General features: G+C 38.3%; 1 protein-coding gene across 3 annotated transcripts; it reads left to right on the top strand.

Annotated features, from left to right (window-relative positions):
• The first annotated feature begins 3,642 nt into the window (after positions 1-3,642).
• Positions 3,643-222,653, top strand: Rngtt (RNA guanylyltransferase and 5'-phosphatase). 3 transcript variants are annotated; one of them, XM_048353850.1, is made up of 16 exons: positions 3,643-3,894; positions 9,850-9,959; positions 12,746-12,849; positions 12,939-13,027; positions 15,769-15,844; positions 17,953-18,193; positions 25,280-25,389; positions 27,224-27,325; positions 46,717-46,852; positions 57,977-58,048; positions 67,579-67,743; positions 91,461-91,529; positions 107,889-107,989; positions 168,888-168,954; positions 217,190-217,313; positions 219,027-222,653. In XM_048353850.1, the coding sequence occupies exons 1-16, from the start codon at positions 3,831-3,833 to the stop codon at positions 219,197-219,199; spliced, it is 1,803 nt and encodes a 600-aa protein (XP_048209807.1). In that variant the 5' UTR covers positions 3,643-3,830; the 3' UTR covers positions 219,200-222,653. The 3 variants fall into 3 exon arrangements, with proteins under 3 accessions (XP_048209807.1, XP_048209809.1, XP_048209808.1); XM_048353851.1 differs by having other exon boundaries at positions 3,863-3,974; XM_048353852.1 differs by lacking the exons at positions 168,888-168,954; positions 217,190-217,313; positions 219,027-222,653 and adding an exon at positions 117,315-119,070.
• The last annotated feature ends 65,705 nt before the right edge of the window (positions 222,654-288,358 follow it).

Genomic DNA, 288,358 nt, shown 5'->3' on the forward strand with positions numbered 1-288,358 from the left:
GAAACAAGAGTGTCTTTTTTTTTTGTCTGCACTGGGGCTTGAATTCAGGCTCTGGGCACTGTCCCTGAGCTTCTTTTGCTCAAGGCTAGCACTCTACCACTTGCCACATAGCCACTTCTAACCTTTTCGGAGTAGTTTATTGGAGATAAGAGTCTCAGACTTTCCTGCCCTGGCTGGCTTTGAACCATGATCCTCAGATCTCAGCCTCCTGAGTAGCTAGGATCATAGGCTTGAGCCATCAGTGCTCGGCAAGAGGTTTTTTCTTTGTTGCTGTTAGAGCTTAATTCTTGAATAAACATTAAGTCAGACTGTGGTGTGCCTCACAAGTAATCTGCTAATGAGGCTACAGAGATTGCAAAAAGCTTATTCTTCTTTAGCTAAGCACATACCATCCATTATGTATATGTTCTCGAGATAAACAAAACTTGTTGCCTTGGCAGTAAGTTAACACTGCTTAGCTTGCTAATTAACATTTTGGTTCTTGGCAAATGGAATAGCCACTTGGATGACTTAATTGCCATCATCTGAAGGAAAACAAAATTTTCCTATCTTAAGAAGTTATGGTCTGAAGCAAAGCCTCTGTGGGTTTTCTCAAGGACAAACAAGTGATGAGGGCACTATCTTCCTTGCTTACATTTCAGAAGATGGTTTTGTAAACTGGTGAGAGGCTCACTTGCTTTGTGTGTGCACGCGTGTGTGCCCATGCTGGTATTGGGGCTTGAACTCAGGGCCTGTGTGCAACCCTTAGCTTTTTCACTCAGGCTGGCTCTTTACTACTATATATCCACTTATGGCTTTGGGGGAGTTAATTGGAGAGAAGGATCTCCTGGACTTTCCTGCCTAGGCCTCAGATATCAGCCTCCTGATTAGCTAGCATTACAGGTGTGAGCCACCAGCCCTGTGTCGCTTGGCTTTTAAACAATTTATCTGCTTTTCAAAGTTAGGAGAAAGAATTTAAATGTTTAAGTTTTCTCAAATAAAATGCTCTAAGGAAAGGAAGGGGGTGAGGAAGTTTTCCTTTTTGTCAACAGGGAGAGTTTAGTCTTTTGTGCCATCCATTTCTCTTGTTAAGACATATGTTAGATGGAAGAATTTAACAATGAAGAGAATAAATTGTCAATAAAGAGGAGACGGTATCATATTTGGGACAGTGAGTTGGGAGTTTCAAAAGCCAGAGAGGAGGGAGCTATGTTGGTAGTTACTTAAAAAAATTAATTTTTTAACCAGATAGCAAAAACCTGGGACCAAGAGCCATGCAGGCAGAAATACTCGCTAGGCAAGGGATTCCTGGAAGGGAGAGAGAAACCTCCCACTCATTTGGATGACATTCTCCTATTTTATCTTCTACTGTGGGAAAATGGGAGCCATGTGTCCTCTCTGTGTGTAGCTCTCAGGATGGATAGGATGCGACCTGGTAGTAGAATGAAATAAAATAACATAACCCCCCTCCCCAGCCTTCAAGTCAACAGCAGCTGCTTACTAGTGGCATGAAGCTCTCCTTGTGCTAGGGCTAAGATTCTTAAGTCATGTCAATTTTAACCAGGACAGTTTCTGAGGGTTTTTGTAGAAGTGGAGGGTGAGTTAGACCAGGCTCATCTTTTCCATTCTTAGATGAAGAATGGGGGTGAAACACTTGATCACTTTGGGCATGGAACACAATGCCCCCTGCCAGAGGGAAGGGAACAAATTAGGCTTCATTTGGGTATATTGGTAGTGTGTAAGGAGACTGGGTCTTGTGCTGTCAGGGGAAGAATGACAATTTCACTAAAAGACAGGAACAGGTCTAACTGCAGGGCAGCTAAGACCTAAACTCAGGCTTCCTCCAAGAAATAGCAATGAGCTTTCTCTATTTTATTAGTGATTTAAAATTTTTGTTGTACTGATGTTTGAGCTACATCCAGAAACTCTCTTTTGCTACAGTTATTTTTCTTGTAGAATCTCATGATTTTGCCTAAGGCTGGCTTCAGACAGTGGTCCTTCTGTTGGTGTTACTATAGGTATGAGCCACCATGTCAGCTTGTTCTGAGATAAGGTCTCAACTTAATGAAAAAAAAAATCGACTTTGTTATTATAGAGGTGATGTATAGAGGGGTTACATTTACATGAGTCAGGTAATAAGTACATTTCCTTTCCTACAGTGTCATCTGTTCCCTCAATCTCTCTCATTCCCTTCCTCCCTCCCTTCCATCTCCATCCTTGAGATGTATAGTTAGTTCACTTTCATCAAGGTCCACCGTGTTCTACTGCTGCACCTTTTACCCTTTTTCCTCCCGATCTGTCCCTCTGGCTCCACTCTCCTGCAGATATACACATGTGAACTCACTTTTAGTATAAAGGAGTAAAATTACCTTGGCTGGCCTCAAACCTCCACCTGCCTCTCTTTTGCTTTCCAAGTACCTGGAATTGCTGGGATTACAGATGAGCCACAACCTTATTTTCTTGGAGTATTCTGACCTTTACCAAGAGGGTTTAGTTATTTAATGAGAACTGAGTTCGCCTAGCAAGGTCCATACTGACCTTAAAAATAGGTTCCCAGAGCAGGGGCTCTGGCTCACACCTGTAATTTTACTCGGGAGACTGAGATTTGAGGACCATGGTTCAAAGCCAGCTTGGCAGAAAAGTCCCCGCTGAGACTCTTATCTCCAATCAAGCACCAGAAAACCAGAGGCAGAGCTGTGGCTAAAAGTGGTAGAGCACTAGCCTTGAACAAAAGACAGTGCCCAGGCCCTGAGTTCAAGCCCCACAATCAAAAAACAAGTTCCCTGTAACCTTGTATTCTTGCAGTTCAAAAACAGCACTGATGTTGAAAGTCAAACTGTATAATATAATATAGTATAATTTGCCATCTGGCTTTATATTTAATACTTTAGTAATTTAGGCTGATAACTAGTCTCGTTATAGGATGGCATTTATAAAATGCTTCCAAACACCTCTGCTTAACTGGCTGGGAAAAACGACCATTTATTTGGTAGGCAAAGAACATGGCTCGCAATTTTCCATTGGACAAATCCACCTCCATAATTCACCCATACAGATAATCCTTGGGACACAGACCTTTGAAGACTTCAAACTATGCTTTGAAACTTTGCTCCAGAAATGACAGACAAAACTCCGGGGCTGTTTCAGATGCTCCATGGATTCTCTCCCTTATTTTCCCACTCAGTCAACCAACCTCTCATCCTTAGAATTTCTCGGTAACTTGTCTCTCGGATCCACCTTAGGGAGAATTTTCTCAAATATTAGTCAAAGCCAGATAAACCCAGGATACCAGATTTGAGTTATGATTAGCTATGATTTTGATCCGTAAAATTACGCCTTTATGAAAGCGGCAGGCTAGTAACGCGGTAGAGAACTCTAGGCTTCCTTATATTTTTGGAGGGTTCTCTCCATGCTTGGGAGGCATAAACAACGCTCCCCAGCGGTAGCGGAGCAATTGCGCACGCGCAAAGGCAAACTAGGAGCGCTCTTCTTAAGTTTTTGCTCCAGTCCGGCGGGAGGAACTGGGCGGGGCACGGCAAAGCGTGATGGGGCGCGGCTAGAGAAGACCTGCTCCGCCCACTTGCCGAGGCTCCTTTTCTTCCCCTCTGACCTCGGAAATAAGGGGGCGGAACGGCAGGGGCGGAAGTCGCGGTGCATTGTGGGCTCGCCGGGAGCCTTAGAGTTGATCCTGAATGAAAGTGGCGCGGCGTCCCTGACGTTAACCCGGATAGGAGCCCGAGGCGTCCGGTCCCGGCTGGGGTGCGCGGGCTTCGGTCTTTCGTGGCCGGCGGGCAGAGGCCACGAGTTGGGGGCAGCCTAGGGAGGAGGGCGGCTCTGCGCGGCGCGGAGACATGGCTCACAACAAGATACCGCCGCGGTGGCTGAACTGTCCGCGGCGCGGGCAGCCGGTGGCAGGTAACCGGAGGGGTCCCGACTGCGCCCCGCCGGCCAGCTCGCTGCTCTGGTCCGTCCGCGGCGCGGGCAGCCGGTGGCAGGTAACCGGGGAGGAGTTGTGACCGCCCCGCCGGCCGGCTCGTTGCTGCGGGCGGCTGTCGGGCCCGCTAGTGGCGTTTCGGGACCGCGGTGCGCTCGGCCGGAGGGGGTCGGGACGGGGTTGGAACCGCGGCGGGAACCGCAGCGGGTCAGCCGCTGGTCGTCACTACCCGGGCAAGGCTGCGGGTTGAGGATGCCTAGGTAAACGGGGTTATGTGGCTGGAACCGAGTCCCCAGGAACACCATGTCGAGCACTTGAAAGCCTAGAAGCTTGTGAACCTGTCAGGGTTCTACCTTCTCCTGAGAAGGAGAGGAGATGGGTGTGGGTCTGCAGATGGAGGTGGGAGGAGAGGGGCTGTTCCTAGTAGCTAAGTGGGTCGACACTGAGCCAGGGAATAGGGAGGATTTTTGTTTTTTAGATGACTTTTGCGGACTTGACACGTTTTCTTTTTAAACATACAATAAACTTTTATTAAAGTGTACATTTTGATGATTTTTGACTACATAGACATCTTGGGAAACATTAATGAAACCATCGTTCTTGTTAAACCAAAACTCTATAGGGTTATTTGAAATAAAAGTGTTTTTTTTTTTGTTTTGATTTTTTTCTCCTAAAGACAGGATCTCACAATATAACATGGTTGCCCTCAACCTGTGTAGCTTATAGGTTGGCCTGCAATTCAGGATCGTTCTGTCTCAGCCTCCCGAGTAGTGGGATCACAGGCATGTCCACCATGCTTAAAGTTATTGAGATCTTACAGATGCTACCCTCAAAAGAACAAAGCTTCACAACTACCAGCAGCAAGGCTAGAAAGCAAGGTGGAACTATTTGGGCTGGACTTAGGAATCCCAGAGCATTATTCCCCTTGTAGAGGAATACATGAGTTGTTCATTTTGGCCATAGGTAAGCAACGTTGTATAGTACAAAGAAGGGTTGGGAGGACAGTACATAGAAGTATTGGTTGTTTCTGGATTGGTTAAAGTTAACCTGGAAAGTTATTTTTTAAACCAACAATTTAGGATGCAGGAAGATTTCAACATACACTTGGAAACTTAGAATAGTTTTTGTTGTAATGACTGAATTGGTTAACTAACTTCCTCTAACTCTTTCTTTTTTTTTTTGGCCAGTCCTGGGGCTTGGACTCTGGGCCTGAGCACTGTCCCTGGCTTCTTTTTGCTCAAGGCTAGCACTCTGCCACTTGAGCTACAGCACCACTTCTGGCCATTTTCTGTATATGTGGTGCTGGGGAATCGAACCCAGGGCCTCATGTATATGAGGCAGGCACTCTTGCCACTAGGCCATATCCCCAGCCCCCTCTAATTCTTTCTACATCTTGTCCTTTGAATTAAATTTGGGACATCTCAGAATTTTTCTCTTTATCATCCTTTAAAGTTTTCTTTTGTCCTTTGGTAATCGTTTTCTAAGGCAGCCATTGATCTGCTTTCTGTCACTATAGATCATTTTCATTTCCTAGAATTTTTCTAATAAAGGTAACATGCATTCATTTTGGTTTGGCTTTGCTTTGTGTTATTCTTCTTGAGACTCAGACTTTTGAATGTATTAGTAATTCATTCCTTTTTTATTGCTGAGTAGTATTCTCACTGTTTTGAACACTCTACAATCTGTTTATTCATCTGTTGACAGTTATTTGGGTTATTTCCAGTTTTTAATTATTGCAAGGCTTGGTATGAATATTCATGTACAGTTGTGTATATTTACTTTTGCTTTCATTTATCTTTCATAAGTCTCTAAGAGAGAAATGGCTATATTAGGAAGTAGGTATGTATTTCTTTAACCTTTTTAAGAAACTGCCAACCACTTGTCCAATGTAGCTTCATTTTATATTCCCCACACAGTGTATGAGAGTTCCATTTGCTTCGGATCTTTCCCCGAACTTGATATACTCAGTCTTTTTAATTTCAGCAATTGTAATAGGGGTGTAGTGCTAATCTTCCTGTGGTTTAATTTTGAATATCTTTTCATTTACTTACTGGCGGTTTGTATATCTTCTTTACTGAAATATCTGAATTTTTTTTTTTTTTTTTTGTCTTGGGGCTTAAACTTGGCTTGGGCACTTTCTCTAAGCTTCTTTTGCTCAAGGCCAGAGCTCTACCATTTGAGCCATAGCTCCACTCCTGGTTTTTTGAGTAGTTTATTGGAGCTGACTTTCCTGCCCAGGCTGGTTTTGAACCATGATCCTCAGATCTCAGCATCCTTAGTAGCTAAGATTACAGGCTTGAGCCATCAGTGCCTGGCTTGATTTTTTTTTTAAATTAGTATTGGGATATTTGAGACCCTAGAATCTAGCCTCTAAATTATTGTGATTGAGTCACTAAAGTTTTTTTTTTTTTTTTTTTTAAATGGTACTGAGGCTTGAGTTTTGCCTGGAACTGCTAGGCAGAGCTGCTTGACATTCTACTGCTTGAACTATGCCTTCAGCCTATCACTAAACTTATGGGTGTGATTAGTTGTAGAATCTCAAGCTTCCTGACAACCAACTGGATCTCTACTAGTAATCAATAATGCTTTGGCTTGTGATGCTTATTGGAGGTGAAGTTAAATATAATTGAATTCAGTTTTGCTTGTTTAAAGATAGGGTCTTGCTCTATAGACCAGTCTGGCCTTGAAACTCAAGATCTTCCTGCCTGCCCCAGCATCCCAGGTTCAGGGATTACAGGCATTTATTTCAGCACCCAGCTCTTTACTAATACAAGTTCTGATAAGTTTTGTGAATATAATGGTCTGTTTGTCTCAGTCATAGAAGTATTCATACCACATTGCATTTCTTTTTTTTTACAGTTCTGGGACTTGAACTCAGGGCCTGGTCACTGTCACTGAGCTTCTTTTGCTCAAGGCTAGCACTCTGTCATTTGAGCCACAGTGCCACTTCTGGCCTTTTCTGTTTTATGTGATACTGGGGAATAGAACCCAGGGCTTTGGGCATGCTAGGCAAGCACTCGCCACTAAGCTACGCTCCCAGCACTCATGAGTTGTTTAGTATATTGGTGATAGTGTAAGTAGTGTGGGAATTGAGAGTTGACCATTAGATTTAATAATATGGAGGTTATTGGTAATTTTGAATAGTTATATAGAAAACAAAGATCATTTAATGAAATTTAGATTAATGACTGGATAAATGTTCAGACTTAGATATATGTGTGTGTGTGTATATATATATATATATATATATACATATATATATATTTTTTTTGGCCAGTTCTGGGGCTTAAACCCAGGGCCTGAGCACTGTCCCTGGCTTCCTTTTGCTCAAGGCTAACACTCTCTCACTTGAGCCACGGCTCCATGCCCAGCTTTTTCTGTTTATGTGGTACTGAGGAATCGAACCCAGGGTTTCATGCATGCTAGGCACTGAGCCACATTCCTGGCCCCAGATTTAGATATTCCTTTAGGTAGCATTCCATTGCTTTTATTGTTTTTGTAAACATCATTTAGTTTAAGTAGTGTGTTAGTTTTCCATTGTTGTGATAATCAGCTTAAAAGGAGAAAAGATTTTTTTCTTTTTTCCCTGTTGAAGAGGTTTCAGTCTGTAGTTTTGCCCCATTGCTTTGTGCCTGTGATGTGTCAGAAACCTGGCAGGGAGCACATGGGGGAGCAAAGTTGCTGCCTTCATGGTGGCCAGGGACGAGAGACAGAAAAAGGAGTTGGGGACAGAAGATACATACCTCTAGTGACAAGGCATGTAGAGTTTCTGTTACCTCCCAATAGCCTATTAAGTTCTGAATCCATTAGTGTATTAATCCATTCACAAGGTGAGAGCCCTCATGATCCATGCCCCTTCTAAAGGATCCTCTTTGCATCAGTGCTATGTAGTACAGTAAACCTTCAACACATTACCTCATGGGGGAAGGGAGCTAATATCCAAACCATAACAAATAGGTATCTTAAAAAATTGACTGCTTGGTGATGTCATCTATGCTTGTTCTGTGATTCAGAAAAAAAGGAAAAAAAGCCAATACTTCTTGCAGAAATAAACACTGGGAATATACTCTGATAGTTTTTCAGAGAATACTTTTAGTTTACATCCTATCAATTTTATAGAATATCCTAGCATGAGTTTATCCTGATATATATAATTCGGTCCATTAGATGGAAAAAATTCTAGCTTCATATTAAAAAAAAATCATGTAATCAGGAATTTTAAATAATTAAGCTGGGCCTGGTAGTGTACTTTTGTAACCCCAGCACTTGGAAGACAGTCTAGAGGACCTGAGTTCCAAGCAAGCCTTGGCTATATTTCAAGACGCTGTTTATTTCTTTATTTAATTATTTTTTAGTTTTACCTTATTCATTGTGGTAACTAGAGTCTGAACATATTAAACATAGGTAATTGTGTGGGACAAGGACTCTGAAATCACTTTGCTTTATACTAAGAAATTTGTTTATTCATTCATTTACTCTCTTTCTATTTTTTGGCCAGTCTTGGGCTTGGACTCCGGCCCCTTAGACTCTGGCCGGAGCACTGTCCCTGGCTTCTTTTTGCTCAAGGCTAGCACTCTACCACTTGAGCCACAGCACCACTTCTGGCTTTTTCTATGTATGTGGTGCTGAGGAATTGAACCCAGGGCTTCATGTATGCAAGGCAAGCACTCTACCACTGGGCCATATTCCCAGCACATTTACTTACTTTTGGAGACTGAATCTTACAGTAATCTGAGATGATCTTAATCTCCTGATCTTCCTTTCTCAGCCTTGAATGTAGAGAATGTGGAAATGAATTTAATTCATGTCACCCATTTTTCCTTTTCTTTTTCTGAAGAGTACTGGAATTTGAACTCAGGGTTGCTTACTTGCTAGGCAGGGACTCTTGCTTGAGCTATGATTCCAGCCAATTTTTGCTCTGGTAATACTTCAGAAAGGGTCTTTTTTCCCAACCTGGCCTAGACTTTAATCCTCATATTTATGCTGCCTATTGTAGCTGGGATGACAGGTATGTACCACCACACCCAGGTTTTTCTGTTGAGATGAAGGCTGATCTGGAGCCATCAGCCTTGTATTCTGGCCTCCCATGAAGCTGAGATAAACAGCCACTGCACCCACCTATTGGACCCACCTATTGGTTGAAAAGTGTGTGTGTGTGTGTGTGTGTGTGTGTGTGTGTGTTCCCTTAAACATTTTGCCCATGCTGGCCTTAAACCTTAATCTTCCTGATTTCTGTCTCTTGTGAAACAGAGATAGGATTATAGGTATGAGCCATCAGCAATGAAAAGCCAGTATCCTTCTAAAGCAAGGGTTTATAATTTAGATTATTTAAAGAAGTTCTGGGAAAGAAAAAATGAGGGTGTAACAGATAAGACAAGAAATGTACTCACTACCTTATTATGTAACAGCCTCTTTGCACATCACCTTGCCAATAAAATTTAATTAAAAAAATAAAAGTTCTGTTCACTGGCAATTTTCTTTGCTGTTATAGTGCCAGTTTCTACAATTTATTTTGTTTCTAAAAGTTTTAAGGAAGTATATTTTAAAGAATTGTTTAGATGGGGCTGGAGATATGGCCTAGTGGCAAGAGTGCCTGCCTCATATACATGAGGCCCTGGGTTCGATTCCCCAGCACCACATATACAGAAAATGGCCAGAAATGGCGCTGTGGCTCAAGTGGCAGAGTGCTAGCCTTGAGCAAAAAGAAGCCAGGGACAGTGCTCAGGCCCTGAGTCCAAGCCCCAGGACTGGCCAAAAAAAAAAAAAAAAAAAAAAGAATTGTTTAGATGGAGAGTACTTTATGAATAGTTGCTTTTATAGAATGTTTTCACCTTTAAGATGTTTTCAGAGGGTAGTTTTTGACATAGCTATAGGATTTTAACCTGAAACCACTTATTTACATAGTGAAAATTGTTACTCATCTCAATTTTGTTTAGGAAGATTCTTGCCTCTGAAGACAATGCTGGGACCAAGATATGATAGTCAGGTAGCTGAGGAAAATCGCTTCCATCCCAGTATGCTCTCAAACTATCTGAAGAGTCTAAAGGTAAGAAGTAAAACTTGGCTACTAATTTGTGCTCTACCATTTGAGACTACTCCCCACTCCCTTGACAGGACTGGGGTTTGAACCCAGGAACTTATATATGCCAAGTAAGTGTTCTACCATTGAGCTAAAACCCTAGTTCTTGCTTTTTTGGTTGGTCATGATGCTTGAATTCAGGCCCTGGGTGCTGTTCCCAAGCTTTTTCCACTCAAGGCTAATACTCTACCATTTTAAGCCACAACTTCATTTTGGCTTTCCTCAGATCTCAGCTTCCTGAGTAGCCAGGATTACAGGCATGAACCACCAGTGCCAAACCAAACACATCTTTTTACAGAACATAGTTATTAATCTACAACACCAATCTTTATTTTTTTTTTATTTTATGTAGTTGGTAGTCTTACAGGTGTATATTAGTGTATTCAGTGAAATTTTGTGTTTGTTTATTTATTTTTTGCCAGTCCTGGGGCTTGAACTCAGGGCCTGAGCATTGTCCTTGGCTGCTTTTTGTTCAAGGCTAGCACTTTACCACTTGAGCCACAGGGCCCCTTCTGGCCTTTTCTATATACGTGGTGCTGAGGAATCGAACCCAGGGCTTCATGTATAAGAGGCAAGCACTCTACCACTAGGCCATATTCCCAGCCCAGTTTTTTTTTTAATTAAAAATTTTTTTTTACATTCAGTGAATTTTAGAGTTTACAATGTGCAACATCGTATGGGTAGGCAAAGAGCCACTTAGTTTTTTTTTTTTTTTTTTTTGTTGGTTCTGGGGCTTGAACTCTGGGCCTAGGCACTGCTCATGAGCTCCTTAGTTCAAGGCTAGTGCTCTACCACTTGAGACACATCACCACTTCTGGGTTTCTGGTGGTTAATTAGAGATAAGCGTTTCACAACTTTCCTGCCTGGGGTGGTTTTGAACCATGATCCTCAGATTTCAGCCTCCTGAGTATCTAGGACTATAGGTGTGAGCCACTGGCACCTGGCCACTTAGATTTTTGAAAACTAGTTATTCATCACTTTTACTTAGGTAGCTTTCCCATATTTGTTTATATTTTTTAATTGTAGCTAATTTATGAACTATCCATAAGCACATTGAAAATCACAATTAAAAGTTTGTTTGGATTTACAAGCTAGGAACTTGGGCTTCAATCCCAGTTTGCAGGATTAATGATGCTACATGTAAAGTATATAGAACAGTTACTGTTACAGAGTAAGGACTGTAACAAGTTGTAGTTCTTACTTTGTGCAGAAGATAGTTATTTTCTTTATGCAGCATGAGTTGGGATTATCTATTATGAAAAATACTTATATGTAACGTGTGGGTGCATTTGTGTGTACAGGTTCATATTCACATGAATATGTTGTCTACACAAACCACATGCACATTTATACATGCAGATATGTGGGGCATGTGGAAACTAAGTTACACTATATATTTTCAGATTCCTTGCCAAAAATATTCCTTTGTTAACTAGAAACCCACATTTTCCTGTTTATCACCACTTTTTATTTGCTTCTTGTTTTGAGCCTAGAAGCCCAAACTTGAAGTTTAGTACTAGCCTATTGTATTAGTTTCTTTTTTAATGAGTTTTTCTTCTTTATTTATTTATTTATTTTTGGTATCAGTTTAATCTAGATCCTTGTGTTTAGCAAAATAAAGTCATCAAAAGTGAGTTGAGCAAATGCTAGCTGTTGTGATTAAGTCTGTAAGGAGATTCACAAATATGGCTATATACACTGTTCTGTGTTAGTTGGTTCAGGGATTGTGAAGGAATTTTGACTATACTTTTTCTAGGTCTACCACTTTAGGATAATTTTTTTTTTTTGCTTGTCCTGGCCTTGAACTCAGGGTCTGGGGTCTGTCTCTGAGCCTCTCTGTGCTCGAGGCTAAAGCTCTACCACTTGAGCCACAGCAGTACTTCCAGCTTTTTCTGCTTATTTGGTGCTGAGGAATCGAACCCGGGGTTCATGCATGCTGAGCAAGCACTCTACCCCTAAGCTACATTCCTAGCCCTAGGATGAATTCATATATATATATATATATTTTTTTTTTCCTTTTGGGGGGAATATTTTCTGTAATCTGCCAACTATGGTTCTCTCTGTCTTTTTCTTTCCCATGTGTTTTCTTTCAGTTCCTTTTGGCAGAATTTAGACATTTTTAAAATAACTATAGATTTTGTGTGCTTCACATTTTCATTGAGAATGACTTGTTTAAAATTTTTTTCAAACCATTAATTTGTTTTATATATCCAGGAAGGGAAGAGAAAAATTGCCCAAGAATCATTTTTAACCTTGGTTCAGTCTACTTTCAGAAAGGATTGCACACATGTATTCATGGCCTAAATGGCTTGTGTCATGTTTTAAAGGTGTGCTACAGTGTGGGGTAGTCAGTAGCTATGATCAAGTGATGGAGGTGGCTGTGTAGAATGCTGTGTAGAATGTGTGACTAAAGCTACGGAGGTGTGTTGCACATGGATGCTGCCCTTGGGGCATCGTGGCTACCGAGACGGATGTGCACAAAACAATGCCATTGTTTTCTTTTTTGAGTTGACTTTTGTGCTCTTGAGAGTGAAGTCTGTTTTGCTCACGTTTCTGTTTCTTCATTACCGTAGGTGTTATTTTATTGAGTGTCTTAAGTAAAACTTGGGGGAGTAGAATTTCACTGAAATTGGTTGGTGGCAGGGTAAACCTAAAATCTCCTTTAGTGTAGATGGGGGAATTTGGTATTGCCATTTAGTCAGCTTGTTTTGGAACGAATTCAGTCACTAGTAAATCTGCCCTTTTTTTTTAAGGTTAAAATGAGCTTGTTGGTGGATCTGACAAATACTTCAAGGTTCTATGACCGAAATGACATAGAAAAAGAAGGTATCAAATATATCAAACTTCAGTGTAAAGGGTAAGTTATGGATTAAGACTTCTTAAGTGAAAACCATTCACTGAAATTTATATTCTCTTCTTTAAAATTCTGTTTTTATATGTTATTAGACATGGAGAATGCCCTACAACTGAGAATACTGACACATTCATTCGTCTGTGTGAACGGTTTAATGACAGAAACCCACCTGAACTTATTGGTATGTTTGGCTTTACTATTGTTGTTTAACATTTGGGCTTCTGTTCTCCTTTTGCAAGTGAGTTGATAGGGAAATTTTATTTTTATTTTTGTCTCACTGAGTTGCCTGCATTGGCCTCACACTCATGGTCCTCTTGCCTCATCTTCTTAAGTACTGGGATTATAGACATGTACCATTATGCATGGTATTTTTTTCCTCTTTGAAAGTCACCAAATAGTATTTATTAGAGGAAGAGACTAACTTGTGTGTAGCTTGTTAAGTCCTTATTGCTTCTCTCTACATATGCTATTTAGGAAAATTCTTAAACACTATTTTTTTTTTTTTTTTTTTTTGGGTCATGGTGCTTGAATTCTGGGCCTGGGTGCTGTCCCTGAGCTCTTCAGCTCAATGCTAATACTCTACCACTTTGAGCCACAGCACCACTTCCAGTTTTCTGATGGTTTGTTGGAGATAAGAGTCATAAGGACTTTCTTGCCCGGCTAGTTTGAACCATGATCCTCAGATCCCACCGGCTGGGCAACACTACATTTTAAAGTAATAACTTTACATGTTTTTCTTTGTGCAGTTGTATTCTTTGGAGAGCTGAGAGAGAAAAACTTCTAATCGGTTGTTTTATATGTTACTAAGTTATGGAACCTACTACAATGTAAATCGAAGTGGAAACATTTTCTCTGACCTGCCAAGTTTTGTATCACAAGGTGTTGGCAATTATATATTGTATTATTAATCTGAAGCTTGTAACAGCAGTTGGCTTTAGAACCTATTGGTGAAAATATCCCTTCCCCCCTTTTTGGCAGTCGTGGGGCTTGAACTCAGTGCCTGGTCCCTGTCCCTAAGCGTTTTTGCTCAAGAATATCCTCTACTACTTTGAGCTACAGCACCACTTCCAGTTTTCTGGTGGTTAATTGGAGATAAGTGTCTCATGGACTTTCCTGCCTTGGTTAGCATTGAAGTATGACTCTCAGACCTCAGCTTCCTGAGTGTTAAGAATTACAAGCATGAGCCACCCTGTTTTAAGCAAAAGGCACTGGAGAATCATGTTTAAGGACTTTAAGGTTTTAGAAATATTGGTTAGCTTTTATATTTTCTTTTTTTAGTTTCAGAAAAGAATTTTCATCAGCTTTGCATACCTTCCTGTAGAAGCATTCTTGTTGACCAATAACAGACATTTCTGATTTATTTTCAAAGATGACCTAGGTTTAAAAAAAAATCATTGAAGGGCTGGGAATATGGCCTAGTGGCAAGAGTGCTTGACTCGTATACATGAAGCCCTGAGTTCGATTCCCCAGCACCACATATATAGAAAATGGCCAGAAGTGGCGCTGTGGCTCAAGTGGCAGAGTGCTAGCCTTGAGCCAAAAGAAGCTAGGGACAGTGCTCAGGCCCTGAGTCCAAGGCCCAGGACTGGCAAAAAAAAAAAAAAAAAAAAATCATTGAAAAATAGCTGATCTAATTGCTAATTCATAAATACCAGTTGACTGTTCAATTATCAGTTGATAATGGATGGTTGGTATGAGTGTGGGCTAAATCTGTAGACTTAGTGGGAATTTAAAGTTCTTGAAGCACAGATACTTGAAATCTTCTGTAAGGAAGAAAGAACTTTAAGTTTCCCTTTACTGAACCCTTGGTGCCAGATGTTTGTAATTATTATCATATGTTAGCTGCTCTAGGGAAGTATATTCTCAGTTGGTTTCTATAGACTTGAAAAAAATTTAATGTTTTTTTACTATGTAATTATTGCCTCTAGCCACTTACCTTTGCTACTTACCTTCAACTTCAACTAGCAGTCAATCCCTAGATGAGTTTGTATTTGCTCTAGTTTCTCAATTTTTGACTTTTACATATATTCTATTGACCTTTTATCTGATACGTCACTGAATAAATTGGAAAATTCAGTTTGTGGGTTAGAGATATATATGTGTTATGTCCTTTGCAGACCCCGTCCCCCCCCCGCCCCCCGCCCCCTGCATTCTGTTGAAAGGCTTGAACTCTGGGCCTGGGCGTTGTCCCTGAGCTCTTCAGCTCAAGGCTAGTGCTCTACCGCTTTGAGCCACATCAACACTTCTGGTTTTCTGGTGGTTAATTGGAGATAAGAGTCTCAGGGACTTTCCTGCCCAGGCTGGTGTTGAACTGCAATTCTCAGATCTCAGCCTCTTGAGTAGTTAGGATTATGGATGCCCAGCTCCTCTGCAGTGTTTGATGAAAATACCTCCATATTAAAAATTTTTGGAGTTCTTTAATGAGAAATGTAACACAGAGTTTTAAATCAATAAATGAATATAGTATATTTGAGCTTTTTCTAATGCTCTAAAACATATTCTATATAATGTGAATAGACAAATTAATAAGTTACAAGCTTTTAAATTGTACACACATAGAATGTAATTAAAAGCTGAAACGTTTTAGGGGCTGGGAATATGGCCTAGTGGTAAAGTGCTCGTCTCGTATACGTGAAGCCCTGGGTTCGATTCCTCAGCACCATGTATATAGAAAAAGCCGGAAGTGGTGCTGTGGCTCAAGTGGCAGAGTGCTAGCCTTGAGCAAAAAACAAACAAACAAAAGAAGCCAGGGACAGTGCTCAGGCCTTGAGTTCAAGCCCAAGGATTGGCAAAAACAAAAACAAAAAACAAACAAAAAACCAAACAAAAAACTGGAACCTTTTTATGATAAGTTGGAACTTTAAGACAAAATATTGCCTTTGAACTGCTGTATTAAATTTAATCAAATGTTTTATTTTCTAGGTGTTCATTGTACCCATGGTTTCAATCGCACTGGTTTCCTCATATGTGCCTTTTTGGTGGAGAAAATGGATTGGAGGTACTTATATTTTATGTTGGAAGAAAATGTATTTAATAATTTATAAAATATTGTATTGATGTTTTATTTATAGTATTTTATGTTGTCATGTGTTTTCAATTTATGATTAGGATAATTTGAGATGACTTTCATTTTGCCCTATAGTTGAAGGCTTATGATTTTTTTTTTTATTTTTGCCAGTCCTGGGCCTTGAACTCAGGGCCTGAGCACTGTCCCTGGCTTCTTTTTGCTCAAGGCTAGCACTCTACCACTTGAGCCACAGCGCCACACAAGCACTCTACCACTAGACCATATTCCCAGCCCTGGCTTATGAATTTTTTTGAAAATTATTTAAAAAAATAAAATTTTATTGTTATTACATGTTGTACATGTTTCATAAGTCAGGTAAATGAAATCATGAATGTTTTTGTTTGTTTGTTTTGGTCGGTTGTTGAGCTTGAACTCAGGGCCTAGGTGCTGTCCCTAAGCCTCTTTGTGCTCAAGTCTAGTGCTCTACCAATTAAGCTACAGCTCTACTTCCAGATTTTTTTTTTTTTTTTTTTTTTGGCCAGTCCTGGGGCTTGGACTCAGGGCCTGAGCACTGTCCCTGGCTTCTTTTTGCTCAAGGCTAGCACTCTGCCACTTAAGTCACAGCACCACTTCTGGCCATTTTCTATATATTTGGTTCTGGGGAATTGAACCCAGGGCCTCATGTATATAGGGGCAAGCACTTTTGCCACTAGGCCATATCCCCAGCCCCTACTTCCAGTTTTTGAGTGGTTAAGAGTGGTTAAGAATTAAGAGTCTCATGGGGACTTTTCTTCCCAGGCTGGCTTCGAACTGTGATCCTCACATCTCACCCTCCTGAGTAGCTAGGATCACAGGTATGAGCCACCAGTGCCTAGCATGAGTTCAATTCTTTTTGGAGAATGTGACCCCTTCCTTTATTTTTTTCCCAGTTTTCCCCTCCCGTCCCTGGAGTACTAATGATTTATTTTCCTATTTTCTTCTCATTTTATAGGATTATCAGAGGCAGATTCTTTTGATATTTTATTTGCTATTCTACTTTGGAAATCACTGCTCTTTTCCTTTATATAGTGTTTTCTGTAGCTGTTAAGTACTAGGAAAAGTTTACAATGTTATATGAAGAAAATATGTTTGGGACAGGGTATTTAATCAACATATCTTTATGGACATAATGTTATTTGTGAAGTAAAATTTTAGATTTTTGAGAGAATAGAATCTTACATGAAATTCCCTTAAGAGAATGGGATATTACTAATAGAATTTTTTCATTCACTGATCAAAGGTCATTTATGTTTATGAAGCTTCTTACACTATCCGTCTTTTTCTGAATATAACCTGTCAGAAGTACATATCAGATTGTACATTTTCCTTTTTACTCATCCCCAGTAGTTCTCTATTTCATGGACTTCCCATCTCTGGCTATTCAGATGCTCTACATAGTAAGTAACCTTAGAGTCTTGTGCTACCCTCAGCAATGCTTACCTGTCTCTTGTGACTTGTACTCTTAGGGCCTGGATTCTTTGGAAGTTTCTGAAGAACCAGGATGCCTTTATCTTATATTTACATTTAGTAGTCACATTTTGTTCATTGCTGTTTTTTTTTTGCCAGTCCTGGGGCTTGGACTCAGGGCCTGAGCACTGTCCCTGGCTTCGTTTCACTCAAGGCTAGCACTTTACCACTTGAGCCACAGCACCACTTCCGGCTTTTTCTGTATGTGGTGCTGAGGAATTGAACCCAGGGCTTCATGCATACAAGGCAAGCATTCTACCACTAAGCCACATTCCCAGCCCTCATTGCTGTTTTAAAGACTCAGCTTGTAACCTTAGAGGTTTTATTTAAATTCTTCTTCAGGAGCCCTACCCACAACTCTTAAGATAAACTTGTAAAAATGTAGTTTTAGAGTTGAGGAGTTATCAGTATTCCTCATATTGAAACTGTCTCAAATTCAGGTTGTCTAACTTAATTGGATGCCTTGACATTGAAAACTATGGTTTGTCTGTTTTATGTACCTGTTTTATTTTATATGGTGCCCTGAATATTAATTTGATAAGTTTGCATAAATAGAGAATAGTGAGAATTTGCATGGTGTTTATTTTTTATAGTATTGAAGCAGCAGTTGCTACTTTTGCCCAAGCTAGACCGCCAGGGATCTATAAGGGTGATTATTTAAAGGAACTTTTTCGTCGCTATGGTGATATAGAGGAAGCACCACCACCACCTCTGTTGCCAGATTGGTGTTTTGAAGATGAAGAAGAAGAAGATGAGGATGAAGATGGGAAAAAAGAATCAGAACCTGGGTCAAGTGCTTCTTTTGGCAAAAGGAGAAAAGAAAGGTTAAAACTGGTAATGTTAAAAAAATAACATAATATTCCTGATCTTCTATAAACTTACTGGGATTTGGGAGAGTGGGATGGGATGTTGACCATGTTTCTTTAGCTAGGTTTATAAAGCTGTTTCATTTTAGCTATTTCTTTTCCTCTTACTCCTCAGTCCCCCAGACAATTTTTTTTTTTTGGGCTCAGACTGATCTAGAACTTGAAATTCTTCTGCCTCAGCCTCTTAAGTGCTGTGATTACAAGTATGTACCACCTACCTGCTCATTGTGGCTGTTTTAAAGGGTCTTCTACCCATAGCCTCCCCCTCTCCCCAAGATAAGGTTTTGCTATGTAGTGTATGTTGATCTGGAATGCTTCAATCTCCTGAGTGCTGGGACTATACCACTATGTCTAGCTATTTCTAAAGATTCTTGATAGCCAAGAAACTGTCTTTTTTTTTCCTTGTCAGTTGTGGGGCTTGAGCTTGGGACCTGGGCACTGTCCCTGAGCTCTTGTGGTCAAGGCTAGTGCTCTACCACTTTGAGCCAACTGGAAGTGCCACTTCCAGTTTTCTGGTGGTTAATTGGAGATAAGAGTCTCAACAGACTTTTCTGCCGAGTCTGGCTTTGAACTGTGATCTTCCTTAGTAACTAGGATTATAGGCATGAGTCACTTTCACCCAGCAGAAGCTGTCTTTTTTAAGAGAAAAATTCATCCTGTCTTATTTCTTAGGTAAGCTAAAGAACTCTTAGATTGAGAGTACTTCTTTATAAAGAATACTGCTTTGTAAAGTGTTGGTCTCTCTCAACTTCCCCTCTGCTTGGGGTGGGGGAAGGGGCTTGTCCACCCCTTCCTGGGTGGTCCTTTATCGCTCTCACGTGGGAGCAATGGCCACATATAGCCCTTGGTAGTGTGTGGTCACAGGGTGCCCCAAACCCGCCAAGGAAGACACAGATGCGTGGGCCCCTGGAGAAAACCTCTAGGGCTTCTGTCTATTCAAATGAGGAGCCCCCCAGATATACCCCCGAGGGCAGGCACAAGAGAGGGATTGCAGATTGGTCACAGAGGGATGTCCATCAAGTTATGTCAGGGGACCTCCCTCGGGGGCAGAGGCCCAGCCCCCCAAGGATGGGTTTCTGGGGTGTCCTCCATTACATACATGCTGCCCCAGGAGCAGAGCCTTCTCTTCCTGCCAAGGGCAGGAAGGGAGGGGCAGGAAGGGGAGGGGCAGGCCAAGGTCAGCTGTGGCCCCATAAAGGCACAGCTGACCCCAACATCTGCTACTCTTTTTTTTCTAAATTAGCAGGGGATGTTGTAACATGGCATATGTGTAGGTATAAGGCAAATGCTGACATAAGACATATATATATATAAATATATAAGGGGTAGGTGAAGTGGCCATCCGTCTGGCTTTGTCCAGGGAAGCTGGAATCCTCAGCTGGTTTCTGCCAAGTGCAGGAAGGTGCAGACATCAGCCTTCTTTTGGTGGAGGTAGAAGTAGGCTGGAGCTCTGGCATCCCTGGTGGTTCACAGTAACTGATAACTTAAACATAAGTGATTAGTAAAACATTCTTTTTATATATAAACATTGAAACAAAGGTGTTAAACCTTTGCGCTTACTTTTTGATAACATTAAGGTTGGGTGTCAAACCCTCAGCTCCTATTTCTCTGTAACGGTACTCTCCTAAACCAAACAGTAGGAGGAGAGGAGTGGAAGAAACATGGTGCAAAATTTCTTTAGTTTTTTGTACAAAACTGATCCTTACTAATCATGGGGTCTACTCTCCTCTCTCTACCTCTCTCTTTTTTTTTTCAATTTTTATTTATTATTATTATAATTTTTTTTTCTTATGACATGGCAGGGCACCAGGCTGGGTCCAGGGAAGAAACAGGGCTGACACTGGGTCCATCGCTGGTACAGGCAGGCTTTCCCGTTTCTTCATGGAAAAATCCACCACGGTCTTTGTTTTCCTGAAGAGAAAACAAAGAGAGACATTTCTCCAGAGCAAGTGCTCTAGGCTTAATTTTCCAATCTGTAAAGGCATTTAGAAGGCTCTGGGGATTTAGTTCAGTGGAAGATCACCTGCCCGGCGAGCGCAAGGCCCGGAGTTCGGTCCTTGGTTCTTGGGGTGGGGGAAAACCAACAACTATAGGTCAGAAAAAAACCAAGGCAGTTTGGGAACAGACTGTAGAGGCAGCTTCCTGTAGCCACAGACTGCCACAGTCCATGCAGCTAGCACACGTTGACCCGCATCCTATAAAGCAAAGTATTAATCCTGGGTCAGGAGAATCGAGTTTTGCGCAGTTGTTCCAAAAATGACTCTGGTCCCTTGATCTTAAAAGAGTTTATGAGAGCACAGGAGAGAAAGAATAATTTTTTTTTTTTTCTTTTGGCTTGGAGTCTGGTGCTGTTCACTGTGACTCCACCCACAGGCTGCAAAGAACAGTTTAACATAAGAATTAAAGTAAGTTAAGATAGTAGTCAAAAAGCAAGTAATTTTGAAACCATGATGCCAGATTTTACATGTTGTACCAACACAGACAGACAGACAGACACTTGTGCACAAGCTTTGAGGCATACTTAGAATTTTTTTTTTATTGTGAGATCCTGAAACTAAATATCTAGGAAGAAGATGTACCGATGCTTTACAAAATTAGCAAACAGTTAAAATGATATTTTGCATATAAATTCTTTTTTAGGTGGTGTTTTCATACTTGGCATATTATTCAACTGAGAAGACTCATTTTTCTGTTAGACAACCTTTATTATCTTCTAGAATTAAAAGATCTACCAAAAATATTGGGAGTTATCTCCTTGGGGATCGGAGAACTTTTGAGAGAAATAGTATTGGCTGTGCTTGTATACACACCTGTTTGGTGTAAATCAAAGGAGAAAGTTGGGAAGTGTAGAGCAAATTAGTTATTAATGAAGTTAGTAATAAGATGTTTGGCATACTATGATTAAACAGTACAACTCACTAGTAATCAGTGGTTTATAGGAAAATGCCTTGTTTAATGTGGATCATGTAGAAGTTATTTTGAGTTCAAAAGTTTCTTGTTTGTAAAACAATGTTTTAATTATATTTATATATTTCAAGCTTCAAGACTAAGGTCACTGAAAAAATATAAATTACTTTGGATCATAAAAATGATTTCTAAAAGAACTTAATCCTTTTGAAAATAATGTACATTGATTAAAGTAATACTTTTCATTAGCATATCCAGATGAAGTTATTGAAGGGACTCAGTATAATGGTTATACTTGCAGCTTGGATATGTAACAGCAATATATTGAAGATCATGAGGGTAAGGATCAGTGGAGAGTGGAGAAGTAGGCTTGCTTCCCTTCCCTTCACTCTCCTCCCCAGAAAATATGCACTCAGTGTTCAGGTATGATCAGGAAGAATCCTTTTTTTGGTCTGTTGTGGGGCTCCAACTTCAGGGTTGGACACTGTTCCTGAACTTTTTACTCAAGGCTAGCACTCTATCACTTTGAGCCACAACTCCACTTCTGGTTTTCTGGTGGTTAATTGGAGATAAGAGTCTCTTGGACTTTTCTCCCTAGGCTGGTTTTGAAAGGATCCTCAGTTCTCAGCCTCTTGAGTAGCTAGGATTATAGGTGTGAACCACTAGTGCCTGGCAGAAAGAATCTTGTTGAAAGAAAGAAGGGGGTATTGGAGAGTGGAATAGGGAAAGCAAAAACTCTTCCGCAGATAGTCTTGTTAGAAGTCTTATGGCGAAGGGACAATGCAGAGAGAAAATGAGACTTACAACACTGGATCAAATACTAAGCAATGCTTTTTCTGTATAGACTTCTTAAATATTTCTGTGGTAATATTGAGAAAGCATTTGGCTTAGTGTTGATCATATTGCCTACACATGATATCTATCTACATATTAACTACACTGAAGAGATCATGTTAACATTTTTAGATTTGCTAATTTTGCCTTTGCTTTTTCTTGCCCATTTTAGAAATCAACATTTATTTCTTAAATTTCCTTAGCAAATGTCCTTTTAAAAATGAAACTGGATGTCTTCATGTAAAATTAAAAAGAAAACTGCTTCAGAATAACTGAATACTGAACTTGCTGAATGTTCTCTGTAATTAGAGTATACATGTTAATTTTATGAGGATATTGAAGTCATCTGAGTATTCTTAGTAACTAAAGATGTTACAAATTTCATCTACTCAGTTGAGCTTTATTTTCATACAACCCTACTTTTTCTTCCATTAGTTATTATATTTAATGGTAGAAATGGTTTTATTTCATTTTTAGTTGTTTTGTTCTGTGTACCCAGATTAGTCTATCACTGTGTGGGTCAGGCTGTCCTTGAACTTGAACTTAGCATCCAGAGTGCTGGCATCAGAAATTTCATTGACTGGCCAACAGAGATAATGGCATAATATGTACTATTGATCCTTTGGCTCGTAAAACATTGTAATCATGGTTATTTAAGGCATGCAAAGTACAATAGAGGTTCTGTAACAGTACAAATTGATTAAGAGAGGCAGAAGCTAGAGTTACAGTTTCCAGGAAAGAATTAGGACTCTTCTATACTTGGGGATATATGTGTGCTGAATATTAAATGCTTTTTCCCATCTACTCTTGAGTGGCTTGAGTTGCCACGTCTTAGCCTGCAGGTTGATCGTCCAGCTTATAGACTTTATCTTTTATTCCATAATATTAGCAGATAGAATTGTTTTAGTATTGATGTCACCATTCTAATGGGTCAGAAAGTAATTTTGCATAAATCTAGATTAGTTTTTTAATCTTTAAAATGTTCAGTAGTGCTTTTATTATTATTAATGTATTTTAAGTAGTTGTACAAAAAAGTTTCAAACCCACAGGTCAGATTATGAGTATAATTTATCTTGGTCAGTATTACCCTCTCCATCATTTCCTTAGCTCTTCTACAATCTCAAATTACACAGTTCAGATTTTACACATTGTTTACTGTATTTGCATACTCTTCCTCCCTTCATTCATGTTCCTTGTCTTGCCTTGTCTCCTTGCCCCCCTGATTAAACATGTTTCATTTTGATGGTATTCATTTTGTTAAGCAGTTCATTAGTTGTTCAGATTGAGTTGCATTATTGGACTCCACCTTGAGTCCTTTAGTCTGTGTGTGTGTGTGTGTGTGTGTGTGTGTGTGTGTGTGTGTGTAACCCAGTACACGCTTTCATGTATGTTTGTATTTTAGATTTAACTTTCACATATGAGAGAAAAGATGTGCCATTTGTCTATCTGAGCCTGACTTGATTGACTTAGTGCAATTTTTTTCTATGTCCATTCAGTTCCCTGCAAATGATATTTGTAGTGCAGCAATGAACATTATGTATAGTACAGTAGTGAACATGGATGTACAAGTGACTTTACCATATCCTGGTTTACAGTGTTCTGGGTAGATGCCCAAGAGTGGTATCCATGGATCTTAGGGTAGTTCTATGTTCATTGTTTTGAGAAATCTCCAAACTACCTTCCAAAGTGGTTATACTAGTTTACATTCCTACCAACAGTATAATATGGTTCCTTTTTCCCACACATCCCTGCCAGCATTAATTATTGTTTATATTCTTGATGAAGGCTAATCTTTTTGTTTGTTTTTTTGTTTTTGTTGGTCATGGGCTTGAACTCAGGGTCTGGGCACTGTCCTTGAGCTCAAGGCTAGTTTTGCACCTCTTTGAGTCACAGCTCTACTTCTGGTCCCACAGGAATTTTTCTGCTCAGGCTGGTTTTGAACTGTGATCCTTAGATGCCAGCCTCCTGAGTAGCTAGGATTACAAATATGAGCCACCAGCACCCAGCTAGAGGCCAATCTTACTGTAGTGAGATGGAATCTTAGTATTGTTTTGATTTTGTTTTGATTTCCTTTGTGACCAGATTTTCCTCATGTGTTTATTGGACATTCTTGCTGCTGCTTCTGAGAAGTCTGTATTTAGCTCCTTTGCCCATTTATTATCTGGGCTATTGATTTTTTGGGGGATAAGTTTCTTGAGTTCCTTATATTTTTTGGATGTTAGCCCTTGTTGGATGTATAGCTGGTAAAGGTCTCCTATTCTGTAGGCTGTCTTTTTAGCTTAACAACTATGTCCTTTGTTATGCAGAAACATTTTAGTTTGAATAATCCTGTTTGTCTATTCTTTCTAGTTTACTGAGCTCTTGGAAATCAGAAAGGTCCTGCCTATGTCAGTGCTCTTTGTTTGATACAGAAATACTATTTATGCTTCATTTCTGTAAATATTTCAAAAATAGGGTTACTATGAAATAAGATACCTCATGTAATTCTGAACAAAACATTTTAGATTTAAGAGTTATTGAAAGTAATGCTTAAATTCGTGTTCTTATATCCAGTGATATACCTTACATACTTTTTCTATTGTTAGGCTCTCATTGTAGTTTAAAAAGGTACAGATATTGGGTGCTTATCCTTTTAAAATCCATATCTCACTAATGACACTCCATTCTCCACCAAAGGAGGCCTGGGTTCAAATTTTGTCTTTTATCCCTTGCCTTACTTATCTGTGAAGTAAATAAAACACAGTATACTTTACATTGTTGTTGCAGGGATTAGAGAAAATATAAAATGCCAGATACTATGGTAGGCTCAGTGACAGTAGGTAAGTTACTGTTACACTTACTGAGAATTGCTTTGATAACATTATGGAAACAAAATTACTATGCTCACTGAAAAATCATATTCTGATTATGGAAAACTAGTGTACAAGTCCAGGCTAGTTTATAAAGCCTTTTTGGAGTATTTCCACTCTCCCCTTTCTTCTGTCTCCTCCACCTCTGTCTCGCTGTTTCTTTTCCCTCTTCTCTCTCCCTCCCCTCCCCCTTTGCTTTCCCATTTCCGCTTTTACTCCCTCTCTTTCCCTCTTTTCCTTTTCTCTTTCCATCCCCTTTCCTCACTTTAAATAGACAGGAAAGCCTTACATTCTCCGTCCTCTCCTTCGGCCTTCTGAGTGTTGGGATACAGCTGTGTGCCACCATGTCTGTGGAGGAAACCATTTCTGTTGTTCTGACTTGCTCAGATTTGTAAAAATAAATGATTTTTTTCTTTGTAAATTAATTGGCCCTTATTAAAATATTTTCTCTTTTTATTTTAAAGGGTGCTATTTTCTTGGAAGGTATAACTGTTAAAGGTGTAACTCAAGTAACCACTCAACCTAAGTTAGGAGAGGTACAGCAGAAGTGTCATCAATTCTGCAGCTGGGAAGGGTAAGAAATATATGTTTTAGGGTTTAAATAAAACTCTGCTACACTTAAATTAATGTTGACATTGACATACCTTCTTTGTATTTAAAATTGGTGTAAACATACCAATTTTACAGTGCTTAAAAATGTTACATGCTTTCAAAGGTAATCAGCGTAATAACCAGATTATTCATATATCTTCCTAAAGCAGTAATAGAAAATTACTTTAAAAAAGCTTTATTGGATAGATGATAAGCAGGGATGTAATGGTCACATAAGTAAGGTAGTGAGTTTTTTTTTTTTTAAACACAATTACCCCATCCCTCATTTTCTTCTGCTTACCCCCTCTCTGTTCCCTTCCCCCAAGTTGTAAGGTTCATATCCAGCATAGAGTCAAGTGAGTATCAATGTTGCATTGGTTCATCCTTTGTCCTGCTGTTTCTGTGATTCCTTTTCCCTTCCTCAGATTGAATCTTATATACAAGAGACAAGGTACAGAAAACTAAGAGAAAGGAAAAGAAAAAAACAACAAACTACATACAGGACATAATAAGAACCTCTTGAATCCATAACTTGGAGTTCATGTTGATACACTTCATTATATATGGTCCTGTGTACTTAGCAATTAATTGGGTTATTGAGATGCTCTGTTAAGAGTATCTAGTTCTTACAAATGAGGGAAACCATGTAACCTGCTTTTCTTTGTAACCATATGATATTTGTTTCATATCTTTGAGTATATTGTTGCCAATTAATGTTTCAGTTGGTCTAAATAATTATTTAGGGAGAAGATGTACAACTTGAATGTGCCTCATGTGTCTATAATCAGAAGCATGGGAAACACAACTTTGAATATGTTCTGCTCCCTAGCATGCTTGGAAATATTTAACCAGACAATTCATTGGAGAGAGTTAAGGAGAGTCATAGTACTCTCTGTTACTTTTTATTCTTGGGCTATAGCAGAAAATTGTAATGTAACTTGAACGTGAGAAATAAAATCATTATTTGGTAAAAGTTCCTAATGCAAATTCCTAATATAGAAAACTTTTATTATTGGTATGTATCTGATAAGTGAACTAGAAAAAATTTTAACTAAAAGATGAAAATAATGAAGAAATAATATTGGCCTTAATGTTGTGTGAAACCTTTGCCAGTATACCATAAAATATTGCCCTACATTTTTCTTTTTTTATACTTCTGGGCATTTTTTTTTGGGGGGGGGGCGGGGAGGCAGTCCTTTGCCTTGAACTTAGGGCCTGGGTTCTGTCCTTGAGCCTTTCTCTGCTTAAGGCTAGTGCTCTACCACTTGAGCCATAGAGCATCACTTCTGGCTTTTTCTGTTTATGTGGTACTGAGGAATTGAACCTAGGGCTCCATGTATGTTAGGCAAGCACTTTATCACTAAGTTACATTCCCAGTCCCATTTCTGGGCGTTTTTGGAGCAGAATTTTATCAACTCTGTGGAGTTACGTTGCATTGGTAGTGTTATGATAGAAAAATGAGGTCAAAATTGTATAGTGTATTTAAGTCAAAATTTAAACTTTTTCCTATAGTAATTCACTTGTAAAATATACCTGCCACATACTGTTAGATCATGCATACTAATAGAATTAGTTCAGTAATTTAATATAGCCATGGTAATTTATAACCATGTAAACTTGGATTCTAAAATGTTAAGACAATGATAATCTTTCATTAGCATTCTTTTTTTTTTTGGCGACAGCTAATAGTATTCTAGTTGCAATAAATCTCATGATAGGCAGAACATGTGATAATTCTGAGCTTCATTTGAGATTGGTTTAATACATGTATTACTTTTTGTGGGATTCTAGCTGTAACAGTAGTATTATGTCTTAAGGTCTGGATTCCCTGGAGCGCAGCCTGTTTCCATGGACAAGCAAAATATTAAACTTTTAGAGCAGAAGCCCTATAAAGTGAGCTGGAAAGCAGATGGTACTCGGTAAGTTAAATTTATAAAATAATTATACAGATAATTCTAATGCTTGAAGAACATTGCTTTGTTGTTAGTGAAAGTTTATTCTTGGGAGTGTGAATTTCTGACATGAAGAGTAAGATAAATGTGTTTGAAAAAATTATATAGCTTTTGAGAGTCTGGGACAAGAGGGCGGATTAGAACTATATGCCATTTTCACTCTGTGGATGGAAAGAATCCAGTTTCACAAAGACCAAGTTCAGAGGTGAGAAGGAGTGGTAGAAAATAGAAAGTACAAAGGAAGTGGCAGGGAGGCAGAAAATTATAGAAAAGCAACTTTAAGAGAATAAAAGTGGCAAAGAGTTTGGAGCTGGTTCCTGGCACTCTCTGCTGTGAGTGAGTAAGCCCTGTATCCTAGAGAAATACAGGGAGCACCCATCTTGAGAAATTTCCCTGTGAATCTTGGGACGAGAAGCAATCATAGCTGATTAATAAGCAAACATTCTCAGTAAAGTCTTTGCACACCAAAGTCAGCAGCACATTAAAAAGAACATTTATCATGATCGAGTTGCTTTAATCCCAGACATGCAAGGATGGTTCAGCATACATATTATCAATAGATGCAATACATCACGTAAACAAGACCAAGAGCAAAAAATCACGCAATTATCTGTTGAAGCAGAGAAAGCATCCTTTTACGATAAAAGTCCTAAAGAAACAATGAATAGAAGTACCTGAACTTAAAGCCAGTATTTAACAAACCTATAGCCAATATCATGTTACGTAGGGTAAAGCTGAAATCATTTTCCCAAAGTCAAGAACAAGACATGAATGGCTATTCTCTCTATTCTTCTGTAATATAACTTGATAGTTCATAGCCAGAGTTCAAAGTAACACTTGAACCTTTAAATCTACTACAGGTAAATAAAGTCCTGAAAGTTATAGGCACAAGTAAATATTTTCTGAATATGACCCCAGATGCCTAGAGGATAGGAACAAGAATTGACGAATGGTATTACATTAAATCGAAGAGTTTCTGCATAGCAAACAAAACAATTATCAGAGCCAAGAGACAAACCATGGAACGGGAGAAAATCTTCTCTCATTCAATAGATGAAGAATTAGTATGGAGAATATACAAAGAGCTAAAAACATTAAACAATATGAGAGTAAGTAGTCTAGTTAACAAATGTGCAAGCAAGCAGAATAGACAGCCTTCAAAATAAGAAATACAAATGGCCAATAGAATGAAGAAATGTTCATCCTTAAAGGGATTGCAAATCAAAACTACATTAGGATTTTATCTCACCCTCGTCAGAGTGACATCCATTAAACAAGTGCTTGTGAGGAGGGAAAAGAAACCATATAAGTTGTTGGTGAGATTGTAAACTAGTGTAGTCATAGTGGAAATCAGTATGGAGATTCCTCAAAAATGTAAAAATAGACTTTTGCTATTATTCTGTCATACCAGTATTGGGCATATATCCAAAAGATAGTAAAAATCAATATACAAGCAAGATACCTGAATAGCTGTTTACTGCAGCACTACTTACAATAGCCAAATGATACAATCAGCAAAGGTGCCCAATAACAGACAGATGCATTAGGATATATGGTGTATATATATGCATGTATTTACATATGTATACTTATATATCATTATGCACATATATTTTTATGCATACACACTATAGAATAACATATAGCTATAAAGAAAAATGAAATCAGGCAAATGGATAGAATTGAAGAACATCTTGAGAGTGAGATAAGCCAAACTCAGAATGTGAAATATCTTATATTTTGTGCAAACACCTGGAATACATACATTGTCATAGATGTGCGCATGCATATATATGCCTATATGCAAAGAAATACAGGGAGAGGGAAGGAGAGGAAAGGGAAGAAGAGAGGAAAAGAAAAAAGGGTTGAAGAGAGAAAAGAGATATAGTAGGGACATGCTTCTTCCTGGGAGATTGTTTAGAGGCTAAGGAAAGGGGAAAGGAGAAAAGGGAAAGAAAGGATGGAAGATGAATAATTTTGTAACACATTGCAACCATGCTTGAATGTAGCTTAAAGGTTCTCAGGGAGAGTTGTTGATCAATAGTGAGGTAGAGGTTTGGGGGCTCTGTTAGGGGGGCAGGCACCAGTGGTTATATTTGAACTAATTGGGAGAGTGAATTGGGAGGATGAATAAACTATTTCAACCGAAATAGCTTTCTTGCATCTGTAAAAATAAAACAATGTGTCTGCTTGAGATTGTGTTGGGAAGAAAAAGGTAAGGGAGAAAGGTGGAGGGGGCCAAATTAATTGAGAGTGTATCTGCCTAAATGTGTGCAAATGTCACAGTGAAATCTCCATCATCATGTACAAATAATATATCTAAAAAAATTTTTTTAACTGTTATGTCTGCCTGGGCTAGCTGAACTGTGCTCCTCAGTATACCAGCCTCCTGAGTAACTAGAATACACATGTAAATTACTGGTGCTTGACTTCAGCAAACTATTTTGAGGGGTCTGATAGTAAATATTTTAGGCTTTGTAGGTCATATGGTACTTAATTCTGTCATTATAAGCACAAAATGGCCATCTCCTACTGCATTTACACAAACAAATGTGTTCCAGTAAAACTTTATTTTACAAAGCAGAAGGCTGCATTTGGCCTTTAGGCCATAGTTTACCAACCCATAATTGAATACATTCTCCTTAAAAGATGATCCTTAGGTCTTAAATATTCTTTATAAGATAGTATGAAAAATGCACTTAAGACAAAAGAATATAAATTTAATATAGTTTTTTTTTTTTTGGAGAATATGCCTCAGTACATTATAAGCGTTGAAATAAGTTTTTCTTTCTGTTACTTGGGTTTTATTTTTAAGTTCATTAACTTAGAAAAAAGTTTCTTTTGGGTGCCAATGTGGTGCGCTACCATTTGAGCCTTGCCTACCAGATCCAACTTTTTGTTAGTTATTTGGAGTTAAGTCTCATTGATTTATCTGATAGTTCTGGCTTCAAACTGAGATACTCAGATCTCAGCCTCTTGAGTAGCTAGAATTATAGGTGTGAGCAATTGGTTTCTTTTTGACAAGATTTTTTTTGACGTAACTGATTTATTAAATGTGTACATTTGAGAGACAAATAGCCTTTTTCTCAAGAATTTAATTTTTGATGTTTTGGTTAAAACAGTACTCAATGTATGATTCGTCCTATATATGCTGACATAAGTACTTAGTAGCCTATGAGTAGCATGTTGTAGAAATAGCTGTTAATTGAATAGAATGATTATAATATCTTCAGGCAGCTTCTGTTTTTGCTGTTGCTATAGTTTTGTACATAGTAGTGCAATTACCCCAGTTCCTTAATAGCTTGCTTAGATCCTTTGATATTTTTGCAGCTGATGTTTGTTTTAGTAACTAAAGCTTAATATTCAGATAGGAGTAGAGTAGATAAGGTAATAAGATGCTAGATTAGGGAGAATATTAAAGAGTCTGAGTTGATTTCCAGTGAACTTCAAACTAATGGATATTTGGGAACAAAATGAGTATATTAAATTATGAGCAAGCAGGTGTTGGTGTTGTATATAGTACTTTTATTTAGGTTTGCTCACTTAATTTTTTTTCATTTCACTCAAACCAAAGATAAATTTCTACTTAGTTTTATTTTTCTTTTGGCAGTAAAAGCAAAAATTCCTTACCATATGTAAAAACTTAAGTAAATCTTGATTTTAAATAAGAACCCACCTACTCTTATTTACTAACAAACATTATAGCCCTAACATTCTCCATCATATTATTTTTTTTTTTTGGCCAGTCCTGGGCCTTGGACTCAGGGCCTGAGCACTGTCCCTGGCTTCTTCCCGCTCAAGGCTAGCACTCTGCCACTTGAGCCACAGCGCCGCTTCTGGCCGTTTTCTGTATATGTGGTGCTGGGGAACCGAACCTAGGGCCTCGTGTATCCGAGGCAGGCACTCTTGCCACTAGGCTATATCCCCAGCCCTCTCCATCATATTTAGTAGCTCATTAGCAAGTGTTATTTACAAAGTTTGTTTTTCAAATTTATTTTTGTAGTTTTTATTTGTATCTAGGGTCTCATGCATGCTAGGCAAGCACTCTAACCCACTAAGCTGTATCGCTAGCTTTTGGAAGGACTTCTTTTGTGTGCCAGTAATGGCACTTAAATTCAGGGCCCAGCTGCTTCCCCCTGACCCATTCCCCTTTTTTGGTGTTGTTCCTGACATTTGAACTCAGGGCTTTGTTGCTGTCCCTGACCTTTTTTTTTTTTTTTTTTGCTTAAGGCTAGAGTACTCTACAACTTTGAGCTACAGCTCCACTCTGGCTTTTTTAGTAGTTAATTGGTGATGCGTCTCACAGATTTTTCTGCCTGGTCTGGCTTTGAACTGCTATCCTCAGATCTGAGCCTCCAGAGTAGCTAGGATTACAGACATGAGCCACCAGTACCTGGCTCTTCCATGTATGTGTGTGTGTGTATATGTATGTATGTATGTATGTATGTATGTATGTATGTATATATGATAGTTTGTTTCATAAATACTACTCAGGCATTCAGGCCAATTTTCTTAGAACTGGGAAGGACATGAAAAAGTTATGGTCTTTGTGTATTTCTTCTTTTTATTTTTATCATGGGAAGAGGCTAATTCAGAGATTCAGATTTACTAGGCATGGTTGGCTCTGAGAATACAGGTTATTCTGATTTTCAGCCACATTTGGAGGCTGCTATTTTTAATGCTTTGTGTAATAATATAGTTTAAAACAGTAATCTATTGTGACATCAAGCCATTCAGTTAAGGATATACCTGAGAATTTATGTACTAAATAACTAAAGCAGGTCCACACAAAATGCTGGTGCTTAGTAAGTATTGCTTATTGTTACAGCTGACAATGCCTCATTTTCCCAGAGTCCATTTTCAATTTGGGTGGTGTTTTAGTTATTGCACAAGGGAAAGTAGTAGGTAAAAGCAAAACAATCCAGAATTTTATTTTTTTGTTTATTTTTGATCACTGATTTTTATTTCTTCATTATATATTACTTACACATTGTGACATTACCACCCATGATATACAATGTATTTGTCAGTCACCTCTGCCATTCCTAGAACAATTTCAACAGGTTTCATTCTACTTTCATATATACCAGTACTCTTTCAGTTATATACATCCTATTTCATTTCATTAGTTCAACCCTCTCTCACTTGTATTCCCTCCCCTTCCAGTCACTGTTTCTCCCCCACCCCGGTTTCTGTCAGTACTAGGGATTGCACTCAAGGCCTTGAGCTTTTCTGTCACATCTGGCACTCAACTATTTGGAACCACCCCCTCATATTCAGTATTTGCTGGTAAATTGGAAATAAGAGTCTTTTCAGATTTTTCTGCCCAGGCCAACTTCAAATTCAAACTGAGATTCTCTAGGTCCCAGCTTTTTTTCCCTGTCACTTTTAGTTTGGTTTTGGTATTTTATTCTTCACTAGATGGCAGCAGAGGATCAGCTTTAATTCCAGCTGCCTTACTAACAGGGCAGGATTCTAATGATATTCAATGCATTATATATCTAGTACATCTCAAAATATTAGTTTGGGATTATTAACAATTTAGTAGGGATTAGTGGGATCATGTGTAAAACATTACTGGAAGCATAACCCATTTGACAATGTTGGCATGTTCATTTGTGCATTGCATTTCAATTATGTTTGTAGATGATTATATAAAAGTTATTTTGGAATTATTTTTGTAAAGTAATAATTTAGCCATATTGAAGTCCTTGAAGTGTTTTTCCTACTTCAGGAAACTGAGATGATCTCATGTGGACATCTCAGAGGGAAAAGAATAATGTGAAGATTATTTATTTTATGTTCTTTCCTCCCTCTTTTTTGGAGGAGTGGGGGTGTGGGGCTTGAACTCTGGGCCTAGGTGTGTTCCTGAGCTCTTCAGCTCAAGGCTAGTGCTCTACCACTTGAGCTACAGTGCCATTTCCAGTTTTCTGGTGGTTAATTGGAGGTAAGAGTCTCATGGACTTTCCTGTTTGGTTTGGCTTTGAACTGCAGTCCTCACATCTCAGTCTCCTGAGAGTAGCGAGGATTATAAGCGTGAGCCACCAGCGCCCATCTCTTTCCTCCCTCTCAGTTGTGTTGGAAGTGAAGGAGTTTAATAGGAAACCTTGATATTGGAATGTAGTAGCTTTTTTAGATAATAGTATTTATGTTTATAAGATAGAAAAGTTATTTTACTTGCAGGTGGCATGCGCAGAGCGGTAATTCTGAGAATGTACTATAAATACTTATTTTGAGAAAGTTCAATAACCATATGTAAAATAATTGTACATAGTTTTTTTTTTGCATAACATATATGTGTAACATATAGTTGTGTGTGTGTGTATGTGTGTGTGTGTGTGTGTGTGTGTCTGTGTGTGTGTGTCCTAGGGCTTGAACTGAGGGCCTGGGCACTGTCCCTGTGCTTTTTCGCTCATAGTGTTCTTTCTATCACTTGAGCCACAACTCCACATCTGGCTTTTTTGGTGCTTAATTGGAGTTAAGAATCTCATGGACTTTCCTGCTTGGGCTGGCTTCCAACTGTGATCCTCAGATATTAGCCTCTAGGCTAATAGGATTAGAGGCATGAATCACTGCAGCCTAGCAATTTTTGCATATTTGATGGTGATTTCTTTCTCAAAAGTGTGAGCGAAGTGAAGAAATTAGGAAACAACAATTCTGATAGGTCTTTTAAAATAGTAAAATCTGACCTGAAGATTTTATGAGCAGCTCCAGGTATCTCTGCCTCTCAGTCCAACTTTGGTATTACTGTTGTTGATATTTTTGTTGGCAGGTGATTTTTCTTGGACTGGTTTTATTTTTAGTAATGTTTTAGAATTTGGGATCTTAATTTTTAAAATTCTTCCATGTGGACAGAAAACTAATTTTTGTCTCCATGAGTTGTTTAGAATACTGTTTAAGCCTTTATGTATTATCTTATCCTGATAAAATATGAAGTACTGGCTACAGTTACAGATCACAGTGTGTCACTAGAACAAAACAAATTGCTGTTTATAAACTTAAATCAACTGTACATTGGGACGACTTTGTGAACTGCTGTTAGCAATTGTCTTATGAGTCTATATTTATCTTTATAGTCTCAGTATTTAGCCACTTGTCTTTAGCATGAAGCATTTCTCCTATACTTTCCTGTGAACATGAACAAAGACGAGTGGCAACCAGTTAGTTTCCAATAGTGTGACTCATTCAGCATTATTAAACCCTGTTTAAAAAAATGGAAGTCACAGCCTAAGGGCAATTGCTCATAACCTTGTAACCCTAATGAAGTCATTGTGATGTTTCCAACAATGCTGTCTCTACAATCTTTTACTGCCTCTTTTAGGCAGAAAACAAGCTGTAGTCTTCGTCAGCTGTTAAACCAATCAGCATCAACAGTTATATTAGCTTTGAAAAATAATGTTTATGTCTAACAGCCTGTCACAAAAAGATGTCAAAGTATTGACTTCTTTGCCCTTTATAAAATTCTATAACTGTTGTAAGTTTTTTTTTTTTTTTTAGATAAGGTTTCAAAACAGGTCAGGCTAGCCTTGAACTCTCCCCCTGTCTCAGGCTTGTTTTGTGCTAGGATCATAGGTATGTGCTACTATACCTAGCTCATTCATTCATTAATTTATTTATAGTCAGGGTCTAGCAGTGTGTCTTTGAACTAATGTTCTTCCTGTCTCAGCATCCTGAGTGCCGGCTTTTACAAATGTGTAGCACCATGCCTAGGCATACAAAATTCCCTTTGATATGAATTGCTCCAAATTTCCACATGTAATTTTTGTATTACAATAAACTTTTAAACTTCTCCTTGATATGATTTAATTTTTGGTACTAGTAAATGGGAAATGGACTTATTTAAAACATTTTTGAGGAATGTAGATGTAATTTTTTTTTTTTTTTTTTGGCCAGTCCTGGGCCTTGGACTCAGGGCCTGAGCACTGTCCCTGGCTTCCTTTTTGCTCAAGGCTAGCACTCTGCCACTTGAGCCACAGCGCCACTTCTGGCCGTTTTCTGTATATGTGGTGCTGGGGAATCGAACCCAGGGCCTCATGTATACGAGGCAGGCACTCTTGCCACTAGGCCATATCCCTGTAATTTTACAGGGCCAGCCCTGTAATTTTATTTACTTAACATTTTCCCTATGTGCCTGAAATAAAACCAAGTATCATTAATACATTTTCACATGTATTTTTTGTTCCTCTTAAAAATGCACTGAAGGGCTGGGAATGTGGCTTAGTGGTAGAGTGCTTGCCTTGCATGCATGAAGCCCTGAGTTTAGTACCTCAATACTACATATCCAGAAAAAGCTGGAAGTGGCTCTGTGGTTCAAGTGGTAGAGCGCTAGCCTTGAACAAAAGAAGCTCAAGGACAATGCCCAGGCCTTGAGCTCAAGCCCAGGACTGGCGCCAAAAAAAAAGAAAAATAAATAAAAGCACTTGAAAATACTGACTTCTGTGACCTTATATACTTAGGAGGATGACACCCTAGAGGGTTGTTGTTTGAAGCCAGTTGGGACAGAATAGTCCATGATACTCCACTTCCAATTAATCTGGAAAAAGGGCTTAGAAGCATGTTCATGTTCAAGTGTTAGATTGCCAGCCATGAACAAGCATGCTGAATTGAGCAAAAGACTCCCAAGTTCAATCCATGGTACCAAAACCAAAAACACCTTAGTTGTGCTATTAGTTCATTTCTAAATTTAAAATATATAATGGAGGATCTTTTGGTGCAATGTTTCTGGTAAAGCATATCTATGTTAAAAGTAGCATGTCCAGTGATTAGAGACTTAGAGATTACATTTTTTTCAATAAAATAAATTTTGAAAATAGGCATTGTTTGAGTGGATATTACATAAGAATACAAAAAGTTGTTGCTTGTTTTTAAGAATTTCCTAATTTATGTTAAATTTTAGATGGGTACTAGCTTACTGACTACTTAGAGCCACTGGATAAAATATTTTTATGTGTGCATTTATTTTGATTTGCAGAAATAACATTTGGGAAGAAAAATGAGTTTGTGCATATTTAAATGAAAATGAAAACGTAAGAAATAGTTCGTGTCCTTAAATGGGTCAAAATGTAATGCAATTTTTAAATGAGAAGACATGAGGTAACAGAATAATTGCATATAAACCACATGACATGTACTCCAAGAATGTGGGAGGTTTTAGAGGAGAATGATTAGTGAAGAATAAGTAATGGAAAGAAGAACAACATGGAGAAGAAAGTCTTGAGGTACAAACAGCTTAAGAGGGACTGATGGATAATCAGTGTAAATCTAGAATCTCTTAGTTCTTTGGGCCTTTAGATGCTTAGGGTAAAGGAAGAAAATAGTTACAATAGTAGCTGCTTAAACTCTTCATTAATATTTTGAAGCCTGTCAGTATTAGCAATTGCTGAGACATGAATCTTTCAGTTAAGTTTTGATTGCCATATCAATTCCCACTTCTTGAGTTGTTTTCAGAAAGTTGTGAGAGGTCCTTTATCTAAATCTCCTTGAAGATTGGACCCTACGCCAGGGATGTTTGAGATCTTAGAAGTCTTTTAGAAACAGTATTGAGTATAGCTACAGCATTTTTTTGGTGGAAATACAGAAGGCCGGACATGTACATTGAGGCATTGTCATTGTGGCAGTAGAAGGGAAAGTGCCTTACCTACTTTTCTGATTGAGGAAATTAAAAAAAAGTTGGTGATTCCAGAAAGCTAAGCTATCTCAGGGGGCTCAACTAGCTGGAGGCATAAAGTCTCCCATTATACCAGCAGCACTTTATTTCCCATTTTCAAGGACTATTAGGTGGACTTTTATTGGGACATAGAGCTTTGACTGAAAGTAGAATCATTAGCATTCATTCAATTAGCTTACCCAATTGTGAATTTCAAAAGTTGTGTAAGATGTGAAAATTAGAAAACTGACTGGAATTAATTTGTGATCATACTTAGATGTTTTCTTTTTTTTTTCTTTTTTACTTCTCTGTTCTTTTTGTTTTGTTTTAGGATAAAAACTAAATTTCTGTAGCTAAGAGAGGAAAAATCCATTGAATGTAACTTTTGGACAGATATTTGAGTGAAAACACTTTTTCATGTTTTAAGAAGTTTCAATTTCTTTTGCTTATTTTTACATCTGCTCTCTGTCTTTCCTGTTTTCCTTTGCAATTTGAACGTTAAGGGTGATTAGAGGTTGTTTAATCCAGCTGGGTTTCCTGTTTAAATGCAAATTCTCTTTCAGTAGATCTGGGCTGGTGCCCAGGATTTTTTTTTTTTTTTTTAAACAAGTTTCCAGGTGATGCTAATAGTGCTGCTGATCCTGGGGCCTAAGAAGGTCCTTAGTTTTCTCAGGTTATAAATGATGATACCAAAGCTGGGGAGAAACAGTGGTTTGTTCAGATCCTATACCAAATCAGTAATGGCAGACTTTTAATTCTTAATGTAATGAAAGTCGTATTTCTCAGCATTAAAAATAAAACAGGAAAAAATCCTCTTATGGTTAAATCATGATTCCTATGTTAGGCCAACTTTAATCAGATTGAAGCATTAAAATGTATCTTGTCTTAAGGGCTGGCAATATGGCTTAGTGGTAGAGTGCTTACCTAGCATATATGAAGCCCTGGGTTTTGAGTCCTTGCTACCACATGAACAGAAAAGGCCAGAAGTGGTGCTGTGGCTCAAGTAGTAGAGTGCTAGCATTGAGCAAAAGAAGATCAGGGACAGTGCTCAGGCCCTGAATATAAGCCCTAGGACTGGGAAAAAAAAGGGAAAAGAAAAAGAAAAAGAAAGAGGAGATGTGTCTTAAAATTATTCTTCTCTGTTACTGCTTTGAGGAGTTGAGAAAAACAAATATATACACTGGTTTATTTGAGTATAGCTATATCCAGGACTTGCAGTGGTTTTAGGTCATTACATTTTGTGAACTCAGTAGATAGAATTTAGTATTCTCTCTCTCTGAGACAGTGTTTCACTTTGTAGCCAACGCTGGCCTCAAACCTGATGATCATTCTGCCTTCAGCCTTTCAAGTGTGAGAGTATAGGTAGATATGGGCTGCTACACTGGCTTAAAAATCTGGTTCTCTTTTACCTTTCCCTCCCCTTCTGCTATTCTGGGGTTTGAATTTGGAGTCTTACACTTGCCAGACAGGTGCTCTACCACTTGAGAGACATGACTCCAGCCCCTAAAATGTAGTTTATGATGTAGACTTTTTTTTCGACAGTTCCTTGCCTGTTAGCCCAGACTGGTTTTGAGCTTGTTATGTAGACCAAGTTGGCTTCAAACCCATGATCCTTTTCCCTCTTGTCTCCCAAGTGCAGATTGAAAGCACTTATCCCAGAAGACTATACCAACACAGTCTTGTTTAATGAAAGGGGTTTATTGTCAGTAGGGGCAGACAGGCTAGCTCTCTCTCGGGATAGAGACTAGCAGCCTGTCCTTGAGAAGGAGGTTTAATTATATAGTGCCAGGGAATCTGAAGGCAGGATAGGGAGGCTGAGGGCAGGAATTTTCGCTGAGTGGTAAGTACTCCACAGCTGGACAGACCTGGGTAGACAGCATTTCACTGATGCAGCTGAAGGCTGTAGTTTCAGGACTGGGGTGGGGCCAACAATTGTGGCTAGTCCTAGCCTGGACATCTGATTTTGGGGAAAGGGTTGGAAACCTAAGATAGAGGCAATCAAACCAAAATAAGGGAGGACACGCTAAAACTGAGATTATAGATGTGGACCACCATGCGTATTTTTCTCTGTGTGCAAAGTGACTGAGGAATGTTTTATTCATTTTTGGGGATTTACACACTGAAGGAGGTAATAGAACTAGAGGGTTTTTGTATTTTTATTAGTGTCTGTGAATACCCTTTGCTTTTACTTGCTTTGAATCTGCCTTTTGCATCTGTCCATGTGTGTATATGTGTGTGGTGTACTTTTAGTGCTATTATTGTTGCAAGGTTGGAGATGCTTTGTGTATATGTGTGTGGGTGCGTTCTACTTGGGTGAAGTGGGATGGGCTGCATGTGAACCTTTCCAGCCTGTGAAGATTGCATAATTCTCTAATTCTTTGTAGATTGGTGGAAAGGAGGGAGCATAGCTGTAGCCCACAGAAGTGGCAGTTAGCAAGATGCATGTTGCTGGTAGCAAATAAATTCAGCCCTGATCTGACAGTTCTTTTCACTAACCTAAAGGTATGCTTCGAAATTCTACTTATACTTCTCCAGACTCTGTAGTTAATTTTATGAACTTAAAAGATAGGAGGGAGTTTTTTGTTATGGCAATTATGTATTTAGGAGACTGTACAAGGGAAATATGAATACATGGAGAATTATTATACCATTGCTAATTTTTATTTTAATGAGAGATTGTGGTATGAGAACATGGTAATTTTCCATTGTATAATAGCTTTTGGGTTTACGGTGTGCATATACTATTATTCTTAAGAAAGGTTAAGCTTTTGTAGGTTCTGGGTGTGTTTTTATCATTCCAGTGTTTAGAAATCAGATTCTTGGATCCAGAGATCCTTGTGATTAAAGTTATTTGAGTTTTCTGTTTTGAACTGTACTGTTGTATTGTTGTTCAACTAGGTAATGCAGTTTCTTATTTTATGAAATTTATTTTGGTTATACTTACTCATAGAAAAGTAAGTTAAGCCAGTAGTGGCGCTGTGGCTCAAGTGGTAGAGTGCTAGCCTTGAGCAGAAAGAAGCCAGGACAGTGCCTAGGCCTTGAGTCCAAGCCCCAGGACTGGCAGAAAAAAACCAAAACAAGAACAAAAACAAAAAAACATAGATATCTTTAGGGTTTTAAGGTATACTTGTAGATCAGTTAACTAAAATTGAACTAGAAGTTATGTTTTGTATGATGACTTTTCTATGGACAGAACCAAATACTACTTATTAAGTTCTTGATGAACAGAGCACAGTAGCAGGTTTGTAGTACAAACAATATATGAAATAAAGATGGCACATATATGTAGTCCTAGCTTTTTGAGCCTACAGCAGGGGAATAATGAGTTCAAGGCCAGCTGGGTTACATGTTGAGGTCCTAACTCAAAAACCAAAATATCCAAAACCAACCAAAGGAAAGATGACCGTGTTTACTAAGAAGATACTTAAATTAGTTAAATTGTGTAAATCTTCATTATATATAGTTAACTTTTTAAGGCAAAATAAAGATTGGTTAGACAGATATGACAAATTGTTAGGGAAGTGAATAGCTTTGCAATTTAAAATTAAATAATACATATTATCTGTGCAATTGCTGTGTGCATTTAAGTGATTATATAATGGAATGAAATGATTGCTTGAAGTAAATTTAAGACCATAGAGCCTCATCACATCTGTTTCATGACTTTAAATTAATGTGATATGAGGATGAAAGAAGAATTAATCCTTTTGAAGAGCTTGTTGTGCTTATCTAATCAATAATCAAAATGCTGGTAGGATTGGGATCTTATAATACCAAGTAATATTTTGTTTTTTTTTGACAAATAGAGTATGTTAGAAATATGTCTTCATCATGTATATGTCAGTTCCTTATAATTTGCTAATGTGGAAATAAAGGCCTTAATATAATTTTGCTGTGGAATCTCTAGAAGTTTAAAATAAGCTGTATTCCAGATATTTCTTTCTTTGTGTTTTTTTTTTTTTTTTTTTGGTTGGTCATAGGGCTTGCACTCTGGGCCTGGGCACTGTCCCTGAGCTCTTCAGCTCAAGGCTACCACTCTACTACTTGAGCCACAATGCCACTTCCCGTTTTCTGGTGTTAATTGGAGATAAGAGTCTCACAGATTTTTCTCCCTGGACTTTCCTACCCTGGCTGGCTTAGAACTGTGATTCTCAGATCTCAGCCTCCTGAGTAGCTAGACAGGCGCCCTGTCTATTTATTTCTTTTTGAGAGTTGAAATGTTATATGTTATATGAGCAGATAGTAGCTGTTAGTTTGAAATTAAAGCTCACATGTAGGATTACATTGTTTTATGATCAAATCTTGTTCCTTTTTTAGAAATGTGCAAATTATGTTGTAATTTACTAGACATCTTTCTGAAATTTCTTTAAGCTATATCCTATGGAATTACAGTCTAAATGGTGGTTATTATCATTTTTGTATGTAAGTCTTATTTAATTCCTGGCATAGCAAAATTACTGTGTATATGTTTGTCAAAGTGTACTATTTTGAGATGGGTATACAAATGGCATAGTTGTGATGTAAGAAATTTATGAGAATTCGCTTGAATACTTTGAAATATTTGATAAGAATTAATTTTTTGTTTTGTTTTGTTTTTTGCCAGATTTGGGGCTTGAACTCAGGGCCTGAGCACTGTCCCTGGCTTCTTTTTGCTCAAGGCTGGCACTCTACCACTTGAGCCACAATGCCACTTCCGGCTTTTTCTAAATATGTGGTGCTGAGGAATTGAACCCATGGCTTCATGTATATGAGGCGAGCACTTTACCACTGTTATTCCCAGCCCCAGATAAGAATTAATTTTTAAAGGCAACTTCTTGTAGAGATTGATTATTATACTTATTTTTCCATCTGTAGGAGTTAAACATTACTTTTAATGTTTTAGATATGTTGCTAGCTTTGAGTCTCATATGGATAGGACTAAGTAAGAGAGATGAGAAAGAAGAAAATGTTTTTCTTTTTAAAATTTGTAGTAAGAGCTGAGAGCCAGTGGCTTCTGCCTGTTATTCCAGCTACCTAGGCTGAAATCTGAGGATTGTGGTTCAATTCCAGTTGGGGCAGAAAAGCCCTTGAAATTGTTCTCTCCAATTAAATACCTAGTGGAGCTTGGCTTAAGTGGTAGAGCACTAACTTTGATAAAAAAAAAAGCTCATAGGCAGTGCCCAGGCCCTGAATCGGCAACACACACACACACACACACACACACACACACACACACACACACACACACTTAAAATTTCTTTTAAGAGTTGAAAATGACAGGAAGAAAATGGGTTAAAGTGGATATTTGTATACATTGCAAAAGTAGTAGAATTTACTGAGCAGTGAGCTAGTGAGAGAGATGCACCCACCAGTTGTGCATAAGTCCCATGAGAAAGTAAGTATAAGAAAGCTGGAGTTTGGCAAGTTATCTCTTCTTGTATTGTCTTTAGAATAAGGTATGACAGGTGTTGTTGAGTAGGGAGCAGGACCTGACCATCTGCTCTTAGGACAGGAAGGTTTAAAAATGATGTTTTGGAAATTGACATTTTTCACAAAAAGTCTTTTAATTGTTCAAAAATAGCATGGAAATTGACTTTGAACTGAATTTTCTTTATGAGAGATTGTATCATACCGGATTTGAGTTCTATATTACTCTGCAACCTGAGAATTAGGTTTTATGGTCTGTGTCAGGTGTATGTTCCCCCCCCTCCCTGTCCTGGGGCTTGAACTCTGTCCCTGATCCTCTCTGTGCTTAAGGCTAACACTATACCACTTGAGCCACAGGTGCCACTTCCAGCCTTCTCTGTTTATGTTTAGGAATTGAATCCAGGGCTTTCATGCATGCTAGGCAAGCACTCTGCCACTAAGCCACATTCCTAGCCCCGTGTGCCAGTTTTATTGGGAGCAGAAATGAGAGAAAATGTAGCAGAGGTATGGTAGTTGATTCTTGTGGGAAAAATATGCACAAGGAAAGTTAACTTTGGCCTTCTCATCGTACACTTTTCTCTGTTGAAGGATGAAAAGTAGATGTCATGCTGCTGGCATGAAGTTATTGTAGTCAGTGTTATGTAACCCTTGGTATTGAGGATATGTTGGGGATTATGTCATAGGTACATTTAACTTATTTGTACTCAGCTGTGTAGAGTGGGGGAACGTAGCATAATTGTTCGCATTTTTGACTGTAAGCAGTAGAAATCAAGTTTGGCTAATTGATGCAGAAGAATGTCTTGGGAAAGTCTCTAGAGACTTGCTTAGGAATCAAGGGTAACCAGCAGCAAGGACCAGAGCCAAGGTGAGGGCATAGGAACACTTGAGTGGGAAGCCATCAGTGGTACTTGCTGACAATGTCTCAGTTGTTACTATGAATAATTTTTCAACTATTCTTGTTCCTGTCACTCACTCAAGTTAAAAGCCTCAGTTAAATAGGCTCCGATCTAGAGCCTCTTTCCAACCTGTGAGGGGACCAGGAGTAGAGAAAATCTGGTCTTTGGTTTCTGTTGTGAAAACAAAATTATCCATTTCCAAAATTCAACTTATAGTGTTTGTGATTTCTCCTAAGGAAAACAGGACCTTCTTCCTTAATGCTTCGTAGCTCAGTAAATAAATGTACCCAGAAGTTAAAAATCACCTTTGACTTTCCCCATTTTCTCAGCGCCACATCTAGCAAATAGCATATGGTCCTGCCAGCCTATTCCTGAAATACCTTGAATTATCCGCTTAACTGTAAGTTATCATTATCATGTTAGTCCCAGTTCTTTGATTTTTTTTTACTCCATCTGTCACAGACTTCATGATTTCTCTTGTTCATACATTGGCTCCTGTTCTGCTGGGATGTACATTATGTGGTAGTCAGTTTGTTTAAAACCATTCAGTGAGTTGCAGTTACTTTTCTACTATTTTTCAGTTCTAGTCCACTCTTTGTGCTGTGATGGAGCTACATTTTCTTGCTTTCTTGCGATTCCTCTTCCAGTGGGATTTGTCATGTGAGAGCACTGGCAGACGTTTGGAAGTGGGGAGTGGTGACTTCCTATTTCCAGTTTGTGTAAAGAAATCCCCAGTAGCATAGGAGAGCTATCATTCCATTTTCAACTTTTGGCAACTTCACCAACAGCCTTGTCTCTCCCTCTCAGTGTCTGGGTAGAATCTTAGGTAGAAGGAGTGCCACTGCATCATTACCCCTACTCACTGGTCTGAGTTTTCCTCATGGTTTGAACATCATCCATAAAGTGCCTCTTTCATAAAGATTGGAAGTTGAGCTACAGGCTCCTCTCAGTCAATACCAGTCATATGGTGCTCCTGCCTTAGAGGTTTGAGTATCTAACAGAAATGGACTTCTTCCCCTTTCCAGGCATACCTTTTCAGTACCCTTTCATGCAAGTCCCTAGCTTCTTATAATACATCTCTTGCATATTAGTCCCTTTACCCTGTAGGCGGTACTGCTTTCTATACTGATCAGTCTGTAGTTTACTTCAGCCTTCTAATTTTACCATTTCCTGTTAATCCAACCATTTCACAGTTACCATTATGTCTTCTCTTTGGCTCATTTCTACTTCCTTCCTTTTTTTTTTTTTCCTGTTTTCTAGGATAAAATAAAAAGAAAATCTGTAATTATTTTGTCTTTACTTCTCTGATCCCAAACCATGGCATTTTCCTGCTTTCTCTATGCTTCAGTATTCTGAAAATTTAATTGCTCCTACTAGTGTGGTGTGCAGTGGCTTTCTATGTATGACCTCATCTGTGGTGCAGATCAGAGATAGTATACCATTGAAGATGTAGAGAGAAATGATTTACCTAGGTTTTGATATCGGATTTGTGATTTTCCTAGCTTTATGACCTTGAATAAGTTATTTAATCGAATCTCAATTTTCTCATCTGGAAATAGGGATAGTAATTGTACCTCCCTGGTAGTGAGGGTTGTAAGGGTTAGAGTCAGATGTGGTGACGCGATACCTATAATACCAGCACTTTGGAGGCAGAAGTAAGGGGGATCAACACATACAAAGGTTGTTCTAAGAATAAATGAATGATAAAATATGAAGTGCCTCGAACACTGCTTAGCACACAGTAATCGTTCCGTAACTTTCATCTGTTGTTACTGTAGCTACACATGAGTTCCTCTGATGCCTACCCTGATCTCTTCATTCTGACATAGCATGCTAACTTTGTGTATACGTGTTAGCACTTTATACTTGACCTTTGCTTACTATTCTTGAGATTCTTTTTACTTAATGGTATGAATTATATGAAGTTGCAAAAAGGGTCTGTGTGCTCATTTATATCCCTGGTGTAACAGTTGGCCTGGCTCCTGGTTGGTCCTTATTACCTTAAGAGGAAAAGTATAAAATGTTCGATAGGGATTGGCAAAACGTATAGCGATGGTACTAGAATTAATTAGTTTCAATGTCTGCTAAGATGCTCTGTGTGGGGCTCTCTGACAGGGGTGGAAAACTTGAGTTTTAAAGGTGCTGTGGTATGAAGAATATGGTTTTAGCATTGTGTCTTACTGTTGTTTTTTTCCAAAGAGAATACATTTCTCAAGGTCTAATTTGTTATATGTTTGTTGTTGTTGTTAGCTTTAACCTCTTCTCCCCCATTTTACAAAAACTTCTTTCTTTTTTTAAATTTAAACTTAAATTTTATTGTAAAGGTGATGTACAGAGGGGCTAAAAAGCATATTTCTTACTTTCCAGAAGTACAGAGATGTGAAACAAAAAATAGAAATAACCGATGATACGTAGAAATGATAACATTTTGAGATAGTCCTGTGTATCTGATATATACATCTATATGTATATATATACAGTTTTGTCCTCCCCTTTTCCTATAGTTATATTACAGATTTGAATTTTTAATGTGCTTTTTCCCACTTAATATGTTTTGACTCTCTTTCAGCATTAGTGAATATTTTGCCATTCTTTTAGAAATGTTTGAATAGTATGCTTTCACATTGCTATGCACATGGCTATGCAGTATTTATTTAACCTATCTGCTCAGTGATGGAATTTTAGTTTTCACTGTTATACAATACTAGTGTGAACCTCCTAGCTTAACAAGTATTGATTGAGTGCTTTTGTATGTTTAAATAGACCATGAAACTCACTTAATTTTTGGGAAAGAACAAAATAGATATGATAATTTAAGTTGTAAGATGTTCAGGAACACTTTCTTTTTTTTTTTGGTGGGTCCTGGGGCTTGACTTCAGCACCTGGTTGCTGTCCCTGAGCCTCTTTATGCTCAAGGCTAGCACTCTACCACTTGAGTCACAGCACCACGTCTGGCCTTTTCTGAGTAGTTTATTGAAGGTAAGAGTCTCATGAACTTTTCTGCCTGGGTTGCCTTCAAACCATGGCCCTCAGATCCCCGCCTTCTGAGTAGCTAGGATTACAGGAGTGATAATTGCCTCTTTAAAAAAAAATCTTAGGGAATGTGGCATAATGGTAGAGTGCTTGCATAGCATGCGTGAAGCCCTGGATCCAGTTCCTCAGTAATATAAACAGAAAAAGCTTGAAGTGGTGCTATGGCTCAAGTAGTAGAGTGCTTCTATCAGACTATTTTGTGTTTCCTATGGCAATGAAAAATGTCCAGACTTCATTTGTGGTGGTTTAGTTTGCATGATATAGTGACTAGTGAATATTACTCCATAAAGATGTTGTAAATCTAAGGGAAGCCTTATTTCTTGTGACCCTATTCTTGATATGCTAATAATATTATCCTTTTTACATTCCATTTACAGTTACATGATGTTGATTGATGGCACAAATGAAGTTTTTATGATTGATAGAGACAATTCTGTGTTTCATGTTTCAAATCTGGAATTTCCATTTCGTAAAGATCTCCGCATGCATTTGTCAAATACTCTTTTGGATGGGGTAAGTGATTTATTTTGTATGAGTGCATTTAAAAGTCAAACATTGCTATTTTTTCTTTAACTATGTGAAGAAATTAGAATTGAGTAAAGTTTTTATTGAGTTGTTAAAGTTCATAAGCATTTTTATTGAATTAGAGCCTTTTTTTTTTTTTTTTTTTGTGGGTTGGTCAAGGGCCTTGAACTTAGGGACTGGGTACTGTCCCTGAATATTTTTGCTCAAGGCTAGCACTCCACCATTTTGAGCCATAGTTCCATTTTCAGTTTGGGGTGGTTAATTGGAGATAGAGTCTCATGGATTTTCCTGCCTGGGCTGGCTTTGAACAGCGATCCTCAAATTTCTGCCTCCTGAATAGCTAGGATTACAGATGTGAGCCACTAGCATCTTGTGTTTATTTTTTAAAAATTGCTTTGTAAAGATGATGTACAGAAGAATTAGATCCTTTTAAAGAAGGATCTCTAAACTTAATATTTGAGACTAAATAGAATTTTGAGATGTTTTCTTTACTAGAGAAAATTGTTAAGGAGAGTGAGTTAAAATAGTAATTGTTAATTCTCATTCTTTATCAGCGTAAGTGAAATTGTATCATAATTTTTTTGTTACTGAAAATATTCTTATTGAAAAAGACAGTTTGTATTACATTATTTACTTGCCAGTTGACTTTTAGTTATGTAATATTCCGTAAACACATTTTTCCCATAGCCCTTTAGTTACAAGGAACTCACAGTTTATGCCGATTCCTTATCTATAGTGAGGTGAGGTTAATAACTATTCCGTGTGTTTTTGTGAGGATTGAATTGGAAAGTTTATAAAGTGGTGATCATATTGTCTGGCTGATAGCAAAGTAAATATTTTCCTCTTATATGCACTTATGTGAATTATTAATGAGGCTTAACTTTTTTTAAACAACTCTTTTTGGAGTTACTGTATTTCATTTGTGAGTTCCCTCACTTTTCAGATCTTTCCTACAATTTTCTGTTGGGTGTTCATCTTTTTACTATTTTTATGAAATCCTTTTGTCTTATTGGGGTACTGTTATGTATTTCCTTTTCTGGCATTTTTTCTAATACACAGAAATTTAAGTACATCTAGGTTAAATTATTAAGCTCAATTTTTGTGACATGTTAAAGATGATGTATGTGTACCTGATATGCATATTTCCTTTCAGTAGTTTACAGTTTTATTTACATGTTTAAATATCTGCCCTGTCTGAAATATCTTTTGATAATGGGAATATTCCACTTGTCTAAACTGTTGTCTCAGCAATGTTTAGCTAATCTGTTTGTCCTTTTTAATGGAAAACATTATTTTTATGGTGTAATAAAGTCTTGCTACTTACCCCTGACTACTCTTTTAAAAGAAAAATTCATTTCTTTATTGTCAAAGTGATATACAGAGGGGTTACAGTTTCATATGTAAGTGAGTACATTTCTTATCCAACTTGTTACCTCCTCCCTCATTTTTCCCCTGCCTCCCCCTCCCAGTTTCCCTCTCCCCCCCGCCCCCCGTGACTTGTACAGTTGGTTTACAGCATATAGTTTTGTAAGTATTGCATTGTGTTTTTTTTTAATCTTTTGTCTCGATTTTGATATTCCTTTTCCCTTCCCTAGTTCCAATGCACGTATATAAAATATCCAGGGTACCAAAATCAGTTACAGTGACAACCCCTGACTACTCTTAATTTATAGTCCTTTCTCTGACTTCCCACTGCTAGGATTATAGGTGTGCCATCAACATGCTGGGCTGTCATTCTTTTTATGTTTCTTTTCCTTTCTCTTTCCCTTCTTGTTCCCTCTCCTCCCCTTCCTTCCACTTCCCCATGTTAGGAAAGCATTCTACCATAGATATACCCCCAGTCCTACTACTTTCTTGATTCATTGCATTGATGTTTTGGTTTTCCAATAGTAGTTTGAGATAGCTTTAAAGACTGTGGGTTTAGCATACATCTTAATGTATGCCTAACCAAATGTACACCTTCTTGGTTGTTCTGAGGTTTGCTACTGAGATTTTCCTGGCTCTTTTATTTACTTATTTTTGTTTGGTCAGTTGTGGGGCTTGAACTCAGGTCCTGGACATGGTTCATGAGCTTTTTTGCACAAGGCTAGCATTCTGCCACTTTGAGCCCAGCACCACTTATGGTATTTTGATGGTTAATTGGAGATAAGAGTCTCATGGATGCTAGATTTTATTGAATGCTTTTTCCGCATCCAGTGATATAACCATGTGGTTCTTTACCTTGCTCCTGTTGATGTGGTGGATTACATTAATTGACTTGTGTATATTGAACCAACTTTGCATCCCTGGGATGAATCCAGTGTGATCGTGGTGTATGATTTTTTTTTTCAAATTTTTATTATCAAATTGATGTACAGAGAGGTTACAGTTTCATACATTAGGCATTGGATACATTTATTTTACTGTTTGTTACCTCATCCCTCGTACCACCTCACCCTCCTCCCCCTTTCCTTTTCTCCCCCCATGAGGTGTTCAGTTCACGTACACCAAACAGTTTTGCAAATCTTGCTTTTGTAGTTGTTTGTCTTTTTTTACCCTGTGTCTCTCAATTTTGGTATTCCCTTTCAATTTCCTAGTTCTAATACAAGTATACATGGTTTCCAATATACTCAGATAAGATTACAGAGATAGTGTAGGTACAAGCACGGGAAGGTGATACAAGAATATCATCAATAATAGTAGCTACAGATAAACATGGGACGTTGAAAGTAGTTACAACTGTGATATAACATTCGTTTCAATAACATGGAGTTCATTTCACTTAGCATCATCTTATGTGATCATAAGGGTATAGCTATTGGGCTCTTGTGATCCTCTGCTGTGACTTGCCTATACCTATACTAATTATACCCAATAAGGGAGACCACAGAGTCCATGTTTCCTTGGGTCTGGCTCACTTCACTTAGTATAATTTTTTCCAACTCCTTCCATTTCCTTACAAATGGAACAATGTCATTCTTTCTGATAGAGGCATAAAATTCCATTGTGTATATGTATCACATTTTCCTGATCCATTTGTCTATTGAGGGGCATCTGGGTTGGTTCCAGATTCTAGATATGACAAATTGCTCTGCGATGAACATTGTTGTGCTGGTGGATTTAGTGTGATTTTGTTTGTGTTCTTTTGGATAGATACCCAAAAGTGGGGTTGCTGGGTCATAGGGGAGTTCTACATTTAGCCTTCTGAGGAATCTCCATACTGCTTGCCAGAGTGGCTGAACCAGTTTACATTCCCACCAACAATGAAGTAGGGTTCCCTTTTGGCCACATCCCCTCCAACAATTGTTATTGTTGGTTTTCTTGATATATGACATTCTTACTGGGGTGAGATGGAATCTCAATGTTGTTTTGATTTGCATTTCTTTTTTGGCCAGTGATATAGAGCACTGTTTCATATGTCTCTTGGCCATTCTCATTTTCTCATCAGAGAAGTCTCTTTGTAAGTCTTTAGCCCACTTGATGAGGGGGCTATTGGTTCTTTGCGGTTTTGTTTTGGAGGAAGGTAATTTTTTTAGTTCTGCATATATTTTAGATATGAGGCCTTTGTTCATTGAATGGCCAGTAAAGATCTTCTCCCAGTCTGTGGGCTTTCTGTTTATCTTGTGAGCTATGTCCTTTGCTGTGCAGAAGCTCTGCAGTTTGATGCAGTCCCATTTGTCCAACCTTTCTTTGATTTGTAGCCTTTCTGGATCTTTGTTAAGGAAGTTCTGTCCTGCGCCAAGGAGCCCAAGTGTTTCTCCTACTCCTTCCTTTAGTGTTTTCAGGGTGTCTGTTTTGATTTCGAGGTCTTTAATCCATTTGGAATTGATTTTGGTGCAGGGTGATATATAAGGATCTAGTTTTAGTTTGTTGCATGTGTTGAGCCAGTTTTGCCAGCACCATTTGTTAAAGAGGCGATCTTTCTTCCAAACTATTGTTTTAGCTCCTTTATCAAGGATTAAGTAGGCATAGTTCTGTGGGTTAATTTCTGGGTCTTCAATTCTGTTCCATTGATCTTCAGGTCTGTTCTGGTGCCAATACCAAGTTGTTTTTATTACTATAGCTTTATAATACAGCTTGAAGTTGGGTATTGTGATTCCTCCAGCACTGTTCTTTCTGCTTAGGATTGTTTTTGCTATTTGGGGTCTTTTATTGTTCCATATGAATTTCTGGATTGCTTCCTCTATTTCCTTAAAAAATGGTGTTGGGATATTAATGGGTATTGCATTGAATTTGTAGATAGCCTTGGCAATATTGCCATTTTGTTTATATTAATCCTCCCAATCCAGGAGCATGGGAGGTTTTTCCATTTCCTTAGTTCTGACTTAATTTTGTTTTTGGGGTTCAAGCTTTTAAAGTTCTCATCAAAGAGGTCTTTCACTTCTTTGGTTAAGGTTTTTCCTAGGTATTTTATGTTTTTGGGGGCTATTGCAAAAGGAGTTGCTTTCCTGATTTCAGCCTCGGTCTTTGGGTCGTTAGCATAGAGAAAGGCTGTTGATTTTTGAGGGTTTATTTTATATCCTGCAACTTTGCCAAAGTTTTGGATCAGCTCTAGTAGCTTGGGGGTAGAGTCTATGGGATTCTTTAGGTATAGGATCATGTCATCTGCGAAGAGAGAAAGTTTAACTTCATCTTTTCCTATTTGGATCCCCTTTATATTTTCTTCTTGCCTAATTGCTCTGGCTAGGAGTTCTAGTACTATGTTGAAGAGCAGGGGAGAGAGTGGACATCCCTGCCTTGTTCCTGATTTTAAAGGGAATGGCTTTAGTTTTTCACCATTTAGAGTTATGCTTGCTGTTGGTTTGTCATAAACTGCCTTGATTATATTCAGGAATGTTCCCTGGAATCCCAGTTTTTCCAGGACTTTTAGCATAAATGGGTGCTGGATTTTGTCAAACGCCTTTTTCGCATCCAGAGATAAAACCATGTGGTTCTTTACCTTGCTCCGGTTGATGTGGTGGATTACATTAATTGACTTGCGTATATTAAACCAACTTTGCATCCCTGGGATGAATCCAGTTTGATTGTGGTGTATGATTTTTTTTTTTGATGACCTGTTGAAGTCGATTGGCCAGAATTTTGTTGAGAATTTTTGCACCTATGTTCATCAGGGAAATCGGTCTAATAGTCCTCTTTCCGTGATGAGTACCTGCCTGGTTTTGGGATGAGGGTTATACTGGCTTCATAGAATATGTCTGGTAGTGAACATTCTCTTTCACTTTCATTGAAGAGTTTGAGAAATATTGGTGTGAGTTCTGTTTTGAAGGCCTTGTAGAATTCTGCAGTGAATCCGTCTGGACCTGGGCTTTTCTTGGATGGGAGATCACTTATTGCCATTTCTATTTCAATACTGGATATGGGTCTGTTTAGAAGGTTTAAATCTTCATGGTTGAGTTTGGGGTTATGATTTTTTTCTAGGAAATCATCCATTTCTTCCAAGTTCTCGAATTTGTTGGCATAAAGGTTTACAAAATAGTCCCTTTTTGTGGTCTGAATTTTGGTTGTTTCTGTGGTGATGTTGCCTGTTTCATCTCTGATCTTGTTTGAGTGTGCTGCCTTCATTTTTTGGTCAGAATTGCTAGCGGTCTATCTTGTTGATTTTTTTCAAAGAACCAACCCTTTGTTTTGTTGATTCTTTTGATGGTTTTTTTTTTTGTCTCTAATTGATTTAATTCTGATTTGATTTTAATTACTTGCTTTCGTCCATTGACTTGGGGTTTGGCTTGTTGTTCTCTTTCAAGGAAATTTAGGTGCTTCCTTAAATTACTGAGTTGCTGTTTCTCCAGTTTGTTGGTGTATGCACTCAGAGATATCAATTTTAGAAAGAATGACATTGCCCCATTTGCAAGGAAATGGAAGGACTTGGAAAAAATTATACTAAGTGAAGTGAGCCAGACACAAAGAAACATGGCTCTCCCTTATAGGGAATAATTAGCACAGGTTTATGCAAGTCACAGCAGAGGATCACAAGAGCTCAATAGCTATACCCTTATGAACACATAAGATGATGCTAAGTGAAATGAACTTCATGTTATGGAAACGATTGTTATATCACTGTTGTAACTACTTTCAACGTGCTATGTGTAACTGTAGATTCTATTATTGATGATGTTCGTGTATCACCTTCCTGTGGTTGTACCTACACTATCTCTGTATCTTATCTGAGTATATTGGAAACCGTGTATACTGGTATTAGAACTAGAAAATTGAAAGGGAATACCAAAATCGAGAGACACAGGGTAAAAAAAGACAACTACAAAAGCAATACTTGCAAAACTGTTTGGTGTAAATGAACTGAACAATTCATGGGGGGGAAAGGGAAAGGGGAGGGGGGAGGGGGCAATGAGGGACGAGGTAACAAACAGTAAAAGCAATGTTTCCAATGCCTAACGTATGAAACTGTAACCTCTCTGTACATCAGTTTGATAATAAAATTTTTTTTTAAAAAGAGTCTCATGGACTTTGTTGTTCAGGCTGGTTTCAAATGGTGATCCTCAGATCTCAGCCTCCTGAGTAAGTAGGTGCTGGGCTTACTCTGGCTCTTGAATGATCAATTACATGATGAGTAAGTTAGTCAGGATAGTATGTTACATATTCTGTGCTGATCTAGACAATAGGAAGCTTATATTCTTTCTTCAGAGAAATTCTGATAGATGTGTGTCCAGATCCTTCACTTTCTTGGTTTTTGTGCTTAGCCATATGGATTATCTTCATTTCACTTGGTCACTGCCAATTGTATAGAAGTACCTCTTGATAGTTGGTTCATGGGTACAGAAAGTATATTTTACTTTTTAGAACCTCGTGTTTTTCATTATAGGTTTTTTCTTTTTTTGGTCATGAGACTTGACTTTAGGGCCTGGGTCCAGCTCTTTTGCTCAGGGCTAGTGCTCTGTCACTTCAAGCCACAGTGTCATTTTCTGTTTTCTGGTGGTTAATTGGAAATATGAGTCTCACAGATTTTCTTCTGGGGCTGCCTTTGAACTACAATTGTCAGATCTGAGCCTCCTGAGTAGCTAGGATTACAGGCATGTGTCACCAGTGCATTATAAATAATAACATAAAAGGAGGAAAAGGCTCTTAAGAACATTTTCAGATGTTTACTGTAGTTTATGACTGAACTAATGTTTGTTGAGTGCTTGTCAGCTTCTAGAGGATGTGTTTAGAGTGCCAGCATTGCTTAGAGGGAGGAGAAAATTCTACCTCCTGGAATGGTGGAGAATGATTGGTAATAATGTAAGAGATCTTTAAGTAAAACAACTCCAAAAGAGAGACATTTAAGTAAGACAAGTTCTATGGCTCTAAAAGAGAACTAAGTTGCTGCTAACTAAAGAAGTGAGCTAGAGATGTTTTGTGTAGGAGTTTCCATTTGAAATGGAAAGATTGCTGTAGAAAAATATTTTTGATGGACATGGTCTGAGGGTATTCCAGGTAGGAAATATTGATAAAATTAAATATGTAACTGTAGGTTTAACTTGGTCACAGTATTTTCAACCCAGACTTGGATAGTTGAGAGCATCATTATACATTCTTGTGAGGTTTTAAAATAGCAATATGATTCATGATGTCAATTTACTTTGGGCCAGAATTATAGTTGCCATATCTGTTTTTCCAGTTAGTTAATTAAAATAGTCCTCTGGCTGTAGTTTCCTGTTTTTTTCCTACACTTTCATTTGCAAATTGTTTTTTGTGAAATTCCAAATCCAAGAATAACTCAAATCACTTAATTGTCTGGCTGTTGCATATGAGCACTGAGGTTTTGTTTGCCTTGCTAAATTATGTTCCTTGACCCACAAAATATGGAAAATAGGAGTGTAGCAAGATGACAATAATTTACCTGAAACAAATCAGTAAAATTTAATTAATTGTACTGTTGAGGCTGAGGGAAGGACATGTCAATTAAATCATTAAAATTACTAGAAAGAATCTTATGAAAGTGTATGTCTTTTTCAACTATTAACTTTTTTATTCTGAAAAAAATTTTTTTTCAAATTTTTATTATCAAACTGATGTACAGAGAGGTTACAGTTTCATACGTTAGGCATTGGAAACATTTCTTTTACTGTTTGTTACCTCGTTCCTCATACCCTCTTCCTCTTCCTCCTTTCCCTTTCCCCCATGAGGTTTTCAGTTCACTTACACCAAACAGTTTTGCAAGTCTTGCTTTTGTAGTTGTTCGTCTTTTTTTACCCTTTGTCTCTCGATTTTGGTATTCCCTTTCAATTTCCTAGTTCTAATACCAGTATACACAGCTTCCAATATACTCAGATAAGATTACAGAGATAGTGTAGGTACAACCACAGGAAGGTGATACACGAACATCATCAATAATAGAAGCTACAGATAAACATGGGACGTTGAAAGTAGTACAACTGTGATATAACAATCGTTTCCATAACATGGAGTTCATTTCACTTAGCATCATCTTATGTGTTCATAAGGGTATAGCTATTGGGCTCTTGTAATCCTCTGCTGTGACTTGCCTAAACCTGTACTAATTATTCCCAATAAGGGAGAGCATAGAGTCCATGTTTCTTTGTGTCTGGCTCACTTCACTTAGTATAATTTTTTCCAAGTCCTTCCATTTCCTTACAAATGGGGCAATGTCATTCTTTCTGATTATTCTGAAAAATTTTCAGGCACTTGTCATTTTACAAGTAGGTCCTCTTGAGGATTAGTGGTTTTATGGTTAAATCAACCCTCTTTTGTTTTTTTTTCCCAGAATCTTGGTAGTTTCCTGGTTATTGGTTTTAAATGAAAAAATTATTGCAAATAATCTATTCGGACCTAAGGTTATTTATTTATTTATTTATTTACTTACTTATTATCAGTCATGGGGCTTGAACTTGGCCTAGCCACTGCCTCTGAGCTTTTTTGCTCAAGGCTGTGTGCTGTCACAACCACAGCACCATTTCGGATTTATTTTGGGGTGGTTAGTTGGAGATGAGATTCTCATAGATTTTCCTGCCTGGGCTGGCTTTAAACTGAGATCCTCAAATTTCAGCCTCCTGAGTGGCTAGGATTACAGGCATGAACCACTGGTACCTGGCTTGGTTATTTGTTTTTAAAGCTTACTCATTTGGTTATTCTTTTTCACATTTTGTTATCTGATAATATATTTCTTTTTGGCATTTAAAAGCAATTTATAAAGGAAAACATTGTTGCTCTTTTATCAGATAATTTAAGAAATTCTGTAATGTTTGCTATTTAAAATTTAAAAGTTTCCTTACTGAAGAGAACAATTAATTGGAATCTGTTATTGCTAGCATTTTTTTTTGCCTGTCCTAGGGCTTGAGGGTTGTCCCTGAGCTCCTTCTGCTGAAGGCTAGTGCTCTCTCTTGTGTGTGTGTGTGTGTGTGTGTGTGTGTGTGTGTGTGTGTGTGTGTGTGTGTGTTTAATTGGAGATAAGATTCTCACAGATTTTTCTCCTTGGTCTGTTTTTGAACTGTGATCTTCAGAGCTCAGCCTCCTGGCTGAGTAGCTAGGATTCCAGGCATTCACCACTGACACCTGGCTTCATTTTTGAGTTTTCTAAGTACCTGTTGGCATTTCTAGGCTACTGGCTTTCCAGTACATGGGTCTGAGAGATATGAGATAGAAAGGAAGCCCAGGGAATTTAGCACTGTATAATTTGCTGTATCCTAGAGTCTCTTGCTAGTCTACCTTCCTTCCACTAGCCAACTGTTTTGCTGGCACTTTCTTATTATGTAAAATGCTTAGACATGAATATGTAAGTGAAAGTATTTCAGTAAAAAGTTTGAATTAGCAAATGTGATTTAATTTATCTCAAGTGTTAGGTAGAAGTAAAATGTAGCTTGACAAACATTCAGGAAAAGAATCAATAAATGCTTCTTAAAATAACAAAAATATTTTTCTCTTAGTGTGTTAAAAAATAATTTTAGGGCTGGGAATATGGCCTAGTGGCAAGAGTGCTTGCCTTGTATACATGAAGCCCTAGGTTTGATTCCTCAGCACCAGAAAAGGCCAGAAAAGGCCAGAAGTGGTGCTGTGGCTCAAGTTGGCAGAGTGCTAACCTTGAGCAAAAGGAATCCAGGGACAGTGCTCAGGCTCTGATCTGAGTTCAAGCCCCAGGACTGGCAAAAAGAAAAACAAAAAAAAAATAATTTTAGATGGCTCTGTATGGATTTTCTCTCCTGAAGTTACAGAGGAAACCTGCCTACTTTTCTCAGGAAGGATATAAGGAAAAACAGTTTTAGTGCAAAAACCTATTAAGACTTAAATTTTTTACAAAATCCTGCATTTTATACCTTTAATTATCCTTTAGGGTTTTCTTTCTTTCTTTCATTTTTCTTTTTTTTTTTTGCCAGTCCTGGGTCTTGGACTCAGGGCCTGAGCACTGTCCCTGGCTTCTTTTTGCTCAAGGCTAGCACTCTGCCACTTGAGCCACAGCGCCGCTTCTGGCCGTTTTCTGTATATGTGGTGCTGGGGAATTGAACCCAGGGCCTTATGTATAGGAGGCAAGCACTCTTGCCACTAGGCCATATCCCCAGCCCCTAGGCTTTTATTTCTAACAGTGCAGAATTTCCTTGGATTTTTGATGGCTTGGGTGATTGTATGAAGCCATAAATCACTACCTGGGAACTAAAATTAAAATATGATTGTCATTTGTAGTTGTATGATTAATGTAGGCATAGAACTAAATTTAAAGTAGTAATGATTGAACAACTACCTATTTTTTTTTTAACGATCTTGAATTTCAGAGTTTAAGTTTGTTTTCTTTGGCCTTAAATGTTGTCTTAAAAATCAAACATAAAATGAGAGAGGAAGTAACAAGTTGGATAAGAAATGTCCTCACTGTCTTACGTATGAAACTGTAACACTCTGTACTTCACTTTGACAATAAAGAAATGAAAAAAAATACCATAAAATAGAATTTAGTTATTTCAAATAAAAAACAATGAGGAGCCCTTATCTTAGACTTTATCTTTATATACTAAATATATAATGAGTATTTTCAAAGTGTTGATAAGCGACTTGATCTGGATACAAGTATTTTTTTTGAAAGATCATTAAGTTGTGTATTTGTGATTTATGGGTTTCTATATATATTATGCTGTAAACAAATTGAAGAAGTTGCTATTTATTAATGTTTAAAAACTTTTTTTTTCTTTCAAGGAAATGATAATTGACAAAGTAAATGGACAGACTGTTCCTAGATATTTGATATATGACATAATTAAATTCAATGTAAGTACTTTTTGTAATTTATAAAATGTATATTTTATAAAAGTTGTCATTGAAATAATAGTTTTTTGTTTTTCTTTTTAAATGGTGCTGAGGGCTTTGTAATGAGCTAATAAGCCAGCACTTTATGGCTTAGCTACACTATAGCTGGAAAGTATCAGGTGTTTTCTTTGTTTTGTGTTTGTGCTGATACTGAGGCTTTAAGCTCACTTGGCTTTTTCATTTGTGACTGTCACTCTACCACTTAAGTGCTCCCTTTAGTTCTGGCTTTTTGCTGGTTATTTGGAGAGAAGAGTTTCACAGACTTTGCTGCCTGGGCTAGCTTTGAACTACAGCCCTCAGATCCCAGTCTCCTCAGTAACTAGGATTATAGATATGAGGCACTGAAGCCTGGCAATATTAGACATTTAAAAAGTATCTTTATTATTTTTGAGTAGTTATACAAAGGAGTGTGGAAGGTGTTTGAAAAATGTAGAAAAGATGACAGATCAAGATGTATTTTACAAATATCAGACATTGTTAGCAAATAAAAAGTGTTAGGAGGTCAAGTACAGTGACATACACCTGTAATCCCATCTCTTGAGAAGCAGGAATTTGAGGCCAGCAGGGCTACATAGCCATGACCCAGCCATAAAAATCCAAAACCAAAGAACAGAAAGACCAAGAAAAAAAAAGGGAAGAAGGTATTTTTCGTACCTTGGGTATAGTGGGAACTAAAGATTGTGATTCAGATACTCACTGGCATATTTTTGTTAATAATTTAATATTGTCCTTGTGTTCTCTGTTATATTTCATATATCTTCATTTAATGTGTAACTTAACTGAGTGAAGAAAAACAGATTAACTTTGATGAAATAAGATAATTTTTTTTTTTTTTTTGACAGTCCTGGGCCTTGGACTCAGGGCCTGAGCACTGTCCCTGGCTTCTTTTTGTTCAAGGCTAGCACTCTGTCACTTGAGCCACAGCACCACTTCTGGCCATTTTCTGTATATGTGGTGCTGGGGAATTGAACCCAGGGCTTCATGTATATGAGGCAAGCACTCTTGCCAGTAGGCCATATTCCCAGCCCCGATAGAGCCTTTTTTTTTTTTTTTTTTTGCCAGTCCTTGGTCTTGGACTCAGGGCCTGAGCACTGTCCCTGGCTTCTTCCCGCTCAAGGCTAGCAGCTACTCTGCCACCTGAGCCACAGCGCCCCTTCTGGCTGTTTTCCATATATGTGGTGCTGGCGAATCGAACCGAGAGCTTCATGTGTAAGAGGCAAGCGCTCTTGCCGCTAGGCCATATTCCCAGCCCGATAAATTTTATAAAGTGGATTTTTTTTTTTGTTTTTAGTTGGGTTGTACTTGATTAAAGAAATAAAATGCCCACAAATTTTCTTCTGTCCCTGAAGAAAAAGATAAACAACAAAAGTGAAACTGATTCTAGGGTTTTGTTTGTTTTGATGGTACTATAATTTTAACTCCAGAGTCTTGCACTTCTGCTTGGTAGGCTGTCTACTGCCTGAGCCAAGCCACAGCCCGATAATGAAATATTGAATGTGCAACATGGAGATAACTTAGTGTCACATAAATGCAAACAAGAAACCTCAGGAAAACAAAATACCTGGCAATAAATGTAAACTTGATAGAAAAAAAATAGAAATTATGTTTTCTATCATTCCCCACAGTTTTAGACTAGCCTAAAATCTGTTGTCTTGTTCATCTTTAATTATAATATGAATGTCTAAATTATGTGGGTAGTACAAGATAACTCCTGTAAATTTAAGAAACTCAGTGCACATCTGTGAAAAGGTGTTCTTCTAGATGTATAGTATTCAAATTACATAAGCATTAAACCAGACTGGAAATGTTGAGAGATTTTGGAGTTAAATATTATTTCAAGATTGATAAGAATAGTTCTTTTTCTCCCTCCTCCCTTGCCTCCTTTCCTTCCTACCTTTTAAAATATATTCTAAGGTCTCATAAACTGAAACTTGTGATCTTTTTGCCTCAGCCTCCCAAAATGTCTGGCTTATAACAACATTTAAAGCTCTTTTTCAAAAAATGTATATATATTTTATAACTGTACTGATAAAATTCAGGATTACGTTTATCCCAGTTACATACAGGCATTCTTTCAGGGCTTCTGCTTGCTAAGCAGGTGCTCCTACTGAGGCACGCCTTCGGCTAAAAGCATTTTTTTCCTGTAAGTCTTCAATGTACACATTTCATGTTTTTTTGGTTGAACTTCTATATTTCAAGTACAGTTTCACATTTAAGAACCTAAGTTAAGACACATCATTATCTTCTAGTTTTACTATATATTGCAAAATTCTTTTCAGAACTGGTTAATCTTTATCACAGGTTTTGGAATAGATTTCATTGAACTGTAACTAAGCACCTAGTACAGTGGCTTTTGTTTCTTTCTTGAATGAGGGGGTGCTGTCTTTCTGGGCCTCTTGATATTGAAGTCTACCTTTAAAATGTACCCATTGTGAACTCTTCTTGCCTGAGAAGTATAATGTATAATAGTCTTCTAGTATTTAAAACATATGTACCAAGAATACAGAGAGTGAAATAAAGAATACCCACATAGTGACCACCTAGATGTGTTGAGCCTAATGCTTTAGCTATGCTTTGTCTTGAATAAGCAATAAGTTTAATTTCAAATCCAAGAGAACTTTCTTGTGCATGTTCTTTTCATGTTTTCTGTTCTCATGCCCAGAAGCCACCTCTGTCTTGAGGTAATGATTATTATGGATGTTTTAAACACTTTTACCACCTGTGTTAGTATCTATAAGATATATATGTTATTCTTTGGTTATTCTAAGTTTCTGGAGCTATTTAGATATCATTGTACTGTGTGTGTTAAGATAGCCAACATTCATTTTACATTATCTTCTTGATTTACTGGTTAATATGTACAGATTTAGTTTATTAAATTACCGTTGAGCACTACATTATATATATATACAGAATTATACTTTTTTTTCCCTTGTAATACTGAGGTCTGAACTAAGGATCTTGCTAGACAAGGTGCCATGCTGAGCCATGTCCTAGACATTTTTGCTTTGTTTTTCTAATAGCATCTTGCATGTTTTACCTGGGCTAGCCTTGCACCATGATCCTCCTACCTGTACCTACTCCATAGCTGGGATTGCATATATGCCTGTGATATCATTTGGCACATGACAGGACAAACACATATGCTGCTGCTGCTTCTTCTTCTTCTTCTTCTTCTTCTTCTTCTTCTTCTTCTTCTTCTTCTTCTTCTTCTTCTTCTCTCTCTCTCTCTCTCTCTCTCACACACACATACACACACACACAACAAAACAAAACACATATTTGTTGGCTGTCACTACTGGTAATTTTCTATGGTCCTAGAATGATGTCATTGTGTCCAAATGATCCCACTCCTACATAACATGGAGATTATGATTCAATATACAGTATAAACTTTCGTTAGCTACACTGCAAAATTTCTCTTGGTACTATTTGTACCAGTTTGCTTCAGTTGGTTTTTTTTTTTTTTTGGCCAGTCCTGGGCCTTGGACTCAGGGCCTGAACACTGTCCCTGGCTTCTTCCCGCTCAAGGCTAGCACTCCGCCACCCGAGCCACAGCGCCGCTTCTGGCCGTTTTTCTGTATATGTGGTGCTGGGGAATCGAACCCAGGGCCTCGTGTATCCGAGGCAGGCACTCTTGCCACTAGGCCATATCCCCAGCCCTACTTCAGTTGGTTTTATCCTAGTTAAAATTTACCAATTCACTATGTGTAAAAATTATTACCTCATCCTATTTCAGTTTGTTTTTCCATGATTACTAATGAGATTGACTGTAGTGCCTATGTGTATTTACTTATGTGATTTTATGGAAAACTTGCATAATCTGACTTTTGTATTTGGTTGTTTTTTTATTTCCCCCTAATGTTTATTTGTTTATAGCTTTTTTTTTTTTTTTTTTTTTTTGCCAGTCCTGGGGCTTGGACTCAAGGCCTGAGCATTGTCCCTGTCTTTTTACTCTGCCACTTGAGCCACAGCACCACTTCTGGCCTTTTCTATAGACATGTGGTGCTTAGGAATCGAACCTAGGGCTTCATGTATACGAGGCAAGCACTCTTGCCACTAAGCCGTATTCCCATCCGTGTTTATAATTTTATTTTGTGATTTAACTGCAAATTTGTAAATCTCTTACTTTTACTTTATTGTTTGGGCTTGATTCCTTTTTTGGTCTTTTGTGTGTGTGTGTGTGTGTGTGTGTGTGTGTGTGTGTGTGTGTGTGTGCCAGTGCTAGGACCTGAACACTGTCCCTGGCTTCCTTTTGCTCAAGGCTAGCACCCTATCACTTGAACCACAGTGCTATTTCCAGCTTTTTCTGTTTATGTGGTGCTGAGGAATGGAACCGAGGGCTTCATGCATACCAGGCAGGACTCTACCATTTAGTCACATTCCCAGCCCCCTGACACATTTTTGCCCAAGGTTAGCACTCTACCAACTTTATCCCCAGCTCTACTTCTCTGGCTTTTTGGTAGTTAGTTGGAGAGGAGAACGCCACAGACTTTCCTGCCCATTCTGGCTTTGAACCACTATTCTCAGATCTCAGCCTCCTTAGTATCTAGGATTACAGGTGTGAGCCAATTGTGCTTGGCCCTTTTTATTTTTATATGTGGCCCAAATCAATGTGTATTGATACATAGACGTAGTTACTCTTCATGAAGTCACCTGATTGTATTAAAATTGTATTTCTTGTGTTTTATATAAGAAATTCAACCATAATTTGTTTAAAAAATAAGTTACATTTCTATTCTTAGGTTTGTAATTACGCTTTCAGTGAGTTTTTTGTGTGCCTGTAACATACTTCATAATTTAAAGTCTAATATTAGGATGCATTTATAATTGAAAGCATTATATATGTAACTACTTAACTTATGAAGCCTTTTATTAGTTTACTTGTTTAATTTGTGTTGTCCTAACAAAATACCTGAGGCCAGGTAATTTATAAGGTAAGAAGCTTTGTTTGACTCAATTTTATGGTTAGAGGGATGAAATCATAGTTAATATCATGTTTGTTTCTTAGCTTATTATTTTGTTCAGAAAGAATCACATTGATCTTCTATATATGTCACATACTATGGGTATTTGATACACATAGATGAATAAGATTAATTTGTTGCTTTTGGAGAATTCACGTTAGTGCACTGGCCTCCAAACAAGGCCATTTTTATAAAAGTTCTTTGGGATTTGGAAAGAACATAAGTGTGTTTATTTTTAGTATTTTCCATTTTGTCTATTTTAAAACACATATTGTTTAATAGGTATATTTGTTAGGCTATACATTTAGATTGGTTAAAATATCAATACATTTGCAGAATGCTCATGGATGAAATACAAAGGTAAAAATAGTTATGATATGATTGTAAGCATAATAATAAAGTTATATAAGAGACATGGAAATATTTTTCCCTACCCTGGGTGTAGTTGAGTTATTGAGGTATGGAATTGCATCAGAGAAAGTAACACAAACTATTGAGGATCTTCCAATAGTCTTAGAAGTCAAGAGCATTAGATTAAAAAATTCTTTAAAAATATTGTTATTATAAAGGTGATGTATAGAGGGGTTACAGTTACATAAATTAGATAAAGATTACATTTCTTTTTGGACAAAGTCACCCCTTCCCTTGATCTTTCCAAGTTTTCCCTTCCCATCCCCACCTACAGGTTATATATAGTTCATTTTCAACTTTAGTGTATAGGGAGGTGCATTTATTCCCTCCCTTTCTGTGTTCCCTCTTTAAATTAGATAGTTTTGTTTGCATATTTGATATATAGTGAGGTATAGTACATAGGAGGAAATGGCAATAAATTGATAAGTAGGGGACCAGATTGAACAAAACATTTTAAGTTGGCTGTTGTCTCCTCCTTGTGGCCAGTTATCAAACTCAGGACCTTGCATATACTGTGTACGCAGTCTACCACTGAGATACATTTCCAGCCCTTTTACTTACTTTTTAATGTAATAGGATGCTATTTAAGGATTTTGGCTATGGTGATAATATAGTCATGTTTTTATTGTGTGGAGAATTCCAGTGACTACGTTTTTTTCTGTGTATATGAGCTTTCTCCACTGGAGCTTGAACACCACAGGGCCTAGTGTTATTGCATGGTTCTTTTACTCATAGTTGGCATTCTACCTCTTGAGCCGTGCCTCCAGTTCTGACATTTTGCTGGTTAATAGAAGTTGAAGTCTTGCTGACTTCTCTGTTTTGAGTCTCAGTCTGCCAGGTCTCAACTTTTTGTGTAGCTAGGCTTCCAGGCACTAGCTAGAGTGCTTGACATTATTTTTGTTTTATTGAGACTGGTTCTTACCATATATCCCAGGCTAGCCTCAAACTCCTGACTAATGGGGTTACATTACATGCTGGGGTTACATATGTGTGACATGGTCCCCAACTTTTAGTGTTCTATGTATTTATCAGGGCTTAAAATTTGAGCCTCTCAATCTCAAATTTTTTTTGCTCACTGCTGGTGCTTTGTCATTTGAGCCATGCTTCCAGTTTGACATTTTTGCTAGTTAATTGAAAATAGGGACTTATAAACTTTACTGCCTAGGTTGGCTTTCCGCTTCAGTCCCCAGATCTCAGCCTTCTGAGTAGCTAGAATTACCTGTGTGAGCTACCAGTGCCTGGCTGCTGATAGTATTTTGAAGTGAAGGAAAACTGAAAACAAGTAGCCTAATTAATCAGTAGTGATTATTTCCTATGATATGTTCTCAGTGATTCATCATCTACCTATTTATGCTTCCTTTATAGGCATTCTGGATGTGAATGTGAACTTGCTTTTAATTTGTTCTTGTTTTTGTGAATTGATACATTTAAAGTAGAAAGTATGTAAGAGGGAATTTAGGCTACTTAGAAATCTTTTTTTTTTTACTTACAAATCTTTTTAGCATCTTTTTTTTTTCATCATTACAAACACATTTGTTGTTTTAACTATAATATGATGTGAGGGGGTTTTATTCTAGTCTTGTCTATTTGGATCCCAAGGCTTCCTGTACTTGAATGAGCATATCTTTCTCCAAGATTTGGGAAGTCTTCTGCTATTATTTTTTCAATGTTTCCTTGAGCTTCTATACCTTTTGCCTATGTTTTGTAGGTTTTGGTTTCTTATGGAGTCCCAGAGTTCTTTATTCCCAAAATACTTCATTCTTTTTGTTTTCATCCAGCTTTTAAAATTACATTTGTCTCATCTTCAAGCTGTGACATCCTGTCTTTTATTTAATCCAGTCTATTGGAGATGCTCTCAACTGATTTTATTTTGTCGTTGTAGAACTTTTCATTTCTAGAATTTCAATTTATTTTTTCAGAATTCATGTATCTTTTGAATTCCCTTTTCATTTCTTCCATTGCCTTCCTTGTATTTCATTTAGCTGTTTATCTGTGTCCATATTGATTCTTTTTTTTGTGTTACCTTTGAATTTACACTTTTATTTGTATTTTCTTTGAATTAATATAGCTATATTCTCTTGGATTTCATCATGGTGTTTATACATATCTTCTTTCATTTCATCAACATACTTTGAGCTCAGTATTTGAGCTTTTACTTCACTATTATTTATATCCTTTGTTGTATGATTGTTGACCTTTTCAGGTTTCATGTTGCCTGTTTTTTTTAATGTTTCTTCTTTCTGTTAGTATTTCTAAAGTAGTACTTCGTTGGATATTTTGATCCTCTACTACTGCTGAACTAGCTAGTCTTTCATTGGTGCCATCTCTTGGTTTACTACCTTGCCTGCCTTTGCCTTGTGCTTGAAGCTTTGTTTGTGGTTCATTCAGACATAGGTGCATGTTCTATTTTCTACAGTGTGCTCTCTTCTGACTTTGTCTTGGTGAAAACCAAAAACGGTTTGTTTCTTTCACTTTAATTTTCTTGGTATCTGAATACCTGGAATAGATCTAATAATTATGGATCATTTTTAAGATTTTTCATTCTTGATGATGATGTAGAAAAGATCATAGAAAAGATCATACATGAGCTGTGTGTGTGTGTGTGTGTGTGTGTGTGTGTGTGTGTGTGTTTCCCTAGCATTTCCTCAATAAATACCATTTGTAGACAGCTGTATCCCTTTTACTAAAGACAGAATGTCAGGCATCTCTGAAGCAATTCCTCTAACATTTGGCTGAATAAATCTTGCTTTGAATTACTATAAATTGGCAAGTAGAAAAATAAAGAACAGATGAGGGACATATATAGAAAAGTAATTGTCAAGTAAAGTGTAGATGTTACTGGGGTGATGCTTTCTAGAGTAATATCAACCATAATATGCCTTATAGCTATGGAGACTTATATGTACATATGTATCTATATGTATGTATGTGTGTGTATATATATACGTATATATACATATATACGTATATATATACACACACATATATACATGAAATCTCATATGGATAGGGCAAAGCCCTTACCTTCAACTCATGTCAAAATGTACATACAGTTTTTATGTTATGGTTCAGGCTACTTAATGCTTTAGTAATACTAAAGGAAATACTAAAGGAAAAGCTTATTGTGAAGAAGATAAGAAAATACTACCTTTTTTTTTTTTTTTGGTCAGTCATGGGGCTTGAACTCAGGGCCTGGGCACTGTCCCTGAGCTCTTTTGGTCAACTCTATCACTTTGAGCCACAGCTCCACTTCTGGTTTTCTGGAGATTAATTGGAGATAAGAGTCTTACAGGTTTTGCTGCCTGGGTTGGCTTTGATCCCTGAGCCTCAGATCTTAGCCTCTGAAATAGCTAGGATTACAGGCATGAGTGACCAGAGCCCAGAAAAAAACTCCTATCCTTTTTTTTTTTTTTTTTTTTTTTTTTGCTGGTTCTGGAGCCTGAACTCAGAGCATAGGCGCTGTCTCTAAGCTTCTTTTGCTCAAAGCTAGTGCTCTACCACTTGAGCCACATTACCACTTCTGGCTTTTTCTCAGATATTTTTGGAGATAAGAGTTTCACAGACTTTCCTGCCTGGACTGGCTTTGACAGTGATTCTCACATTTTATCCTCCTGAGTAGATAGGATTACAGATGTAAGCCACCAGTGCCTGGCTAAAATACGATCTTTTAATAACGAATTTTGAATGTACTACATAAACTTTTTCTATATTAGGTGTATATGTGCTGGCTTTAAGCATTTGTTCCTACTTAGCTGAATTTTAGTTTTTATACAGTTACTGCTTTATATGTCTTAAAACTACCATTATATATACATATACATACATACATGGTATATACATACCTATATCTGTAATGCTTTAACTCAGATTTGTCTTTTCATCAACTTAGTGTAGATTCATAGTGGTGTCTTATACTGTTATAAGCAGTTATAATTTTAAAATAGCTCTAATTATTAGGGGTTGTACTTGACAATTCCAGGCATTATAACTACTATATTCAGTGTGGATTCAGGGATTATATAGACTACTATATTCAGTATGGCAGCCATTATAATTTGTGCTGACAAAATACTTGTTTGTGTTGAAATCTTTAAAATTGTCTCTTTAATTCAGGCCCAGCCAGTTGGAGATTGTGATTTTAATATTCGCCTACAGTGTATAGAACGAGAAATTATAAATCCAAGGCATGAAAAAATGAAGACTGGGCTCATCGATAAAACACAGGAACCATTTAGTGTGAGAAATAAGCCATTTTTTGACATCTGTACTTCAAGAAAGGTAACATTTAATTTTTGTTTTCTACTTCATGTATCATAACTCAGTTTGTTAGAAGAATATGAATGGGGGCTGGGAATGTGGCTTAGCGATAGAGTGCTTGCCTAGCATGAATGAAGCCCTGGGTTCAATTCCTCAGCACCACATAAACAGAAAAAGCTGTAAGTAGTGCTGTGACTCAAGATGTTGGGATCTGAACGATCCCTTTCTCCCCGATCTCCCGGGGAGAATGGCTGAACCCCAAAATCTATGAAAGAGCACTTGGCCTTGCCTTCCGCCGGCAGAAGGCCAAAGGCGTACTCTCATGGACTTGTGCTAAGTTGAGGAAAGGTTGCTGAAGCCTCCCCTCCCCCCAGTCCCCTCACATGTTACCAGGAGCGGGGGCGGAAAAGAAGGCATCAGGGACACGCTGCTATGGTGGGATGCGTCTCAAAAACTTTAATAGGGATAGGCACTTATATAGAGGTAATGGTGGGAAAGAAAGGGGGCTGGCCAAAGGGCCAGTCATAGGCTAAGGACCATGTCTATCAAGTGATATCATGAAACTTCCTTTGTGGGCGGGACAACCCCATTATGGTGGCACGCACGTGTTTGCCTCCCAGGGAGGCTTTCTTTTCCGGTTGAGGCCAGAAAGTGGGAGGGACTTCCTCCCACACTACCCCAGAGCTGGGGGGGAAGGGCAGCGTCTTGGGAGCTCTGTGCCCTTCCCCCTTTAAGGCCGAAACTGAATCCCCAACATCTCCCCCCTTTTGTTTTTTCAATGAGCAGGGGATGCTGTAAACACATGGCATGTGTGGGCATAGGGTAAATGCTGACATAAGATCTGTGGGGCCCCTTCCACACAACTGGGGTGAGGGGTAGGTAAGGGTCCATCCGTCTGGCTATGTCCAGAAGTCGGAATCCTCAAGTGCAGGAAGGTGCAGACATCAGCCCTCTTTTGGTGGTGAGGTAGAAGCTGAAACTCTGGCATTCCTGGCAGTTCACAGTAGCTGATAACTCAAACATAAGTGATTAGTGAAACATTCTTTTATATAAACATTGAAGCCAAGGTGCTAAACCTTTGCGTTTACTTTTTTTTTTTTTTTTTTTTTTTTTTGGCCAGTCCTGGGCCTTGGACTCAGGGCCTGAGCACTGTCCCTGGCTTCTTCCCGCTCAAGGCTAGCACTCCGCCACTTGAGCCACAGCGCCGCTTCTGGCCGTTTTCTGTATATGTGGTGCTGGGGAATCGAACCTAGGGCCTCGTGTATCCGAGGCAGGCACTCTTGCCACTAGGCTATATCCCCAGCCCTGCGTTTACTTTTTAAAAATATTTTTATCTTAAAACATTGGGATTGAGTGTCAGTACCCTCAGTTCCTATTTTCTTTCCAACGGGACTCCCCAAGTCTAGCAGCAGGGGGAGATGAAAGTGAGAAGCATGGTGCAAAATTCCTTTAGTTTCTTTGTGTGACACTGTAGGCAGTATTGCCACGGCAAAACATTGAGCCATGAGACGCTCAAGAAAGAATCTAGAAAGCAAACAAAGAAAGGAAGCTTGGTTGCCTCCTACCATACGTATGCAGTCCTACTTTCCATATTTCCATGGAAGAGCAGAAGTCTAACATGGTCCTCCTTTTCCTGGAGAGAACAAGAAAACATTTCTCCAGATTGGAGTTTGGGGAGAAAGGGATCGTTCAGATCCCGACACAAGAGATAGAGAACTAGTCTTGAGCAAAAAGCTAGGGACAGTGCTCAATCAATGAGTCCTAAGCCCCAGGTCTGTCAAAAAAAAAGGGGGGGAGGGAGGGAAAGAAGAATATGAATGGCATTTGGCTCCTCACTTATCTTGACTGTATCGTAAATGATTGGAATTGGATGTAGCACTATTTTTTACCAACCATGTATGATTCCTAGTCTTGTCCTCTTTAGTAACATTTTTAGTGTGGACATGTAAACTAGATTGGTTCTTTTTTTCATATTGGTTTTGATTCATAGTCATTGGTTTATAGTTTTTTTTTTTAAGAAGACAATAGAAAGAATAAATACATTCACAGTGAAATGGTTTTGTAGACCTATTTCTACTTTTTCCTGAAAGCAAACAGTGTTTACTTTATATTCTTAAAAGAAATATTTCTGATATACATTGGTGTATATGCACAGTAAAGGTTTCTTTCTTTTTGGCTGGTCCTGGGGCTTGGACTCTGGACCTCGATGCTATCCATGAATTTCTTTTGCTCAAGGTGAGTGCTCTACCACTTTGAGCCACAACATTACTTCTGACTTTTTCTGAGTAGTTCCTTGGAGATAGGAGTCTCTGCCTGGGCTGGCTTTGAACCACAATCCTCAGATCTCAGCCTCCTGCGTAGCTAGGATTACAGGCATGGGTTACTAGCGCCCACAAAGATTTTCTTAATTTTGTTGATTAAGTACTCTTAAATGAATCATACCAAGTATTCTAGGATTGATTTTTTTTTCACATAAAAATAAGCCTTGGAGATATTTCCATGTGCAGTTAGAGATTTGCCACATTATTTTTTAATGGTTGAATGATGTTGACGGTAAAGATGTACCATATATTATCACTGCTGGGATTTTGGGTTGCTCCTAGCATTAGTTATTACTGATCCTCTTCCAGGGAGTATCTTTGCTTATATGGTGGGTATTTCTTTGTGGTAAGTTAAAAGTTTCGATGTAAGGACTTTCGGATAGTTTTAGTAACAACTGCCAAATTACCTTCCACATTAAGCCCTTCCATCTCCAGTGGACAAGGGAGTTTCGTTCCTCAGACCATACTCTGCTCTCCTTTTCTTTTTGGCCCGTGCAGATAAAATAGGGTATCCTGCTGTGGGGATGAGCAAGCTTCTAAAACAGTGACTGTGATTTTTTTTTCCTCTTTCTTTCTGCTTCTTACTGGCTTTGAAAGATCTTTTCCAAGGCACTTGAAACTTTTCCTGACAAAGTTTATTCATCTATAGTTTGGAGTTATAAATCTAGGCTTATGCTGTGAACTTAATGTAATACTGCATCCAATCAAGAGGCTGAGATCTTGAAGGTAGTGGTTTGAAGCCAGCCTAGGCAGAGAAGTCTGAGACTCCATTTCAAATTAACTCTCTGAGAAGCTGGACTGGAAGTTAAGTATGGCTCCAGTGGTAGAGCACTAGCTGAGTAAACTACCCAAGCAAGGTTGAAGCCCTGAGTTCAAGTGCCAGTATCACCTATAAAAAAAGAAGCATCTAGACACACCTAAATAAATAAATAGAGCATCAAGCAAACAAGACCATAATAATATTAGGAAATAAATTAAACAAGCATTTTGGAGATGAAGGGGTTTCTAAGCAAGACAGAAAACTCAGAACAGAGAGAAAATATATTTCCAAATTTGGCAATATAAATATTGAATTTTTATTGTGGAAAATACTACATAAAAAGTAATTATATAGCAAGAGATAAAAAATTACAAACCCATAAAATAACAATAATTAGCACTTACTAGATAGATGCAGGTCTAGGTAACCACTTTGTGATTTTACTGGTGATTGTATTCTGGACATTTTATAGAAGTGATTGACCTTTTTGATGAAACCATCCTTGTGCTTTCAAGTACAAGTTACAACATGCTATCCATGTTATGGTTTGTATCAATATTTCCTTATGGCTGAATAATACTTCATTAGATAATTCTACAACACTTTGTTTTCCCATTTGCTTGATGGAAGTTTGAGTTGTCTCCATTCTCCAGTGATTATGGATAATGCTTTTATAAACATTTGTGTTCAAATTACTGTGTGAACATCTGTGCAACTTTTCTTTTTTGAAATGATTTAATTATATTTATATTATATAATGGATATGTTGACAGTGCTGTCACTGTCTACAGTTTCTGGTAAGAGTGTGTGGGTGCATGTGTTTAGCATTGTTTTCAAAAGTATTTGTAATATATTTCTGTTATGGCTCATTTTTTACCTGTATTTTTATGTATCTTTAAATGTATTTCTTTAGATATTATCTGTTAAACCCCTAAGAATATCAGTAGCACATTTATCTGTTTCATTTGCACTTTGCTGCTACTAGTTTTTAATGAATAATACTACTTTTCTAGTGTTAGCTAAGGCTTATATACTCTAATAACTCATTGTTAGCATTATATTATAAACTTGGAGTCCTGAATGTCTTTTTTCAATTTTTAGTTACACTAGTTTCTTATTCTTTGGTTAGATATTTATCTTGTTTTTTCATTCTAAGCTTCATATTTTAGTTTATATATAATCTTTTAATGCTTTGTAAGGGGCATTTTTTTTTCTCATAGTTTCCCTCATTCCCTCCTAGGCTAATGTTTCTTAATGATTTTCTCAAGAGCACTTGTTGATAACATTGTTGGCTAATGACCTGCCTATTTGAAGGTGTTGTTAGCTATATTTTTGAAAGGTCATTTGGATGGGTTTTAAATTATTGTTTCACACTTAACCTATAAGCATTCGTAAACTCTTTTTTAGCATTTAGTGATGCTCTGAAACAAAATTCCAGTAAAAACTTTGTTTCCCCGCCCCCTCATTTTAGTTAGCAGCCCTCCTTTTGCCTCTTTGCTCAGAAGTTTATTCATCATTTTTAGAGTTCAGCAAAATATCACTGTCTTGGGATTGACTGTCTCAGATCAGTTTTTTCTACCACTTTCATTTCTTGAGTATTTTCTTCTTTTGTCAGTACTGAGGCATGAACTCAGTTTTCACAGAAAGTTTGCTAGTAAGGCCACCTATTGCTTGAGCAACATGTTCAGCCTTAGAGTTTTCTTTTAAAATAATGGTGATATTATATTGCTTGGTTACCATCTTTAGACATTCTATTTATATGTTGTCTTCCATCTTAAGCAGTGGTTCTCAAACCTTAGAGCAATTGAGGCTTTCTGACCCTGTCAGGTTTTGGTGGATCAGGTGCTAGTGTATGGGTCCTATTTTATGAAGCAGTGCTCTAAATTTAATATTGGTTTTTCTACCTCTGTGAAACTCTTTCATAGTTAAATTTCATTTTGCAAGTCCTGTTTTTTTATTGTTTATAAATGTATTTCTTGCTTGTGAAACTTATTTTAGCTTATACTGTCTAGGGATCATTGGGTTTGTTGACTCAATTCAATAAAGAATGGAAGGAAGGGACATAAGAAAATAGGGTAAGAAGTTGAATGCTTTATTACAGGAGCAAAACTAGCTGACAGAGAAAGTAACAGACTCCTCTGAAGAATTTTACCAGAGAGAGTTATGAGGCAGGAAGAATGGAAGTAGTAGAGGCAAAGTTTATTTCAAAGTAAGAGGAAAACTGAGGAAAAGCCTCCTAGCTACTGACACTTTGGCATAAACCTCCAACGTGGACTCCCAATTGAGAGGGTCGCCTTACAACCTTTGAGGTCCTACCCACCTGTTTCACAGACAAGGAGGAAGAGGTGGAGGAGGCTACAGGTTTTTTGAGGTTAAGAGAGTGAGATGGCAGGGCCCAGAGATTAGTATCTCCAGTGTAGGCTCATGGAGTCCCTTTCTTATAGTTCTTTTGGCAAGTCTCTGCTGTTCTGGCATCTGTCTGAGTCATGTGTTCTTCATCCCAAAGAGAGGGGATGGGTGCAACCTGTTCTCTGCATAGGTCTGCTCAAGATCTTTGCTTTCTTGGAGCCAGTTAACCCGATTTTTTCCTGGGGTGGGTGATTGGTTGTAATAGGCCCTACCAGGTAGTCTCTGCCTTTCCAGGATCTTTTGGAAGAGGAGATGCAGGTTCTGCTTTCTCCAGGTTTTCCAGAAGAGGATTATCACATCCACTGGGCTGCTGTCTCTTCCTACCTATCTACACATTAATTCTAAATCTCCTTCACTTATGCTTTCATTTCTGTGAATATGATTTTTTTCTCTTGGACTTTACCCATTATTTTGTTTCCCTACTTTTTATCTTATTAAGTCATATTTCTTCTTGAACCTTTCCATTTCTGCTTTGTTGTTCTTTAAAGCAGAGTTTTATTACTTTTTTTAAAAAAAAGGTCATGATAAAATATTTGATAATTTTCTATGGCAATATTTTCTGCATTGTCTGTTAGTATTGTACTTTCTTCCTTTTCATTTGATAGATGAAATGTAATTTTTTTTGGTAGTGATGCTATGCCAATTCCCATAATGATACACATCTTAAATAAATTATATTTTCCAGGATTAGTTACTTGAAGAAGGTTCCTATGGGAAGTTTGAGGAGTTACGAAGTGATATTTTAGATCATACCAACCTAATGCTTCACTTTTTATCACGTCAGACTTGTTCCTGGTGGGGCTTTTCTGTGTGGTATTTAAGCAGAATGATAAATTGGTTGCTCTAGCATCAACCAGAGAGCTGGAGTACTTTTGGCCCTCAATTTTTTCACTTGGGTATTTGCACTATTCCAGGCATTGATGTGTGTGTGTGTGTGTGTGTATGTGTGTGTGTGTGTGTGTGTACATGTGTGCATGCGCGTGTGCATGCTCCAGTTCTGGGGCTTGAACTCAGGGCCTAGGCACTGTCCCTGAACTTTTTTTGCTCAAGTGTAGTGCTCTACCACTGAGCCACAGCTCAGCTTTTTGGAAGTGCTTTGGAAATAAGAGTCTCACATACTTTTCTTCCCTGGGTTGGCTTTGAACTGAGATTCTAAGATCTCAGTCTGCATTTTAGATAAGATTATAGGTGTGAGCCACCGAGCTCAGCTGGAAAGTTGTTTTTTGCACCTAAAAAACAGTTTACTTTTAGATTGTGTGTGTGTGTGTGTGTATTGCACATATATGTTACTCTAGAGGTAAAGTATAGAGGGATTACAGTTACATAAGCCAGGTAGTGAGTACATTTCTTTTTGAACAGGTAATCAGTACAGTCCTTCTTCATTTTCTTCTAGTTTTTTCTCTCCGGACCCTTTTCCCCCCATGCTGTATAGTTCATTTCCAGTGTAATATGTAGTGAATATCACTGCTGAATTAGTTTACCCTTTGTCCAACAATTTTTTGTGCTTCCTGAACTTCCCCATCACAAATTAGATAAACATATACAAGGCAAAGGGCACAGAAATAAAAAAACAGCTGAAGTTTTGGTAATGTATTATCTTTGTGTCCCAGCTTGAGGCTTAAAATATTAATCCAGTGTTTCATAGGCTTTCTGTAGATGTTTTGGAAAACTTGTAGCAGTGTTACTTTAAACTGGAAAGTTTTGTTATTACTTCCTTAGCCTAAGAAGTTAGTTCTTACCTTTATTATAACTTCCCTATTTCTTATTTTCATGTAATTGTAGTTATCTACGTAAGCAGATGGAAAGACTACTCCAAAATGGTACTAGCTTGTGCAGCAGTAACATTGTCTTGCTTCATTGCTTTTTTTTTTGCCCGTTCTGGGGCTTGAACTCTGGGCCTAGGAGCTGTCTACAAGCCTCTTTGTGCTCAAGGCTAGAGAACACTTGAGCCATGGTGCCACTTCCAGCTTTTTCTGAGTAGTTTGTTGGAGATAAGAGATTCATGGACTTTTCTCTCCGGCCTGGCACTGAATTGGAATCCTCAGATCTCACTCTTCAGTATGACTTAGACCATTTCACATTTGTAAAATGATAGTTTTGGAAATGATGGTTTCTTAATATCCTTTTGTCAGTTCTCCTGGCAAAGAATCAATTATGTATAGTTAAGATCTATTCAAATAATTTTGAAGAAATCAAACTTTTAGTGATTTTAAGAAGTTTTTATTGAAAAAGAAGCTTCTGCTACCTGTCCCCATCTCATAAGCTCAGATAAAAAATAAGTTCAAATAAAAATTAAAAGAAACATTGAATACTATCTTTTGCAAGCTCCTACCAGGGAGCCTTTTAATGTTTTCCTTTTGTCTACTTAGAAAAAACATCTGTGGAAAGTATTTTTATAATACTTTGTTTATGCTGTCTATAAAGTACAATGCTCACTCTGTCCAGTGATAGATAGTATAGTAAATGTTAAGATCTTCTTTCTAATGACTACTGAGTGAATTAAAGATTTTTTTTTGCTGCATTTAGATGCCCAAGGGCATGTACACATCAAACTTAAAAAGAATTTTATGTGTTTATTGCATACTTTCTTGGGTAGGAAATTTGAATTTTATGCGTACTTATGTATTTCATCTGACCCTCAAGTTTTTCTGGAAGTATTTCTGTGGTTTAAATTTGTTTTTAATTTGTCATATTGAAAGGTCTTAAGGGTTTAAGACTAATAGCTCATAAAGAAAGGTGTATCTATAGACCCGTTATTAATTTTTTTTGGTTATTTTAAAGGTGATGTACAGAGGGGTTAGAGTACATTTCTTTTTGGACAGTGTCACATTTCCCTCACTCTCTCCCAGTTTTTTTCCCTCCCACTCCCACCCACAAGTTGTATAGTTCATATCAAACATTGTGTTGAGTACACTATGATTGTGTACTTTGTCCTTCCATTTCTGTGTCTCCCCTTACACTCCTGAAGACAGATAAATGAACAAACAGAGCAAAAAAAAAAAAAAAAAAAAACAAAAAAGAAAAAAAACTCACCTCATTTCCATTTCTTGGAATTCATTTTAAATTATTTTGTATGATCAGATGCACATAGGCATTGTAGACTTGTTATTTTATATACAATTTTCTTTGACATTTCTCCCCAGAGCTTGGGGCTTTAAAAAGAAAGAGAACCTTTGAGAGTTTATTTACACCTGGGGATGAAGAGAACACAGAATTGTTGCTTAAGTATGAAGTTACATTGTTTATACATGGAGGTTTTTAAATGATTAGCCTTAAGTTTTTTTTTTTTTTTGGCCAGTCCTGGGCCTTGGACTCAGGGCCTGAGCACTGTCCCTGGCTTCTTCCCGCTCAAGGCTAGCACTCTGCCACTTGAGCCACAGCGCCGCTTCTGGCCGTTTTCTGTATATGTGGTGCTGGGGAATCGAACCTAGGGCCTCGTGTATCCCAGGCAGGCACTCTTGCCACTAGGCTATATCCCCAGCCCCTAGCCTTAAGTTTTTTAAATTTACTTTTGTTGTCAAGGTGATGTACAGAGGGGTTACCGTTACACACATGAAGTAGTGAGTCAGACTTCTTACTCTGTCCCTCAGTTTTCTCCCCCCGAGTTGTACAGTTAATTTCCAACATAATGCCTTGGAGCATCGCTGTTGCATTGGTTCCCCCTTTATCCTTTGTCTCACCATTATGATGTTCCCCTTGCCTAACCCAATTCTGATAAACAATACTCAGTAGTGGCTAACCTATAGGATAGAGAAATGAAAAAAAAAAAAGAAATAATTTCACACAGTACATTAAAAAGAACTACAATGAAAAACTTGTTTCCATTGTTTAAACGTAGAGGTTTTTAAATGCTTAGGCTTAATTTTTAAAAATCAATTATAGATGTAGTGGTCAGATTTATTTATTTATTTATTCTCAAAGTGATGTATGGAGGAGTTACAGTTTCATATGTAAGGCAGTGAGTACATTTCTTATCCAATTTGTTACCTCCTCCCTCATTTTTCTTCTCTCTTCCCGCAGATTTTTATCATTTAAAAGCAGGTGCCAGAAAATGTAGGAGCACTATGAATTTCATATTTGTATTCAGTTTTATATTATTGAATCTATTAATATTTTAATCATTTATTGAATTTGGTCTCATTCATTTACCATTTCCCAGGAGAATTTAAGAAAAGTCATAGTCATGCATAATAAAGAGAATTCTTAATTGCTTTGGTGTGGCAAGTCTAAAGATTTATTGTTCCAGCAAACTTCTTTTGGGGTAGTAAATCTTGTTTATTGAAATATGAAGGAATCATTGTCTTATGCCAAATATTTTTTAAACATTTCTATGGAAGATTTACAGTCATACTGGGAGAAAATTCTATGTTTGCTAAATAAAGAAATTTGCAATTTCACAGTATAAAAATAGCTTTTCTAAAATAACATTCAGGAGACACTAGTTAGATTCAAAAACAAAAAATGATTACTGGCTTCAAAATGATTTAAGAGAGGGTTACATTGTTTTAATAATCTGATCAGCTAATTATTCTAGTAACTGGTTATGAATTTTTCAAAAGTTAATAAAAGGTGTAGAATAATTTGCTATATGACTATATTTAGTTCAACTGGACAGTGTGAAGTGTATTTAGTATTAATTTATAAGTCATTAAGATTTTAGAATTAGGGCTGGGGATATAGCCTAGTGGCAAGAGTGCCTGCCTCGGATACATGAGGCCCTAGGTTCGATTCCCCAGCACCACATATACAGAAAACGGCCAGAAGCGGCGCTGTGGCTCAAGTGGCAGAGTGCTAGCCTTGAGCGGGAAGAAGCCAGGGACAGTGCTCAGGCCCTGAGTCCAAGGCCCAGGACTGGCCAAAAAAAAAAAAAAAGATTTTAGAATTAAAAAAATACTGTGGTGAAATAATAACTCTGCCCTCTCAGAGGCATAAAAAAGTAACCACCTTGATTTTTGTTGATACCACCGAGTACTTAGTTTTAACATATGAGTTTAAAAGTAATTATTGTAGTGTATTTTAATCTTTTATTAACCTTAATATTGTCCAAAGAGCCAGGTATTTACTAACTTCAGACTTTCTTAAAACCAGCAGCATATATTGATTGCTTCTCAACGGAATAGATGATGTATAAATGAGTATGAATTTTGATATATAGCTGATAAAAATGTAAAGTTTTGGATGTGGGTGAGAAAAATGAAGGACATATGTTTTTTTAGTTATGAGTTATTTGTTGTTTTGTGATGTGTAGTTGTTTTATACATCAAGTAGACCAATCTTATCAAAATAAATATAGAAAGCTTGAGTGTTAGTTAACAGCTTGGAAGGTGGATAGAAGATGTATTGAGGTTGGAGGATGGCCCTAGGGAAAATAATCTAACAGACAAACAACTGAAGTAGAAAGATGCTTGGGGGTATGGCTCAAGTTCAGTTATCTAGTATTATCCCCTCTCTCAAAAAGAAAAATTGTGTTATCAATGAAAAATTATGATAAAATGTTATAACATAGTTTTCATTTGTGACTTCATGCAGTTTTATTTCAAATACATTATAGGATATTTAGCCATGGAGCATTTAGTTGATGCTGATAACTTCACAAGGGTACATGTGTGAAGCCATGAAGAACTTTGTGGAATCAGGATTCACCCTACCTCTGATACATAGCATAGTCCTATTGTATAATTAATTTGGATTAGTTTTGTATTTATACTTGACCATTCTTTAAGAAGTCACTTCAGGGAAACTCCTATAAAGCTTAAGCTTTTGAAGACATGAGAATAAATTGTAACTAATAGACTTCGTTCTAGTTTAGAGTGGTTCTGCAACTTTGGTACTGAAGTTCAAGGTTCTTGAGAATCCCATTGTTTATGTAGAACCAAGCTTCTCTACCTTGATTTACTAAATAAGATTAATCACTAGATCACACTACTGTATAAGAGAGACTTCTGCCAGTTAAACTATGATAATATCATTGGTTGTTTTCAGAGATATGAAAGTGTGGGCTGTGAAATAAGAAAGGCAGAAACCATATTTTCTCTGTGTCAGTTTATATAATTGGTCCAAACAATCCAAAGTCAGATAGACCAAGACCCATTTTGTGTGATTGGCCATTGAGTCATCAGTCTTGACTTAGTTGCTTATGTGTATTAGGTGCAGGAAGATAGAAGAAAAATTTTAAAAAGTTTGTATGAACACATGGCATATGACAACTGTAAGTTGTCATGAATAGAGGCAAGGTTAATTTGCTGGTTAATTTTTTAATTATTTTTCTGCTCTTTTGTGTCCAACTTAAGAGACCTTTGCTTGCCTACCTCAAGTCACAAGTATATTCTCCTGTTTTCTTCTGAGAGCCTTGTGGGTTGGCTTTTGTGTTTGGGTATAGTAAATTAAGGTATGGATATAGTGAAGGGTTAGTATTGAGGTTCATTTTCATCTGCTGTGTAGGTCATTAGATATTTTTCTTTCCCCTCTGAATTGCTTTAACAACTTTATCAGGTGTTGAATTGCAGTATTATAAATGTTGTAGGTTAAGCATGTTATCTTACCCATTTCCATACTTCGTTATATAGAGGCCTTTTTTGATGAAATAGATAATGTGATTTTCTTTCTGCGTTTCTAGAGCCTCAAACTGTTGGATTGATAATGGGAGAGTGGTTTTCCATTCATTGGAGGTCTCCTTTTGTATTTCTTAAGTAAAATGAATTGACTAATTTTTTCTATGAATGGATATAGTTTATTTACAGTGTAGTGAGCTATTCAACTTACAGGAATGAATTGTTTATTTTGGGTCAAGGTTTCAGAGGTTTTAGTTCATTATGGCAGGGATGGTGTGCCAGTATGGACTCTTATCTCCAGTCAACCACCAAAGGCCTGGAAATGGACCTGTGGCTCAAATAGGAGAGCACCAGACTTTAGTGAGTGAGCTAAGGGACAGCACCCAGGACCTGAGTGAGGCTAGGGAGGCTAGAGAGGAGGAATAAAGGAAAGGGGGAAGGAAGGAAAGGACTATGATAGGGAGCTCTACATTTTTTCCATTTTCTTTCTTTCTTTCTTTCTTTTTTTGGTATCTGGGCAACCAGCCTATGGATGTTCTATCCATATATAGAATGAGTCTTTCCCCCTTAATCTTGTCTAGAAACAGTCTAAAGGCATACCAAAGGTATGTTTTACTGATCCTTCATGCACTTCTCAATTCAGTCAAGTTGATAATCAAGATTAATCATCACACTCATTTCTCTTCCCATTTTTCATGCCCATAGAATTCCTAGACTTAGCTTAGGGACTATGAGTGCATATATATGTTCACATACACTGTGTATGTATGTGAAGTCCCTATGAAAAGAGAGTGTGTGTATTGTGTGTGCATGTGTGTATGCATATGTCCATGTATGTGTGCCAGTACTGATGCTTGAACTCAGGTCCTGGGTGCTGTCCCTTAGGTCTTTCACTAAAGGCTGGTGCTCTCCTATTTGAGCCACAGGTCTATTTCCAGGCCTTTGGTGGTTGACTAGAGATAAGAGTCTTAGAACCTTCCTTACCTGGGCTGGTTTCAAGCCACTGTCCTCATAGCTTAGCCTCCTGTGTAGAAGCCAGGATTACAGGCATGAGCTAGCAGTTCTGGCAGAATGAGGCCTTTCTAGGAGAAAAATGTACATACAGATCAATGAAAGAGAACTAAGAATTTTCAGTTGTACACAGAAAAGTCTGATTATAGTACAATTAATGAAAACAGATATTCTTTAAAAGTTTTTGTATACAATATTAGTGTGCCAGATAGTTTGCTTCATTCAAATGTTGTTAAATACTTTGAATACAGGACACAAAAGAATTATCCTTTTCATGATGTAATTTAGGCTGCATTCTTGATAGAAATCTTAGGTCTTGTTTTTAGCTATTTCTGTCCTAGCTTAAAACTGATACAAAGAATAAGGAAATGTTACTTGCTTTTTATATTTTGGGAACTGAAGTTTTTTTTTTTTTTTTGGGCCAGTCCTGGGCCTTGGACTCAGGGCCTGAGCACTGTCCCTGGCTTCTTCCCGCTCAAGGCTAGCACTCTGCCACTTTGAGCCACAGCGCCGCTTCTGGCCATTTTCTGTATATGTGGTGCTGGGGAATCGAACCTAGGGCCTCATGTATCCGAGGCAGGCACTCTTGCCACTAGGCCATATCCCCAGCCCCGGAACTGAAGTTTTAAAGCCTCACTTTTATTTTCCTAGTACTTTATCAGGTTACCGAACATGTTTAGAGCTAAATGCCATTTGGTATCCCAGTGTGGGCAGTCCTCATCAGGAGATATTCAATGCCTGTTAAAACTAAGATAAAGGTCTCAACTGTGGTGGCTAAGTAGGTCACTTTATTCATTAACTTAGAGGGCAACTGTGCTATCATTCTGCAATTTGCCACTTCCTGAATTCCTCTTGGCAATAATGTCCCACAAGGGACATCATAAGCTTTCCTACGGTTGGGAAGACAACCTAAATTTTATTGGGAAATGTTGGGCTAAATGTCAGACATCTGCCTTAAGTTTGGGGGTACACAGGGCTACCTTAGCCTTGATGGCTACAAACTGTGGAGCCCTTATTGACTGTTCTCTGGTTTAAGATTTCACTTGAATGATTCACAGAACTTGAGAAGCATCACACTTAGGATTGTGTGGTTCATTAAATAAGGATGCAAATTAAAACCAGTCAAGTGACACATGGCATAAAATTTGAGAGTCCCAGTGCAAAGCTCCTTACTGCCTTTCTTCTGTGGGGTCATTACCAGTGCTACCTGTTCTAGTCTATGGTGAATATCAGTACTCAAGTGTGACAGTAAAGAGGACTGTCAGCCACAGATATTCACCCCGGCTTCTGTGTCCATAGTTTGTATGGGTGTTTCACCATAGTGCTTCTGTGTTTCAGTTTGAGGTTTTAGAAGATTAGACCAATACATTTTTAGTGTCAACTCCCCTGTCAATCTGACCTGTTATGGCTTGTCTAAAACCTTTTCATCTGTACCTTTTTTTGTTTCTCTTGTATTCCCTTCCTGTGGTTGTACCTCCGCTATCACTGTATCTCATCTGAGTACCCTGGATACTGTATATACTTGTATTAGAACTAGGGAAGGGAAAGGGAATATCAAAATCAAGAGACAAAGAATAAAAAGACAAATGACTCTGAAAGCAATACTTACAAAACCATTTGGTGTAAACCAACTGAACAACTCATCAAGGGGAGAGGAATAGGGAGAGGGGAGAGGTGGGGGAGAATGAGGGAGGAGGTAACAAGTTGAACAGAAATGTACTCACTGCCTTACATATAAAACTGTAACCCCTCTGTACTTCACTTTGAGAATAAAAGAAAAAAATAAATATTTTGCCACCCTGAAAAAAATTATGTAAAAAAATCTTTTCATAATTCGTGTTGGTAGACTTTCCAGACCCACCAGGCAAACAAAGATACTCCTGTCAGGCAGGTCATTCTAGGGCTATTTCTCAGTATTTGAGAGCAAAAGCCAGGCAATACACATCTGTTTAAACATAGAATGAATGCATTTTGCTTATTTGTTTTGTTTGTTTATATTTGGAGACTGCTTCTGGCTATATATCCTAAGTTGGCCTCAAACTCTCAATTTCTTGCTTCAGACTCCTCAGTTTGGGATTATAGGTGCCCACTACCATGTGTTTGGATGAATTCTTTTTTTTTTTTTTTGGCCAGTCCTGGGGCTTGAATTCAGGGCCTGAGCACTGTCTCTGGCTTCTTTCTTCTGAAGGCTAGCACTCTACAACATGAGCCACAGTGCCACTTCTGGCTTTTTCTATAGTGGTGCTGACACATTGAACCCAGGGCTTCATGTATATGAGGCAAGCACTTTACCACTAGGCCATATTCCCAGCCCCTGGATGAAGTTTTGAGTAATTTATTTTATCTTCAAACTTTTTTCTCCCTGGTGACATTCAGATTACTTAGTTTTATAGTTTGGTTCTATTTTTACTACTTGTACATACATGGGTAAATATCCATTGTATCTTTCTGTTTATTTTAAAAGAGCTTAATATTCTTCCTAACAAGTAGGTAATGCTTTCTACTCTCAAAACAAATATTTTCTTATGTTTCTTACAAACTGCAATCTGGATACAGATTGTAGATGAACAAAGGCTTACTGGTATTAAAATATGTGAGTGTTTTGGAGAGCGAAGTGTTTTATTGTGTTTAGATTAGAAATGCATTCAGGAGAGGTTCTTCAGAAGAAAGGAAAAAGAACTATGTAAAAGTAACATTCAAAGAGTTTTAGAAATAACAAATTGTTCTAGGAATTCTGTTCTGGAATCAGAAAGTACAGAAAGGTTTTTAGCAAATAGAGTAATTTAGCAGCAAAGAGACCAGTTAGAACATTGCTGTTGCCCCATTGGAGATCAAATCATAAGATAATGAAAGTAATAAGAGATGGCTTGTGAGAAAAAGTTGTTAATTTTGAGGGAAGGTATTAGCTTTTTCAAAATATCAGCCTTTTAATTCTGTACTAAGTAGAATCAGTACTTTTTAAATGTCTATTCTACTTTTTTATGTTTTAATTCTGTACAACTTAAATGTCTATCTTTTTATGTTTTCATATATATAATGGATACTGAATATTGGATGTATATAAGATATGATCCTTGACCTCATAAAGGGTACAGGTCAATTCTATAACCTGAAAGATAGGAAGATCCTATGATAGAGTGACATACAGGCTACTATGGTAGTGCTTCAAAGGAGCATTTAACCTAGACTAGGAACTTTCTGGGGGAAGCAATACTCTAACTTAGAATATCAGTTAAGAATATGGATTCTGGATGATGTAGAATGAATTTGGGTTCTCAGTTCTTTTCTGACCATGGACAAGTTCCTAATTTTATCTTTTAAGATGAGGTGATAGTAGTTGCACTTCATGTGATTATTATGAGGCTGCAATGATTAATATATGTAAAGTGCTTAGAATAGTATCATAGATAGATATTTTTTGGTGTCAGTCTGGGGGCTTGAACTCAGGGCCTGGGCACTGTCCTTGAGCTTTTTGTTTAAGGCTGTACCACAGCTCCACTTGGTTAATTAGAGATAAAGGTCTCAGGGATTTTCCTGCCCAGGCTGGCAATCCTTAGATCTCAGCCTCTTGAGTTGCTAGTGTTTACAGGCATGAGCCACGGATGCCCAGCCCTTACATAGTTTTATATTTGTTACTTTTTTTCTCTGATTCTGTTTATCATTAAAAAATGTACATAATTCTTATTCAACAAACATATGAATAAATCTAAAATGAAGAGTTAAAAATGTAATTGATTTTCTATTCCCTTAGAAGTCTTTAAACAACTATATTAAAAGCACTTATTGTAAAATGACTACATTGTATGTATTGAGGTCCTTTTTAGTTGGGAGTCATAAATTGTGAGTACCAAAAGTTTTAAGTTTATGTAGTGCTTAAAAAATACTGAATCTGGAAGTGGAGCTGTGGCTGAAAGTGGTAGAGAGCTAGCCTTGAGCAAAAGAGCTCAGAGACAGAACCTAGGCCCTGAGTTCAAGCCCTGCAACCAAAAAAATCAAAACAAACAAAAAATGCTGAATTTGACTGCATGGAGAGGAGGACTTCCTCCTCTCCATGAGGGTGTCCTCCTCTCTAGTTGATGATAGGTTTCACTCGTTCCTGTTATTTAGTTTAAAGTTTGTAGTCTGACACCTGTAGGCATCTGATTTCATATAAGGCCCTCCCATTAATTCTTCCAGGATAGAAGACCGACTTACCTCTTTAGTCTCAATTGCTTAGTAGAATGGTTGGTACTTGTTGACACCAAATGAATGTTTGTTAAATGAGTAAATGATGTCTAAATTTTGAAATTCAAAAGAAAAATAGGAAAACTTGACAAAAAGAACTTCAGTTCTTGCCTAGATTGGAATTATGAGAGAAATTTTGTTAAAAGACGAACAGTGACAATAAGTTGTATTTCTTAGAGAATTTTTTGGAAAGTTTTTTTTCAGATGGGGTTCATTAGACATATTATATCTATTTTTAATTACACAAATTCAGGTTAATGAAAGAACCAATGATACTATTGGGAAATCTGTATATTTTGCTTAGCTGTCTTTAATGACATAGTTGTTTAGGCATCATTGGTAAGTAGTAGTAAACAAATCATTCTTTTATGCAGAATTAATACTATTGGTTTTGTGTTGAGCAAGCAATATGAATGATACAGAATAATTACTAATTAGAAATGTTTAGCAGATAGAGGAATTGATTAATCTCAACTTGAATTGGTTATATTTTGGGAATGGAAAACATAAGATTAAGTACCTAGGTGAGTTCAGATTTCCATTTCTTTTTGATTGGTTAAGCAAAAACTTGGCTTTTAGGGAAACAATGAGAGTACATAAAAGAAGTCAACACAGCTGGGAATGTGGTTTAGGGGTAGACTGCTTGCCTAGCATGCATGAAACCTTGAGTTCGATTCCTCAGAACCACATAAACAGAAAAAGCCATGCTGTGGTGCTGTGGCTCAAGAGGTAGAGTGCTAGCCTTGAGCAAAAACAAGCCAAGGACAGTGCTCAGGCCCTGAGTCTAAGCCCCAGGACTGGCCAAAAAAAAAAAAAAAAAAAAAAAAAAAGTTCAACAGGTGTAATTACTATGTTGACTTTTCTCAGGCAGTCATTTGGGACTATGTAAGCTATTTGCTCAGAATATATATGTATATATATATATTAATAAAACTCAAACTGAAAGGTGGAGGCAATTTATTCCTTGTTTAAATATCTTCTTGGTATATATTTGTGTATTATAATGAATTGATAATTTATTTTAAATAATTACCAAAGTGTTTCTCATTCAATGTTGTCTTAAGCTATTGTTCTTTTTTTATTATTTCTGAGAGACTTTGTTTTTAACTTTACAGTCTATTTTGTTTCTCATGTTTCTAATTGCAAGCCCTTCTGCATTGTTTTTATGTCTATACATTTACAGTGATTTGGCTTCCAGTTTATGACTTGGAGACATATGAAGTATCAATTCAGATTTAATCATCTAGTATAACCTTGATCAATTTCTCTGTGGTTCATGAACAATTGCTTGCCTCTGTAGGATGTTTCAGATGGTATACACATGTTATGGTTGTGTTTCTAACTAAACAAATTTAAGTTCTGTAGCAGCTTAGGAAACAGTACTGTGCTTTATTAAAAACCTAGTCTTTTGCCTTTCATTAAATTATCTTCTAACTTTATTTAGAGGGAAAGTAATCATAAATTATAATCCTGAAAGGGAATATGCCCCAGCTTCGGATAGTTCACCATATAAGTCTTCTCCAGGGTTTTGCAATTAAATATTTTATTTAAATTAAGATTCTTTTGTTAGAAGTGTTTTAAAAACATCTGAGGCAATGTAAGTAGAACAGTGCTTTGAAGAAAGATTGATGGGGGAGATGACTAATTACATGATTGTATTTAAATATTTGTACTGTCAAATTGAAATTAAGATATTTTTGAGGCGTAGTGGTCTAGACTTACATTATCATCCCCATTATCCTTTATGTGGTTTCTGATACTGGCAAGTAATCAGGAAATACCTATAAGATTACTTCATGGAATCTTGCAGTTATTGAGCTGTTGATCATCTAGTTAATTATCTAAGAAAAGCTTAGTTTAATACTTAGCAGACTAGGTTAACAGTATAACTCAAAAGTAAGTTTTACTTCAAATATAGAAAAAGAGAAAAAGACAGTGTAAGGTCCACCCCTGGGAGGGTTCCATGCAGATGCCCCCCAACCCCCACCTGTTTAAATCTGTGCTCAGTACCTGAGTTACCTAGGTAACTGGCTTACCTGCAGGTAGTTGGTTACCTCCTCCTTCCAAGGTCAGATTCAATCCAATCCATATCTCTCACCTTTTCCTATATCATCCGGCTCAACACAGTTCCCACGTTCATTCCTTTTCTCTCTTATTCTCTTTTGCTCTTTTCTCTTTTTCCCTTCTTCCTTCCCCTCTGCCTCCTTATGCATCCATCTTGTGTGGGCTGGCAGTTTTCTTTCCCCTGAACCATGTGGTGGGTGTCCTTTCTGGCGAAACTTAACATCTGGTGCCATGACTCAGGAGGGGATAGAGTCGGGAGTTGCTGGATCCCTCCTTCCTCTTCTCTTTTGAGGGTTAATCTGCCTCCTTGACCACCCCTCCTTGGACCAGACTGCCAAAAAACCAAAGGAAACTCACCTTGGATTTCTCGCCTTTACCATTGCTGGCTATGTATATCTACCACATCATCTCCTCTCTACATCTGGTGAGTGACTCCTGTCTACAGGTCCTCTGACCATGCCAGAGGCACCTCTTATGCCTTTTTGGCCAGTTTGTTCTCATTTCAGGGATGCCTGAATTGAGAATTTGACTCTATGTCCTTGCAGACCCCCTGTCTATGTCCTTGTGGACTCCTCTATGTATTCACCAAACTACTCCATAAAGTCAGAAAGCCTCATAGGCAAGAAAATCAGTCTCAATGGCTTAACCTTTTGGCTAGTTCCCTGGAACGTGTGATGCAGGCTGGGGTCCAGTGATCCCCTCTAGATTCCCTCACAAAGGCTAGCCATTCTGTGTTTGATCTACTCCACAAGACAAAGGGAAAAATGGGCAGTTTTAGAGAAATAACTCTGACAAGTATTTGTGACCAATTCCTAACAAGTTACAGCCCCTGCCTCTTCCAGGCTTCATTCAAGGACTGGCCTCTACCACCAAGGGATAGCTGCTGCTTGCTTTCTCCTGGAGGAGTCACATCTCTGCCTTTTACCCCTCATGTCGATGCCACTAGCCGGCAGCAAGTAGCCAGAGAGAGTCCCTACCCTTCTTCATAATTATTAAAAGGCTGGAGTGTAAGGTCCACCCCTGGGAGGGCTCCACGCAGATGCCCCCCACTTGTTTAAGCCACCTAGGTGGCTGACACACCTGGAGGCAGTTACCTCCTCCTTCTCTGAGGTCAGATCCAATCCACCTGGCCATACCTCCCACCTTTTCCTGTATAACCTGTCTCAACACAGTCCCTGCTCTCTTTCCTTTTCTCTCTTACTCTGTCTTGCTCTTTTCTCTTTTTCCCTTCTTCCTTCTCCTCTGTCTCCCCACGCCTCCATCTTGTGTGGGCTAGCAGTTTGCTTCCCCCAATAAACTTCTTCCTGCTTGAACCATGTGGTAGGTTTCCTTTCTGGCCAACCTTATAGACAGATTAGGTGAAACATACAAGACATTTTATTTTAGAATATATTATTAGAGTCAATACCAAAGTAAGTTTTAAATTATGCTCGATATTGAAATTACTAAGTGAAAACTGACCAAAAAAGCTATCCTAGTTTTAAGGGCATTAATTCTTTTGCCTTCCAAGTATGCCTCTTTTATGAAGGCTGCATGATTTGAACTCTTCTCTCAAAGACTGTCCATCATTCTTGCTAAATACACCTTCCTTGTTTGACCTATTTATTACCTCATCCTCTCCATTTCTTTGGGATTTTCATATTGGTGACCTTTGATTTAATCAAAGATTGATTTCTTTTTGGAAACTTTATTCCTACCTTGGAATTTAAAAACAGAAACACTGCTTTATGACTACAACTTGCATTTTGAAAACTGGTGGAACTTGTCATTGACAAATTACAACAACCACTGTCTGTGCTTTCCTCAGTGAGGACTGGGTCACTCTCAGGGAGAAAGTTCATCTTTGGCAAATATATAGTTCATCCCAAATGACTATTATGCTATAGATCTTTGGCACCTGTAGGTATATGGTTCCAATGAGACCGCCATTGTGGAAAAAATGAATGCTTTAGTGCATAGAGTTCAGTACCTTACTGCAAATACTTGACTCATTTTTTTTCCATGCCACTGAGTTTCTGCTAAAAATGTGCTGCCTTTTAACAAATTTAAAAAATTCACTTTATCACTTAAAGTAACTTTAATACGTGATCACTTTATCCCACTAATTTTTACCTTGCCTTTTGGGCAGCACTTGCTTTTAGGAAGATATTTTCACAAAATTAAGAGCAGGGAAACACTAAGTAGATCACACACTTTAAATACAACTGATGATAATGCAGGCCTGACTGAGAGCTTCTCTGTGTCATCTGAGCTTTGTAATTATACAGTAACTAATGTTTGCTTATTTCATTCAGTCAAAACAGCTTATAATAAATCCATGTGTAACAAACCTGTAAATAAGGTGGGCTGACTAAATCTGAAGTTTAAAAATTCATTAGAATTCTTTTTTGTTCCCTTGGTGGTACTGGAATTTGAACTTAGGTCCTCAGGCATGACAGTCAAGTCTTCCGCTGGTTGAGCCACCTCACCTTTAGTATTAGAAATTCTTTTAACTTTTTAAGGGATATTATTACAGTATTTTATTTTTTGTATCATAACTCAGCATAGTTTGTGCTATAAGTTTAGCAAGTTGTTTTTTTTAAACAGGTGAATGTCAAGATTGTGTGTTTTACTCTTGATTGAACCTTTATTGTACTTTTTTTTTTTTTTTGGCCAGTTCTGGTTAGGTTTAAACTCAAGAGCCTGGGCCCTGTCCCTGAGCTTCTTTTCCTCAATGCTAGCACTCTCCCACTTGAGCCACAGTGCCACTTCTGGCCTTTTCTGTTTATGTTGTACTGAGGAATCGAACCCAGGGCTTCATGCATGCTAGGCAAGCACTCTACCACTAAGCCTCATTCCTAGCCCCATCATTACTTTTTGATATGTGGAAACCCAGGCCAGTCTGTGTCACCGCATCCATTTTTCTTTAACTTTTCAGTATGAGCCTGAATTCAGAATTTTTCTACAGTATAAATGTATCACATATATAAATTAATATTTTAGTTTAACATTGTTTTTCGTATTATCAAAGAATATGAGTGGACTTGTGACACTGATTCTTGGAGTTTTTCTTTTTTTCCTTTTTGCTTATAAAAAAAATCAGTGCTTTTAATCTATACTGAGTTTTACTCTCAAGTAGCCAGATTCTTTAAGCCTGTAAATGAATTGCAGACAAAAGTATGAATTTTTGAAGTATTTTGAAATTTCTGGCTGTTTGATTACGTCCTATATGGCTCTGAGAACCCCAGCTTGGCCATCTCCCTATCTTCTTAACTGCAGCAATAAAAGGAAAGGAGAGAACATCAAGAACATTTTAACTTATGTGTGCATGTGTGTATGCGAGTGTGTATCTCAAAGTTTTACCACTTTATCTTTTTTCTATTTTTGACTGTCTTGGAATTTGAAACTCAGGGCCTTATACTTGGTAGGCAAGCCCTCTGCCACTTGAGCCATGTTTCCAGTCCCATTTTACCTGTGTTGAAGTTTGCAGCCCAGAGGCATGAAATATATTTATATTGTTATACAGCTGTCCATCCATCTCCAGAAAATTTCCTGCTTTTGTTACTGAAGATTGTTAAATACTAACCTCATCTCTCTACTTCCCTATTTTCTGGCAGTCACTGGTTTAAAGTCATAGCAGTTTAAAGGAAATGTGGGTTTTCAAACTGCCCTCTCATCCTTCTCCTCTTTGGAAAAATATAAAAACAAAAAAGAAAGACAAAAAATTACCAGAAGGTTATGAAAACATAATGTGTTTTGGGCTATAATCCCCATATTTAAGCTCAACTGTGGTTATAAAGTCTTGTCCCCAAGCATGTTTCTTTGCTCTCTCCTTTTTGTGTGTGTCTTCTTATTTTTTTATTCCAGTTATTGCTATTTAGAATATCTACTTTTGTTTATTTTTGCTCTTCTTTTCTTGTGTTCAGGCCTGGCAATGTATTTAAAAATTGTGCTTTCAGTAATTTATCTTTTGGATTGTCATATAATATTTTTACATATTTATGAAGCATAGTGTGACCTTCTGATTCATGTGTGTATCAGACAGTGTTCAGCTGATGGTACTAGTTATCTACCACTTTAAACTTGTATTGTTTCTTTATGGTGAATATATTAAAAACCTACTTAATATAACTGTCTAATGCATTATGGCTAATTATTTCCACCTTTTTATCCATTATTTCAGTTATGGTGAGGACTACTCAGAATAGTTCTTCTACCTTATAATGGCAATATTCATGGAATATATTTTAAAATATTTCAGTATATTATCTCTGGTCTACCTCTTCCCTGCTTTTTCCCATATATGCATCTTTAGTTCTTACAGTTTATGTATTAAAAGTATTTGAAGCTTTTCAAGTAACTTAAACAAGTTTTAAGTGATCATTGTATTTCTAAAGAACACATGTATTTGTTTTATAGCTACTGGAAGGAAATTTTGCCAAAGAAGTCAGTCATGAAATGGATGGACTTATTTTTCAGCCTACTGGAGTAAGTTCATTTATCCTTGGAGTGCGTGCGTGTGTGTGTGTGTGTGTGTGTGTGTGTGTGTGTGTGTATACATGCATGCAAACATGTGCTCATGCTTGTATCTGTTTGTACAGTGTACATATATTTAGAAAGTACCTTTTCCTTAGACTCATTTACTGCTGTGCCATTCCTTTCCCTTAAAATGATTTAGTTTTGGAAGATTTCATTTATAGCTAAATATATAATACTAAACATTTGTCTTATTTTTCCTTAATGAAAGAAATAGGCATTGTTTAGTATCACTTTTAAAGGAATTCAGTTTTTAAAATGATTAATTTTGTTATAATACTTGCAAAGTTAGTGTCACTTTATATTTACTAGAAACCTGTCAGTAACATTAAAGGGATTACTTCCTTTTGTTGGTTATTATACCTTTAAGTATTAGCATCTCTAAAACTTCATTTTGCTGTAGGGTAGGTAAAATTCAAGGAGTTGCCAACTACTTGAAAAGAAAAATTTTCTACCTACCTATTTTTTAAAAAAATTTTTGGTACTGGGGTTTAAACCCAGGGCCTCATGTTTGCTCTATTTGCTCCGTTTGTACTCTGCCATTTGAGACACACTTCCCACCCTGCTTTTTTTTTTTTTTTTTTTGCCAGTCGTGGGCCTTGGACTCAGGGCCTGAGCACTGTCCCTGGCTTCTTCCTGCTCAAGGCTAGCACTCTGCCACTTGAGCCACAGCGCCGCTTCTGGCCGTTTTCTGTATATGTGGTGCTGGGGAATCGAACCTAGGGCCTCGTGTATCCGAGGCAGGCACTCTTGCCGCTAGGCTATATCCCCAGCCCTCCACCCTGCTTTTTTGCTGATTACTTTGGAGATGTAGTCTAGTGGACTTAACTGCTCGGGTGGCTTTGCATTAAGATTCTCCAGATCTGAGTACCTAGGGTATAGGCATGAGCCATGCATCCATCAGAATTAAAAAACATTCTGTCTTGAATTTCTGAGATGCCCTGAAGATCTTTCATCAACTTAATGGTCATCATATATTTGAGGTAAGTTAGTATTTTGCTGTGTAGGCCTGAAAATTCTCTGTTCTCGAAACTGGTTTACATAGGTGTTTTTTTTTTTTTTTTTTTTTTTTTTTATCCTGGGGCTTGAACTCAGGGCCTGAGTACTGTTCTTGGCTTCTTTTTGCTCAAGGCTAGCATTCTACCTCTTGAGCCACTTCTGGCTTTTCTGTTCCTCTCCTAAGAGTATCTTCCTTTGGTCTCATTGTTTGTGAATGCCTAGAAACCTGCATAATTTATTATGTCCTGGTATATTTTAGATCTAGCTTCTGCATATGAGAGAAAACATGTACCATTTGTCACTCTGAGCTTGACTTACCTTACTTGACATGATTTGTTTTAGGTCCATCCATTTCCCTGCAGATGAAATAGTATTATTCTTTCTAATGGCTGTGTAAAATTTCACTGTGTATTGTTAACACATGTTTTGGATCCACTCATATATTGTAGGGCATCTGGGCTGTTTCCACAACTTGGCTATTGTGAATAATGAAGCAGTGAACATGGGTGTGTGACTGTCTTTACAGTATTTGGCTTGTGATTTTCAGGGTAGATGCCTAGGAGTAGTATGCCTGGGTTGTGGGAAGATATCTGAGTAACCTCCAGACGGCTTTCCAGAGTGATTGTACTAGTTTACATTCCTACCAACAGTGCAGTAGGATTCCTTTTCCCCCACATCCTCACCAGCACTTGTTTGAATTCACAGGGTTGGCCAATCTAACTGGGATGAGATAGAATCTCAGAGTTGTTTTGATTTGCATTTCCTTTGTGGCCAGGGATGGTGAACATTTCCTCACATGTTTCCTTGTCATTATTATCTCTTCTTCTGAAAAGTCTTTCCTCCCTTGCCCATTTAGTGATTGGTTTACTAACTTCTTGAGCTCCTGGTATATTTTGGATATTAAGCCTTGTCTTATGTATGACTGGTAAAGATTTTTTCCCAGTCTGTTGTCTATCTTTCTAGTTTAGTAACTACATCCTTTACTGTGTAGAAACTTTTTAGTTTGATGTAATTTTCCAAGTCTCACCCCTGGGACTCTATTCAAAAATTTTCTGCCTGTGCCTATGAGTTCTAGTGTTTCTCCTACTCCTTCCTGTAACAATTTCAAAGTTCTTTGGTCTACTTTGAGTTGACTGTTGAGGTGACAAATAAATGCTTTCTGTATATAGATGTCCAGTTTTCCCAACACCAGTTATTGAAGAGGCTATCTTTTTTCCCTCTGTATATCTTTGCCTTCCTTATCAAATATCAGATAACTGATAACTGTAAGCAGATGGTTTTATTTCTGGGTCTTCTAGTCTGTTCCATTAATTTTTGGGTCTATTTTTGTGCCAAAACCGAGCTGTTTTTGTTATAGGTCTAGAAGAGTTTGAGGCTTAGTATCATTAGCCTTATTTTATTTTATTTTATTTTATTTTGCCTAGAATTGCTTTGGCTACTCTAGGTCTTTTGTTGTTCCATTTGAATTTTTTGATTCCTTTCTCTAGTTGGTAGAAAACTTCATTGGCATTTTCATGAGGATTGCATTATATTTGCAGATTATTTTTGGCAGTATAGCCATTTACAATATTAATTCTACCTATCCATGCATATGGAAGGTCTTTCCATTTCCTGATGTCATTTTTTATTTCTTCAGTTTTTTATAGTTTTTACTATAAAAGTCTTTTACTTCTTGGGTTAGGTTTATTCTGGATTTAGCCATTTGTATTTCTTCCTGTGAGAACTGTCGGTTAGATTCTCTTTCCCATTTATTGATAGGGTTACTTGTTCTTTTGTCCAGTTTTTTTTTGAGTTGTCTATATGTTCAGGATATCTGTTGAATAGCTAGTGAAATCATCTCCCATTCTCTGGGGTTTCCCTAGATTTTGATTGCTTCTTGTGCTATGCACGCTCTTTAATTTGATATAGTCTAATTTGTCAATTCTTTAGGGCATCTGGAATCCTACTTTAGGAAAACTTTGCCTGTACCTACCTTTTCCATAGGCAATAGAGCTTAAAATACTTTTAGTACTCTTGCTTCTGAAATGATATAATTCTTCTGCTAAAGAGTGCAGAGTTTAAGACATTTGCTAATAATTCTGGAATGTTACGATTTTTCTTTATAGCTTAAAAATACAAAATAAAGATGTTCTTACCTAATTCTCTGAGATTGAAATAATTGTACTTATACATTGTCATCAAGTTCCTTTTCTTTACTGGGTAAAGTGGCCCTTTTTTATTGCTGTTACATATTCAAAGAAAAAGAAACTTAAACATTTATTTTCAGCTGTTCTAAGTCTTCAGTATAAGTAGGCAAGAAGAGACTTGATTACAGACAGGTGTAGCTTCCAGTGTGGTGAGGGTAGATATGATTTTTAGATGGTCCAGGGACAAGGAATTAAATGCAATTGCCTTTTATGATGAGCAACTTAGTTTTCATATAATCTTTCATAATTGAAATTATATCTAAGCCTGTTAATCTTTCTCTTCGGCCAGTGAATGTGCATCTATTTTAAGACTTCAAAGTAGGAGCATATTTACTATAGTTAGTTTAATTTCTATCATATGTACTTTCAGGGCTACGTATTATTTAGGGCAGTAATTTTGTTTATGGTATAAGTGGTGTATGCCATTTAGTTTAAGCTTTCTATTTAATTCTTTTTATAAATTTAGATGAATCAGTAAGTCAATAATAATATTGATGGCATATGAAATGGCAGAAATTTTGAGAAGGATAGATGAGAAATTAAACTTTAGAAAATACTATGATAATCGTTATGATATTAGTTTCTTATGGCTACTTTAACACATTTCCATAAACTTGATGGTTTAAAATAACATGCACTTATTCTCTTATAGCTCTAGATGTCAGAAGTCTAGTTGGGTTCACTACATTTATATTTCCGTACTGGCAGGGCCATGCTCTTTCTGAAGACTTGTTGGGAAAATGTATTTCCTTATCTTTTCCATACTGTAGAATTGCATTCTTTGCATTTTTTTTTTTTTTTTGGTTTCTGTGACATCTTGCTTCAGTGGTCACAGCATCATCTTCTGTGTCAAATCCTCTTTTATGGATTTTTTTTTTTTTTTTCCCCAGAGCTGAGGACCGAACTTGGGGCCTTGCACTTGCTAAGCAGGCGCTCTTCTGCTGAGCTAAATCCCCAGCCCCTCAAATCCTCTTTTATATCTCTCACATAAAGACACCTTTTTTTTTTTTTTTTGCCAGTCTTGGGCCTTGGACTTAGGGCCTGAGCACTGTCCCTGGCTTCTTTTTGCTTAAGGCTAGCACTCTGCCACTTGAGCCGCAGCGCCACTTCTGGCCATTTTCTGTATATGTGGTGCTGGGGAATCGAACCGAGGGCTTCATGTATACGAGGCAAGCGCTCTTGCCACTAGGCCATATCCCCAGCCCCATAAAGGCACTTTTGATTGAAGTTAGGACTCACCTGAATAATCCAGACCAGTTTCCTCTTTTCTTTTTTTTTTTTTTTTTTGGCCAGTCCTGGGCCTTGGACTCAGGGCCTGAGCACTGTCCCTGGCTTCTTCCCGCTCAAGGCTAGCACTCCGCCACTTGAGCCACAGCGCCGCTTCTGGCCGTTTTCTGTATATGTGGTGCTGGGGAATTGAACCTAGGGCCTCGTGTATCCGAGGCAGGCACTCTTGCCACTAGGCTATATCCCCAGCCCTCCTCTTTTCTTAATTTAATCATATCTGCAAAATTTCTGTTGTCATATAAAATAACATTCACAGAATCTTGAACATCTTTATGGACCAATTTTCAGCTTACCACAGCTATTGTAGCTTAATGTTATGAACTAATCTCTGTTGAACCTAATATAGTGTAATTTCTGAATCTGTCTTTGTAAAATTTGTAAATTTTAAAGTTCTTTTTTGGGCTTTGTCTTAAAAGCAAGTTTCAAACAAAAAATGTAGGATCCTCGATCAGATTAAGAACCTTTAAGATAAAATTTACCAACATTTATACATTTTTCTTCTGGGAAACTATTAAGTCTTTTAGATAAAGTCAGCTAAAAGATACACTGTTAGGACAAAATAATATGTATGTGGAGGCATTCTTTTAAAAATGTTAAAATATTGATAACTTTTAAAAAAATTTATTAATTAAAAAATTTTTGACAACGTGTTGTGCAAAAGGGGTACAGTTACATAATAGGGCAGTGTGTACATTTCTTGTGATATCTTACACCCTGTTTTTCTTTCCCTTCCCTAGATCAGGTAGACATACATACAATACACAGTGTACCAAAAACATATACTATAGCCACGTGGCCTACGCCAAAGGAAATTCACCTAGGACTTTAAATGTAATGTCAACAATAGAGTTTGCTTATCCTGGTCTTATATGAACATACATACATAGCTTTTGAGCTGTTGTGATCCACTGAGAGGTCTATTTTTGACCTTTATATGTTGAGTAGTTGTTTGGTTTTTTTTTGGGGGGGGGGGTTCGGGAGGTCTGCAGCTTAAGATTGTAACTCAAGATTGCAGCCACATTTATTCTTTTTTTTTAAATTAATTGAACATAATTTTTTTTTTACAAGGTGTTGTGCAAAGAGGGTGCAGTTTACATAGTAGGGCAGTGTGTACATTTCTTGTGATATCTTACGACCTGTTTTTCTATCCCTTGTCTAGGTCAGGTAGACATATATGCAATATACAATGTATCAAGAACATATACAGTATTCACAGACTTGGTCTCTACTGTCTCTCCGTCTCCCTTTGTTAACAGTCATATATCAGGGAGATCATGCCCCTTTGTTTTCTGTGTTCTAGGCTTGTCTCACTCAACATTATTTGTTCAAATTCTGACCATTTCCCTGCGAATAACAATATTTCACCATTCCTAATCGCTATGTAGTATTCCATTGTGTATAAGTACCATATTTTTTGGATCCATTCGTCTGTGGAGGGGCATCTGGGTTGTTTCCATATTTTGGCTATTGTGAATTGTGCCGTGATAAACATGGAAGTACAAATGTCTTTTTGATATCTTGGGTTTTGCTGTTTAGGATAGATGCCTAGGAGTAGTTGTTTGGTTTTAGTTACATAATGTAGGGTCGCTGACCCAAACCTGTGGGAAATACTATTTGACAACAAGTTTTTGGTTTTGCAGACCTAGTCTCTACTCTCTCCCCATTCCCCCTTAACAGTCATATATAAAATATTGATAACTTTTAATCTTTATTTTTAAATTGAGGGGTTCAACAAATTCTGCAGTTTTTCCTCTGTAATGGTTCTCTATGTCTAGAGGCCAATCCTCCAGTCTCTTACTATTGCATTTGCCGAGCTATCAGTCAAGATGGTTTCAGTAGTCCCTAAACATTATAAGATGATTCTGCTTTTGTACATTAATTACAATGAGTTGAGTCATATTAAAAATAGGAAGGTACTAGTATTGCTAAAAAGAAGAAAATGTTTTGAATCATGATGAATTGTTGAAGATGGTGTTAAAGATGATACATTAAAGGGATAATTCTCTTAAGGTCAAATCTCCCCCAAAGTAAACTTAGAAGAAGTATGCTTAACTTTTGGTTAAATATTGTATTTCAAGAAACATATCCATGTACCAGAATGGCACATACTTTACTTATTTTTAGGAGAAAAAGGAAAAACAAAACTAACCAATGTTGTTTTTCTTAAATCTTTGTTGTTCTTTATTATTATTATTAATTATTTTTTCTTAAAGATTCAAAAAATTTACTGTAAAGGTGATATACAGAGGGTTTACAGTTACACAAGTCAGGTAATGAGTACATTTCCTTTTGAACAGTGTCACTCCCTCTCTCATTCTCTCTCAGTTTTTCCCCTCTTGACTTCTCTCTGTCCAGGGTGTAAAGTTCATTTCCAACATAAAGAGTCTAGTGATTATCACTGCTGAATTGGTTTACCCTCTGTCCCACTGTTTCTGTGTTTCCCCTTCCCTTCTCCAAGTCAGACAAACATATACAAGATAAAGAGTACAGAAATAAAAAACTGGGACAGAAAGGAATAAACCAAAGAAAAAAGGAAAGGGGGAAAAAAAAAAGAACTGCAAACAGTACAATAAAAAATCCTCTTGATGGGCTGGAAAGGTGGCTTAGTGGTAGAGTGCTTGCCTAGCATGCATGAGGCCCTGGGTTCGATTTCTCAGTAGCACATACACAGAAAAAGCTAGAAGGCGTTGTGGCTCAAGTGGGAAAGTGTTAGCAAAAAAACTCACGGACAGTGCCCAGGCCCTGAGTTCAAACCCCAGGACTGGCAAAAAACAAAACAAACAAACAAAACCCCTCTTGCTTCCATTTCTTGGAGTTCATTTCCATAAGCATCATTTTATATCCAGTCAGTAGTTTTAGCAAGAAAATAAAGTGTAGTATACTAGTATCTAATTTGGATGAAAACCCTAGGTTAGTCAAAGTAGATTAAGTTTTATTTGCAGAAGTTATATGGAAAATCAGAGCTGAAAAAGGTACCTCCAGGAGTATAGTAAGGTAGGCTTATTCTAGCATTAATTTCACAAGGTTTTGACTGAACGTGATCAAACGTAGTTTTCAGAAGAAACTAAAAAAAAAAATTCTTACATGTGCATTACACTCTTTTTTTTTTTTTTGTTCAGTCCTGGGCCTTGGACTCAGGGCCTGAGCACTGTCCCTGGCTTCTTTTTGCTCAAGACTAGCACTCTGCCACTTGAGCCACAGTGCCACTTCTGGCCATTTTCTATATAATATGTTTGGGAATCGAACCCAGGGCTTCATGTATAGGAGTCAAGCACTCTTGCCACTAGGCCATATTCCCAGCCACACGTGCATTACAAAGCTCAGTTGATTCAGATAAGCTCAGTTTAAAATATTGTGTCATTTGCTGACTGTTTTCTTGTCCTTAATTTTGTGAAAATATGCTTCTTCCCAAAGCAAATGATGCTCCAAAAGTTACAGCAATCCTCCAAGACCAAAAAGGACCATAATGTATTTAATGAAGTAAAAATTTTAAATTGTTGAGTGGTGGCATTCTAGTGGATGTTGGATGAAATTATGGTAAAAATAAATCAAGTACCCACAGTATTTGTGATAAAGAGCATAAAGTAAATTCTTAGTTTTGGAGGATAGTATTAATGTGTTGAACTGTAACTTTATGACAGTGATATAGCCTGTTCCATGTGATTTCAAGTTATGAGTTGCTCAGGTCTATTGTAGATAGCTTTGAAAGCACATATGTATTTCAGGCATAGAAGAGGTCAGTGCCTTGTTCCTGGATCCATGTCTTGGTTCATAGAGTGTCATCTTTGACAGGATACCACTTAGGAAAGGGATGGAGGAGCTCTCATGAATCCTTTTATTAAGCCCTTAGTATCTAAATGAGAGCTCTATTCTTACCCAATTGCCCCAGAGGCCATGTCTTACCATCATTTTGAGGTTAGGATTTTACTATATGAATTTCATGGGAACATAGACATTTAATCTATAGCATAATGCTACATAATTTGAAATGTTAGCTTTAATTGAAAAAAAACACTGAGATTTTTTTCTTTGTATTTTCTTCAGTATATTTTCTTTGCATTTAATTTCAATATAAACTTTTATTCTTTCTAAGGATTAAAGTTCATGCCTTCATCATTCAAAGCAGTTTCATTTAAATTTTCTATTTCATTAACAGTTTGTATTACAAACCAAGTAGGTTTTTATTAGATTTCTTTTTTTATAGTTGTCAGTTCTATAATTTTATTATTTTGAATTGCTAATTTTTTGTAGTTGATTACCTAACAGTGACTAATTTAAAATTACAGTTTGATATTTTGATGTACTGTAGGTAGTGGATTTTTCATTCATAGCTATTAGATTATTGAATTTAACTTATAAAATTGGTAACATTAATAAGGGGATTTAATGGATTTAATGTAGTATATTTGACTTATGATAAATGAACTTTAGTTTTAACCTTTTAAAGCTCATCTTTGATTTTGCTTTTTCATCTGCAGACAGCGTTTCTAGAGAAGATTTTTTTTATACTATTAATAATCATTTTGAAATAAAAAGAATTGTATATGCTAAGTTGTATAATTCGTTAAGGTTATAAATCTTACAAATATTTTTGTTTTGCTTTTAGGACAATGACAATATTTTATCTACAATGTCTGTTGTGCTTAATAAAATATTTACTTATGTACTCTCAGGCAAAAGTGATATATATATATATATATATTTTTTTTTTTTGCCAGTCCGGGCCTGGCTTCTTTTTGTTCAAGGCTAGCACTCTGCCACTTGAGCCACAGTGCCACTTCTGGCCATTTTCTATATATGTGGTACTGAGGAATTGAACCTAGGGCTTCATGTATACGAGACAAGCACTCTTGCCGCTAGGCCATATTCCCAGTCCCCCCCCCCCCCCCTTTTTTTTAAATGTTTATATCACTGCCTTGATTATCTTTAAGGTAGGATAGCTTGACTTTTTTTGTCTTTGGCCTTAGTTGGCATATAAATTTATAGTCAGTTTTTGGTTTAATAAAGTGTTCTTGTAAAATATTAATGTTTTATTAAATCTTTACTGCTGCCAGGTATAATGACTGATATGGATAGATTATAAAATGAAAATTGGAATTAGTCTAATGCCCTTTCTTGAAGTACACATGAATTAGAGTGCTTTTTCTCTGTAGCAGGAATGGTGTTACCATGGTGAGAGCTTCTGTTTCCATGACATTTGCTTGCATATTTTGATAGGTCTTCAGTTGAAGGAAGGCTTTGTTTCCTGCCAAACTGGAAAAAGTGTCATTCTACCTTTTCCATTTTTTTGAAATTAAAAAATACAGTCAATTCCAAGGAATTGATAATAATGAAGTGCCAAGAAAGAAAATGAACCTTGTATATATAATTTTTTTCTTGTTCAAATTTTAAAGCATAGCAAAATATTATTAGACTGCTTTGTGTAAGGAACAAAAAAGAAACATCATTATCTAAATTTCTTTTTAAAATTTTATTTCTGTATTTTCTTATCATCTTTAAGTAGTTGTTTGAAGGATTTCATCATGATAGTTTATGAGTACAGTGCATCTTGATCCATGTACTCTTTTATCATTCTTATCTCCCAAATACATGATTTTCCCTTGAATTTTTTTGACAGAACAAACAGTTGTAGATCAATCTGTAATCAGTCATAGCAGGCTATAGATACAATAATGTTACTGCATAAGTAAAAACAATAGTTAATGGTGACATTAATGGTAGAGAAAGGCTAAATAAATGTTAGTAAAGACTTCATGAGAATGTAAGGAACCAGTTAACTACTTGAGGGTAAAAACAGAGTACACAGTTTTCAGTATAAATGATGAATTAGTGATAGTTCTTTTTATATAGGTAGCATGTATATCAAGGCCTGGGTGCTGTCTTTGAGCGTTTTTGCTCAGGGCTGATGCTCTATCACTTGAGCCAAGTCTACTTCTGGCTTTTTAGTGGTTAATTGAAGAGTCTCACATACTTTTCTGCCAGGGTTGGCTTTGAATTCAGCCTCCTGAGTAGCTAGTATTATAGGCGTGAGCCACTAGAGATAGTTACATCTAATGCTGGAACAATAATGGTAGATTAAAAAAAAATTGTGTTTTACAATGGCACCTTTTTAGTTTTAGCTTTTCAGTAGAAGATATATTCAGATGGTTCAGAAGCTTCATGTATCAAGAATATGTAGCCATCTCTGTTAATTTTTTCCCTCCCTGTTAATTTTTTAATATAACTAAACATTTAAAAAATATTCTTTCATTGTTATTATTAAGGTGTTATATAAGGCATAAGTCAGGTAAGTCAGGTAATGAGCACATTTCTCATTTGGACAATGTTACCCCTTCCTTTGATTTCTCAGACTTCCTTCTTATTTTTTTTTCACAATTTCCTTATGCAGATTCTAAGATGTTAAAACATTCTTATTCCCGCTACACTTTTTAAGAAAGTAGCATACTAAGTTGCACTTTGCAAAATTTGTCTAGATATATGTGTGTGTGTGTGTGTGTGTGTGTGTGTGTATAAGTATGAATGTGCATGGGTTTGACCTCAGGACCTTGCACTTAATAAATAGGCTCTCTTTTATCACTTGAGCCATTTGCTTCAGCTCTTTTAAGTATACTTCTTAATGTTTGTTAATACTCTGATTTTAGCATCTTAGGGCCTACTAGAATTGTGGAAAAAAGAGAGTTTATTATTGAAACTTCCTGTGCCTTGTGCTTATAATTGTAAATTTTAGAAGGAAATATTTAAAAAGATTTAAATATATATATATATATATATATATTTTTTTTTTGCCAGTCATGGGCCTTGGACTCAGGGCCTGAGCACTGTCCCTGGCTTCTTTTTGCTCAAGGCTAGCACTCTGCCACTTGAGCCACAGCGCCACTTCTGGCCATTTTCTCTATATGTGGTGCTGGAGCATTGAACCCAGGGCTTCATGTATTCGAGGCAAGCACTCTTGCCACTAGGCCATATTCCCAGCTCTAATTAATTTTTAAATAAAGATTTGTACTTTAATAAAAAATTTAGTACATGGTTAAAACGCTCTTAACTCTTCAAAAATTTTATTATCTTTAAGTAGTTCTGCAAAGGTGCCATATACCAACGCAGTTTATGAACACAGTGCCTCTTGTTGTTGTTGTTGTTTTTTGTTTGTTGGCCGTGTAGCTTGAACTCAGGGCCTGAGTGCTGTCCCTGAGCTCTTTTGTTCCAAACTATTGCTCTACTACTTTGAGCCACAACATCACTTACAGGTTTTCTTGTGATTAATTGGAGATAAGAGTCTCATGGACTTTCCTGCCCCGGCTTGCTTTGAACCATGATCCTCAGATCTCAGCCTCTTAAGTAGCTAGGATTATAGAGGTGAGCCACTGGTGCCCAGTGACATAAAGCATCTTTTAAAAAATGAATAATCATTTATTTATTGTCAAGGTGATGTACAGAGGGGTTACAGTTTCATATGTAAGGCAGTGGGTGCATTTCTTGTTCAACTTGTTACCTCCTCCCACATTACCCCCCCCCCCCCATGAGTTATTCAGTTGGTTTATATCAAATGGTTTTGTAAGTTTTGCTTTTGGAGTCATTTGTCTTTTTATCCTTTGTCTCTTGATTTTTATATTCCCTTTCCCTTCCCTAGTTCTAATACCAGTATATACAGTATCCAGGGTACTCAGATGAGATACAGTGATAGCAGGGGCACAACCACAGGAAGGGGATACAAGAGGAACAATGAAGCTACAGTTTCACATGGCATGTCGAATAATTACAACAGTGATATAGCACTAATTTCCATAACATGGAGTCCATTTCACTTTGCATCATCTTATGTATTCATAAGGGCGTAGCTATTGGGCTATTGTGATCTTCTGCTCTGACTAGCCTAAACATGTACTAATTATTCCCTATGAAGGAAACCATACAGTCCATGTTTCTTTGGGTCTGGCTCACTTCACTTAGTATAATTTTTTCCAAATCCTTCCATTTCCTTATGAATGGGGCAGTGCCATTCTGACATAAAGCATCTTGATCATTGTCACCCCTGCAACGTTCTCACCCTGCTTATTGTATGCGTAATTACAGAAGTTGCTCCTGCCTCAAACAGTTTTCATCGTTACTTATCCTTTTAATGTCACATTAGGTGTGTTTTTGTGTAAAGTCTAGTCTGATAGGCCAGTGTGACTCCTGTGCTCTTACTCCAAAGCATTTACAAATGTATTGATTTTTAGTTGTATTAAAATTTCTAGTTCCCTTGCTAGACTGTAAGTATCATGAAGGCACATATTGTGTCTGTCTCGTTTACAGTGATATTTTTAGTGTTTGTAAAAGTAGATTCTCAGGCTGGGGGCATGTGGCTCAACTGATGAAGCACTTGTCTGACATGTACACCATCTGGGGTTCCATCCCCAGTATTGCCAAAAAGAAAAAGGGTTGGGGTGAATGTTCAGTACTGTATTTGACTTCTGTGCATTCTGAATGTCTTCATTCCAGGTATCTGAAATGCTTACTTTATGTCTTAGTGTATGTGTAATTCTTTCTTAAATTTTATTTCTTCTAGGAACTTTCAATGATCTTTCTGATCACATTATATTTGTATCCATGCTGAGCTTTATATGTTATTAAATTCTTTACAATTTTTATAACTGTGTATATGTCTATAAGCTTCTGCCTAGCCCTTTCCTTTCTTAAAGCTGAAATATATGATATAATATGTAATACATAAATATGTAATATGCTTATATTATACCTTTATCATTCATCTACTGAAAGATATTTAAGTTTTTTGTGTATATTATATTAATGTTATATTAACAAGAGAATGAAGATATCTCTTAGTTGATCCTGTTTTCCAAACCTTTGGATATATTCACAAGTGAAATTACTGGGTCATATATGGTGGTTTTATGTTTGTCTTTTTTTTTTTCTGGGAATTTCAAAGCTATTTTCTATAGTGGTTGCATCAGTTTACATCCTATAGTTTCCTTTTCCTCCATGGTCTCAAGAATTTTTGTTATCTCTTGTCTTTTTGGTAATTAATACTCATCCTAAAAGATATGCAGTGAACTTCCAGTAAGGTTTTGATTTGCAGTACCCTGTTGACTAGAGAAGCGGAGTGCCTTTTCAAATGTCTCTGGGCTGTCTCATAATATTTTTCTTCTGATAAGGATGTGTTTAGATCCTTTGCCCATATTTGAGTCATTATTTATACTTTCATTATTAAGTTATATAGCTTACTTATATATTAACCCTTTATGGGTATACAATTTGCAAATATTTCCTCAATTATAGGTGTATAAGAACAAGTAATAGATGTGTGAAGAACATGTCTTTATTAAACAATGGACTGGGGTGGTCACTGGTGGCTCACACCTGTAGTCCTACTAGTTGGGAGACCCAGAATGTCAAGTTTGAGGCCAGCTTGGGCAGAAAAAATTCTTGAGACCCCTTAACAAAGAGTTGGACATGATAGCATGTGTCTGTTATCCTAGCCACTAGGATCCTAACGTAAGTAGGAATGAGTCCCTGTCTAAAAAATAATCAGCAAAATCAGTAGTGAGAGTGCATAGTTAGTGAGGTTAAGGCCTTGAGTTTAAGCCCCAGAACTGCCAAGAAAAAAAGCTGAGGAAGATGAGTAATGCCTGTAAGTTCAGCCTTTTGGGAGCTGGACATAGGAAGATTGCACTTTCAGGCCAGCATTGGTAACGATGGGAAAGAAAAAGCTGGGACGTGGTAGTGGAGCTGTAAGGAAGGTGTAGTGTAGGTAAGGAAGATTGAGGTCTGAGAAAGTCCTAGGCAAAAAGTATAAAAACTTATCTGAAAAAAGAAAAATGCTAAGAGTGTGGTATAAATGGTAGAGTATTTGTCTTGCAAGCTCAGGGCCCTGAATTTAAAAAAAAAATAGGAAGAACAAAAAGATTCCATTATTTTACTTCTTCTAGTAGGATTACCATCTAGAACTTCTTTGGTTTCCTGGAAACGAAATACCAGAATGAAGAGTTTTAAAAATGCTATTAAAATGAGGATATGCCCTCATATTAAAATGGGAATATGCCCTAGTGGTAGATTGCTTGCCTTGCATACATGAAGCACTGGGTTTGATTCCTCAGCACCACATATATAGAAAAAGCCAGAAGTGGCGCTGTGGCTCAAGTGGTAGAGTGCTAGCCTTAAGCAAAAAGAAGCCAAGGATAGTGCTTAGGCCCGGTGTTCAAGCCCCAGGACTTCCCCTCCCCCCAAAAAAAGAGGATAGGGATCATACCATAAATATATGAAGAGTGTACTATGTGTCAGTTTTTAGTGTAGGGTTTGGAATATAACTAACTGCTCATTTCACCGTGTGAAAATGATACCGTACAGCTGCAAGGTATTTTGAATATCTCTGGTCTGGATATCCTGTTTGACACATACAAAATGTTATTACTGTAATTTTACAAATGATAAAGCCCCACATTGAACTTGTTTGACATTAAGTTGGTAGAGGAAAAAGACTGAAAATGTCACCTTTGCTGTTCCTACCCCTAGCTTCATTTACACCAGGATTTCTCAACCCTTGCACAATTGACCCTCTCCTTCCCGTTTCCCTCCCCTTCCTCTCATTTTTCTGACTCTCCCCATCCCTCCCTTCCTTTTTCCTCTCCTCCTCCTCCATCCCTCCCTGTCTCACTATGTAGACCAGCGGCTAAATGGGAACTTGTTACATAGCCTGGCTGACCTTGAACTCAAGATCTTCCTGCTTCATTCCCCAAAGTGCTTAAGTGCAAGGATTACAAGCATGTGCTACTACTGTGTCTGGCTCAAAGTTGATATTTTGAACTTTTCTTTCTTTCTTTACTTTTTTTTTTTTTTTCTTTTAAAGTTGCGGCCCACTGTCCTGTGTGTTTTAGTATATTTAGTAGCATTCTTGACCTCTATCCACTAGATGGCAGTAGCATGCCCTTCCCTTTCTCAGTGGTGTACAAAACATCTCCAGCCATTGCCAAATATCTTGTAGGGCAAAAATCACTGGTAGTTGAGAACCGTTGCTTTACTCAAGAATATATCACACCTTAAGTTAGTTTTCTGCCTACTTTAGTTTTAGAGACTTCTCTTACCATATGGCCATTCTCTAGAAGCCAAGTCCTGTGATTTAGTAAATACTTTGCTGACATAATACTTTATTGCTGATATTTATATTGATTTCATTATTCCTTTAATAAAAATAATGCTTCTGTTATCTTGTTTATAGTTCGACAAGATTATTTCAAATCATAAAACCTTATTTTTAAAAGGTTTAAATCTCTATTATGTAATGTGTCTGGCCATATTATTTTGGAGATCATGAAAAATGATTTAGTTACTTCTTTTATTTTTGGAGGGGTACTCAACATGAAAATGAGTAAAAGAATGGACGAATACTGATTTTTGTCTGTAAGTGTGAAAATCCTCTGGCAGAGATTGTAAATGGGTGGAGTTGGGAATGCTCAAAGTTTTTATAATTATACGGTCTCACTCTTAATATTCCAGCTTGTACTTCCCATGGACACTCTTTGCTTATTCTTTTTGACTCCTCAGTACCATAGTTGCCTTTTTACAAAACGGTCTGGGATATTCATATTAAATATACTTTGTTAGGAGAGTGATTAAAATTTCTATCAAATTCTTTTTGTTACTGGATTGCCAACTGGAAAATTTGCACATTCAGTATTACAAACAAGTCTGTGTCTTTGACAGGGAAAGGCGTATCATTTGTTGGAAGATAACAAAATTATTTTTGGAAATGGAGTAAATTTTATTTATTAATGAGTAATATGTTTAATAATTTAGTTTTCAATCTTGAGATGATTTCTAATTATTATCTTTCAACCTACTTTAGAAATATAAACCTGGTCGATGTGATGACATTTTGAAATGGAAGCCCCCCAGTCTCAATTCTGTGGATTTTCGCCTGAAGATAACAAGAATGGGAGGAGAAGGGTAAGTGCTTGTGGCTTTTTTTGCTTAAGGCTAGTGCTCTACCATTTTTGCCACACAACTTCATTTTTAAAGTAGTAGAGGCTGAGGAATTAATTTGGATGGAGCCATTGTTTTAGTTTTGCATTTTTTTTTTTTTTTAGTACCAGTATTGGAGCTGGAACTCAGGGCCTCAAGCTCTTGCTTAGTTTTGTTTTGTTTTCTCAGAGCTGATCACTGAACTCAGGACCTTGTACTTGACAGGCAAGTCTTCTCCCACTGAGCCAAATCTCCAACCCTTTGCTAAATGTTTTTGCTTAAGGCTAGCACTCTACCACTTGAGCCATGACTCCACTTACAGTTTTTCTGATATTTGGAGATAGGAGTCTTGTGGTTGTGTCTGCCTCAGCTGGCTTCAGATCTCACCCTCCCAAATAGTTAGGATTATAATACTGAGCCACTGGCACCCAGCTTATTAGTTTTGCCTTTTATAGGTCATAGATCTTAGAATTACTTAAAAGCCACATGAGAACTGGTGATGTGGCTTAAGTAGTACAGCACCTGCCTAGCAAATATGAGGACTTGAGTTCAAATATCAGTTCCATAAAAGTACCTCATAGAATATGCCATATTAAAAATTAAAGTTGCTCATAGTAATTAAATATGCAACATGTAATTCAATGCTTTTATTCTTAGTACATTTTAAAATATATTTTCCTTTATATATCTTACAAAAATATTTTTATTGTAGTATATTTTGGAACACATGAAGTTTAAGATGAGTTCTAGATAGGCATATGTAATTTATATCAATATAAGTAAATGGTTTATTTAACATGGATGTTACCATTCAAAATTGTAATATGTAATAATGAGATGTCATATGGTAACTTATATTAAAATGTTACTCCATTAGTTACTACATTTATTCATATGAAGAGCTTTCAAATAAGAAATTAGACAACAAACTTCATAGAAATTCTGTATTTTGGGAGAGCATTGTTACAAATATGTCTGTAATTGTTTGAAAAAAAGAGTAGCCATGAATCATAACAAGCACAGTATGACTAAGCCTGATGGCACTATTGTAATCTTAGCACTCAGGAAACCTGTTACAAGACTTTTTCAAAAAAGGAAAAAAAAACCCAACCCAAAACAAAACAGTGGTATGTACTAATGTAGTGGTACTAAGATTCTAAGATTCCCCCAAAAAGCTAATTTTTTCTCTTGGTTTTTCTTCTGTGAAGGTTAAAGTATCTGTAGTGGTTTGTTGTTGTTTTTATAAAGCTTCATTTTCTAGGGAAGGCTTTGAATTTCAGCAGTTACAGTAATGTGGTAGTAGTTTCTGGTATTTATTCTAACTTAGTACAAATAGAAAAATCTATGTTGAATATCCTATTGATGGCAATGAAAATCTCAACTTCTCTCCTTTTCCTCTTTACCTAGCAAGAGCAAGGCCACCTTGCTCTTGCTAGGCAGGTGCTCTATTACCTAAGACACGCCTCTACCCCTCTTTTCACTCTTCATTATTCTTTTGGAAAATGTAAGATATATTAACATTAGTTTATCATGGCCTAAACTAACTTGTATGTTTTTGCAATTTACAGTGTTTAATTTTATTAGATATACAAATATGGATTTTTACCTGGGAGCTACTTATGGTTTAGAAATATTGTGGCTTTATATTAAGTAATCTGCAACCAGTTATTATCAAAAGCTAGAATAACAAAGGTTAGTACAGACTTGTACTCTGGAAATTGTAAATTCTTGTATACAGTAAGTGACTTAGAGCAAGTGGTTTAAACTTACTTATGCACAGTAGGTAAGAGAACAGATCCTTGAGCTGGTTTTCTTGAGTTGAAATCTGCTCACTAACTGGCCTTGAGCATATTAATTTTTATCTATTTCTCAGGTTCTTCATCAATAAAATAGAAATTGGCCTTTTAAGACTTTTATGAGGATTAAATATATAAAATATTTAGAACAGAACTTAGTACTATAGTAAGCATTTAGAGATTTACTATTATTTTTGTTGTTCTAATAGATTTAAAAGTTCATACTCCCTTTTAACGTACATATCTTTGACTTATTTGCATAATCTCACAAGTTGTTAAAAGAGACTAGTTTCTGAAGAAAAGATTTAAAAGACACCAATAAATGGTAATGAGATAATGTGAACTGGAAATTCTCAGATATTAACGGTGATATTGTAAATTGGTGCGGTCACTTTGCCAAGCAGGTAGTTTCTCAGAATGTTCTATTTTACGAAATAATCCATCACTAGCCAAGGGAATTAAAAACCTTTGTCCACATAGAAATTTGTATATGAAACTTTTAGCAACATTATTCATAATAGTCAAGAGATGTAAACAACTCATATACCTGCCATTGACAAATGAATTTACATACAAACAAAGAAAATAGCTCTCCTATCCTACAAACTAGTGCAGTAGTTCCTCTTAAGCAAAGGGGCTCTGAAATGCACTGCCTGGGCTTCAGTTTCAGTTATACCACTCTTAAGTCTCTTTGTTTTTGTAACTGGAATTTGGATGATGGCCTATCACTTGGAAAAATTAATCAAATTACACATTTAACATTTGTGCTGCTGCATGTCATAGTAAAATACTAACAATCATATATAATATATAATACTATATGTAATGTAACATAATATGATATAGTCTAATCTTATATATATAGCATATAAGATCATATGTGATAAATATTTAAAAGATCACTGTGGATGAAATGAGGGCAGAGAGTAAAAAGGCCATATTATGGTCATAGAATATATTGTTGATCATGCCAGGGGAACTGTCTTCTGATAGCACTTCAAATTAGTTTAGATACAAAAGTGTTTGCCAACTTGTATTTGTATATAAGATTTTAGAAGCTGTATTGCTTTGCTTCATTAAAGATAGCAAGCACATCTGGAATAGCAGCTGCAATTGGTATAACAACCTGATTAAATTTATGATAATTCATAATCATTCTAAAGTCTTTGGTGGTGGTACTAATCTCTGCACTTCCCTAGGGGATATGTTATTGCTATTGGTTTGTTCTTCTGACAGGAAGGGCAAGTTGTGGGGGCTTTCATTTGGTCTTCCCTAGAATAATGACTCTTACTCTATGTGTTAGAGAGCCACTGTGGAAATTCTTGCAGTTGTCAAGTATTTCTTTCCAATTGTGTGTCCATTATCTGGAAAATAACCACAGGTTGTATTTGTACATGTGTCAGCCCACTTAGGCTTATTTATAATTTTATGAATTTATTTTCAACTAATAGAAGAAAACAAATTATATCCATTCATGTAGTATATCTTGTGGTGTCTTAATACATGTGTACATTGCACAGTGTATAAATTAGAGCAAACATGTATCTCCTTAGGCATCACTTTTTATTTATTTATTTCTTATTTATTGTCAAAGTGATGTACAGAGAGGTTACAGTTTCATATGTTAGGCATTGGATACATTTCTTGTACTATTTGTTACCTCCTCCCTCATTCCCCCCTCTCCCTTCCCTCTTTTACTCCCTCCCCCCCCCCCCCCCCATGAATTGTTCAGTTGGATTACACCAAACAGTTTTGCAGGTATTGCTTTTGTGGTCATTTGTCTTTTTATCCTGTGTCTCTCGATTTTGGTATTCCCTTTCATTTTCCTAGTTTTAATATCAGTATATACAGTTTCCAATGTACTCAGATAAGATACAGTGATAGTGCAGGTATAACCACAGGAAGGGGATACAAGACGATCATCAACAATAGAAGCTATGGTTTCACATGGCATGTTGAAAGTAATTACAACAGTGAAATAACAGTTGTTTCCATAACCTGGAGTTCATTTCACTTATCATCGTATGTGTTCATAAGGGCATAGCTATTGGGCTCTTGTGATCCTCTGCTGTGACTAGCCTAAACCTGTGTTAATCATTCCCTATGAGGGAGACCATAGAGTCCATGTTTCTTTGGGTCTGGCTCACTTCACTTAGTATAATTTTTTCCACATCCTTCCATTTCCTTATAAATGGGGCAATGTCACTCTTTCTGATAGAGGTATAAAATTCTATTGTGTATATATACCACATTTTCTTGATCCATTCATCTACTGACGGGCATCTGGGTTGGTTCTATATTTTAGCTATGACAAATTGTGCTGTGATGCACATTGTTGTGCTGGTGGCTTTGGTGTGTTCTTGTTTGTGGTCTTTTGGGTAAAATTAGAGCAAACATGTATCTCCTTAGGCATCACTTTTTTAGCCCAGAACCTAGTAAATGCTACCAGTTTTATAAAACATAGTTGGAAGATTTCCAGCAAGGTCAGAACATTTTTTTTTTCTGTACAAGGCCAGACAGTAAACATTTAGGATTTGTGCCTGTGAGTCTCTGTTTCAACTGTTTTGCCATTGTGTAGTAAACTGAGCATTGATAGTAGGCATATGTATATAGCTCCATTACAAAGAAATTTATTTAAAAAAATTCGAGGCCAATATGTCTTGAGAACTATGTTTTGCCTACTGCGCTTTACAGAATATACTTGTGACAGTGTCAGGTTCCTTTTTGTCAAGAGGGATCTGGGCTCATATTTGGTACTCTCTCACACTTGAACCATACCTCATTCCTGACTTTTTGCTAGTTAATAGGAGATGGAGTCTCATGGATTTTTGTGCTGGACCTGGCTTTGAATCTTGCAGATCTCAGCCTCTTCGTAACTAGGATTACAACTTTACAGTTTTGATTATATTTTGTTTCTAGTATGGCCTAGGAGAAGAAAGGAAGAGCTGCAGCTGACCTCTCTTCAATTCCTCTGAATGGCTGCCTTTTTTCTTTCTTTCTTTTTTCTTTTTTCTTTTTTTTTTTTTTTTTGGTAGGTTTTAGTTACTCCTGTAATGTTTCATCCCCCTGCTTCCTACAGAAAATATTTTTTCAGGCCACCATCTATCATATCACCAATCAAAGTGCCACCATGATAGTAAATACTGGTTTAGTCAGGACTAGGTATAAGCTACTAGTTCTAAGAGAAAAAAAAATTTAGGAGAAGTAAGATAGTATCTTTTTTTTTTTTTTTTTTTTTTTTAAATATCCTTCAGTGCTGGTCATGAAACCCAGAGCATATGCTGGACAAGAATTCTTCACTACTGAGCTATGATCCCCAGCCCACCATGGGTTTAAAATACCTTTCTGTAGACAGCTTATTATTTACCAGGAGCAAAGTAATGACTGTACAATTGAGAATTGAACCAATTCCCTTCTAGGCATAAGTTAATATTAGCAGAGAATAAAGTGGACACCATGTGTTTAAGTTAACTAGTATTTTGACTGTGGACATGAAGTGTGAATCAAAAACAAATTTCATAAGTAGAATAGTTTGTTTTTTAAGAAAATAGATTATTCCAATATGTTAAAAACAAAACACAAAAAGTATGTACATAGTATAGTGCATAAAATTTTATTAGGTCAAATATAAATTTCAACAAAAGTATATTATCTCCAACGAGTAGAGTTATCTCAGGGAGTCTTGCCTCCTCCCATGTTTCTTTGAGATCCCCTTCATTATTGAGCATTTGTTTGTTCTTTATTTCTTCCTGCCAACCAAGCACTGACTTGGTGAAAATTTTCTAAAATGAGTGTTTCTGGGAGTAAGGGGAAATACTGAGGTTTCAACCCAAGGCCTTGTGCTTGTGAGCCACTCTCCTATCCTTTTTTTTGCTGTGTTTGTGTGTGTGTGTGTGTGTGTGTGTGTGTGTGTGTGTGTATGTGCGCACGCACTGTTTTGGTACTGGTATTGGGATTCAGGTACTTAATCCTTTCACTCAGCTCTTTTTCACTTATGGCTGTTGCTCTACTATTTCAGCTTCACTTCCTCCTCTGATGTTTTCCTAGTTAATTTCTAGATAAGAGTTTCAAGGATTTGTCTGCTCAGGTTGGCTTTGAACCACCATCTTTAGATGTCAGCCTCCTAAGTAGAGAAGTATAGCCATGTGAGCTCTTAGTGCTCAACTTTGCACTGTTTACTTTTTTTTAAATTAAATTTTATTGACAAGGTGATGTACAGAGGGGGTACAGTTACATAATAAGGTAGTGAGTACATTTCTTGTCCTATTTGTTATACCCTCTCTTATTTTTCTTTCCCTTCCCTAGTTCAGGTAAGCATACATACAATATGCACTATTAATTACTTTTAAGATAGGGTGTCACTTTCTTCCTAGGAACATACCTGGACTTCAAGCCTCCTATATTTTTTTTCCGCTGGTGTGACAGTCATGGGTGCGCCACTGTGGCCCAGATTCTTCCACGAAATGGAATCTAGTGGACTTTTCTGAATAGGCTGGACTGAAGCCATGATCTTCAGGATGTCAGTTTCCCAAATCACTGGGATTACAGCAGTGAGCCATCAGCATCTATCTTTAATTGAATTTCTTATTCACAAATTATCACAGTAGTGTTGTAAAATTGATTTTAGTAATTTTTTTAATCCAAAAGGCTTTAATTATAATGAAACAATTCACAAACACTTTCCCCAAACATTAATCCCTTGAGGTCTTTTTGTTTTTCTTTTCATTATGAAGAGGGAACATCTGACCTTTTAAAGGGATATAATACAGAGAAAAAGTATCAAGTGAGTAAGAATAATTTATGATAACTGAATGTAAACAAAGGGGGGGAAGTATTTGAAATCCTTTTTGATGAATAGTTTTAAAATCAATCATAGTTCTCGTGCATGACAGTCCGGAACCTAAAAAAGAAAGAAAATATTTGTATGATAGATAGAAATAACTTAAGATTCTTAGTTAAACTAACATGTAAAGACAGAAGTAAAAGTTGTTTTTTGGAGCATACAAATTCCAAAAGAAGTTTAGGATGAACTTATAAAAAGTGTAGCTTAATGATTGGCCTACCACATTCTAAATATTGTGTAAATACTATGGCATAACCTGGAACTATATACTTTCATGTTTTCAAGTAGAAACATTTTTGTTACCATTTGTGACATATTTCTACTTTTACAGAATTTTAGTTAGAAACTTATCAAATTTCTTTTTAAAAATTATCCTGTGTTTTAAATTATGTGTTAACTTTTCTAGATGTACTTTGCACATACCAGTAGCAGTGAAATATTTTTACTATTTTGCATTTCTCACATGCAATATTTTCTCTACATTTATTAAATTTGTTAATTTTTCAGTGTATTACTATATTCTCTTTACCAGTTTCACTACCATGCAGGAGACTTTTGTTGTTGTTGAGATTGGGTCTGGCTATTCAGCATAAGTTGACCTTAAAACCATAATCCTTCTGCTTTAGCCTCCTGGGTGCTGGCATTATAGGTTTGTACCACCACACTCAGCTATTGGAGATGTTTGAAGCCTTATACTATAAGCAGTTTATGTTTACATAGTTAATGAGTTAATGTTGGCCCTCTAGGGTTTAAGTATATTGTTGTTGGTTGACTGTTGATTTGTCTTCAGTTTAAATGTATCATTAGACATTTTGAAGAAAGAAGCTTTCAATTGTGATTTAATTTATATCAAAGTACAATCATTTTAATATAATGGGTAATAAAAGGTTATATTGCAACATTGTTCACTAATGTGTACTTTTGTCAAGGTCCTAAAAGTAAATTTGAAATGTTAATTTTATTATTTCTGTTTATTTTTTATAAGAAACATATTCTTAAAACATTACATGAGGGCTGGGGATATAGCCTAGTGGCAAGAGTGCCTGCCTCGGATACACGAGGCCCTAGGTTCGATTCCCCAGCACCACATATACAGAAAACGGCCAGAAGCGGCGCTGTGGCTCAAGTGGCAGAGTGCTAACCTTGAGCGGGAAGAAGCCAGGGACAGTGCTCGGGCCCTGAGTCCAAGGCCCAGGACTGGCCAAAAAAAAAAAAAAACATTACATGAAAGCCCCTTTTTTGGTTTTAGAATCTTGATATTATTTTTAGGATCATCAGAAATCCTTAGATTATCCTTGAAGAGTGGAGAATTCTAAAAATATATTGCTCTTCCTAATTTTATATTGTATGCTTTTCAAAAGGGAGTTTTCTGTAGTACTGTATTAGTTTAATAAAGAAATAATAATTTATATAATTAAAATTATCTTTTAAGCAGTCAATTCAACTAGTCAGTTTATGAATACAACATCTTGATCAGTGTCACCCCTTCCATAATTTTCTCCTTCCCATCTATCTTAGCTCTCTCTTAAGTTACCTGGTTCTGCTTTCATGTGTATCCATTGAGTATTATTACTATCTTTGCCTACCATTCTTGTTTCTATGCATCTATCCCCTAAACTCATCTCCCTCTAACAAAACATATTTCAGCTTCCTCATGATTATTTTGTTAAACTACAAGTTATTCAGAGACCATTAGAATCCTCTCTTCTGTATACTATACTTCAGCCAATTTGCATATATGTATGTGACCTTGTATTTAGTTTCTTATGTTATACATGCTTTCTCTCATATGTGAGTTAGATGTAATCACAAACATATATAGAAATGATTGAAAGATTTTTCTAAGCTTAGTAAAATGAAGACAGTGATGTTGTAGGCCAATGTCTTAATTTTTACAGTGAGCAGTTTTTTTAGTTTGCAATATTAGATTTATCCTAAAGTATTTATGAAGTTACCATATCCATTGTTGAACACCCCAAGTTCAAATTCTTGTTATATTTTAATGATCATAGGAGGAAACGTTAGGGCTTTTTAGCCACTATGAATTGCTCAACTAAAATCAGTTATGAATAAATAGCTCTATTAAAGTAATTAGTAATAGAATTATATTCCTTTAATTTTTACAGTCTGTTTTGAATCAAGTCATTTAATTTGGTATGAAGAATTATGATGAGAGAGTGTTTAATACCTTCTATCATAGGACAGTCTCAAAATATAAATATGGTAATTTATTGTAAAAGAAGAAAGCTAAGATACATCATTGTTAATGCAAGCCTTTTATGTCTGGGAAATGGAACTCATATTAAGCTTTGAATCTCAAGGGAGAATACATGGGGGAGGGTATAAAAGAAACTACCTTAGCAAACTAGGCCTTCTGGTCCTGAATAAAAGGATAACAAGAGCCACTATAATTCAAGATTTCTGAAGACCTACCTATAGTAGTTGAGCTAAGAGTGTTTAGTATCTTAATTTGGTTATATTGGCATCTGTATTTATGACCTTTTTTTTAAAGTAAGTATGTAATCATATGAGTAATGCATTTCATTATATAATAGCAGTTTGGGTTTGGTTTTTAAATTCCTATTTACTTATCTAATATAAACACTACAGATTTTTATAAATACTACAGTTGCATTGCTATTAAATCATGGCCTTGTATTCTTTTAATTAGAAATCTTTGTCAAATGGAGGATTTCTATTTATAGCAAAATGATGCTTTATGAATCATGTCGAAAAACAGAAGCCACTGCAGGTTTCAGAAATGTGTTTTTAGCCGTCAAAGGACGTCTACACTAGGAAGCTTTTAAAAAGTACATTTTATTTTTCTTTAATTTTTTGAAAATTGACAGTCTGATTATATGCAAGTTCACCCATTGTGTTAGGACAATGTCTATTGACCACTATGCATATATATGAGTTCCTCAGATATCATCAAATTTATCTCTTTTTACTAGTGTCTTTGTTTTTATAAGTTGAGCTGGAACATATATTATTTAGATTTAAAAGCTGCATGGGCATTTCAGATTGGCTTCATTGGAGGAGGTATAGACCATAGTGTATGGTCTCAAGAGAGTTTAGAATAAATTAACTGTAAATTACATGAATTCATTACTAAGGAACAAAGACCCTTTCATCTTTTTCAGAATCTTAATTTATGAATAAGAAAAAATTCACTATCCCTGCCTTTCATTTACTTTCAAACTTTCAGTGTAAATAGCAGTGCTAGTTATAACTGATTTATGACTATTCAGTAAGCATTTATGAAAAAACATTTATGTGCAAACTTGTTAGGTGCTAGGAATAAAAAGATGGATAAGCCTCATCCTAATGGCCAGACAAAGACAATAGATTCAAATAACTATCAGGGTAAAAAATGCTGTATTGCTACTGTGGCTAAAAGTACTGCAGTAGCCCAGACAATTCTCTATCTTATTAAGTATAAAAATAAAATATGAGAGACATTTACAAAGATGATTCAGTTGACCAAAGCCTTATAAGTGATAGGAATGATATTCAAAACAGGAAACATAGTCTAAAAGAAGACTTGAAACTATTCAATGTTGATTGAATGACGAGAGTTTATGGAAGTTGAGACTTGAATTAAGCACATCAGGATTTAGATGGGGACAGATTGAGAAAGTCAGAGTGAAAGTTTAAAATTTGCTTTGAAGAGTCAATGGCTTTTAGACTGAGTAGCATACAGAGTGGCTATTTCAGATTAGAATGGGATACAATAGGATAAGTAAAGGAGATGAGAAAGGTAGCCAGTCAGATACATGGGGAAGAGTATGACAGATAGAAGAAAGACAGCAACAGATGCTATAATCAGCATGGGAGCAAGTGTAGCAAGAGATGACTAAGTCGAAGAGGGAGAGAGAACTAGAAGAGACGACATTATTTACATTATAATTATTCTAAGGACTTCACTTTATTCTGAGGTAAGTAGGAGGCATTGTAGAGTTTGAAGATTAGAACTGATAAGATTTAACTTGTTTTATGATAATCCCTCTGACTGCTGTGATGAGAATGGGCAGGGAAAAGGTCAGGGAAATCAAAGTTTCTTACACGAAGCCAGGCAAAAGCTCTTAAGACTATGTTGATAACATTGATGATGGCTAGAAAGGGTTAGATTCTGGATATATTTTGAAGAAATAGTGTGATAATTTTCTTTGCTATGTCAGTTTAGTTAAAATTGAGGTGTATTGAGAAACTTATACTTTAAAAACTCTGATATTGGCAGATTAGTAGGCACTAATGTCTTTCTTATTAGCATGTCATAACATTTTACTAGACTTTACTAATGGACGAAATGTACTTATTTTAAATGAATTATACTTACCTGTCACTTTAGGTGTCAATTAACCAGACTATCAATATACATTTTCTTTGGTATGTGGCCATTGACTATTTCTACTGTTCTTTATGCATTGATCTCTCTCTCTCTCTCTCTCTCTCTCTCTCTCTCACACACACACACACACACACACACACACACAGAGCGCTTACTAATGTTGATGCATTTAATAATGAATTGCTTAGTTGCCAAGTTAGTAATGTAGTGTTTTGAACCTAGCACTAGAAATTATGCTTGTTTACTGGATGTGTCATCGCTGTCTTCACCTTGACAAGGTTAAATCCAAAATGTCATGGAGACCAGTTCTTTTTACTGAGCTACTGACTGAAAAGTTATGGAGTGATTCCCCCCCCCCCCCCAACCAGGAGTTTCTTTCCCTCTGTAATCGTTCAACTCTCACCTCTCTTTTCCTTTTCTATGCCTTTCCACCTCTTAAAAATATAGGTTGGTAGAAAAATTCAGGCTTTTAAAATCTGATGCTGGCCTGTGGCGAGTTACTGTGAAAAACTGAGATTGTTTAACCTTTCCTGTTTGATCTAAAGAATAGTGTTCTTGTTTAAGAAAGGAAAAATGGAAATAAGATGAATTCAAACGAACTCAGTTAAACTGTCTTATTTTCATTCTTTGTGAAGTGCCACAGTTTAAGATAGTTTTCTTTCTATATTGAATGCATTTTGTGAACTGTATTTCTCTTGTGTTCAGTGTGTGCACATCTCTTTTAATGAAGTGGTCTCATAATATCTGTTGGCTATAGTAAAAACCAGATGATGTTTTTGTGTCACTTTTTGACATTTCCATCACATACATTAATACTAAAAGTATAAATTTACTATTCATTTTCCTAAAATAAGGAATAATTTTATGACATGTATGTTTTATATTAAGAATTTTTATGTAATAATCAGACTTTTCTCTATTTCTTTTATGTGTATGCATTTTGCTTCTTGTTTTGTCAGGAGTGTGTGTTTAATTCACATGCTTAAGTTTTTAGAGTAGTTTTGATTTATAGAATACTTGAATGCATAGTAGAGCGCCCCCCCCAACATCTCCTCTGCTCTCCCAGTTTTCTCTATGTATATAACATTATGTTCATTTGATACACTTGTTATAATTACTGAACCAGAATTGTCATGTTACTATTAACTAAAGTTGATAGTTTATTCATATTTCATTAGCAATGGCCTTTTTCCATTCAAGGATCCCATCTAGATACAACATTACATTTAGTTGTCCTATCTTTACAGAGTCCTCTGGGTTTTGAAATGATCTCATGATTTCAGTGTCTTCAATGATATTGATAGCTTTGAGGAAGACTGCGCAGATATGTTATGGGGTGTTCCCTTTTAGAACCTATCTGGGGTCTTTCCCATGAGGTGACTGGAGTTAACAAAGATAAAATGGTTAAGTGCTATTTTTTAAAAATCACATATCAGAAGTGTTTACAGAGTTCCAGTTACCTAGGAAGCTTAAGATCGGAAGATTGCAGCTTGAAGTCAGAGTGGACACACGAGTTTGAGACTCTTATTTCCAAATTAAAAGAAGCCAGAACTGAAGGTATAGCTCAAGTGCTAGGATGTCGCCTATGAGTAGAAATGCCAAGTAAGAGCATAAATCTGAGTTGAAGTGTGCTTATACGTGTGCACATGCAAACACACATGAAGTTTACATACTGTCAGCCTGACATTTCCATGAAGTCTGCACCACAAATTCAACCAAGCAGATTGAAAGTAGTTGATAAAATACTTTCATTTGTACAAAATATGTGTAGCTTTTTCCCCTCTGTGTCCTTAAACAATATACTTATTATATAGTTTATATTATATTAAGTATTGCTAGTAATTTGTAGATGATTTATGTTATTTGTAAATGATATATAGTGCACAGGTGGATATATATAGGTCATATGTGAATATTCTGCCCTTTTATAAAATTTGAGAATCTAGGGTGTCCTGGAACTATTCCTGAAGGATACTGAGATATGAACATATTATTTGTCTGATTTGTTATTTATAATATATTTTATTAGCATATGTTGATTGTACAAAATGCAAAGCTTTATGATTGTTAACACTGTCCTTTGACACCTGGCTAGAATAGTACTTCAGAGGTTTCTCTATTATAAAGATTTCCTTTTCTTCTTCCTCTCCACACCACTTTTTGTAAGGAAGCCACTGAAGAAATTACTCTTAGTCTTTCAGTGTGGTATATAATTTTTATACATCATTGGATTTAGTATTATTTTGTGAGGATTTTGCATTTGTGTTTGCCTTAATATGCTTGAGGATCATAACAAAATAACTATAGACTGAGTTGTTCAAACAGTACAAATTTATTTTTACATAGTTCTGTTGATTGGAGTTCAGTATCAGGATGCTAGTAGTGTTGATTTGGTGAAAATTCTCTTCTGTAGTTGCCTCAAGCTGCCTTGTACCAAATCCTCACATGCTCTTTGCTTGGTTTGTAGTAATGTCCTTCCCTAGTAGTTGAACAAGGGCAAGAGAGGGCTCTCTCTAGTCTCTCTTCTGTAGGGATGCTAATCCTCAATGATCATGGTCTCACTCTGATGATATCATTTAACCATAATTACTTCCCAAAGGGTCTAACTTCTGTATTTGCAAGCTAGGGATTGAGGCTTCGATATATGAATGGAGGTGGGATAGGAGAGGACTTAAACATTTTATGTATAACATTTTCTTCCTACCTCTCCTAAATTGATGTCTTTCTCTGCTGCAAAAGAGGATTTCATCTCCAGTGCCCTCTTAGTCTTACCATTAATCTAAAGTCTAAATCTCATTTCAGTTAGATACGAATAAGACTCATGATTTATATTTCATTTTTAGACAAATATTTCTGTATCTGGTAATTGGTAAAACCAGGCAGCGTATGTGTTTCCAAACATAGTTAAGAAACAGTCACAGACTAGACATTCTCATTCCTAAAGGCAGAAATCAGAAGGAAGAAAGAGGGATGAATCCCTACCAAGTCTAATACCTAATAAGACAATCTCCATTACACCAAAATTTTGAGACTAATGTTGTCCAGTCTGTGCTCTGCCTTCTACATTAGTTGGCTCTGCCTTCTGGACTAGGGTGGGGACAGTATGTCCAAAAAAACCTCCCTGGTGGATCTTTTTGGTATCACTTTTACTTTTCTTTGATGAAAGCACATATTCACAGCCTGCTAGATTTTTGATCCTGTTTTGTAGAATCCATGAGGTCCAACAAACACTCTTATCTTTTTAACTGTCTCCATTCTGTCAGTTCAAACTAGCAGTTTATCTGTTCAATGTAAATCTATAACCTCTTCATCTTTGTGCCTAGTGAGCATTTGGTTAGCTTAATTGCTTCCCAGGGTCCGTCAGTATCTTGCAATTGACAGGATTTCATCCTTTTTAATGGCTCAGTCATCATTCATTATATATAGTAAATTTTTTTCTTCATTCATCATTTGATTCACACTTAGATTGTTTCCATTTCTTAACTATTATTTCTGGTGTTGCAATGAATATAGAGTGCAGATTACTGTTCAACATACTGATTTCACTTCTTTTTAAAAATATATACTCAGTAGTAAGATTGCAAGGTATAGAGGAGTTCTAGTTTTATGTTTTTGAGACTTTTTTTTTGAGACATTGTGATATTGTAGTTTATATTCCTACCAACAGAATGCAAGAGTTCCCTTTTCTCTACATCCTAAAATAGTATTTTCTTTATTTATAGATGACATAATTATGTGTAGAAAAACTTTTTTACTGTATATGAAGAGAATAAATTTAAAAATCATTTAAAAAGATATTTAGTGAATAGCTGTAAAGAATTTTGGAAGAAGTCCGGTTTCCTTCCTCTGAGAAGGATCTCCAATAAATCTAATGAATAATAGAAGAAGAATGAAATTTAACAGAGTGAGAGGTAATGAATTTGTTTCTAGATAAGTTTGTTATATATCATTAAAATTGCCCACCAAGGAGCTGGGAATGTAGCTTAGTGATGGAATGCTTGCCTAGCATGCATGAAGCCCTGGGTTCGATTCCTCAGTACCACATAAACAGAAAACGCTATAAGTGGCACTGTGTGGCTTAAGTGGTAAAACAGCCTTGAGCACAGAGAGTCTAAGGGACAGTGCTTGAGTTCTGAGTTCAAGCCCTAGGAGAGGCAAAAAAAAAAAAATGCACCAAGTGTGGAAACATAGTAATTTGGAATTTAGAAAGAAGTTTGCATCAAAGACAGAGATTTAGAAGTGATTAAAAAAGCAACAACCCACCCAAGGAAATTAAATTAACCTGGGATAAATGTATAATGTTAGATACATTTGTAGATAAGACTCTAGAGAACACTTGTATTAAAGAGAAATCAGGAGAAGAAGAAAGAGGAGCTGATATTCTTCACTTAATTAGATTCACTTTTTTTGTTGGTTTGTTTGTAGTACTGGAGGTTCAAACCCAGAGCGTCACACATATTAGTCAAGCAGGCTACCTACCATTGAGCTACATCTAGCCTTTTAGTTTAAAAAATAAGAACAATTAATATGTTTGTTAATCACTAAATACTTGTTGAATTGAGTAAAAAGTGGTGCATATTTCTTTAGGAAAGCTGTTTTTATTTCTTAGATAACAGACAAAGAAAAGAGATGAATAAAACTACTTCCTGTAGCATTTCCAACAAATTACTTTTCAAATACATCTGTGCCTATACTTTTTTTTTTTTCAACTATTGGGGGGCTTGAACTCAGGGTCTAGGTGCTGTTCCTGAGCCTCTTTGTGCTCAAGGCTGGCCCTCTATTGAGCCATGGCGCATTTATGGCTTTTTTGAGTAGTCATTTGGAGCCAAGAGTCTCATGGGCACTTTTCTGCCCAGGCTGGCTTTGAACCATGATCCTCAGACCTCAGCCTCGAGTAGCTAGGATTATAGGCATGAGCCACTGGCACCTGGCTATCCATGTCTATACTTTTGTAAATATAAACCATAATTTAAGAGAAATATGAAAATGTTGTTTTGAACAATAACTCTTTAGTATTATTTCTGTTGTTAATGAGAAAATTACATAAAATTCACTTTAGACATTATTTATCTTTTGATTGTTTTCTTTGTACCTTAGATGAAATGAGCCTCATTTTTTATTACAAAAACACAGATGATTGTGGAGGTAATGAGCCAATCATGTAATTCCATTCTAGGATATATATAAAAGTTTTATATATAAAATATATAAAAGTTGTAATGAAATGGAGTTTGTCTGAGAGATAGTCAGGTGGGTCAGGGAGACTTTCAGTAAAAGCTATTCCAATATTTAGTTTAGATTTTAAATATAATTAAAATTTTAGTTTGAAAGTAGAGTTTCATTTATATTATTATGTTTTCACCATCTGTTTCATAGAATTTTACTCAGTGGTCAATTAATTTAATTATGTGCTCAGAAGATAGGATAGTTATTTCCACCTTAAAGATGAGAAAATTGAGAAAAGTTGTTTAATTTATGACTAGTTCAAAATTATTTAGTGAGTTGAGAGTAGAACTGGTACAAGAGAACAAGCTTTAAAAAAAAAACACACCACTATCCTGTGTGTAGTTCAACAGACCATGACAGTAACCAAATTAAATTTGTGTATATTTCATAATGAGAGCAAGGCGGAAAAAGATTATCCATTTAGAACCAAGTTTTAGACATGGTTTGTAAATATCTAATTTTTCACTCTGATGCATCAAAAATGTTTCCTCATTATGTATCTCTACTTTCATAGACAGCATAATAAAAAGCTTGTAAGATAAGACAATAATTTCAAAAGTTATGTGCCCTTAATAAGAAATACAACATTTACTTCAAAATAAACTACATATTATTACAATTTAAAGAGGAGAATTTGCATATGCTTGTCATTAAAATACTTTATACATGTGCAATATAAGGCTTAATGCAATTTTTCATAGGCTCACATATAATTGTTGTTAATGAATGCTATTGTGTACATTCACTTGGCTTTTGAAGTTAGCTTATTTACTTTTATTTCCTATATTCTTAGGTTGAACATTCATGTAAATAAATATAGTATTAGTTTGGTCATTTGCAATAAAAATGCCAAATTGGATGACTTTAACAACAGAAACATATTTCTTTTGGTTCTGTAGCATGAGAAGTTCAAAATTTGAATGCCAACATTATTCATTTCTGGTGAGGCCCTCATCCTGATTTGCAGATGGCTGCCCTCATTGCATTCTCTCATGGAAAAGAGAAAAGCAACCAAGATCTCTGTCTCATCTCTAATGGCATTAATAACTAGTAACACCCATAACTTAAAAGATACGCATTCTTTTCAGAGCAGTTCCTCATAATGTATTAGGATTCCCTTCTTCTTCCTTCCCTTCCCCTCCCATCCTTTCTGTCCCTCCCTCCTCTTTCACCCTCAGCTTGGAAAATTTTTATCACTGGAATTTAAGGGCCTGAATTCTAGATTTAGCTTTTATTTTGCTAAATGTATTGATCATGGAACATATTTGCAATATTATATATGAGAATCAGAACCCCAGTGCAGCAGGTTAACTTTGTGGCAATTTTGTCCCTTTCTCTTTACTTTCCTTTTTCTTAGACAAGCTCTTGCTATGTTGCTAGAACTCCTAGGCTGAAACAGGATTCCTTTCTTAGCCTTCTGATAGCTGGGGCTATACATGTTTTCTTTTAGTCTGTTGCTCAAGTGTTTCTTTTTGTATTCCATTGTTGAAATTGTACTTGATATCAGGTAAATGGATATATACTGCTTTCTCATTTAATGATTTTGTTTTTATATTATTTTCTTTAAAATGACCCTGTTTGAGGTGGTAGTAAACAAACTTAAATTAAACCTCATTGTCCTACTTGACTAAGGTTAAGAAAGCTTACAATGAAACTAAATTATTATAAATGTTAGCTTCTAATTCCAAGTTAATTTCTAATGTTTTTGAAGCCTCACAGTTTTTTGTTAATTAGCATTCCTTGCAATATAGCCTTGAGTTATAGTTGTTTACTTGAGCTCTCAACTTGCCTATTGTCAAGTATATGTTTTGAGTTAAATTCAGTTCCTGAACAAAAGATTAACATATGGTTACTTTCTGATACTTTGTTATTTAGTAGTAATAATGTTTGTTTCTGTTTTAAGTTTCCTGTCATAGGATCCCAAATTACATATTCACTTTTGATTTTATTATCTTCTCATACTATACTTCATCAGGTTACATTATATTTACCTACATGATAATATGTAATAATATATATAAAAGACTGTAATTATAACAATTATATATTGATACATAAATATATTTGTAATGTTTGTGTGGTGCACGCACACACACACACACAGTATTGAAGATTCAATTCAAGAGAGTAGATTACACTTATTTGTAAGTATAAATTCAAGTCTAATAGATGTCAGATATCCAGCCTAACTATAATAGATTTAGGAATAGCTAAATGTACCTACCATATAATAGGTTTAGAAAATGGATATGGATAAGTGAATGAATAATTAATTAATGGGTAATAAAGAAACTAATAAATGATGCTTGCTACCTGTCCATTTCATATTTTATACATTTAGGTACTTGTTGATGTGGTTGTTACATCAAATTATTTGTGATTGTTAAAAATTCTTAATTTGAGCTCCTTAATATTAAAGAATAAGCTAATATGAACATACTCTGAAAACTGTTCAGTTAATTAAGATATACTAACTTAATAGTTATTCAAAGTAAGTTGATTGGTTTGGGACCATTAAGCAGAATTGCTTAGAAATTTTACAGAGATGAAATGAGATACAGGATATATAAAGTTAGTCTAAAGTTTAAATTGCTGTACAAAGATTAGTCCCTTCCTTCATTAAGCAAACTTTTATTAATGTGAAACCAGTATACAATATGTCATACAATATTACTGGACTGTGACTTTTCTGAAAACTTGAAATGTGTGTTTGAGTGTATGGACTTGATTGTATCAATAATCAAGATTGCAACTAAGCTCTATAAGCATATTTAGCTCTTAATGATGGTGTAGTTAGCTATTCCTAAGTAAATTACAAATAAGTAAATATAAATTTAGTGTATTTTTTTCCAGTGTGAGGGATTGAGCTCAGTGCTTTGAGCAAGCACTCTGAGCAATACTCCCAGCCACTAAGTGTATGATTTTGATAGATGATGACTAGAAGCAAGTTGTAAATGTCAGTGCTATAATTAAAAAGTGAACTTTAGGAGGAAATGTTAGTAGCTGGGATTTATTTGTAAAAAAGTAGTTAAAGTCTGGACATTGAACGATTAATTTTGACTCACCAATTATTTAAGAACAGGACTAGATTTTTGTTTATGTAATCTTATGTGTTTATGTAATGATTAAGGAAAGTGAAATGATTTGTTTATAGTTGGAAAGGTTGGAAATATTGGAAAAGAGTCCTTGTTCTATACAAGAAAACATTTACATACATTAATAATTTCAAACCTTTTCATTCTTTTCTAAGCTTTATTTTTTAAATTACATTTTGATTATCTGTAAGTAGTAGTACAAAAGGGTTACCCTTTTAATTTTAAACTAAAGTCTATTTACTAAGAATAATATAACCTTAAAACTACAATGAGCCAAGCCTAATTGCTCACAGTTTTAGTCCCAGCCCTTGGGAGGCTTGAGGCAGAAGGATCTGAATGAACTTCAAGACCATCCTGGGCTATGTAGTGAATTAGAAGCCAGCCTAAATGGTCAGACTTTGGATTTTTTTTTTTTTTTTTGGTGGGGGTGTTGGGGAACAGGATGGTGTCAGTACTGTGCTCTCATTTGGCTTGCTTGTTCACAGCTGATGCTCCACTTGAGCTATACATCTAGTCTAGCATTTTGCTTGCTATTTTGAGATTTGTGTTTTATGGACTTTATGCCTGGGCTGGCTTCAAATCATGATCCTCTGATTTCATTCTCTTGACTGGCTCAGATTATAGGTGTGAGCTATATAGGCTTATGGCTGTTTTGGAAGTTACAATGTTGTATAGACAGATCGAGTAGAAGTTTCTTTTATATAGACTTTGTAGAAAAAATTGCCTAACAATTTGGTAATTGTAAGTACATTGCAGAAAGCATGTTTAGCATTACTGAGAGAAAAACAAGAACTTTTAAAGAATTACTAAGCAATTTAATTTTAATTGCATATAAACAATATGCTATTTTCAGTTTGTAGCATAATTTATATTTTACATGTGTTCATTTACAACACTAGGAGACTGAATGAAAGAAATGGTGGAGAAATAGCCAATTGTTTTAAAAGTAAGCTAAACTAAGTGAGTGTGTAAATCATATATAGTTTTAAAATTTAGACTATGCAATGGCAAGATTGCCTGTTTTATTTAAATCAAATAAAGATGAGAGTAGAATAGATTCTTCTACAAAGGATAGCACATTGCTAGGCTCAGGGTGATTGCTTGGGGGGGGCTATTATGTGCATCTTCTAACTTTGTTCTGTCTACACATAGGTTGTGTCTTCAATGCTGAGAGGCTCACTCTTGCTTGATAGTCAGTTTTTCTTTGGGACAGGAAATACATCAGCAGTTCCTGGCTTTAATGGTACTACATATTCCATTTTGAGATGCAATAGAATTTCTTTTTTCTTAGGGTTCTTTGTGAGAAATTATGTTTAGTTCATATCCCTGAATGAACAAATTGTTTCTTACTATATAATTGTAGTATGTATATATGTGTGGTAGCCTTCAGTGTGGTACCTTCCAGTCATATGAATATTGAACCCTTGAAACATGATTCATAGGAAATAAGATGTGATGTATTTGCATGATACACACCAGGTTTTATAGACTTGATTAAAAATGAACCAAAAATATGATATCTTTGATATTCACTGCCTTGTTGCAGTGATATTTTATAATATTTGGCCTAATTATTGAAGTTAATTTTATTTTTTTATTGTTTTTAATGTGCTACTAGAAAAATTTAAATTATATATATGTATATGTGGCTTACATCTATAAGCAACATTACTGGGCAACACTGATTTATATGGCCTGTAAATTATATATGAAGTAAATAACCACAGTTTAACATATTCTATGAGCAGTTCAGGTGTTGTCCCTGTTTTGACCTCATATGACCTTTTAATTTCCTTCCTATTCAGTTTTAGTGTACTTTGAAAGATGGTCCAGTGTATCCAGACATAGGACATTATTCACTTGCTTAATTCCTATAATATTTTATGATCAATATTTATAAATTAAAATTTCATCTTCCTTTCTCTAGAAGTCACAGACATTGGCAACTCACTCATTAAATGAACATGGATTGTTGGGGATTCATCTTGGCCTTAAGGGGGGAAGGGCGATGAGAGTGCTCCCGAGACACCGCCCTTCCCCCAGCCCTGGGGCAGTGTGGAAGTGAACCACACCTATCTCCTTCTGGGTCCGGAACCAGAAGGGATAGCTTTGAGACCATCCCCCACCTTGCGCCAGTGAGCACATGTGCTCCCTTTTCGCAGGCTTTGCCCAGAGGGCGGTACTATGGGAAGTGACGTTAGCCCATGAGGGAGGTCCTTGGGAGCTGCTCTTGGATGGACAAGCTCGCCAGCCTATCGCCAGCTCATGCTCAATCCTCGTCATCACTACTATATTACTGTGAGCCCCTCCCGATTAAACCGGATTGCTCTCCAAAGCGTCTCCGAGATCCGTCTGCGCCTGGCTTCCTTGGTGGGTAAGGAGGGAGGAAAAGGGGATCTCGTTTGGCGGTGTGCACTTTAGGCTTGCCCGTGTCCCTTTGCTCCACCTTGGCTGCCCGTGGGTCGGGTGCCCAGGGGAGAGGGTGAAAAGGGGAGCACTGATAAGGGAATAAGCTTAGCATCCCCGCACCAGGGCATGTGAATCTAGCCCGGCAATGGATGGTTTAATTCTATGTTTCAAAGAAATGATCTCTGTAGTGGAACCACCTTTCAGATCCCTCTTTTCTCAGAAGACTTAGTACTTGCTTAATTATATTACTGCCAAAGTCCGAAAGTTTTAGCCTAGAATCAAACTTCATCTCTTTTCCTGGAAAATATATGCAACAGCAGGAAAAAGAAAGCCAGTTTCTTTCTTTTCTTTTTTTTTTTCTCAAACTGATGTACAGAGAGGTTACAGTTTCATGTGTTAGGCATTGGATACATTTCTTTTACTGTTTGTTACCTCCTCCCTCATTTCCCCCTCCTCCCTCCCCCTTTCCCTTCCCCCCCCCCAAGAGTTGTTCAGTTCATTTACACCAAACAGTTTTGCAAGTATTGCTTTTGTAGTCATTTGTCTTTTTTACCCTGTGTCTCTCTATTTTAGTATTTCCTTTCAGTTTTCCTACTTCTAATACCAGTGTACACCGTTTCCAATGTACTCAGATAAGATACAGAGATAGTGCAGGTACAGCCACAGGAAGGGGATACAAGAAGATCATTAATAATAGAAGTTACGGTTACACATAACACGTTAAAAGTAGATACAACAGTGATATAACAATTGTTTCCATTCCTCCAAAACAAAACTGCAAAGAACCAATAGCCCCCTCAACAAATGGGCTAAAGACTTAAAAAGAGACTTCTCTGATGAGGAAATGAGAATGGCCAAGATATATGAAAAAGTGCTCTACATCACTGGCCATAAAAGAAATGCAAATCAAAACAACATTGAGATTCCATCTCACCCCAGTAAGAATGTCCTATATCAAGAAAACTAACAATAACAAATGTTGGAGGGGATGTGGCCAAAAGGGAACCCCTACTTCATTGTTGGTGGGAATGTAAACTGGTTCAGCCACTCTGGAAAGTGGTATGGAGATTCCTCAGAAGGCTGAACATAGAGCTCCCCTATGACCCAGCAACCCCACTTTTGGGCATCTACCCAAAAGACCACAAACAAGAACACACTAAAGACCACAGCACAACAATGTTCATTGCAGCACAATTTGTCATAGCTCGAATATGGATCCAACCCAGATGCCCATCAGTAGATGAACAGATCAGGAAAATGTGGTACATATACACAATGGAATTTTATGCCTCTATCAGAAAGAATGACATTGGCCCATTTGTAAGGAAATGGAAGGACTTGGAAAAAAATTATACTAAGTGAAGTGAGCCAGACCCAAAGAATCATGGAATCTATGGTCTCCCTCATAGGGAATAATTAGCACAGGTTTAGGCTAGTCACAGCAGAGGATCACAAGAGCCTAATAGCTATACCCTTATGAACATATAAGATGATGCTAAGAAAGCCAGTTTCTTAAACCTCATTTTAGAAATAGAAAATTCTTTAGATTTGCAAGTGTTACCATAGGTGACTGAGGTCCTGCCCCACAGCACTGAGTATCAGGTTGCTGCCTAGGAGAAGGAGAGGCCAAAGTGATGACACATTTAAGAAAATACCAGTAGTAAGCCATCATCCCTAAAGACCAGAAGCTGAAGTTAGAGCAACAATAATTAAAACTGAAATTGGACATTAGGCAATAGTTTTTAGGGCAGGGAAGGAGGCGAGATGAAAGGTGTAGAAACATAACTAGAGGGGAAAGATCCTAGTGTGTAAGTAAAAATACATTTTCTAAAGCTTAGAGGTCACCTTTAGGAAGCAGGCTGTGTTACCCTTTGGATAATGGCAAGTGAGGTAACTAAGCAACTAGGGAGTGTTAAGCTGGCTGCTGCAGAAGCCATTCTGGTCTCCCAGCCACTCCTCCCCTCCCCCCCCCCACACACACACAATGAATTTGAGAGAGATAGTTTATGACTGGGATAGGAGAGCCCTTGGATTACATAATCTGGAGATTACATCTGTTTCTCCTTCTCCAGGCTCTTCCCTCCCTGGAACCTCCAACCTGTTCCAGGAAAACCTAATCTGCTTAAACTGTAGGTTCCTTCTGGAGTGTATTTATATGGTGTCGACTCAAATACATATGATTAAAACCCTAAGAAAGAAGAAACTATATTGTATTTGAAGATGGAACATGTTGTATCATTTATATGGCATCAACTCAAATATATGATTAAAACAGAAGGGACAAAGCTCTGGGTTTGATCTCCAGCACCACAAAACAAAGCAACACCATGAGAACAGCAAACAGAGTCCTGTGGTATAGCTTTTGCTCCTGAGTACATTAGCCCTCCTTTGTGCTTATTACCTTGAATTATGGATCTCAACTTTCTGATGTCTTTTATAAAGCAGAACATTCTGACCAGTGGAATCTATTGTACTAGTGAAAAAAACATGGCACCTGTATTCTTGAAGCCCCTTTTGTGATTTGGGAGATGGCGTGAATACTTTAGATAAGAGCATTTATCATGATTGGAAAATGACTAGCATCAAAGTCTTGGGCGGGGGCTGGGGGGTGCTATGTCTTAGAAATTTACCTAATTTGTAACACCATGTTTTCAGAGAATTCTAAATATTTTCCGGGAGCCAGTTTTTATCTATTTCTTTGCCTGAGATTAAAAAAAAATAGACTTTTGCTGTGCTTTTGAGTCAAGGATCACATTATCATTTTAATCCTTTGATTTATGGATTATTTTATTATTATTATTTATGGATTATTTTAATCCTGTGATTTATGGATTATCTCTTTTTTGAAGAACAGCCTTTTCTTTTATTGATTGTAATTGTATCAGTGATATCAAGCATTAAGTAAGAAAGATGTTTGATATTGTCTGCCTGGTCTGGAATATCTGTGACAAGATTGTTTGGAAAGACCTGTCCCCTAGTTCCATATACATAGTTATGTACCTTAGGAGTTAAGAACCCACTAATGATTTTGTTCTCATCCTGGCATCATTTTAAGACTTGAGCATCATTGATTTGGACAGATATATTTTTTAAAATTGACCATGAAGTTTTATTTTTATGAAATAGTTGCTAAAGAGCTAATCCCATAGTCTCCCCCCCCCCCCCTTTTTTTTTTTTTTTGTTGAGTTGGTCATGGTGCTTGAATTCAGGGCCTGGGCACTGTCCTTGAGCTCTTTTGTTCAAGGTTAGAGCTCAACTCCTTTCAGCCACAGCTCCACTTCTGGTTTTTGAGTGGTTACTTGGAGATAAGAGTATCTCCGGCACTTTTCTGCCTGGTCTGGCTTCAAACTGCAAGCCTCACATGTCAGCCTCCTGAGCAGTTAGGATTATAGAAGTGAGCCACCAGTGCCTGGCCAATAGTCCTATTTTTAAAATGTCGTAAGTGGTAATTTTGGATGGCAAGAGCTTTGTCTCTTGGATCCCACAGTTCACAACTGCAGGATAACAAACTTTCATAAGGAAAAGTTTTATTTAAGTCCATGAAATTCCAGGAAATCAACTGTCTTTCTCAGCTCTCTGTTACCTTCACCATTCTTAAAACAGTCATTGTGAAACAGCTGATGGGAAGAGAACCTGGATTTGTTCAGGGACAATAATCTATCTATCTATCTATCTATCTATCTATCTATCTATCTATCTATCTATCTATCTATCTATCTGTCAGAGTGAAGTACAGAGGGGTTACAGTTTCCTCTGTAATACAGTGAGTACATTTCTTATCCAACTTCTTACCTCCTCCCTCATTTTTCCCCTGCCATCCCCCTCCCCAATTCCCTCTCTCCCCATAAGGTTTTGTAAGTATTGCTGTTGCATTGGAATTAAAATCAGTTACAGTGCTATCAGGGGTCACTATGTAGCCCATACTGGCTACAAATTGTATCTCCTACCTCACAAGTACTCTACAAGTGACTCCCCAACTTCAGAGCTCGTCCCAACTTCAGAGCTTGTTCAGTGGCATTCTGTGGTTATTACTTGAATTAGAGAAACTTACTGTGATCTGTAATTATTTTCTGTATAATGTATCTTTTGATAAGAGGAAATGTTTCATTATAGACTTTATACAAGATTAGCTTAAGTATATTTTTAGAGGGATCAGAGACAAAGAAAGTAAATTTGGAGTCCTGTTTGTTCATAAATATATAATATAAAAGCCATATTTAATTTATTATATTAATTTTTATATATTAGAAGTGATACTATACAGTAATATAGTAAGGGCACCTATAAGGGCTATGTTCTGGGCTGGGGATATGGCCTAGTGGCAAGAGTGCCTGCCTCATATACATGAGGCCCTGGGTTCGATTCCCCAGCACCACATATACAGAAAATGGCCAGAAGTGGCGCTGTGGCTCAAGTGGCAGAGTGCTGCCTTGAGCAAAAAAGAAGCCAGGGACAGTGCTCAGGCCCTGAGTCCAAGCCCCAGGACTGGCAAAAAAAAAAAAGAAAAAAAAGAAAGAAAGGGCTATGTTCTGAGGACACCTCTCCCAGTAGATGCCTAAAATCTCAGATATTACTAAACCCTTTATGTGCTATATTTTATCCTTTGCATATGTACTTATGAAAGCTAAATTAGAAATGAAGTACGTTTACAATAGTAGCCAATACACCTGCAATCCTAGCTACTCAAGAGGCTGAGATTCGAGGATCGTGGTTCAGAGCCAGTCTGGGCGGGAAAGTCTGTAAGACTCTTACCTCCAATTATCTGCCAGAAAACCCCAAGTGGCTCTGTGGCCCAAAGTGGTAGAGTGCTAGCCTTGAGCACAAGAGCTCAGGGACAGTATCCAGTCCCTGAGTTCAAGCTCCACAACTCTCTAACACTCTCTCTCTCTCTCTCTCTCTCTCTCTCTCTCTCTCTCTCTCTCTAACACACACACACGTAACCAATTTTAATATGGTCTGCCTCAAAACTGTCTTACTTCTTCTTTCAGTGCTATAAGATGATATGCTGCCTACATAATGAGATGTGAGGAGAAAGATGTAGAATTGTGACTTAGTGTTAGGTTAACATAGAGGTATTATAGAGATTACTTACACTCCCCCTAAATAATACCTACTATAACTGTCCATCTGGTAACAGATGATTACTAATTTAACAAGTGGATGGGGTGTGTAGTGTGGACACACTGGACCATATCAGGCAGGACTGCATGGCTTGTTGCAGAATGTGATCACACTGTTCTTTTTTTTTTTTTTTTTTTGGCCAGTCCTGGGGCTTGGACTCAGGGCCTGAGCACTGTCCCTGGCTTCTTTTTGCTCAAGGCTAGCACTCTGCCACTTGAGCCACAGCGCCACTTCTGGCCATTTTCTGTATATGTGGTGATGGGGAATTGAACCCAGGGCCTCATGTATATGAGGCAGGCACTCTTGCCACTAGGCCATATCCCCAGCCCGATCACACTGTTCTTAACAGCTTGCAAATTGTTTATTTCTGGGCCCTTTGAATAAATATTTTTATTCTACAACTAATTGTGGGTAACTGAAATTGCAAAAAGTTTAAACTGTGGATATGGACAACTGAATAGTACACATTTATTTATAATATGTTGGAACCATGCATCATCTTCTCCTATAAGCTAAAAGACTTGACCTTTTATATCATCCCAGTTGGAATAAGGGACTAATTCTCTCCCCCCTCTTTTCTCTCCCTCTCCCTTCTCTCTCCTCTTTCCCTTTTCTCCTCTGGTTCTAGAAATTGAACCCAGGGTCTTGTGCCTGCTAAGCACATGCCTGTGAATTTAACAGGGAAATGGAGAGGAACGGTTAGTATTTTAAAATAATCTACCATCGTTTCCTTCTGTAATAATGACTAATGAATCCATATGTAGTAGAAGAGGCAGTGAAGGCAAAGAAGATTTTAAAGTTGCTGTTTTTGCTTGCTTACCTGCTTACCTAAAGTTCTTTAAAAAGTAATGAGAACTTTTGTGTTTTTGGAGTCAAGGAATTAGCAGATTACATCTCTGCTTAGCCAGTTAATTGACGTCTAATGTTGTCCCTATTAATTTCTCCCTCCTTGCCCTTACTCCATACTAGTCTCATCCCAATAACTAGTATCAGATTTCTGAAACAGTTACATATCAACATATTTTTAAGTATTTAACTGCTTGAAATTGATAGGAGGCTCTGAGCTTGTGAGTTCTATAACAGGACAAATACAATAGTTTACTCAATGTACATATGTGCTAAAAGATGTGGGAAATGTAAAATGAGTGCAACAAGGGAACTAATAGGATGGGGGAGAGTGATGTAAGGTGTGACTGATGAAGGAGCACTGGACATTCACATGGACACATTAAATTGTAACCCATGTACAACCTTTTTAAATTAAAAAAAAACTTAAATTTTTTTAAAAAGCCAACAATGTCTTTTGATAGAAAAATTAAGCAGTGATACAAACTTATTCTAAAACTTATTCTAAAATATTCTTGAAGACAGAGCTATAGTTCCTCAAACAAACACTTGAGAAATATAATGCCTTTCATTTTTAAAAGTGAGTGAATATGAAGCAAATGTAGATTAGTTTGACATAAAATATTCTGGGACACAAAACTCAAGCTGGAAGCTACAATTCTGGTATGATCTAAATAGGCTAAGAACATTGAATATTCTTGTGCCCTGTTTCATTTATTATTCGTCCCCTCTTCCTACTTCTACTTACCTCTTTACAATCTTATTTCAGCTTCCTGTTAATTGTTCAAAAGGTCTCCATGGAATTTCACTTCTATATATACCAAGCAGTCATGGATCATGCCATGTGTTAAGCTCTTTCCTAGAAATCTGAAATTATAAAATATTTTGGCGCTTGATAAGAGATGCTTAAAATATGAAAACTTTCATCAGTGTTTCCAGCATCGAGTCATTAGTGTCTCTAAAGAAATGCATGCCAACCTTTACTAATTAGAAGTCTTTAGTAGCTAGAAGACTAGTATACCATGTGATTTGAATGAGTCCATAATTGAAGTTGCCAGTTTGTCTGAATTTCTTATAGATTAACTTCTTCAAATTTGCTATCTCCTTAAGAGCAGAAGTGACCAATATGAATAGGATCATCTTTATATCTCTGTTACCTGATTGAGTGTGACATACACTTATAAATAAGTTACTTATTGATATATTTTACTTAATAAATGATTGATTAACAGATAATTAAATTTCCATGAGAAAATTTCCAAAGAGAGAAGATGGAGAGCCAAGATAAATAGGAGATTGGCCTAATTTTTCTTTGTTCTCTGCTTTTGCTTATTTTCCTTTTAAGAAGCTGAGTGTGTTCAGAGACCCTCTCAAGACATTGCATAGAGCTTTGCAAGACGCAAAGTAATTTTCACTCAGTTGTTCATGTTCTGGGGGACTAATTATACTTAACCAAACTTTTTAATTATTAAAACAGTATCTGTACAGCATAGAAGTTAAGAACAAAAAAAAAAAAAACCAGAGGAAGGGAAGTTTGATTTTCAGTTCTGCTTCTTACTTACTGTGTGCCCTAAAGCAATCTGGTCATTTCTATTAGCTTCCATATCAATTAAATGTGGATAATCATGGGTACCTAACTCATAGGGCCCCTTGACAAGATTAAACGATCATTCTAAATTCCTAACACTAAAGGAGGACTCAGATTAATAGCAGAAAGAAGATCATTGTATATATACCGAAGTCTAGCAGAAAGAAAGCCTTGAACATTGTAATTGTTAGTAAAGAGCTATAATTTTTACTATAGTTGCTTTTGTAATTGTTTGTACTAATTTGTAGCAACAATACCTTTATTAATACACTACAAATGTGCATATGAAGTTTATGTATATGTAAATATTCATATATAGTAGATATTTAGGCCTCCTATTTACAGTGTCCCATTTCTTATCTAACTGCTCAAGAAACATAATTAGTCACCAGAAGGTTTCTTTGTGAATATGTGATTAATAAAAGAGATGATCCCAAAGGATATTTATGCAAGCTATAGTAGAGCTTGGAAAATTAGGCTTTCTACATTAGTATATACTTATCTAGCCTTCAGATTACTCATTTTTGCTAATTACATCAGTAAGTCTCTCTTTTCCCCTCTGGTCATCTGCCTCTCTTCTCCCTCTTTCATATATATAGATATATCTCTGCCATATGAACTTTGACAGATTACAATTTTAAACTCTCATCATTAAACTCCATCATAATTTCTTAAAAAGCAATTAATTTTTCTTTTTAAAATATTTGAAGAACATACTTGTATCTTTTACTGTATTCAACTAATTTAAGCATCAACTAAATGTATTGTTTCATTTGATTCTCAAAATATCTTAAAAGGTAAGCCATATCAGTTTGTCCCATAAAATACTTAGGCAACAGGAATTAAATGAGTTGTCTGAAGTACAGTATGGAGTAAACTGTCCCTATTCAAAGCATAGCCTGAACACAAAGAGCCTAGAACTTCCATTTATGATTCATATCATCTGTTTCACAGTGAAATTTAGTTGACTGAACACCACAACGACTTTTCTTGACTTTGTAACCCTCCTTATTAGCTGAGATAATAGAAGAAACTAAGAGATTAAGCATCACCCCTATTTCAAAGACAGTGTTGAAGCCAAGAAGGTATCCAGTAATTGGAGGACAGCTTCAGCCACGAGGAAACAGGAAAGAAAACTAAGAATGTGTGTGTAGATATAACATATTCTAGTTGACAGTTTGATAGGTATGTCGCTCAAGGCTAGATTTTCTCTAAAGGAAAATGAAAGTGTTGGAGGGTTGTGGATGTGTGAGGAGAGAAAGATATCCACTGAAGGAGAATTGGAGAAAGAAGGTCTGAAATAGTCTCTGTGGTAAGCTATATGCCCAGTCAAGAAGAGAAAAATCTAAGTTATTGGTAGAATGATGCTTTAAGAATATGGGTGTTTTTTTTGGTCTTGGTGCTAAAATGCAAATACCATGAAATTTACCATGTCAATCATTTTTAAGTATACAGTGCCAGTAAGCACTCACACAACTATCTCTGTGATCAATTCCCAGAACTTCAAGATTCTCAAATGGAAGCTTTGTGCCCATTAAACAGTGATTCCCAATTTCTCAACTTTGCCCCTGACAGTTACTGCTCTGCTTTCTGTTTTTATATTCTATATAACTCATAAGAAATCCATACTTTGTGCCTGACTTATTTCATTTAGCATGTTTTAATTACAACTCTATACTGAAAGCCTAGTTAATTTGTCTGCAGAAAAGGTAACCTCTTCATATTTTTGCTGAACACATTCCAAGGTTGTGATGATGATGACTTTCCAAATTCACATCCACACATAGGGAGAGAAAGAGAGAGAGAGACAGAGAGAGAGACAGAGATACAGAGATAGAAAATTCATGTCACATCAGTCATTTAAAAGATTGGAAAAATACTGTGGTTTTTAGATAACTTGCATTTTAGTTTTTTTGAATAACCAAATTAGTTTTGTAATGAGGACAAGAGGGGCTACAAGTAATTTATAAAATATGTTCCTAGACCGTTGGGTAACATTTATAATTTTAAGGCATTTACAAATTATACACATGTTACAGCTTTTCCAGCACTGTCCAATAAGTAAGTTTTTTTAATGATGTTTTATGCTTCCCTTATAGCAGTCCAGCATATGAATTTTTGGAACTTGGCCTTTAATGTTTAAAATAGATTACAATTAGGGGTGTATATAATTTTAGTGCTATGATAAAATTCAACAGCCTAAAATCTTTTATACTTTTTTAGTGTACTTTCTGATGGACTCTTCTTATGTCCAACATGAATAAAAACAAACTCATTATTTTACTTTGTTCTGGAAAAAAAGTGAAAAAGAATAGATTATGGTTGCAGTGTTACCATGACTGAAATGCCTCATGCTTTGTTAACTTTTTTTAGTTTACTAAGGAATATATCAAGGATAAATACAATAATTTTCAAACAAAATACTTAAAACAAGCAGTTCTACTCAACCTCTTTTAAATATGCACTGGTTAAAATAGTTCTGTTATAGTAACATTATTAGTTGTAAATATGTTTGGGGCTGATACCAAAAAGCAGAAATGAATTATCAGCTGAAATTTTTTCACCTGAGCATTTCAGCTAAGTTAAAAGTTCCTTTAAGGCCTTCATAAACGTCAGTATTTTATTTAAACAGAAGAATGTGCTGGTTCAATTAAGACAGGAGCTAAGTCAAAATGAACACATTCATATTTATAGTGCATGAAAATGATAAAGAATCAATTAACTTTAGAAATGATAGATGCCTTATAGTGAAAAAAACCCCATGTTTTAAGGAATGGAATGAATTTTACAGTTTTTATAAAAGAGAAGTATTTAAGCTAAAAGTGATAAGAGTAAGCACCAATTGAATATATATTCTCTTGATGAGGTAGGTAGATCTCTGAATTGGGTTATAGCTCATGTGGCAGTCACCATTTTGTGGAGACTTGTATGAAGCTGGAATTCTTCTCAAAATCCCAAATTGCAGTAATTCTTTGTAAATATGGAATGGAATGTACTTAATCATTCTGGAAATTTAAATTTTTTCTCTTTGATTGATCATAGCTATTATCAAAACAGCTAGTAAAGTGAGATAGTACTATAATTTAGACTAAAAAATTGGTTTGTAAATTATATCTACTCAGCTTAAATTTCTGTGTTTTAGCCTCTAGAGCATCATTTTTACTTCTTTTCTTCGGCAGAGACAGCTTCTTAACATAATGTTCTTACACATTCCCTGGGGAAAATGAGGACTGCACACTCAAATATGTTACTTGTCTGAAGTGCACAGGAAAATTTATTACAGAAATAGAAGACAGGAAAAATACGTTAAAATGCAGAACATTTCCATCCAGAAAGTGAAGGTTTTTTTTTTTTTTAACGTACACAGCGTTGTATATATTCATTTTTTATGTGTGTGTGTGTGAGAGAGAGAGAGAGAGAGAGAACTTGTGGGCACACACAGAGGTCATCATGGGGTCAGTGAATATGAATTTTGTGAATATGATGGCAAATGAGATTTCAGATTTGAGGCTACTCCCCAGATAAATCATTTTTTCTTCTCTGACGAAAATGTCCAACAGAAAATTTTAGGCTCATTTGATAATAGCAGACATGAAACTGTGTTTAATGATTTTTGTGTTAAATTGACTTTTCAAACTCTCTGCTTCATGTTTACCCAAACAGTGCTTGAAATAACTATCCATTTAGAGTGTTCAGAAAGGATTAACTTAAATTTTTAAATTTTATTACAAATGAGCAAACTGTAATTGGATATATTTGTGAGACAGAGTAATATGACCTATGTGTACAGTAGGATGATTTAAATCAAGAAAATTAATATTTCTATCACCTTACAGTCTCTCATATTTTTCTGTAAGAACATTTGAAATTTATGTTCACAGCAATTATAGAAAATATAGTGCATTATTAACTATAGTCACCATGTTGTGTAATATGTCTCATAAAACATATATATATATATATATATATATATATATATAAAACCTTTGTACCCTTTGAGCAGCATCTTCTTATTCCCCACAGCTCTCACTATGTGGTCTCCACTCTCCTCCTTTCCTTGCCTTCAGTGCTTGATTGTTTTAGATTTCACTTAGAAATGAGAAATGCAGTATTGTGTTTTTATGCTTATTACACTTATTTCCTTCACATTAATATACAAAATTCACTTCTTTTTAAAGGCTGAATAGCATTCCATTATATTTTTATGTATTTCATCCTCAATTGGTAGAAACTGAGATTGATTCCATAACTGAGCTGTTAGGAATAGTGCTGTAGTAAACTGGGAGTGTAGATATCTCTTCTGCATAATAGTTTCACATTCTTTGAATATATAATATACCCAGAAGTAGGATAGCTGGATCATATGATAATTCTATTTTCAATGCTTTGAGTAACTCTGTATAGTTTTCCATAATGGCCATTCTTACTTTCTATGTCCTTACCAAAAATTTGTATCATTTTTTTCTTTTTGATGATAGCCATTTTGCCAAGTGAGATACTATCTCATTTTCCTCCTTCCCTCCCTGCCTCCCTCCCTGCCTCCCTTCCTCTTCCTGTACTGAGATTTGAATTCAGAGTATCCTGCTTGCCAGGAAGTGCTTTATGCCTGCCACACTTCCAGCCTTGTCTTTCCCCCTGATTACATTTGAGATAGTGTCTCACTTCCTGCTAGGCATGTGCTTGGACCTAAATCAATCTATCTTAGACTTCCATCGCTGCTGAGATGATCAATGGCTGGCACCATGTCCCTCTGTTAAGATGATTTCCTGCAGATTTTTTTTTTTTCCTGCTTGGGCAGGCCTAGATCTCTGATCCTCTCAGTTATAGCTTCCCATATACTTTAGGATGACAGGTATGGTGCCTAGCTATGGGTTGAGCAAGGTGTCCCATGAACTATTCTGCATGGGCTGGTCTTGAGCTATGATCCTCCCATTCTCAGCCTCTCAGGTTGTCGAGATTGATGTGAGCCATCTCACACTGGCCTCATTGTGGTTTTCATTCGTGTTTTTCTAATGCCTAATGATGTTGATGAGCTTTTGTTGGTCATGAGATAACAATTCAAGTTCTTTGCATGTTTGCTTGCTTTTGTATTTGTTGCCTGAAGTTTTGAGGTCAAATTGAAAAAGAAAATCATTAAGGAACCAATGTCATATCAGTTTCCCCATGTTTTATTCTAGTAATATAGTTTAGTTTTGATTTTTAAGCCTCTATTTTACACTGTTAGTTTTTTTTTTTGTTTTTTTGCTATGACAATTATTATAGACTGGGTGATTTGTAAAGAACAGAAATTAACTTTTTACAGTTTTGGAGGCTGGAAGAAGTTCTGGCATTTTGTAAAGGTCTTCTTCCTATCCTGTCACATGGTGGAAAGACCAAGTGAGAGACAAGAGGGAACTGAACTTAAATGTTCATAAGAAACACACTCTTCTAATAACATTACTAATCCATTCAAGAAGGCAGCCTTTGTGCCCCTGAAACTTGTTTGTGATTCACCTGCCTTAGCCTCTTGAGTGTCGGAATTATAGGCATGCACTAAACAAACATGTTTAATATGTGGTTCCTTCTCCCTACTTCACTGCTAAGAGTCAAACCCAGACAGAGCCTTGTAGATGCTTGGTAAATGCTCTACTACTAAGATGTATCCTAAGTCCTCTGGCATCCATTCTTGAAGAGAATGACTTTTATCCATTGTGTGTTCTTTTTTTTTTTTTTTGGCCAGTCCTGGGGCTTGGACTCAGGGCCTGAGCACTGTCCCTGGCCTCCTTTTGCTCAAGGCTAGCACTCTGCCACTTGAGCCACAGCGCCACTTCTGGCCATTTTCTGTATATGTGGTGCTGGGGAATCGAACCCAGGGCCTCATGTATATGAGGCAGGCACTCTTGCCACTAGGCCATATCCCCAGCCCCCATTGTGTGTTCTTGACATAGTTGTTGAAAATCAATGACCATAAAGGTGTGGTTTATTTCTGAGCTCTCTATTCTGTTCATATGGTCAGTTATCTTAACTTTTTTACTAGTGCTATGTTATTTTAATTACCTTTGTTTCATAATATAGTTTGAAATTAGTTGTCTGATGTCTACAGCAGTATTCTTTGCTCAGTATTTCCTTGACTGTTGTTTGCTTTTTTGTTTTTTTTTGTGTGTCCTTTTACAGATTTTAGGGATTTATGAAATTTCTATAATATTGTCATTGAAATTTTTGATATTGAATTCAGTTTGTAGATCACTTTGAGTAGTGTGAACATTTAAACAATATTAAATATCTTCCCAAAGTAAGGGAAACATTAAGAACTTATTGGCCTAGGTAAGAACTTCTTGAGTAGAATTCCAGGGGCTCAGCAGATAGGAGAAAGAATTGACAAATGGGATTGCGTCAGGCTAAAAATTTAGCTTCTTAACGGTGAAGGACGTAGTGACTAAACTAGAGAGACAGCCTGCAGAATGGGAGATCTTAACCAGCTTCATGTCTGACAAAAGCCAACTAACTAGAATATACAGGAGCTGAAAAAACCCAATCCCTAAAGATTCAATAACTCAGTAAGTGGGCAAAGTAGCTAAAATAGATACTTCTTAGAAGAAGTAACAATGACCAACAAATACTTGAGGGTTCAACATCCCTGGCCATAAAGGAAATTTAGATAAAAACAACATTGAGATTCCATCTCTCTCTAGTTCCATCATCAAGAATGCAGATAACAAATACGCAGGGAAATAAGAAACCCTAGTACATGATTGGTGGGAAGGTAAATTAGTTCAGCCACTATGGAAGGCAATCTGGAAATTCAACACCTGTGTTCATTGTTGCACTATGTACAATAGCCTGATTGTGATAACAGCCCATATGCCCTACAATTGATGAATCAGTTAGGAAAATGTATACATGTATGTGTGTATATGTTTGTATGTGTATATACACAATAGAATTTTATTCACTCATCTGGACGAATAATATTATGCCATTTACTGGGAAAATTGGTGGACCTGGACAAGCTATGTGGGTGGAGAAAGTCAGGCTCAGGGAGACAAAGGATACATGTATGTTTTGTTTTCTCATATGTGGAAGCTAGAGCCAAAATAAAAATGTATGAAACAGAGCCATATGAATATGTGCATGATCAAACTGACGAATACACACACACACACACACACACACACACACACACACACACACACGTGGAGTTTTATGCTGTAACCCATTTGAAGAACTGACAGGTTTTTTTTGTTTTTTGTTTTTTTTTGGCCAGTCCTGGGCCTTGGACTCAGGGCCTGAGCACTGTCCCTGGCTTCTTCCCGCTCAAGGCTAGCACTCCGCCACTTGAGCCACAGCGCCGCTTCTGGCCGTTTTCTGTATATGTCGTGCTGGGGAATCGAACCTAGGGCCTCGTGTATCCGAGGCAGGCACTCTTGCCACTAGGCTATATCCCCAGCCCAAGAACTGACAGTTTTAACAAAATGAATACCTGGAAGCTGAAACATATCTGATGGGGGGATAAGGAGGTAGATGAATGGAGAAAGGAATGATGGGTGAATAGTCATAATAATGCACTTATAGGAACATGAAACTAGAAAGCTTGAGGATTGGTGGGGATGGGATAGTTATTTGTGACTTTTTTAGTTTCTTTCACCATTGTTAAGTTTTACTCTGTAAGCCATATCTCCTTATCTAAATTTATTAGTGTTTGATATTTTTGAAAAAGTGGGATTGTTTTCTTGATTTCTTTGGGATGTTTTGTTGTTAGTGGACTGTCAAAAGGCAGCTTATTTTTGTTTGTTGGTTTTGCAGCCTACAACTTTACTGTGTTTATTTGATCTAACTTTATTGATGGAGTCTTTATAGTCTTCTGTATATAAGATCAACAAACATTGATGATATCACTATTTCTTTTTCTATTTAGATCTCTTTTTCCCCCCCTTTTGTCTGATTGCTCTGGCACAAACCTTCAGAGCTGTGTTAAAGTGGTGAAAGTTAAGCATTCTTGCCTTGTTCTTTGTCTTAAAAGAAAAACCCATTGTACATGTCCATTAGCACATTGGGACATATTCCTGTGCTTTGTTAAAGTTTTTTATTGCAAAGTAGCTTTTTTGAATGCTTTTTCTGAATCATAATGAGATGGCCATCTCTTTTAGAGAGGGTTAAATTTCACTTTATTCTTGAATTAGCATGCATTAATTATGCAAGGGTATTTCATTATGATAATTCTGTACTCCATACAGTATATTTGAACAAGTCCATCCCCTCCATTATATTCCTATTTCTCTATCCCTCCTCCCCTACTTTTTTTTTTTTTGGCAGGTTCTATTATGTGATCAATGTTGTCCCTTGTTTTTAAACTGTGGTTTATCAATATCCATAGCTTTCCATATGTTGAGCCTTTCTTGTATCTCCAGCCTAAATCCCACTTGATTATTTTGTGTAGTTTTAAAAAATATATATATTGTTAAATTCAGTGGTATTGTATTTTTGTTGTGGCTTCTTACTTGTTTTTTAAAAATTAGGAATCTTGGTTTTCTCTGCTTTTAATATCATTGTTTCTCATTGATATTAACGTAATACTGGCCTTTATAGTTTGGAAATATTCCTTCCTCTAATATTGGGAAAAATTTGAGAAGAATTGGTGTCGGGGATGGCTGTGCCTTTAAGAGGGACAGCTGGCTTTAGCCCATCCCACCTCTTTCCGGCTTCAACCGGAAAGAGAAGCCCCCGCCCCTGGGGGGGAACACGTGTGTGCCATCATGGCGGCAGAGACCCCAGAAACCCCGTCCTTGGGGGGGCTGTGGTCTCCTCCCATAGAGGAAGTTCTGTGACATCCCCTGAGGGACAGCCCATTTAGCCAATCATTAATATTCAATTAGTCCCTCCCCTTCCTGCCCACCATTACCGTTATAAACTTCTTTGAGACTGGTGGACCATCCAAACTGGCTCTCTGAAATCTCTGTCTTGCGTCTGCTCGGGACACATGAGGGGGGATGGGGGAAGGTTTCGGTATCTTTCCTCAGCTTAGCATATGGACATAAAGACACACCTTGCTCCTTCTGCAGGGGGAAGGAGTAGAGCCGAGTTTCTTTCACAGTTTGGGATTTAACATCTCCCTAGGTGAAGCGGGGAACGGGGTCTTGAACCCCACAAATTGGTACCACTTCTTTAAATATTTATCATAATTTATCAATAAGCCCTCCTTGTCTTTCAGGAAAAATTTTATTAATCTCATTATTGGATTGTTAGGGTTTTCTGTTCATGATTTGATCTAGGTCATATGTCAAGAATTTATCCATTTCTTCTAGGTTATCCCATTTATTAGAATGCAAGTTTTCATAGTAGTCTGTTATGATCCTATGCATTTCTTTGGCTATCAGTTATAATGTCTCCTCTTTGGTTTCTGATTTTGCGTCTTCATTCTTCTTGTTTATTTTTACTTTATCATTTCAAAAATCAACTCTGGCTGGGATGTAGTTAGTGGTAGGGGGTGCTTGCCCAGCACATACGAAGCCCTGGGTTTAATTCCTAGCATCACAAATAAACAAAACAAATGAAAAAAAATCGCCTTAGATTTGTTGACCTTTTTTCTCCCGTTTTTTCTTTAGTCTTTATTTCGTTTATTTCTGCTTCGATATTTATTACCTCCTTTCCTCTACCAGATTAGGATCTCTTTTTCTAGTTCCTAGAGATGTATATTAGATTATGTAAGATCTTTCTTCTCTTTTGATGTAGGCATTAATTGTTGTGAATGCTTAACTTTTGCATTCATTTTTAAACATTTTTACTTATTCATTTATTGTTTATATGGTACTGAGGAATTGAACCCAGGGTCTCATGCATGCTAGGCAAGCACTCCACCCATTAAGCAACATTCCCAGTCCTTGCATTCATTTTTTAAGATAATGTTTTATTTATTGATTTAGAATTATTTGTATAACTATAGTTCTCTGTATAGTTTGTGAATATTTTCAGATTTTCCATATATGTGCATATATTTAACAATTAGAATATTAAAATTATATTTTATAGCTTTTTTGAGTTAGTATATACATTTAATAAATGGTCTATGTTTGCAGTGTACAGTTTGAATGGTGTTTGCATTTAAAATCTTCATTCCTAGGATAAGATGTTGACCATTTCTTACTCCAAAAAGTTACCCTACTCCCTTCTAATCCCTTTCTTCCTTCCTCCAGCTTTCCTTCATTATTCCTGGTTCCTTCTCTAGTGGCAACCATCTGCTGTTTAGTTTTCATTTTCTAGAAGTTTATATAAATGAAAGCATACCATATGTGCATTTTTTGAGGGGATAGTAACTGGCTTCTTTTAGCATTAGATTCATCCGTATTGCATGCATCAGTACTCTTTTTCAAAATTGTGGCAATATTTTGTATTGCCTCCTGAGTAGCTAGGATCACAGGTGTGGGCCACTGGTGCCTGGCATATTAGGGAGGAGGTAACAAGTTTGGCAAGAAATGTACTCACTACCTTACCTATGTAACTGTAACCCCTCTGTATATCACCTTGACAATAAAATGAAATAAAAAAAAAAAGGCTGGAGGTATGACTGAAGACACATGGCTCAAATGTAAAAGTTCTGACTTCAATCCCTTCAACCCCCCCCCCCCCCCCCGTACAATATATTTAAGGCAATTTACAGTGAAAAAACTCAGCAAACCAAGTAATTAAGGTTAACATCATCGGTGCTATAAAATGTATCAACATGCTCCCTTTACCACCAGGTGTGGGCCACTGGTGCCTGGAATATTCAGCTTTATTATTAAGGAAAGGATTAATGACTTTTGGATTCCTTAGAAGCTTATATCTTAAACTTCTTACCTAATTATGCAATAATATTATAATGTGATGGATAACTTTGTCCAAAAAGAAATATATACTTATTACCTGAATTATGTAACTGTAACTCCTTGTATGTTACCTTTTTTAATAACAATTTTTAAAAGTTAAAAAATTATAACATGTTAATTTATTAAAATTGTACCTCTTGTTTAGAAACCTATCTATATGCTTCCTGGTTGGTTGATTCTGTTGTTGTTTTTGTTTCTTTTGTATTATTTGAAAAGATACTCCATATTAAGAAATACAAATAAACATATAGCAAATGAAATTTAATACAACCAGCAACCACTTACCTCTTACTCAGGACAAGAAAGAGAAAATTGCCATCTTCCTAGAGACTTTTTTTCCTAATCACAAGTTTTCTTCTCTGAACAAAGATAGCCACTCTCCTAAACTGTTTTACTTCCTTGTTTTTCTTTATACTTTTTCTACTTATATATGCACATTAAACATAGTGTTTTTGTTTACTTAGAAATCTTGTGTACAAGTATACAAATTATGGGAATTTTTAATTGTCTGGCTTCTTTTGTTAGTTTAGTATTGTGATTTTGTAATAGAGTTCTGAATTCATCCTTTTCATTTGGTGTATAATATACATATATATGTGTGAGTGCTTGTTTGAACAACAGATGTTGATTAGCAATGATATCCAGAAAAGCACTGTGTCTCAATACACATGCACTCACAGAAGCCTGAAAATTGCCCCGAACTGGGGTGTGGATCTGTCTACTCAGGATATAATGCATTATATATTTCTTCTACTTGGTGCTCCTTTAAGTCTTTTAAAGATGCCTCTGTAATTTTGTTTTTATTTAAAAATAATTTTATTCTTAGAGAAAAGTCTCTTAAGTACTGCAGAATATTTCTGTATATATCCTAAACTGCTTTCCTTATTGTCATCATCTGTATAACCATAGTATATTTATTGACATCAATTAATTTTACAGTTTCCTTACTAGTATACATTTTCTAATCCAGGCCCCAATATAGGATCTCAAGTTACATTTTGTGATAGTACTGAGTATGTATGTTTTTCATGACCTTATTATAATGTAACCAGATAAGAAAGAGGTATCATGTATTTTACAGGTTTTTGTGGCCTTAGACTATTACACTAGCACTACTGGTTTTGGTGAGGGACTTTTGGCTACTTTTTAACATAGCAGGTTGCCAAAAGGATGGGTGGATATACGTAAGAAGGAGCGACCACATCATGAAATATGAATCCAGAGAGGGATTCAGGGGACATACTTGTTCTGCCTACGACAACTTGGTTTTGTAAGAGCTCACCCCACAAGACCGGCATTAATCTTTTCCAGGGACAGTACCCTTAATGGTTTACGTGCCTTACTGCAGGCTACACATTTTTAAGATTTCGCTATTTCTCTGCACTGCCCTACTGAAGATCTATCCTCTAACATGCAAACCTTTGGAGGTTACACTCAATTCACATATAAACTGTATCAATGACCTTGATGCTTTCTGAAGATATGGCCAAATATTTTACAAACGGTTCCCTATTTGGGTCTTTTTTTATACCCTTTTCAGTCTATTCTATGGTAGTGGTGGTAAAGGGAGCATGTTGATACATTTTGTAGCACTGATGATGTTAACCTTAATTACTTGGTTTGCTGAGTTTTTTCACTGTAAATTGCCTTAACTGTATTGTACTGGGGGGGGGGGTGTTGAAGGGATTGAAGTCAGAACTTTTACATTTGAGCCATGTGTCTTCAGTCATACCTCCAGCCTTTTAAAAAAAAATTTCATTTTATTGTCAAGGTGATATACAGAGGGGTTACAGTTACATAGGTAAGGTAGTGAGTACATTTCTTGCCAAACTTGTTACCTCCTCCCTAATTTTTCTCCTACCTTCCCTCCTCCTCACCGCCCCCCCCAAGTTGTACCATTAGTTTATAACATATTATCTTATAACTATTACTGTTGCATTGGTTTGCCCTTTGTCCTTTGTCTCACCATTTTGATGTTCCCCTTCCGTTCCCTAATTCAGATAAATGTATATACAGTACCTAGAGTACCAAAATCAGGTACAGTGACAACAGGGCTAAACCATAGAAAAGAAAAATGCAAGAAAAAAGAAATACTTTCACATAGTACCTCCAGCCTTTTTGCTTCACTTTTTCAGATTGGGTCAGGTGCTTTCAGCCACGGCCTCACACCACAATCTTCTTACCTCCACCTCCTGCACAGAAGATTACAAATATCCACTACCATGCCTAGTTTTTTGTTTTTTGAGATATGCTTCATTAGCTTCTTTGCGCAGGCTAGCATCAAACCATGAGCCTCCAGTTACGCCATGGTTGCAAGTATATATCACCATGCCCAGCTCTTAATACTGCTACTTTTTTCTTTGTGATTATTAAGTGTTTAGGAGAAGGAAGTGTTAAGAGAGGGAAGTATGGAGATTATGCAAATATCACATTTCTTACGATACTTTTATCTTCTAATTTAAAAATCTTTCAAAAGTGTTTTATCTTGATCATTACTTTCTTGTTTTTATAAATTTAATTCAGTGAATATTTCAGAAATGGTGAGGTTTAGGACTGGGGATGTAGCTAAGTGATGTTTGACTCACTAACATGGCCTTTGGTTTGATCCTTAGAACAACTAAATTAAGAGCAACAAAATACCAAAGGGTGGGAAAATTATCTCTATGTCTTTCCATATGTATCTATACTAGTATGGATTTGAGAATATTTCATTCCTTGGATTCTAATAATATTCTTTTTTTTTAAACTTTCATCATTGGTAACTTCTTCAGATTGACTTTTGTGTTTTTTTTTTATATACTTCTGTCAGTTTTTAATTAGTTTTGTATTTCTTTACTTTGTGGTACCACAGTCAGATGGCCATTTCACCAAGGAGTCTTGGTTTCTTTTATTGATGAATGATAGCAGCAACACCTAGATCCTAGGTGTGGTCATTTCTGTTGGAGGCACTCCAGGCTCTCTCTGTTATCAGAACTATAATGTACCATATACAGTAGTAACTAGTGTCTATACATACATTTATGTCTTTATCCATCTATGATGATATAAAAAGTCACGAAGGTCTGCTGATGCTGCTTGAACATCTTGATCTTCACTCTCGTCCTTACCATTTCTTGCTGTTCTTTATGTAGGAAGAACCCTCTGTGGCATTGTCCATGATATATTTCATCACTAAATGCTGATATCTTGATATCTATAACATGTGTCTTCAGAATAACTAGTTCTTACTGATATGAGTAACAAGTTTACTAACTCAAAATCATATTTTTGTACAAGTTTTTATCTGTAGCCTGTTTTCTGAAGTTAGTTATTCTTCATTCCTGTCTCTCTTAATGTATAATATAATAAAACATACAATATATAATGTATAATACATATTAATATAATATACATTAGAGAGGGTATATAATATAAATAATGTATAATTTTATTATATATTATGTATTATACACATGCACATGTCTAACACCTAATTATATATGTATAATATACATAAAACACACATACATGTGTATACCTATGTGTATATACCTATACATGTATGTATACATGCAATGTATATACACATATATGTATAATGTATATTTATATATAATATATAATGTACACATAATATACATGCATATATGTGCATATATGCCTGTATGTATAATGCACAATACTATACGTTATGTATAATATTCACTTGTGTTTATTATTTTATTTTGAGCTTTTCAAACATGCAGATTTTAACTTTTTGTTTCACTGGTGTGCAAAATATTATTTTGATTCTAAATCATAACTCTACAGAAAGGTATTCTCATAGCTCTGTCACTCTTCACTCATTCCATTCCCTATCCTCATTTGTACCCAGTCTCTTTAGTTTCTACTTTTAGTCTTGTAATGAACAGATACATTAATATTTTCATATACTTTTTCTTCGTGCAAAGGATAACATGCTACATATCCCATTTGCTTTTCTTTTTCTATATAACAGTAAATATATACCACATCTTATCAGTAAATAGATTGTCCTCAATATTTTTTTGTACCGTCAGATGGGTCCATTCTGGATTTATCACCATGAATTTATCCACTTTGCTACTTATGAGTGTAGATTGTATCCAACATTTTGAAATTACTAACATTGCTGCAGTGAGTAGCCTTGTGCATGTGTATTTATTTATATTTTCTTCATTTTTTTTAAGCATTGGGAAGTGTATTTTCAAGGCAGATTGTTAGAAAGATTAGTGAGGCAAAAGCTAAGTGCATGTGTACGTTTTTGGATATTGCCAAGCTTCTCTTTAGAAGGTTGTCTCTTTGCATTTTCAACAACCGTATTTTTCTCGGTCCTTACCAGCAGAATATGCTGCCCATACATGTTCAATTTTGCCAGTCTGGTAGGTGAGAAATGTTACCTCAGGGTTGTTTTACTTTGCATTTTTTCCAGTTGTAATTTTGAATATTTTATATGTTTAATTTTTATATTTTCATATATGTGAACTATCTTTGTCTTTAAAATGATTCAGTTTTCTCTGCAAATTTTATTAGAAGGATTGAGAATGGTGGCTTTTCTGCACTGCTGTGCACTGCAACTATTGCTGTAAATCTAGTCTCTAGCTACTAGATTCTGTACTAGACTCAGTGACCTACCTGGCTTTTCTTATCCCAAACACTACATTATCTTCCTTGCTGAGGTTTGATTAAAATTGGTATTTAGTGGAGCAAGTCTTCTACTTCATTATTTAGTGAATCTTTTATATTCTTGCTCCCTTGCTTTCTCTTATACATTAAAGAATTAGAAGAAAAGCTATTGCAGACACTTGACAAGATTTTCAGATTTCCTGTCCATGAATACTGTATAAACTCTTTGATTAACACAGGCTTTCTTAAGTTTCTTTGAATAATGTTTGATAATCTTATGAAGTCTCTTGTTTTGTTAGATTTATTCTAAGATTAAAAGTAAGCTTTTAGAAATTACTCATCCTAAATCAGATCATTCTTAGTTTCATTTTCTAACAGCTTGTTTTTGGTACAGAAATGAACTTGGCATTTTTCTCTAATATTAACTCTAATGATTTATCCTATTCTCTACAGAATATATGTGTGTGTGTATATACTATGTATATATGCATAAAATTTACTTACAAACACCATATCTTCCCCCACCCTAAATCCTTAACATTATTTCTTTCTTTGTCTTAGTTATATTAGTTACATCCCACGTGGTACACTGTTACAAAGAAAAATGATAGAATGTATTTCTATACTCTTCTTAGTGTAAAGCTTAAAAATTCCCCAATATGTTTGTCTTCTGTTTCATTGTTTATATTCTTTAGAGGAAATTGAGAAAGTTAATTTCTTTGTTGGATAAGAGTACTTAAATAAGAGTAAATTTTTCTTGTGTTTTTCCTGCCATTGTAATATGATGTTTTTTCCTTTTCTTCTCTTCATAGGTAAAGTACTTAATTTTGTAATAAAACCCAGTTTTATGGTGATATGTTATTGTTTTAAGAAAAAAATTGCTGTAGCTGGCCACTGGTGGCACATACCTGAAATCTTGGCTATTTAGAATGTTGAGATCTGAGGATTATGGTTTGAAGCCAGCCCATACAGGAGTCTATAAGACTGTTTATCTATAATTAACCATAAAAAAAGCTGCAAATGGAGCTGAAGGTCAAGTTGTTTAGCATCATCCTTGAGTAAAAAAAAAAGCCAAATGTTTTCTTTTGCTGTGTTAACCATGGGTGTAGCAACAACCTCCAGATTGCTGAAGATGGCAAATATAAGCCAGTAAACTTACCTTAAAACCGGCAGTAGGACTTCTGGGAAGATGGCAGAGGAGCAGCCGAGCCCCAGCTAAGCTCCCTCCGACATCCCAGTTTTACCACTCTAGAGAAACTTTTAACTCCTAGAAAGACAGCCCAATTAAGTTGTAACAGTATAGGCATTCTGGCCAGAAAGGAAAAATCGACTTTCCTGGACTGAAAACAGATTTGAGCCCTGGGTGTCATCTCACCGCCACGCCAGTGCCCTTGCCAGCACAGTGCCTGGCATTCCCTGCACCTAAAGCACACAGCGGCAACCAGGAAGAAATCCTCCAGACCGTGGCAGACAGACATGGATCGCAGGCTGAGCACGGATGGGCCGAAATCGCAGAGAAAGCGTGCTTGTAGATTGGCATTCCCAATCCATATGGGCAGAAGAGGCACAAGAAAGATGGCAAACAATGGAGTCTCATTTCCCACTCAAAACAAGCAGGAAGCAGAGCAGTCAATCAAAGAACTAGAAGAGAACCTCAAAATGCTCTACAAAGTCTACTGATAAAAATATTAAATGAAAAGTTTGAATCTCTTCAGTCAACTATTCTAGAGAGCGGGGAGGCAAACCAAAAATTAATAGAGAATTTCATGGCCTCCACAAATACAAACTTCAAATGAATTTCAAGATAAATGAACTTCAAGAGTCCAATGAAAAGATAGCTACCCAGCTAAAAGATTTGAGAGACATCACTCAGAACCAAATTAATGAAGTAAAGAATTCCATGCAGGTCCTAAGACAAAATTATAGCAAAGACATGGAAATCATCAAGAAAGACCAGTCAGAAGGAAAAGAGATTTGAAATCAAGAGCTAGCCTACAGTACACACTAGATGAAGTGGAGAATCGAATCTCAGGAACAGAAAATTCCCTAGAACCTATGGAGAAAGATAAAAAAACAATACAAAACCAATCTAATTGGGAAAACAGATCACTCCAGGATCTCCAAGATACAATCAGGAAGCCCAATTTAAGGCTAAGAGGTACCAAGGAAAACCTAGAGAAAGAATTCAATGGAATAGGCAACTTATTTAACAGAATATTAGCTGAGAACTCCCCAGATGTCCAGAAGGATAGGCCTATCCAGATAAAAGAAGCATTTAGAACCCCAAATCGACCAGACAAGAATAGGACATCCCACCGACACATTGTGATCAAAACAGGATCAATAGAGTCCAAGGAAAGAATCCTTAAAGCTGTTAGGGAGATGAAAATAATCACATATAAATGAAAACCAATCAGAATCACCCCAGACTTCTCAGCAGAGTGCATGAAAGCAAGGAGAGCCTGGAATGAGTTATGCCAAACCCTAAATAAAAATAACTATCAACCTAGAATACTGTACCCAGCTAAACTCTCATTCATAGCCGAAGGTCAAATGAAAGTCTTCCACAGTAAGGAAAAACTGAAACAATATATCTCCACCAAAGCAGCTTTACAGAAAATCCTCAAAGATGTACTACACAGGGAAAATAATCAAGATCACAATACAGACAGGGAAATGAACCCTAACTAGAAAAACAGAATAGTAGATCAAGAATTGAGAAGACACAGCTCTTAACAAGATAGCTATAATGAAAGGAAAAAATGATCATCTCTCAATCCTAACTCTCAATATTAATGGACTTAATTCTCCATTTAAATGACATAGGCTCATAAGTTGGATCAAAAATCAAGATCCATCTTTCTGCTGCCTCCAAGAGACACGTCTATCCAGCAAAAGCAAACATTCTAAAAGTGAAAGGCTGAAATAAAGTCTACCAAGCAAATGGCCCCCATAAGCCGGCTGGAGTTGCAATCCTAGTATCAGATAAAATTGACTGCAAATTTAAAATGGTAAGAAGAGACAAAGAAGGTTACTACATACTAAGAAAGGGATCTCTCCTACAGGAGGATATAACCATCCTAAATATCTACACACCAAACACAGGAGCACTCAACTTCATCAAATAAACACTACTGACTCTATACACACTCATAGACCCAAACACATTGATAGTTGGAGACTTTTAACACTCCACTGTCACCTCTGGACAGATCAACACGCCAAAAAGTGAACAGAGAAACCACAGAACTAAACAACTGCATAGACCAACTAGACTTAACCGACATCTACAGAGTATTCCATCCAGCAACACCAGAATACACATTCTTTTCAGCAGTACATGGAACATTCTCCAAAATAGATCACATCTTAGGGCACAAAGAAACTCTGTACAAATTCAGAAGTATCAAAATCATTCCCTGCATTCTCTCAGACCACAATGGTCTCAACTCAACTCAACTCAACTCAGCTCAACTCAAACTGCCACCACGGAAAATCCTACAATTCATGGAGACTAAACAACACACTGCTGAACCATCAGTGGATCATTGAAGAAATTAGAAAAGAAATTCAAGTGTTTATGGAATTCAACCAAGATGAGTACACAAAGTACCAGCTCCTTTGGGACACAGCAAAGGCAGTACTCAGGAAAATTTATATCTGAGTGTCTACATCAACCACCTGGAGAAATAGCAACTCAACAACTTAAGGAAGCACCTTAAACTCCTCGAAAGAGAACAACAAGCCAAACCCCAAGTCAATAGATGGAAACAAATAATTAAAATCAAGTCAGAATTAAATGACTTAGAGACAAAAACCATCGAAAGAATCAACAAAATGAAGAGTTGGTTCTTTGAAAAAATTAACAAGATAGACAACTAGGAAACCTGACTAAAAAAGGAAGGCAGCACACCCAAATAAACAAGATCAGAGATGAAACGAAACAGGTACCATCACCACAGAAACAACCAAAATCCAGAACACAATAAGGGACTACTTTGCAAACCTTTATGCCAACAAATTCGAGAACCTGGAAGAAACAGATGATTTCCTAGAAAAAAATTCATATCCCCAAACTCCACTATGAAAATTTAAACCTTGTAAACAGACCCATATCCAGCATTGAAAAAGAAACAGCAATAAGAGATCTCCCATCCAAGAAAAGCCCAGGTCTAGATGGATTCACAGCAGAATTCTACAAAACCTTCCAAACAGAACTCATACCAATACTTCTCAAACTCTTCAATGAAATTGAAAGAGAAAGTTCACTATCAAGCGCATTCTATCAAGCCAGTATAATCCTCATCCCAAAACCAGGCAGGGACTCATCACAGAAAGAACTATAGACCGATTTCCCTGATGAACATTGATGCAAAAATTCTCAACAAAATTCTGGCCAATTGACTTCAACAGGTCATCAAATAAGTCATACACCATGTTCAACTGAATTTATTCCAGGGATGCAAAGTTGGTTCAATATACGCAGGTCAATTAATGTAATCCACCACATCAACTGGAGCAAGGTAAAGAATCACATGGTTATATCGCTAGATGCGGAAAAGGCGTTCTATAAACTCCAGCACCCATTTATGATAAAAAACCTTTGAAAAACTGGGATTCCAGGGAACACTCGTCAGTATAATAAAGGCAGTCTATGACAAACCAACAGCAAGCATAATTCTAAATGGTGAAAAGCTAACACCATTCCCTTTAAAATCAGGAACTTCCTCATCGTGTTCATGTCACCAACTAGAAAATGCCGCAGTGGTCCTCTTCCAAGTGTACTGCCAGGCTGTCCATTCTACATCTAGGCAGCTGTGTCTTATGATATGAACCCTAAATATGTAAATAATCTTGTAGATAAGACATTTTGGGGGGGGGAAGTTGCTTTATAGTATCTGTATCACTTGGGTTTGGTTTAGGTAAATAAAACCTCTATGTTTCTAAAAAAAAAAAAAAAATCAGGAACAAGACAGGGATGTCCGCTCTCTCCCCTTCTCTTCAACGTAGTACTAGAATTGCTAGCCAGAGCAATTAGGCAAGAAGAAAACATAAAGGGGATCCAAATAGGAAAAGATGAAGTTAAACTTTCTCTCTTCGCAGATGACATGATCCTATACCTAAAGAACCCCATAGACTCTATTCCCAAGCTACTAGAGCTGATCCAAAACTTTGGCAAAATAGCAGGATATAAAATAAGCCCTCAAAAATCAACGGCCTTTCTATATGCTAATGACCCGAAGACCGAGGCCGAAATCAGGAAAGCAACTCCTTTTGCAATAGCCTCAAAAAACATAAAATATCTAGGAATAACCTTAACCAAAGAAGTGAAAGACCTCTTTGATGAGAATTTTAAAAACATGAAAAATGAAATTAAGGCAGAACTAAGGAAATGGAAAAACCTCCCATGCTCCTGGATTGGGAGGATTAATATAGTCAAAATGGCAATATTGCCAAAGGCTATCTACAAATTCAATGCAATACCCATTAATATCCCAACACCATTTTTAATGAAATAGAAGAAGCAATCCAGAAATTCATATGGAACAATAAAAGACCTAGAATAGCAAAAACAATCCTAAGCAGAAAGAACAGTGCTGGAGGAATTATAATACCAAACTTCAGGCTGTATTATAAAGCTATAGTAATGAAAACAGCTTGGTATTGGGCCAGGAACAGGCCTGAAGCCCAATGGAACAGAACTGAAGACCCAGAAATGAACCTGCAGAACTATGCCTACTCAGTCTTTGATAAAGGAGCTAAAAGAATAGGATGGAAGATAGATAGCCTCTTTAACAAATGATGCTGGCAAAAGTAGTTAAACACCTGCAACTAAAAGTAGATCCTTCTGTATCACCCTGCACCAAAATCAGTTGCAAATGGATCAAAGACCTCAAAATAAAACAGATATCCTGAAAACACTAAAGGAGTAGGAGAAACATTTGGGCTCTTTGGCACAGGACGAAACTTCCTTAATAAAGGCCCAGAAATGCTACAAATCAAGGAAAAGATAGACAAGTGGGACTGCATCAAACTGCAGAGCTTCCTCAGGGCAAAGGTCATAGCTCGCAAGATAAACAAAGTCCACAGATTGGGAAAAGATCTTTACTGGCCATACAATGGACAAAGGCCTCATATCTAAAATATATGCAGAACTAAAAAATCTAAATCTCTCCAAAACAAAACAGCAAAGAATGAACAGCCCCCTCAACAAATGGGCTAAAGACTTAAAAAGAGACTTCTTTGATGAGGAAAAGAGAATGGCCAAGAGACATATGAAAAAGTGCTCTACATCACTGGCCATAAAAGAAATGCAAATCAAAACAACATTGAGATTTCACCTCACCCAAGTAAGAATGTCCTTTATCAAGAAAACTAATAATAACAAATGTTGGAGGGGGTGTGGCCAAAAGGGAACCCTACTTCATTGTTGGTGGGAATGTAAACTGGTTCAGTCACTTTGGAAAGTGGTATGGAGATTCCTCAAAAGGCTAAACATAGAGCTCCCCTATGACCCAGCAGCCCCATTTTTGGGCATCTACCCAAAAGACCACAAACAAGAGCACACTAAAGCCACCAACACAACAATGTTCATTGCAGCACAATTTGTCATAGCTAGAATATGGAACCAACCCAGATGCTCGTCAGTAGATGAATGGATCAGGAAACTGTGGCTCATATACATAATGGAATTTTATGCCTCTATCAGAAAGAATGACATTGCTCCATTTGTAAGGAAATGGAAGGATTTGGAAAAAATTACGCTAAGTGAAGTGAGCCAGACCCAAAGAAATATGGACTCTATGGTCTCCCTCATAGGGAATAATTAGCACAGGTCTACTTTGTCACAGCAGAGGATCACAAGAGCCTAATAGCTATGCCCTTATGAATGCATAAGATGATAAGTGAAATGAACTCCATGCTATGGAAACGAGTGTTATATCACTCTTGTAATCACTTTCACCATGCCATGTGAAACCATAGCTTCTATTGTTGATGATTGTCTTGTATCCCCTTCCTGTTGTTGTACCTGCACTATCACTGTATGTCATCTGAGTACACTGGATACTGTATTATATACTGGTATTAGAACTAGGGAAGTGAAAGGGAATATCAAAATCGAGATACAAAGGATAAAAAGACAAATGACTCCAAAAGCAATACTTGCAAAACCATTTGGTGTATACCAACTGAACAACTCATGGGGGGAGCAGTAAAGGGGGAGGGGGAATGAGGGAGTAGGTAACAAACAGTACAAGGAATGTACCTAAGGCCTAATGTGGGAAACTGTAACCTCTGTGCACATCACTTTGACAATAAATAAGAAAAAACAACAACCCAGCAGTAATTACAAAATATTATCACAAATTGTGGTCATGTTGCTTTTGATAGGAAGAAACTGGTTTCCCTTGTTTGGAATATCTGCTAAGTTACAGTGACATTTCTTTTTAATTGTTATTACTTATTTATTTATTCATTTGAAACAATGTCTCACTTCTATATTCCAGGATAATGTCAAACTCTCCATCTTCTGTTCTCAGCTTCCTGAGTGCTGGTATGAAAAGTGCATACCACAACACTCTACTTGTGAATTGTATTGGTTTTTAAGATTATTATTCTTTTTTCACTTGTTTTCTCATCATTTGGCCTATGTACTTCTTTTCTTAAATAGTCAAGTTAAAATTTTAATGACTTTATTATTTACAATTTCTTTTTTAGTTTTACAGGAAGGGGAACATTTTCTTCCTCAGCATATGGTTTCTGTAATAATGTCTTGCCTTAGTAGTAGTGCACTTGTTAATATTTGTTTTTGAAGCAATATTGAAGTCTAGTTTCCTTTGAAGTTAGTCCTTTGTGTTGTTATTTGGACAAATACATAATATATAAGTTATATCCACTATTACAATGTAATACAGAATATTTTTTATGTGTGTGCCAGTTCTAGGGCTTGAACTCAAGCCCTAGGTGCTGTCCCTGAGCTGTTTTTCTCATGCCAGCACTCTATCACCTAAGTCATAGCTCCACCTCAGGGTTGTTGGTGGTTAATTGGAAATAGTAGTTCCACAGACTTTTCTGCCTGAATTCTCTTTGAACTGTGCTCATATTTTAGCCTTCTGAGTAGCTAGGATTCAGGCATGAAGCCACTGGCATCTGGCTGGTACAGAATAAGTTTTGCTGCCTTACAAATTCCCTCTTCGCCCCATATTTGTCTCTTTCTCTCTTCCTGGCAATAACAGATCTTTGATAAAGTTGCCAGTTGCCTTTTCCAGAATGTCACATAGAGTTAGAAACATATAGTGGACTGCTTCTTTTCAATGGCTTCTTTTTTTTTTTTTTTTGGCCAGTCCTGGGCCGTGGACTCAGGGCCTGAGCACTGTCCCTGGCTTCCTTTTGCTCAAGGCTAACACTCTGCCACTTGAGCCACAGCGCCACTTCTGGCAGTTTTCTGTATATGTGGTGCTGGGGAATCGAACCCAGGGCCTCATGTATACGAGGCAAGCTAAGCTCTCTTGCCACTAGGCCATATCCCCAGCCCTCAATGGCTTCTTTTAAAAGTTTCCCCTGTCTCTTTTTGTGACTTGGTAGTATATGTGTTTCTTTTTAAAAATAGACTATATATTTTAGAATGGGCTTAGGTTTACAGCAAAAACTGAATGGAAGACAGAATGTCTGTATACTGTCTGTGCCCCCAGCCTCCTCCACTGTTGGATCCTCTCCTATATGGTGCATTTGTCAATGATTGTGCATTAATGTGGCAGCACCTGAAGTATGTAGTTTATGATTTATTCTTGGTGATATACATTCTCTGAGTTTTGACAACATATAAATGACATGTAGCTGCAGAATATAGTCATACAGAATTAACTTCATTTCTCTAAAAATCTATGCTCCGAGTATTCATTCCTCCCTCCCATACTCTTAGCAATCACTGCTCTTTTTAATGTTTCCTTACTTTTGCCTTTCCCGAAATATCATTTAATTGGCATTGGACAGTGGCCTTTTGTATTGAGCTTCTTTCAAGACATTTTTCTCCATGTCTGATTTGAGTACGTATTTCTTTTTAGTATTGAATAATCTTCCATGAAATGCATGAGTGTATCCACTTACCTACTGAAAACTATCTTGTTGTTCCCACGTTTTAGCAACTACAAATAAAGCTTTTGTTTAAATTAAAACGACAGAACTCTGTCCTAGCCAGGCAATGTGGCACACACTCAGGGGAGGAGACTGGGTTAGGTTTGTGAGCTCCAGAGTAATTTGGGCAACAAAGCAAGTTCCAGGATAGTGGGGTTTACACAGGAAGACCCTTTCTCTAAATCAAAACCAAGATAAGTAACAAAAAACACTACTGATTTTTTGTAGGACATAGTTTTTACCTCTGGGTAATACCAAGGAGTGGGACTGCTAGAATGAATGCTTTTGTAAGATAACACCAATCTTTCACAGTCACTACTGTGTACATTCCAACCAGTGATTAAACAGAGCTCTTTTGTGTCTCATCCCCACCAACATTTGGTATTGTCATTGCTCTAGACTGACTATTCTTGTGGATGTGTACATTGTTTCATTTTGTGTTCCTCATATGCTCCTTTGGTCTTTGTAAAAGTGCCCCTTCATGACACTTGTTAATAATGCTGTGTGTTTTTATTTGGTTTGATTTTTGTTTTGTTTTTGTTTTGAGACAGAATCTCACTGTGTAACTCAAGGTAGCCCATAATTCACTTTGTAGACCAGTCTGGTTTTGAATTTGTATTCCTTTTGTCTTTACCTCCCAAGTGCTGTGATTATAGGCATGTACTACCATGCCCACCTTATTGTTAAGTTTGTATCTATCAAGAGTTGTGCTGGTATTATCAAAAGAAAATATCTCTTCCTTTGTATATGATTAGAATTTTCTCTTTGGAATTTGCTTATGAATCCCTGTAAACCTTTTTTCTTTGTTGACATCATTTTAAAATGTTACATAGTGAGACTACTAAGATTTTCTACTGTTTTCTTGAATCAGTTTAGTACTTTATTTTTGTCTTATAATTTTTTCCTATTCTGGTTTTTGAAGCTTGTATAAAAGTGTTTGTAATATTCTGGTCATTTCTTTGTTTTTGTGGTGCTGGATAGAACCCCAGAGTTTTTTATATATCAGAAAAACTTCTACCATTTGAGTCACACCCCTAGCCCCCAGTTGTTATTTATAACAAATATCTTTAGGCTTGCTCCTTTATTCCTACTACTGATTATGCCTTTTATCTTTGCATCTTATTAGGATTGGTTTAATAATTTTCAGAATAAGAAATTATTTTAGTGTCTTTGGCCCTCTAGTAGTGTATGTTTTTTATCTCATAAGTTTTCATCTCAGGGCCTGGGAATATGGCCTAGTGGTAGAGTGCTTGCCTCGTATACATGAAGCCCTAGGTTCGATTCCTCAGTACCACGTATATAGAAAAAGCCAGAAGTGGCACTGTGGCTTAAGTGGTAGAGTGCTAGCCTTGAGCAAAAAAGAAGCCAAGGACAGTGCTCAGGCCCTGAGTTCAAGCCCCAGGACTAGCCAAAAAGAAAAAAAAATTCATCTCAGGAATTGGTGCTGTGGTTCAAAGTGGTAGAGCACTACTAGCCTTGAGCTAAAGAGCATAGGGACAGCATCCAGGCCCAGAGTTCAAGCCCCATGACTGACAAAAATAAATAAGTAAAATAAATCCATATCATTGTTATTTCTTTTCCTGTTTTCTTAGATTGAATCGACTTTTGTCTTTCTTTTTGAGGTAGCATCTTGCTATGTAGCTTGGGCTGGTCTGGAACTTGCCATATTATAAAAGCCAGGTTGGCCTTGAACTTATAATCATTTTGTTTCTTATTTTTCTCTTATTTTCTAATTTTTCTAATTCTTGACATGAATAGGGAATTCATCAATGTGTATGATGGACAATGGGTAATAGAGTTCTCTCTAAATTGGATTTAGCTGCTTCCTACAGTTTTGATAAATTGTTACTTTGTTATCCAGTTTAAGACATTTTCTAATTTTCATTTGAGGTATTCTTTTTTTTTGGCCAGTCCTGGGCCTTGGACTCAGGGCCTGAGCACTGGCCCTGGCTTCTTCCCGCTCAAGGCTAGCACTCCGCCACTTGAGCCACAGTGCCGCTTCTGGCCGTTTTCTGTATATGTGGTGCTGGGGAATAGAACCTAGGGCCTCAGGTATCCGAGGCAGGCACTCTTGCCACTAGGCTATATCCCCAGCCCTTCTTTTTTTATCTGATTTATGTATAGAAATACTTGTCTTTTCAGACATGGAGATTTCTTACTTGAACTCAAAATCATACTATTCACCAAGTATCAAGTACACTTGCTTTCTGTTGGTTGTGTTGTTGTTACTTTGTGATAGATACATTGGATGTAATCTGGTCTTTGATAAGTTGCTATGAAGAAGTGGAATTTTTCTGAGTCATGATCAAAGATACTGTATGTTGTTTCAAATGGTTTGATAGGCCAGGTGCTGGTGACTCAGGAGGCTGGTCAGGGTTGCAGTTTGAAGCCAACTCATGCAGGAAAGTCTGTGAGACTCTTATTTTCAATTAACCACCAAAAAGCTGGGTGTGGAGCTGTGGCCATGTGGTAGAGCACTAGCATTGGGCTTAAAAGCTCTGAGATAACTGGTTGCTGGTGGCTGATGCTTTTAATCCGGGATGCTGATCTGAGAATTGTGATTCAAAGCCAGGCCAGTCAGGAAAGCTTGTGAGACTCTTGTATTAATTAACTACCAAAAAAGCCAGAAGAAGAGTTGTGGCTCAAAGACAGTGCCCATGCCTGACTGCAAGCCCTAGGACCAGGACAAAAAATAAAAAAGAAAGCTCTGGGACAGTGCCCAGGTCAACCTCCAGGACTGACACCAATGTGTGTGTGTGTGTGTGTGTGTGTGTGTGTGTATGTGTATCTGTATGTGTGTCTGTCTGATGGTACTGTAGTTACAGCTGTAGGCACAACAGTTAATTTGGAGCTATTTATCTTTAACAAAAATTCCATTTCTCTTATATTTTAATTTGAAATAACTATAGGTTAGAATGTGGTTTCAGTGGTAGAACATCTGCCTAGAAAGCTTAGGCTTTTTGGTCCTGAGTTAAAATCCCCAGTGTCACTCACATACACACACAAAATAGGAGATGATGTAATGGTATTAGTCAGTTAAATTTTCTCTTGAAGCAATTTTTGTGCCTGCAGAATCAGTATATATGATGAGTGAAATTCACTTAAATAATCTTTATCTTATTACTTGACAGATACTACTTTTAGGTAGAGTATTCTAGAACAATGGGCTTTCATTCCAGGATAGGTTCTTATTATCATTTTAGAAATTAAAATCATAGTAAACATTCATTTTCTTGCCTGTTTGCTCTTTCAAAAGCGGTAGTAGATTTTCTTTCTGTAATACCTTTTTATCACTTCTTTCCCATAATATTCCATTTAGTAGCAATTTTAATGGAAGTTTAGTTGCAAGCAAAAACTTCAGAGGTTGTTAAACTTTTTTTTTTTTTTTATAAATGCTATGGAAAATGTTCAACTACCTTAAAAGCAAAAGTTAGCTTGCTTTAAATGACTCAGGGTTTCTGTCTTAAAATATATGTGTAAATATGTCTGTGAGTGCTGAATTAATGATGTACTCGGGATATAAAATGTGTGATTGCTATATTGTGTACAGGCTTTTTATCTTGGTAAAATGCTGCCTGTTGCTTGGAAATAATAATTATGTATACAATTTGGCAAAATAATTTTTGAAAGATAAAGACATTTAAAAAGTCTTTAAAAATGGTAATTTATGTTCCTAAAGTATCAATTATCTTACATTTAGCAGGCCTTTAAATTATGGTACATATTTAAACCTACTCAAATGAAGGTAGTAACGTAATAAGTGGTAAGAAATAATAGGTGAGTAAATAAGAAAGAACAGTATTTTTAAAGTAAACATATATATGTTATTTAACTGGTACCTTTAAGAAATTTGCTTAGGAAATGTGGTTATTAGATATGCAGGTTACAGGAAGAGGGCACACTAAATAGTATATTGGCAGGCTTCCTGAAATGCATATGCATGGTAGTTAGAGGCATATTGAGTTTTAAATGTCAGCCAACTTTTAGTCTCTTCCTTTTCTAGCATCTATTTGTATGAACAGTGACTATTCTTACTTCTTAAGGGAGTTAGTTTACCAAGCTTTCTGTGAACATTTGTTATAGAGGAAATAAATTACCACTGCTATATATAACTAACAGTAAACTTTTTATAACAGCAGTGGTTTGAAGTTTTATTAGAATAATTTCTTATTTTTCAAAAGTTGACTGACAAAGCCTTCATTTCATTATTGAATTTTGGGGTTATTTCCTACTTTTCCTACTTGAAGTCAGGAAACAAATGCCCTTCAACAAATGAAACCTTCAACAGTTTATTAAATGTTTCTACAAGTCATCACTTACATCCCAAATGTAAAAAAGAGTTTGCTACATTGGTTCACTTTAGTAATGTTCATTTGCTATTAACATTCTGTTAAAGCTCACTTTAAAGGTTCTCATAGAGTAGATGGGTCAGAGGATGTTTGCAGAAGAGATCTAATTTCATAGAATCTAAGTTGTTTTTGAGTGTGTGTTTTCTTGGTTCTATTAATCTAAGTCTATGGAGGATAATCACACAATAATCTCACAACTAATACTAATATAGTGATAAATAATATATTATGACGTCCTAATCATTACTAATGTAGTGGTAAATAATATACTAATATAGTTATAAAAATAGTAAGAAACCATTGAGTACCAGAAGCATCACAATTTCAGAAACGCTAATGTATAAATGAATGTGTATCATCCTAGAATTGTTAAAGTAGGAGGTTGAAGTTACTGATTGAGTTTTTACAAGATGTTTATGATAATCCAAGTATTCTCATTTTTTTGTGACTGGGTTAAGGTGGCACACTGAGAGTTTTCCATTTGATTCTTTTCAGTTCGTGGTTGTTTATGTTAGTGAGAATGGATTCTCGGATTTTGCAACTGAATTTATGTCTATTACAGAGATTCTTAGAGTTCCCTTACCTGTCATAAAAGGCCATTAACTTTATCTAGATTCTGAGAACTGTCTCAACTAGAAGTTCTAAGAAGGGCATATGTTCATTTTATCCCCTTTACTTTGTGTTAAGACTGAAATGGTGTTCATTTATTTACAATGTCCATTAGAATATGATTTATGATAAAATAATTACATACACATATATAAATAGGTATAGTATGTGTGTATTTAATGCAGCTTAAATAAACACAAGACTACATCTTTCACATAGTTTGTACCACAGCCACTTTTCTGTCTATACATTCTACAAACAGTTCTAAAGGTGGCATTTCTTCATCCATTCAATGCAGGCAAAAATAATATACCATTTAAAGGCTCATGCCTGTAATCCCAGTATTTGAAAGATGGAGATGGAAGATCATGAATTCAAGGCTAGCTTGGGCCATGTAGTAAGATTTTGTCTTAAAAAAAAAAAGAGTAATGAACTTATTAGAATTGAAAACAGGAAGGAATTATGTAGGAAGATGATCTTAAAAAAAATTATCTGCCTGTGTCTCACACCTATAATCTTAGCTACTTTGGAGCATGAGTATCGTAGCTCCAATCAACTACCCCTTACACTAGAGAAAAAAAAAAAGCCAGAAGTGGAACTGTGGCTCCAGTGATAGAGCGCTAGTAAAATAGAAATGAAACAACAGAAAAACTTCAGGGACAGTGCCTAAGCCCTGAGTTTAAGCCCTAGAACCAGCACCATAAATAAATAAATAAGTAATTTTAATCCTCTATATGGTTTGATATTTATGAGCCATAGCATCATTTCCTGTTTGTTTTTTAGTGGCTAATTGGAGATGAGCCTCATGGACTTTCCTACCCAGGCTGGCTTTTAATTCTAAATTGCTTACAAAATAAAGTATACAGTATGATATTTGAAATTCTTCATGAGCCATTTGAAACTTTGGATCTCATCTTCAACTTAATTATTTCTTACTTCAGACATTCTTGTCTCAAATTCTTTGTCCTTACGACTTTGCTAAAAGTTATCCTTTGTGGGGTGGGGGGTACGGGGAGGGAAGTCCTGGGCCTTGGACTCAGGGTCTGAGCACTGTCCCTGGCTTCTTTTTCCTCAAGGCTAGCGCTCTGCCACTTGAGCCCCAGCGGCACTTCTGGTCGTATATATATATATATGTATATATGTGTGTGTGTGTATATATACGTATGTGTATATATACATACGTATATATATGTATATATACGTATATATATACATATATATATGGTGCTGAGGAATCAAACCCAGGGCTTCCATGTATACGAGTCAAGCACTCTTGCCACTAGGCCATATTCCCAGCCCCTGAAATTTATCCTTGTGTTACCTACTCTTTCCAGCTAAGTCCAAATTCCATCAGTTCAAACTGTTAACAGATCCTTGCATATTAAGTACCTCTTTTGTAACTGTCTAGTGGCAAGTAGATTCTATTATACACTTACTACAAACCACTTTTGTTAGGGTTATTTATGTGTCAGGTTTTTCTCTTGGATTTTTAAGACTGAATAATTCAGGTTTATATTACTTTATAGTGCAGAGTATAGATATAGAGTGTTTCATTAATTTTTATATATATAGTACTTTTCCATAGATACTAGTATGTTAGGATGTAGAACAGTCTTAAGTTTTCTTTAAGAATTTACTCAATATTTTTTGAAATATGAGTTACTCCTTTTCTGGTACTTATAACATAGTGCAAAATACAGTAATCATTACAGAGAGCCAAGTGAGGTGGTGCATGACTGTAATCCCATGTACTTATGAGTTTGAGGCAGGAGAAAAACAATTTCAAGGACAGCCTGGGCTGCTGCATAGTGCGACTTTCTCTCAAAATGAAAAATTTAAAAAGGGATGGAGTTAAAACTGAGCCATAGAGAACTTGGATAGTATGCATAAGGCCCTGAAGCATTCAGTCCTCAATTCTGGGGGTTAGTAAGAAGAAATAATTATCTAGATATTCACATTTTTCCAGTATATATTATAGATTTTTTTATTAACAGCTGTACAGTAAAAGTATAGCATTTTATAAAAATGCCTTTTTTTTTCCTCCCATGTAGGTTACTTCCTCAGAATGTTGGTCTTCTCTATGTTGGAGGTTATGAAAGACCCTTTGCACAAATCAAGGTATGATTCATCTTAATGTATTTATATTAAGCACTCATTGGTTCACAATCTTAACAGAAACCTACTAATAACTATCAGTATGTCAAAAATATAGTAGGTATGAAGTAATAATTTTATTGACTTTTTCATATTTCTGAAGAAGTCATTCAGCTTTTATCTTAAAAATCCTGACTTTTAATATTCTTGCCTATATATAGTTGACTTTAACCAAAACAAAGTAATGTTTAATTTTTTTGAGTATATTTAGAGTTACATAGATTTTTCTTTCAGGTAATAATTTTTGCCATTAAAACTTTAGCCAGTTTATTGGGGGGTATAATTTATGTACAGGAAACTGTACACGAAATATACAATTTGATAAATTTTGATAAGTGTATACTAATGAAAACGATCACAATAACCAAGAAAATAAACATGTATCATTCTAAAGTAGTTAACTTGCGCTCCTTGAAATTACCCTTTTCCCCTTACTGTTTTTCTTCTAGTGCCCTAATTTGTGCCATTATAGATGACTTTGCATCATTCGTACTTGCATAAATGGAATGATACAACTTCTTTCTTTCTCTTCTCTCCTCTCTCTTTCCCCCTTTTCACTCAATATAATATTTTGAGATACATCCACATTCTTGCACTTGCCATTAGTTTATTTTTTATTGCCGAGTAATATCCCATCATATGGCTATAATGTATTTGCACTTTCAATTTGTGATAAGCTGTGGGTTGTTTCTAGTTTGGGACTATTACAGCTAAAGCTGCTGTGAACATTTGTGTGTAAGTCTTTACATGCCTTTTTTTCTCATGGATAGCAACAGTATCCTATGTTTCTCTTAGGTAAATACATAATCTGTTCGAGTGGCCTGTGTGTACTTCCACCAATACCACTGATTAGGTTTATAACAATTCATGAAATCAAGTGGTATATATTTCCCTACTTTGTTCTTTTTTCTGTTTTGGCTAGTCTGTATTTCTTTCATTTTCATATGAATATTTAAAATCATTCTACCAATTTTGTACAAGTGCATTTTTGGAATTTGAAACTACTTTGAATCTATACATCAATTTGAGGGAAATTGAATTCTTAACAGCATTGAATTTTCCAATTAATGGAAACTGTATCTCTCTCAATTTATTATAACATCTCAGCAATATATATGTTTTCAGCATGTTGATCTTGCACAGTAAAAAAAATCTGTATCCAAAAAAAAAATCTGTATCCATTTCATTTTTTGTGCCACTTTCTAAAGTACCTTTTATTTCAACTTCTTGTCGTTTATACAAAAAATGATTTTTTGTATTGACTTTAAATTCTGAAGCATTATTTTATTCAACTATTAGTTGTAGCTTTTAAAATAGGTTGTATTGAACTATCTATGCAATTATGATTTACTTCAAAAACAGTCCTTTGTTTCTTTTTAAAATTATCTTAAGTAGTTTTACAAAGCAGTTGCCATTAACAAAGCAGTTTATGAATTTATGAATACAGTTTATGGACATATTTCTTGATCAGTGTCACCCCTTTTAGTATTCTCACCCATACCTTTCCTACCCTCACTCTTCTTAATTTTGTAGAATACACAGTGTATTCTTGTCTTCTCCTCTTCATTTGTCTACCTCTTTCCCCACCTGATCCCTTTGAGTACCCTCTTCCTGATGTATTATTTTGCTAACCTTGCATTTGGGCTTTCTAAGGAATTACACTATTTGAGATTTCCCTTGAGTCTACTATATTTCAGTTAATACATTTGTATACACTTGTAGGCTGCATCTAATTGCTTTTCTTTATTGCATTGGCTATCACCTGTAGTACAGAGTTGCAAGGAAATGGTGAGAATATATATCCTTGATTTGTTCCTCATCTCTGAAGGACCATTCAGTTTTTTTTTCAAAGTTGATTTCATAGTAACACATTAGAAATTGATGAGGTTAAAATTTTAATTAGGCAATGAGAAATGAAAAAATACTAACATTTAAGGCAGTTCATAAAAAAGGAAGATTTGAGATCATTCTTTTTTAAAGTATCCCTTTCTATAACTTTTTAATTTTTTTGTATTTTTTAAAATTTAATTTTTTTGTTTTTGTTTTTGTTTTTTGGCCAGTCCTTGGGCTTGGACTCAGGGCCTGAGCACTGTCCCTGGCTTCTTTTTGCTCAAGGCTAGCACTCTGCCACTTGAGCCACAGCGCCACCCCTGGCCGTTTTCTGTATATGTGGTGCTGGGGAATTGAACCCGGGGCCTCATGTATACGAGGCAAGCACTCTTGCCACTAGGCCATATCCCCAGCTCCTAAAATTTAATTTTAATGTCAAGGGAATGTACAGAGGGGTTACAGTTACATATATAAGGAAGTGAGTACATTTTTTGTCATATTTGTTACCTCTCCCTCATTTTTCTCTTACCTTCCCTCCTCCCCAATCCTCCACTTCTGAGTTGTGCAGTTAATTTTCAACATATTGTCTTGTGAGTGTCACTCTTGCATTGGTTTGCCCTTTACCTTTTGCCTCACCACTTTGATGTTTTTTTCCCTTCCCTAATTCAGATAAATGTATATACAATACCCAGGGTACCAAAATCAAATACAGTGACAATAGAGGGTAAACCATAAGACAGAAAAACAAAAGAAAAAAGAAATAAGTCCACGTAGTACAACAAAAATAATAGCAATAATGAAATACTTCTTGTTTTCATTTTGCTCAGCTTTACCTTATATGATATATGTACATAGCTATTGAGCTATTACAGTCCTCTGCTAGGACTATCCTAGACTTAATTATTTCCCTACTAATTATTACCAACGAGGGAAACCATGGAATCTTTGCTTCTTTGGGTCAGACTCACTTACTTAATATGATTTTCCCCCCAAATCTTTCCATTTCCTTATGTTTGGGATGATGTCATTCTGTCTGATGCAAGCATATAATCCTACTGTGTATATATATACTGTATTTTCTTGATCGATTCTTCTACTGAGGGGCATCTGGGTTGGTTTCATATTTTAGCTATGGTAAATAATGCTGTAATGAACATCGTTGTGCTGGTAGCTTTCATATGGCCTTGTTTGTGATCCTTTGGGTAAATGCCCAAAAGTGGGGTTGCTGGGTCATTGGGGAGCTCTATGATTAGTCTTTTGAGGAAACTCATCAACAGTGTAGTATCGTTCTCTTTCGGCCATATTCCTGCCAGCACTCCTCAAACTCTTCAGTGATATTGAAAGTGAAAGTTCACTATCAAACTCATTTTATGAAGCCAGAGTCACCCTCATCCCAAAGCCAGACAGGATCCTATCAAAGAAAGAGAACTGTAGACCCATTTCTTTGATGAACATCGATGCAAAACTTCTCAACAAAATTCTGGCCAGTTGGCTTCAACAACTCATCAACAAAATTATACATACCACCAAACAGGATTAATTCCGGAATGCAAGCTGGTTCAATCAATATATGCAAGTCAATGTAATTCATCACATCAATAGGACCACGGACAAGAACCAAGGACATGATTCTCTCCATAGATGCAGAAAAAGCTTTTTATATGATTACATGATTCAACACCCATTTATGATGAAATCTCTGGAGAAACTAGGAATCCATGGAACATTCTTGAATATAATAAAGGCTGTGTATGACAAACCTACAGCTAGCATTATGCTTCCGTGACAAGTTCAAGCCATTTCCTTTAAAATCAGGAACAAGACAAGGATGTCCGCTCTCTCCACTCCTCTTCAGTATAGTACTAGAATTGCTAGCTAGAGCAGTATGGCAATATGCAAATATAAAGGGAATCCATACAGGAAAACTAACACACTCTCTCTTTGCAAATGACATGATCCTGTATTTAAAGAACTTCATAGACTCCTCTCCAAAGTTATTTGAACGGATCCAAAACATTGACAAACTAGCAGGGTATAAAATTAATTCTCAAAAAATCAATGGCTTTTCTGTATGCTAACAATGAGAAGAGTGAGGCTGAAATCAGGAAAGTGACTCCTTTTGTGATAGCCTTAAAAAAAAAACCCAAAAAACAAAAAACTAGGAATAAACTTAACCAAAGAAGTGAAAGACCTCTATGATGAAAACTTTAAAAACTGAAAAAGGAAATTAAAGAGAACTAAGGAAGAGGAAAAACCTCCCATGCTCCTGGATTGGGAGAATTAACATTATGAAAATAGCAATTCTACCAAAGGCTATCTACAAATTCAATGCAATACCCATCAGTATCCCAACACCCTTCTTTTTAAACCTTTTTAATGTATTGCAAGAGACATGCAGTTTCTTGTAGGGGTTTGTGGTGGTTGTTGCTTCACATTAGTTTCTTAATTACGTGAGTTATATATTTGAACTCTTGCACATATGACTTACATCTTGCAAAATGAAGACTTCTAGAGTAAACCTAACCTAGAACAGGACATTTGAGCCATTTAATATTAAGGATGTCTAGTACAATATCAACATTATTGAATGAGAAATATTATCTTAGTTATCACATCAGCACCTATTTAATAACCTTAGTACCTATTCAATAACCTTAGTAAACACTTTCAAAAAAGATTCTATAGTTAGCTGGGCACCAGTGAGTGGCTCATGCCTATAATCCTAGCTATTCAGGAGGCTGAGATCTAAAGTTTTCAGTTTGAAGCCAGCTTGAGCAGGAAAGCCTGTGAGACTCTTATCTCCAATAAACTACCAAAAAAGCTGGAAATAGAGCTATAGGCCAAGTGATAGAATGCTAGCCATGAGCAAAAGAAGCGCTGGGACAGTGCTCAGGTCCTGAGTTCAAGTCCCATGATGGGTATGCACGCACATACACACACACACAGAAGTTCAGTAATATCTTTTTTTAGATTATACATTGTTTAATATATATTTATGTTTAAATATAGAGAAAAGAGGATACTATAAATTGGTTATTCTGATTACAAAACCTGTTATTTAAAATATTTTATATTTTTAGTCTTTTTGAAAATTAAAGCTTGTTGACAAGGTGATGTACAGAGGGGTTACAGTTATAGACATAAAGTAATGAGTACATTTTCTCGTCAAATTTTCTACCTCCTTCCTCATTTTTCTCCCATCTTCCCTCTTCCCCAGCCACCCATCCCTCTAGTTGTCACTGTATTTGATTTTAGTACCTTGGGTATTGTATATACATTTATCTGAAATAAGGAAGGGAAAAGGAACTTCAAAATGGTGAGACAAAGGATGAATGGTAAACCAGTACAACAGCAATACCTACAAATATGTTGTAAACCAGCTGTAATTAGTATCTTAAATTATGTACCCTAAAGAAATTTTCTGGTTCCTCACGTCATGACAACTCTGCAGGTATAGGTATAGTTTTCTCCTAAATGTTTAATGTTTTTATTGTACAAGTGTTGTTGGCAGGAGCCTCTTCATAAATTTCCTCACTATTCTATCCTATGTACTGAATTCAGCAGTATATTCAGAAATCCTTAGAGTTACCAGGAAGGAACATTTCTGACAACCCAATTCTTTTTAAACCCAATCATTTTGAAAATTCTGTTGGTCTTTATTAGGACTGAAAATAACAAAAAGTAACTGATACGTTTAGGGAAAGATGGAATTTTTTGTGTATGGGTATGTGTTATCTCAAAAGCATAATCTCAGTGTGTAAGAAGGTAATTCATTCACCTGATTCATTAACATAACTTTTTTCTGGGTCATTTCTAATAAGTGCAGTGACAGACGTCCTTCTTTTCTGCTTTCTTAGGTAGCACTGTTGAAAAGAGAAACCTATCACTTTAGGTTGCCTTTTTCTTTTCATGATTACTATAGGAATGGTTTCTCTTGCTCTGCAAGATTCCTTACTTTTATTAATTGTTGAAGCTATTTTTCCCAATTGCCGTGTCTTTATTGCTACCTAATTGTAATATTTAAGAGTTCATTGGAAAACAATTTTTAAAAATTACAGTTTTGTTTTGTTTTGATTTTTACCAGTCCTGGGGCTTGGACTCCGGGCCTGGGCACTGTCCCACTGGGCACTGTCTTTTGGCTCAAGGCTAGCACTCTACCTTTTGAGCCACAGTGCCCCTTCTGGCTTTTTCTATGTATGTAGTGCTGAGGAATCAAACCCAGGGCTTCATGTATACGAGGCAAGCACTTTACCACTAGGCCATATTCCCAGCCCAAGTTACAGTTTAAGGGTTGGGGATGTGGCTTAGCAGTACAGTGCTTGCCTAGAAGCCCTGGGTTCGATTCCTCAGCACCACATAAACAGAAAAAGCCAGAAGTGGCGCTGTGGCTCAAGTGGTGGAGTGCTAGTCTTGAGCAAAAAGAAGCCAGGGACAGTGCTCAGGCCCTGAGTCCAAGCCCCAGGACTGGCAAATAATAATAATAATAATAATAATAATAATAATAATAATAATAATAAATTCTAGTTTAAGGCTAAGCCTTGGTGGCTCACACCTGTAATCCTAGCTACTTAGGAGGATGAGATCTGAGGAACACTGTTCCAATACTGCCTGAGCATGAATGTTTGTGAGACTGTTTGTCTCCAATAAAACTACTCAGAAAAAGCCTAAAGTGGCATGTTAATTATTTATTTTTTTATTTTTTTATTTTTAATTTTTGCTTGTCCTGGCGCTTGAACTTGGGGCCTGAGCACTGTCCTGGGCTTCTTTTTGCTCAAGGCTAGCACTCTGCCACTTGAGCCACAGTGCCTCTTCTGGCCTTTTCTATATATGTGGTGCTGAGGAATTGAACCCAGGGCTTCATGTATATGAGGCAAGAACTCTTGCCACTAGTCCATATTCCCAGCCCTGATTGTTGATTTTTAAAAATAAACCTGGATATATAATTGCTTACTGGAATCTTCAGGAAGATCTTTATTTATTATTATCTTGGGACTTCATCAATTCTTCAGTAGGAATGGGTTGGTGTTATAGGCTTTCTTTGCTAAAGAGATATTCTACAGTTGTATTTCTTAAAAAGAGCTCCATTTTATCAAGACCAGAATGAGAAATGGGAAAATACAAAGGGTAGTAGATGCTTGAGCAAATATTCAATAAGTTCAGAAATTTCCTTATAGTATCCCAGTAAATATCTATACTATTAGTATACAACATGGGCAATATAACTGTCTTTCCAACTTAACACACACATACACATATTTTATTATTTATATTTATAGTTTGGTTTTCTAACAAAGCCCTAAATAAAGACCAGTGTATAAACAAACACAGCCTATCTTCATGCTATATACTAATTTATTCTTAGGGAAGTTTTTCTAGTTTGTCTTTAAACACTTCTCATATACCAGGAATGTCCTATTTACATAATTGGCACCCAGAGCTGTGACTCTACTCTTGAGTTTATTGCCTCCTTTTAAAATGCATAAAAACCATGAGTTCTCTTACTAGAAAATTCTCTTCTCTTCTCCCTCTCAACATACACACTAGTTGTGCTTCTAATTTAATTTCGTTTAAAGATCCAAAATTTAGACTCTTAAACAGTAAGTGTGTTTCTGTAAGTTTTTCTGTTAATCAAAAAATGAATTCATATGTAAATATTAAAGTCTTCAGGAGAATTTTTTATCTGAAGGCTTTGACTTTAAACATGAATGGTTGTTTCTTTTACCTTAAAATATAATAAGCTAAAACATTGATCACAGTATGTCATAAGGAGTTGTCTCCTATATTTTCAGCTATTGTTTTGTGCTATAAAGAAGATTTCATCCTCATCTAAGACTAATTTTCTTTTGACTTTATTAGGGTTAAGTTTCTAGATAAATAGCTATATACAACTTTGAGTGTGTATATTGTATATAAGGGTTAATTATATGTTCATATAATTCGGCTATGTATTATACATATACAAGTTTTGATTAAAACAGTATTTTGGTTTATTCCTATTTATAAGCTTTCAAGCTGTCAGAAATTCCTTCTATGGGGGTTGGGACTGGGCATTTTTTGCACAGTATCTTTGTCTTCATTTTTGTGTATGTGTATATGCTCTTATTTCTACTTTATTTTTTCAGAGACCATGCAAGCTTCAGTAATTCTCCAGAGCATCTCATAGTCTTAAAAATCTTAATGCTTTATCATAGATTTCTAATCCTCTAAGTTCCACTTTGTAGCCAGCATTCATAAAATTGAACTGAAACCTGTCAACATCACTTTTGATCAACCGACGGGTTGTTATAGAAAGACTCAAGGCCACCAAGCTGTCTCTTCCTGCAAGGCTTGATACCAGTTGCCTCTTCCAGTTCTGACAGAGCAAGTAGTTTGAAAGGCTGTGAGACTGAGTCAGACCCAATTTCTACTTTAACACTACAGAAAAGCTAAAAAATAAAAAGGCTATGCATCTTAAATACGAATTCCATGAAGCAACAATACACAGAAAGTAAGGACTGTGATCATTATTCAGGATTATTTTTTTCTGAGGCAGTTATTTTGCAGTCTGGGAAGTCTTCCAAGTCAAAGCTGTGGTCCTGCTTGTGCCTCATAAGTAACTGGGTGCCCTTAGTCACAATCACATAGTTGAAGCTTTCAGAGCTTGAATTTTTTTTTAAAAAAAAAACCTCTGTGTAGACAAGGAAATAGATGGGTGAATTCATGTGCATTTGTAGCAACTGCGAACAAATATTTTTCTTTTCTTCATTTTTGAAGTCCTCTTTGAAAACCCACACACCATCCCATCAAATATTTTTTTAATTTACTAAAAGGCAGAATATTTATCCTTTAAGATATTACATGTTCACATTTTTGTACTTAAAAGTGTTTTTGAGCCAGGTTCTGATGGCTTATGCCTATAATCATATCTATTCAGAAGGCTAAGATCTGAGGATTATGGTTCAAAGCCAAGCCAGGCAGGAAAGCCTGTGAGACTCTTATCTCCAAGTAACTACCAAAAAGGTGAGTGTGGACCTGTGGTTGGTTGAAAGTGTAGAGTTCTAACTTTGAGTGAAAAAGCTTGGCGACATTGCCCATACCCTGAGTTCAAGACACAGGAGTGTACCAAAGGAGGGTGGGGATCAAGAGGCTCAGTTTTTAGTTTTTAAAGTAAATTAAATTTAAAAGTAAAATATTTATTTTGGATCTTTTTATTATGAAGACTGAAGTAGGAAGGCAAATACTCCTGGGAGTTGAACCGAGGATCTTGCATATCCTAGCATGCACTTTACCGCTTAAGCTACACCCTCAGCCCTTTTGTTCAATCTTATTTTTGAAATAGCATCTCAAGAACTTTGCCAGTAGCTTCTCAGGAACTGGCCTCAACTCCTAGTCTTCTTGCCACTACTTTCCAGGTAGCTGGAAAGTGTATGTGCCCTGATCAGCTCTGGTTTGGTTGGAATGTTGCTCTTAACCCTCTAACCTAATTTCAGTACTGGAGTTAATTTTATTGATTGAAAATAATTTGAAACAAATGTTTCAGTATGTCATATGCTTCTGGCAAGAGAATGCCATATGAATGTGACACTGATGATAATGAGGAAGCTACCTACCCCTGACTTGATGGAAACCCTCAAGAATTTTAGAAGAAAGACAAAGGCAACAGGTCTGAGTTCCTGGGAGGAGAGAATAAAAGAGTATCAGAAAATAATTAGAGAAATGTATTACAGTGTTTTATGGAACTAAGTAAGGCTATTTTCTGATTCCGAAGTCTTAATTATAAAAACAGAAGGCAACTTTCCACATACTCTGTTTTCTAGGAAATTCCATATGTCAGAATAGAGACAGAAATAAAGGTAAAATCATCCTAAATGAAACTAGAAGAGAGAAATTGAGGTGTGTGAGGCTGTATGAGAAAGCAGTGGAATCAGATTTGAATCTGCATTGACATATCCAAGAAACAAGGGCTTTATTTTCTACAGTACTATTAATGATGAGAAAGATTTTCAATATCTCCCACTATACGAATAAGAAATACAGTAATTATTTGTTTGTTGAAAACAGATTCAGAAAAAAAAAGCTTTAGTAAAAACCCCATGGAAGCTCAGTGTCCCCCTTCTTCCACAAATATTCCTGGCAGAGTACTCTAGGGTCACTGCTGTCCTGTCAAGTGAGACCAGCAGTAGGTGAGGTATTAAAAATTATGACTTGGTTTATAAGCAAGCCATATGGTGATTGCAGACCAGAGCTGTAAATAGACAATATAATAGCTCTCCTGCCTAGGGGCTTTGGATAGTAAGAAGGCCTAAAGTGACACATTCCAGTCTCTCAGCCCTATGAGGGGGGGCTGTCATGTTCGTTTTGTTCACTGTGTTCACTCTTCCACTCTGTCCTCAGTGTTTATTCTTTCCCTGTGTCACTTCAAAGGATTAAATAAATACTTGATATTATTTCGAAGAATGCTTAGAAAGTAAACTGAAGGGATATTTTTCAGGGGTGGGGGTTACCATTAAGAATTGATTATGTTGAGGGCTAGGCGTGGAGGCATATGGAAGGTAGTGGGAGGCTGAGGCCAAGGATTGAGAATTGAAAGCCAAGCTGGACATGCATGACAAGCTTCAACCAACCTGGGATATTTAGTGAGACCCCGACTCAAAGGAACTCTGTCCCCAAAAGAATTTACCATGAAGTTCATCAAGCTATTTAAAAGCCCTGATTCTAATTACATACACTTACATTTTGAATTGGGATATCTGGTGGCAATATAAATTAATTTTATTTTCTAAGTTAAGATAGTGATTATAAATTATTAGTTTCAGCAGCTTTATTTAAAGTATAAATTTTATGAATATTTTAATCTGAGAACATTTTAAAATAGACTTCAAATTGTTTCCCAGTTAAAGAAGTTAGCATTTTTTTCTTAGGTAGAAATTCTAGTGCCTTTTTTTCTGTCCCAAGCTAGACACAGAAAAATACTGGGAAGTTATTTTCGCTTACTCTAACCTCATTTTTGGGGTATTGGGGCTCAAATCCTAAGGCCTTACAGATAAGTACTCTTACCACTGAGCTCAGTAGGTTTGGGGGAAAGGGTGTCAGAGACATTCTGTCTCTGTCTTTGACTCTGACATTCAGCTGGCTATGAACTTTGGCATCGTCCTGCTTCTGCTACCCAAGTGCTGGGATATTTTAAAATGTCATATTGCCATATCAAAGTGGGTTCTTTTTTTTTTTTTTTTGGCCAGTCCTGGGCCTTGGACTCAGGGCCTGAGCTCTGTCCCTGGCTTATTTTTTGCTCAAGGCTAGCACTCTGCCACTTGAGCCACAGCACCACTTCTGGCCATTTTCTATATATGTGGTGCTGGGGAATCGAACCCAGGGCTTCATGTATATGAGGCAAGCACTCTTGCCACTAGGCCATATTCCCAGCCCTCAAAGTGGGTTCTTATTGAATGTACTTGCTACAGAAATCCAGAAACAATTATTTTTATAATTTTGAAAAATTCTCCAAAAAGTTAACATCATATAGTACTTTGCCTACTTGGTGTGCAGTGTTTTGAACCTCCTAATCATGGTACTTCTTACCCTTTTGTTTTTTTCTTACCAATATTTTACCTCTAAAAAGAAGTCCTTTAACTTGAGCTCCAGAGATTTAACTGTGATATTATTTAAATACATGATTGCTATATTTTCTGATTAGATCAACATTAAACATTGAGAAGTTAATTCTTAAGTCATACATGATGGCCCAACCTTGTAATGGAAAATATTAAAGTTGACACTTGAGCATCTTTAGAAATTCAAAACTATTACAGTAAGAGTAACAGCCTGACATAAATGTATTGTGGGTAAGAGAGATCTTTTATGTTTGTCTATTTGTTTGAGGCAGGGTTTCACTGTATCTTAGTCATTGGCCTGGAACTCACTTAGCCTTTTGAGTGCTGGAATTGCAAACATGTACCACCATGTACACCCAGCTAGGAGAGATGTTAATATTTCTCAAATAGGAATGAAGTAACATACTTAAATAAATCTAATACTGAACTGTTTTTCTTTTTTGGGGGTGGCAGATTGTGGTATAGAGTTTGAACTCAGGCTTCAGGCTTGCTTTTGACAGGCTAGTTTTCTGTATTTCAGCCATACTCTCAGCCCTTTTGCTTTTAGTTTGGTTTTGATTTTGTTTTCTTTTTTCAAGATATGGTCTCTAATTTTGGCCTGAATCAGCCTCAGTACAAAATCTTCCTACCTCCCCTCATGAGTAACAAGGATTATAGGCATGTATCCTATGCCTATTTTTTGTTACTATTTTTTATGATACGGGGTTTCAAATTCAAGTCTTGTGTCTATACTAGGCCAGTTGATTTTTTTTTTCTTTTTTTTGGAGACAGTCTCACTAACTTTTTGTGCAGACCAGCCTTGAAGTGAGGTTCTCCTGTTTCTATCCTCCAAGTAGCTAGTGTTACAAGCACATATGACCATGTCTGGCCTTTTCCCCCAGACTGTAAGCAAACATTTGTCTTCATATCCTAAAGTTTTGTTGCTTATAGAGTTAATTACCTAGTTACCTAAATTCAAATGAGATGCTTTTAGTTCAGGAAATTCAGAGTCTGTAAAATACAAGGAACTATGAAATATAGAGAAAGAATTGTAAATTCATGCTTAACGCTGGAAATACTTCAGCATTGAGATAATGTATCTACTTATGTAGATATATATATATATAAATAAAATGACATTTTAGCTTATTTAGCTATTCACAATTTCTTTTCAATATGGGTATGGAATGTGTCTCAAGTGAAGAATGCTGCCTGGCAAATACAAGGCCCCAGAGTTCAAGTAAGAATTTCTTCTCAGTAGATTGTAGTAGTTTAGATTTTCTAAGTCTTAGTTAATAGAAATTTTGTTTTAAATATCTTTTGCAAGATGGGGAAAGGTAGCTGAGATGAGAAACATAATATACAGATGTTTCTCAGTTTACGGTGCAGTAAGATCTTGATAAGCCTACCAAAAATTGAAAATATTATAAGTACACCTAACTTAACAAATATTCTAACATAAAGCTTATTTTATAATAAACTGTTGAATATCTTGTATACACATAAATGGGCATTTTGTAGACATGCGATGCACAAAACCATACTATCCAAATAATGTTGGCAACACAGGACAGGATAGCATCTCAGTTGTTTATTCCCATTGTTTGTATGGCTTCCTGGGACTGTGCCTCTGCCCACATCACAAGAGTATGATCATACAGTGTATTGTTCTAGGGAAATGATCAGAACTTGAGACAAAATTGCTACTGAATATACATTGCTTTTATACCAGCATAAAAACATTTCATTGAAACATGTTAAGTCAGGGACTGTCTGTAAAAGAACATTTAAACTTAATATGTCTGTAACATGTAACTTGTTTTCATTTTATTATGAACTGTCACAACCATATTGGTAATCTTGTTGAAATCTCATCTTTTTTTTTTGTCGGTTTTTGGTTTCTTTCTAACCTGAAAAATTAAAAGAATGAATCAGAGAAATAGGGCTGAGGAGGTAGCTCAATGGTATACTGCTTTCTAATGTACATGAGGCCCTAGGTTCAGTCTCCAGCACTACTAAAATAAATAACCCCAGAAGTGAGTAATTACATTTTTAACTTTTAAGTGTTAGCATGTTATCAAATAGAAAAAATATTTTAACCAACAGTTTGGCATTGTGTTCCAGCCACTGTTCTCCTCAACCAGTAATGCATATGTAATTTTAACACTCGAGTTTTATAGATCAGGAAGCTACAAAGGCCAAGTAATATTACCCAGGTTACACAGCTAATATATAGGATAGTTATAAGATTTCAGTGTACACTATTTTGAACCAAGTAGTTACTATTTCTGTTGAATTATTATCATACATTGTCATATATACTATACTGTTATAGTCCATAGTAGTAGTTAAGACATTGAATTGTGTGACTTGACAGAAGATTGTACTTTTACTTCAAAAATTAAATAGAGGGGCTGGGAATATGGCTTAGTGGTAGAGGGCTTGCCTAGCATGCTTGAAGCCCTGGGTTCAATTCCTCAGCACCACATAAACAGAAAAGGCTGGAAGTAGCGCTGGAAGTAGGCTCAAGTGGTAGAGTGCTAGCCTTGAGCAAAAAACAAGCAAGTGCTCAGGACCTGAGTTCAAGCCCCAGGACTGGCAAAAAATAAAATAAAATAGAGAATCATTAAGCTTTGTTTACACAAAAAGTAGGAGTATGAAGAGAGCCTAAAGCTAAAAATCTAACCTCTGTTACTTATTTAGGCATTGCTGAGTATTTACATTCATTATTTGTTAATAGGAATACCTGAAGAGTTCTTGCAATGGAAACACTTGTAAATCTTGGAGGTACTAAAAAGAATCTAATTATACTATTTTCTTTTCTTTTCCTTTTTTTTTTTTTTTGCCAGTCCTGGACCTTGAACTCAGGGCCTGACTGTCCCTGGCTTCTTTTTGCTCAAGGCTAGCACTCTGCCATTTGAGCCATAACACCACTTCTGGCCATTTTCTATATATGTGGTGCTGGGGAATTGAACCCAGGGCTTCATGTGTACCAGGCAAGCACTCTTGCATGCTAGCCATATTCCCAGCCCCTAATTATACTATTTTCGAATACACTGTTAACATATTTTCCATTCTGTACTCAAAACACCGCATTTTGAAATTTGATATATCATATTTTTCGTAGCCCAGAGTTTTTAAAGAAGGCCTACCCTACTTGTTTTCCTTCTGTGTTAAATGTTAATTTTGTCTTGACTTCTTAATATCTGAAAGACTTGAGTTAAAAGTATGATATGGTTATATTCTATGGTTATTAATTTTAAACAGTCTCTAGAAGTCTGTTTTATTTCTTTGAGAACCAGCTGGTAGGAAATTGAGTATATAAACAAATCTCCTGTGCATTTGAGTGCAGATTAGTTCAGAAAGGAAGAGTTAACATCTCATTTGCAAGTTTTTTTTTCAAGCAGGTGTACAATTAATGCTAGGTGAAGTGAAAACAGCTTCTCTTTGTCTATTTTTTCCCCCAGCTTAAAAATGAGTATGCCTCATGAACATAGCTGAAATGAAAACATTGAGTGGATTTCCATGTCAGTGTATCTTGGAGGCAGTTTGATGACTCAGGGCAGATTTCAGCTGCAAAAAAGCATTAGAGTAGAATTGCAGGGAGAGAAGGAACAGATGTTTTTTTAAGTTTCAGGATGAGTAGATAGGTTGCGTAGTAAAAGGGTAATTGGGTGATATAAAAAGGCAAGGACTCTGAGAATAATCATGGATGTTCCAGAGTACTTATGGTTTAGCAAAAGGATGAATGAAGTAAAGTAGTATGCCCATAGTGTTAGTTATTAGCGGTCGCTAGGTGTAGAAGTCTAGAGTGGAGTGGACCCACATGAGAAGATGGGAATTTTATTGGTGAGGGGAAGTGACTGTTAATTATGAACTATTTCATGTTATTGTATACAGCCTTCCATCCAAGTCCTTTGAGGAGTCATTATCTATGGTAAATAAAATCTTGGGTAACATCTAATGATGATTTTCAAATGTCTTTGCTGGCTTGAATAGTTTACTCAATAAAAGCATAAAAACTTATACTTTGGAAGGAAACATAAAGGCCTAGATTCATACCATTTTGAGGCCAGGTCTATCCTTAAAATTAACTCTCCCAGCCAGGACAGTTAATGTACATCCTGACTAAGTGCCCTGCAGTGTAGGTTCTTGTCACTTTTCCTCAAAACCTCACACCCTTTCATAGTCTTTGTTGTAGGCATTTGGCACTTGTAATTTACCCTTCTGTTTGTGGCTTTCTGAATATTTCATACATTTGCTCTATTGATTTGCTTTTGTCTATTTTTAAATAAGAAGCAACAGTGGCTTCCTGTTGCCCACTGCAGGTAATGTAAAGTCATACCAGACCTCCCTCCCCAGGGTTAAAATTCCTACCAACTTCAACTTCTCTCTAATGATGTGTATTTACAGTTCTCTATTCCTGTGAATATGTACTATTGTCTGCCTTATCATGTTTCAAAACTTACCTAATGGATCAAAACAAGCTTTAAATAGAATATGTGCTTTAAAAAAGATTGTGTATGCTTATCCAGTTTTGGTATCAGGATAGTACTAGCTTTATAGAATGAGTTTGGAAGCATTTCTTCCCATTCTAGTTTATGGAATAGTATGAGCAACACTGGTGGTATCTCTTTAAAGGTCTGGTAGAATTCAACAGTGAATTCATCTTCTCTGGGTTTTTTCTTTGTTTGGAGAATGTTTATTACCACTTCAATGTTATGCTTGTTATTTATATCTTCCTCCTCCCTCCCATAATTTCAGGCTTTTATTGGGGTCTGTGGAGATGATAGGGGCAATTAGTCCTGGAAAATATTAATGTTCAGTGACTGAGCTATGTGTCAGCTTCTGTCTTTGGGGTGTGAGGGAGATTGGCCTTGGAAAATCTGACTGGAGCTATTATTTTGGGGGCTGCAGGGGCTACAAGTCAGCAGGAGCCCACTGTATGTCTTAAACTATTTTATTAGCATCAGCAGTCTAGGTTGTTATTTATATTCTTTTAGTTCGATTTTAGTAGGTCATATGCTTCTGGAAATTAACCGAGTTCTTTTAAATTTCTAGTTTACTGGAATATATGTTTTCACAGTCTCTAATGTTTTAATTATCCTTAATGAGCCTCTGGACTTCTATTATAATATCCCATTTTTTATCTTTTGGGTCTTCTCATTTGTGCCCTCCCTCCCTTCCTCCCTCCCTCCCTCCCTCTCTCCCTTCTTTCTTTCTTTCTTTTTAGTTCGGCTAAGAGTTTATTAACCCATCCTTTCAACAGCCAGTTCTTTGTTTCATTGATCCTTCGAGTTGTTCTTTTGTCTTCCTTTCATTAATTTCTGCCCAAATACTTATTTCCTTCTGTCTGTAAAATTGGGTCAAACTTGTTCTTGTGTTTTTAAGACCTTGAGTAAATCACTAGGTTATATTTATTTGAGATATCCCAAATACAATTTTGTTAAGTTGTATTTTTATTTCATTTGATTCTAGAGACTTTTCATTTCTGTTTTCTTTAATGACCACTGGTCATTCAAAAGTATATTGTTCAATGTCAATATGTTTACTTAGTTTCCATAGTTTGTCTTGTTACTGAGCCCTGATTTTATTCCATTATAAACAAGATACAGGAAATTACTGTTTTTTTTCTATTTATTAAAACTTGTTGGTCTAGGAATGTGGCTTAGTGGTAGAGTGCTTGCCTAGCATGCATGAAACCTTGGGTTTGATTCCTCAGTACCACATAAACAGAAAAGGCTGGAAGTGGGCGCTGTGGCTTAAGTGGTAGAGTGCTAGCCTTGAGCAAAAGAAGCCATGGACAGTGCTCAGGTCCTGAGTCCAAGCCCCAGGACTAGCCCCCCCCCCCAAAAAAATTAAAACTTGTTTTATGACCTACAGTATAACCTGTTTTGGAGCAAAGAGCAAAATATATATCCCACAGCTGTTAGGTGGAAATACTCTGTAGATATCCATTAAATTCATTTATTTATAGTGCTGTTTAATGAAGAAATTCCCAGAAATTTTTGGGGTCTGAATGATCTATTGTTGTATCTGGACCGATCTACTCCTTTATGCCCACTAGGGTTCTTTTTGTATAATTAGATGTACCAGTGTTCAATGAACATGTATTTTACATATCTCATATCGTCTTGGCTTGGTGAGTTATTCCCTTTGTTAATATTTAGTGATGTTTTTGCTCTCTTATTTTGTTTTTGTTGTTTGGAGATAAGGTCTTACTGTTGAGCTTAGGTTATCCTTAAACTTGTTATGTAACCCAAGATGGCCTCAAATTCTTGCTCCTCTTGCCTCTGCCTGCTGAGGGCTAGGATAATAAGTACATGTGCATCACTATTCCTTGTTGCAGTGAACTTCTCCCTTTCCTTTTCTTTTTCCCTTTTCCTTTTCCATTCCCTCCCACTTTCCCCCTCCTTCCCTTCCTTCTTGAAATTTTCTCTTCTGATCAATTCCAGCTTGAGTATGTTTTGTCAAATGTGAATATAATACTTACTTTCAAGTTGCATTTTCTTGGTTCATTTCTTTGCTAGAAATTTGTGTTTCTTGCAGATAGTAAATAGTTAGAATTAAAAAAAAATCCATTCAACTAATCTGTAGCTTTTAAGTGGGGAATCACATGTATTGCTATGTACTAATATTTCCCTTATTCATTTTAGAGGCTTTATGGATTACAGACTTGATATTTTATTCTTTCATAATTCTCATTTGCTTATCCCTTTAATGTGACTTATTCTTTCCCAAACTCTTAAGATTATGTATGTATCTTCATTCACTTTCTATGTGTAGGTACTTCTATTAAGTCTCTTCTGCTTTGTTTGCTTAGTGGTTATGAGTTGCATTACTTGTTACTTTTGAAGATCTCTTTTCTCCTTTGATTTTAAAGGATATTGTTTTACACATGATAATCCGGTTTAGCAATGCTTGTTTTCAAGGACTGAAAGCATCATTCCATGTTCTCCTAGCCTTTAGGGATTTTGCTGAGAAGTCTGCTGTTATTTTGATGGGTTTGCCTTTGTTACTAACTTGGCACTTCTCAACACCCACTATTTTTTTTTTAATTTCTTTTGTATTCTTGACATTTGTAATCATATTTCTAAGATCTTGAGAGTTGTCATTTTTTATTACTATCTGAATGTAGTGATTCATCAATCTTGTCTTCAAGTCCTAATATTCTATTTTCTGCCCTAATCTAGTCTATAGATTATATAATATTTGCACTGAGTCATTTATTTGGTTTAATGAGCTTTTCATTTCCACGATTTTCTTTTCTTTCCCAGAGTCTCTGTCCTCATCAGTTTCTCATCCATATTCTGTATTATTTTCTTAATTTGACTGACCTGTTTGTTTGAAGCTGCTGATTGGTTTTACAATTAGCCTTTTGAATTCTTTGCCCAATATTTCATTCACATTGATGTCTTTGGATTCAGTCACTAGAGATATATGAACTTTTGGAGGAGTTATGCTTCCTTTTTAAAAGAATATTACTATTATTATTTTTGTGTTTCTATTGTTTATGTGATATGTTTAGTTAAATATAATTAAGATGAGATAAATGTTAAATACAATTAGATAAAAGTAAGATAAGAAATGAAAAATAAAAAGATTAAAACAAACTATAGTAGCAAAAATAGAAATAAAAGAGAGAAAGAACTGGAGAATTTTCTTTGCAGATCCTATAATATCAGAATATAATCCTGTCTGCACCCTAGGCTTACTTTGAAGTTGGAGCCTTGGTTTCTATCCCATCTGGTGTTAGAGTTGTGAACCATTTTCTATTTTCTGTGCCTCACCTTTTTTATTTCTCCATGCTTTTTAGCTGTCCTATCACTTCTTTCTTTATTATTCCTAGTGCTCTTTTCTTCTTTCCCCCTCAGAATGTAGTTTTTCATTTGTTACTCTAATGGTGTCTCATGTAGTCTCAGCAAGGAAACTTCTTTGGTCTTCGTTTTATGCCACTATTAGGCAGCATAAGTTTGCTCATATTCATATCACCACATATATGTGAATCACTGTTTTCTGCTGTAATGTTTTGATGAGCTGTGATGTCATTGAATAATAGGATTTTTTTCAGCTCATTTTCATGTGACTAGTGTTGAGTGTGAAGTCCACCATTGATGGAAAAGTTGTCATGTATTATGTGACTTTACTAGCATAAGGATTCTACAGAGCACTTTAACAGTATCCAAATTGGGGCAGGAGATGTGGCTTTGCAGTAAGTAGAGTGCCTGCCTAGCGAGCAAGAGGCCATGAGCTCAAATGTCAATACTGCCAAAAAAACACACACAAAAAAAAAAAAAAAAAAAAAGAGAAAAGGTTGAAAGAAAAGAATTTGTAATGTGGAATGAGTAGAAAAAAAGCTTTACTACTTATTTAGAAAAGTCACAACATTTTAGGTAATAAAAATAGTTAAAACATCTTATTACCTCACATTGAAGAAATACTAAGAGTTTTCCACTTCTTAAAATAGGAAGGATAACGACTTACCCACTCATTGTTTATCAATATTGTTCACAATAGGAAAAAAAGATAAGTGAAATTTACATCCAGTGTCCAATTAGGAGAACTTGATAATACATACTATAAATATACAAATGTGAAATGATCAAATTTACATAGTGTAGCCAATATGAACTTAAAAAGCTTCTAAACAGGTCAGGTGCTAGTGGCTCATGCCTGTAATCCTAGCTACTCAGGAGGCTGAGATCTGAGGATTGTGGTTCAGAGCCAGCCCAGGCAGGAAATTCCATGAGACTCTTTTCTCCAATTAACCACCCCCAAACCGGAAGTACCTCTGTGGCTCAAGTGGTAGATCACTAGCCCTGAGCTGAAGAGCTCAGGGACAGTATGCAGGCCCAGAGTTCAAGCTCCATGACCAACCAGAAAAAAGTTTATAAACAATTTTTCACATTCTTGTAAGCTAGCTTTGCAAACTTCTTATTTATGTAATTAATTATGTTTGATGATATTAGAAACTAAACTTGGAGCTTTGTACTTGCTAAGTTAGGTATTCTAACTCCTTGAACTATGCCCCAACCATTTTTCTTTTTCTATTTTTTAATAAGGTCTTGTATTTTTTTACCAGGCAATTCTAGACTTTTATCCTTCTGCCTATAGCCTCCCTTTTAGGGATTGCAGGCATGAACCACTAATGCCAAGCTTATTTGTTGAAATGGGGTCTTGGTACCATTTTGCCTGGATTGGCCAGGAAGTATGGTCTTCCTGGTCTCTCTCTTGAAAGTATTATGGGTGTGATCCAACATGCCTGGCTGAAAATTTCTATTTTAAATACTGGACTTGTTTTCAGGTAAACAGGAGTAAATTTAAACTATATTTTTGGGGCTGGGAATATGGCCTAGTGGCAAGAGTACTTGCCTCATATACATGAAGCCCTGGGTTCGATTCCTCAGCACGACATACATAGAAAAGACCAGAAGTGGTGCTGTGGCTCAAGTGGCAGATTACTAGCCTTGATCAAAAAGAAGCCAGGGACAGTGCTCAGGTCCTGAGTTCAAGCCCCAGGACTGGCCAAAAAAAAAAAATATATATATATATATATATATATATATATATATGCTTCCCTGTTTGCCACTCTAAAATGACCCTCCATTTCCTCCTTAAAATAATTTTCCATAATAAAAAAATCTTAAGAAATATCTCTGTTATAGTCTTCTATGAAATCTGCAGAGAAGTATCAGCAGATTTTTGTCTCAAGAGTAAGACTCCTAATTATCTCAAATAATAATTTTCGAGACTGCACAAGACTTAAAGGCTACTGAGAAAGTTACCATATAAAGTTACCAAGAGTCTGGATTGAGTATAGAAAGGATTATCTTAAAGTCTCTAGTAGTTCATCATTGCATTTAATGAGCCGGGGGGGGGGGGCTCTGATGAGTAGCCCCACTATATGATCTAAATTAATGAATTCTTTTTCATTCAAGAAAAATAGTACAGAAAATATGTACTTTTTGTATAATGTCGGGTTTTGAACTCAGAGCTTCATACCAGGTAGACAGGTGCTTTACCTATCTTAGAGGAGGTATTTTTACAAAAATATTGCAGAAAACAAAACAACACTGTGAAGGAAATATGCCCAAAAAATGAAGTCTTGATAAATACTAGATTGAGAATAGAAACAATCATATAGCACTGCAAAAAATAACACAGTAATGAGATTTAAAATGAGACATGATTCTATTATGTTTATGTTATTCCTGATAGTTGCCACTTTAAATTTGAAACAAGGTCTTACTAAGTTGACTAACTTACTTGACTTACTAAGTTAGTTAAGTTGACTTACAAAGTTAGTCTTGAACTTTTGGCCTCAAAATAATTCCTGCCTCAGTCTTCTGAGTTGCTGTGACTAAAATATATGTGCCACCATGCCTACCACATAGTTCTTGAACAAAGAGTTATGTTATTGAACAAGGTGTATTCTTTTGAAGGAAGGACTGCTTGTTTGAGACTGGGTATCCTTGAAACAATCCAGGCTGGCGTTGAACTTACAGTGCTACTGCCTCAGTCTCCATGGAACTGGGATTGTAGGTGCCTATGTATATCTAAGCCTTGCAGCCTGAAAGATTGTAGAAGGGAGAGGAGAAAAATAGAGCTAACAACTGGAAGAAGTGTAAATTTCAGTAGTAGTTTCTTAGACTTATGTAGAAAACTATGAAGTACCTAATGTAATGGAAGAAAAGTGGAGTCATCATCATATATTGTTTTCTGTGTTTGGGCTTTGTGTATATGTGCACATGGGTGAGTGTGTACATATGTGCATGGAGATGTATGCATATGTGCATGGAGATGTATGCATATGTGTATGGATATGTATGAGTTGTGTGCATATGTGTATGGATATATATACAAAGTTTTTTTCCCTGAATAATTATTTATTTATTGTCAAAGTGATATACAGAGGGGTTACAGTTTCATACGTAATGCAGTGGGTACATTTCTTGTACAACTTGTTACCCCGTCTCTCATTTCCCCTCTTCTCCCTCCCCTTTCCCCTCTCCTCCCAATGAGGAGTTCAGTTGGTTTACACCAAATGGTTTCGTAAGTATTGCTTTTGGAGTTGTTTGTCTTTTTATTCTTTGTTCTTTGATTTTGATACTCCCTTTCCCTTCATACAAGGTTTTTTAAAAAAAATATTTTACCCAAATAGAGCTTTTAGAAAGCAGGTAGCTGACATTTAGGTACAAAAAAGTATCTAAAATGTAGACAGAGGAATGCAACCTTTCAGTTGAAGATGGGATAGTGTTAGAAGGATGAACAGATCTCAGTTCTTACACTATACATACAGACAGACATGAGGAGTTGACAGAATTAAGCCAGCCATGAACGTAGCCTTTACAGCTGTGTAAGCAGGGTGCAGGAAAGGGAATGGGATGGGAAATGATAGATTCAGGAAAAGAATTCTATGTTCTTGAGAGCATCAGTCCTGTTTTCTTCTAAATCACAGTCTCCCACATATACTTTAATTTCCTTGTTTGATGTGTAAAATTATTTTATTTTCAAAATCTGTAGATTTGACTTGTGGTGTCTAGTATTTACTCTGGTTTCCTGAGCATCCATCACAAGTTCAACCTTCTATTCTTTGGTACAGAAATAGGACATATCTTTTTTATAAGACATATTTATGTAACAATTTTTTTTCAGCTCCTGTTATTTTGTAGCTAGCTATATTATGGTTAATCCAAAGAGCTTCTCCTGCTACCACTTGGGGTGAAGTAACATATGAGTGTACTTGTGTCATTTTCTCTATGGCCCAGGGGTGTCTGTAGCACCTGACCTCTTGAGTGAGGATGAAGACCTAGACTTCATTTGAGAGCTCTACCTCACAGATACATTGTCAAACACCTTGGAACTGATACAGTTATTTTTGGAAAGGCAGTTTGGTTGCAGCTTTTATAGATATAATTCTGAAGTCTACTGTGTAAGAAAGGATGTTTTAGCTTAATCCTAACTTCTTATTGCTAATTTCTCTATTACTCTTGGGAAAACTAGTTCAAATCTACAACGTGGAGCAAATAAATATTATCATTGGGTCTCATTTCTTCCTTTCGTTTTTCTTACATAGCATGCAGTTTATGAAAACCTAATGATAGAATATTCTTCATCTTGCAATGTTATTGACACAATTTGGAAAAGATTATAGACAATTGGGAACAAGAACTCTATAAAGTAAAATGAGATTAAAATCCAGAATCAGGCATTTTTTTGATAAATATGCATTCTGCTCTGTACTTTTGAAAGCTATATATTATGCAAATTCCAGGCTCGGGAGCACAGAACTTGGGACCTGCTAGATAGTCTGTTGGGGCTGAAAGTGTTAACCTGTATCAGCTATTTGGTGGTATCAGTGGAGTTAACTCTGTTAATTGACTTACCTGTTATTTCTTAGAGTTACTCTGCATTCAATATATATAGGAAAGTATGATAATATATACATAAATAAAAGAACTTTCTTCCATTTAATCTCTGATTTCCATTTTAAATAACGAAACAAGCAGAAGAAACCAAGCTCTATGAGGTTCACTCTTATTCATTAAATATATGTTTCAGTATAAAACTAATAATGGTAGCAAATGAAGGAAATAATAGATAAACTTGGTTTATTTTCATGCTATCAGTTTGAATTGGAAAATTCTGACTACTCTTATGAGATTATTTATGAATTAAAACATAGTACTGGGCTGGGAATGTGGCTTAGTGGTAAGAGTGCTTGACTAGCATGCATGAAGCCCTGGGTTTGATTCCTCAGCATCACATAAAGAGAAAAGGCCAAAAGTGGTGCTGTGGCTCAAGTGGTAGAGTGGTAGCCTTGAGCAAAAAGCAGCCAGGGACAATGCTCAGGCCTTGAGTACAAGCCTTAGGATTGGCAATAAACAAACAAACAAACACAGCTGGCCTTGAAACAATACTGTGAGTTCAAAATGTATCAGTAAATTGGAACTACATGCTGCAGACATGAACTCCTTCACACATGCCCCATTGGCCCTACTTTTTTAAAACTTAATTTTATTGTCAAGGTGATGGACAGAGGAGTTACAGTTAGGTATGTAAGGTAGTGAGTACATTTCTTGCCAAACTTATTACCTCCTCCCTCATTTTTCTTTACCTTCCCTCCTCTCCCCACCCCCAGGAGTTGTACAGTTAACTTCCAACATACTGTTTTGTAAGTATCACTATTGCATTGGTACGCCTTTTATCCTTTGTCTCACCATTTTGATTTTCCCATTCCCTTCCCTGATCCAGATAAATGTATATACAGTACCCAGGGTACAAAAATGAAACACAGTGACAACAGGGATAAACCATAGGAAAGAAAAACAAAAGAAAAAAGAAATAAATTCATATAGTACATTAAAAATAACAGCAATGACAAACCACTTTTATCCATATTTGAAGTTCATTTTGCTTAGCACCTTATATTATTGAATGTACATAGTAGTTGAGCTGTTGTGATCCTCTGCTAGGACTATCCTAGACATGTACTAATTATTAAATTATTATCAATTAGGGAAAGCATAGAGTTTGTGTTTCTTTGGGTCTGGCTCACTTCACTTATTTCCTGAGTGGCATTGCCATTCTTTCTGATAGAAGCATAGAATTCCATTGTATATATATACCACATTTGGCCCTACTTTTTCTGGACATGTATACCATGTTCCACAAAATATATAACCTGTGGTTTTAGCCAGTTATTTGCTCAGTTTCTCAACTCCCTTTCTTCAAAAGGAAAATAAAAAATAAATATATCTTAGGATCTAATGACTAGGATGCCAAGGGGGTTCTCCTGTCTCTTCTGAGAATAAGGTATGTACTTGCCTTTCAAGAGAGGAATGCTAATAGGGAAAGAAACAGGACTTTTATGGACCTGCTGTTGTTCTAGGTGCTCCATCCAGACTTTCATATCATTCATACAGTTCTGAAAAGTACGTTATGATTCCCATTTTATAGGCAAAAACATAAGGCACGTTCAGTAAATTGGAGGAGGATCCAATTACCTCCTCACCCTGAAGTCTGTCCTAAGGGATTAGTTTGCTTTTCGGTGGCACATTGCTGTTACATATTTTAATTGCTTTGTGAAAAAATTTCCATGAAGATTTATAAAAACCAATTATGAAACTTAATCTCACATCCAGTAAAAAGCATAGTCATGCCTCACATTAGCCTGCCTCTCATAAACTGAATCTAAGCAAAAAAGCATATGAGTCAGAAACAACTTAAAAACTAAAGGATTCTATTCCTCTAGACCTGATATATTTTTTTCCTCTAACCTGCCAATTTCTTTACTGGTTACATAGTATGAGCTATTTTCTCACAAGAAATAGTATTATAGCAAGTTAATTGCTTTCCAGAAGTGACTGTCATATGTATATATGGTTTTAGGATTCAATTTTGTCAAAAGCTGGAAAATTAATTCATGCCTCATCTTCTACACGCCTCATGTTTTAATAGATGAAAGACATTACAAAGGAAGACCTATTGCCATGGAATGTCTAAAGTCTACTTTAAACTAAGAAATCCATTAATCTGCCTGTTTTTTAGTACCTAATATCAAGATAGAGGATATTCTTGCAATAATAAGTTCAATGTTCTACTGATTGTGAAGGAAATATTTAATAGAATAATTGTAGGGTTTAAAGTTTAGGCCAAAAACAGAACTCTTATCTTAATAAAAAAAATGTACTGTACAAAAACCCGAAACATTCAAGTAAATGAAACATTCATTACTTTTTGGTTAATAAATCAGATCTATGACACTCTTGGCCACAAAATTATGTTAACACCAGTTTAACACTGGGTCTCATAGCAGATAAACAAAGGTACTTTACCATCTTTACAGACATTTTTAACACACATTTTATTTAAAAGTTACATAATTATTTTCTCCCCAAAGGAAAATATAAGCAATATTTTGAAAACTTCAACCTGTCCAAACATGTTCCCATCTGTGAGCCTTTTAGGTTAAGTCACAAAAGGTGAATTGTGCTACTTCTGCTACTATTAGAAGACTTTCTAAACCACTGCCAATTTTCATTCCATTTCTCACTTTTCAGTTCAGTATCACATGATACTGTGTTTCAAAAATGATATCAAAGGTGCCTCTTCACTACAGGAAAACACTAGTGAAATCAACAGATTTCTTGAAAAAAATGTTGTATATATATAAAAAAAATTGTTAAAGTTGATTGGACAATTGTACCAAACTCTGTTAGGAATTCACAGAAGTGGTCTTCGAAGGTTTTTTTTCTTTTTAAAGCCCAAAGCAAAAATCCTACACATACATAGTTACACACACACACACACACACACACACACACACACACACACACACAGAATTTACTGCTGCATGATCTTGATGGTTGGTGATTCATGTGTTCCAGCCACAATGTACTTGGTCCACTACATGCAAACAGATCCTTGGAGTGAACCAATGGGCATGTGAACTCTTTGCATGCTGCTCATAATGAGGCCAACTTGAATGAAGAATGGTTGCCAGAGATCTCAGCCCTTGTACTAGACATGATTGTTTGAGCTGCTTGTTACAGTTGTGAGGAGGGCATGAGTTATACAGAGAATACTGGGATGGAAGGATCAAATCTAGATGCATTAGGACTTTGCAGTGATTGGATATGCATGTAGTGTACAAGTGTGAGATGGCAAGGTGGCAGAGGTGACTTCCAGGTTCTTTCTACTGCTTCATGGTGGTAATCAAGCACAGAGGTCGTCACCTTCTGCCTACAAAAAAGAAGTGTTGTATAATAAGTAAGGAGTTTTTATCTTCTTCTTTATGTATGAGTATTTAGAGTCCTTTTTCCTTTAAGAGCTCACCTGTATTCTGAAATAGCAATAAGCCGAGCCAAAGTAGTATTATTAGAAAGAGCTTTGTGCTCATAGCTGAGCTTCCACAGAACGATTTGGCTATCAGAAGCTGCTCCAGGCCCCATTTGGCACATTGTTAGGCAATTCTGTTGACACATGAATACATTTCATATGATTATCATAAAATTGTGGCCTGGAAATTGAGCAGCCATGGTGCTGCATTTTTAGACTTCACATTTATAATATGCCATAATAAAGTAAACATTTTAAATGACTATAAGAATAGGCATTAGTTGAAATCACAAATGTTATGTTCAATTGGAGTATTTTGAAGCTCAATTTAACAAATCAAACGAATTTCTTGGCGTTATTAACATAATTGTTCTCACTGTTGCATTTTGATTTCTAAAATGTTATTTAAGCAAAAAAAATCACTAAGAAACAAAACCAGCAAGAAGGAAATGTAAGAATGAGTTACTTTTCAGTATGTGTGCGTGTGTGCATGTGTGTGTGTGTGTGTGTGTGTGTATAGAAAGAGAGATTGAGTTACTCTTCACTTTCCTTGACTTGGCAAACCATAACTAGCCTGTTTAATTCAGAGTTCTTATTTCATAATTAATTGGGGGTTGGATTAGCTGTTTGTTCTGCCATCATCAGACTGTGCAATGGGCTGTACAGCAGTCATTTACCAGTGAAACTCCCAAGCTTAGTTCAGATGGGCTTTCCCCATACCCCTCTTTTTTCTTTTTTTCTTTATTCTTTTCATAGCAATGGCGATTAGTATACTTCATGGGCAAAGATGTTGAGTGACATCATTCCACAGCAGAATTACTCAGATTTTATGTGGAAAAATGTAATAGACTTCTAATCAAACCATTATTAATAACTGACTACATTAGATCCTAGGGTAGTTTCCTGTTGGCATTTCAAATTAATTTTATCTTTTAGTTTTTAAATTTTATTGTAAGGGTGATGTACAGAGGGGTTACAGTTACATAAGTAAGGTAATGAGTGCATTTCTTGTTGAACATTGTTACCCCCTCCCTCGTTTCCTCCCATGTGTTCTTACCCAAATTGTAAAGTTCATTTCAAATATAATGTTGTCTTGTGAGTATGGTTGTTCCATTCTTTCACCCTTTGTCCTTTGTCTCACCATTTTGTTATTCTCCTTCCCTTCTCCAAATCAGATAACCCTGTATCTATAGATATCTATAGATAATAGATATTATCTCTATCTATCTATCTATCTATCTATCTATCTATCTATCTATCTGTCTGTCTGTCTGTCTGTCTGTCTGTCTGTCTGTCTATCTGACACAAGGTACCATAATCAAAAAACTGTGACAGCAGTGGATAAGCCAAAGGGGAAGAAAAAAAGAAATAACTTCACATTCCCACCAAGTTTACATTCCCACCAAATGTGTAGTAGCATTCCCCTTTGACCACATCCCTGCCAGCATCTACTATTTGTTTTCTTGATAATGGCCAGTCTAACTGGGGTGAGGTAGGATCTCAATGTAGTTTTGATTTGCATTTCTTTTATAGCCAGAGATGTTGAGCATTTCTTTGTGTATTTATTGGCTATTCTTATTTCTTCTCCAGAGAAATCTCTTTTTAATTCCTTATCCCACTTATTAATGGGGTAGTTGTTTCTTTGAGGACTTGTTATTAGGGGGTTTAATATTTTGAGTTCTAGGTATATTTTAGATATGAGGCCCTTATGTATTTTATAGCTAGTGAAGACCTTCTTCTAATCTGTGGGCTTTCTATTTATCTTGTTAGCTTCAAATTAATATTTTTCTAACATGTGATATTTCAATTCAAGATCATAAATTCAGATTTACAAAATGTGTGAATTGAGGTTAAAAAATAAAGTATTGGTTGTTGAAATGGCCACAGTAAATGAAGTGTGTCATAAGCATTTTAGGATACATAAAACTTTAATCTTATTCATTTGATTAGTATATTAAAAATTAAAAGAAAAGTATGTACTTGAAATCCAGAGTTTGGAAGGCTGAGGCAGGAGTATTTCAGGGTGAATAGTAAAACTCTTATCTCAAAAAAAAAATATGATGAGCAAACAATAAAAAGTTGGATAAAAATGTTCATACTACAAATGTAAGTTGTTACAAATGAGATATAAATATTAAAAGATTAATATGAATGTGGAAAATCCTTTTACATAATTTTAATGGATAACATATTTACAAAAGAAAGTTAAATTAATTTTAAAAAATCATAACAGGTTGGCACCAGTGGCTCATACCTGTAATCCTAGCTATTCAGGAAGTTGAGATCTGAGAATTGCAGTTTGAAGCCAGCCCTGACAGGAATGTCTGTGAGCCTCTTACTACCAATCAACTATCATAAAGCCAGAAGTGGAGCTGGAGCTCAGGTAGTAGAGCACTAGCCTTGAGGGAGGAGGTAACAAACAGTACAAGAAATGTATCCAATGCCTAACGTATGAAACTGTAACCTCTCTGTACATCAGTTTGACAATAAAAATAAAAATAATAAAAAAAAGCTCAAGGAACATGCCCAGGACCTGAGTTCAAGTACCAGGGCACGTGCGCACACACACACACACATCATTACAGTATTGGAAAAAATATAGGAAGCCTTGGAAAGAGTGTAAACTTTCTTCCCCTTCTGCTTTTTCTAAGGACAGCAAAGAACTAGAATAATCCATTTTACTGCAGCGTAAAGGAAGCATAATTACATGAAAAATTTAACACAAAAGGGATAGGATTTGAAGGACTGATGTCCATGGAACATTCCGAAAGGGGGGGTGGGTAGTGGTAACATTTCCTGTGAGGTAACCAGACAATTAAAGAAGTGATCATTTGGAGGGTCTGAGTACAAAAAACATACCAAGGAGGGCTGGGAATATGGCCTAGTGCTTAACATGCTTGTCTCATATACATGAAGCCCTGGCTTCCATTCCCCAGCACCACATATATAGAAAAAGCCGGAAGTGGTGCTGTGGCTCAAGTGGCAGAGTGCTAGCCTTGAGCAAAAAGAAGCCAGGGACAGTACTCAGGCCCTGAGTTCAAGCCCCAGGATTGCCAAAGAACAAAATAAAAGAAAAAAAACATACCAAGGAGTGATCCCCGGTGCCTCCATAGTGCCTCCTGTAGCAGCTGCAGATGAAGCAGATGATGTATTCTCAGCTTGTTATGTTCTAGGATGCTATGGTGTTCTCTTGATTTTTAACAGTCCTTCCCAAAAAAGGACCCTTCCTGTAGTGTCCTGAGACTATCGCAGACCCTCCCTTTGGCAAGTTTGGCACTGGCACAACAATACAAAGCCACAGGAGTTCAGAGTTGTAAATCTACTTGCCTAAAAGTTGGCCAGAGCATACCATAGCAACACAGTGCCTTTTGATGGTCCTGGAGTTAAGGTGGCTTAGTGAAAATTAGAGAGGCACACTGATGATGTGAGACTATCTTGTAAAATATGAAAAAAAAAACTGCAAAGCATTCTTGCCAAGCATATTACTTATTTGGTTATTATTTTTAATAAGCACCGGGGTTGTGCTAGACAAAATCCTCTAATATCTGGAGCTGGTAAGGCAGATTTATATAAATCTCTTGCCTGTCTTTCAAGGAGTACATTGAAAGAGACAAAGTGGAGCCGCCATTCTGATCATTGCCAATCCATCTGTATTTGTGTAATACCTTTTCAGTTACTTCAAATAGTAGTAGTGAGTACTAGGGGTTGAATTCAGGGCTTTTTACTTGTTAAGCAAGTGCTCTTAACATTTGAGCCATATTTCTAGTCCTTTTTGCTTTAGTTATTTTGGTAATAGAACCTCACTTTTTCCCTTGGCTAACTTAGCTTAGGCCACGATTCTCCCAAATCCAGCCTTCTTTGTAGCTGTGGTGACAGGCACATCCCGCCATACCCAGCTGTTCATTGCGATGGAGACTTAGTTTTGCCCAGGCTAGTCTCACACTTCAATCCTTTCATTCCTTGTCTCCTAAATAGCTGGGATTTACAAACATAAGCCAATTATACCTGGCTCAAAATTTTTCTTCTCAAAGAAGACATATAATTTATTATAACAAAGGGTAAAAGAATGACTCTAAATGGCTGATTAGAAATACCAAAAGCAGAATAGCTTCTGGGGTCAGAGGTCTTAGTGAGTCTGCATTGATTTTATACAGGCTTATAAGAAAGAAATTCTGACAACTTTATCCAGGTAATTCTATGAGAAGAAAGTTTTCATTAAACAAATGAATTCTATATACCTAATCTAATGATTCAAAAGTTGTATAGGGGCTGGGAATATGGCCTAGTGGTAGTGTGTTTGCCTTGTGTACATGAAGCCCTGGGTTCAATTCCTCAGCACCACATATATAGAAAAAGTCAGAAGTGGTGCTGTGGCCCAAGTGGTAGAGTGCTAGCCTTGAGCAATAAAAGCAAGTGGCAGGGCTCAGGCCCTGAGTTCAAGCCCCAGGACTGGCCAAAAAAAAAAAAAAAGTTGTATGGGTCTGTGGGCTTTGGTGATCATTAATGCTGCTAAGGTAAACTGAATCATTTTAAGGAGAAAGAGTTACTCTAGAAGATCATGGAGAAGAAACTCAGCATTATTGTTGATGTTCTAAGTACTAGGCCAAACAGCAAGCAATCATTTGTCATTGTACATTTTGGTTTACTGCTTTATACTGACAGAGATATACCTAGAAAATAGTTCTATCGATAGGAAGAGCATGATTGAGTAGTTGAATTCATAATGAGTCATAGAGCAAGATGTGGTAATGCAGTCTCCTGTAATTCCAGCACTAGAGTGGCTGAGGTAGAAGGTATCATGAGTTCAAGGCCATCCTTGAACTCAAGACTGTCTAAATTTTTTCAATTAATTAGTTCATTTAAAGTGAATTTTAAAATTAGCATTATTGAATTCAATTGTTAGAAGTCCTTGGAAGTAAGGGAAGTACACTTTTGAGCTGTGTTGACATCTTAATGAAGTGCTTAGTTCATGCTCACTTTATTGTGAACTGTGTTAAATAAGGATATTTAATCATCATTAAAATGATTTTCAGATCAGGCATGATGGTCCATGCCTATAATCTTTTCCCTTGGGAGGCTGAGGCAGAAGGATCATATGTTCAAGGCCAGGCTGGACTACATAGTAAATTCTAGACTAGCCTGGGGGTACACAGGGAGATGCCTGTCTCAAAAGACAAAAAACCCAGAAAAGTCCAATGATTAAAAAAAAGTATTTGTCCCTGTCAAAAGTAGATAGATTGTTTATTAATATGGCAAATACTTTCGCAAATTATGTTGGTTGTACAGAAAATGAGTAATGTCAACTGAACTTTATAACTTTATAAAGGAAAACTAGTAGTAGACATGTGTATTGCATTTTAGCCTCTTCTTTACGTTAATGGTAGATTGTAAGCTTTCTTTGGTTGTATATGTGATGAATGCATACTCAGTTTATTCTCAGCATGAATGGTACTAAACAGACCAAGAACTAATATATAATGCTATTGAGTTTAGACTTATATTTAGTAAAGCCATTACCATCACCTCACTTTACCTGGCAAAGGCACCTTTTATTCTCCATAGAACCTTTTCCTTTTGCTCATCACGCCCATGGAAAGGTCATTCAGGCCAATAATGGCTTCTTATTTGGTGTAAAAATCAGACAAAAGCTTTGCAGCTGTGAAATGAAACCCATTTTAAAATTAACCTATTGTAAATCCTTAATGATTGAGAAATTCTGCAATTTGCTATGATTTGTGGCTTGTGCTGCATCTAGAATAACAAACAGTAGAGATGATACCAGCCAGAATCATGTGCATTTGGAAAATAACAAAAATAAATTTGCCAGATACTGAGCTTAGTTTATGACAGTGTTATCCTCTTTGCTCTTCATCAGTCAAATATTATATTGTCTTCTACTTACAGACTATTCCAAGTGGAATTCAGTGCTTGAAGATAATTACTACAGTTTATTATGCAAGAAGTAAAAATTGGCCATTATCTTTTTCTGCTGTTGTCTCCTGTTTTCATCCTAGAACCTAAATCCATAGCAGAAAACAAAAACAAAAACAAAAAAACGGAAGGAAGGAAGAAAGAAAAAGGGGCACAGATATTTTTTTCATGAAGACTTAGAATTTGAGTTTGTTTGCAATGTTAGGAACCAAACCCAGTGCCTCTGGACACACCCATACCCAATAATTTTAATCTCAATAATAAAACAAATTAGCTGTTACCCATATGCAGATTCTTACACTCTTACTTCCCACATCTAGAAATCTCCTTGGGTCTGTGTGTGTGTGTGTGCGCGCACACACGCATGCTTGTGCATGCGCACACATGTACTTGAACTCAGGACCTGGGCACTTTCTCTGAGCTTCTTGAGCCATAGCTCCACATTTGGCTTGTGGGGGGAATTTATTAGAGATAGGAGTCTCATAGACTTTCCTGTCCCAGTTGGCTTCAAACCACAATTCTTGGATCCTCAGCCTCTTGAGTAGCTAGGATTACTAGGTGTGACCCATCAGTGCCTGGCTCCTTGGATTTTTATACACATTAAACTAATATTGTATTAGAGAACCTAATAAGAATGCACTATATTTACCCACCCCTTACTATTAAACCTTGATTAAATTACTTAACTCCTGTGCCTGTTTTTCTGTATATAAAATGGGGGTACTAGTAATACCTATTTTGTAGGTTGGTTGTGAGGACTGTATACATTAATTTGTGTAAAACACTTAGAACACTACTTAATTCCAATTAAATAAGTGGTCAGTAGTAATTACTACACAGCTTGCTTGAAAGCTATTAAAGTGAAATTTAATAATTTGCAAGTAATAGATAATGTAAAAGAAAGATGGTAAAATAATGTGAAAGAAATTGTAGGAAAGCAATACTTGCAAAACTGTTTGGTATAAATTAACTGAACAACTCATGGGGGGAAAAGGAAAGAGGGGGAATGAAGGACGAGGTAACAAACAGTACAAGAAATGTATCCAATGCCTAACGTATTAAACTGTAACCTCTCTGTACATCAGTTTGATAATAAATTTTTTTTTAAAAGTAAGGAAAAAGTTAAGAAATCATCAAGGAAATGAAACTGTGTGCATGTATCTGTGAGAGAGAAAATGAACAAATGAGTCAAAATGTAGTGAAAAATAAAGTTTTCAATTCTAAAAACAAAAAAAAAGACAATAAATAAAGGACTGTGTTGTCATTTAGTGCATTTTATAATGGGAATCCATAGACAGGGTATGATGGGATTTACTGGTTTATTTATTTTTTTTGCCAGTCCTGGGCCTTGGACTCAGGGTCACTGTACCTGTACAGTGTACAGGGTCACTGTACCTGGCTTCTCTTTGCTTAAGGCTAGCACTCTGCCACTTGAGCCACAGTGCCACTCTGGCCATTTTCTATATATGTGGTGCTGGGGAACTCAGGGCTTCATGTATACGAGGCAAGCACTCTTGCCATTAGGCCATATTCCCAGCCCCTACTGGTTTATTTTTAAATTGACATTTATTAAGTTTATTTTACCATTTAAATTTTTACACAAAATAAATTTGTTCCTTATAGAGTGCAATTCTTTTTAACCCCGCTGTAATAAACATACAGAACAGTTTCTTTCTTTCTTGTTTCTTTTTTTTTTTTGGCCAGTTCTGGGTCTTGAACTCTGGGCCTGGGAGCTGTCACTGAACTCCTTTTGTTAAAGGCTAGTCCTCTATGAGTTGAGCCACAGCTCCACTTCTGGCTTCTTTTGTAATTTAATTGGAGGAAAGAGTCTTACAGACATTCCTGCTTGGGCTGGCTTTGAACCACAATCCTCAGATCTTAGCCTTCTGAGTAGCCAGGATTACAGGTGTGAGCAGCTGGTGCCTGGCAGAAGTTGCTTTACCCCTAAAAAATTCCCACATAATATTTTGTTAGATGATTGTCCAGCTTTAAAACCCTACCACAGGGGTTGTAGGCATAGCTCAGTTGGTGGAGCACTAGCCAATGAAAAGTATCCGATACCAAGTTCAAATCCTGATATTGGACCAAAAATCCAAACCAAACCCTACAACCATTTGCCTTTGTTGTTTGCTTTTGTAAATTTGCCTTTTCCAATATGTCCTATAAGTGGAGTCATATACCCTTTAGCTTCTAAAGTCTTCTTTAAGTTAGCACAGTGCATTTGAAATTAATCCATGCTTACCAATAGTTCCTATTTCTGGGTAGTATTCCATTTCATAGTTGTACCACCATTTATCTGTTCACCAATTGAAGGTTGTTTTCAGTTTTCGTTCCAAACGATTACAAGTAAAACTGCTATAAACATTTATATGGACATTCATTTTAATTTTTCTTTGGTAATACTTAGGAATGAGATTGCTGGCTCATATGGCAGGTATAGGTTTAACTAAGAAACACTGACAAACTTTTCCAAAATGGCTATGCCATTTAATATTTTATATCCTGGATGCAATGTTTGAGAGATCTGTTGATTTGCATATTGTCACCACTTAATATTATCAGCATTTTCCTGTTTTCCCAGTGCCAAAAATGTCTTTTTTTTTGCCAGTCCTGGGCCTTGGACCCAGGGCCTGAGCACTGTCCCTGGCTTCTTCCCGCTCAAGGCTAGCACTCTGCCACTTGAGCCACAGTGCCGCTTCTGGCAGTTTTCTGTATATGTGGTGCTGGGGAATCGAACCTAGGGCCTCGTGTATCCGAGGCAGGCACTCTTGCCACTAGGCCATATCTCCAGCCCCCAAAAATGTCTTGATAACTGCAACTTTATACTAACTCTTGAAGTCCATATCATTTCTCCTACTTAGTTCTTTTTCAGAGTTGTTTTGATTCTTCTAGTTCTTTTGGTGCTTCATATAAGATTCTTAGACTTTTAGAATCAAGTTGTCAGTATTGAATTCTCTAGTTAGGTACATACCTGCTCTTTCAACCCTCAGGAAGCTGAGACAGCAGGATTGTAAGTTTGAGTCCAGCCTAGGCAACATAGTGAAACCTTGTTTCAAAAAGAAAATGTGGAATTCTGTTTGTGTCTTTGTTGAAGCTGTAGATCACTTTTGAGAAGAATTTATATCTTAGCATTGAATCTCCCAGTTCATGAGTATAGTATATCTCTCCATTTATGTAAGTCCCCTAATTTCTTTTTTCTGCACTACTCAGCATATTGCATGGTTGCTGAAAATATTTAGATTTATTTTTAAAATTATTTTATGGTTTTAGTATTATAAATGATTATGATTGTTAAATATTAAGTAGCTATTTGTTATTGTTATAATAGGAATACATTTGGGCAAAGTGTAGTGGCACATGCCTATAATCCCAGCATTCAAGAAGATGAGGCAGGACTGCTCAAGGCTAGTCTGAGCTTTGTCAAAAAGAAAGGAGGGAAGGAGGAAGATGTTTGGCTTATGTGTCAATATATTCTGCATCTACTTATATTTTTTCTACATTCTATTTTTATATATTTTACACATTTTCTACATATAAATAAATAATACATGAACACTTAAACCAAATATCTTCCTCTCTCCATCCCTTCCTCTTCATTTCTCTTTTTTTTTTTTTCAGTCTCACTACCTATCCCAGACTGCCCTTGAATTTGTTATCATCTTGCTTCACAAGTGCCAGAATTCAGGCATGTAACACCATATCCAGCTACATATGTATTTAATACCCTTGTATCCTTGTTGGTCTTAGTTTTCAGAGCCTCCTTACAAATTCTTTTTATATAAGTAATGCCATCTCCGAAGAAACAACTTATTTTCCTTTTTTTAACTTGCATAGTTTTTATTTGTTTTTCTTTTAGGCACAGGAATGTCTTGATAGGATTTATATTTTTTCAAAAGTAAATCTGACAGAGTATAAAAATTGTACAAAAATGATACCTTAGAGAAATGTAAAGTGAGAGCAATTTGGAAGCTCTTACAGGAATCTGATATACATTGATGGCTTAGACTATAATTTAAAAAAAGAAACAAAAAGGTTGGGGGAACAAATAGACATATTGAAGATATATTTGGAAGTAAAATTAGTAGGCCTTAGTAATGAATTAAATTTGAGAATAAAAGTATTTGGGTCACCTAGGTTTCTGTCATTAAGAACTAGGTGAATGGAGTTATCATTTTTGAGATGCAAAAAATGAAAGAAGAAATAGATTTGAATGATTAAAATTTTAATTTTGAACATGTTGGTTATAAGAAGCCTTTGGAACATTCAAATAAAGTTGTCCGTAGGATATCGGGCATGGCTTAGAGTTAGGGCACATAACTAACATTTTCAAGGACCTGGTTTGATCCCTAGCCCCAATGAGCTAAAAGAAAAATCAGCTAAAACATATGATGGATGTGTATTTATAGAAGACTATGTAGAGCATAAGAGGAATTTGGGGAATGTGTGAGATCGATGTGGGACACTCTTCAAAAGCTTTTAGAGGTATTTGTGTGTAGAGGGGCTGCTCTTGTACTTTAGATACCAAGATCATGATACATGTAAATAAAATGTCTTCAGATACATTGTTAATCACTACCCGAAGTATGTGTTCTTCCTCATTCCTACCCACTCCACCACTTCTCCCCCTCTCTAAACTGGCTTTTTGTCATCCTGTAAATCTTAAATATCATCTTCTTAGACTACCCCACCTAAAATTTTCTCTCAGTGAACATACGGTTCCCTTCATAGACCTTGTTATACAAGTAATTGTTTTACTCCCTGCCTTTCATCTAGACTTCTTTACAAAGTGTAAACATTTACCTACACTGTCACCCCATTAGCTCACCAGTTAACAACCTATGTCTGACAAGTGGCTGCTCATAATTATTTGCTGGTTACGGGGGGTGGGGGGATGAGTCTAGGGCTCAGAAAACTTGTCAAGGGTTAACATTTGGAGTTAAGCATAGGCAGGGGTTATTTAAAACTACAGAGGTAAATGAGATTGCTGGAAGGGGGAAAGATACCCCCCAAAACAGTAGAAGCTATAAGGACTTCAGAAGAGAAGTTGGCAAAGTAGCAAGGGTAGAGGGGAGCCAGGTGGTATTCACCATGCAGGTTAGTGCTGAGGGTCCGTCAAGTCCATTTGACTTAGCAGCATTTGAACTCAGCAAGTGTTGTGTTAAAGTAGAAGGCATGTTGGAATGAAGGACAATGTTCATCACAGTAAATGTGAAGTAGGGGAATACCGGGTCTGTAAAATGTAACTGTCCTGCACAGCTGTCTTCAGGCTAATTCTGTATGTCAGCTAATACTCACATACATTCATGTAGGTATGTAGTGACTCAGTACATTTTATAACTTTGTGTTTAACTAAAACAAATTATTTCTGATTTGGAATATGGAGTTTGAAACTTCAGAATGGGTGAGAAAAGCTTGTTTTAGAAATTATTTTAGGATCGTATACTTTGGAGCATTGCTTTGGTTGTCTCCACCACTTCTTGGAGCCTTGTGAAGACAGCTTAGGAACAGAAGCCAGAAAGCACTGCCTGCTGCAGTGGCATTCCACGCCATGGCTGAAAGAGTGTCTTTCTGCTTCATATCACTGGCTTTTTGCATTCATGTGGGCCACGTTTCTGTACCATGTCTCAGCCAAAATCTGTACAGGAAAATGACTTGTCTGTTCCATTCACATTTAATCTCCAGAGTGCCAGGTCTGTAGTAGCTCGGGGAATGGGATAAAGCATTGTAATGTTGTATATTAAGGCCTGTACTTGAATCTTGGCTTTTAAACTTACTAGACCTGTGATGGAGAACGAGATTATTTTAACAACTCTTAGATTTGGTCTTCATGCCAGTAAGAGGGTACTAATATAATTCTTACTTCATAAGACTGGTTCAAATTAAATAAGAGTATGAATGATTGAATGTATCATGAATGCATGATATATACCCAGGGCTCAGTGGGTGCATTCTTGATATTTATTTACATAAGAATTATTCCTACAGGGCTGGGAATGTGGGAATAGGGCTTCATGCATGCTCGCCTTGCATGCATGAAGCCCTGGGTTCTATTCCTCAGCACCACATAAACAGAAAAAGCCGGAAGTGGTGCTGTGGCTCAAGTGATAAGAGTGCTAGCTTTGAGCAAAAAGGAAGGCAGGGACAGTGCTCAGGCCCTGAGTCCAAGCCCCAGGACTGGGAAAAAGAAATAAAATAAAACAATAACTAATCCTACAATTTCAGATATGGCCAATACTGCTTGCTCAGTTTAAAAAAAAAAAAAAAAGGTGGAGGGGTGTAGATATGAAGAAATTTTGGTCTTTCCCTTTGCTCTGCTTTTTCCTCATTGTCACAAGGGGGAAATGCCATCTTTACTACTGTTATAGTAAAGATGTGTAAGGTTTCACCGGCACCACCAGCAGCCAGCAGTAGAAGATTTGAATGTATTATGTTCTTTGGTATGGTGGGTGGAGTTTATTTAAGCCTTAAAATATTTTGTTTTGTTTTGGAAAGGGAAAAAAGTAGGTGGAGGCAGAAGAAGGCTTAGAGCTAGCTGTGGCTGGCTAGTTGTGTTGTGGGTCAAGCTGAGGGTGTTGTGGGAGCTGGCAAGTGCCCCACCCCTGAGCTGCATCCTTAGCTCTGCTTACTTAATCAGCAATCAGCAACCAAGTACTGCTTGGTTGAAAAGCTGAGGCTAAGGACTCCCTGGAATTTAGTAAACCCCTGAATGTCTACTATAGTAGATGTATGAAGTAGGTCTGTGATGAGAGAGTGGAAGCAGAAGTTTATGGGACTTCTTCGAGCAGAAGCTCTGGAGAACCGAGCAGTAAGTTATTGTCACTGCTGCTGCTGCACCATTTGGAGTGAGAAACAGGCTTTCCTTCCATCCATATCATGGAGTTCATTTCACTTAGCATCATCTTATGTGTTCATATAGCTGTTGGGCTCTTGTGGTCCTCTGCTATGACTTACCTAAACCTGTACTAATTATTCCCAATAAGGGAGACCATAGAGTCCATATTTCTTTGGGTCTGGCTCACTTCACTTAGTATAATTTTTTCCAAGTCCTTCCATTTCCTTACAAATGGGCCAATGTCATTCTTTCTGATAGAGGCATAAAATTCCATTGTGTATATGTACCACATTTTCCTGATCCATTCGTCTACTGAGGGGCATCTGGGTTGGTTCCAGATTCTAGCTATGACAAATTATGCTGCGATGCACATTGTTGTGCTGGTGGCTTTACTGTGATTTTGTTTGTGGTCCCCAAAAGTGGGGCTGCTGGGTCATAGGGGAGTTCTACATTTAGCCTTCTGAGGAATCTCCATACTGCTTGCCAGAGTGGCTGAACCAGTTTACATTCCCACCAACAATGAAGTAGGGTTCCCTTTTGGCCACATCCCCTCCAACAATTGTTATTGTTAGTTTTCTTGATATATGACATTCTTACTCTGGGGTGAGATGGAATCTCAATGTTGTTTTGATTTGCATTTCTTTTATAGCCAGTGATGTAGAGCACTGTTTCATATGTCTCTTGGCCATTCTCATTTCCTCATCAGAGAAGTCTCTTTGTAAGTCTTCAGCGCAGTCGATGAGGGGGCTATTGGTTCTTTGCGGTTTTGTTTTGGAGGAAGGTAATTTTTTTAGTTCTGCATATATTTTAGAAATGAGGCCTTTGTCCATTGAATGGCCGGTAAAGATCTTCTCCCAGTCTGTGGGCTTTCTGTTTATCTTGCGAGCTATGTCCTTTGCCGTGCAGAAGCTCTGCAGTTTGATGCAGTCCCATTTGTCCAACCTTTCTTTGATTTGTAGCCTTTCTGGATCTTTGTTAAAGAAGTTCTGTCCTGCACCAAGGAGCCCAAGTGTTTCTCCTACTCCTTCCTTTACTGTTTTCTGGGTGTCTGTTTTGATTTCGAGGTCTTTAATCCATTTGGAATTGATTTTGGTGCAGGGTGATATATAAGGATCTAGTTTTAGTTTGTTGCATGTGTTGAGCCAGTTTTGCCAGCACCATTTGTTAAAGAGGCTATCTTTCTTCCAAACTATTGTTTTAGCTCCTTTATCAAAGATTAAGTAGGCTTAGTTCTGTGGGTTCATTTCTGGGTCTTCAATTCTGTTCCATTGGTCTTCAGGCCTGTTCCAGAGCCAATACCCAGCTGTTTTTATTACTATAGCTTTATAATACAGCTTGAAGTTGGGTATTGTAATTCCTCCAGCACTGTTCTTTCTGCTTAGGATTGTTTTTGCTATTCTAGGTCTTTTATTGTTCCATATGAATTTCTGGATTGCTTCCTCTATTTCCTTAAAAAATGGTGTTGGGATATTAATGGGTATTGCATTGAATTTGTAGATAGTCTTTGGTAATATTGCCAGCAAAATCATTTTAAATATAGCCCCCAAAATGCTTTTGTCCTTATGAGAACCATCAATACTACAACCTTGACAAACTTTTCACTGCCTTTAATTCTGTCTTTTAGTGCAAGGGTGTTAAATCTGTAACATAAACTTAGAAATGGCCCCTTTAACACTTAATCTAACCTCCTAATAGTAAATTTCCTTTTTTTTCCTCTCATAGATGTGAGACACTTGGGTGGCATCCCTGAACTTGAACTCAGGGCCTGGGCACCGACCCTGAGCTTCTTTTGATCAAAGTTGTGCTCTACCACTTGGGCCACAGCTCCACTTCTGGTGTTTTTGTTGCTTAATTAGAGATAAGAATCTCCTGGAGCTGGGCACCAGTGGCTCATCTCTGTAATCCTAGCTCAGGAGACTGAGATCTGAGGATCGTGGTTCGAAGCTAGCCAAGGTAGAAAATTACTGGTGAGACTCTTATCTCCAATTAACTACTCAAAAACTGCAAGAAGAACTGTAGCTCAAAGTGGTAGAGCACTAGCCTTGAGCAAAAGAGCCAAGGGACAGAACCCAGGCCCTGTGTTCAAGCCCCACAACTGAGAGAGAGAGAGAGAGAGAGAGAGAGAGAGAGAGAGAGAGAGAGAGAGAGAGAGAGAGAGAGAGAGAGAGTCTCATGGACTTTCCTGCCTAGGCTGGCTTTGACCCACAGTCCTCAGATCTCAGCCTTCTGAGTAGCCAGGATTTCAGTCATGGGTCACTAGCACCTGATACAAAGTTAAATTTTGACCAGAACAAATGCACTCCTTTCTTAGCATAGTTCAAACTGTTAAAATAGTAATTTTGTTCTTTAAAGTATCTCTGAGAGGGTTCTATGAATAAAAGTAGAAAAGACACAAGTTAGAAATACAGCCAACCTGAGAGTTCCCAGTGGCCAAAATTGAAACAGTCCAAGAAACACAGTAAATGAAGGCAGTGTTTACTGTAAACTAAAAAACAAAATACATATTCATGAGTCCATACTGATATAAATAAATAAGCAATTAATAAGGGAGAAGGGACAGGTCTCTCCAGAAGTTTAGATGAGAAATTTTCAAGGGATGGAAGACATAGAGAATTCCATTGGGGCCACACTAATAATTGCTTTAAGCCAGATCTATGGATGAATGCTAAATTCAGTGATCCAAAGTTTGAGAACCAGGATATTTGCATAGCCTCAGACTGTCTTCCTCAAGAGGTTATTTCTAGACTAGCTGGGTTTGTTGTTGTTGTTGTTGTTGTTTTGATGCATAGCCTTGCTCTGTTACCTTGGCTGGCCTGGAACTCACTATGTTGTCCTTTCTGAAATTGAACTTCTGACCTTCCTACATCAGTCTCCCAAGTACTAAGATTACAGTGATGTATCACTAGCACATCTATAGCAGTCGCTCTAACAAATGTCTTCCAGGATATCGAGCTCCATGAGTGGGGCTAGACATAGTGACTCATAACCAAGAGAGTGGAGAAAGTAAAAACACATGTAACATAGAGAAACCTGACAAACACCACTTTCACCAGTTCATCAGTTAACATGACCAGGCATGCCCCCAGATAAGATACAAACTATATAACTTGTTCTCTTCAATTATATCAAGGAAAATCTGAAAAAGTGTCCTAGATTAGAAAAGACTAAGGAGATGTGCCAGTTAAATGCAATATGGTTTCCTGAATGAGTCTTAACTGTAGAGAAACTGATAAAACCTTTAAGTTTTAGTTGTTTTGTAACTGTCAATTTATTATAATTGTTATATATAATAAATAAAATAGAAGCATTAGAAGAAAGTGGCTAAAGGAAATTTAGCAGCTCTACGACATAAATTTTCTGTTAACCTAAAATTACTTAGAAATTAGAAGTTAATTTCAGCACTTGGGAGATGGAGGCAGGAGGATCTTTCTTGAGTTTGAGGCCAGCCTGGGCTACATAGAGAACGGTATCAGAAAACCAATCAATACATGCATACATACAGTACAAATACACATAATGTATATAAAAGCAAAAATTATTAAAGTTGAACAGGAAAAGTAAACATCCCCATGGAGGCATTCACAGTGAACTCATGCACACAGAGTGGGCAGAGGTATGTTTCTGTCCCTGAAGGTGGAAGTGCAGTAGAAATACTCCTGCCTGCTTGGTGCAGGTGCAAGGTCCAGTTCCACCTGCCAGTCCCCTCACCTGGATCACTGGCCTACTTAAACAATATTACATTGATATTGTATGTGGGCTTTTTCAGTATAAAATACAATGTCCTTTACCTTAATTCAAAAGCTATGAAACTTCATTAATTCAATGTAATTATGGGTACAGATGTGAAATACTGATTTGTAAATATCTTATTCTTTTTTACTCTGAAGCTTTCATTAACTCAAATATGATAACAGTTGATTATAGTAGGCCAAATAATGTTCTGTCTTAGTAAATAATAATATATAATGGTCTGGGGATGATTATTGTCATAGTAACAAATTAGAATATGGATACTGAAATTAAATTTCTCCACTGTATGCCAAATATTCTTTCAATCTGTCCATTAGTGAAAAATGTTTTTAGTTTGTGCACATACAGGACATACTCACTTTTTATTAGGTAAATGTATTTTACCACCTAACCAAATGACTACCTTGCAGAATGTCTGTCTTTGGAATGTAACTGGTGTGATAAGTAAAGAATATGTTCTGAACAGTTTCTCAGTGTTATTGCTTGTCCAAACCACTACAGTAAACTGTTAATAATACTACTTAATTGCTGTACTCAGATGGAGCCACATGCCACATATAGCAATTCTGAAACTGAGAGCACAAGAATGATGAGCTATGTAATAAAGACTTACCATAATTGCTATCCAGTGAAAGTACAGACTAAACATTGTTGACTAGCAAGCACATTTTTGTAAGATGCATATGATATAATTTTCTTGACAGCTGTTCTCAAAGTGTACCTTTTCATGCCAGCATAATTCCTTTAGTGAATTTACTTGTGAAACTTAAAAAAATTTTAGTCAAATTTCCTTCAAAAGAAGTCAAACATACAAACAGATAAGACATTTGGTGTGATTGATAAGAAGACTTAATATTGTTGAAATATCCATACTCCCTACACTACCTAAAGCAGTCTACAGATCCAGTGCAATCTCTCAAATTCCCAGTGTTATTTTTTTTTCAGAAATAGAAAAGCAATTCTAGAATACATAAGGAATCTCAAAGGACTCCATATAGTTATGGAAGAACACGTTAGAGGTCTCCTGATTTGAAAACATACTATAAAAGAGCAATAACTTAGACAACATACTTAATTACTAGTGTGGAGGCAGATAGATTATAGAAACTGACAAAACACTATTTGAAAACAAAAACCAGATATCTGTAATGTTGCATGTCTGTAATGCGAACACTTGGGAGACTGAGACAGGAGGATTTGAGGTCATCCAGGGCCACACACAAAAAAAAACAGCTTGTCTCAAAAACAACTTAGAAAGGACAGATAGATCAATGAAAGAGAATAGAGAATCGAGAAAGACGTCTTCATATTTATTACCAACTGACTCTTTTCACAGATTATCAGGATTACACAATTGGAAAGCATAGTTTCTTCAATAAAATGTCCTTGAGAACCTGAATATCCACATGCTAAACAATGAGTTCGGGCCTTAACCTTATAGCATATAATAAATTAACTCAAAAGTACCTTGAAAATGGAAACATAACAGTACTGAACTGTATACAGTAATCTAAGACCATGAACTTTTGAACTACTGAGAAGACACAGATTTAGGCTAGTCACAGCAGAGGATCATGAGAACCCAAAGCTATGCCCTTATGAACACATAAGATGATGCTAAGTGAAATGAACTCTATGTTATGAAAACGAGTGTTATATCACTGTTGTAATTACTTTCAACATGGCATGTGAAACCATAGCCTTTTTTGTTGACGATCTTCTTGTGTCCCCTTCCGGTGGTTGTCCCCTGCACTATCACTGTATCTCATCTGAGTACCCTGGATACTGTATATACTGGTATTAGAACTAGGGAAGGGAAAGGGAATATCAAAATCAAGAGACAAAGGATAAAAAGACAAATGACTCCAAAAGCAATACTTACAAAACCATTTGATGTAAACCGACTGAACAACTCATGGGTGGAGAAGGGAAGGGGGAGGAGGGAGGGAGGGAAATGAGGGAGGAGGTACAAATTGTACAAGAAATGTACCCACTGCCTTTTATATGAAACTGTAACCCCTCTGTACATCACTTTGACAATAAATAATTATTTTTTAAGTGAACATAGGGAGAAACTAAAGAACATGAGATTTGACAACGATTTCTTGGCTATGACACCAAAATCATAGGCAACAGGTAAAAAATAAACGAAAGGGATTACATCAGGCTTTAAAACTTCTCATCAAAGGATCAATCAAAAATTTAAAAAGCAGCCTGCAGAGTGGGAAAATATATTGTAAATCTTACATCTGATAAGATGGTAATGCCCAGGATGGGTAATGAACATCTACAACTTAGCAAGAAAATACTTGAGCTGTGACTCAAGTGGTAGAGTAAACCTTGAGCAACAAAGCTCAGAGACAGTGCTCAGGCCCTGAGTTCAAGTCCTAGGACCAGCTCCAATTGGAAAAAAAAAAAAAGAAGGAGCCAGGCACCGCCTGTAATCCTAGCTTCTCAGGAGGCTGAGATCTAAGGATTGCAGTTCAAAGCCAGCCCAGGCAGGAGAGTCCATGAGACTCTTCAGTTAACCACAAGAAAACTGGAAGTGGTGCTGTGGCTCAGGTGGTAGAGCACTAGCCTTGAGCTGAAGAGCTCAGGGTCAGCACCCAGGCGAGTTCAAGCCCCAGCCTGACAAAAGCAAAAGCAGCAAAAACAGAAGGAACTCCTGTCTCATACTACAGCATGAATGAACCCCAAGAACATTGCCTTAAGTGAAGTAAACCAGTCACAAAAGGACAAATACTGAAGTATCTGAATTAGTCAAAAAATCATAAAAACAAAATAAAAAGATATGTTACCAAGGCCTAGGTTGAGGCAGCAACTGGTGCTTAGTGGCTACAGAGTTGTTGTAGTGTTACAAGATGAAAAAGTTGTAGAGATCTGTTGCACAACAATGCAAATATGCCTAACAGTACTGTATAGTTATACATATAATATATAACTATATATGGTATATATGTATGAACTGTACACCTAAAATGGTTAAGATGATAACATTCTTTACTTCAGCTTAAGAAATGTTTCTTTGTTTAATTCTATATTAACTTACCAACTTTACTGATTACTGTGAGCCAGAAACTGATTTATTATCCTCCTATTGACCCAGCAAATTAAAACATCCATTGTCAGGAATTATAAAATGGAGACTTGAAAGGTTTGCAAATTTATTTCTGTTAAGACCTTCCATATTGCATAACCCCAAAAGTGGTTACCTCATTGAATAAGTTGCTCACTTTTTGGGTATAAATAAGAAATTGAAAGAGAAAGGAAGTGAGTCCCTATGTTAAATAAGGCAGGATGGTTGAGACTAGACTGATGATTCTTTGCTAAGTGGATGTTACTTTAGCAGGTCTATTCCAGAGCCACTGGAGGTATTGGACCTGTTAAATTTGTTAAAAATGCAAATCATCTAGACAAATATCATACTCATTAAGAAAAAAGGAATACAGTTTGAAAGTTTTTGTGAAGATATCCACTGTCTAATCTGTGAATTGAAAGCATCTTTTGAAAATGCACATCCCTTCATATTCCTAGGTGGTAGTGAATATGTGGGTAGGAAAATGAGAGTTTCAAATAATGCTAATGAAGTTAAATGATTGCAATCTACCATATATTGTGAGGCAAAGTTGTTAGCTGTGAAAGATGAGGACAGAATTAAAATATTACCATGACTGGCATTTGATTTGAAAACTGCAAAGATAAGCTTGGGTTCCTTTTTATGAAAACCATCCTCACAGCCCAATAGCATATCTTTTAAAAGGTTCTGTGGTTTCCATGGATACTTGGTAGCTTTGATAAAGTTGTAGTCCATATTCAGTCATCCAAGGCAAACTTACCAACTGAAGTCAAAAGTTGCCTCATCTCTTAATTCATAGTTTGGGAGGTAGAAAGGGTAAGCAGTGTAAAGATTAGGTTCCCGGAAAAGTAACACCGATCAAAAAGCAAAATATGTAGGAGACATGTTACTTGGATTTGATCCTAGTGTTTATTTACTCTTTGTATGTAATTTTTTTGTCTAAATGCAAGAAAGAATTGTTTACATTTTGACATAGGAGTTTAGGATGGTGAGACCTTTCCTAAGTTGATGAAACCTGGGCACTCTTCTCAATTTCTGAAAGAGCAACAGAGGCACTGTGGGAAGCATTGGTCTCCATAGTAACACATTTGCATTTGGCCCGGGAGTGGCTGCTTTCTGCTTAGCTTCTTTTAATTGCTATATATTGACAGCCATTTTCACGACTACATATAAGTGCGAGGTAAACAAACATGTGTGCAAGGAAGTGTACAGTGGTGTCTGTAGGCTTGATCCGATGCTTCACACTACATGCGACTCTGAAGGAAGAGTTGCCCAGGTGGTTTTGTTATTTCCTAATGTGTTTGTCACATAGTGGTAGCAAAAAGCCTTTCAAATGATTTATCTATTTCCCTCAATTCTTTTTTGGAACAGGTGACAAAAGAACTCAAACAGTATGACAACAAAATTATAGAATGCAAATTTGAGAACAACAGCTGGGTCTTCATGAGACAGAGAACGGACAAAAGTTTTCCTAATGCCTACAACACAGCGATGGGTGAGTAGGGCAGTGTAGTGGTGATTGTGGCATTGAACACCAGAAGCTACAGTACTGGAATGTGCTGCCTGTGCTGCTCTGCCTGATGGTACGGAGTGATGTGGACTCCACCCTTTCTGACAGAAGTGATGTCCTCTCAGCACTGAACCCTGTTTGGCTCCAGCCAGTTAAAGTTCTCCCCTCTAAAATGGTGGGAGGTGCTGTGCACCTAAAAGAGAAGTGTTAAAGAGCAGCACGCTGGGCTGTGTACAAGTTGCATTTATTGAACAACAAAACAAGCCAGGATCATTTCAGATCTATTCAAAACCATAAAAACCATTGTTTGCCAGATGGTAAAAAAAAAAAAAAAGAAATTAGCAGGGGGAAAATGTAATTTCCAGCTTCTAAAATAACTTACAAACAATGGAGAACAAAGTAAATGAAAACCATTTTAAAAACACAAAAATTGCTATGCTATCCTTCAGAGTAATCTTTTGAGTACAAGCTGAATGCCTTGAGAATATAGAGCAGTTAAGTTTTTCAGTGAAGAACAATGTAAACTGACTGAAGTTTATAAGCTATACTTCTGGTAGTAGCAATGGATGCATTTTTAGTGGACCTGAAAAAAGGTAAAAGGCAAAATGATGGTTATTAGAGAAAGTGGAGTGGAGGTGTGCTTCAAATGGAAGAGCATTAGCCTTAAACAATAAAGCTAAGCAAGGCTGCAAGACCTTGAGTTATGCCCCAGTACCACCACACACACAAATAATAGAATAATGTATTTTTAGAGTATCCAGTCAGTGATGATGATGATGATGATGATGATGATGATGATGATGATGATGATGCAGTGAGCTTATGAGAAAATACAGAAAGGGCCAATTTGTGTTTTTCAGCTTAAAAGTTCACTGTTGTACACTTAGTGGCTTTTATGATAGTATCATCTGTGTTCAAAGAAGATGAGTTTATTTCAAAGGTAGGAATGTAAAGCCAGTGTGTATTGTTTCTCCAAAAATCAAATAGTTAAGTAAAATGAGTTTTCTTTTTTTTTTTTCTTTTTGTCCAAGACTGGGACTCAAACTCAGCATCTGATACTTTCGCTCATTGACTTTTGCTCCACCACCTGAGCTGTGCCTCCCACCTCCTCAATTTTGATTGCCCAGGCAAAGGTTTATTATTAGTTTTATTGAGTGTCTTACTTCAGTTAAGTCATGGAAATCAAGCTCCAGCTCGCCTGCTGCAGGAGTGGGAGTGGGGCTTTGTGTGTTTGAGGGCAGCCCAGCGCGGGATGTGGCTGGACACAGACCCCAGTGCTGCCGGAGCGGGGCCTTATGTGTCTGAGGGCGGCTCAGCGTGGGGTATGGCTGGACTTCGTGGACTCCATGAACTCCAGTGCAGCGCAGGGCACTCTGCTACATCCCACAAAATGTCATTAAGTAGAAAACCATAGTGGAGACATGTTATTTAACCCAAGTATTTAGAAGTTGGGTTTAAAATTAATTGTGCAGTCCAACGTAGCTACTAGAAAAGCACTTGTTAAAGGATGGGTATAAAATTAATTGTGCAGTCCAGCTTAGCCACTAGAAAAGCACTTGCTTTGGGGAAGGGAGATGAGTTTGACAAGAAGTCGTGGTGTCGTGGCACAGGTAGCATACCATATAGGAACCCTCCCGAGCCTGTGCTGACTTGCCTGTCCTCATGAGCTCTCATGTGAGATACTGCCTTTGTCCACAGCTGTGTGCAACAGCATCTCAAACCCTGTCACCAAGGAGATGCTGTTTGAATTCATTGACCGATGTGCCGCTGGTGCCGCTACTTCCCAAGGACAGAAGCGGAAGCATCACCTAGATCCTGACACGGAGCTCATGCCACCGCCACCCCCCAAAAGGCCTTGCCCTTCAACCTAAGCCCTGCTTCTCACTCGGTCTCATGAGGAAAGATAAGTGAGGAAAAGCACTGTCACTCCCTTTTTTTACAGCCAGAGTAATTGAAAGCCAAGTGTGACCTGATGCATTTTGTTTTCAAGGAAGGCACCGTGGCCAGCCTGTGTGCACTTGATGCGTTTGTCCCTCAGTGCTGCAATTCATCAGTGACTTGCATGCTTACAGTGGACCCACTCAGCCTTGCTTTGTGGAATCTGAAGCTTGAAATATCCAAAGTTGTAAATGAGATTGAAATCAATGAAAGAGAAGACTTGTTTACAGTTGGATAGCCTTTACCTTTAATTTATAAAGTTAAAAATCTGGAACTGTGAGCACATAAAACATTGTGCTTTTGAAAATTTAGGCAGTGGTATTAGAAATTCTTGTTATCAGTTATCATGAATTTTCCCACACTTCTGAAATTCCTGTATTCTAAACCAATGACAAGGTTGTAATGTTAGACACAGTGCTTGGTCTGGTTTTTTATCATTTTAAGAATTTTTGTTTTGAAATGTAAAAGTAAAAAGAAAGTAAAGCTTCATTTTTGTGAATTGCATTGTTTCTTTACAAAGTACATTATGTTCCAAACATCTGGCCTGCAGCTTCAGATGTCCAGTGTGTACACTCCCGTGGAGGTCTGAGTTACTTCGTGGGATTCAGTCTGCACCACCAGGCTGCCGTGTGCTGTTCTCCTAGAGACTTGCCTTCTTCCGGGTGCTAGGGTCACCCCTGCTTTACCTCAGTGGTGGCAGCACATGGTAATTGGATGAAAATACACAACTCACTGTGATGTGTGAGAGAGATAGCAAACACAAACAATGTCACATTAGTTTCCTTGGACACAACAGCAAAGGAAATGCTAGCCACTCCTTTGATTGGAAGGTAACATCAGAGGCCTAGAATATGGGCACTAGAACATGCTCTTGCACTGCTCGACAAACACAGGGACAAAGCAGAGACATTTGTAGGAGCGAGAAACATCAAGGAAATCAAGACATTTACTTTCAAAGCCAGAATTCAGTCTGTATACTATTTTAAAATAGGGATGTTATTTCAGTAATACATCTGAATTTCAACATGTTTACTGAATAGGTATAAAGGGCAGCTAATTGGCCGTCTGCATTGTTAAGAAACTATGTCCTGATTGGTTGTGAAGGAATAGAATTAGCCAACTAAAGGCTAATGTATTTATTTTTAGAGGTACAGGTTTTAAGTATATGTATTTAAAACAAATTTTCATGATCTGAATTTTATATATGTATATGCATATATCTGTAAGTATATGCAACAGTGTATATTCTTCTACTGCTTCAGTCAGACATGAAAACCCAACATGAAATACCTAGAAGACTGAAAATCTGACAAGATTTCTATATGACATAGCACAGATTAACCAAAAATGTATTTATATGCACCTGAGTCTGAGTTTTAATGTTTTTAAACAAAGTTTTCTCTTGCAGTACTTTTCTATAAGAAATACTAGAATTGTGCTTGGGCTGGTTTTTTTTTTTCTTTTCTTTTTTTTGGTTTGTTGTTCCCAAGTTATGTAATGTGTAATGAACTTATCCAAAATGCCATTTTAGTGTTTTTTTCCTAGAATGCTTTTATACATTTGGGAATTAGAAGAGTTCAAACATCTGACTGCTACACTGACTGTTGAAAGGGGAAATTCCCAAAGTTCCATTTGTCTTTTACAAAGTGAATCTAAAAAATGAAAATGCCTATGCAACTCCAAATGGTCTCGATGCCTGCTTCCCGGGCTCAGCTCCTCCTCTGTTACTGTATTCTCACTCCCGAGCCTGTGCAGAGCCAGAGCCCTTTTGCAGATACACAAGGGACCTCTGCCAGTGATCTCTTAATAGAGTTAGAATGTTTATGGTAATCATAACCTTTGAAATGAGTTATGTGGAAAGAGCATCTCAGTTTTAATACACCCAGGTATTGTCTCCTGTCCTTTCTCATTTTAGCAAGACTTAATGTTCTTAAGTTATCCTTTCCTTTCTGTTCCAGTGAAATTTAATCGGTGGCATTAGAAGTAGATCTCAGTTAACCCCCAGCACATTGCCATCTGCAGTGTCATAGCAAGTCACGTGGACAGTCGGGAGATGGGGGGCAGAGAAGATGGAGAGGCAGGACTCAGACATCATAAAGGAAACCATTCCCTCCACTCACCACACCATGGCTTTTACTGAGACTAAAGCTTTTTCTTTTTTTTAAGATAAGAATAAGAAAACTTTGCTCTCCTGAGTTATCATATGTAAAAAGCTTTTGTTTTTTGTTTGGAAAGAGTGTAGATGTCTCCTGCCTGGATGGTTAGTTACATTGCTTTCTGTGAAATGCGCAGAAATGTCAGAACATTCCTTCTAATTGTGTGTCAGTGTGCATTGTAATAAAACTACTGGTTTAAAATAAGTGTTGTCTACTTTGTTTCACTGGTAGAGCTTTGGTGTCCCTTCTGTTGCTAGCATCAGCTCCTGCTACTGTCAGCCACGCCCAGTGTAATCCATCTGGTTTTGTGGCATGAAAGAGAGAGAGCAACACAGACTTGGAAAACCTTCTATTTCTCTTCTAGAGAAACTGAGAAATTTGACTTGGGAGGGGGCTGTTTAAACTTTATTTTTGAGGTCTAGGGAGACGGCTCAAATTTATGCTGTTCATATTTCTGTTCATCTATCTACATATGAGTATTCTGTTAAATTAGTTTAATGTACTTAATTATGTTAGACTTTTCAGCAGCAAATATTCTGAAATGATGAAGTAACGAACTACCAAATTTTCTGTCAGCTGTGTAAGTTTTTACATGGAATTCGCTGTCTTGGAACAAGGCATATAGGATTTCCTGGCCAAAGTCAAAGTGGAAAATCTGATGTTAGGAGAATTCCCTGGCCTAGATAGACCCAGAAATAGATACAGGCTCTGCTTCTGTGTTCTCATTAGAGCCCTTGTCCCCTGGTTTTCTGTCAATAGAATGGCAGCACTGATGATGGCCACGGGAGCAACAGTCCTAGGTTTTGCCCTGACTTGGGTACAAACCAAAACTTTGTAAATCTCCTGCATTATCTTAATAGCAGTATTCCTGTGATTGAATATTTGCCAAGAACGAAGACTGTCCAAGATACGGGTGTTCTCTGCAGGTGAGTGCCATTACAAAACATTCTTCAGACATTAAGCTGTGAGTTGCAACTGATGGTAGTCTCCTGAATGCTGCTTCTTGGGAAGAGGGCTACTTCTCTGGACTATTGGATTGATTACTTGGGGGCTTCCCATACCTCCTCTACTTAAAGAAGATGAAGCTGAGAGTAGGGCCTTATGTGACTGTTTTAACTAAGTGTAAGTGACTAAGCCACCACAAAGGGAAGTTTTTCTCATCAAGATATGAGATTCCAGCACTAATTAGGAAGCAGTATGTGATTACATCACACACTGGGCCAGCAGTTTCTTGACTGTGGCATAGTTAACTGTCATGTCTGACACTTTGGCAGGTTATTGGCAGCCTTGGCTAACATGAAAGTGTCTCCCCCCACCGCACCCCCTCCTCCCGTCCCTCAGCCGATATCTGGGTGATTACTGTCCTGGACAGCACAAGATTCCAAGCAAAGGACCACATGGTTAGGGGCTTGGTTGCCAACATTCCTTTCTTGGAAAGACTGTGTGTGTGTGTGTGTGTGCGCGCGCGTGTGTGCGCGCGTGCGCACACGCGCATGCATGTACGGACACTGGAGCTTGAACTCAAGGCCTAAGTTCTACCCTTGAGTGTTTTTGCTCAAGGCTAGCACTCTACCACTTGTGCCACACCTCCACTTCCAAGTTTTGTAGAGATAAAAGTCTCAGGGACTTTCCTGTGTGGGCTGGCTTTGAACTGCCATCCTCAGATCTCAGCCTCCTGAGTAGTTAGAATGACAGGCATGAACCACCAGCATCTGGCAGAAAGACATTTTAAAAATAATTATGTAGCCATCATTTAACACAGTAAAGAGACTTTACACTCAAAAAAGAAATAGGACATATTTTACAAGTAAACCCTTTACACAAAGCACATTTTATGTTATCCATCTCCTTGTCTTGGGCTTCAGCATTTCACCCCAGAAAAGTGAAACCTTCGTGTTGAGGGGCCACACCTCAGAGCATATGGCTGCACAGGTGCGGATCTGCTCTGGCGTAGAACTGGCCAGGCTTAAATGAAACCCTGAAAGGTCCTTCCTGGTTTCATAACTCAAGGTCATGTTCCTAACCAGAGTTGACCATGGTAAATTTTCTACACAGTGGTTGGTAAAAGGTTTGATTCCATTGTGCTCTTGTGACAAAAGGTATATAAAGTGAAAAATGGAATTGTCTCAATGTCAGAAAATGTCCATATAGAATGAAACCCTCAGCTATATGAGAAACAAGAGTAAGCCTGGTCAGACATAACACAGAAAACCAGAAATTAGTTTTGATTACAAAACAGACCAGCAGAAAGTCACACGCTTTCTAACTTAGAACTTGCTACATACAGTCTATCTTTCCTTTCAATCACAACTGCCAATGCTCTTTCAAAACTCCCACCTTCTCCTCTTACTCCCTCCATTAAGAACTGGCACATGACAGAAGAACCTTGGGTGAGGATGTCCTATCCTGTTGCTCTGGTTTGGGTGCTGGGCTGGCCTGTGGTGCAGAAGTGTGACTTCCAGTGTTTACCGGAGAACTGTGCTCGCTGACTCATGGAGTCTGCATGGGTCTCCATGGAGCTGCAGCTGCTTCTGCTCGCCGCTTCCCTTCATCCTGCAGTCAAGGAGCTCTCTTCCTATAGACATGCTGCTAGAGGCCATATCTCTGATGTTCTGCCTTGGTTTTCCCCTAAGGTCATGGAGCTCAAAAGATAACGGTGAACTGGGTCACCTCTGTGAGTCATGGCACATGGTTTGTGGTAATGTAGGCACATAGTAGCCATTGCAGCTAGAGATTCAATATTCCTGTGTGCCCGAGTTCCTCACTGCTTAGCTATCCATGAGCTTGATCTTGTGTGTCACTCTAGCTTTCTCATCATAATAGAAGCACAGAGAGCACCTCTTTTTAAACAATTTTTGTGGCTGTATCTGATACACCTTGTATATAATCCTGAGCAGAAATACCTTGTCTGTTCTTGGATTTTACACTGCACACTTGTGCTTTTGAGGGAAACTTCTCAGCAGGAAGGATCTTAAGAAAGTGCCCTGGTCTTACTGTGATGGGCTCAGAAGGAGGTGTGCGGGAAGTTGTGTTTTTAACCATGTCTGAGAGTCTAGTGTAGGCTCATTGAACTTGCTGTGTCTTAAACTGGAAGGCTCAGCCTTACCCATTCCTGCCTATGTTCTGATGTTTTCAAAGAGAAATCCTTTGGTAAACAAACTGCTGAGGCTTTTTGGCAAGTTTTTAAAATATATTCCAGCTTCTAGTTCCTTCCTGTGAATCAGTGCTTTCAAGTGGGATAGGCAGGCAAGTGAAATATAGTGTTCTGGTTTCTGCAATTGAATGCTAGCATCTAGGATCTAAAGGAATAAGAAACTTCACAGTTTCTGTAGAAGTTCTGCTCTCCTCTGAAAGCTGTCAGGGGAACATTGTGTGGTTTTGATCTCCAGTATAAACACAATGTGCTCTGATAACACATGAAGATGAGGGCTATGGAGACCTCAATGGAATGACACAACCAAAGCTCTCCTGAAAAAATAGCTCTCGAACATTTTGCATGTAGGAGAAACTGCACACCCAGGAACATCCGGCACATTCAGATGATGCAAGAGGTGAGCCATGCTCTCGACCTTGAGGAATGGGGGGATGCTTGGAAAGGGGAGGTGTGCAGTGATCCCAGGGAGTTAACTGCAATTCCTCACTCCAGGACCTTTCCTCCCCGGCTCTTTTGAGCCCACTCCTGCAAGCAGGCTCTCGTCTCCACAGAGACTTCCTGTCACTGCTACCAGATCTCTCGCTGGGTCCAACCCACTTTCAATTAGCCTGTCAGTGGTCCATCATGCAAAGTGTGTGTGTGTGTGTGTGTGTGTGTGTGTGTGTATGTACACGCATGCATGTGTACCAGGACTGAGACTTGAGCTCAGAGGTAGGATGCTATCTCTTAGCTTTTTCACTCAAGACTGGTGTTCTACCACGTGAGCAATACCTCCCTTTCTTGCTTTTTGATGGTTAATTGGAAATAAGAATCACATCTGTCAAGGCTGGCTTCAAACCATGATCTTCAGATCCCAGCTTCCTGAGTAGCTAGGGTTATGGAAGTGAGCTGTCTTTAAAACAAAATGCTTTTACCTCTTTCACCGTGTGTGTGTGTGTGTGTGTGTGTGTGTGTGTGTGTGTGTGTGTGTGTGTGAGCGCACACGCTAATCCTGGGGCCTGAACTCAGGGCATGGGTGCAGTCCTTGAGCCTTTTATGCTCAAGGCCAGTACTTTCCAACTTGCTCCACAGCTCCATTTCTGGCTTTCTTGGTGCTTAATTGCAGATTAGCCTCTCAGACTTGCCTAGGCTGGCTTCGAGCTGCGGCCCTCAGCTGTCAGCCTCCTGAGTAGCGAGGATTACAGACATGAGCTAAAGGCACCCAGCTGCTTAACTCTTTTTAATAGGAAATTTTGAACATGTATAAAATTAAACAGTAAAGAAAATCTCCTTTTCACACACTAGACACAGGCCAGTTGTGAATTCATACACAGTTGTTTTTAAACCTGGCATCCTATGATAAGTTATACAGGTCTCTAGACATTCACACAGTGAGACCAAAGGAGGATATTCTTAGGAGAGGGTCACAAAGGTGCACATGCAATGTATAAAATTATATAAAATTGTATAAAATTATATAAAATCATATAAAATTATATAAAATGAATTCCAAAAAATGAAATGAGAATTTTTATTATTATTACTTTTTGTTTTTTTCTCCTTTGTCACTGCTTTGTTTTCTATACCTGTTGTCTTATTGGAGATAGTAAGGGGGGATCACAGAAATGGAGGGACAGAGTAAACAAATGCAGCAGTAATATTCATTAGACACTGTTGAAAATGAACTATACAATGTTGGGGTGATCAGGAGGGAAAAGCTGGGAGAAAGTGAGGGAAGTGGTAATACTCTTCCAAAAGAAATCTCATCCATTACCTGACTTACAACTTTACCCCTCCTCTGTATATCACCTTAATAATCACAAACAAAAGAAAAAACAAAAAACCTGCCATCCGCCCTCCTGTTACCCACTGTCCGCTCATGTCTTCCGGGCTGTTCTGCTCTCTCCTTTCCTTTCCTTTCACCTTTAGGCTGCCCTTCTCAGCCTCCCTTATTGAGGCTCTTCCTCTTCCCAGCCCTTCAGTGAGGCAGGACCAGTCCACCAGCCTCTGCCCACAGTACATGGGCACCTAATGACCTCTGAGCCCCGTTACCAGCCACATACAAAGCTCCCAAGTTACCCTCTCCGGATGGCCCAGGAAGGCTAACCTGACACCAGCTGACAGTTTGATATCTTCACTCCTAGTCTCAGCATAACTGGAACTTGTGCCCCGACACTGAGCCATCCCCTCCTGTGGACTTCCTCCTCTTCCCGTCTTCTTCCAAAGCTCGTTACTAGCAATTGTGTTTTTTTCAGTGGCTTCTGACTCATCCTTGACTTGGCTTTCTCATGCTTCACATTCAGTCCATCCACAGATGTTGTCAGCACCTGACAGCTCGGACTCCAGCTCCTCTTCCCTTGCCCAGACTATGGCAACAGCCTCCTTCCTGCTCTCCGCTTCCTCTCCCCTCTCTCCTCTGTTCTCACTGCCATCACTCTAATTTCTTCGATCCTGTCACTCCTCTACTCAGAACCTCCAGATGCCTTCTACGTTATTCAGCATGAAGTCCAACTAAAGGCACAGCTGAATTCCCAGCGTCCTACCTAACCCAGCCGCCAGTCACATCACACCTCCTCTCTCATTCCTCTGCCCAGTCTCCTCTACACCAGCTCCCTTGCCAAGCAAGCTCCCACTTCAGTGAGGCTCTGACCCAGCTAGTGAGGAAGCTCCTGCCCTCACGGCATTGGTCTCCAGATGTCTGTTCCTGACCATGCCATGTTGACATGCACTGCCATGGCCATCTACCCTCTTCCCCATTTTGCTTTCTGCAGGCACTTCTGATCCTGTGTTTCCCTTCATTCGTCTGCCTGCCATTGGTATAACCTAGGATATAAGCTCTCTGAATCTGGAATTTCACTTCCTTCCTTGCTGTATTGGTAGCACCTTGACCAATCTGGCACAAAGCATTACAGGAGTTGGGTAGAGATTTCTAGAACCCGTGAGTGAAGGAGGATTGCCTGCACAGTGCGGGGTGTGTCACGAGGGGCTCTGAATGCCTACAGAGTTCGGTTACATGTGATTCATTACCAGGAGCTATTGACCGCTTTGAAGCAAAGCTTTTCTTTGTGTGTAATAATGTGCCCAAGTAGCAGAAGGCAGAAAACCAAGGCGACAGGCCAGCAGGGAGGCTATTGGAATAAGCCAGATGAGAGAGCAAAGTCTAGATTAGAGTGAAATGCCCAGAAGAAGGAGAAGGCTTGGATGTGACCAGCAATCAGGAGGAAACATTATCCAGGTCCAGCAGTCAGTTGATTACCTTGGAGGTTTTGAGCCTGGCTAGAGCCATGGTGGTCACCTGAGCAGAAGGAGAGGAAAAGTTTTTGGGGGCGGGGGAGGGGCTGCTATGTGTGGCCAGTGGGGTGGGTGCTCCAGGTGCCAGGTGGGGCAGGGCATAGGGAAAGCAGAAAGGTAAATGTGAGGCTTGGGCACTCCCACTGTTGGCAAGGGTGTGTGTGTGTGTGTGTGTGTGTGTGTGTGTGTGTGTATGTGTGCGCATGCACGCACACATGCATGTGCAGGCACACATACCAGTACTCAGGACCTCACACTCTTGCTTGATTTTTTTTTTCACCCAAGGCTGGTGCTCTACCACTTGAACCACATCTCCACTTCCGGCTTTATGGAGATAAGAGTCTATCAGATTTGTCTGCGTGGGCTGTCTTCAAACTGTGATCTTCATGTCTCAACCTCCTGAGTAGCTAATATTATAGGTGTGAGCTACAGGCACCTGGATTTGATGACAAGTTTTTAATTTGGCCACAGGATTGATGCTAAAGCAGTGGGAAGAGGACATGAGGTAACAAAGAGGCTTGAAGATGGAAGAAATGAGCCGGTCACTGGCAGCTCATGTCTATAATCCTAGCTACTCAGGGGCTGAGATCTGAAGATCGAAAGCCAGCCTGGGCAGGAAAGTCAATGAGACTCTTTTCTCTAATTAACCACCAGAAAACTGGAAGTGGTACTGTGGCTCAGAGTGGTAGAGCACTGGCCTTGAGCAAATGAGCTCAGGGACAGTGCCCAGGCCTCTGAGGTCAAGCCCACAACCAACAAAACAAATGATAATTCATGAAAGAAGCAAAGGATAGCCTCACCCCCTTCAGAGAAAACTCAAAGGGGCAAGAACTTCAGGGCCTTGAGTTGGGTGTCTCAATGACCTGAAGAAGCATGACAGGAGTGGATGGGATTGGGACAAAAAGAAAGAAGATGAAAGAAAGAGAAAGAAAGAAAGAAAGAAAGAAAGAAAGAAAGAAAGAAAGAAAGAAAGAAAGAAAGAAAGAAAGAAAGAAAGAAAGAGAGAGAAAGAAAGAAAGAGAAAGGAAGGAAGAAAAGGAGGGAAGGCAGGCAGGCAGGCATGGAGCTGATGGAATTTGGGGTTTTTTTTGCCATCAACAGAATGAACGAATTCTTCCAGCACATTGATTGAGACCATCTGAGCTGTTCAGAGCGCCCCAACCCCAGCTGCAGGACACCAACCCCTTGTCACCCTATGGCTGGCCTAGACTGTGCTTCCAGCCCTGGGGTGCTTTTGGACTCCTAGTAGAAATGACCTGGGTTTTCAGCAAATACAGCGTGATGACCGCCATCAAGTATGCAGGTGCCTGGCACCAGGGGCTCGCACCTGTCCTCTAAGCTATTCAGGAGGTGGAGATAGTAAGATCGTGGTTGGAAGTCAGCCTGGGTAGACAAATCAGAGAGATTCTTATCTCCGATGAATCTACAAAGCATGGCAAAAGTGGAGGTGTGGTGCAGCTAGTAGGTGTAGTTCTAAAGCATCAGCCTTAAGAGAGAAAAAGTTCAGAGTGAGGTCCTGAATTTAAGCGCCAGTACTGACACACACATACAAAGTAAACATGTTAGTCTGTGGCTCCACAGAGGCTGGGCAAGGCCAGCTGCAAAGCATGACCTGCGCAGACAAGAGGCCTTTCAGACAGATGGCCATGCAAAAGGGGGCAGAGAGCCAGTGTGGCGACAACAGGTGGCACTGAGTCTGCCCTCACATGAGATGTCAGCTTCTGGAGGTCTCCATTTCTGCCACCCAGAACTGCTTTAATAAAGTACGTGGGTTTGGCACCTCAGGGCCTCATCATTATTTTTAAAGAATTGATGTAAAAATAATTGCATTGGATTAGAAGTCTGTCTGCATTATCACAAGAAATGTCAAAGAGAAATCACAAATCTGTAGAAATGAGATAAAGTTGATTCTTGAAATATAATTTTAACCGTTGACATTTTTGAAAGACTGCAAAAATAGTCTTAATTTTTTTTATTCCAAGATGTGCTAAAGTTTCTCATTGATAGTAACTACTAAAGATTTAAGACAAGTATAGTAGCTGTCTTTTCAGCCACTCAGAAGTTGGAAACAGATAACCATGAAATCAAAGCTCGCCCAGGCACAGTTTGGGATACCCTGTCTCAAAAATAAAATACAGGTTGAGATCCAGAGGATTGTTGTTGAAAGCCAGACCAAGCAGGAAAGTCTATGAGACTCCATCTCCAAAATAAAGCTGACCTGGAGCGATAGCTCAAGTGGCAGACTGCTAAGGAAGCAAGCCAAAGGAGTGAGGGGTCTTGAGTTTACACCCCAGCATGGGGAAAAAAAGGACCTGAGGCTTGATTCAAGGGGTAACATGCAATCCTAGCTTGTCAGTGAGCCTGGGTTCAAACCCTGTTTTGCGAGAGGAGGCATGTCAAGAGACAGTTGTTAAAATGTTTTCTTTCAAAAGCAGCCAATTGAAGCATTAAAGCTGATATTTAAAAGACACAATCAAGTTTCTTAACATTTTGGAAAGGTCTTTGTGTTGGTTTTTGTTTGGTTTTGTGGGGTGGTTTGCACTGTGTTGAGTTGGGGGTTTGTTTTGGCATTACCAGTTTGGTAGTTTGCACTCAGAGCTTGGCACTTGCTTGCTGTGCTTTCTGTGCGGACTTTCTATTACATCTGCCATGCCACCAGACCAGCATTTTGGAAAGATGTTATTTCAAACTTTATAGAAAGGTTTATCTTCTCCAGAACTTTATATTTTACTTTTTCTTATCACAATGACATATATAATAGACATATATTTTACATAAATATATATTTTATATAATTATATATGATATACTATAATATACAATATAGATATAATATATAGTATAGAAAAATATGTTTCTCTTTTATATAGTATAATATATAATACCTATATATAGTACATATGATATATAATATACATCACATATATTATATATTATACTATATGTATAATATATAATGCTATATATAAAATAAACTCCCTCCACCCCCACCGAAACCCATACTTTAGTTCTTTACTTTGCCCTGTGGTACTGTTGCTATGTTCTTTTAGGCTGGATGTGTGGTGCATGCCTGTGACCCTCGCCCCAGAAGGAAGGAACCGAGCGAGCACTCCAGGCCGACCTGAGCTACAGAGCGTCTCTGAGCACCAACATCATTCAGACATGAAGTTTCCAAGCTCATTGCTGGATGGAGTCTTTTTCTTTTTAAAACCTGTCCTGGGGTTGAACTCAGGCCCTCAACGCGCCCTGCCAGACAAGCACTCTACCACTTGGTTTTTGTTTGCTTTTCATGGATTTGGGCAGGGGGAGGGGGAGGGTGTCTCACAATTTTCCCAGTCAGCCTCAGACAATTATCATCCTTCTTTGGCCTCCAGAGCAGCTGGGTTTGCAGGTGTGCTCTACTACTATACTCAGCCCTCAGGATGCCTCATGACCTCAGATATCCAACTGACCACGTGGCATCTCTCTGCTGCTTAGGTCACCTCAAACCTGCATGCCAGCAGCACTTTGCTTTCCGCCTTCTCACCACCATCTTCTAAAGCTCACTTAATGGCCCTGCATTTCCCCTCCTTCTCCCAGAGAGCGATGGGGGATGGGCCCAGGCTCTCCCCAAACACGGGTGCTTGCTCACTCACGCCTCCGGTGTCCAGGTTATCCAGGTAAAGCTTGGACTGCAGCAAACACCCGTGTGGCTATGCAGGGCCCAGCCCACAAGGCACAGGTCTGCTGAGAGAAGTTTGAGTTTTGACTGCCAAAGAAGGCAAACATCTTCCAGTGAAGGAGAGCTATCTTTGGGCAGGATGCAAAACCGCCCATGAGCATATCACAGCCCAGACGAGGTGTGATTTCTTCCAGTCCCTCAACTCAAAAAAAGGATGAACAGATTTAACTGATGTATTCTAAAAATAAATAAATAAATAAAATCTGCTTTAAGCTGGAAACCAAGTATAGAAGTTTCAGGGTGAGGTGGTGTTTATGGGAAGGAATAGTGTACTGAAAGATGGTGAGGAAATTTTGGGGAGGGGAGGGGGATGTAGAAACAAAGTTATGACAGTACTGTTTTAGTTGTAAGCATCTTCTACTGTAAAACCAGATGACTAAAGGTCACAGAAACAAGGTTGGCTTGAAAACACAAAATTATGAATGGTGGTTATAAATGGAAATTGTCACACATAGTCTGAGGTGATTCCTTCCTCCAAGTTGAGTGCTGTCATAGAAGTCTTCTGTCCTCAGTACCCAATATACTTGTTTAAAGTGTGCCATTTCAAAGGGTGAAGACTATGGCTCAATGGTAGAATGCTTGCCCAGCATGCCCGAGGCCCCAGGTTCGAGCCCCAGCATTGACAGGAAACAAAAAGAATACTAATTTGTAATTCTAAGACCAAAAGAAGGGCAAACCCTGGGACCACTCATCCAACAGGACAGATTCAAGGCCCACCGCCCACAGGTGCAGATCTGGGGGCTCTTCTCCCGGCCAGGCTCTGACGGTGAAGGCCGCCGGGGAGGAAATGTCGCCGAGGCCCCCTCCCACAGGCATCTGCTCCGCTGTCTACAGACATCTCTTCTTGGGGACACAACTGAGCTTTTACTTATTACATAACAAGATTTTTCTGGGTAAAAGCAAAATGTCCTTCTTAGGTCATTCAATATAAAAACAAGCAACTTATTAAATTAATTTTGTTGCGTAAGTACCCCTCTATGCTGGCTCTTTGGAAGCGAAAGTTTATTCTTTTAGTTCTTTTTGTCTTCTTCAGAAAAGAGATTTAATGTGTTACTGTGGTGCAGAAAATCAATGCTTTGAAATCAATGGTAATTTCTCAGGCTGTTTAAAATGATGCACACGGCTGCGGAGCTGGGGCTGGCAGTAAAACCCGGTGGTGGCAGGGCAACGTATAGTTTGCAGTGTCCACGAGGGTGTTCTGTACTGCTTTGCCTCCAGAACCACATCATGACTAGCCCCACACTGGGCTGGCTCTGAGAACTTAACATTTAGGTCCTCAATGGCGTGTGTGTGTGTGTGTGTGTGTGTGTGTGTGTGTGTGTGTGTGTGACCTTGTACCTCAGAAGTTTACATATTGTCTTAGGGCTGGGGTGAACAGCGGAGTGTACCCCAGGTAGATGGCCCACAGGCCCAGGCAGCCATGATGGCTGAAGGGGACCGGTGGCAGCGCAGGCTTAAGATGATCTTTGAGTGGCTTTGGAAAACCACTTCTGGGAAGCAGGACGGCATCTCAGGCAAGCACTGCAGACAGCCTTGTGCTGAACTAATCACATCCAACTGGGACTCGGTCACCATCACCCCCTCTACAGGCTTCAGAGACTTGCCCCCAGATTACCAGGTCAAGAAAAGACAAAGCTGGAACTGGAGCCCTTGTTTGCTTCCTCCAGATGCCTTGTGGGGACATGAGGGGAGGAGCACCCAGGAGAGAGCACTTCAGCGGGACCGTGAGCACAGAGCCTCCGAATGTGGCTGGACATGGGTGAGGGCTGGCCATGTCTTCACTTGGCAGAACTTATAAACAGTGCACGTGGGTCTTAGAACCCAGCCTGTGCTTGGGAGGAGGAGGTGCCAGTGTGGGCACCCGGAGATGCCTATCAATACTTCTGCAGATCTCTTCCACCCTGCCAGGGCCATCCTCATGCCCACCTGTAGAAGCGGCTCCATGGCCTGGCTAACCTTCCATCCAGTGCTTCTCTAAAAAAAAATAAGTTTAAGCCAGGTGTCTGTGGCTCACACATATAATCCTAGCTACTCAAGAGGCTGAGATCTGAGGATCTCAATCCAAAGCCAGCCTGGGCAGGAAAGTCTGTGAGACTCATTGCCAATTAACTACCGAGAAGCTAGACGCGGCACTGTGTTGCAAAGCGGTCCACAAAAGCTCAGAGACAGCGCCTAGGCCCTGGGTTCAAGCCCTAGTACTGGTACACACATTAAATGTGTTTGATTTCATTTCAACTTGATTTTCTCACAGTTCTGGAGGCTGGGCGGTGTGCAGTGAAGACTGGCTCCTGGGAGAGGCTTCCGGCCGCATGGCGGCCAAGAGGGCAGAGAGAACACAGGGCTGGGCACCAAAGCCAAACCTGTTTGTTTTTTTTAAAGGCATCTGTTGATTGTACAAAGAGGTTTCATTGGGCGTAGTTAATGTGCTTCTATCAGTCACCCTCGGTGACTGTCTTTCCTGTCCCTCTGGCCATACCACTCCCTTTTACAATTTGAGTGAGTTCCATTAATCTATTCTCAAACCTAACTGTAAAGTGCTTCCATCACTTGCTCCCTTTGCCTTTCCTAGGAAGCACTCTGGTTTATATTCCCTCCCTTTAAATTTGTCATACGTTCACGTCTAAATAGGGAATTTAGATAGTCCTTTTTACATTTAGTCATATTATTTCGGTCTAGATTTTGTATATGAGAGAAAACACATGGAGTTTATTTTTCTGAACTTGGCTCATTTCCTTTAACATGGTGATCTTTAGTGCTATCCATTTTCTTCCCAATGACATAATTTCATTCTTCTTTATGGCTAAGTAATGCTCCATCATATGTGAACATGTTCTGTATCCCATCTAGTACCTGGAGGAAGTAGAAAGAACTCATAGGACATAGTGGACACTACAGGTGCAAGCTGGCTAAGCTAAGAGTGACCTGGCCCTTAGCCCCACCCCTAGCACCAGCTGCACACCGTGACTGACAGCCTGGTTGTCCTTCACTCTTCCTGGGGGAGGGAGGCCAGCGCTCCACCAGCAGCTCCCAGTTTCAGTGACCCTCAGAGAAATGTTTTACCACTGATGTCATCCCAGCTGAGAATTTCAATTCAAAAACAATGTCTCAAGTTCTCAGTTCTGGCAAGCACTCCGGGAGTGCGTTTGGGATGCTGGGGCAGTCAAAGAAGCAACGAAACAGACAGAAAGCAAACCAGGCTGCCAGATGCAGGCTTGTGCTGCACAGAGCCACGCTCCACCTTAGTCAACCAGAAATCTGCATGTGAGAGAATTATCACTAGCTTTGACACAAAACACGGCTCCAATAAGTTCAGAGGCCAGTGCTCACCCAGGGGGACCCTTGGAGATGCTCCAGAAACATCCTGGGGTGCAGTTGATGCTTGTTCTGGGGAAAGTGACAGCCTGGTCTGCCTTCTGCTCAAGGAGAAAAAAACAATGTACACATCCTACTACAGAAATGTCCCAAGACTTGGGGGAGCACTTTGTTCATGAACACCCAAACCAATCTTACCTGGAGACTTCGAATGAATCCCAAAGGTTGCTGTTTTAGGGGAGATCACAGGAAGAAGTGTTCCACAGCAAGGATCCAGAGCCTCTGTTCAAGGAATATCCCAAAGTTTATATAATCCCCAAACTCTCAGGATTTGACAGCAATTTTCTGGACAAGTTTGGAGGGGGTGTCCTCTATGGGTCACTGCTGTGGAAAATGTTTTGCTCAGGAGATCCCCTTCTTTAAAAAAAAAATTATTTGCAGTTAATTGTTATGATGATGAATGGGAAAACACTAGCCTGTAATAGTGGTGTGTGTGTGTGTGTGTGTGTGTGTGTGTGTGTGTGTGTGTGTGTGTGTGTGTTTGCCTGGAATTGATCTGGGATTCCAATTTGCTAGGTAGGCATTGCCACTTCTGCCAGGCCTCTGGATTTGGAAATAGGCTTTTAAAGTTCTGAAATAATTTTTCCACAGAAACCTCCTCTTTCTCTTCTTCCTCCTTCTCTTCCTTTTCCTTCACCACTTCCCTCCGCCCTTTTTTGTTGTTGTTAATTGTGGGGATTGAACTCGACCTGATTGCTTTCCATGAGCTCTTTGGTTCAAGGCTAGTGCTCTACCACTTTAAGCCAAGGTGCCACTTTCAGTTTTCTAGTACTTAAGTGGAGATAAGAATCTCACAGGGGCTGGGGATATGGCCTAGTGGCAAGAGTGCTTGCCTCGTATACATGAGGCCCCGGGTTCAATTCCCCAGCACCACATATACAGAAAATGGCCAGAAGTGGTGCTGTGGCTCAAGTGGCAGAGTGCTAGCCTTGAGCAAAAAGAAGCCAGGGACAGTGCTCAGGCCTTGAGTCCAAGCCTCAGGACTGACCAAAAAAAAAAAAAAAAAAGAATCTCACAGACTTTCCTGCATGGGCTAGCTGTGAACCATGATCCTCAGATCTCATTCTCCTAAGATTTCAAGTGTGAACCATCAGCTCCCAGCTTCTCCCTTATTCTTGATACCTAGAAAGTTACTAAACCTTTTCATGTGTATTTATTATGATGACAGAGAAAGAATATCAGGCCTGGAGCTCACCTAGTTTCTTTTTCCCACTCAGTGACCAACTGAAATTTGTGACCCAAGAATGCACTGCTCAGACGGAACACAGAATTCTGTAAACAAATGCTTCTGCACTGTAGAGTCCAGCACGGCTGGCTGGAAGGCCTTGGAACAGATCACATGATGCCCTGGGGGCCTGAAAGGGCAACTGTCAGGTCCATGCTGTGTGTGGGAGGCTGATTCTGTCTCCAGATGTGCTGTCCACTTGGGCCTGTGCTCTGAGGTCTGGTCACAAGGCCCAGGTCCCTTTTCTCCTTCCTTTGACTTCAACCATGCAGAGACCTGCAGATGCCACATGGCCCAAGGCTTATCTTGTGGTCCGCATCTTTGCCAGCACTGGTGGTCATGTTAGTACTAGTGCATGGCAAGTGCTAGTGGGCTGCTGGATTTTAGCATCCTAAAGGATGATTTGCAGTAGGGGGGAAGCAAAGAAGGCGTAAAATTGTCCAAAGAGAATTGTACTCACTACCTGACTTATAAAATGGTAATCCCTATTTACAATACCTTAAGAACAACAATAAAATTATCTATCATCTATGTATCTATCTATCTATCTATCTATCTATCTATCTATCTATCTATCTATCTATCTATTTTTGTTGGTCACGGGGTTTGAACTGAGTCTGGATGCTGTCCCTGAGCTTTTTCACTCAAGGCTAGCACTGTACTACTTTGAGCCACGGAGCCACTTCTGGTTTTTGGCAGTTAATTGGAGATAAGAATCTCACAGACTTTTCTGCCAGGACTGGCTCTGAACTGCAGTCCTCAGATCTCAGCCTCCTGAGTAGCCAGGATTACAAAGGTGAGCTACCAGTGCCTGACTGGTGTGTGAATATACACACACATATATTCAAAGATGATTTACTGGGCAGAAACTCTGCAGGCTGGTCCTGATGTGAAATCTGAGGTTGGGAGGGGGAGAGGTTGATTTATTTATAGGTGTCCAAATGACTTCTGGGAGAGTGCCAGCTTGCCATCCCAATGGCACTTAAGGGTCAACATTTCTTCTTCTGAGCTGTGTGCTTGTTCCCAAGTTTTGTCCAGCAAGCTGCTCAGTAGCCAGGGGCCAGGGAGCAGGAGAAGGAAGGTAGTCAAGACCCCATGACCATGCAAGAGTTTTTAGGCTCTATGTCTGGCCCTCTAATTGAAGACTAAGGAGTCCTGTATTTTCCTAGATCCTTTGAACTGAGTCATGATCAAGGGCTCTAGACCAGCTGTGAAGATGTGTTGAGTTCCCATAATGCCTTGCTCTCTTGTGTACCTCCATTGTTTTCATTTCTGTCCCTTCCTCTTTGTTACAAAAAGGAGCTGCAGACCTACCCCATTGGCCCAGGGGTGCAGAGTGACTTGTAAAGGGACGACTCCATTTTTCTACCCAGTTTCCATACCAAATAAACACTTCCTGGAAAACTGTAACGAATGCTTCAATTATCCAAAAACCCAGATCACAAGCCCCTAAGCTAACCAGGCTCCCGTGGTGTCTTTTCAACTCAGCCCCCTAACATAAAAGCATCTCCTTTGCCAATGCACATGGTACACTGTTTTAGTTTTGATGATTTCAGAGATTTAAAAAAATGTCAAAGAAATTTTAGCTGTAAATGTCTCCACAGTGATTTTTGTCATTTTGTAGAGAAAAGAATACTAGCCTCACAGGCCTTGCCTTTCAGAATGGTACAAACTGTGGGCCCAGCCCCCTCCTACCACTCCCCAGCCTATTCAGATTCTGATCTTCGACACACTTGAGAAGATGTTATTCCAAATGTTCCTACCAAAGAGAAAATGTAACTTATGTTTTCAGAGCTGTCATCAAAGGACCCAATCTGCATGTGGGGCTGGTGGCTGCAGATGTGGGTGATCAAGTGGAGAGAATCACACACAATGGGACTGAGCGAGCTGGATGAGCCTCGCTTCATGGAACTATCCAGGCCACAGCCCAGAGATGGGAAGATCCCAGATCTCAAAACTCTCAGGGATAGCTTGTAGTCCCAGGCAACCCAGCCTCTTAGTGAGAACTATGGATTTTTACCTGGGGACCAAAAAAGAAAGCCACAACAAGCTGGAGGTGACAGTGCATCTTTGTAACTTCAGTATTTGGGAGACTGAAGCAGGATTGCAAGTTGGAGGCTAGCCTGGACCAGGCTGAGACCCTGTCTCAAACACCAAAACCAAAAAAAGAATACAAAGCCGAACACCATCACCATCAACAACAAAATTAGCCATAAGTTCAAGCCTTGTTGATTCAGAATTCAAGATCAATTGGTGAAAATGAAGACAAGGGTAACCCATTGCAAGCAACGAGTACGAGTCAATTTGCCAGACAAACTAATCAACAAGAAACGAGAACTTTTAGAGCAAACTCACTCTGTCCTTAGACAAGCATTTATTGATGCCTGCTGTGTGTTCGTTGATGAAGTTAGCAATGCATACATCTGTTCTTGCATTATGCTTTTGTTTTGTTTGCTTTTTTGTTTTGGTGGTACTGGGGTTTGAATTCAGAGCTTCAAGCTTGGTTAGCTCATGTGCCTCCACCTGAGCCTCCTGCTCTGCTTTGTGCTCATTACTTTGAGCTGGAGCCTAGGCAACTTTTCTGCCTAGGATGGCCTCAAACCAAAATCCTCTAGATCTCATCCTCCTGAGTAGCTAGGATCGCAGATGTGAGTCACCAGATCCCAACTCCAACTTAAGGAATGAAGCAGGCAAATCAGCAAGTTCAGTTTGAGTGCTTGGGTATTATTCGAGGTAAGTAGGGGAGTGCCAGGCAAGTGGTGCAAGGGTATTTGTGGCAGAAGTGGGGAATCAAGGATCCCCAATATCTTCCCAATGGAAACTCTGTGGAAATGAGACCTGATAAACTAAACTCCTATTTCTGAGTCGGGCAACTCCTAGGAGGGTGGTGGGCGGTGGAAGTCAGCGCCATGGGGACCTGCTGGAGTGCAGGAGGGAGCGGAGGGAAGTGGGGAGGAGGGTGGGGAAAGCAGAGGAGAGGGGGGAGGGCATCAGACCAGACAGGTAGTATGGGTGAGGGGCAGATTCCCTAGTAGGATCTTAGCGTGTAGGAAGGGGACAGAACTTGAGTTCAGTTTTGAATGAGTTCTAGGTGTTTCCAGGCCATAGACAGGATAGGTCTAGCAGACAGCTGCCACCTGAAGCAGAGTGCAGAGGGGAGCCAGGGGGTATGGGGTAGTTGAAGGACTGAGTGAGGGTTACAGGCTGGGGTTAAGTACTTTAGCTGCATCCTTAGCAATTAAGACCTGGGTGCTAATTACAGATAACAGCAGGCCTTATTTGCATATTAACAACTAAGTGTACTAATTACAAATTAAGTTTATCTATCCATTAACAAACCCAGGAGGGCTTTTGTGTTTTTATTTTTTAACTTGGAAAGCTGTAGGTACCACTGAGTTAAATTGCCCCACTCCTGGCAGAAGGCCAGCTGTGCCCCTCCTGTGCTTTGTATGAGTCAGACTGGAAGAATGGAGGATGGAGTAGATTTGAAACAAAGAGGGAATCCTGCCCCCTCAGAAAGCCAAGGTGCCCACATGGATCGGAGGAATTTCCCAGGTAAGTGGAAGTCCAAAACTATCCTATCTAGAAACAGTTTCCGCCCAGTGACAGTGGCTCACTCTAATCCTAGCTACTCAGGAGGACTGAGGTCTGAGGCTTTAAAGCGAGGCCTGGCAGAAAAGTCTGTGAGACTTTTATTTTTAATTAACTAGCAAAAAGCTGAAAGTAGAGGTGTGGCTCAAGTTGTTAGAGCAACAGCCTTGAGTAAAAAGCCAAGAGCCACACAAAAAATAAAAAAACCCAAAACAACAAAAATGTTTTATATATCTCTTTGTACCTAAGGGAGCAGAGATCCCTCAAGTGATCCCCAAAGGGGCCTATGAAGTCAGCGTGCTCTACACTGAGGGCAGCTTGTCATGCTAGGTGTCCTGGAAGATTTACGGCTTAATTGTAGGAGTTGGGAAGGAATCAAGAGATAGTACACAGAAAAAGAAAGCAAACTATTACAGCACTAACTCCAAGAGAACAAATAAGCTGCTCACACCTGTAATCCTAGCTACTCAGAAGGCCGAGATCTGCGAATCACAGTTCGAAATCAGTCTGTGCAGGGAAGTGACACCCAGAAAAATCTAGTGATACTCAGAAAAATCTAGAGGAGCGGCATTGTGGCTCAAGTGGTAGAGCACTAGCCTTGAGCAAAAGAATCTCAGGGATGGTGCCCAGGCCCAGAGTTCAAGCCCTAGAACAGGCACACATTTTTTTTGAAAGAAAGAAAGAAAGGAACAAGGAAAGAAAGAAAAGAAGGAAGAAAAAGAAAACAAAAACTGAACAAGATGGAAGTTTTCTAGTCCATGAGAGACTCAGCTCTTCTGTAAACATGAAGCCAGACATGATTTATCTGAAGCAGCACAACTATACTGAGGTGGGCGGGGGGGAGGGCCGGGACAGAGAGGAGGGCAGCTGCATGCACATGGGAGTCAGGCTGGTCTTCAACAGCAAACCCCACTCTGGAAGAAAAACTGAAGAGTTTCCCACATAAGCTGTCTGTAGATACAGAGGAAATCCTAGAACATGTAAAAGAGAAAGATAACCCGGAGGCTGCTTTCTTACAGTTGGACCCCCATAGTCATGTTTGATGTGTGTGTGTGTGCGCATGCGCGAGCACTGGAACTGGGGCTTGAACTCTGGGCCTTGTGTTCTCTCTTGGCTTTTTCACTCAAGAATGATGCTCTACCACTTGAGCCACACCCCCACATCTGGATTTTTTGGGGGTTAATATTGTTGTATGGTAGATCCATTTGTGAAAACAGTGAAGTCACCACTTAAAAGGCTGAATTTGGAGTCTCTATTGGCGCACTAGTGGGAGACAGGAGGACTCTTGTCACAAAGCCCCACTGTGCCAAATGCAACTAACACATGGGTTAGATACCCAAAACCCACACAAGGTGTATGAAATTAATATTAACAAAGGAGAAAGCAAATTGACTAAAAAAACCAATGGACATTTAAATCTAACAAAAATGTTACATATAAACCAAAACAAATTAAATGTGGACACAATCAAAGGAAATCAAGAACCAACCATCTAAGGAGAATAAGACTTTTCTGGAACTTATCCGCTCAAAGCACTAAAGAAGGTCCTCTTTTATTAAGACCCTTTGCTTAGACCCAGTCTCCTTACTTCAACTGGATATAAGACACTCGTGAACTTTTCTGCCTGGGCTGGCTTTGAACCTCAGATCTCAAACTCCCATATAGCTTGAGCCACCAGCACCTGTCTTCTTTAAACTTATGTGTCCATGTGCTATTACAATAAAATTAAATACATCCTCTGAATACAAGGTAGGTTAGTTGTTTCAGCCAAAGCATGGAGAAATAGTACTACCTTGAGTGTCTGACCTCACCAAAGCAGGAGTGTGACCATCCAAGCCCCACACACATTGTCAGGACAAAGGCCATTGCGTCTTCTGTGGTCCTCACTCTTCTCCACATCTCCAAGTGCTTCCCATTGCCTACCTGAGAAAACCCCTGCCCCTCAGGGCCTCTGTGACATGGGCTCTATCCACCTCGTCACATGTCCCCTTCTCATAGGGCAGTACTGAAGTGTGCATGTGTACATATGCATACACACACACACACACACACACACACACACACCATAGTAGTAGTTCTAGATTAGACTCTACCAGTCAAATCCAGACCTTTCTTACTCCACAGAGCCTTCGCTGACCCTCACGTGGTCTGCCTGTGATGCCCCTTCTCTCTGTAGTCGCCTCTCACTGACCCCATCAACCTCTCAGGACAGAGCTGGCTGAAAACAGGAGCAATGATATGACTTCTGGAAAAGGCAAAGGGATGAGAAAAAATCCTTCATTTTCCCTTCCCTCCTCGCCTCCTCCCAGGCTCTGCTCTCCAGCAAGACCCTTGTCTGGAACCCCTCTTCCTGCCACTGCAGGAGAGAGAAGATTCAGGTCAGAAGGAGAAGTGGACATATGTGGAAAGAGTTGGGGACAGCTGGTCATGCCAGGCGTTTCCCATGCTTTGAGCCTGGACAGGCATGAAGGGAGACCTGGGAGGTCTGCCCGGGTCCCGCTCTGCTTTGTGATCGCTTGCTGCTTGAAGCCCTCAACTTTCAGCTCTGATCTTGCTTCCTAGGGAAGCTGGCCCTCAGCCTATCATACTTCAGCAAAGCTTTGATATGTCTGCCTGGCCAGGAGGACCAAGCAAGAATGTACTGTTGAGAACCTGAACACTGCAGTGGGAACATCCAACCTGGCTCACAGAAGCCAGGCCAAGAGGAGAGAGGGAGAAATCTCAACAGCACTCAGCAGACACGTCCATCATGAGGCCTGGAGGTGTCCCTGAGCCCTGTGGTGATGGCAGAAAAGTCAGTCCTGTGGCACTGGTATTGCAAAACAAAAGAGGAGGATGGCAGCAGAAAAACCGCTCCCATCTGCCTCCCAGATCCTTTGGCCAAGGGAGGGAGAAGAAGCTGCTTGTTGACTAGATGGTGAGTTAGGGTGTTCATGCATCCATAGAGAGGTGTCAGGCTTCTTCACAGGATGTAGAATGTTATACTGCACTGCACTGGACAATATGAGCTTGTGAGGTCAAAAGGTCACTGGCTAGATTCCACTGACTTTTTCTGTGCACATTTGTTCTTGAAAAACTGGTCAAACTATTGTTCAGGGAATTCTGGAGGCTTCCCCTGGAAAACTTAAATACTTAGTTATTTTAGGGAGTTTCTGTCCCTTGTGTCTCAGGCCTTGGCCAATTCCAGTAGTAAGTAAGATGGCAATGGTGGCGGACATTTTTGGAACCTTAGCTTTGTGCCAGGCCTTACTAAACCAATCAGCAGCCCTAGAAGGGAGTGGGAAGATGCTGTCATGGCTCTGACACTTAGCAGATGTGAACCTCAAGACTCAGAGGAGAGAGGGCCTTGTGCAGGTGATCTGGAGATGGCCAGGTGAGGAGGGCTCCCTCCCCAAGTCCATTGGTCTCAGAGTCTGAACTTTTAATTGGTACTGTGTGGTCATGGGCCAAGCTGGCAAGGACAGAGATTTTGAGAAAGGATGTGATACTATTTTCTTTTTAAAGGTTAGAGAAAACATTTAATTAATTAAGTACCAGCACTGGGGCTTAAATTCAGGGCCTCCCACTCTTGCTTAGGTTTGTTCACTTCAAGTTTGTATTCTACCACTTGAGCCACAGCACCACTTCAGGCTTTTTGGTGCTTAATTGGAGATGAGAGTCCCACAGACTTCCCTGCCTGGGCTGATTTCAAACTCTGATCCTCAGTTCTCAGTCTTGTGAGTAGCTAGGACACTAGGTGTGAGTCACTAGGACTAGTCTCGAGAAAGCATCTTAATGAACTGGGAAAGCATAGCGCTTGAGTGGAGTGTGTTCCCTAGGCCCTCATTCCTTCCAAGGCCACAGGGAGCAGCCCAGGTACTCAGGGGGTTCCCAGGATCCTTTCTTCCTCAGTTCCAAAGTTGAGCCAACTGTAAACAAGCAAATGCTTTAAATAATGCTCCCTGGGGTGCATCTTCAATCTGCATCTAGTCTAGACTTTCGAATGCTCCTCAAGGAGCAAGGATCTTAGCAGTGTATTCATTTTTGACAAGCAATAAGCTTACACTTACCTAGCCTGGTGGCTCTGGGTGCCTTCCACATTGAATTAGCAGTTTCGGATATTTTGGGAGGGAGCTCTCAGAGGCAGCATTATACATCCAATTCAAAATTAAAGCTCAATTTAGTCTAATTGTCCTTGATTTTTATGATAGCAACATTTTATTTTTTTTAATTAATTAATTAAATTTTTTTTTTTTGCCAGTCCTGGGCCTTGGACTCAGGGCCTGAGCACTGTCCCTGGCTTCTTTTTGCTCAAGGCTAGCATTCTGCCACTTGAGCCACAGCGCCACTTCCGGCCGTTTTCGATATATGTGGTGCTGGGGAATCGAACCTAGGGCTTCGTGTTTATGAGGCAAGCACTCTTGCCACTAGGCCATATTCCCAGCCCCTGTCCTTGATTTTTATCAGTCGCATAAAATGGCTGATTCTACATGCAAAAAAACCCAAAAAACAAAAACAAAAACAAAAACAAAAAAGCACACCAAATAAATAGTTGAGCAGCTTTGAAACTCCTTTATGGGAGACAGAGTCCCATCAAAGTTCTTTGCTGTCTCCCATGTTAATTCATCTGCCAAACAGTGTTGATCTCTCTCTTCTTTTCTATTTTCTTTCCTTTCTCTGCACATCCCCAGCCCTTACCAAAAAAAAGAAAAGCATAGTGTCTCTCTCCACGTCTATCTCCTCCGTGTCTTGTATAATTTTTAAATGGAAGTTCCTTAAGAGCAAGAATAATTCCTCAGTGAGAAGATGACATCTAGAAATGTGGCAATGCCTACTTAAATGGTACATTAGAATACAGAAAATAATAAAAGTGGCCATTTATTTCCCTTGTAACAATTTCTTTGCAAAATCCAAACAATGGATACCATATTTCAGGTAGAAGATGAAAAGATGAAGTGGCTCTTCCAGTCCTGTGGAGGAAGTAACCTATAATGACCAATCAAAATCTACCCTTAAGGTCATGGAAGACCTGCTTTGCAGCCTGCCTCTGCCTCCACTCAGCTGTGTGGGTTTGAGCAAGTCCCTTCATCAGTCTGGTCTGCAGGATGTCCATCTGGAGAGTGCAGGGCTGTGGGCTGAGCTGAGATGCACCCAGTGGTAGCTAGAGAACTCCCAGGAAGGGGAAGGAGCAACACAGAGGAGACAATGGAGGCTGACCACGGTGCTAGGGGGAGGATGGAGAGCTGAGGTACCTGGCAGCCCCTGGCAAGGTGGTGTCCCATGATAACCAGTGGAGTGGAGTATGGGGATAGGAGTCTGTGGAGTGTTCTGTTCTGTCTTGGGCTGACGTGGTGCAAGACTGCACTCAGATGAGGTGCTGTTAGGAGTTTGCCATCTGGACTGGTTTCAAAGTATGTGCCTGTGTTTTAAACATGAGGAGGCTGTAATGTAGTGACACATGAGCCAAGTACATAGGATGGGTGATACATGGACCTGGGTCCAGGCAGAAAGCATATAGCATGTGAACAAGAGTGAAAGGAAGAATGTTTCTGACTGCAAAGTAAGAGGAGCTAGGGGGAAATGAGATCCCCCTCCATAATCTCAGCAAGACCATGGGAGGGGGGGATGAGAAGGAGAGAGTCATAAACACCCACATCCTCTCCCAGCCTTGGGCCCAACATCCCAGAGCAGTGTGGAGCAGGGCTGTGGCAACAGCTGTTTGAAAATACCCATGCCAAATGAATGAATGGGGAAAGGAGGATCAGGGGTGGGAACCTTTTCATCCAAGGACCATTTGGATATTTATAGCATCATTAAAGGACCATACAAAAATAGCAGTGCAGTCAGATGGCCCTGTGTCACCGACCAGAAGTGTAGTAGAAGCATTGTGTCTGTCTTGTCATGTACTAAATGATTTCATGAACCAGATGTTCCATGTTTCAGATGTAACATTTGTAGACAAAATGGGACCCAAAACAGAGAAGGTGAGGGTGCCCAGGCACAGGGGAGCAAGGTGGGAAGGGTCTGTAGTCCATAAACCCAGTGAAGGAAGAATTCAAAATGAAGGCAGGGGTCTGAGACAGTGGCTGGACCCCTTCTGGATTCTGTAGGATCAGAGCCTGGGGCTCAGTGGGGCTGGAGCAAAGAGAAGAAGGGATGACCACAGCAGAGAGATAGTGAACAGATTTGGAGGCCACTTGGCTAAGGCTGAATGGACCTGGAGGTCAGGGGCCCCCAATGAAGCCACTTTTTGGGGGCTGGAAAAATTCTAAGATCATGCATCTTCCTTCTTCTTGCTTGTGGAGGGCCAGACTTAGCCAGTGTCCCTCTGGAGCAGCTAGCTGGCCTCCTTCCTCTGTGTTCCCTAAGACCTTTTAGTCCGGGCATGTGGAGGTCACTGCATATGCAGCCATTGGGTGAAGTACCTTGGCATAGACAGTGGTGACACAGGAGGATAGCTTTTTAAAAGCTTACCTTAGAAAGAACCAATTGCTCCCTCAACAAATGGGCTAAAGACCTAAAAAGAGACTTCTCTGAAAAGGAAATGAGAATGGCCAAGAGACACATGAAGAAGTGCTCGATATCACTGGCCATAAAAGAAATGCAAATCAAAACAACACTGAGATTCCACCTCACCCCAGTAAGAATGTCCATTATCAGGAAAATGAATAATAACAAATGCTGGAGGGGATGTGACCAAAAGGAAACATTGTTGGTGGGAGTTTAAACTTGTTCAACCACTCTAGAAAGCAGTATGGAGGTTCCTCAGAAGGCTAAACATAGAGCTCCCCTATAATCCAGCAGCCCACTTTTGGGCATCTACCCAAAAGATTACAAACAAGACTGCACCAAAGCCACCACCACAACAATGTTCATCGCAGCACAATTTGTCATCACTAAAATATGTAACCAAGATGAGTAGATCAAGAAAATGGGGTACATATACACAATGCAATTCTATGCCTCTATCAGAAAGAATGGCATTGCCCCATTTGTAAGGAAATGGAAGGACTTGGAAAAAAAAATCATACTAAGTGAGATGACCTAGAACCAAAGAAACATGGACTCTATGGTTTCCCTTATTGGGAATAATTAGTACATGTCTATGATAGTCCTAGCAGAAGATCACAATAGCTCAATAGCTATGTCCATAGGAACACATAAGATGACGCTAAGCAAAATGAACTCCAAGTTATGGAAACAAGTGGTATATCATCGTTTTTTTTCAACATGCCATGGGAAATTATGTCCTTTTTCTTTTGTATTTCTTCCCCATGTTTTTGCCCCTGATATCACTGAAACTGATTTTAGTACCCTGGATATTGTATATATGTGTATTGGAACTAGGGAAGGGAAAGGGAATACTAAAATTGAGAACCAACGATAAAAAGACAAACCAATGCAACAGCAATACTTACAAAACTATATGGTGTAAACCAACTGTACAACTCATGGGGGGGGGAAGAAGGGGGGATGAGGGAGGAGGTAGCAAGTTGGATAGGAAATGTATTCAATACCTTACATATGAAACTGTAACTCCTCTGCACATCACTTTGACAATAAAAAAATTTAAAAAGCTTACCTTGGGGCTCATGTTTAGGGATTTGGGGGATCTCTGACTCCTAGTGCTAAAGTCTTCTCAGAAAGAGCTGAAGGGGCCAGGTTCCAGTGGCTCACACCCAATCCTAGCTACTCAGGAGGCTGAAATCTGAGGAATATGGTTCAATGCTAGCCTGGGCAGAAAAGTGCATGGGATTCCCATCCTCAATGAACTATCAAAAAGCCAGAATTGGAACTGTGGCTCAAGTGGTAAAGTGCTAGCTAAAGAACTGCACCCAGCCCATGAGTTCAAGCCTAATACTTGCAAAAAAAAAGGGGGGGGATTTTCTGGGCCTGAGAGCTCAGAATAGGATGACTGGGACCATGTCTCCTGTTTCTACATGTCAGGGTGCTACTCAGCCTTGGGACCCAAACCCCAGCTGATGGTAGGGGCAGGGGGCAGAACTGCCTGTCTGGTGGCATGCTTTTCTGCACCACTGTGCATAATACCACTGGCCATGGGCTAGTAAACAGTGTGACTGAATGCTAACTTTGCAAGCTGTGGCAATTAGAGTTGCTTTGTTGGAATGTACAGGGCTGTGTGTGGCAGGTGGCCCCCAGGGTTCTGCCTGGGGCCCATCGAGGCTGAGCAGCCTGCAAGGGAGAGGAGCAGCTAGCTCTGCTTTCAGGATTTGGGGAAGAAGATAACTCACTACCCTTTAAAAGCAAATGCCAGGGCTGTTAGGAAGCTTAGGCAGCATCTGGCTGCCGCTCACTCCACAGAGGAGGAATCTGGGTCCCAGCAGCTCTCGTGATGTGCTTGGGAGGATGGAGCGGTGGGTGGGAGCAGATTAATAGGCAAGCTCTTCCTCATCCCCCTCAAGCTAGCATGCTGCACAACAAGGTGATGAAAAGGAAGGGTTTAGGACCAGAGCATGAAACAGAACATAGAGTTGGAGAAAGGTTGAGAAGAGAAGGAAGAGGAAACAGACTCATACCCCCTCCCAAGATGGCCCCTTCTGGACTTGGTGCTATACCTTTGGGGGGTGCAAGCCCACCTCACCTGCCAGCTCAGAGCCAACAGCATGTTCCTCAAGGATTTGACAATGGAACCAATTTGCTGGAGGTCTGAGGGAGGAACTAGTCTGGCCCAGGCAGAGTTCCCTGGTGAGCCAGGAGGGTAGGACCCAGAGACCTGTGGTCCACTTGCTTGTCAGCCTCATTCCCTTATGTGTGTGAGGGGGAGGGGGGGTCCCACTGCCTAGCGTCCTGGGACTAATGATTTTAGACTCTGGATTAAAAGCCCATCCTGGAGCCCAGCCTAACTCCTATCTACTGTGAGGCTGTGCTCTTGGCACTGCTGCCCACAGCTGGGAAGGGAGGGTCTCTGCCTGGCACACTGATTTAGCACTTCTCTTCCTGTTTCTGCTAGCACTGATTGGGAGAGATGCTACAATGCCAGAGAACACAGGTTTTTATTTTCTTCTTCCCTTTTTATACTGATGAATCACTTTGTAAACAAAGAATAGGGCAGTAGTAGTTGGTTGATCTTGACCTTGAACTGAATAGTACTGTGTCTTGGTGCTTGGCCCAGGGCCTATCCCTATTACATCTTCTTTTCCTGGGAGATATCATGTTCCTGAATCAGCTAACGCAGAGACACAGATGTCAGTGTGGGCGAGAGTGTACAGAGTCCTGCTTGTTACTTCTGCATCCATAAGTCAGGGCTAGAGCCAGGGAAGAAGTGAGCTGTCCTACAGGACACTCAAGACAGCAAGGCTGGAAGACTCTTATCTATCTGTTTACCCACCTGTCTATCCACTCATCTATCCACCTACCCACCCAATCACCTGCCCACCCACTCATTTATCCATCCATCCCTCACCCATTCTCCTCTCCACCCATTCACTCACTCATTCATCTGTCCATTTCCTATTCCACCCATCTATCCATATACCCACCCTTTCATTCTTCCATCCTCTTATCTATCTGCTTATCCACCCATCTATCCACTCATTTATCCCATGTATCCAACTATAGACTCACCCACTCACCCATCCATTACTCACGAACTCACCCATCCACGCACCCATCCATTTACCTACTCATTCATTGGATGGTGCTCTTTAATAATCTTGGGGAGGCACATGGCTGAGAAAGGAAGGACAGCAAAAAGTTGGAAGTGGAGCTATGGCTCAAGTGGTAGAGGACTTACCTTGGGAAGGAAGGGCATGGTACACATGCATGGAGGCAGGGTGCAGGCTCCTTCCCTGCTGTGGCTAACAGAAAAAAGGAAGTCAATATTGTGTTTCTTAGCACTGATTTTGCATCTCCTTTGGGTCAAGAAATAGCTGTTGCTTTCCTTCTAGACGGATTGTTTTCCTATCAGAGGTCAGAGCCAGAGAACCTCTTTGGGGCTTTGGGGCAGGCAGGGATGAAAGGCCACATGTGTCATAGCCCCCCAGGGCCTGGCAAATATGGAAATCTCTGATGCATGAGTGAGGCAGGGGTGTTCCTTGCCTGTTGCTCACCCAGGAGCTTTCCCTCAGCCAAGATCTGGGGCTGGCTCTCACATTTCTGAAGAAGTTCTTCAGTTTACTCCACTTCTGTTCCCTGCGCAGCCAGGCAGCATCGTGTTGTCTCAAATAGCAAAAGTGTCCAAATGGCAGTTCAGTCACAAAGGAAATGCTTTGCCTAAGACAGAGTCTCACCATGCCAATTGTGGGATGATCATTTTACACATACACACACACACACACACACACACACACGCTGAAAATGTTAGCTTTTAAGACATATAAACAGCAGAAATGCAAATTCACTTAACACCTAGAGAGAAGAGAAAGCAGGTTGTTGCTGGCATGGTGAGCCAAGGATGCTCAGCTTCTATCTTGTGATTCTCCAGGCAGATTCTGATTAGCCAAGGCAGCTGGGGTTTCTCTGAAGAAGCATCCTCAGCACTGTCTTCCTGGTGCTCACAAAGGTTGGGCCTCTTTGCCACGCCCATCCAGTGACACATGGCTGCTGTTCACACTACTCTGAACCTTCCTTACGAATCTGCAGTGATGAATGAACTTGCTTCCTTCCATGTTTCTTGCTTTTGCCTGTATGGTTTTGTTTACTCATAGCCTGAAGCAAGTATATTCAAATGCTAGGTCAAACTACTCCTGCTTAATAAGGAGTTCAAAAGTGTTCCAAGTTGTCTGTCCCACACCTCCTCCCTTTCTAGAGAAGATCTAGACATTGCACACCTGGGTGAGGACCACACCTCTTCTGTCAAAAGAAAGATGCTTCATGCAGCTTTGAGCTTTGATGCTTTCCCGGCATCACATTGCCAGTATGTTGATTCCTGTCATCTCTCTTGTGGGCACTCCTCTGAGCTCGGTGGAGGCTTCACTGGCTGTTTTTCCCTTTGTCTAGAGAACTGTGTCGTCCCTCAAACCTCATCAAATGAATGCTGACCTGTCATCTATTGCTATCTGACAATGAGAATTCATTTTGTTCACATGTGAGTTTTTTTTTAAAGGCCAGACTTAGTAATCTTCTTCAGTGTTCAGTACAAAAGAAAGAACAGTTGTACTTTTGTTGCTAGAGAGTAACCCCCAGACGCCAGAGGAATGCTGAGTGGCAGGGAAGCTGTCGAGCCTGGGGGCTCAAGGCTCCTTTGGGGGAGTTTCTGTTTACAAGGATAAGTTCGTTTTGATACCTGAGTACAGAGCTTTCTAATAAAAACATCAAAATTGGCGCTATGGTTCTAGACAAGATGGTGTCAATACATTTTTCCTGTTCTTCTTGCTAGTCACAATTAAAGATCTTGCACAATACACATAAAGCTCTAATGATCAAAGAACTCTGAAAGGCTGGGAATATGGCCTAGTGGCAAGAGTGCTTGCCTCGTATACATGAAGCCCTGGGTTCAATTCCTCAGCACCACATATATAGAAAAGGCCAGAAGAGGCACTGTGGTTCAAGTGGCAGAGTGCTAGCCTTGAGCAAAAAGAAGCCAGGGACAGTGCTCAGGCCCTGAGTCCAAGCGCCAGGACAGGCAAACAAACAAACAAAAAACAACGACAAAAGACCTCTGAAAGATGGAGGAAAGAAGACAGATGGCTGGAGGGGTGTGTGTGTGTGTGTGTGTGTGTGTGTGTGTGTGTGTGTGTGTGTGTGTGCATTTTTATATTTACCTCCTATATATCTGAGTCTGGTTACTAGAAAGGCTCAAACCTGGTAACACCAACTCAGACCAAATTCCCTAAGGAAACTACCTTCTCCAGCTAATGGCTAAGGAGGGAAAGGGAGCTCCAGAGGACAGAACCCTCAAGTTCTCTTCATTTTGATGTTTGGAAGAGAAAAAATAAAAGTCTAGTGTGATTCTTATCACATTTAGTAGTAATATGAGACAATTCTGCCTTCTTGAAGAAGCCTCCATGGCGGTAGTAAGGTTTTAATATTCTACTTGAAGTGGTTAAGATGTAAATACTGGTAGGCTGTAATGAGCTTTGCATGTATATATTATAATCACTAGAGCAAATAGATTAAAACAAATTATAAAAATGTATTCTCTGAAAAACAGCATGGATACCCTCATCACCAAAAAAAAATCCCCATGTAGATAAATTCAGATAGAATATAAAAAATAGTTCCAGTAACTCAAAAGGAGGCAGGAAAGAAGAAATAAAGGGGGAAGGGTAAGAAACAAATAGTAAAGCAGGGATCACAGTCTGCAATACAACAATTATATATTGATTATATGTTAAATGTAATATACATCGATTAAAAGACAGATTAGCAGAACAGATTAAAAATCATGACTTCAGAAGTGGAGGTATGGGCTGGGGATATGGCCTAGTGACAAGAGTGCCTGCCTCATATACATGAGGCCCTGGGTTTGATTCCCCAGCACCACATATACAGAAAATGGCCAGAAGTGGCGCTGTGGCTCAAGTGGCAGAGTGCTAGCCTTGAGCAAAAAGAAGCCAGGGACAGTGCTCAGGCCCAGAGTCCAAGCCCCAGGACTGGCCAAAAAAAAAAAAAAAAAAAAAAAAAAAGAAGTGGAGGTATGGCTTCAATGGTAGAGCACCAGCCTTGAACTAAAAAGCTAAGCAAAGTGTGGGGCTCTGAGTTCAAAACACACTTGCCAAAAAAACCCAACCAAACAAAAATACAACTTTACTCTGTTATCTTTAGGATACTCACTTCAAATACAGTGACATAGGTCACTTAAATGTAAAAGTATGAAAAAATATACATTATACAAAACTGACCAAGAAGGCAGTTTATTTCTATCAGACAGTGTAGAGTTTTATACCTAGAAAGCAGCCTTAGAGAAAGGACTTTACCAAGAAGATATAAGAATCCTAAATACGTACATATCACAGTGCATAAACTAGTGCAACAGAAAGAAGGAAGCACGTATATATTCTTCAACACTGCTCTTACAGTGAGAGAATTATCAACAAGGATATAAAAGAATTAAAAAAACACCATCAGCCAACATGTTCTAATTAATATTTATAGCACAATCCATCAACACATCAAAATCTTCCTTTGGAATTCTCGAGAGATGTTTAAAATCTACTGAGCAGAGTGAAATGAACACATGGAAATCTGTAGGGTCTATGCAGCCCAGCAGTGCTTAGAAGCGACAACATCACTAAACGCTTATGTGGGAAGAGAAAAGGACTCAAACCAGTCAGCTAAGTCTCCTCATCAAGATACTTGGAAACGATTTTAAAGGTCAATAGAAAATAAGAAGTAAGAGATAAAACAGGTAACATCACCACAGAAATAACCAAAATTCAGAAAATAATAAGGGACTATTTTGCAAACCTTTATGCCAACAAATTCGAGAACTTGGAAGAAATGGATGATTTCCTAGAAAAAAATTCATATCCCCAAACTCAACCATGAAGATTTAAACTTTCTAAACAGACCCATATCCAGTATTGAAATAGAAACGGCAATAAATGATCTCCCATCCAAGAAAAGCCCAGGTCCAGAGGAATTAACTGCAGAATTCTACAAGGCCTTCAAAACAGAACTCAAATCAATATTTCTCAAACTCTTCAATGAAATTGAAAGAGAACGTTCACTTCCAGACTCATTCTATGAAGCCAGTATAACCCTCATCCCAAAACCAGGCAGGGACTCATCACGGAAAGAGGACTATAGACCAATCTCCCTGATGAACATAGGTGCAAAAATTCTCAACAAAATTCTGGCCAATCGACTTCAACAGGTCATCAAAAAAATCATACACCACGATCAAACTGGATTCATCCCAGGGATGCAAAGTTGGTTTAATATACGCAAGTCAATTAATGTAATCCACCACATCAACCGGAGCAAGGTAAAGAACCACATGGTTTTATCTCTGGATGCGGAAAAAGCATTTGATAAAATCCAGCACCCATTTATGCTAAAAGCCCTGGAAAAACTGGGATTCCAGGGAACATTCCTGAATATAATCAAGGCAGTTTATGTCAAACCAACAGCAAGCATAACTCTAAATGGTGAAAAACTGAAGCCATTCCCTTTAAAATCAGGAACAAGGCAGGGATGTCCACTCTCTCCCCTGCTCTTCAACATAGTACTAGAATTCCTAGCCAGAGCAATCAGGCAAGAAGAAAATATAAAGGGGATCCAAGTAGGTAAAGATGAAGTTAAACTTACTCTCTTCACAGATGACATGATCCTATACCTAAAGAATCCCATAGACTCTGCCCCAAGCTACTAGAGCTGATCCAAAACTTTGTCAAAGTTGCAGGATATAAAATAAACCTTCAAAAATAAACGGCCTTTCTCTATGCTAACGACCCGAAGACCGAGGCTGATATTAGGAAAGCAACTCCCTTTGCAATAGCCCCCCAAAACATAAAATACCTAGGAATAACCTTAACCAAAGAAGTGAAAGACCTCTTTGAGGAGAACTTTAAAAGCTTGAAAAATGAAATTAAGTCAGAACTAAGGAAATGGAAAAACCTCCCATGCTCATGGATTGGGAGGATTAATATAATCAAAATGGCAATATTGCCAAAGGCTATCTACAAATTCAATGCAATACCCATTAATATCCCAACACCATTTTTTAAGGAAATAGAGGAAGCAATCCAGAAATTCATATGGAACAATAAAAGACCTAGAATAGCAAAAACAATCCTAAGCAGAAAGAACAGTGCTGGAGGAATTACAATACCCAACTTCAAGTTGTATTATAAAGGTATAGTAATAAAAACAGCTTGGTATTGGCACCAGAACAGACCTGAAGACCAATGGAACAGAATTGAAGACCTGGGAATGAACCCACAGAACTACGCCTACTTAATCTTCGATAAAGGTGCTAAAACAATAGTTTGGAAGAAAGATAGCCTCTTTAACAAATTGTGCTGGAAAAACTGGCTCAACACATGCAACAAACTAAAACTAGATCCTTATATATCACCCTGCACCAAAATCAATTCCAAATGGATTAAAGACCTCGATATCAAAACAGACACCCTGAAAACACTAAAGGAAGGAGTAGGAGAAACACTTGGGCTCCTTGGCGCAGGACGGAACTTCCTTAACAAAGACCCAGAAAGGCTACAAATCAAAGAAAGGTAGGACAAATGGGACTGCATCAAAATGCAGAGCTTCTGCACAGCAAAGGACATAGCTCGCAAGATAAACAGAAAGCCCACAGAGTGGGAGAAGATCTTTACCGGCCATTCAACGGACAAAGGCCTCATTTCTAAAATATATGCAGAACTAAAAAAATTACCTTCCTCCAAAACAAAACTGCAAAGAACCAATAGCCCCCTCATCAAGTGGGCTAAAGACTTACAAAGAGACTTCTCTGATGAGGAAATGAGAATGGCCAAGAGACATATGAAACAGTGCTCTACATCACTGGCCATAAACGAAATGCAAATCAAAACAACATTGAGATTCCATCTCACCCCAGTAAGAATGTCATATATCAAGAAAACTAACAATAACAATTGTTGGAGGGGATGTGGCCAAAAGGGAACCCTACTTCATCGTTGGTGGGAATGTAAACTGGTTCAGCCACTCTGGCAAGCAGTATGGAGATTCCTCAGAAGGCTGAATGTAGAACTCCCCTATGACCCAGCAACCCCACTTTTGGGTATCTATCCAAAAAAACACAAACAAAATCACAGTAAAGCCACCAGCACAACAATGTTCATTGCAGCGCAATTTGTCATAGTGAGAATCTGGAACCAACCCAGATGCCCCTCCGTAGACGAATGGATCAGGAAAATGTGGTACATATACACAATGGAATTTTATGCCTCTATCAGAAAGAATGACATTGCCCCATTTGTAAGGAAATGGAAGGACTTGAAAAAAATTATACTAAGTGATGTGAGCCAGACACAGAGAAACATGGACTCCATGGTCTCCCTTATTGGGAATAATTAGTACAGGTTTAGGCAAGTCACAGCAGAGGACCACAAGAGCCCAATAGCTATACCCTTATGAACACATAAGATGATGCTAAGTGAAATGAACTCCATGTTATGGAAATGATTGTTATATCACAGTTGTAACTACTTTCAACATCCCATGTGTATCTGTAGCTTCTACTATTGATGATGTTCTTGTATCACCTTCCTGTGATTGTATCTACACTATCTCTGTAATCTTATCTGAGTATATTGGAAACCGTGTATACTGGTATTAGAACTAGGAAATTGAAAGGGAATACCAAAATTGAGAGACTCAGGGTAATAAAAGAGAAACAACTACAAAAGCAATACTTGCAAAACTGTTTGGTGTAAGTGAACTGAACACCTCAGGGGGGGAAAGGGTAAGGGGGAGCGGGGAGGGGGGTATGAGGGACAAGGTAACAAACAGTACAAGAAATGTATCCAATGCCTAACGTATGAAACTGTAACCTCTCTGTACATCAGTTTGATAATAAAAACTTAAAAAGAAAAGAACATAAGAAGTAATAAGAGCAAAAATAGATCAAATTGAAGACAAAACAATAGAGAACATTCATAAAACTAAAAGCTGGTTCATTGAAAAGATCAATAAAATTGAAGAACTTCTAGCAAGTCAGACCAAAAAAAATCAGTAGAAGACACAAATTACCAATGTGAAGAATGAAAATGAGGGAATGATTATAGATTGAGTAGGCATTTAAAGGATAGTAAGAGAAACCGACAAACAATGCTACACAAATATAAACCAACAACTTTGATTAAATGAACCAATTTCTCAGAATCTGTAGCTACTAAAACTCACCCACGACAAAACAGACAATCCAAATAGCCCTATAAAGCTATTAAGGGGGAAAAAATCTCTAAACTTATTGTTTATTACTTCCAAGCACTGAAGGAAGAGATTATACTGGTTTTACATATTCTCTTACAGAAAGTGAAAGAAAAAATCATAAAAGTCATAATTCAGGCAAAGTTCCATTTCAGGCAAGCATACCCGATACCAAAAACATATATTAATATATGTGTATGTGTGTCTATGTATATATATACATATATATATACACACAAATATGCAAACACATATATATGTAGAGAGAGAGGGAGAAAGTGAGAAAGAGGAGAGAAGACTCATAACTATAGATATAAAATCTACGTGAAATGTGAAATATTAAAATAACAATATACCATACCACAATAAAAAATTACAGCAGATGTGATGGCACACATTTATAATCTCCATTACTTGGGAGGTAGAGGTAGAAGGATTGGGGGTTTGAGGCCAACCTAGGCAAAAAGTTGGACAGACCCAATCTAAAAAAGGGCTGGAGTCATGGATCATGTAGTAGAGTGCTTGCCTGGGAGCATGAGCTCCTATGTTCAAACCCCAGAATTGCCAAAATAATAACAGTTATAGTAGTGGCCGAAATAATAAACATTTTTCTTATTTACAGATGACATATATAATGTAGAAAATCCCATAATATATACCAGAGTTCCTAGAACTGTGAGTTCACTAAGGTTCAGCATACAAAATCAACACACAAAAATCAATCTCATATATGTACATCAATAAGCAATGAAAAACTGGAAACAAATTGCAAACAAAATGCCATTTATAATAGCTCAAAGATAGAAACAAATTATAGATAGATGATAGAGGGAGGGCGGGAGGGAGAGAGAGGGAGAAAAAAACAGAAATATTTGGGACATTGGATCTGAATGCTGATGAAGGGATTAAAATAACCTGGGTAAATAGAGAATACCATCCACTCCGGGATCAGCAGATTCAACACAATAAAGATTGCCAGTTCCTTCAAAAACTAATCTACAGTTTTAATGCAATTCCTGTGGGAATCTCTGCAGGATTTTTTTTTTCATAGCTACAGACAAATTGGTTCCAAAATTTATATGTAAAGGCAGCAGAGCTAGAACAGTTGAAAAAAACAGAAAAAGGAAAAATGAAGTTGGAGTAACAGGATTGTCTGATTTTAGGACTTACTGTATGGCCTCAATAACAGTGCAGGGCAGTCACATAGATCAGTGGAACAGAATGTTATACAGAAATAGAACCAAGAAATTATAGCCAACGGATTTTTTTTTATAAAGGCACAAGAGTGCCTTAAAGAGATAGAGCAATATCTTTAAAAATGTTATAAAATGTTATAATAAATGTTATTAAAAACAAATGGGAAAACTTGATATTCACAGGTAAAAACAAATCTTCAATTTAAACCTCACAACTTATGTAAAAATTATTTCAAAATGGATCATAGCTCTAAATGAAGATATAAAACTAAGATTTCAGAAGAAAACCTTTTGACCTATAATTAAATGGTGGTTTCTTTCTTTTTTTTTTCAAATTTTTATTATCAAACTGATGTACAGAGAGGTTACAGTTTCATACGTTAGGCAATGGATACATTTCTTGTACTGTTTGTTACCCTGTCCCTCATACCCCCCTCCCACCTCCCCCTTTCCCTCCCCCCCCACCGGAGGTGTTCAGTTCACTTACACCAAACAGTTTGGTGGTTTCTTTAGGTAAGAACCAAAGCCATAACCGATAAAAGAAAATGGTTAAATTGGGCTCCATCAAAATGCAAAACCCTTGCTTTATGAAAGATAGTATCAATAGAATAAAACAACAAGCCACTAAGAGAATCCAGAACTTTCCACCTCAACAGCAGGAAACAATGCAATTAGAAAATAGGCACAGGGTTCAAATGACACCTCACTGAAAAAGCACTTACTATCTTCAAATTTTAGAGAAATACCAGCTAGTACCATGATAAGATGGGGCCATATACACGTTATAATGACTGAGATAAAAAGTACTGAGTTGGTCACTGGTGGATCACACTTGTAATCCTAGCTACTCAGGAGGCTGAGATCATGGTTCAAAGCCAGCCTGGTCATAAAAGTCCCCATAAGACTCATCTCATAGAGTGCTAGCCTTGAGCACTGGCCCTGAGTTCAAGCCCCACGACTGACCAAAAGAAAAAAAAAAGCCAAACCAATTGCTGGCAAGAGTGTGAAGCAGAGTTGGGCAGTTGATTTTTTAATTTTTATGAATGTGTGCATGATCTCACCGTATAACTTAGCAGCTACACTCCTGGGAATTATGCTAGATAAATGAAAGCCCATACATAGCACTGAGAGAGAAGTACACAAACATTTACAGTAGCCTTATTGCTAATAGAGAAAAACTGTTAACAACCCAGCTGTCCTTCAGCAGCAAAGGGTTAAGTGAAGTATGATGCCAGGAACGTGCTTTGTTCTCCTGACTCCACGTTGCCGCCGTGGCCACTGGCCACGCTCCCCCAAGGACTCCTCTTGGTTCTTAGGAGAACTTCACCCCTGACCTTATCTGAAAGTACAGGACTGTCAGCGCAGGACTCCAGAAACCCCCCTAATCAGGACAGTCTTCTGCAACTGCGAGGGCATTCCAAAGAACGCTCCTATTCAAACCCTAGACCCCCCACTTCCTCCTTCCTGCTCAGCATTCCGTGCAGCCCCGCTGCAGCAATGGCAAAAGCCTCTTCTGATCAGTTGAGGTCTCTGCCTTCTTTCTCTCATTTCTCTTCCTTCTCTCTTTTCATCTGCTTGGTCTTTCTGAACATATGATAACACCTATTCACTGGAGTACTACTCAGCATTCAAAAAGAGGGGTTTTAACACCATGATGCGGAGTGAAGAAAGAAATCCAAAAGGGTTACATACTGAATGTCTATATAACCTATATATAACTTAACTTTATATACTGAGATTATATATACATACATATATACTTAAACTATTAGTATATAATAATATGTACTAAATATAATATTTAAACTAAATATAAATGCTAAATAAACTAAAATATATATAAACTAAATATAGAACTCTGTAGTTCATTTTAGCCAGTAGACACAGGCTTAATAAGTATAGACATGAATTGTGCAAGAAGAAATACTTACTGTGTTTGTGTCCATGTGTGTATAAACTCCCAGGGAGGTCAGTACTGCCCTTGGGAGAACGCAGGGTCCGCAGCCAACTCCCAAGCTCAGATTCAGAGCAGACCCCTCTCCGTGCCCTTCGCAGCCTCGGGCTTCTCCCCATTACCATCCACAAATGCTGCTCTACAATGCTGGGTCTATTTGTTTTTTTTTTCTATGTTTCCCACCCCTAGAGACAAAGATCTTGTCTTGTAGTTTTTAGAAACTGTTCATCAAAATCATTGATGTCATTTATAATCATGACTGGGGCCTATGACAGTCAATGTAGAATTCCGTGCCTGCTGGCATAACCCCAACCCTGGGAGATGGTGCTTACAGAGTCCTGGGAATGGGCACCTCCATCCTGTGCTCAGAGCCTCATGGAAGTACTTGTTGAACAGTGTAACAACATGCAAATGCAGCCACCCAGATTCACTTTTCTCCCCCAACTCTGAAGAAGAATCTCCATTTACAGGAGGAAGTGGCACAATGAGCAGACAGAAGGCCGTCGTCCTCTGGAGCTATCCCTAGCAGTGTGGTGAAGGATCACAACCAATGAGTATGTGTCTTAAAAGACACACCAAAGCTTCCTGGAGGACAGCCCATCCTCAAGTGCCTTTTGTTAGTTATGGTTGCCACCCCTTCCTCTTTCTCCCACCCACTGCCCGGTCACTCTCCTGTCCAATGGACCCCGAGAAATGCACGGTGGAATACGCTTTGAGACCTCGCTCATGCAGGAGCCAGCCCAGGAGTGAGATGAGTCCCAGGAGAAGGGAAGCTGGGAGACTCTCCCTCACCCCCAACACCACATCTGTAGTGCCTCAGTGACTGTTGACTGTTTCCTGTACCACCTTTGGCCAGCTGTGAGCACGCAGTGAGAATGTATCAAGCAGCAGTTAGTTCACTGCTTGGTTTAATTCCAGGAACTTTGACTTAAAAAATGGAATAGGAGGCATGGGAAGGGGCGTGGTCAAGTCCATTCAAGATGAATCATTTGCATATGGAAATACAGGGCTTTAGACAGCTTTCAGCCAGGGGAGGAGGGCTGATTTTAAGCCCTTGGCTTGTGAGTGAATTACCAAATCTGTGCCCAGCTCTTTGTGTGATGAAACAATGGGAAAGAAACAGCTCTTATTTTCTGTGATGTCATCATGGCTCTGAAAGGTGACATTTCCATAGAATAAGTCGCCCTTGTCCTACTCATTTGGGTTCCTGGCCTGCTAACCTCCCCCCCCCCCCCCCCACTGGGGGACAGCTAGTGAGGGTGTGTTTAGAGCAAAGAATGTTTAGTATTATTTCAGGGACAGAAGAAGTGACATCTTATCTTCCCCTTGCTTCCTCCACCTCCTCTTGGCAGGTTGGCTGGATTTTTACTGCTCATCCCCAGGGGGGCTATTGCTCCCCTCTAATAGGGAGGCCAGAGTGGGGTGCGCCAATAGATGCGAAGCTGGCCTCATCTATGCTGGGACGAATACAACTGGAAAGCACAATGAATCTTCCCTCGGCTCGAGATCGGAATTTAAATTAAAGCTCATTTAGCTGGGCGCTCCCTTTTGATTTATCGGCAGATGCCTCTTGCTGCTTGAGCCTTGTTAAATTGCTAGCAAACACTTCACTGACCAGCTGTTCCTATTAAGCAGAAAGCGCTCTGCGGAGCGGGGTCAATCCCCTTGCACTCTAGATGGTCCTTATATGTCATCCCTGCTGCGCGGCCGCCGGGAGGGCATTATCCGTGCACCCCGGGAGATGGCTGGTTAATGGGAAGGAGGGATGCTTATGCCTATGGGTGGGAATGGTGGGGGGCAGTCAGCCCCATGGGGACTTGGGACATTGCTGAATGCAGGGTTCCTGCCTGCCACTCTGGGTTCTGGTCAGAAGCAAAGGCCCGGCGCCCAGTCCTTGCAGTACCGTCAGGCAGGTACTTGCTTGTGGATTAATGAGTGCAGCGCCTGTGAAATCACCGCTGCCCCCCCGCGCCCCCCCCCCCAGGCCAGTCAAGGAGATGGATTTTCTGCGTCACAGTGGGTGCCTCGGTGCGTCCATTGCATGAAACTCCGGTGTTTGAGATAAAAAGGGAGAGAAACAGTAGGTCCCACAGTCATGTCGGGGCTCAGGCCTCCCCACCACTTGCATCTTTGTGAGAACAAGAAGAGCCCGGGTGTGAGGACGGCCTGGCTGATGTGGCTGGCTAGGCCGGAGTCCCGTCCTCCCTCACAGCTCCATAGGCGTCCTGCCCGAAGCTGCGTGCGTGCCCCCCACGAGGAAGGCCATCCCCGATAGAGGAGGACCGGCCTTCGGTCAAGAGTATGTGAGTAGCTGCGCTTTCCTGGTAGGACCTCCAAAGAAACCTCCCGTCCCTGCGGCACCCACTGCCCTGTGCAGGGGCCAGGGCCAGCGCGTCCTTCCCGCTTCTCTGGCCTCCGCTCCCGGCCTCTGGGCGCACTTGCCTCCTCCAGTCACCACGAGGAAGGGAGAAGCCTGACCGGCTGCTTAGGCATATCTCACTGCAGAATGATTCCTCATTCCCTCAAGTGCCCTTGTGCCTTCCCTTCAGCGATCCCAAACTGGAGCCCAAGCGGCCCCTTCCTCTGGGAGGCCCGGAGCAAGGTCATCTACATCTGAGCCCGGGCATCGCCCGTGCAGGGGACGTGGGGAGGGGGCTGTGTGTCAGCACGGTGGGGCTCAGGGAAAGCCCAACTGAAGTGTTCAGAGTCAGGCACGGTGGAGACATGGACACCTGGACTGCGTGGGAGGGCCGCAGGAAATCACGCCTCCATCCATTCTTGTGCCAGGTGCCAGGGGCATCACTTTGGATTCAGAAGCTTCAGAAAAATGTCCCAAAGGCAACGGAAGCTCCCTCCTCGGCCTAGGACTCGTCCCTTGCAGCTCGGTACCCAGCAGCGAGCAGCACACCTTTGAACAGTAGAGCTGTTTCACTTTCCTTGGGTGTCAGGCCATGTCTAGGTCCAACTCTGTCTTAGAAATTCCAGGAAGATTCCTTAATCATCCCTTTCTTGTCCTTTCAAGCATAAGGATAAATGACAACAAAACAAGCCCCTGGTCTGTTGGGGGGGGGGGGGTGGTGGCTTCTGGATAGAACTTGTTCAGGGAGTCAAGTTTCAATCCCTCCGGGTAGGTATTGCTGGGAAACCCCAAGGTGTTTTTATTTATTTATATTTATTTATTTATTTTAAAGAAAGTCTGAATTTTATTTTGCATCATATTGAGACACTAATGAGAATAAAGCAAGAAATTAAAGATGGATTCCAAATTCAATTTTAAGGAGTCTCATGACAATGCCAGTACACAGCCTGTACCAGCATTAAAAATATGAAACATACTATGTTTACAATATAGACAACACATTATGGAAACATCCTATCAGAAAGAAATGGATGGTCTGAATAGCTGCAGTCTTTCAAATCTGAAAACTTCAATCTACATAGTTTTGCTGTTTGTTCCATTTCCCACCTAGAAGTATACAGGGAAAACTAACAATATAGAAAGCTTTGGGGAGAGGGGAGGCAAAGAAGTCTCTGAGGGAGTGTGATGTTGGTCCTGAAAAATCAGTATACTGGTCTAGTGTTCAACTAACATAATGCTACCAACGCCTGAAAGCCATAGGCCTCACATTTCAGACTTGATCAAGAGACAGTTCTCATTAAGCTACAATTTCATGACTACACTAATTCTTGAGATAACAAATTTATAGTATACTACTAAGTATTTTAAAGCAATTGATTCTTCACAATGAAGAAGGGACCAAAGTTGGAAATGAAAAAATGTGGTACACCTGAAGTTAATAAAATAAATCAATGACTCAAGTATGTGTACTCACAAAATAATTCACTTTACCAAGGCTACTAGGACAAATACACAAACAAATAGAAGGTAACATACAAGAAGACATTCTAAAAATTACAGACATCAGAAAAAGAGCTCTAGACATGTACTACTTCCTCAGAAAAGTCTTCTTTGACATATTCAATTATTATATGAGCAAAGTAAAAAATATAGGAAAAAAATCAACCTAAAGATGGGTATTAAAGTACATTAGAATCTAGTTGATATCTTTAATAATTTTATTCCTAAATCTTTCCACAAAAGGTTCTTCACTTTGTTTTTTGTTTCTTTTAATTTATTTATTTTTTTTTTGGGCCAGTTGTGGGCCTTGGACTCAGGGCCTGAGCACTGTCCCTGGCTTCTTCCCGCTCAAGGCTAGCACTCTGCCACTTGAGCCACAGCGCCGCTTCTGGCCATTTTCTGTATATGTGGTGCTGGGGAATTGAACCTAGGGCCTCGTGTATCCGAGGCAGGCACTCTTGCCACTAGGCTATATCCCCAGCCCTTGTTTTTTTTTAATAAAAAGAAAGCCATAAGGACAAATTTTAATTACTGATAGTGTACAGTAAAGCACAATGAAGAACAACTTTAAAAGAGGATCATATTCATTGGGCAATAAAAGCAATGGATTTCCTCTCACTATGTGTATCATCTACATCCAATAGTAATATTTTATAGCCAGTTCTAAACAAATGCAAATTAGATGAAATAGCTGATTAGAAGCCATGTTTTGCTATGGTTCACATACCACACAGGTTGTTTTACAGCAGATACTAGTTTGCCAAGCTTCAGATGGCAAAATGCTAAATCATAAATTTGGTATTGTCCAGCTAGTTGTTTCTCCTCACTCTGGAGACTCTGGTGGGCAAGTTCTGTTGAGAGATCACCCTGTGGCCACCATTTTTCTTCTCACAGTTGGATCCACTAAGGTAGAACATTCATGTCCTTAACATGCAAGGCCTGGCAAAAAGCCTCCCACAAATCCACTGGATATCACAATGTTCTGCTTGATAAATTCTGTTGCTTTCTCAATAATATTGTTGATTTCAGGTGTGGCTTTATTTGCTTGTTTCTTAATCTGTCTTTTTGCTTTACTACATCCTTTTCAGCTCTCTCCTAGTTGATCTGCACACAGCCACTGTGGCTGGCAATCTGAAGGAGAAGAAAACCACCACCCACTGCAGTTGCTGCAAGTTTCCCAACTTTCTGGAACAAAAATCCTGCACACCAGCCAGTCACGCCACTTGGTATCTGGGTAGCTACTTAGTATTTTTCTACCACAGGTCCTGCATTGAGGCCAAACACTTGATTCCATCAGTTGTGTCTTCTTACATACTCAGTTAAATCCAATACTTCATATGAGTCGTCATCACTCTTATGTTCTTCGGGAGGGGGTTCTGGAATGCCATGATACCACCAGCGATCTGTTTACCCCAAGGTTTTTGCTTCAATTCCATAATTTGGTGTGGGCCTGTGTGACCATATTCTCTCCTGTGTCCTCATCCTTGCTGCTGTCCTGAGCTGCCATGGAGAGATACATGCACATACACAGTAGTCCGATACCCTAGACAGTTGGTGCTTAGCATTTTGCTGACATTTTTATTTTTTAATTACATTTTATTGACACGGTGTTGTGCAAAGGGGGTACAGTTACATAATCAGGCAGTGAATACATTTCTTGTAATATCTTACATCCTCGTTTTTCTTTCCCTTCCCTAGATCAGGTAGGCATATATACAATATCCAGTGTACCAAAATCATGTACCGTAACCACGTAGGGTACACCACAGGAAATTCACCTAGAACTTTAAAGATAATGTCAACAATAGAATCCTCCTGTGTCCTTTTCTTGGAGTTGTTTTTGCTTACCCTCATCTTATATGATCATATGTACATAGCTGTTGAGCTATTGTGATCCACTGATAGGTTTATTCTAGACCTTTTTATGTTTAGTAGTTGTTTGGTTTTAGATACATTAGAAATGATCCCTGAAAGTATAGTCTTGACGTTTTTATTTTGATACAGGAGTTTTACTGTCGTAGCCCATTCCGGACTGGAACTCACACTTGTGATCAGCCTTCCAAGTGCTGAGATTAGAGATGTGTGCTACCGCTCCTGCCTTCTTTTGCTGCCAGCAACAGGCACTAAATAGTTTTAAAGAAAATCTCTTTCCTCTCCTTACCCCACAGTGGGATCTACTTTCTCTGAAGGAAAGCTTAGTCTCTAGCTTTGCTAAGGGATTTTCTGCTGTTATACTTCAGCAGAAGGTCTTTCTTGGCAATTGCATGGGCCCAGTATTATGCATTCCCTGTCCCTCTAGAGGGGTCCAGGCCAGCTGTATACTTTGGCATTGGCCACTAGCCCAGGACCTTCACTGGGCTCCACACTATCTCTGAGCAGCCTTCTCATTAGATTCAGCTCAAAAGATCTTCTCTGAGCACCTCCTTATTTCCCCACATTACAACTCACCTGCCATTTAGCTAGTCACTTCCTGCCTCCCCACCCCCCCTGCCGCCAAGCCCCTCAGCATTTCCTTGTACGCTGTGGCATTCTTGTGTCCTTTTACCATAGACCTGCTCACTAAGTTCTGCTCTGACAGTCAGGCTTCACCTCTGTTAGGCTCAATTATCTGTACTTTTCTTGGTTTTCCATGGGCCTCTCAAAAAAAACATCTATTAAGTAGAAGGGAGGGAGGGACAGAGGCACACCCCCTGCCCTCTGTTATCTACATACACTCCAGCTCCAGTTTTGACTCTGAAGAGTCAGCAGGAAGGACTTGAGTTGTAGAGTCATACATGGGTTGAATCTCAGCTCCTCTGACTGTGTTATCTTGGGAAACATTTAACTACTCTGAGACTTAACTTCTCAGCTACTAAATCAAATTAATAATTCCTGCTTTAGAGGATTGCTCTCCCCCTGCCCGCTGCCCTGCCACAAAGAATCTAGAGGACACAGCTGTTTGAAGGCTAGGGATGATGGAGTGATAATTTATTTCTCAGGTGCCCTAGTGTCTGAGATTGGACTACTGTAACAAAAACCATACCTTATAAACAATAGTTTATTTCTCACAGTCCTGGAAGTAGAGGAGCTCAAGGTCAAGGTACAAGCAGGTCTAGTAACTGGCTCTTAGATGGTGATTTTTCACCATCACTTGTCCTATGGTGGAGGTGTGCACAAGCTTTCTTGGGCCTCTTTATAATAGCACTAATCTCATGAGGACTCTGCCCCATGATGTACTGGCTGACCAAAAGGCCCCACTGCCTAACAGTATGTAGTTGGTGATTAAGTTTTTTTTTGCCAGTTGTGGGCCTTGGACTCAGGGCCTGAGCACTGTCCCTGGCTTCTTCCTGCTCAAGGCTAGCACTCTGCCACTTGAGCCACAGCGCCGCTTCTGGCCGTTTTCTGTATATGTGGTGCTGGGGAATCGAACCTAGGGCCTCGTGTATCCGAGGCAGGCACTCTTGCCACTAGGCTATATCCCCAGCCTGGTGATTAAGTTTTGACATATAATTTGCGGGGCAGCAAATATTCAGATCACAGTGCCTGTCTTTCCTCTGTTTCTTAAACTTTACAGTAAAACGAAGAGAAACTCCCCCAAATATATATTTAAAACTTGTGCTGATTGTATCCCTATGTTTATAAAAGCACTTCTCATACTAGCCAGAAGAATACTAGAATACAAGTACAAAGGAACAAAAGGGATATTTTTTCAACCTTAAAAGGAAGGAAATTCTGACATATGCTAAACATGGAACCTTAGCAACAGTTTGTTAAGTAAGCTTGTCACAGAACAGAGAAATACTATATGATTCCACGTGCATGAAACACTTAGAATGGTTAAATTCATAGAACATTGCTTGTCAAGAAGTAGGGAGAGTGAAGTATAAGGGCATTATTGTTGAATGTTGAATAGGAATGGAACTTCAATTTTGGTAATTGAAAACAATTCCGAAGATAAACAGTGGTGATAGCCACACAGCAGTGTGAATGAATGTACTTAATGTCATTTTACATTTAAAAATGGTTAAGAAGAGGGATGGACTTTGTGGTGCATTCTGTAATCCCAGCTGCTTAGGGAGGAGAAGGTAGGACGATCACGGTCTAGGGCTGGTCTAGGCAAAAGAGCAAAAGAAATGAAGGTTATAGCTCAAGGGATAAAGCAGTTCCCAAGTGTGAGACCCTAAATTTGAGCCTCAGTACTAGGAAAAAAAAAAAAAAAGAAGGCGGTAGATTTTATGTCATCTATATTTTACCACAATTAAAAAGGGAAAGCTGAGCTGATCCTATTATTTAGTGATGCTGCCATTCAACTGTTTGCCAGTTGAGAGGAAACATTCAATTTTACTTAAAGCTTTTATCATTGTACAAGCACACAAAGGAAAAGGATCAAAAAGAGATGTGCAGAAAATAGCTGTGCCTTTTCCAGTCTCCCCCACCTGGCTGTTCCCCAGGGGCTGGGGATTTTTCTTAGCTGGGAAATAGAGTTGCCTCAAAGAGCTGATGGGGAGAGAAAAAGCTCAACATTTCCAGGCAGGTCCCAGGACTGAAGATGCACAGATGTAACAGAAAGATCTGAGGCCACACCAGAGGAAAGCTCAAGAACCAGGTGAGCGGCAGAGGAAGAGACAGAAGCTGAGAGGCAGGCAGGCAGGCTGTGGGAGGGCCTGGCTGGGCTTGTCTGGCTTTTACCTATTCTTCCCAATTAGCCAATGAGCCTTAAACAGTAAATGTGGAGGTCTGATAGGAAGAAGGGATGCAAACACTGGAAGGGGTGAGTGAGTTTGGAGGCAAGAAATGCATTTGTGAGACGGTAGAGCAGATCACTATAGTTGCACACCTGCTCATAAGGTATTGTTCTGGGCATTCTGTACACTTCATTTTATCTTATTTTTTATCACTATCACCTTATTTAAAGATAGTGAAGTTGTGGTAGAGATGTTTATGAGCAGCCTATGGCCTCTGGGCCTTACATTAGAAGAAGACGAGGGAAGGGAGCTGGGCTCTCCATGTGGGAACAGCATATGTAAGGTGTATAAGAGAACAAGGCACATGCAGGGAATTGCATTCTACCTGGAACTCACAGTGTATGTGGCCTGCAGTGAGCTGGAGAAGCTGACGTGAAGGAGCTGTTTGCTCTGGGACACAGGGGCTTGAACTTTATCTGGAGACAACAGGGATCCAAGGAAGAGTTTAAGTAGCAAAGAAGACTGCTCCACCACACCATGAAGATATGGGCTCTTCTTACTTATCTGGCTTATTGGTCGCATATTATTGTGGGAAGGCTGGAAGCCTGCTTGGGCAGAGTCTTGTGTGTTTTGTTCTTGGTGATATACCAAGATTGTTCCTGACTTACAGGTAGGGGTTTGAAGAATCCATGTGGGGAGAATGATGTGATCTGTGTTTAAAAGGTTCAGCTGAGAGATAATGGGTGGAGGCCAAGAGTAAAGTTGGAACATCTGATTATTAGAAACCAAAGAGGAGTCATGAGACCATAGAATATGAGAGGCAGCAGAGAAGCTTCTGGAAGCTCATGTTGCCTGAAGAGTCTGCCTTGCACTCTTCTGTTCCTCATGGCTGACGGTTCTGTCCCTCCATCCTGCCAGTCTTCTGTAGCTCTAATTGAACTGGGGCAGGCTGGGACACTCACGTGCACCCAGTCAGCAGGCATTTATTGAGTATTTACCCTGTGCTGGGCACTTCTCTGGTGCTGATACATAGTGAACAAAATATACTAAGATTTCTGCCCCCCATGACATATTCTAGCCATGAATAGATGAATAAACAGAAAACGTAAATTGTATGGTGTATAGTATGTGTATTGGGGACCTTCCTTCCTATTGGATATATATCTACTTGGATAGGCTCAAGAGCTGATTTCTGTTTTATGTATGCATATTTATTATAAAATAAACGTATAAGAAATTGGTTCCCATGGCTATAGAGGCTGAGAAATCCCATGATCTCACAGACACAGAAGACCTTGGAAGTGGTTCTAGTCCAAGCGCAAAGACTTGAGAACCATAAAAGCCAGTGCAGGAGAAAACGAAGGTCTCACCTTGAAAACAATCAGGTAGGTAGAGAAAATTCTCCATTGTTTGATTTATTTAAGCCTCAAGTAGAGCAGCTGAATCTTGCCCACACTGAGGAGAATGATCTGCTTTACTTAGTCTACTCCTTCAAATGTTAATCTCATGTAGAATCACACAGACACAAACAGAAAAATGCTTAGCCAAATACCTGGGCAGCCATTATCCAATCTAGTTAACACAAAATTATTGGAGAGTGGTTAATACAGAAAAAATTGCACAGCAAGGTAAGGGGGTCAGGAGTGTGCACATAGGGGTAGGGACATGACAAGAAGTGGCCGGGCTGGGCCTCACTGACACTTGACCAGGGATGTGAAGTGGGTGGAGGAGTGAGACAGTTGGACTTTGGAGTGGGGGGAGTAGGCAGAAGGAGCAGCAAGGCCCTGAAGTGCTCAGGCATTTGGTGAGAACCATAGGCTGGGACGTGTAGGAGAGATAGGTGGGGACATGGTATCTGTGCCTGTTGGTGGTGATGAAGGGCTGCTTTCTTTTGTGGAGACTGAAGTAGAAAACTATTGCAAGGCATTGTTGAGTCTACTTTTGGAGCTTTGTAAACTCCCAAAACATTAACCCTAGAACTGCATAGAAATATGCACTTCTAAATGGTAGGGCTGGTACTGAGTGATCAGAGTGTGGGACTCAGTCCTGGGAGAAGCCACTGAGCAAACACCTAGAAGGCTAGAACCGGTCCAACCAGGATTTTGGATGGCCAGAGCAATGCTTCCAGTAATGGATAGCTCAGAGATCTGGTAAATCTACTGGGTTGCTTTTGTTTAAATATTTTCCACTGTGGCCTGTGCTGAGATTGTGACATCACATCCCCATCGCACCGTGGCGTCTTCTCCGTGGTTCTCTTCATGACCTGTGAATTCACCCAAAGTGAACATGGCTATTCGGAAGCCTCTGCCAGGAGAAATCTCTATAGAAAGAGATGCTGCAAAGCAAGATGAATTATTTATTCCTTGGAGCCAGCAGATTGTAGAGCAGGCATGGGGCTGCGTGTGGAGGCAGGTCTGCTCCTAATGCTGCCAGGCCTGCTCAGGTGAAATCTGGGTGCCTGGGGCCATACTTGCTGCATGGAATGAAGAGGAGGGAGGCAGTGTGGGGGTTCTACAAGCCCCTAATACACACCACACACACACCACACACTCCACAACACCACACACACACACACACACACACACACACACACACACACCCCCCACGTACTTCTGCTGATGCTCATGCAGTCCAGCCGTCAGGGGCTGTCAAAGCTCGCCAAGCAGCCTTGAGTGATGAAGTGACAGTGTGGAGAGGTTCACATTTATCTAATGTTCTAACAGACAATTTTATTCCAAGCGATTATTATCAACTCTGTCCCTGTGGAAGTTATCAATGCCCCGACTGCAGGGCTGACAAAGTAATGTGCAGCTCATGGCATCTGTCAGCTAGACGGAAGGGAAAGGCATTTTTCTTCGCAAGCAGACTGAAAGGAATTTGGGAGATTAGAACCGCCAATATCATGACTCCGAGGTGAGGGATGGTGGTCAGGGCCTATCAGCCTGGTAAGAAGGGACAAAAGCATGAGAGACTGTGACTGTAATGGACTGAGTCAGACTTATAAACACTTGTATTCTACTGAGATTTTCTCCCCCACCCCCTCCTGCCACCCCAGGCATCTGGGAGGCTGGGATAATGGAGGGAAAACAAAAGCTCCAAGCTTCAGGTCAAAATAAGCTTCAATTCCAATCAAAATCTGTCACCTTTCTGGAAATTCTTCCTAAAGACCCCAATATGTGGGCTTTATCTATGCCCTTTGGTGGCACCCACAAATCAAGGTTTTGAACTTTTAACTGACATCTTAAATAGACACACTTATTATTGGAAACATTACATAAGTTCAGCTCAGGTCTTAAATGTCGTTGGTTGACGTTTATGTTCTAATGCAATTTATAATTCTTCACAGAAAGGTTACCACTTAATTAAAGTGCTGCTGGAAATTGCCTCTTTGATAAACCTGGGCATTGTGCTTTCCTTTGCTTGAAGTGGAGAAAAAATACTCTCACAGGATGTGTCGGTCATCGGTTAAATAAAATCATCATGGGACCCACAGGAAGCAAAAGGCAGAAGGGAAACCGAGTTTGCTGTTGGAAGCTTGCTTCTCCAGGCCCTGGGCTGGCAGCTGCACCTGTTGAAAACTCTCCTGGCAAGGGAAGTGGTGGCTGGGCCATGGGCCAAATGTTGGATTCTTTTCCTTTTGTTTTTAGTTGGAAACCAGTGAAGGTTAAGCTCAAGGCAGATTGCTGGTTTCTCCTAGAGTTAATTACTCTGAAGAGAAACAATATTAGTTATGAGAAGAAAACTTGGAAAGCTACAGACTGGGAAAGCAGAGAGATGTTTTACATATTGTTCACAAGCTTCTCATGCGGAGGAAAGCCTTCCGTAGCCTAAAATCTACAATTAGCCTAGCCCGCTATTAGAAAGTTCTAAATTTACTGTTAATCCAATCCAGAGTGATGCTGTTCTCTATGTGGATAGGGAAAAGGGCTCTCCATACCCTTCCTGCCTTTCCACTGATTCAGAGAAGAGAGTGAGGGTGAGGGTGTGTGTGGATATCAGCTAGGGCTGTGGGCTTCACCACTTCAAGAGGAGCAGGATTACAATTCCAATCCACACTCAGGAAGCATGGGGAGACGGTACCCTGTGTGCACCTTCCTGGGCTTCCGATGAGGAAACAAAAGCATTTGAATACTATTTTCAGGCCATTGTCTATGTAGAGCTTGCTGAAGTATTACAAATACATGTTGAAGGTTTATCAGTATAAAGGTTTTTTGTTTTAATGTTTCCTTTAAAAACAAACAAATATCTGGCTTGTGCCTATAATCATAGCTACTCAGGAAGCTGAGATGTGAAGATCACAGTTCAAAGCCAGCCTGGGCAGGAAAGTCCTTAAGTCTCTCATCTTCAATTAATTGCCACAAAGCTAGAAATGGAGCTGTAGCTGAAAGTGGTAGAGTGCTTGAAAGCCTTGAGTGCAAAAACTCAGGGACAGCAACCAGGCCCTGAGTTCAAACCCTAGCATCAGCACAAAAAAAGAAACAAAACCCCAAACATCTCAACACACTACTGACCATCAAATTATTGCAAGAGCGAATGGCTTCTGAAAACTTATTTTAAAATTTGAATACTTAGGGATGATGGAGATGGCATGTCATAGAGTGCTTGCTTAGCATGCATGTGTGAGACCATGGGTTCAATCCACAGTACAAAAAAACCCCACAAAAATACTCATGCAGAGCAATAAAAGAAATTGTTGTTCTATGATGTATGGAGCCAAATCAAGGGAGAATGAAGATATGAATGGCAATGGGGCTTATCTGCCATTGCCTTGTTTGGTGGCATTGTTTGGTTCATGGAAGATTAGTGACAGGCACTAAAGTTGGGTCACCATTCTTGACAAAGCCTTACTGGTCATAAATCTGATGTGAATGGCTTTTGTGTATGTTCATTACTCCTTTAGGCACATGATCACATGACCAAGTGATCACGAACATGTCTAATGCATGTGCTATGTGAGTGGTGGAGATGAACTGAGTTGGTCTCAGGAAACATTGAACAGTGACCAGCACTCAGCCTGAGGAATGTTGGTCACTCTCCCAAGTCAGTGGTTTGGGTGTTAGTGGAGATGGAGGTCTTCGTTTGGCAGAGCAAGTGGGAAAGAGGTTAATTGTTTTAGCCTTTCTGAAAGAGCTCAGATGGGAAACATCAGCCTTGGCAAATGGACTGGGAAGAGATAAATACACTCAGTGTTTTGTGTTACATCCTCTAATATTAATAAGAAGCACATTTCCTTTTGGGGTGAACAGGGACAAAAATAAGGCTCTTCAGATCATCACCCCTCTTATGAATGCTGTTCAAGCATTTGGGTTTGCATTGAGGCTGACTGAGCATACATCTGACAAAAGCAAGAGTGCCACATTTAGGATCTATTCTCTTGCAGTAGGAAAAAGGGAGCATTTGGTGTTGGAACTGCACCAAAATACACCAGATCTTGTGTGTGTGTGTGTGTGTGTGTGTGTGTGTGTGTGTGTGTGAATACCAGGGCATGAACTCAAGGCCTGAGCCCTGTCTTTAGCTTTTTCACACAGGCTAGTGCTCTACCACTTGAGCCTCACCTCCACTTCTGGCTTTTTGCTGGTTAATTGGAAATAAAAGTCTCACAGATTTTCTTGCTTGGGCTGGCTTTGAATCTCCATCTTCAGCTCTTAGCCTCTCATGTGCCTAGGATTACAGGTGTGAGCCACCAGAACCTACCAAAGTATATTCTCACTCTTTTTTTTTTGCTAGTCTTGATCTTTTGCTCAAGGCTAGCACTCTACCACTTGGGCCACAGCGCCACTTCTGGCTTTTTCTGTTTATGTGGTGCAGAGGAATCGAATCCAGGGTTTCATGCATGCTGGGCAAGCACTCTACCACTCAGCCACATTCCCAGCCCACAAAGTATATTCTTGACAGAGGCTGTTAGCATTTTCAAATGAGGTTTCAGGTTATAGCTCTTAGGAGTTCTAAAGTGGGGAATGGATTAATGTTATCTTGAAGTTTCCAGAAAGAGCTACAGGCACGTGAGTGCCTACTGCTAAGTAGAAGAAGATTTACCTTTTATAGTAAACAATTCCACCAGAACTTATTCCTCAATTTCAGTGGTTCAGTGGGTAAGTATATTTTTCAGAGTTTCACTTTCGTTTGAAACAAGCAAAAAGAAAAAAATCAAGAGTTGCTTAATGACATTGCCTCTCTCCAAATCCTTAAAATCAAATTTCCTTTCCCAGTATTACCAGATATGTGACTAGTGTGAGTGTCCGTGTGTGTGTGTGTGTGTGTGTGTGTGTGTGTGTGTGTGTGCTTATGCCTGTGCCTGTGCTGGAGCTTGAACTCAGAGCCTGGAGTCTCCCTTAGCTTTTTGGCACAGTCTGGTGTTTTACCACTTGAGCCACAGCTCTCCTTTTATCTGTTTGCTGGTCAACTGGAGATAAGAGTCTCACAACCTTTCCTGCCCACTCTGGCTTTGAATTCAATCCTCAGAGCTCAGCCTTCTGAGTATCTAGGATTACAGGGGTGAGCCATTGGTGCCTAATGCTTTGTGACTTCCTGTATTATGAGGTTTGCAAAGCTAAAAAACCTTCTTTGGAGTATTGTGAAGTGAAGCCTGCAGCACCTCAGCAATGGTAAGCTAAGCTTATTTGTGAAGTCCACCCAGCCAGACTCTGCAAGCAGCTAACCGAGAGGCTCTTTGATGAGAGTTCTCAAGCAGCTTTGCAAAGCAGGAGGCAGCAGTCCTGGGATCCCTCTCCTCCCTCTGACACCAGAGAAATGCTCCTTTCTTGAGCACAGGGTTTGGGGATCCAGGTGAAGGTGTGCATATTAATTTTGTCCAAATGCTTGATGAGAAGTATCAGCTGCCTCAAAAAAAATTTTTTTGGTATAAGCTTCACAGGGAAAACAGAAACAAATTAGTTCACTTTTCCAGGTGACTACTGGCTCCAAACCCACATATATTCAGTTCCATCATGCCCAGAGAAACTGACAACTCACTTGCTGCATGCACGGTGAACTGGAGGGTCCTGAGTGACTTTGGGAGCACAGCCTGGCCTACGGCTGCCATGGTGCTGCCCAGAGAGGCTGTCAGTTCCTTTCTACAGAGGAAAGGCTTTGGGGAGAACAGAGCCCAGAGGAACGTCCAGTCCCTTACTAGCTTCGTGCTTTTCTGTGATTCCATAAACAGCAGCCAGAAACTTGCCTTTGTAAATACTCAAATTACTTTTCACACAGCTCAAATAACTAGAGGGCTGATTCAGTATTTAAATTGTTCTGGGGAACTTTTTCAAAACGGCTTTTGCATTTATATTTTACAGAGTGAAAAAGGACAATCATGGAAAAGCACAACTAACTGTGACCAACACAGTGGAAAAAAACCTGAGCAAAACAATGAGAAACCTGGGCAGAATGGAAGACAACCCTCCTCCTCCTCCTCCTCCTCCTCCTCCTCCTCCTCCTCCTCCTCCTCCTCCTCCTCCTCCTCTTCCTCCTCCTGCTCCTTCCCCTTCTCCTGCCTGTGCAATTATGTATGGATGAAAAATTACAGGGGCTAATAATTACAGCAGCAATTGTCCACTTGCAGAAACAATTAGCCCTTTGCTCCTCATTCTGAGAAAGTGACTAATTGTACCCTCAGCAAGCCAATGATCAGCACATTTGTTTTGGAATGAAATTTCCTGCTTGTCAGGAAGTGCCACCTAAAGAGCAGAGGACCTGGGGTACTATGTAGTTAGTGGCCAGTGACCAAGGGCTTTGAAATGCCTATTTTTTAGCCCAGGACAGAGCCTGGGATAGATGGGGGAAATACTCTGCAGAATTCTTGTAGACCACATCATACCAACTATATATTAAAAAATGAGGAAAGTAAAAATAGAATTCAGGTAATGATAACAATTACACTTAATGAGTACCTTTCATCAGAGATCATAAATACCTTCTCGTTAAATTTCACAGCCTCTAGTGAGATGTAAGGGAAAAATATTTGTAAGCTAAACTTTGCAAAGAATTCTGAAGCTCTTCAGACAGCAGCGAACAGTGTTGTGTCTAAAATGGGCAGAGGATCAACCTCATAGATTTCAGACTTCTTGCTGTGGAAATTCCACTCCTACTGTTTAGCAAAGATAGTTTTCAAGACAAGGTAAACAATGATGTGTCAGGTGAGGTATAGATGTGCAAAAAGAGGTCCCCCTGCCCTCTACCCCAATACACACATAGGCACTATGAGGTGACATTAAATTTCTGACCATTAGCCAAGAACATAGTCTTATAAGGTACAATGTAAGCACGCAGGGCTGAAAGATGACCTTCCTCTGTGAGGCTTCCCTGTCTCCCAAATTCCTACTGGACGTGTAGGCCCCATCAGTTCTTACTGGTGCCCAATTAGAGCTCATTCTTCCACAGGTCTTGCCCAAGCAAACATACCTAGGTAAGGGATGGTCACACACAATCTTAAATGCTGTTGATTTCAAGAACAGAACCAGAGCCCCAGGGTCCCTCAGCAGCCTCTGCCTGCAGCTCCTAGGTCACCCTCAGATTCTTTTTGGTCTGGGCGTCTTAGCAGCTTGTTCTGAGGACTTGATTAGGAGTCTATCTGGCTTCAGTCTACCCTGGAAAGCTAGTCATGTTTGTGTTTTGTCTTTGCTATTCCCTGATAAAACAGAACAAATAAACACAGCCCTGTAAACAAATCCCTGGAGTCTAAGTGGGGCCTCACCTCTGCAGGACTAAGAGCTTTACTGTGGAAACATGTAGCCTTCTCTATTTAAAAGCTGTTGAGATGGTTTTCTCCTCCTCCTGGTCTCAATGGACCTTCCTTTCCATGTCTCTGCTTAGCTCCTTTAGTATGGATAGATCCAGGATGGGTGTGGGCTGCTCTCTTGGTTTTTCTGGCATAGGGAGGTTTGGTTTCCACTGAGGGAAAGTACTGGGACTCTCACCAATGACTACTCTCCTGCTTGTCTTGTCTGGCATGTGTGTGCTCCTGCCTCTTGAACTAGTGTTCTCTAAGTAATGGCGTCCAGTCTCTCCAGTACTTTTTCTGATTAGTTCTTCTTTCTGAAATACTTAAAAATTCTGTACATAAGAGGCATAGTCTATTTTGATCTATTATAGCATACTACCTGAGACTGAGTTATTTATAAAAACAAACAAACAAAACAAAACAGACTTATTTCTTCCAGATCTAGAGGCCAAGAAGTCCAAGGTTGAGGGTTAACATTTGATGAGGATCTTCTTACTGCATCATCACATGATGGAAGGAAGGAGGGAAAGAGTATACAAGCACAAGAAAGAGATGAGAAGATTCCTTCCCTCCATCTCTCCTTCCCTCCCTCCCTCCCTCCCTCCCTCCCTCCTTCCCTCCCTCTTTCCCTTTCTTTCTTTTCTTTTTTTCTTTTTTCTTTCTTTCTTTCTTTCTTTTTCTTTCTTTCTCTCTCTCTCTCTCTCTCTCTCTCTCTCTCTCTCTCTCTCTCTCTTCCTTTCTTTATCCTTTCCTTCTTGGAAGGCAGAGCCCTCATGACCTAATCACTCCTTAAAAGAGTGATTTCTCAATATTGCGTCACTGAGAAATAGTTTTCTAACCTATTTTTTGAGTGTGGATACATTCAAACCATAGCAATGAGAAGTATTTTCTAACAAAGTTCCCCCATTTCTTTGTTTGAGAATTCCCGGGCTTGGTATTGCACTCTCTGTTCCATACTCTCCATTTCACATTCTCCTTTAGCTTCTGCACAACCCATTTTCTACAGCACACCCTTCTATTTTACTGAAGAAAGCAGGGACAAGCAGCTGTCTAATAATTCTCTGTAGCACAGAACTGGATTCAAAAGAAATTGTGGCCTCAAGCCAAGATTCTAAGGTGACCCAAAAGAAAAGAAAAATACTTGTTTTGTAAGATTTCTAGCTTTGGAGATACTGGGCACTTTGCCAGTGTTCCCCTTATCACTATTGGCTTCGCTCCAGCATGATCATTTATGTCCCAAACAAAATCAAGTCAGAAGCACAGCAGTTAGAGACTTAATGCTTGCTGAGTTGTCTCAAGACCATTTTAATTCAGGGTTCTTGGAAACCATGAGCATCCTGAAAATGGTACCTCATCTGCTCTCTTCCTTCTGCTACACTTAGCCTAGGCATTCAAATACTCCACTTCACCAGACTATTGGGTGTTGCTTGTTTCAAGGAGAAGCTCCAGAGAACAATTCTTCACTAACAGAACTATTATGTTCTTATTTAAGAAACATGAAATTACAGAACACAAAATTTAACCTAGTTAATTTCCAGCCAGAACTTTTTTCTCTCCAAATTTGTATTAAGATTGAATCTATATGTCAGGGGAACTCTCACACTCTTAGAAACAGAATTACTCACAGTGAAAAATTTCAAATAAAAATCAGTGTTCTTCTTTGACACTTAAAACAGTAAAGATAGCACTTTAAAATTTCCCAATCTACTTAATTCTCCCAAATTTTATCATCCCTCTGACAGTTATGTAAGTAAGCACCTGTCTAGGCTACACTGGGGCCTACAGTCTCTCCCAAACTTAGCAGCTTTCCAGTTGTGCTTGGTAAGAATTCATGGGACACCTTCATGTTAGATGACAGAGGCAGCAGAGCACTCCTGGCTCCTAATCATCCTTCCCTTTGGGGAGTTCCAGCAGTCCCCATTACTTTGACTATTTCAGGTAGGAGAAGTCTTAGGATTATGCCCTGGGACATCTTACCTTGAGAACAGGGAAATTGTCAATGAATTCCAACGACATGTCTCTCTAGCAAATCATCTCTCAACAAGGTCTTTGGCTGATATTAAGGACTATCTAGTCTGTGTTCATGTTTTGTGTGTGTGTGTGTGTGTGTGTGTGTGTGTGTGTGAGAGAGAGAGAGAGAGAGAGAGAGAGAGAGAGAGAGAGAGAGAGAGAGAGAGAGAGAGAGAATGTGTCCTGGGATGAGTTCAGAGCCTGGATGCTGTCCCTTAGCTTCTTTTGCTCAAGATTAGCTCTCTACCACTTCAGCCAGAGCTCCATTCTGCCTTTATTTAGGGGATAATTTATTGGAGATAAGTGTCTTCTTTCCTGTCCAAGGTGGCTTTGAACCATGAGCCTCAGATTTCAGCTTCCTGAGTAGCTTGGATTACAAACATAAGCCACCAGTGCACAGCTGTATTCATGTTTATTGTTTTTTTGGTTTGTTTGCCAGTCCTGGGACTTGAACTCATGGCTTGAGCACTGTCCCTGGCTTCTTTTTTTATTTATTTTATTTTATTTTATTTTTTTGTCATTTATTTATTAAACAATTTTTTTGACAAGGTGTTGTGCAAAAAGGGTACAGTTACATAGTAGGGCAGTGTGTACATTTCTTGTGATATCTTACACCCTGTTTTTCTTTCCCTTCCCTAGGTCAGGTAGACATATATACAATACACAATGTACCAAGAACATATACAGTAACCACATGGCCTACGCCCAAGAAAAGTCGCCTAGGGCTTTAAATGTAATGTCGACATTAGACCCTTGGCTTCTTTTTTTTTTTTTTTTTTTTTTTTTTTTTTTTGGCCAGTCCTGGGCCTTGGACTCAGGGCCTGAGCACTGTCCCTGGCTTCTTCCCGCTCAAGGCTAGCACTCCGCCACTTGAGCCACAGCGCCACTTCTGGCCATTTTCTGTATATGTGGTGCTGGGGAATCGAACCTAGGGCCTCGTGTATCCGAGGCAGGCACTCTTGCCACTAGGCCATATCCCCAGCCCCCTTGGCTTCTTTTTGCTCAAGGCTAGCACTCTGCCCCTTGAGCCACAGTGCCACTTCTGGCTGTTTTCTATATATGTGGTGCTCAAGAATTGAACCTAGGGCTTCATGTATATGAGGCAAGCACTCTTGCCACTAGGCCATATTCCCAGCCCTATCCATGTATTTTTAAACTCATATTTAACCTCTGATACTCCTTCCAAGGCTCACTTGTGGTAGCATGAAAGTCTTTGTGCCACCCCCACTTAGACCCACTTGTGCTGTCTCAGTTGATAAGACTCTCCTTACCTGTACATGTAGCTTCTGCCACAGACTGCTCTATGCAACCTTCCACTGTCAAGTCCTATGAAGCTCCTCTCTTAAATAGCCAGACATACAAACTCTCACTGGAATCATTGAGGCTACACAGAGGCAAGTAAATAGAGCACATGCCAGTGCATCTTCCTTCAGCCCTGAAATCCTTTGTTGGAGTTGCCAACAATACTGTCTTATTGTAGCAAGATTACAAATGTGCAACTCTTGCTAAAACTTTGCCATCTTAATCTGAAGGATTATATTAATATTTCAGAAAATTTCACATCAATGGACTCAGATTCCATTTGAGGAAATGTTCATAAACATCCCTAGGTTTCCCTTCTTAAGTCGAATTTGACTTATCAATAAAATATAACTGTATCAATAAAATGTAAGTATACCCTCTCTGTACATCACCTTATCAATAAAATTTAAATAAAAATAAAAAAAATCAATAAAATGGAGAAATCAGGGTGGGCCATTAAAGTCCTAAAGGAATCACATTTCTGTATCTAACTTTCTAGTGCTCCAGAAAGCCTCTGTCTTCACAGTAACTTTTCTCCTTATTTCACCAAGTCTCTCCAATGATTCTATTGCCTACTGAATGCAGCCTGAATGACAGGTTTAGGTTTCCTGTTTTAGACATGCCTTGCTTCTCCAGGGCTGTCTTCCAGGGCTCTAGTCACAGTTCAGATGACCCCTGCTTGCCTCGGGCTCCACCTCTACAGTCATCCAACTGTGAATCAAAAATACTTGGGGAAAAATTGTGACTGTACTGAAGATATGTGCAGACAGTTTCCCCTGTCATTATCTCTTAAGAATATGGTTTCACAACTACTTATGCATTTATTTACATTATATTAGGCATTATAAGCGATGTAGAGATGATTTTAAGAAGCATGTAGGTTTTCTAGAGACACTGTGTTCTTTCATATAGGAGACGTATGGGTTTTTGTATGCTGTATCTTGGAACCACAAATGCTGATATACTAAACTCTTGATCTGTCCATAGGATTCTTGTTTATAGCCTACTATCTTGCTCACTCAGAATAGTTTGGCCTTTCTATCCTATGATTAAAATGCTGTGTCAGCAGATTGCCCGGCACCCATTTCTGCTTCTTCTATAGGTACTCTGAGTGGGACTTATTTTACTAATCAAAGCTGCATCATAGAACCTGGGCCTAAAAATAGCACCTTCTGTAGCCCAAGTGTGTAGCCCACTGAAAGTCAGAGACATTTTTTTCTGAGAATTCTGGGGTAGAGTTTTGTCCCCTAGACCAAAATGTGACAGGAAATAGATTTAATACTATTGGCCACTCTCTTGAAATTGTGAGATACAAGCCAATTAGAGAACTGAGCTAATCCTAACAGAGGAGAGGCAAAGAAAAGAGACACAGAGAGATAGAGACAGAGACAGGCAGAGACAGAGGAGCAGAGTCTTGACACTGAAGCTTACACCACGCTGTGCTTGAAGCCATCCTTGGACTTGGTAATCGTTTTGCTTGGGTTAATTTGCATTGAGCTATCAGCTTACACTCCCCCATGATAATTTACCTAGGTCATGGGAAGGAGGGAAAATGCACGTGAAGTACTCCTTATAGTGCCTTATATGAAGGCAAGGCTAAAAAATGTTATCCATTATTATAGTGGTGACAGAAGAGATTAAATCAATATAGTATTTATACCGTTGAAGTGATAGCGTCATGTTTCGAACTGTGTGAAATGCAAGTTCTGCGCAGTGATGAATGATTTTAAAAAGTTGAAGAATCATGGGGAAATATAACAAGGCCTGCATTTGATGTTGGTTTTCCCTTTGCTGTTTTCTGGAGGATCAGGAAGCTGTGCTTCATGTGTAAAGCTTGTTTTTTTTCATGCTTAAGAAATTCCCTTTATCATCTCTGATTTCCCAGGGCATTTTGTCATCTCTTAGTAAGCTAGGAAGGTATTCAAAAAAGCTTTTCTCTTTTGAATTTTGATTTAAGAGCCTCAGATGCAGGATGGCACATAGTTCAACCCCACAACTAGATGCTTTGTCTGACACAGTCCACTGGATACTAAACTGGGTTTTCTCACATGTCTCCAATCTCTTAGGACCTTAGAAAAGGGCCATTTTCCCCAGGTGAATAGCTCTGAGTCGGGTACATGTTCCCCAAATGGGAAATTAATGTGCTCATTATTTCAGATGCATCTAGTTCATTGGCTTTAGAAATGTTTTCTGTTGTCTAACTGGGTGAATTTTTTATTGTTAATATTCTCTCCATCAGAGTTCAAACCTTGGCTTCGACTGTCTGTACTCCCACAGCAGTGATATTTATAAAATGGAGAGAGTTAGATTTTCTGCCAGATGTTAGAATATTGCTTTGTACTCTGATATTAATGAGAGATGTTCCAAAGTAAGTGGTCATTATCACCCTCACCCATCTTTAGCTGAAGGGGACTTAATAATGCTGACTCTAATTTTCTTTTGGTCTGATAATTACAGGGTATATGATTCTGGTCCAAATAAAGGTTAACATCTGCTTTGATTTGTCTCAGTCTCTTTTATCCAGATGCCTTGCATCTAGAACAGACTGTCATCACTATTACCACAGAACTTTTATAACATGCTGGCATTTTCTATGGTACTCTACAAGACAAAAGATTCCCTGGTGCATACCTTGTGAGAGAGACAATGTTGATGAATAAGTATGAGAAATATACCAGTCCATCTGAGTGTTTAGCAAGCCCCTCTAGAAGCCTTCCCAAAGGACACTGCTTATAAATGAAATGAAACCATCATTCTTTATTCTGCTTTGCGTAGAAATGATTTTTGCCATAGGACAAACAAACTAGATATTAATGATTCTTTAGGGAAACTGCACTACAAAATAGTATCAGTTTCTATAATTGATGCTCTCAGTTAATATTTAAAATCTGAAATGTAAAGAAAATTTTCCTTTTCCTTTCAAGCATGCACACTTTAAGGTGGTGACAGGGAAGAGCAAAGAGTGCGATGATGTTGAATAAATCAAAATGAACTCCCAGGAGAAAAACAAGAATGATTAATAGGGTAAAGGATTTGATATGTGAGATAAACTCTCAACAGAAGTCGAACAAGCTTTAATAATAGTGCCAATTCGAAACCTCTCAGAAGTTGAAGTAAAAGGAAGGATTTAAGGTTTGAAGCCACGACATCACTTACATAATATTTAAAATATACAAAAATAAAATATGATTTATAGCTTGTGAATACCTGCATGCATGATAAAAGTTTAAAATGGGGATGGACAATAGCATGGCTTCTTTGAACTGCTTCCAGCTTAACTGAATGGATTCCAGGAAGAGGGAACATGAGTCGCATGTGGGAGGGGAGTCCTGGGGAGGAGACAGATGAACAGAGAAGGGAACTATTCCATCTACATATGTGAAAATAGAACCAGATAACTTGAGGGGATGGGTGGGGATGGGAAAGAATGAAAGAGGTCACACTGATCTCAAGATACATTGGTACTCACAGATTGAAAGGTAGAATTGAAACCCTTTTGTAGAACTAGTTAAATATAATAAAAACAAAAACAGGGCCCGGTGCTGGTGGCTCATGCCTATAATCTTAGCTATCAGGAGACTGAGATCTGAGGATCATGGTTTGATCCAGCCCTGGCCAAAACGAAAAAAAAGTCTGAAAACTCTTATTTCCAATAAATTATTCAGAAAAGGGTGGAAGTGGAGCTGTGGCTCAAGTGGTAGAGCACTACTCTTGATAACAGAGAGGTTTGGGGACACTGCCCAGGCCCTGAGTTCAAACCCCAGGACTGACAAAATACATAAATAAAACAAAATAGAATAAAAATAGGAAGGGAAAGGAAGAGCGGGGATGGGGGAATGAGGGATGGGGTAACAAACAGTACAAGAAATGTATCCAATGCCTAATGTATGAAACTGTATGAATAATGTATGAAACTGTAACCTCTCTGTAATTCAGTTTGATAAAAAATATATATATACATACATGTATATATATACATATATATAATATATATATATAAACCAATAGCGGGCTGGGAATATGGCCTAGTGGCAAGAGGCTCTCGGTTCGATTCCCCAGCACCACATATATGGAAAACGGCCAGAAGGAGCGCTGTGGCTCAGGTGGCAGAGTGCTAGCCTTGAGCAAAAAGAAGCCAGGGAAGGTGCTCAGGCCCTGAGTCCAAGGCCCAGGACTGGCCAAAAAAACAAAAACAAAAACAAAAAAACACCAATGGTACTTCCATGTAGTCAGCCTCAGATGTGCTTGGAAGGGTTAAGAGCCTTTTCTTAACAGGAAAAGATGAGAAGGGCATAAATATTTTAAAAGGATCAACTTGAGAAGTCTGATTTGAGTAATGTCAGCCAAGAAATAAGAATCTTATCAGTACATATCACATTTAATGATTTTTCTGTGTTTTTATTCAACTTAACTAGGAAAAATGAAAAAAAATAGGCTGTCTCCATTGAGGTATCTGAATTGGGTTTATTTGATCTATTTGTTAATGCTTCAGTGATGCCTAACTGAAGTTGGTGTTTCTCAAGTTACATATATATTAATAAAATGCTTATTTTTTCTGAAAAAAAAAGAATAAAAATAGGGATGGAAATAAAATGCATATGAGCCTCTGTTAAGCTCTGGAGAAATGAATTGGAAAGGATGAGAAAACTTCAAACAGGGCTTTAAATATATTGCTTTATTTCTTGCTTAATTTCTTTATAAAAAAGTTAAGATTTCATGGTAATATGGTAAAATTTAAGATGTATGAAATATTGGTGGATGGAAAATTGTTGTTATACTCTTGGTTGTAATTTTCTGTATGTTTCATATGCCTTATATGTAATATCTATATGTATAGTGAAATATAATTTAAACACACACACATATATATATATATACATAATTTAAGAAAAAAACATTCTTAACTAAGTAGAGAAATAAAATAATGGAATTTAGCACCTGACAGAATAGTATAATTCTAGTTTGGGGCCCGTATTTTATGAATGAGGACACAAAAATTGGAAGTAAAGAGGTAAAGTGATTTTTTTAAGACCCCAGGCCAATATCACAGTCCACATGAGATGCTCTGGCCAACAGCTTAGGCTAACATATATCATAGCGTGTTCTGAGAGCAAAACCTTCCTAATGATGACATATTCCCTGCGTTCACTCCAGGATAAGTGGCAGAAGATTCTTCATGGGAGACATTGAAAACACATTGGACATTTTTTAACAAGGACAGTTCAGTGTTGAAATGAATTCAAGTCGATAAGTGTATTGAGTGCCCAGTAATTGCCAGGCTTTGTGTCCTCCCCAGACAAAGCTCTCATAGATCTTCTCCATCTGTAGCTAACTTTGTGATGGCTTTCCTCTTAATTGGCTTAATTAAAGCAAAGAGATGTAATAATGAACCCAAATGTCTTTGATAAAGCAGAGGAGAGGTAGAAGCAAAAACCCAAGTAAGAACCCTTTATTCCCCAGAACCCTCTAGATGTGAAATCAATATTTAAAAACAAATGGTAAAGGTGGGAAATGGCTAAGGAAATCAAGATTGCATTTAGGTTTTCCCCTTATAAAACCATAAATAAAGAGTCATTAAAGAGTCAAGTTTCCAGGCTCTAGAAATAATAGGCAGAAAATCTTTCTTTCCTTGATCATCTCTATGATAGCCTTTGCAACCAAAAATGATAAAAAATGGGAGAGAATGATGAAAGGGATGACACTGATGAAGATGCATGGTTCTCACAAACTGTCATGTTGGATTGAAATGAAGGAAAAAAATTTAAAAAGGATCACAAAAACACTGGGAAAGACTTATGATTAATCATTTAGGAAAAAGAGCAGAGCAGAGATATCTGTAATGGAGGATGTAGGATGTTCCATTACAGAGGCAGCCATTGTTAAGGAGTAGACTGAGGATGGAAAACATATTCCCAGTCCATCATGGGACCATATACATTGCTGCTGAGGCTGCAGCCAGGAATATGGGAGTCACAGTGTAACGATGGAGAGGCTGTGGAGGTGGCAGTCACTGATTTCTAACCCTCCTGGAATACTTCCCATGATTGAAGCTACCCACAAGGTCATGAGGCCATGAAGGACAGAACAACCATGGATGAGGTGGGGTGAGATGGGAATTGAGGGGAAGGGAGAGAAGCTGGGAAGGAATCAATGAAGAGATGGCTCACACTTCCCAATTTACTTAGGAAGGTCCTGCAAATTATTTTTTCCTAAAAATTATTAGGAAGATAGCCCCTTTTGAACAGTATGTCAAAATGAATCCCAAGAAGGAGAAACATGTTTGATCGGGGAAGAGAAATGGAGGGAGAAAGGGTGGGCAAATAGTCGTTTGATGTTGTATCTGTGAAAATGCGACCATGGAACTTGAGGGTATGGATGAGATGGGGAAAGATGGGAGAATGATGAAGGATGACATCTATCAAGATGCACTGTATTCATAATCTGTTTGGGTGAAATGAAACCCAATTACTTAGAAACACAGAGCCTCTTTCACTCTCAGAAGCGTCCCCATTTTGGATGAAGAGTTAGATGGTTACTAGGAGGGGTCTTGGGGGCCCAGGACGAGAGCACATACTGCCCGACTAGAACACGAATGACATCCTCGGAACATTCTGGCACTTCGGTGGTTTGTGTTCTGACTCACAGCTGAGTGAAGGGGCAAATGTCAGCATCACCATAATTCCTTACATCCAACTGTTGTGGAGGCTGTGAATGTAAATGGTTCCTGTCTTTGAAGCTGCAAATGAGCGCTGTCAACTCTGCGGGGTTGTCAGAGTCCTCGCTGAGAGGTGAGCCTGGGAAGGGGAGGCAGACTCAGCTACCGAAATGACCTCCCAGCTCTCTAAACAAGAGTTCAAACAGCTTCTGCAAAAACTTTTCATAAAACGACTTTCCCATTCAAATCTGAAAAGCTGAGCCACATATTAGGCAGGCTGTTTGAGAATATATTCCTTGGAAAAAATTTAACTGATTCTCATTACCGTCATTCGGTGTTGATGATCAAGCTTGCACAGATGAAAGAATGAATGATTAAATCTGAAAAGAAAAGTGGGCATTTAAAATAAATTGGATTCTTTTTTCCCTCATAATCATCTTATTCTCATATCCCCCCACCCCCAGTAGCATTTTGGTATACAGTCCATGTTCAAGATCACCACCAACAGCAGCGACAGAAATGAGACGAAATGAACTTTAACAATAGACAGTTTTAGATATTCTGGGCAGTTCTTCCTGCAGACCAGGGAGTGCCTAATAATGAAATGAAGGTCTCAAGGTGTACCAGCAAACCACAAAGCAGCTAATTCTGTATTTCTTATGGGAAAAGAACTGGAAGCTGCACAGGGTTTGTTTAGGAAAGAACTTGGCCAAGTTAGTTGATTAGGGTGTTTCAGGAAGGACAGATTATACTCCAGTCACCATAAGAATACAAAATAGCGATGTGAAGTGAATTCTATCTAGGGGAGGCCTTTTCCAGAACCTCACAATGGAGCTGGTGGAAGTGTTCCATATAAGAGAAAACCTTCCCTTCCCTTTCTTGAAATCAGTGTTGTGTGGTCTTGTGTAGTGTTAAGCAGTTAACAAAAAGCCCCCTAGAAGAATAAAGGAGATAAAGAAATGCAAGGTCAATCAATGCTAGACTTGCAAAGGCACCAGTCCTGTCACCTTGCGGGAGAAAGTTCACAGGGAAAAGGGAGACTTCTGGCTCCTGCAATTTGATGACCCAGGGGAGCCGGCTGTAATATTCAGAGGCTGAAAAGAAGAGTAGTGATATTTGGTGGGGTGGGGGGTGGAAGAAAGAGGAGGAGGAGGAGGAGGAGGAGGAGGAGGAGGAGGAGGAGGAGGAGGAGGAGGAGGAGGAGGAGGAGGAGGAGGAGGAAGGGGAATGATAAGGAAAAATAGAGGAAGGAGAGGAAGAAGGAGAAGGAATAAAAGAAGGGATCAGGGAAAGGAGATGGATGAGGAAGAGGAGGAAGAAGAGATGGAAGAGAAGGAAAAGGAGGAGGAGGAGGAGGAAGAGGAAGAGGAGGAGGAGGTGGAGGAGGAGGAGGAAAAGGAGAAGGAGGGAGTTCCAAAATAGAAAATGTTGCTTTTGAGCCTTCTGGCCTCTT

The sequence above is a fragment of the Perognathus longimembris genome, chromosome 9 (genome assembly GCF_023159225.1).
Source record: "Perognathus longimembris pacificus isolate PPM17 chromosome 9, ASM2315922v1, whole genome shotgun sequence".
NCBI classification, from domain to species: Eukaryota; Metazoa; Chordata; class Mammalia; order Rodentia; family Heteromyidae; genus Perognathus; species Perognathus longimembris.

Excerpts from the sequence above, each read along its gene's own strand:
- Rngtt (XM_048353850.1), top strand. The coding sequence starts at position 3,831 with ATGGCTCACAACAAGATACCGCCGCGGTGGCTGAACTGTCCGCGGCGC. Across the intron at positions 3,895-9,849 it reads GCGCGGGCAGCCGGTGGCAG|GAAGATTCTTGCCTCTGAAG; the intron begins GTAACCGGAGGG and ends AATTTTGTTTAG. Across the intron at positions 217,314-219,026 it reads TGCCTACAACACAGCGATGG|CTGTGTGCAACAGCATCTCA; the intron begins GTGAGTAGGGCA and ends CTTTGTCCACAG.